The 281,388-nt window shown below is 42.2% G+C and overlaps 3 protein-coding genes and 2 long non-coding RNA genes across 6 annotated transcripts; 3 read left to right on the top strand and 2 right to left on the bottom strand.

Moving 5' to 3' along the window:
- The first annotated feature begins 49,415 nt into the window (after positions 1 to 49,415).
- Positions 49,416 to 87,469, top strand: PLG (plasminogen). Its single transcript, NM_001286960.1, is given in 19 exon segments — positions 49,416 to 49,504; positions 53,789 to 53,924; positions 55,154 to 55,260; positions 58,444 to 58,558; positions 60,355 to 60,494; positions 62,673 to 62,793; positions 64,620 to 64,738; positions 65,894 to 66,056; positions 66,774 to 66,919; positions 70,130 to 70,295; positions 74,785 to 74,966; positions 76,749 to 76,897; positions 77,872 to 77,965; positions 79,259 to 79,379; positions 80,827 to 80,901; positions 81,503 to 81,643; positions 82,515 to 82,621; positions 86,278 to 86,423; positions 87,043 to 87,469. Coding segments are annotated over 19 exon segments (2,439 nt in total). The 5' UTR covers positions 49,416 to 49,455; the 3' UTR covers positions 87,205 to 87,469.
- A 601-nt stretch (positions 87,470 to 88,070) lies between these two features.
- On the bottom strand, positions 88,071 to 176,494 carry SLC22A3 (solute carrier family 22 member 3). 2 transcript variants are annotated; one of them, XM_038526497.1, is made up of 12 exons: positions 176,038 to 176,494; positions 134,249 to 134,352; positions 131,748 to 131,902; positions 129,902 to 130,070; positions 128,911 to 129,028; positions 102,302 to 102,399; positions 101,968 to 102,182; positions 95,527 to 95,635; positions 94,694 to 94,806; positions 91,838 to 91,937; positions 90,066 to 90,112; positions 89,501 to 89,611 (listed from the first exon to the last, which is right to left on the bottom strand). In XM_038526497.1, the coding sequence occupies exons 1-11, from the start codon at positions 176,446 to 176,448 to the stop codon at positions 90,067 to 90,069; spliced, it is 1,638 nt and encodes a 545-aa protein (XP_038382425.1). In that variant the 5' UTR covers positions 176,449 to 176,494; the 3' UTR covers positions 89,501 to 89,611; position 90,066. The 2 variants fall into 2 exon arrangements, with proteins under 2 accessions (XP_038382424.1, XP_038382425.1); XM_038526496.1 differs by lacking the exon at positions 90,066 to 90,112 and having other exon boundaries at positions 88,071 to 89,611; positions 176,038 to 176,493.
- LOC119870766 lies at positions 141,315 to 147,143 on the top strand. Its single transcript, XR_005353767.1, has 3 exons — positions 141,315 to 142,071; positions 144,455 to 145,221; positions 146,804 to 147,143. It is a non-coding gene; the product is annotated as an uncharacterized LOC119870766 (long non-coding RNA).
- An 18,193-nt stretch (positions 176,495 to 194,687) lies between the features above and the next one.
- LOC111090687 lies at positions 194,688 to 195,635 on the bottom strand. The gene is made up of 3 exons (XR_005353091.1): positions 195,476 to 195,635; positions 195,007 to 195,020; positions 194,688 to 194,848 (listed from the first exon to the last, which is right to left on the bottom strand). It is a non-coding gene; the product is annotated as an uncharacterized LOC111090687 (long non-coding RNA).
- A 40,310-nt stretch (positions 195,636 to 235,945) lies between these two features.
- On the top strand, positions 235,946 to 256,714 carry SLC22A2 (solute carrier family 22 member 2). The gene is given in 10 exon segments (NM_001286961.1): positions 235,946 to 236,520; positions 237,951 to 238,054; positions 243,193 to 243,347; positions 245,675 to 245,843; positions 248,539 to 248,653; positions 250,142 to 250,248; positions 251,580 to 251,794; positions 252,658 to 252,766; positions 253,563 to 253,675; positions 256,611 to 256,714. Coding segments are annotated over 10 exon segments (1,602 nt in total). The 5' UTR covers positions 235,946 to 236,109.
- The last annotated feature ends 24,674 nt before the right edge of the window (positions 256,715 to 281,388 follow it).

The following is a 281,388-nucleotide window of genomic DNA, read 5'->3' as shown; positions in this document are numbered from 1 at the left end:
CGAAAATATTTAGAGCCAATGGACTTATAAACAAGGCCAGAAAGAAGTTTCAAAAAGTCAAAGGCCTATCCTTCTGAAGTTAACATTTTCAGAGTAGTTTTGCAATAACATGAACTCTTTGAATTAAAAACATTCTTCAGGGGCACCTGGATGGGTGGCTCAGTCAGTTAAGTATCCAACTCTTGATTTCAGCTCAGGTCATGCTCTCACAGTCATGGGATCAAGCCCCATGTTGTTGGGCTCCATGCTGGGTGTACAGCTTCCTTAAGAGTCTCTCTCTCCCTTTCCCTCTGCTCCACCCCTTTGTCCCTTTCTCAAAAAAAAAAAAAAAAAAAAAATTCAAAGCCATTTAATATAACCAACTTCTCAGAGCAAGATTTTTCTCTTCACTAATCACAGAAGTATCCAAGTCTTGAATTTCCTGGTTTCATAAGACAGTCATTTCTTGACAACTCTTAATCTTTGGAAATCAATGTTTGTAATAATTCCAAACTTGCCTTCTTAACATGTCTTCCCAATGTTCCCAGATAACACAAAATAAATGTTCAACATTTGAGAAGAGCTATTTTGTGGTTCTCCCCAAAAATGGCAACCAAAAAAAAAAAAAATCCCTAAAAACTTTTTTCCAAATTAATCATCCTCTCCCTTCCACCTCAGACTTGGGTAGTATAGGCTAGAAATGATTCCACACTAGAAGATTTTTCTTACAATGGTTTACTTGACAATTCAGGTTTGATTAGCATAGTTTTGGTTAAACTAATCATAGAATTTGAACTCATGACTTCAGAACATTTTTACTTCACGTACATTACAAAGAATAATCAAAGGATGTTTAAGAAAAGAATGCATAATGGTTAATTCTCCTATTTAAACAAAGGACATTTGTCCATAATGTGTTCACAGCAACCAGGATCATTCACCAGTATAAAAGGAAGGTAAACCAAAAGGAAGATTTTTGTTATTTAGACCACCACTTTTCAAAATTTAAAGTATATATCCATCACTAGGAGAGTTTGTTAAACTGCTGGTTCCCAAATCAGTAGGTTTAGAGTGGAACCAGAGGGTCTGCATTTTTAACAAGCTGCCAAGTGCTATGGATGCTGCCCAAAGATGGACCATACTTCGAATTGCAAGGATATAGAATTCTGCTTGGATAAATCAGAGAACTATGCTTAAAGGAAATGACCAAAAGAAAAGATGGAGATGTTAATTTCAAGGAAAGATAACTAAGCCCCCCTGGTCAGGTGCAATCAGTAAATATGTCATGATCCTGGGATCCTGAGTTGAACTGTGTCTCTCAAAAAGATATGTCAAAGTCCTAACCCCTGATACATGTGAATATGACCTTATTTGGAAATGGGATTTAGCAGATGCATTTAAGATGTAAATTAAGAGGAAATCATACCAGGGACACCTGGGTGACTCAGCGGTTGAGCATCTGCCTTTGACTCAGTTCATGATCCCAGGATCCTGAGATCAAGTTCCACACCGGGTTCCCTGCGTGGAGCCTGCTTCTCCCTCTGCCTATGTCTCTGCCTCTCTGTGTGTGTCTCTCATGAATAAATGAATAAAATCTTAAAAAAAAAAAAAAAGAAGTCATACCAGAATACAGTTGGCCCTTAATTCAATGTGAGTGGCATCCTTGTAAGAGTAGAATAGACGTAGAGGTAGATAGGCACACAGGGAGAAGGCAATATGGCAGGGGAAACAGAGATTGGAGTGACATATCTACAAGCCAGTGATTGCTAGCAAATACCAGAAGCTAGGAAGGGGTAGAGAAGGCTCCCTCCCCAAGAGGGAGTATGGCCCTCAGACACCTTGATTTTGGACTTCGGCCCGCAGAACTGTGACAGCATAAACATCTATTACTTAAACACCCAGAATCATGTTGACCACATATCTGAGTACTGCAGCCCAGTAAAGTTGACATCGTGTTGGGATATTAACCATCACTTAGGGATTTCATCAAATCTAGTGCTAAGAGAGGGTTAAAAAAAGAAGGTAACAGGGGAGGGGAGGTAGGGGCACATTTTAGGATCCTCCAAGCAGGATCCTTATACCACCAGCATTGGAACCTCCACAGAGAAATGCAAATCACTGGGCCCCATCCAGGTATCAGTGAATCAGAACCTATGGGGTAGGACCCGGGCATCTATCTATATTTTCAACAAATCCCCCTGGTGCCACAAAGCGAGTTTAAGACATCGTGTTGACCAACCAATGGCAGACCTAGACCGCCCAAGGCATCCATCTGTCTGGCCATGTGTCTGCCATAAAGCACTACCTACAGGCCTCTCTGGAAGCAGGCTACTGAGCAACAACATGGGGCCAAGGGGTTGCACTTGAGTAGAGCCTTGAGACCAATGGGATGCCACAAGTAGAAAGGGTGGAGGGTGCTGAGAGGGAAGGACAGGGAGCCAAAGTGAGTACAGGTTGGGGTACAGACACCGTCCAGATGACATGGTGGTAAGAGTGTGCCCCTGGTGGGGATTAGAAAGTCAAGGACTTCAAATGTCAGTCTGCACTTTGCATGCAAACCACGGCAGCCAGTGCTGAAATGACTCTTCTCAGTTGAGAGTTTCAATTTTAGAATCTTCGTACAAGACAAAGTATCACAATACGAGGACAGATGAAGACACATTTCCAAGTGGCCATGGTTCCCTAGCAGCAGCAGAATGATGATGTCTGCCTGGCCTGCGGCCCGCACTGTGTCAGGAGAGGGTTGCAGGCCTTGTCCGCGTCTGCAACGCTGAGAACAGAAGGCTGGAGGCTGTAAATCTCCCTCTTGGTTGGCAGTCTCTGCTGTGATTCATTCAACCCAGATCCCCAGTCAGAGCACTCCCAGGTCCCAGTCGGCTGGGTGCTGGGGAACCGGTGAAAGCAGAACCCAAGTGTGAGCTTGGACACGTCAGAGGATTTCAGGCCAAATGTCCTCCTGTCCCCTGCTGCCTGCCAGGTCGTGACGCCTCTGTTATTATTAGGTCATCACTGTGGCGTGTTTACGAACTGGCCCAACACCTCAGCCAGATGTGTGGGAGAGTGTTCTGGTTACTCTATCTGCCTGCTGGGTTTGCTCCCAATTTCTCTTTGGAAAACACTGAACTGACGTGCTTAGCAATATGAGATCAAAGCAGCTAGCTCAAGTGAAAACCTAGGAATAAGGCATGAGAGTGAAGATGACCCTTGTCCTCCGAATACCAGCTTCCTCAGATCCTTGGTCCCCTTTCCCGTCTGTCCTCTGTTCCCTGAGTCCAGCAGTGTAGGTGGAGAGGGAGTCTCATCACCTCCCTACTCTCTGCTTCACTGGACAGCATGTACACATCTCCACACGCTCCCATGCCACCCCTACTACTCGGTGTCCAGAATCTACTGTCCACAGCTCTCAGGCTTCCAGATTCAGTGATGTCATCTCCTAATTATTATAATTAAAAAAAAAAAAAAGAACTCTTCAGGGGCGCCTGGGTGGCTCAGTGGTTGAGCGTCTGCCTTTGGCTCAGGTTGTGATCCCAGGATCCTGGGATCAAGCTACCCATAGGGAGCCTGCTTCTCTCTCTTCCTGTGTCTCTGCTTCTCTCTCTGTCTCTCATGAATAAATAAATAAAATCTTTTGAAAAATTAAAAATTTAAAAAAACCTTTCTAGCCAGTTTATCTAGGACATGCCTTGCAAATCAGTCTCCCAGAAGTGGCTCTTAGGCACTCGAGATTGGGATAAAAGTTGTTTAAAAAAAAAAAAAAACGCTCATGTGGAGTTTTAGAAAGAACATTGTCAACATAAGAGCATAAAACAAATAATAATTCAAGATAAGCATTAGGAAGAAATCTCTGGCTTTGTCATGGTCATAGCCATCGAAATGTTTACAAGAGATTAACAACATTTTTTAAAAGATTTTTATAGAGATGTCTTATCCCTATTAACAATTTCAGTCATTGCAAATTAACCTTCCCCCATGTATTTTTGAGCACTTTCATGACAACCTCGTTCCAGGGGAGATTGCTACTCACCTACAGTATGCATAGCTCTGCCTTGGTTGTGGAGGGAAAGGTCACTCTCCCCTGGGAGTGTGCAATCTCATTGGGAGATCAAACCAGTGCAGGTAACATTTAAGTAACAATGTCAGGCAGGAAGGTCTGCTCTGCTCCCTGCCCATCCTTGGGGATCCAGCCCAAGCCCCACCTCCTCTGTGATGAAATCCTCATCCTCTCCAGGTAGCCCATCTCTCCTCACCTGGGCTCCTGTATTCATGGCTCATCCCATCACTTCCTGGTGCACAGCCTTTACTTTTGACTTGACTGTCTTTCTAGGTTCTACATTTGTCCCTGAGCTGGATGGTGATCTTTTGGGAGACCAAGATTTACATTTCTTTTGCCCTCTCCTCATTAACTAGCACATGGAAAAGACTCAATAAATACTCAAGTAATAAAACATAGGGCTCAGATGTCATGAGGTCTGCTCCTGAGCAACTGTCAGCTCCCTGGCCTCTCACAGAGAATAACCTGCAAGTAATCCGTATCCACAGTTGTGATTAGCTATGAGCTGGAGTCTCCAAAGGCAAAAGTCAGAAGCTTATCTATTTTCACAGCACAGCCAGGCATAACCAGCCTTGTTTGTGTTCAGAGCTAATTTCTGACAAATAAACAAAAAGCGCCTCAGTGACTAACCCCAGGGCCTCCGGATTATCCAGTGGAACAATGTAGACAGAGACATGAGGGATCTTTGAAATCTTTAATATTTGTTTCAAAACATCTCAATGAATATAATCATGATAAAGCCAGATCTCTAACGCTTATCTCAAATTGTTGTTTGTTCTAAGCTCTGATGTTGACAATGTTCTTTCCTTAATTCAACTTGATTCAAAAAAAAAAATCAATTTTTATCTCATGCTAAAGCACCTAAGAGCCACTTCTACATTCATGAATCAAAGTGAGTCATGACTATGAAGGTGTTAGTAGAAGCTCTTTCTGTCTACTGGAAATGAATTTCCAAATTTTGCCAAGCCTCCCCATATGTGCTCTCACCAATGTCCTCACCAATGTCTGAGTGGTAAATGCTTCTTAAAATCTGAGCAACAGTGGTTTTACTGAGATTTTTGTATCAGAATAAGATAATACAGTTTGTTGAAATGAAATCAAGCACAGTGGCTTTTAAGCTCTACAGTTTTGCTGCTGCGATCAGAAGGATTCACATTATGAGTGGCATAGCGGTGGATAGCCCTGGGCCCTCTAGGCTGTGGACCTCATGAGTCAACACAGTCCATTCTTTCAGCTCCCTCAACCGCTCAAAAGTGGCCTTGTGAACATCTGAAATGCTGCCTCATTACTGGTACTTTAAGCTAGTTAAGTAAGTACAAGGAGTTTTGAATTTGAATATAAACACTGCAATTTAGAGAGCTTGACACCTAAAATGTATTTCTGCATGTTACCTCCTGATTGTGAGGAAAAGCCTTGGATCTGCTGCTGTGAGGAGTCTTCTTTCTGACCCTAGACCCACCTGGGCAACCAAGACCCAGTGCCTGACCCTCATGTCTACTTTTCTCAATGAGTGTTTTGAGAATGAGCTATGAATGAAGTGTTCCAATTCTAGAAAGCTGTTGTCTATATATATGGTACAGATCACTCTAGTGACAACAAGTATGATGGCCTTGCTGCTCTGCCATCCACGAACCCATAACACCCTCAAACTATCACAGGTAGCAGAGATCCGCCCACTGAAAGACTTCCAGAAAATTCTTTCTCTTCCCCTGCTGCCTAGACCATTGGTTTACAGCTCAGACTGTAAAGAAATTCTTTTAGCTTTAAACAGAAACCCATGCTTAGGACCATGCCTTCTGCCCAGCATCCATGCAGAGGGAATCCTACCATGTACTAGGTACAGTAATATCCTCGTACCCTCAAGCACTACTAACATCCTCTCTTCTCTTCAGAAAACATAACACCATTCTTTGCTCATTAGACCTATTTCCCAAACCTGTCATCATCTCTGTAACTCTCTTTCGAACAATTTCTGTTTTCTTTCTCTGCACCTTGGGAAACCTAAAAAAGAGGCAGCATTTTCTTGGCCCTTCTTGCCATGGATAAACCTTTATATTTTTGACTTGTAGTCAAATTTTAAAATTTATCTTCCTAAATTCCACAGTTTCTTTCTCCTGGTCTCAGTGGGCTGCAGAGATCAGATGGGAGCTAAGAGATCAGATTCATTTGCTCTTTTACACTTCTACCTCTTGTAAAAAAAAAAAAAAAAAAAAAAACATTCATTCTTTGGAATACTTGTTTCTTTAATGTACTCAGATTCAAAACAAGCTATAAGATGTTTCTTTGAAATATGCAAAGAATTAAGAGATGCCTTTTACCCACAGGAAATAGCCAATTCTTTAGTTATTTTAACTCTGCTTACCTTAACACACTCAGGCTTAGGTGAACAGAGGATTTTTCAATTCTTGCCACCAAGTTCTTCCTGCAGACTTCAAACCAGAACCAATTTCAGGTGACAATGTAACCTTAAGTTTCCTATACTTTTATATGTTCTGCTATTACTGAGATTTAAGAGAGCTGTGTTTCACAGATGAGCTGAATGACACAGGGAGAGTTGAGGCTTCATTCATTCATTCACACACCTATTTATTAAGCAGCATTTGGTGCCCACCACCTGTCTGGAAGGCTGCAAATGATATCAAGGAGGAAGAAAAAAGAGAAAACAGAGATTTTTATATCTTAACACAAGTTACTAAGGGTTTCTGGTTTAGTTAATAACAATCATACCACTCAATGAACTTCTATATAATTGAGATATGTAAAGAAATTAGATCTCTGCCCAGCACATAAGCAAGCATTCGATAAATAATAACTGTTGCAATTATCATTATATCTTTCTCTCATCAAGATGCTTATCAAATTTTTTAAATTGTGAGGATATTACCCATTTGATTATCAAAAGCTTCTATATATTAAAGCTTCTTTTTTTAAAATATTTATTTATTTATTTAAGATAGACAGAGAGAGAGAGAGGGAGGCAGAGACACAGGCAGAGGGAGAAGCAGGCTCCACGCAGGGAGCCCGACGCAGGACTCGATCCCGGGACTCGATCCCAGGACTCCAGGATCACGCCTTGGGCCAAAGGCAGGCGCTAAACCGCTGAGCCACCCAGGGATACCCTATATGTTAAAGCTTCTGTGTATTAAATATAAATAATATAAAGTATATAATATGTTACCATATCACATATTTTATATTTAGATTACTATTTACTATATTGTATATAATCACATATTTATGTATTAATACTATATACTTATATTTATTTATATATTAATACTATGTACTTGATTTTTATATATTTCATTACACTATATATTGAATATGTTATAATTATATAATGTTATATAATTCTATTTTATATTAATATAAAAATATAGATTAACATAAGTTATACTTAAATAGTAAGAGTAAAGAATCCACCTGTTCACTGTTTCTCTTAAATAGAAAGAGTAAGAGTAAAGTATATGGCTCACACAAATGTGAGCCATATATGAAATTTTTAATCAGCCACATGAAGAAAATAAAAAGAAACAGGTGGAATTCATTTTAATGATATATTTTATTTATTCCAAATAACCAGAATACCATAACCTCAACATGTAATCAATATAAAACTTTATTAATAAGATATATTATTTTTTCATACTAAGTCCTCAAAATCCAGTATATTTTACTTTTATAGCACATTTCAATTCAGATGTGCCCCTCTTCAGACTTAATCATAGCCACATGTGGCTACTGGTTACCATATCAGATAATGCAGCACTGGTAAACTAATTATAACTGATAATAATAATTATATAAACTGTTGTGGGTTTTGTTTTGTTGTTGTGTTAGTTGCCAGGAAACCCAAAGCTAAATTTGGTGCTCAATTATAGAGATTTTTCTCATCCTGAGTTCCTCTAAAATTTCTCTTCCTTCTAAATGGATCTGAATATCTGTGTTTTGTATGTCTTTTTAGAGAAGTAATTTAATACTACTAACAGCAATAATGATAATTGCCTTTTCTTGTTCATAATAATACCAATTTATCACTCCCTCACTGTGTGCTAGGCAGAGTGCCACATGACTTACATGTGCCACACAGCAAGACCATGGTCGAGCTGAGACGAGAGCTGAGATATGGTTCCAACACCCTCTCTCCTGACTATTCAGCTCTCATAATGCTTATAATAATGATGACCACATGCATTACTCTGTGCCAGGAACATCACATGCACCACATCCTTCAATCCTCAGAAGAAACTTGTGGGACAGTTACCTTGGTCCGATAGTTCAGGTTAGGATGGAGGCTCAGAGCTCAGCTCTCTAGTCAAGGCACAGCTAATAAACACAAGAGCCAGCATCTGCACTTAGATTCTTAGTCCATTCACTTTCTAAATGCTCTTTGCTTCAATTATGTAAAACCAACTTTAAAGGATCAAATCCTTTTTGAAGAACAACACATCACCGAGTTATTCATTCAACAGCTATATTTTGAGCCCCTTTAATGAGCCAGGCACTGCCCTCCCTGCCCTCCAACACTGGGATTCACAAATGGAAAAGACAAAAGCTCTGACCCTTATGGAGTTCATAATGGAGGAGAGGCAGAGTGAAGTAGAATGTTACCAATACCAACAGGAAATTCTCTGCTGGGTTTTGCATAACAGGTGCTCAGCACATATTTGCAAATGAACATATCTAGCTCAGACGAAATGAGTAAAATAAATGAGAAAAAAATTGTTCAAAGCACTGAGTACTTCGAGTGGACACATGAATATGTCAGCGTTGACTGCCACCCTTCTGCGTCTCCTGAAATGGCCTATATGCGCTCTGTGTCTCAAGGAGTGTTCCCGTGAGCTGCCCAAAAGACACAATGCCCACGAATGGAGACAGCCCACACCCTGTCTCAGCATAAGCTGATACTCAGCACCATCAGCTAAATTGCTTGGGTGGCTGGTAGAGTTCACAGGATGAGAACTCACAGCTGCTCTCTTTAATATTTGGCAAGGCCCTTGCCAATGCATTTTGTCAGGTTTGACACACGGGCTGTTGGCAAACACACGAGCAAATGGCACTGTTGTTTTGTGCAGTGCTTCATTTGCCCATCTCCCCAATATCAGGGGCTGGACCAATAACTAATTCATGTACAAGACTCACTGTCCCATAAAATTATTATGCTTTCACTCAGCCCAGGTTCTTAATGCTCTGTCCCTGTGACCACACAGGCAGGTTAGCAAAGATGGGACTTAACTGAAGCTCATTCATCAAGAATCAGTGGGGTGTCAGCGACACTCCAACCTCCCCATTCCCTATTCTGACATTATATCTGATTCTAAAAATAGCAGAGTCTGAAGCCTAACCTTTCAATGACACCTCATTCTTCATGCTATAGTGTCCTTAATTGCCCCTTAAAGCCAGTGATTTTGAAGGAATTCCTTCCCATGGGACCTGATACGAGTGAGTCATTCTCACTGGAGGGTTGCATGTTTTCTGTACGCCTTGTGGAGAGTTGCTATTCGGATTGTTTTGGCTGCAAGGAACAGAAGCATGTTTTAATAGACTCAGGGAAAGGGGGGCTTATCAGAAGGACACAAAGAAAATGGAAGTGGAGCTTGACGTAGAAGGCAGGTCTAGGGAGTGATGCATAGCCCCACGCAGGCTTGGCCGCTCCCCTCTCTATCACCAGCCACTCTGTCTCCTGGCCAGCTTCCTCTGCTAATCATAGCCTGTCTCTCCTACAGTCTCAGACTGCATGGCCCTGACTTTCACCCATGACATCCTTCTAGCTACTACCCGAGCGTTCACCTATTTACATTCCCTACAGAAATCACTGTTTTGCCCCAATCCAACTTTTAAGACCGTATGTCACAGGCCAGTTCACGGATTTGTTTACCTTGAGTCGGATGCCCAACTCTGGCCCAATCTGGTCTAATCGGTTTTGGGGATGGGGTGGGATGGGAAGGATGTGGCATCAACAAGTGTGTTTGGCTGACAAGGACCCATGTGTGCGCAGTATCCACAAGAGGTGTTGTCCTGGATGACACTTGAAGGTTTGTCTTGTCCAGTACAGACAAGTAAAATCACAAAATATGCTAGTCAACTAAGAAGCATCTAGGAATTAAACACTTCCATGTCTGAAGCGGGGAAAGAAGATGAACATAGAAGATAAATTAAATCTACCCGGACTAGCTGCTGAAATTAGTATTTGTTAGCTACTTTTTTCGAAGCATTGTGTAGGCATTTTATATGCATTATTTCACTTAAACCTTCCAAATATCCTGGAAATAAATGTCACTAACCCATTTTCATTGGTAGGAACTGACGCTTGGAGACATTGCCTGTGTCACTATGTGACTCAAGGTCACAGACCCAATAAGTGGAGTTAGGATTTGAACCCATATATACTTCATTCCAAAGTTCTTTCCACTAGAAAACACAGAAAAAGAGCTAAGTATTAGCATCATTCTAATCTATCTGCTAAAAAATTATAAAGTACAGTTGTTTCCTTGCAGACCTTACCCATATTAATAAGAATAAACAATAACTGAGGCGACTTGACAGCATGGCAAAATTAACAAATTGCTGAATTATAACAACGTGAACACTTATTACTTGGAAAAAGACCAAACCCTTAAAATAATTCATTTTAATCTGCCATATAAACGATTCTTGTCACTACCAACAATAATGCAATCTGGTAACCCACTGAGCCAGTCTGCTCTTATAACTCTCTCTTATGTCTTCCAAGCCAAGCTGAAGGAAATGAAAGTACTGACCCAATCATACCCCGTCCTAAGAGTGCTCTCACAGCTTATTTCTATATTTCTTCATAATGTAAATATCAGTTTAATTAGTCATGTCAACAAGACATTGTGTTAAGCTCTTCAAGAAATAAAATACTGTGTTTTTTTTTTTTTAAAAAGATTGTATTTATTTGAGAAAGAGAAAGCAGGGGAAAAGATAGAGGGAGAAGCAGACTCCTCGCTGAGCAGAGTCTGACACAGGGTTCGATCCCAGGATCCTACGATCATGACCTGAGCCAAAGTCAGATAGTTAACCAAATGAGCCACCCAAGCACCCCAAGAAATAAAATATTGTTAAGACTCAGACCCAATCATTAAAGATTCAAACAAAGCGAATCTAAAATGTAGTACAATACCCACTGTTGATCTGATGGACACTGTAACAGAAACACTTTTTCTTGGGTAGAGATGGGTGAAGAAACACGGTTGTTCAAAACTTTTCTTTACCTTGTTAAAAACTGGCATTGTCAGATCAAGGTAGAAATGTATTACTTTTGGCCTGATACCTTTGTGGGATTAAAAAAAGAAAAAGCACGAGCAGATACAAAATGACTTTTAAAATCAATATGAAAGTGTAAGCCTAAGAATAGATAATACTTTAGACAAAATAAATGAGCAAAGCGGGGGAGGGAAATAAGAAGGAGAGAGATAGAGAGAGAGAGAGAGAGAGAAACAAAGCAAGACAGACTCTTAAGAGAACAAACTGGTGGTTACCAGAGGGGAGGTGGGTGGAGGGATGAGGGAAATAGGTGATGGGGATGAAGGAGGGCACTTGTTATAATGACCACTGGGTGATGTATGGAACTGCTGAATCCCCATATTGTACACCTGACACTGATATTACCCTGTATGTTGGCTATACTGGAATTCAAATAAAACCTAAAATACAAAAAAGAATAGATAACACTTTAGAATTGCCATCACAAAAAGAATCCTCACATTTAACACCATCACCTCTTCCACCTTCACTGCTTAAAGTGTCTTTAGTTTTCAGCTTTGAAATGGTCACATCAACTGGAGACATAACATCAGTAACATTTCTGGGTATCAGAGCTCTTAGTTAAAAACAATGAAAACTAATTTTAAATGATATAAGTAGAAAATAAAATTTATTTTCCTTTAAACATTAGCCTCCAAGATGTGTATGACAATGTTCATGGCAGCACTATTCATAAAAGCCACACCTGGACCCACGCCAAATGGCTACGCCCAGTGGCACGGACACGGCGTTTGTGATGTGTACCTTTCTCCAGTGGAAAACAACACCTAAGTGAGAATGAATGATGACACAGACCATGGAGGCTTTGCAACCACAAAATGAACGAGCCCAACACCAAAGAGCACTATGATTCCACCTTCTTAAAGTTCAAAACCCAGGCAAAACGAATGAAGAGTGTGAGAAGTCAGGACAGTGAGTTCCTTCTAGGGGCAGGAGTGATTGACAAGGTATGTGAAGGGAAATAAAGGGTTTCTGGGGTTTTGTTTATTGTTATGAATCCTAGTAAGATCGATCCCCTGAATGAAAATCAAAGTATATATATTTTTAGGATTTGTGCAGTCTTATGTGAGTGTGTTCTTTTCCAATATAATTTTATATGATACCATGTGGCTTCGGTATTGCTAGGAAGGCTGGAAAACCAGGTTCATGGCTTCACAGCTGAGGACAAATCCTCCTGTGGAACTGGTTGGTCGAGGGTGATGCTGCCACTGCTCGACGACCCAACTGTAGACTGTAGCCTGGCACACTAAGCCCTCCTGCCCTCCCTCCTCTGAGTACTGCCCTCCTGTGAAGCTTCCTCACCATCTTGCCTCCTGACTCCAAGGCTGGTGTGGCTGTGTTTAACAAGTAGGGCTGCTGTCTACAATTTTCAACCTCTGTAGTGAAAAGGTCCAGGAAAGATACAGACTGGGCAGATATCAAGGAGACAAATGTCTCCTATGACATCTACATGGGACTCTGTTCTGGAGCAGACACTGATTCAAATGACTCGAGGAAATTTCAGGCCTGGCAGCAGATATATGAGACAACATAAAAGGTATTTTAGATGTTTTGGTCCCAAGGAAGGTCCTGAGAAAGGTCACCAGGTTGGGGGTCTGAGTTAGATCTCTGAAGCAGGGGTGGCTTGGAATCAGATTGTTGAATGGCACAACTGATTGTAAAGAAAGCCATATATTGGCCCATTTGGATGGTCTGTTAATGGCCATTTAAAAAATAAATTTTTATTTTAAAATAGTTTCAGGCTTAACAGAAAAGTTGTGAAGATAGCACAGAGAGTTCCTGGATTCCCCATTTCCCTCTCTTTATGAGCATCTTATATTCGTATTGTATATTTGTCTCAAGTAATGAACGCTGATGCATTATTATTAACTAAAGAAGGTTAATGCTTTATTCAGATTTCCTAATGTCTTTTTCTGTTCTGGGGTCCCCATCCCAGATACCATATTACTCTTGGTCCTCATGTGTTCTTAGGTATCTTATGGTTGGAACAATCCCCAGTCTTCCCTTGTTTTTGATGATAGTTTTGAGAAGTGGTCAGGTATTTTGCAGAAAACCCACCAACTGGGATCTGACATTTTTCCTATGACTGGACTACAGTTGTGGGTTTGGGGGAGGAAGAGCACAGAGGTGAAGTGCCCTTCTCATCACATCGCATCAAGGGACCTTATCACTATTGGCGTTGACTTTGACCACCTGGCTAGTGTTCACCAGGTCTCCCCATGGTGAAATTTCTCTTTTCCCCTTAGCATTCTCTGCTTTTTGGACAGAAGTCACCATGTGCAGCCTGCCTAGGGGGAGGGGTACACACCTAAGTTACCTGGAATTCTTGAGTAGGGGAAGTATATCATTTTTTATTACCTTCTAACGTGTGGTTAATTTTATATCCCAAATAAATAGCCAACCAGATACAATGTTTTGATTTATTAAGAAATTAGTTTCATATTTAGCTTTTATCTTAAAAATAACCCATGAATATAAGGGCGCCTGGATGGCTCAGTCAGTTGAGTGTCTGACTCTTGATTTTGGCTCAGGTCATAATCGCAGGGTCATGGGAGCAAGCCCCATGTTGGGTTCCACCCTTAGCAGAGAGTCTGCTTAAGATTCTCTCTCTCCCTCTCCCTCTGGCCTCTCATCCCTGTTCATGCATGCTCTCTTTCTCTCTCTCTCTCAAAGAAAAAAAGAGAGTGAGAGAGAATGGGCTGAAAACCAAGCAATCAGGGACTAAGCCCCAAGCAACAGATGTGTGTTGGAACTTCTTCCTCTTTTCTGGGCTTCACACAAGCCCCAGGGTAGTCCTAAACCTGACTGTGATGCCAGGTGAAACAGATGCCTTACCCTTGGGTAAAAATGTTGACTTCTGCTCTTTCCATCCCTAAACCCTACCCATGCAGTTAACCCTACTGATAGCAGCGTGCCTCCCTCAGGCACAACAGAATTAGCAAGAGTTCTTGGAGTCTAGTTGGCATCCTAGAAATAAGAGACTTCTTAGGAAGGATTGAAAAGAAGGTTAATCCAGTCTTTTGGCTATTTTCCAGTCCTAAAATTGTAAAATCAACACAGCTGAATTTTAAAACAAGAGCCCCCATTCTTTTACACGCTACCATCTCTGGGGAGCAACCTTTGATATTTCAGACTTGGCTGGAAATTAGTTAATTGTGAGGCCTACTCACATTACTTGGAATAAAAACATGTTTTGGAAATAATGTTTGAAAATACCTTTAGGGTAGCACATGGAATTGTTGGCTTTTTAAGATTTTCTCATCATGCATTTAATGAGTGGCAATTTGACATGGGTCTGACTTTACTGGTTTTAAGAGAGGCTTCATAACATCCTCAATCTAGAAAAATAGAGTCTTAGTATTCAATCGTGATAGTGAAGGGAGGCAGGAGATGGCAGTGGCTGAATGTGTATTAGGACTATTATGTACATTAAAGGACATGTGATGCTAGAATTCAATATCCTGAATTGGACTGAAGTCTGAATCTGGACTGACTCTGAGAACAAACCATGTCTCTCGGTCCAGACAAAGTTTCAATAATACAGGTATGACTAGCCATCACATGTATGACTACCAATCACATGTGTGATTATCACATGTATGGCTGGCCATCACCACGTGTATGACTCCTCATCAAATGTGTGACTGCCACATATATGACCAGCAATCACATACGTGACTAGCTATCACATGCATGACTAGCCATCTCATGTATAACAAGCAATCACATGCATGATTAGCAGTCACACAGATTTTCTTTTTTAAAGATTTTATTTACTTATTCATGAGAGACATAGAGAGAGAGTCAGAGACATAGGTAGAGGGAGAAGCAGGCTCCATGCAGGGAGCCCAATGTGGGACTCGATCCCAGGACCACGGGATCACACCCTGACCTGAAGACAGATGTTCAACTGCTGAGCCACCCAGGCGTCCCAATCACACAGATTTTTAACACAGCACTCATGGGTTGGGTATAGGTAATTCCATGTAGCACTTTAAATAGGTTGTAAACACAAATAGAGCATAGATGATAGGTAATGCAGAAGTCCACTGTATATTGTCCTGTAAACCTTCTCAAACATCACCACAGTTAATCTTCTTGTCAGAAGCACTTGTCTCTGGCCCACTGTCACCATCTGCCTCTGTGGGACAGTGAAGCCCCAGGTTGTGGGGGCAGGGTGGCAAAAAGGAAAGCTTCTAGGTCAAAGAGCACAATCAAAGCAACTTCTTCTACCTAAGAATTATATGAGGGGTTGGAGAATAGAGCCTTCAGAAGCCTATTCCTGTCCCCATTATAAGTCTACAGAGACTGAAAACTGCCACACCCATTATCAGTTCAGTGACACTGTTTCCCTAGGTGGTCTACTTTTTACAGCCCGTGGTTCACCAGCCTGATGAGAAAGCATGTAGCAGCAGAAAGCAATAAAGAGGAGAAGCAGAGATGAGATGTGATCGCATGGCTTATGCAAATTATATCATGAAACAGTTATAGTATCTTGATGAATTGATTATTGATCATGGCTATGGCTCCAGGATAAAGCTTCTCAAATTGGTCTTGAGTCATAGGAACTATTAGTGTACAATCTAGTCGGCAGTCTGGGTGACTATGTGTGACACCTTGTGCTAGTTGGGAAGGAAGGTATATGTAGAGGATATGAAGGAGAGGAAGATAAAGGCTCTGCCTTCAAGAATACAAGACTAAATTTAATGAAACAGAAGATAAATATTATAAACATCTCTTTAAAGGACAAACCATTTGGGGTATTAATTGGGATATTAATGAGTCATTATAAACATCCAGAAGAAGGTAACTGGGCTGAAAGAGGACAAGAAACTAAGTCATAGAAATAATGACCAAAAGATTGTTTTGTTTTCCCAAAAAACAGAGAACTGTGAAGGGCACAGGGTATATGCTCATGGGGATATGTATATGTGGAGTAGAGTAACGTGACTGCTCTTTTCAAATATTTGAAAGCACGTGTGGGAAAGCCTTATGCTGTGTTCTTGAGGCCAACACTAGAACATGCGGCAGGGAGCTGAGACAGAAGGAGGGGTTCCCCCGAGCATTCCATCTGCTTCTGGGCCTTCTCTACCCCTGTGCAGTGAGCTAGGACCATGTGACCAGCTCTAGTCAATGTGGTAGAGGCAGGTATCATTTCTAGACAAGGCAGAGAAGAGACGGGGGCTGTTTATTACCACAGCATATCCTACCATATCCTAGCTGATACAGAAATTACATGGAAGGAGATTTGGGACCAAAAAAACCCTAAGCAATTAGAACTGTTTGAGCAGATTATTTGCTATTCATGCTGCTTTGTTCTAGAAGTGTTCAAAGAGAGGGGTGCCTGGGTGACTCAGTGGTTGAGCGTCTGCCTTTGGCTCAGGTTGTGATCCCGGGGTCCTGGGATTGAGTCCCACATTGGGCTCCTTGCAGGGAGCCTGCTTCTCCCTCTGCCTATGTCTCTGCCTCTCTCTGTGTCTCTCATGAATAAATAAATAAACTCTTAAAAAAAACAAAAAAAAAAACAAAGGCTGAACATATAGTAGAAATTCCCAACTTGGGTGAATAGATTTGGTTATTTCTGGGAAAGAAGGCAGTTAAGGGCCTTACCTTTAACTATATATAAAAATAAATAGCTTTAAAACATTTCAAATTAGAAATCTTGAGTTAACTGTATACATCTACAGAAAGGTATAACTTTCAGATAGCAAGCAATTTTCTAAATTTAAAAGAAAAGGAAGGGCAGCCCTGGTGGCTCAGCAGTTTAGCGCCGCCTTCAGCCCAGGGCCTGATCCTGGAGACCCAGGATCCAGTCCCACGTCGGGCTCCCTGTATGGAGCCAGCTTCTCCCCCTGCCTGTGTCTCTGCTTCTGTGTGTGTGTGTGTGTGTGTGTGTGTGTGTGTGTGTGATGAATAAATAAATAAAATCTTTAAAAAAAAATAAAAAGAAAAGAAAAGGAAAATATCAATTTGCATAAAATGTTATAACTTCGTTGGTCATATGATGCCATTATAAAACCAAATGCAAACAGCTGAGGAAAGTATTTACCACAAATATCAACGTTCTTACTGTCCTGGTGACTTGATCAAGTAACTAATAACAAAAATGTTACATTTTAACAGGTAAATTGACAAAAGACATGAGCAAAAGGTGTATGAAGCCATAATCAGCTCATAAAAAAAATGCAAACATCATTGATAATTTTACCTCTATTCTCAAAAAAAAGAAAAGAAAAGAAAAGAAAAGGAAAAGAAAAGAAAAGAAAAGAAAAATGACTGAGACACAATATTGGTGAAGCCACAGTAAAATGTGTACTCTTTTACAAAGCCAGGAGGAGTAAAAATGGTAGGATCTTTCTGGAGGGATTTTTATAATACATATTCACTTTTGGCCTTATAACTCCATTTCTGGAAATTTATACTGAAGTATCAAAAGATGCACACAATAATTTCCACACAGGCACTATTTATGATGCTGAAAAATTGATATAAACAACCAATAGTTGGAGGAAAAGAAATAAATGAGAGCACACCCCTGACATGAAATACTTAAGCAGTCACTAAAGCCACATATAAGAATTTGGGATAATGAGATGGAAAATGCTTCATGAAGTAATATCAAGTTGAGGAGACAAATACACACACATTTTGTGAAAAATGAGTAAGCATAAAGATATCACCAAAAGTATTAATGCTTTATTGTTTTGTTTGTTTTACAATTCTCTATTCACTTTTCATTATTCAAATTTTCTTCAGTGAAAGACATTGCTTTAATAACTAGGAAAAAATCGAATTGCAATTAATAGTACTCACTGACAGAAGAGAGTGGTTAAAAAAAAAAGCATCTGGGGATCCCTGGGTGGCGCAGCGGTTTGGTGCCTGCCTTTGGCCCAGGGCGCGATCCTGGAGACCCGGGATCGAATCCCATATCGGGCTTCCGGTGCATGGAGCCTGCTTCTTCCTCTGCCTGTGTCTCTGCCTCTCTCTCTCTCTGTGACTATCATTAAAAAAAAAAAAAAAAAAATTAAAAAAAAAAAAAGCATCTGTCATTCATTTTGGGTGTGTGTGTATATTCCTACAAACTTTCTCAAAAGCAGCTTGGCAATACACAGCAAGTACTCTAAAATGCTCATGCCCTTGACTCTCCTTGAGATCTATCACTTCTGGATAGTGACTCTAAGAATTAGCCTCCAATGAAAAGTAAGATGTTATTTTCGTTTTTTAAAAATATTTTATTTATTTGAGATAAATATGTTTGATTTTATTTATAATACATATTTTAAGTAAAATACATATTAATATTTTATTTAATATAAATAAAAATATTTTATTTATTTGAGAGAGAGAGAGAGAGAGAGAGAGCACCAGCAGCAGGAGGAGAAGAGGGAGAGGGAGAAGCAGGCTCACCACTGAGCAGGGAGCCCAACTAGGACTCGATCCCAGGACCCTGAGATCATGACCTGAGCTGAAGGCAGACGCCTAACCCACTGAGCCACCCAGGCGCCCCTAAGACATTATTTTCAATGTTATTTATAATAACATTGGAAACTTGTTGGGAACTTAAATGTCCAGAAGTAGAGGAATACTTAAATAAATTATGATCTAGAATAAAGTACTGTGCAGTCCAGTCACTGTGAATAGTGTTTACACAGCACTTCCAATGACCTGGGAATATATGATGTAATATTAAGCTTATAAAAGAAAAGTAGGGGATCCCTGGGTGGCGCAGCGGTTTAGCGCCTGCCTTTGGCCCAGGGTGCGATCCTGGAGACCCGGGATCGAATCCCACGTTGGGCTCCCTGCATGGAGCCTGCTTCTCCCTCTGCCTATGTCTCTGCCTCTCTCTCTCTGTCTCTCTCTGTGACTATCATAAATAAATAAAAATTTTAAAAAAATTTAAAAAAAAGTACACATAGTCACAAATATATATTCATAATCTGGTCTCAAATATATGAGAAAAATGCATTTTAAAACTGTTTATGAATAGTTGGATTATGGGCAATTTTTTGTTTCTCTTTGCTTTTCATACCTCTGCCTTTTTTACATCGGGCATATATTTCCAGAAGTCAAGTTTTTAAAAAAGTACAATGTAAAAATGAAAAGACCAAACTCCTGCTGTTATTACTGTGTTTTAACATTACTTTTTATGCTGATAAAGAGAAAGAACAGACTGCCCACCTACTGAAGTTACTTCCATGTTGCTAAAATCATTCACATCTTGGACCTCCAGACGCTTGACCATTGGCCGCATCTGACAGAGGTGATCCCACCCTTCACTTCATCCTCTGGCTTCCTGGACCACTCTCCCCACCGCCCTGCTCCTCACCCCCACCCCCCCCCCAACAGATCACACTTGTTCATCCTCCTTTGCTGGTACCTTGCTATCTCCTAAATGGCAAATGTTGAAGTGCTATGGGTCTCTGACCTTGGCCACTCCCTTGCTTTCTCTGTTCCAGAAAATTCCATCTACTTTTATGGGTTTAAACTGCATCTCTGTGCTGATATAGCCAAATGCACAGCTCCCACCCAGACAGGCCCTTGGCTCACACCAACCAAGGTCTGAGCGCACATCTCTGATCAGGTATCTAATGAACCTTACATGCCCCAACTCCTGATTTCACCTGCATCCCTCAGATGGAGAAAAACCTGCTCTACCTGCAATCTCTCCCTTCTGGGGCAGCCAGCAACACCATTCTTCCAGCAGCTGGAGCCAAAACTTGGAGGTCTCCATTTTTACCTAAACCCCACTTCCAAACTTTCAGCAAGTTTCCAGTTCGACCTGCAAGGTCCATCCAGAATGAACCATGCTCCACAGCTCCACCACGACAGCTCTGGGCCCCCACTGCCACCACCTCCCAGCTGTGTCTGTGGCGAGGTCTGTTCTCCTGGCTACCCCTCTTCTGTCTTCTGGACACAGCAACAGCATGAACCCCTCTCCTCAAAACCCTCACTGCTTGCATCTCACCTGGAATACAAGTCAAAGTTCTGTGATAGCCTGGAAAGTTCTACGACGGCCTGGCCCTCTGCCCACTCTCCCACCTGCTCCAACCACTCTTGCTTCCTTGCCACATTCCCAGTGTCCGAATCTGGCCTGGCTTCAGGAGCTCTGCGCTTGCTCCTCCTTCCCTGCAACACTCTCTAGAAGTCTGCAAGTCCGCAGCAGACAGTCTCTGCCCAAATGTCACCTTCTCCACGTGGCTTTACCTGCTTGCTCAACATCAGACATCAGTCCCCCAACACCCGATGCCTCTCACCCTACTTCATTCCTCTGCAGAGCAGCAATCTCTACCTGGCAGGCTGCATGTTATTTGCTGTTTGTTTATTGTCTTTTTTTCCCTCCACTAGAATATGTGCTCCCCGAGGACAGAGACACCACTGTATTCCCAGGACCTGGAACAGTGTCTGTTTTGTAATAAGCAGTCAAATATTCATTGCATAAATGGATGAAAGCTATAAATGGTAAAAACAATGCTTCTCTGGAGTTCAGGACACCTTGTACCCACAGGCAAGCTATTGGGAACTTGGTACTGAGAGTGACCGCCACTGCTTCATCTCTCAAACAGCAAAGGCACTGCACATTTGCAAAATGCTGGACATATAAAGTCGACAAAAGAAAGCTTTTGCTTTATCCTGGGCTTTATCCAGCATCTGTTGCCTCACTCATTTTCTGTTCTTGAGAGCATCTGGGTGCAGGGATCTGGTGCTGTGCACCGCGCCAGTCCCAAAGGGGCCCCCCAAGGGGTATGGTGGGCTAAGGGCTTCCAGTGGGGAGATGGGCTTGTTTGATTTCTGAGAAGACTTAAGTCATTGGAATAGCTCAGGCAATCTCCAGGATGGCTCCAAAGAATGACATAAAGCTTATGATTATTCCACTTATGTGGTAATCATCACTGTGGACCAGGCACTCGATATGCATTATCTCTAATCCTTACAACAATACCAAGTATCATTATGCACATTTTCCTGAGGCAAACAGAGAGCAAATGCTCTCACTAAGCCATAAGTCTGTGCTCTCCTTCTACTATCTTCTATGGCTCCCTGAATTGGGACCTAGTCTTCATGATTCTTTATGTCAAAAAGAACGTCCTTGTTAGCTAGTTACAAATAATTTTTAAAATATACACGTTGATGCACTTTACCCTTGCCACATAGATTTAAACTTTACAGAAAATAAAAATTTGATTCCATTTAGAGTAAACATGAAAAACACCCAATTAATTAATTAGTTCATTCCACAAATATTTAGAGCCCCTACTATGTGCTGGCACCATGTCAGGCACTGAAGATACAGCATCTAACAAAAGCAAAAAAATATTTTGCTTCCATTTAGCTTCCATTTTATTTTATTTTTTAAATATTTTATTTATTCATGGGAGACACACAGAGAGAGGCAGAGACATAGGCAAAGGGAGAAGCAGGCTCCCTGCAAGGAGCCCGATGTGGGACTCGATCCCAAGACCCCGGGATCACGCCCTGAGCCAAAGGCAGATTCTCAACCGCTGAGTCACCCAGGCATTGCTAGCTTACATTTTATTAATGAAAACAAGAAACATAATAAATAAGCAAATACATGGTTATGTCAGAAGGCGGTAAGGCCCAGAATAGAGCAGGGAAAGAGCATCAGGTGTACAGAGTGGGAGTGAAGACTTTGGTTTTAAATTCAGTGGTCTTGGTCGGTCTCACTGTGCTGGTCAAAGTGAAGGAAAATCTCAAAGGACAGAAGGCCACCAGTGTCTGGAAAGAGGCTCCAGGGGGAAGGAGCCACCAGCACAGAGACCTCAAGAGAAAAGTAAGCCTGGTGTGCTTAGAAATCTGAGTGCTCCTGGATTGTAGGGACAAACTAAAGATCACTCTGGCTGCTGGATTAGGAACCAGGACAGAAGTAAGGGGCCAGTTAGGAGGTCATAACAATAGTTCGTTTGGAGAAATAGAGATGCTATGATTCAGAGTCAAGGTCAAGAGAAGCAGTGATTCTCTTATATGGGATTAACAAATAGGTAAGTTAGGAGACTGCTCTTTAAAGTAGATTTTTCTAAAAATTTTATTTACTTGAGAGAGAGAGAGATCATGCATGTGCACACACGACTAGGGGGAGGGGCAGAAGGAGAGGGACAAGTAGACTCCTCACTGAGCAGGGAACCCTACTTGGTGCTCGGATCCCAGTATCATGAGATCATGACCTGTGCCGAAGGCAGGTGCTTAACTAACTTAACCCAGGTGCCCCTAAAGTAGATTTTCACTTTAGAAAAGAGCATGACAAACTCCTGCAACTAACCGTCTTGCCTAGTATGTTTCCATTCACAGAAACCGTGCACATCATGTCAGCACACGTTTCTATGCAAGCAAGGTATAGCCATGGTTGCCTTATGAGGATTATCATCAAATATGTAGTGTAGAAACAAATGGGTTTTTCAAGCTTGTTTAAAGCCATACTTCCTTATCTAGTTAAATTTTCAAAAGTCAAATGTCCCTAGGAAGTCCCAGTAAATGAAACCATGGAAAAATATGTCAAAGGTTCCTGCCAGAGTCAAACACATGCATCCATGAGGAAAGGAGCTACTGTCTGCTGAATGTCTCAAAAGTTCAAGGAATTTGCCTTCAAAGTTTTTTTGGACAAAGACGCCTCTGAGCTCGCATTCTTTCCTACGGAGTATAATGATGCTTTGCAAGAAGGGGAAACCCTTCTTGCAAAATGGGAAACCATTTAGAAGCGGAATCAATGCAAGGCTTCTTAGGGACAGAGGGACATTGGTGACAAAGAGGGTTTGCAGCGCACACGGAGCGGCTGTGGGGGAAGTCAGGCACATGCTGGCACGTCATGAACATTGATGGCATTGTTGGAACTATTCCTTAACCTGATCAACCACTGGAACTCTAAGACCTTGGGACAATGACCACAACACATGGAAACACAAAACAAATATCATACAGCTGATTTCTCTTTGATTTAGTAAGTCCATAGGCATCAAAAAGATTGGAAGAGTGGACAATTTAATGGCAAGTGTATTCCCAGGGTGGGCTTTCTGTTTTCCTGTTTTTTGTTTTCTGCTCATTAAAAGGTTTAATGTATTACTATTTTTCTCTTTTTAGCCAGTCCAATAAAATGTCTCCCTTTCTTGTAAAACATTAGGATTGGGCAGGACTTCATCAGTCACACCTAAATTCCTGAGTATTTTCATGAAGAGTCCCTTGCCCAGTATCACAAAGCTGCCAAGGGCAGGGCTGGGGCTGGACCCCAGGCTCACTGAGGTTGGTAGCTCTAGTCTCTTCACCAATTACCTGCCCTCAAAACAGACCCTATTTTATTCTCGATCTTGCCATCCATCCAGTCTTCTGAGCCAGAATGCTGGGAGTCACCTTGACTTCTCTTGTTTCTTCACCTTCATATCCAGGAAATCGTCATGTTCTGGGGGATCTGATGCTTATCATTCTTGAGGCTGTCTCCTCTCCATCACTAACACCATCTAGTCCTTGTCTCACCCTGACTGCTAGCAGGGTCTCACAGCACTCTCCCCAGAGTTAGCCTTGCTTTCTTCAATTCTGTCCTCTGTCCATTAATCTGCTTGAAATGCAATTCTGACCATGTGGCTTGCCTGCTGAAAACTTTTGATGGCTCCCTGTTGATGGCTCCCTGTTGGATGGATGGCTAAGGATGAAGTCCGATCTCATTCACATGGCCCCAAGGCATCCAGGAGTCAGCCTGGCCTACTTTTAAACTTCCTCCCTGTCTTCATCTCCTTCACTCTACATGCCAGCAGTGCCCTACTGCTCTGACTTCCTCGGAGTATGACCTGCTCTTTAATGCATTGTTGTTGTCCCTCACCAGGGCTGTCTGTTATCACTGACACTCCCTCCCATTCTGGTGGGAGACACACTGATGTTCATCCTCTTTGGCTCAATTCAAGCATCTTTCCTCAGGACACCTTCCCTGGCTGCCCCTTCTCAAAAGCTGAGTGAGGAATGCATCTGTCACATAATATCTGGCATACTCCACATGGAATTATGGTCATTTGTCTATGGCTCAGTTTCCCTCTCTAGCTTTTGACCTCCTGGAGGACAAGGATCGCCTCACTCACCTTTGTATGCTCAGCACCTAGCATAGTCCTGATACGCAACAGGATCTCAATACAAGTTTTTTTAATGCAAGAATGATTGTTGCAGATAATACGTGTGGGCAATGCTCAGCCCAATGGTAGCCCGAAGTGATATTATTGTATGCAGAAGTTAAATAATGGGGTCTGGTTTCCCAAAAATGGAATAATTAAGTTTCCTCAAAGTTACTGGCTGGGGTTAGACAGATCATAATACTGAAAGCTGTCTCTATTAACAAAAGACAATAGTTTCATTACAAAAGAGCTATAAAATCAACATATACTCAGGTGAATTCTTTTAAGCGCTAAAAACTAGCCTGGCACGAGTTCCGGGTCACCACCTAATTGCTTCTTGAGTAGTGGGAGGTGAACAAACTGGTAGCAGCCTGGCACCTGAGCAGAGCTCCGTAGTGACACACTGCCTGGTGATGTCACTGTGCAAAATAGCAGATAACCAACATGACTCACATTTACTTTCCTTTCTCTGAGGAGGTTTACCCATCTTCAAAATTAGTTGCTATTTTGCAAACACTTCTGGGACATTTAAGGAGGTCTCTGAAAGGAGAGAAACCTCAGAAAGTGTTTAGACAGAAAACTGAGGCCAGCTAGACTTTTACATGATCACCAAAGAGAGTGAACTCGCTACCAATCATCTATAAATTTTATAAATGAAAACTGACTATTCTCCAACCAAATATCATCATTTGCAATTTGAACTTCAAATTGCAAACAATACAATCAGTATGGAAAAAATCGCCAGCCAACCCCTACAAATGCAAACATACATACCGTTTCTCTTAATATAGCACACATTTTAATTTCAGCACAGAGGGTGTTTGGAGGACTTTTACACTGTACTCTAGAGGTGTTTATTTATAATATGGGTGTGGAGTAAAATATCACATTGCAACACATGAGGTGCTTCCATGGGAGCCTTTCCTTTCTGCCCAGAGCTATTTCTACCTTCCTTCTCACACCCCATTTTAAAAAGTGTATCTTGTCAAATTGTGATAAATTGTTACCTGAATAGCAAAGAACTTGCTCACTAGAAGTAACTCCAGTCTTCTTTAAGTACATCCTTTATGTAACAAATTGAATCTACTCTTTATACTTCTGTAACCTTGGGGAAAAAGGAGGTGGGAGAAGTCAGCAAAACAGTTGGATTATACCCAAGAAGGCTCAAACATATATTAAAAAACTTTTTTTTTTTACGTTTTTTTTTTTTTAAAGAAAGTATTGCTTTTGACTTATAAAAAATGAAATAGTACAGTCTGGTGCATAACTCATGTAAAAATAGTTCTTTGGTAAAAAAAAAAAAAAAAGCTTTCTGCCCTTAAATACCAAGGCCGTGTGCATTGTGTGTTGGTGTGTACTTGCCCACACATGCACAAGTATTGTATCATATGGTTGGAAACTGGTAACTTTGGCTCAAAAAAAAAAAAAAAAAAAAAGGAAAGAAAGAAAAGAAAAAGAAAAAAGTCTTTAGTGAATTCTTCAACAAAAACTAGAATGTCAGTTTTCTTTGATATGCTTTCAAGAAATTGTATACCATTGTAAATAATGATCTTGTTACATAAAAGTAAAACTTCAAAGAATACACAAAATATCAAGAAAAATGAATCTGATTTTTTATATCCAGAATAAAAGTATTTTTAAATGTTTTGTGAAACCTAGATCTGTGTGCTTTTTAAGTTATGGATTATCTCGAGCTCTGTGGAATCTAAGTCTAGATTTCTAGATGTTCCCTCGCTGTTTTGTTTCTACCTGCCCAGGGTTTTACTTTGCCCTGGGATGTTTCTTTTTTGTTTTTTGTGTATTTGTTTTATTAAGTATAGTTGATTAGCTTCAGGTGTACAACATAGTGATTGGATAACTCTACAATTATGCTGTGCTCACTGCAAGTGTAGCTGCCGTCTGTCACCATACAACGCTGTTCTAATACCACTGACTAAATTCCCTCTACCTTTCATCTCCATGATTTATTCATTCCAAAACTGGAAGTCTGCACCTCCTACTTCCTTTCACTCATTTTGCCCATTACCCCATCTCTCCCCTCTGGCAACCATCAGTTTGTTCTCTGTATTTTTGGGTCTGTATCTCCTTTTTGTTTTTGTTTTTTTAGGTCCCACATATAAGTGAAATCACATGATATTTATCTTTCTCTGACTTATTTCACTTAGCATAAGACCTTCTAGGTCCAACCATATTGTCTCAAATGGCGAGATGTCGTCCTTTTTATGGCTGAGTAATATTCCATTATATATATAATCTTCTTTGCCCATTCACTTATTGATGAACAACTAAATAGCTTCCACATCTTGGCTACTGTAAATAATGCTACATATATCCTTCTGAATTAACGTTTTCATTTTCTTTGGGTATAATACCAAGTAGTGGAATTACTGGGAGGTATGGTATTTCTATTTTTAATTTTTCAAGGAAACTCCATACAGTTTTCTTTTTTTTTTTAAGATTTTATTTATTTGAGACAGAGAGAGAGAGAGAGAGGCAGAGACACAGGCAGAGGGAGAAGCAGGCTCCATGCAGGGAGCCCTACGTGGGACTCAATCCCGGGTCCCCAGGATCACACCCCGGGCCGAAGGTGGTGCCAAACCACTAAGCCACCAAGACTGCCCTCCATACAGTTTTCCACAATAACTGTACAAATTTATACTCTCACCAATAGTGCACAAGGGTTCCTTTTTCTTCACATCCTTGCCAACACTTGTACTTTCTTGTCTTTTTGAAAGTAGACATTCTCACAGGGATAAAGTGATATGTCATTGGGGCTTTGATTTGTATTTCTCTGATTATCAGTAATGTTCAGCATATTTTCATATCTCTGTTGGCTATTTGTATATCTTTGGAAATATGTCTATTCAGATCTTCTGTCCACTTTTAATCAGATTATTTGGGGTTTTTTGGTGTTGAGCTATAGAAGTTCTTTATACATTTTGGATATTAACCCCTATAGGATATGCCATTTACAAATATCTTCTCCCATTCAGCAGGTTGACTTTTCATTTTGTTGATGGTTTCCTTCATTGTGCAAAAGCTATTTATTTTGGTGTAGTCCTAATAGTTTATTTTTGCTTTTGTTTCCCTTCCCTGAGGAGACCTATCTAGAAAAACGTTGATAAAGCTAATGAGATTACTGGCTATGTTTTCGTCTAGGAGTTTTATGGTTTCAGGTTTTATGGTTTCACATTTAGGCCTGTAATCCATTTTGAGTTTATTTTGGTGTATGGTATAAGAAAGTGGTCCAGTTTCATTCTTTTGCATGTAACTCCAATTCTCCCAGCATCATTTATTGAAAAGACCTTCTTTTCCTCATTGAATATTCTTGCCTCCTTTGTTGTAGATTAACTGAGGATGGTCCTTTTGTCTTAAGGAAAGAGATGAGGGAGGACCCAGATACACGTATGTGTTGTAGGAGTAATATCTGATAAGTAGGGGAAGAGATATTTGCAGTACAATTTTAGCTATAATGAGTTTGTTACTTTGGCTAGGATCATTAAATAACAGAAATAAATATTTTGTGTGATTTCGTTAGTATTTTCTTTTAAACAAAATACAAAAATAGCTTAGAGGTAAAAAAAAAAAAATTATCCATGGAGGGCTTTTGGGATATGCCACATTACAGTGTAATGTAAACCTTTATTTGTATGTCAAACAAAAATAGACCATGACGATCCATAATGTATTTTTCCAGTTTAGTTAGTCCTATATCTGTGAATTAAAATTCTTCCCCAAATTAAGATACCACTTAGTAATAATACATTAGCCAGAAGGCCACCATCAAAAACAGCTGTAAAACTGTCTCTCAGATTTAACTAATCATTTTCACAGCCTGGCTAATGAACAAAAATTGAAATTATACTCATTTGTCCCATAACTACTGGGTAATAACTATTCCACCTATGAGAATAAAAAGTGAGAATAATCTGAAATTTTTACATGTGGTAGATTCCTAAAAGCAAATCAGGTAAATTAACTTTTGAGGGAGTTTTGACAAGTGATGTCGTGTCCTCTCTTTCTGACTGGAAACAAATTTGGTAATGCAAGGGGAAGTGGTTTCATTAAATATATCAATGAAAAAAAATCCTACTATTTGATCTATAACAGTCATGTATTAGAGATACTGACAAAAATTTTTATCTCTCCCCTGGATATTGGCACATTGACATGATTATATGTGATCTTCGATCTGTAGTCTTTCTGAACATAGACTAGTGTGATAAAAATTCTTCTTTTCCCTTGAGAAATGCACTTGTGATATATCTGAGAGATTACATATGACTTGCTGTTGGGGATTTTTTGGGTTTTTTTTTTTTTTTTGGAGTGTTTGAGAATAATTTCATTATTTTTCCAGTTTGATTTTTTAAAAAAAATTTTGCTTTAATTCCAGTATAGTTAATATACAGTGTAATATGAGTTTCAGGCATACAATATAGTGATTCATCAATTCCATACAACACCCTGGCTCATCACACATGCCCTCCTTCATCCCCATCACCTATTTCCCCCATCCCTCCATCCCCCTCCCTTCTTGTCACCATCAGTGTGTCCTCTAAAGTTAATAGTCTATTTCCTGGTTTGCCTCCCTCTCTCTCTCTTTTTTTTTTCTCTCTCTGCTTGTTTGTTTTGTTTCTTAAATTCCACGTATGAGTGAAATCATGTGGTTTTTGTCTTTCTCTGACCGACTCAGACTACATGTGGTTTTAATACTTGTTCCAATGCATAATTAAGGTCACAGAAAATTCTGATATTCAAAACATACTGATAGTTATATTGACCCAAATAGGCAAAGCGGTCAATAGTTAATGGCAGTAATGCCGCAAATCTCTTTAATCAAGAGTATATACGGGGTATATACTGAGTTGCACAGTTGGTTAAGCATCTGATGCTTGATTTTGGTTCAGGTCATGGTCCCACAGTTGTAAGATCGAGCCCTGGTGGGCATGGAAACTGCTTGATTCTCTTTCTCTCTCTCTCCCTCTGTCCCCGCCACATGCTCTCTCTCTCTCTTTCTCTCTGTCTTTTTAAAGTATATAAACTGTTCTCCCATAGCATTTCCTATATACCTTCAGAGAATTTGCTGACTTCAATTTTTTTAAAGATTTTATTTATTTATTCATGAGAGACACACAGAGAGAGGCAGAGACAATAGGCAGAGGGAGAAGCAGGCTCCCCATGGGGAGTCTGATATGGGACTTGATCCCAGGACCCCAGATCATGTCCTGAGCCAAAGGCAGACGCTCAAACACTGAGCCTCCCAGGTGCTCCACTGCCGTCAATTTTCTTACTGAAATGCGGAAGGCCAATTTCTTATTGATTTTATTTTAAGGCCTCTTTTTATCACCAAAACCTTCCCTTCTATAGCATGGTGGCATGGGAGTGGGGCAGAGGGGGATGTGTCAAAATAGAGGTAGTAAAAAAAAAATCTACAAAGGAGCACGAGGCCATATTAAGCACATCTTGAAAGAAAATCTTTCTGGAAAGATTGTCAAAAGGTCACATGGAAAAGTAGTCTGGGGAAGATAGAAGCATCAATCACACCTAAATAAGGAGTCAGTGTGAGGAATAGCTCCAGGTATTTTGATAAAAGAAGGATAGAATAAAGAAGCCAGGGTGTCCCAGGGGAGCCAGGACAAAGTGATTGCTCATAACTCATTTCAAAGGAAATAAACAGGGAGATTTTCCAAAGAAGAAAATTGCACAGAAGTAAACTGCCATAATGTGTCACACCTCTTACTTTTAATGGAACAAATGGTAACTTCTGCTTCAGAGAGACAAAGTACCATCAGGGCGAAAGGGTATCATCAGGATGAGGTAGCCTGAGTCGACCCTGCAGAAGCCCTCCTTGAACGGGTTCAGGGCAGCGTGGTCGTACAATCATATGAGACCCCGAATCAAAGGAAAACCAAAGAAGCAAAGGTCAACGAAGTTAGAGTCTACACCTACCCAGTGAACTGGCCCGTCTAGGTTGATTTCTGTGTTCAACTTCAAGATCTGGTTATAAAGCAGTTCACTAGGGTAGCCCGGGTGGCTCAGCATTTAGTGCTTCAGCCCAGGGCCTGATCCTGGAAACCCAGGATCAAGTCCCACGTCAGGCTCCCTGAATAGGAGCCTGCTTCTCCCTCTGCCTGTGTCTCTGCCTCCCCGCTCCTCTCTCTGCTCTCAATAAATAAATAAATAAATAAATAAATAAATAAATAAATAAATAACTTTTAAAAAAATAAAGCAGTTCACTAAATGGTTTCATGGTTGCCCAAATTCAGACCATATGACTTCATGGCTTTTCTAGTAGGATCGCTACCAAATGGCATGCCTCAGACATACAACCCAAAGTACCCCGATTCTTACCGTCCTCGGACCCAGTACTCAGTACCCCAGCCCCAATCAGCCAACCATTACACGGAACACTCTCCCCAAGCTTGCCTCTCACCCCCAAAGCCAATTCAGATTTTTCCCTTCAGTTGATCTGGTAGGGAGCTCCATTCTTCTTGGGGTGAGCCACATGCCAGTGCAGAGAGGTCTGTCTCTGGGGCTTCCCCTCTCCTGAAATAAATCTCGGATCTCTAGGGGGCAGGGGTGGGAGGCTGGAAATTCTCCAGGAAGCTGTGTTCCCCATAGCTGTGTTGCTCTTTGGGGAACACCGCTTCTGACCTGGGTCCTCTTTGGCCTCACCTGCATCTAGAGCTTCCCCAGAACTCCTGCTCCCCTTTCTTTAGCACCCCCATCTGTGGGCATCCTCCAGCCTGTAAAATCGGCTGCCACCTCTGGTTTCTGTCATGGTCTCTCCCACCCATGGTACCCCTTCCTCTGGTCCTTGTGAAGTGAAGCCTTTTAAGTCTCTACCTCTCCTTTGTTGGGCCTCTCTCATGAGCATGGGCAACCAAATACTTTGACCAAAAGTTACACTAAGTTATTAGCACTTTCGGCAACTACAATTAAAATACTGTTTTGATCACTGGCACTACTATTTCTGTGTTTCACTTTGCCAAAGAGATTTTTAAATTCTTAGGCCAGGGCTACTGATAAGCCTTCATCCATGGTGCTGGACACAGAGCAGCTTTACCAAAACCCACTTGGCTCATTTTTGAGTCTCAAAAAGAAAATCAGTTTTCTGTGTGCAAGCATACCTTTGTTCACCGTTGGGCCTATGGCATCCTGCTTTATTCACTTTCTTCCTAAAGCCTCTGCCTCTTCACCTGGCCCACCCTTCCCTTTGATGCTGGTGCTCCTCTTTTCTCTCACCCTGCACAGGGACACTCTCATCTACTCCCGTGGCTAACATCTGTTAGTGAGAATATAGAAAAGTTAGAACTCTTGTTTATTGCTGGTAGGACTGTAAGATGGTTCAGCTGAAAAAAAAAAAAAAAAAAGATGGTTCAGCTGATACAAAAAACAGCTTGGCAGTTCCTCAAAATGTTAAATAGAATTACCATATGACTCAGCAGTTCAACTCTTAGGTATATACCCCAAACAAATGATGACAGGTACTCATACAGGTACTTGTGCACAGATGTTCATAGCAACACTATTACAATAGCCAAAAGGTACAAACAACCCAAATGTTTGTCAATGAATAAATGAATAAACAAATTGTGGTGCATATACACACACACAATAGAATATTATTAAGCCATAAAAAGGAATGAAGTACTAATACGTGCTCCAAGACGGCTGACCCTGGAAAACATTATGCTAAGTGGTTGCTGATTGCTAAGGCTGGGGGACAGGGAGATGGAGAGCAAACACTCAGTGGGTATTGAAGTTTATTTTGGGATAGCAGAAACACTTTACAACTAGGTAGAGGGTGTTGTTGCACAGCACTGGAGATACACTACATGACAATGAATTTTTCACCATGAGATGGTCAATTTTGTTACATGTATTTTACCTCAATTAAAAATAATTACATGTATCTTTTCTAAGGATGATACTGGAAGGTTTGCTCCAATAAAATGAAGAAGTAATAAAAAAAAGAGAAATATATGGGATCCAGGAAACAGGGGCTCAAATCAAGGAGGCAAAGGGATCTGCTGGGTGACAAGACATAGAGATCACAGGACAAGAGTATAGCAGGCCCTATGTACCACCAGTCCAGATGGGAGCAAGATAGGAGGTCCAGAGAAGAGATCTCTAGGAAGAGAAAATCACTCGATTGCCTAATGGACTTGGGTGTACACAGAGAAGACATGTAAAACTGGTAGAGAATTTGGGTTGGAATTAGTGAAAATACGTATAAAGCTTACAAAAAGACAATTAGTAATTCTAGGGGGAAATGTAAAAGAATACTAGATGACTCAGTTACCAATAGCATTTTTGTCATCATTAAAGATGCAACATTGAAGATTTATAGAACCAAAATCACAATATAATTAATAACTATATTGGGAGTATAATGGGAAAAGGAGAAACATGTGTGTGTCTGTGTGTGTATGGTTGTTGTGATGTTGATCAGTGACTTAAAGGGAGTTGAATCCTAATGTCGCAACGTGGGAAGTCAATAGATAATGATTAAAACTGAAAAAAAAAAAACTGAAAAAAGATCTAGAAGTACCAGGATTGTAATGTTATTTAGAGATTTGAAGGTGAAAGTCAATAGAATCAGTTTAAGGAGTTAAAGGCGTTGCTTTTGGGAAGAGGGAAATGCAGGCACTTTTCAGAACTTTTTGACTCTCTAAACCATGTGCGCATATAAAAGTTGAGTTTTTAAAAATAAAATTAAAAGAAAAATTTTCACATCAAAATACATTGGTTGGGTGCACAGTGTCATGACGGCATAGTGGGGCTTGGTTAGGGACAAGATGAGACCTGGAATAGAGAGGATCTCGTCTTTTGCTTTTTAAAAAATAATGTTCAAAGGATGAAATGTTCACTATTATTAATTCTAGGTTGTGGGAAAGTTGGTAAATGGCTTTGGAATTTGTTCAGTCTGTAATTTTCGGTATAGCTAATATTCTTAAATTAAGATATTCTAATGAACTCTGTAATTAGTTACACAATTGAGGATGGAGAGCTAGCTTCAGGGCAGTTTACACACAGGACAGCTGAGTTTAAAATAAATGGTCTTTTAAAAAATGTCTGCGGAATTAATAGAAATCGAGCAAGGGATGCCTAATAACAGATCCATGTGGCTCTTAGTTCTCCGGACCATGCCTAGAGGCTGTGGTGTTTTCTAAGGTGGTGCATTTTCAGGGGATGTTGATGAGGGACATGGGAGATCTGTAGCCCTGAGGGATGCTTGGTCTGGGAGCCGCCTGCAGATGCCTGGAAGACTGTCATCTATAAGAGGGAGTGAGGGATGACTGGCCCAGCACAAGTGGTCCTTATACTGAAAACATTTTTTGATCACCTTCTATAGTAGGACTCTGTGATTGCATTAAAATTCTACTTTCTTAAATGCCATGTTTTACACTTGTTTTCTACTTTTGTAGGAAAGACAAATAAAGAAAACCAGTAATCTGATCAAAAGAGCAATTTCCAAGGTATGACATTGAGGGTATTGGATTCAGTCTTCTGCATTTATCTGCATTTAATCACTGATTGCTGATAATGGCAACTTAATGCTTGATCACCAGTAGAGATTATGCTTTCACCTTTTTTAGTGGGTTTTTGTAATCACAGGAACATGCAATGTTTTTTGTGTTCTTGATTGCTTATTTCATAGATCAATATAATCCCTTTTAATTTAAAAAGGGTTTAGTGGGGCACCTGGGTGGCTCAGGGGTTAAGTGTCTACCTTCGGCTCAGGGCGTGATCTCGGGGTCCTGGAATCAAGTCCCGCATTGGGCTCCCTGCAGAGAGCCTGCTTCTCCCTCTGCCTATGTCTCTCTCTCTCTTTCTGTGTCTCTCATGAATAAATGAACAAAATTAAAAAAATAAATAATAGTGCAGCCCAGGTGGCTCAGTGGTTTAGCGCTGACTTAGGCCCAGGGTGCGATCCTAGAGACCTGGGATCGAGTCCCACGTGGAGCCTGCTTCTCCCTCTGCCTGTCTCTGCCTCTCTCTCTGTGTGTGTGTGTCACTCATGAATAAATAAAACCTTTAATAAATAAATAAATAAACAAATAAACAAACAAAAGGGTTTAGTGATTTGGTGATGGGCAGTAAAAGTATAAATTTAGTACAATGGTTAACACACCTTTTAAGATATCTGTGTACTTATACACACATACACATGTATATCAAATGAGTCAAATTACTAGATGGAATGAAAATTTTTAGAAATTGGGATGTTTTCTGATAATTAAGCATACCAGCTAGCTTTAGAGTACTAATTTTTCTCTACTTATATTAATTTATTGAAGCTTAAACTTCAGAATAGTGAGGGATACCTGTAAAGCTGATCAAAGTAAAATGGTTTCTCCTTTACTCCCTCTTCTATAAATAGGAGAGATTTAAAAAGAAAATAGTAAACCTCTCTCCCCCATATAACCATGAAGTAACGAGCTCACAATTCTCAGAAAATCACTCAGAAAAAATCGTCTCATCTGTAGTTCTACATGACATGAAGCAGACAGAGCATATAAATATCCAAATTTAATTAAGGGTACATAAACCCCTTCTACCTGGGATCAACATGCCTTATGGTAAGCTACTTCTTCCCTTTTCGATCAGATTCAATAACAAACATTGTTCTGCGTAGGCTTTTCAGGAATGCATCTATCACACAAAACAAGGTAAATATGTAGAAGGAAGATTACCAAGTGTTAAGGAGATGGAACTGGCTTTTCTGGTGTTTGAATGTCTCCAGTCAAACATACAGGTGCTCACTCCCTGACCCCTCCTTCCTAACTTAGCCTCTCCAGCCTCTTGCACACGCCTTCATCAAAAGGATGCTTAAAGCAGAGAAAGGCAGAGCGCTGCCCTCCTGCAAACATCTCCTATGCGCTCGCCCGTCTCTAAATGCAAGCTTCGGGGTCTAGAGCATGAAGGCTCTGCATCAACACACGTGCAGAGTGGAAACCCCACTCCTCCCCTGGAAATCCCCTGTTCCTGCTCCTGCTCCACGCAGACTGGGCCCGGACCCACCCGGAGGGAGGGGTCAGAGCCTGGGCCGCCTCTTGGACTTAGCGGGGGCGGGGGGGGGACACCTTGAGGGCCGGGCAGCGGGTAGGTGATGCGCAGACCACCCACCCGGGCCTCCTGGGGGCGGAGGGGGGGGCTCCTACCTGGGCTCCCCGCTGCCGCGTGACCTCGCCAGAACGCGTCCCCAGTGCTCCCGGCGGGACCCCCAGCAGGGACGGTCCGCAGGGTCTGCGGCCTCGGAAGGGAGCCCACGCACCTGCTGGGGGAGACCCCGAGGACCTGCTGCAGGTTGGGGGACCTGGAGACTCGGCCCCGAGGCGCGATGCTCAGCCTCCGCGGCAGGGAGCGGTGGGGTCTGCTGCCCCCTGCCGGCCCGGGAGCCCCGTTGCGGGTTCCGTGGGCTGCGGTGAAGTCTGCACGCGCCCGAGCTGCTGCCCCCCGCGCGGGGAGCCGCGGGGTGGAAGGGGGGCGGTCCCAGGGCTGCGTCTCCGGAAACTCCAAGCCAGCTTTCCACGCTGAGCATGCAACCTAATCCACTTTGCCTCCTGGGGTTCACCGGCTCTGCAAAGCAGCAAGCCTCTGCAGTCAGGCTTACAACGAGGTCTTCTTAGAGGAGACCGTAGGTGTGCTGATTCCCGGCCTAGGGGTCGTGGGCCGCGTCGAACTGATGCCCTTCAAGGCATTCGTGGATAGGAACCCGTCAGTAAGGAAGGGGATGGGGAACGGCACGGTCCCTTCAACTCCTGGGGTGTTCCCTCGCGGGCCAACGCGCCCTCTGCAGGTTTGAGGATATAAAATAGAAGTAAAGTGAGCAGCGTGTGTCCTCCAGCAGGGAGACTTGGCTCAGTGATGCGGGGCCTAAAAAACGGGAAGCAAACCCGACTCTGCACGACCAAGCAGCAAACTCGGTACAAGAGATGGAGCTGTGCGCCCCCCCCCCCCCGCAGGTGGTCCCTGGGCAGTGGCTCAAGGGAGAGCCGGTCTAGGCAGCGCAATTTCAACAGTGGACACCGGTTTGGATTCTCTTCTGTCTACCATCCTTGGCTTTGCCTCATCGCTGGGCTTCCAGGACGGTCATAGCAATCAATCTACGAATGCAGGAGGAGCTCCATAAATGCTTATTCTGGGTGCTGTGCTTGATGGCGGGTGATGATGAGCAGCTGGAGGCTTTCTGCAGCAGCGAGTCTGAAGGGCCTGGCTCCGGCATTCAGTGCCCTCAGGGATGTGATCCCTGCTCTCTCCTGCCTCACTAGCTGTGTGACACCGGCCCACTTACGAACCTCTCCTCATTTCGTTGTCAGCAAAATGCAAGTGATGATAACAGTACCTCCCTTTGAGGGGCAGGATGAAGAGCAAATGAAACACCCTTTGTAGAGTGTTCAGAACCGAGGCCGGCATGAAGCCTGGTACTCAGTCATGTGTGGCTAGTACCCTTGTTACCACTGCTGTGACCCCCGCTCCTCCCCACATCAGTTGCTGTGCACTAGTTAAAAGCAGTCACCTGAGGACCTGGCTCTGCCAATTTCCACTGACATACGCTGGGCAAGTGAGATTCCATGCCCTGATCTCTTAAATGGCAATAAATTCTAATAGAGAAGAATATGGTGATTATTTCATGGTCTGGGGTTGTTCTGTAGCTAATTCACATAGTTGTTTGCGCCCAGTGCCGAGTGGACAAGCCCACAGAAAGTAGTGGCTGGGAGTAAAGTAAATGTTTTTAAAGGATTTGCTTAGACCAGTCACCAATGCCTCATTGTCCCCCAAATTAGTATCAACCTCTTCGTCTTATTGCACTTTTCCCCTCCGATTCCTTGGCAGAAGGTCAATTCTTAGCAAATTGCCGGCATCTGAACTTTGTGATGTGAAGGTCAGCGACTGGCTATGGCACCTGCTCTGAGTCTACAGTCATTCCCTAAGAAGGGCCTCAAGGACTTTTGATGGTGATTACCGTTGATAAAGGCCTGGGTAGGTGGAAAGGTTTCTCAGAGAAACTAGATGCAGTAACCTTTTAGCACTTACAGTTATTCAGATATAGCACTTGGCTTTGTAAAATTGGTCAAATAAAACCCAACAATGTTTGCAACCGTCTGGTGCTCCTCAATGACCGGGAAGGATTCTGAAGGAATTGAGCTGGAGACGCCTGGCAGGAGGCCTGCGGTGAGACGCTAGTTAGCCATTCAGCATCTTTATATCCTTTCAAGATAATATCTAGGGACACCTGAGTGGCTCAATGGTTAAGCATCTGCCTTTGGCTCAGGTCGTGATCCTGGGGTCCTAGGTTCAAGTCCCACATCAGGCTCCCTGCAGGGAGCCTGCTTCTCCCCTTATGTCTCTGCCTATTTCTCTATGTCTCTCATGAATTAATAGATAAAGTCTTTTTTTTTTAAGACAATATCCATACAAGTTATTGAATTGGAATGCTAATGTAGAAGATATATATTTTTTTTTTCTCTCCAGCTGTCCTTAGGGACTCAGGAAGCCAGGTTGGAATGACTCAGGAAATGATTTTTAGAAATCCAGGGAACTACTTTCTGATGCATGCTCTAAGGCTAAACACCAGAGAAACTTTTTTTTTTTTTTTAAATGAAGGTCAGGGGATCCTCGAAAAGGAAGGACCCTATCTCCTTTTCTGCACACAGGAAAACCTTTTCTTTTTTTAAGGAACTTGGAGCTCTCTAAATTTGTAGTATCTATAGCCCACTTGAAGTCAGAGCCTTTAGGTTAAAACTCATGGTATTTAGCAAACACCGCCCCCCCAATCATCTGACCCCAATGTAATTTTCCACTCCTATCGTCCCTCCCTCTGTGTTCCTCATCTGCATCTCCTGCTCTAGCGGGGCCTTGGAGAGCCAGGCCAACTAATGACTCCTGAGGAGAGCCAAATACAACTTATAAAAGCATAGTCATTAGCAAACAAAATAATTGTCACTCCTGCCAGCCTCATAAAATCCAATTCCCTGTCACTTCTTTCCTCTGAGCTGCTTCCACTTCCCGAACCCAGATTCAATGAAAGCAGCTCAGGCCCAGGAGATGTTTCCAGCAGGGATGAAGGTGCTGGAAGCCAAGTAATTGGCCTGCCCACTGGGCTAGGGCACCCAGGAAGATGTGATCAAGGCAGGCTAGGTATGCTACATCCTGCTGAGAAGCGAGAGGGGCCGAGGGCTGCAGAGGCTAGACCTCCGGGCGGCCAGCCCTGGGGTTCCTCTCGGTCCCTCTGTGAACCTCTTCGTGGGCCTCAAAACTTCCTGACCTCCTCTCATTCCTTGCCTGGGCCTGCCCCCTCATGCTCCTTCTCCTCTGGGAAGGATCTAGAACCCTGAAGGGGCTCACTCAGCTTCCTGCTGTGGGGACAGCAAGCTCCTTGTCCCTAGATCACAGCTCCTCCTCTGCTGGAGCTCGGCCCTTCCCATCAGTGCCCTGTGCCCTGCCTCCCTCCACCCCCCCCCCCAATCCCCATCAGCCCTGCAATGTGAGCTTCGCCCCATGAGGCTCCCTCCAATGGCCACTCCACATCTTTTTAAAAAAAAAATTTTTATTGGAGTTCAATTTGCCAACATTTAGCATAACACCCAGTGCTCATCCTGCCAAGTGCCCCCCTCAGTGCCCATCACCCAGTCACCCCAACCCCCTGTCCATGTCCCTTTCCACTACCCCTTGTTCATTTCCCAGAGTTAGGTGTCTCTCATGTTTTGTCACCCTCACTGATATTTTCACTCATTTTCTCTCCTTTCCCTTTATTCCCTTTCACTAATTTTTATATTCCCCAAATGAATGAGACCATATAATGTTTGTCCTTCTCCGATTGACTTATTTCACTCAGCATAATACCCTCCAGTTCCATCCACATTGAAGCAAATGGTGAGTATTTGTCGTTTCTAATGGCTGAGGAATATTCCATTGTATACATAGACCACATCTTCTTTATCCATTCATCTTTCGATGGACACCGAGGCTCCTTCCACAGTTTGGCAATTGTGGACATTGCTGCTATAAATATTGGGGTGCAGGTGTCCCGGCGTTTCATTGCATTTGTATCTTTGGGGTAAATCCCCAACAGTGCAATTGCTGGGTCGTAGGGCAGGTCTATTTTTAACTCTTTGAGGAACCTCCACACAGTTTTCCAGAGTGGCTGCACCAGTTCACATTCCCACCAACAGTGTAGGAGGGTTCCCTTTTCTCTGCATCCTCTCCAACATTTGTGGTTTTCTGCCTTGTTAATTTTCCCCATTCTCACTGGTGTGAGGTGGTATCTCATTGTGGTTTTGATTTGTATTTCCCTGATGGCCAGTGATGCAGAGCATTTTCTCATGTGCTTGTTGGCCATGTCTATGTCTTCCTCTGTGAGATTTCTGTTCATGTCTTTTGCCCATTTCATGATTGGATTGTTTGTTTCTTTGCTGTTGAGTTTAACAAGTTCTTTATAGATCTTGGAAACTAGCCCTTGATCTGATACGTCATTTGCAAATATCTTCTCCCATTCTGTAGGTTGTCTTTGAGTTTTGTTGACTGTATCCTTTGCTGTGCAAAAGCTTATCTTGATGAAGTCCCAATAGTTCATTTTTGCTTTTGTTTTTCTTGCCTTCATGGATGTATCTGCAAGAAGTTGGTGTGGCCAAGTTCACAAAGGGTGTTGCCTGTGTTCTCCTCTAGGATTTTGATGGAATCTTGTCTCACATTTAGATCTTTCATCCATTTTGAGTTTATCTTTGTGTATGGTGCAAGAGAGTGGTCTAGTTTCATTCTTCTGCATGTGTATGTCCATTTTTCCCAGCACCATTTATTGAAGAGACTGTCTTTTTTCCAGTGGATAGTCTTTCCTGCTTTGTTGAATATTAGTTGACCATAAGGTTGAGGGTCCACTTCTGGATTCTTAAAAAAAAAAAAAGAAAGAAAAAAGAGGATCCCTGGGTGGCTCAGCGGTTTAGGCCACTCCGCATCTTCCCCCTACTTCACCATGGCCTCAATTCTTGAAAGAGCTGTCTGCACATTCTTCCCATTTTACCTGCTACCAATGCTTCAGCTACGGCCTGGCTTCTTCTCCCACCACTCTGCCAGCCCCCTTGTGGCAAGCTCAATGAACATTTTTTAGTCCTTATCCTTGTAAAGGGACATTTATGTTGATTAGGAATTGGAGCAGCAGCAGCACTGAGGAAAATATTTTGGGTGTCCTCTAACTGATCTACGACTGGGTCTTGAATACGAATGGAGAGCTAAGAGAACCTCCTACCCTGTCCTCGCATCTTCAGTCGACCTGGGGGCAGAGGAGCTACCCAGGAGATGAACTGTGATGTCTACACTTTAGGATGCTGGTTGATATAAAGGGGTAACCAATCTGTGGGCAACCTAGGCTGCCTGAGACAGAATGCACTGTAAAGGGGGAAAGGACCCTAAACTGAGGCCTACCTCAATACCACAATGTCAGGTTGGAGGGACTTTTGGTTCAAGACAGAGTAAGGGGCTAATGCCAGAACTCCATTCCAACCCTGACCAGTGCCCAAAAACACATAATTCAGTATGCTTTGTGAAAGGTTTTCCTGTTTATGACAAATAAATACAGCAACACTTTGGATCCCCCAAGAAACTTTGTGTTGCTATATTCCTGAATGAACATAATGGATGGGAGGGTTGTTCTCTTCTCAAAGAGCAAAAAGCTCCCTTTCTGGGAGTTTATTCCCTGTAGGCCACTCAGGATAAGTACACAAGACCCTTTACCTTAACAAAGAAATAGTAATATTGGGATGTTTTGACACTTAGCAGGGAGTGGGTGAGAATTAATCTCAAGCAGGTGTGCTTGAAGCTATTTGGGCAAAATAAGAATTTTGTCTGTGTCTAGGTGGGAGAGAGAAGAGTTTTAGTAAAGTACTTTTGATAAGCTATAGAAAGAGCTGAATTATGGAACACAAGTAAATAAAACCAGAATTCAGTGAAACCAGAAAAGCTGAAGCTGCAGGATCCCATACTTCTGTGGGCCAATGCAGCAAAACTGTGTTTTCCAAGATGGTGACAACAGGACTGCCCATCACATATGCTCTTCTTACAGTGTGAGGTGGACACTTTTCCCATGGACAGGTAGGGTCTATGTGCTCTTCCCTTGAGTCTGGGTGGGCCTGTGACCATGGTGGTGGTGATGCATGTGACTTCCCAGGCTAGGTCATAAAGGAGATATAATTTCTGCCTGCTTCTCTTGGAACCCAGCTGCCACACAGTCCTGAGCCCCAGGATACATGGAGAAGCTACAGGTGTTCTGGCCCATAGTCCCAGCTGAAGTCCCAGTGACAGACAGGATGCGATACAAAACATGGGAGTGAGGACAGCTTTGAGATGATTCCAGCCCTAGCCACCATCTGACTGCAACATTGGAGAGAATGCCAAGTGAGAGAACCACCTAGCTAAGCCCAATCAACACACATAATTGTAAGAGATGATAAAATAATTGCTCTTATTGTAAATCACCATGTTTGGGGGTAATTCACTGCACAGCAATAAAGAATTATAGCAGGCCCCTTCGAGGCTCTGGAAGGACCCTAGCAATGTATTCACATTGGTCATATGCTTTTGTAAAATTTGCAGAAATAAGATATTTTAGCTGCAGTTGGTTGAAATTTTTGTCTCTTTCTACCCTAACTTCCCCTCCATCTCTTCAAGCTGAGTGGCATTAGAGTGGCTGTGAGCATTTTTGGGATTCCCCTGAAGACAAACTTAGTTGAGGTTTATTTAACTTGGGCTTAGTGTGGTGCATTTGTGTGCTATGGAGTCACTTCTGTGTAAGTTACTACTGGCTGTTCCAGTGTTAATAGCTTCCAGAATATTCCTAACAACCACTGTGCTGGTTTGGTGGTGCAACAGGAGTGTGCAAGACGGTAGATCATGTATCATGACAATGTGCTCTATGATATGTGGATTTGAAATGCGCAAAGCTAGAAGAGAGTCTGTGGGAATTATTTCAAATCTTGCAGCTCATACATAAAAATAGCTAACAGTGCCTTTCCTAAATTTGACTATCACCCTGAAAATTTATCTTTTATCATTAATAATAAGCTATAGAAGCCGAAGCTTTTACAATCTATCAATAAAGTGTAAGGGAAGAATGAATTATTTTTCTCTTCTCTCATAGAATCTGATGTTATAAAACCATTATTATATGAGGATCCAATCAAAAAGATACACAGCCCAAAATGTCAGGCAAAGAGTATTACAGAGGTGGCTCATGAACTTAATTAAAATATGCCATTTTCCTGGGTTTCATGTATTATTTGGTGGCAGCAGTGAACAGAGTGAACTTGGTGAGGGGCCAGACCCATGAGATCAGCACCGTTGGCCACTCTCATTTACAAAAACCCTCCCCTCCCTTGGCTTCTCTGAACCTCTGGTCAGTTCTGCCCTCCGTCTAACTGGTCCCGGTAACCTGGAGAGACGTCTCTATCTCTGGAAACTCACGAGGATCAGGGGCCTGTCCAGGTCTGCTTTCTTCTTACAGGGCGCTCTCACCCCGCTTGCCTCATGTCAATGCCATGCACCTGCTGCAACCCCAGATTCTACATCTCCAGCCCACACTCTTACCCGCCTCTGTCCATCTCAATTCTGTGTTGTCATTGAAATGAGCGCACGGCCAATAGTCAATTCAATTCATGTGCTGGCTCTTTGCCAAAGTCACATTATTTACAAAAACAGTAGCCCACAAGCTGTAGTTTGACAACGCCTGCTCTAGACTCAACGATCCAGTTACTTCTGGGAATTTCCCCTTGGACGTTCCTAAGTTCCCAAACACAACATGTCTCCAAACAGACTGGTCTCATTCCCCACTCCACGTGTCTTGTCAATGAACGGTACTACCGTCTGCCAGACACCCGGGACAGAAATGTGGGCACCAGCCTTGATTTCATACCCAGTCAGTCAGTCAATCAGTCACAAAATCCCTTCAATTTTGCTTTCTAATCATCTCCCTAATCCAGTCACTTTTCTCTTTCTCTGCTGCCGTCTTTGAGACCCCTCTGTCGCCCCCTCGGTCCCCTGTGCTTCTTACCATCCTCTATCACCCTGCAGGCAGAAGGAGGATTTCGTCCTTCCAATCTAAAGCCCTACTGCTGGCTAAGGAACCTCTTGCACAGTGTGAGAGGCCGGCAGGATTGGACCCCCCCCCCTCAATCAGCCATCAGGTCCCCCTTCCAACCTAAATTATTTTCAGTTGCCTGGACCTCTTGCCTCTGGGACTTGGCACATTCATTCCTTCTTGCTTCTCATCCCTCCTATTTGTCCTCGATGTCACTCCCTCTGGGAAGTGTGTGCTCACACCGCAAGACGAAGCGAGGTGTCGCCCTGCTTGTCCCAGGGAAGCTGGACCTCAGCAGATCTGAGAACTCACCATGCTGCTTTATGATCCAACTTACAGATCCACACTGGCCCTGTGTCCTACTGCAGGTGGACAAGCCCCTGAGAATGAGGATCGTGTCTTATTCCCTCATTTGCCCTGCTCTCAGCACACTGGTAAACACTGCAGATGCCAGAAGGGCTTCTAACCAGGAGGACTGCACAGAGCAACGTATTCCCTGTCGTTGAAACCCAAGCCCTCCGCCCCAACTTCATGCTTCACTCGGGGACCTTCCCAGGCCTCTGCTGGGCTGTGGAGTTAGTATGGCTGAATGGGAGATGAGGGAGGCATCATTATGTGGGGTTCACTCTGTTTGTGTGGTGTTTTACCAATGGACAGAGATGGTGGGTGTCCCTTGAGCACCTGGGAGACCAGACTCCTCAAGCCTCTGGATTCCAAAGCCACATCCAGGGCTGTTGCCACCTGGTAGCTCAACCAGGCCAGAATTACTTTCTGGTCTTGAAGGAAGAGATGGTGGAGGTGGTGGCAGGGGCCTCTCCCATCCCACTCATACTTCCCCTGCACTCACAGACATCAGCCAAAGACTGAGTTCTGCTTTCTGATTTAGAAACTATACTTTTAGACTCCACTTGGACAAGTTTCTGTACCCAAAGTGCAGAAACTTCATTTTCATATCATGGAAGCATTTACATCATCTTGGGTTCTCTTAAATATATACACATATGTTCAAATACATACACATATATCTAAATATATGCAGGTATATCCAAATATGTACATATATATCCAATATACACATACACACCCAAATATGTATACACACATATCCAAATATGTGCACATATAACCAAATATATACACACATGCCCAGAAATACATACAAGCGCATCCAAATATGAACACATATAGCCAAATATGTACACATACATACAAATATATACATACATATACAAATATATCAACATGTATACTAATATATACATATACATGCATATATAGATAGATACTTTTATTTTTACTTTGAAATGATTATAAACACATAAGAAGTTATGAAAACAATGCTAAGAGTTTTGGTATCCCCATTACCCAGCACCCAGCTCCTCCAAAGGTAAAAACTTCCATAACTAAAAAACAAAACAAAACAAAAAACTTCCATAACTAAAGTTCATTATCAATATCAGGAAATTGTAGTTGGTATAGTGTAATGAACTAGTCCACAGACCTAGGTCAGATTTCACCAGTTTTCATATATACTCATTTTTTTTCTTAAAATATTTTAATGTTTCTTACAGGTCTTATGCCTTCCAATTAGTATGAAAAAAAAAAGATTTTATGAGGATTAGGTTAGAGAATAATGAACTTTAAAGATGGAAAAAGGATTTGGTTTCTCTCTCTCTTTTTTTTTAAAGATTTTATTTATTTATTTATTCATGAAAGACACAGAGGCAGAGACACAGGCAGAGGAAGAAGCAGGCTGCACGCAGGGAGCCCAACATGGGACTTGATCCCAGGTCTCCAGGATCACACCCCAAGCTGAAGGGGGCACTAAACCACTGAGCCATCAGGGCTGCCCAATTTGATTTCTCTTTGTTTGATCTGTAGTGAATCTGAACCTCAGAGCAGAAAGAACACTCGCCTGAATCTCTGGGGAGACCTAGAGCTGCCCTGGTGCGGGGCTGGTAAATTATCTGAGAGTTAGGGTCTTCTTCTCTGCTAATATTTTTCCTAAGCAGATAACAAATCTAAGGAGGAGGTATCCAATAAAGACTAATTTGTTTTCCAAAAACGAATAAGCATCTTGATTTCTGCAAGCACAACTCAATTAGGAAAATATCACCTTGCTGAACACTGAATTAGTCAGGTGTTACTTAGAAAGTGCGCCCAGGCAGGTTACATTTTAACTCCTGTGCTAACTGAGTGGCTCTGCTATCTCTTTATGGGAGCTGAGAGCCGATAAGTATCTCATTCCATAGTCTCAGAGACTAAGGAACAAAGGCTAACAAATTTGAAAGAAAGGTCGGATACAGAAATGAAAGCCACCTTCCGATTAAGGAGGACACGTTTCCGAGGTGATACGCCCTCATAAACTCGCACAGTAAAAGCAGCCTGCAGATTGACATCACGGGCAGAGAAAAACTTGCATAGAGCCTTTGCAACAATGGAGATATATTTTGTTTGAACCCTTCACAGATTCAGTGATTTTTGCCTAGTTTCATTTTGAGATGGTGGATACTCAGAGACGGTCACAGTAAAGAAATGCACTGTTTTAGAATGACAGGTCTTGGAGGGAAGAGCCTGGGCTGGCAAGAACTCTACTGAGGAAGGGGGAAAGTCAGCAGGGAAAGGTGACAGGTGCACATGTCAGGCCAGCAACACAAAGTTCATGCAGTGTGAACGCATGTCATCGGTTGCAGGCCCCACGCTGGGCAGAGCTGAGGAAGTTAGACTCATCTTCCATGTTCTTTGACGTCCTTGTTGTTGGCTATAGGTGCAGCAGAAGTCTTCACAAATCTTAGATGTAGAAGTTTCCTGGAGTTGCTTTGGGAAGAGACTGTGATAATTGCCTTTTATGTAATCTTTTTTTTTTAATATTTTTTTCTTTATTTATTTATGATAGTCACACAGAGAGAGAGAGAGAGAGAGAGAGGCAGAGACATAGGCAGAGGAAGAAGCAGGCTCCATGCACCGGGAGCCCGACGTGGGATTCGATCCCGGGTCTCCAGGATCGCGCCCTGGGCCAAAGGCAGGCGCCAAACCTCTGCGCCACCCAGGGATCCCGCCTTTTATGTAATCTTAAAGGAATCCAGCACACAGTAGGTGGTCAGTAAATACTTAATGAATTGAACTCAACAAGAATACACATCTCAGATTTTATTCAGCCTGCTAGTAGTGTGCAGAGATGATCTCTTTCTTCCCTCGGTTTTTGCCACTCTTTTAAGTGGAAAATGACTTACTTTGAATTAATTGTCTTTACAGGTTTGGACAAAACCACCACCCAGCATCCTTCTAAGAGTGCCCGTGTGGGATTCCTATGAACTCTCTGGAATAGTCCCTTGCTTAATGCCTACCCTGAGCCTCTGGGGTTAAATCATGGAGGGCCGTGCCGTAAAGGAAGTCTCTATGCCCCCACCCCAGGATACACCTGAGCGATACCTTTCTATTTGCTCTCCCCTTTACACACCACAATACCTGATCACACAACCACAAAACTTTGCTTTGTGTTTATCTGTGCTCTCACAGTGCTGAAACATCATGAAAGTGGTCAAGAATGTACGGTCAGAAGATCAGAGGAGGGCAACCTGATTGACAAGATAACATTTGTAGAATCAAATCATTCTAAAAGCTTCCAGGAAGAAAGGGGACAAAAGGCATACCACCAACCCCCCCGCCCCCCCCAAAAAAAGAAACAGGAAGATTATGTGGATATAGAATTTCTGATCATATCATTCCAGAGATGCTTTATCCATGAGGCAGGACTAAAATATTTTTTTTTCCTTTTTTTTTTAAGGAGGCTCCACGATCCTGAGATCAAGACCTGAGCTGAGATCTACAGTCAAATGCTGAGCCAACTGAGCCACCCAGGTGCCCCAATACTAAAATATTTTGAGTGGAAATAAATGCATATTGGAAATTTTGTGTCTTGGTAAAATCTGTTTTGTTTTGTTTTTCCCCAAAGAACATTCTCAAACATATCAACCACATCCCCCTAAAAGACATTTGAAATATTTTAAGAAAAAGAATTGGGGCACTGGGTGGCTCAGTGGTTGAGAGTCTGCCTTCAGCTCAGGTAGTGATCCCAGGGTCCTGGGATCGAGTCCCACATTGGGCTCCCCACAGGGAGCCTGCATCTCCCTCTGCCTGTGTCTCTGCCTCTCATGAATAAATAAATAAAGTCTTTTTTTAAGATTTTATTTATTAATTCACGAGAGACACACACACACAAAGAAAGAGAGAGGCAGAGACACAGGCAGAGGGAGACGCAGGCTCCATGCAGGGAGCCTGACGCAAGACTCGATCCCGGGTCTCCAGGATAATGCTCCAGGCCGGAGGCAGGCACTAAACCGCTGAGCCAGCCAGGGATCCCCAATAAATAAAGTCTTTTTTTTTTTTAAAAAAAAAAAAAAAAAGGAAGAAAGAAAGAAAGAAAGAAAAAGACTTTTCCCAGATCTGACACTTCAACTTGCTTCCATCCTGACACCAGGCTACTCGGAAGGCATGAGGGAGGCTGAAGAGTTGGAGAGAAGAAAGCTGGGATAAAGTAGAAAACCAGGAGATGTGATGAACTCATCTCTGCTGCTCACAACAGTCCACCTTCTTGTTCTCCAACACATTCTGTTCCTGAGAGTTCTGCAGAGTACCTAGATTCCAGGGGATTCTGCAGAAGGTTTGCGGCCAACCTCTACACTTTGCTAGTTAATTTATAGAAAGAAGTTTCAGGGGATCCCTGGGTGGCGCAGTGGTTTGGCGCCTGCCTTTGGCCCAGGGCGCGATCCTGGAGACCCGGGATCGAATCCCACATCGGGCTCCCGGTGCATGGAGCCTGCTTCTCCCTCTGCCTGTGTCTCTGCCTCTCTCTCTCTCTCTCTCTGTGACTATCATAAATAAATAAATTAAAAAAAAAAAGAATTGCTAAAAAAAGAATTTAAAAAAAAAAAAAAAAAAAAGAAAGAAGTTTCATAGCCTAGAGACAGGAGCATGTGTTGTTCGTATTTCACAAGTAAAATAAAACTCCCTGAACTACTCCTAAATATTTTTGAATACTGACATAGGCGTTTTAACCTACGTATCGGGTGATTGTGGCCTTCAGTCAGAGGAAAAGTAAAGCATCAACAATTAAAATCGAGACAGACTCCTTAAACTTCATTTTACCCCCCACCCCCTTGCTTTATTTCATGAGGATGAGAATGTCACGTGCACTGTGAATTTGGGGAAAAGACTCATATTTTGATGACATGACTTATAATTGTGGGAAACATGTGAGTCCACTGGACATGAAGACATTTTGATAATAAAATATTTTGACTTTTGTAGTAATTTCTACATTGTTTGGTAGGATGGGGGATGGGAATGACAAGGCCTGAGCTTATGTTTATAATCTAAGGCCTACACAGTCTCTATTAGTCTCGTCCATTGGTAGCTAAGTAACCCTGAGGAAGTTAAACTTCCTTAGCCCATGTCCCCTCATTAACGTGGGGATATTAATATTGCTTGTGTTGAAAGTTGAATGAAACTATGCATGTGTACCTCTCAGCAGAGTGTCTGGCGTAGGCAAGTTCTCAGCAAGGGTTGGCTATCAGTGTGATTGTTTTTCTTCCTTTTTTTTCTTTTTTACCTAAAGCCGGGGAAGGAGAGGAGGAAGGAACCATCAGGCAGGAAAGCAGGTGGGCTGGGGGGTTGGGGGTTAGGGGGCAGGAATCAGAAGATAAGAAGCCGCCTGGGGCAGAAAGGGACAGGGCTGCTTTCACCACTTCCCAGCATCTATTACAGATTTAGATTTTGTAAGATCCTCCAGCCAAGGTAATGTTTGAACCTTTCTGAGCACAGTGGCAATGGGCGTCCCAGAGAATAATTAACTCCCTGTGATTATCTTATTTGTGGATGTGTTTCCTCTCAGGTAAGTCAATAATATCTCGGGATTGAGACATCCAGTTTTCTGGGCACTGCTGGCCAGTCCCAAAATGGAACATAAGGAAGTGGTCCTTCTACTTCTTTTATTCCTGAAATCAGGTAAGGCACAGGGGTTTTGTTTGTTTGTTTGTTTTTACTTTAATTAAAATGCTTTTCCTAGCAATGTCCTAAAAATAGATCACCTGATGGCTTTCCCTGCAGCTTAATTCAGCGCTTGATTCACGAGAGTCCCAAATCAAAATCTACATGTAAAATTGAAAAATTCTTTAAGAACTAAACTTAATTTGCCTCAATATGCTAAGGACTAATGGGCAAGAGGAAATAAGGAATGATTTTTTAAACCTAGCAGATTGCTTGCCAATGATGGTGGGTCGTCATCAACCCAGAAGGTCGTGGGTGCCTTTGCCTGGCTCTCAGGTCCGTTAACTCAGATCAGATCGTTTTCGGTAGTATGTTATATTCTCTTCACTTTCAGATGTTAGCAGTGAGATATGTCTGTGTCCTTTGACCTGTCTGTGGTGGTTGTCACCGGTTCCCTGACTATTGAGGGTTTAAGTGGGCCTTTTGTATGTGTAGGTTTGCTCCTTGGGCCTGGAGAAATCACATGTGTCAATTTGCCAAATGTCTTATGTATGTAGGAATTCAAGAAATACTCATGTAGTGCTTGAGGGAGGCCAGGCACATTTTTATACATACGTGTGTGTGCACTCACTCATTTAGCTGATGCGGTAGGTGGGGTAGTATATTCATCCCCATTTTACCGAGGAAGGAATCCATACTTAGGAAAATTAGGCTATTTCTCTTTTGACCGAACTCCTTAACCCAGGAAGTGAAGAAACCAGAACTTAAACCAAGCTTTTTCCAGTAGGAATTTGGTGCCTCTTCTCACTTTTCAACTTTGTTTAAGCTTCCTTTAAAATATCCTAAGAATGTCCTTATAGGTTTTCTTGGACAGCTCTATTGAAATATAATTCATATATAATTCATCCATTTCAAGCATACAATGCAGTGGTTTTTAGAATACTCTGAGTTGTGCAACCATCACCACAATACATTTTTTAACATTTCTGTTACCCCAGAAAGAAAACCCACACCCCTTAGCTGTCACCCCCAACCCCCTCTCATCACATCCCTTCCTGCCTAGCTCCTGGCAATTGCCAATCTACTCTCTGTCTCTGATTTGCCTGCTTTGGGCATTTCATTCAAATGGAATCATACATTATGCTGGTTCTTTACATAAACAAGATATGGGTACTTGAAAGTCAATTTATAAATTGCCAGATAAAATTTTGTAAGCTATTCTTTAAATTAGAGTTAAATATATTTGAAGTCAGTGGAGCCCTTTAAAGGAATGCCAAAGAAGACAGAGCAGAAGATTGCCCCGAGAGACTTCTGTGGGAGACGGCCGTGTGTGGGGTGCAGGTATGCACGTTCCATGTTAGCCCGTGGACGACAGGATCCAAAATACCAGGAACCCATTCGGTGGCTTCCACCAGAATGCGAGAGCAAATTCTTCTGCAACAGGATTAACATCAATTTTCACCAACCTTGCGGGGAGACTTTCAAAAGCTCTTTTTGAAAGGAAGGCATTTACTCTCTGTTTCCATGGACATGTTTCATCTTTCCAGGGCACAGACGTGACTAGGGGGAGGAAAAATATATCCTTTTACAGCTGTTCTCTGTAGTTTCATAAACCACTAAGTTTTTTTTTTTCCTTTCAAACATATGAGCCTGGGTGTAGATATACACACCACAGTGATAAAAAAAAATAAATGTACCCACATTATTTATGTAATGCATTTGCTTTGGTAGCAATATACATCTACATTTGGCCTAGAATAGAAAAATACTTCTCTCACTAAAAAAGACATGTTAAATATTTCTTGGTCAACCAATACACTGTACGACACCCCACTAACACAGAGCTCTTGAGTTGAAGAAAAGAAAATAGTGTGGGACAGCTTTTCAAGCACAAAAGAAAAAAAAATGTATTCTCTTTTGGGATATCCCTTTAAGATATCAGCTCCTAAGGTGGGCTCGGCAGCTTTTTGCTTCATAGCTTTTTGCTTTATGTTTCATACATAATAAGAAAATTAAAAGCAACTTAGTTAAAGGTATATATGGAAATTTTCTTGTCTTGGTATCATTTATACCCCAGCCTGTTCAACTTTCTAAGAACTCTTCAGAAAGTTTATTTGTTGTTTGTTTATTTATTTATTTAAGATTTTATTTATTTATTCACAAGAGACACACACACACAGAGGGAGAGAGAGAGAGAGGGAGAGACACAGGCAGAGGGAGAAGCAGGCTCCACGCAGGGAGCCCGATGTGGGAGCCGATCCTAGGACCCCGGAATCACGACCTGAGCCAAAGGCAAACGCTCAGCTGCTGAGCCACCCAGGCATCCCAGAAAATTTGATTTAAGTCATTATAGGGTACACTTTCCAGAATTAGTGTTTGCTGTGTTTTTTTTCTTTTTTTTAAAGATTTTACTTATTCATTCTAGAGAGTGAGAGAGAGAACACATGAGCAGGGGGAGGGACAAAGGGAGAGGGTGAAGTCCCTGATGCGGGGATCAAATGAACCCAGGAGCCTGAGATCATGACCTGAGCTGAAGGCAGATCCTTTACCAACTGAGCCACCCAGGTGCCCCCCACCCCAACCCCCGCCACTGTGTTTGTTTTCTAAATCACATCCTGATCGATAGAATTTACCAAGCACACCTCTCTCCTTGGAAATAAGAGCTCAAATTGGGGGAAATACAGGATGAAGGCATGGGTATGGAGCTGAAACCTCTACTTTTCTTTTTTTTTTTTTAATTTATTTTTTATTGGTGTTCAATTTGCCAACATATAGAATAACACCCAGTGCTCATCCCATCAAGTACTTTTCCATGATCATTTGAAACATTTTTTTCTAGCACTTTCTGGTACATTGAAAGTAAATTACAGCAGCCCAATTCCTATGCAAGGGCCACCTTCCAGTTTGGAGTATGGTAAATCAGGGGAGGATAGAAAGCAGAGACAGGGCAAGGTGGCCTCCAGAAGACGACTTGCCTCTGTCTGCTGGAGCACATTTACCCTGTGCCCCATGTGTTTGGGTGGGGAGGGCCTTTCTGAGAATGAGGGGCTGACCCTCAGTGATCCTTCCTACTGGATAATTTTCTCCAGTAGCTAAAGATGTTCCAGAAAGTCTCCTCTTTAAGAGAAAATTCTGAGAGCGCACATGCCCCCTGGAAAGAGCTCCTCTCACTGCTGGGCTTCTGAAGACTGGTCTTCTGACGCACTCCACAGCTGCTCCTGGTCACTCTTCGACCCACTCAGCCTGGCTTTGGTCCTCACCACTCCCCTCGAGGTGGTCAAGGCCGCCATGTTGCCTAATCCCATTTAGGCAAACTTTAGGCAACTTGCTGTCTTCATTTCATTAACCTCTTCTGGCCTCTCACCCTGGGAAAATCACTTAGGCTCCACATCAAAAGCAGGGAGGCCAACATCTCCAGGCCCAGAGCAGACCTGTCAAAGCCAGCTTGGGCGCTGCCTGGGACCTCAGAACAGAGAACTCTCCCTGTAGCTCCTGTGGGAACACTCTCTGCCCTTGGAAGGGATGGAGAAACCCTCAGAGAGATTCTTTGGCTCAGATTTTATATCCCAGAAAAATCAAAGCCAGTGTTTGTGCTTTTTTTTTTTTTTTAAATCATTTCCTCAGACATGCCAGATACCTGTCATCATTGTGGGGGAAAATGATTTTTCTTTAATTAACAGTGAGATGTCACTGTAGTAAGCCCAATATAAAAATGACCTTGTATAAAAAATGATCTTGTAAAGTAGTTGACATTTAATTCAGGTCTCATTTATTAAAATCACCAGCTCACCAACATTTTTATATCTCAGGGTGGAACCACACAGAGAATATCACATCGGTTTAAGAAAGAGAGTCACAACTACAGCTTAGAGTGTTGGAAATCAAGCAATGGCCTCCAGGTTGGGCTTAGAGCCAGGGATGGACAAATCGTTATCAGTAATTGCGAACACAGTGGCCACTGGTGGCCTCTTATGGTTCTATCACCGCATGGCAATCCACAGCAAATAAATCACATTTATTCTTATTTGAGGTCTCATGCCCATTAACATAGTACAGAAGTTGTTAAATAATCCTGATCTATGAATCTATCAATTCACTAGCTCTTTTAACATAATGCAGCCTACTAATGGAACTGCTTTCCTGACTCAACATTTTTATTCATGACACTGGGTCTGCTTTCCAAGAAAGCAGCAAGTTTTATGTGGCCGATGCAGAGCAAATAGAGGATTACAAAGTCATGATAACTGAATGGTGACGTTGATGAATCTTACCAGTTATCCCACTTTCATCTTCTATTTGCAGGTCATGGAAGCCTCCTGGATGACTATGTGAACACGCAGGGGGCTTCAGTGTTCAGCCTCACTAAGAAGCAGTTATCAGTAGGAAGCATAGAAGAATGTGCAGCCAAGTGTGAGGAGGAAACGGGGTTCATTTGCAGGTATTCTCTTGGTGGTTACTTGAATGTGGAAATATTGCCATTTGAGACACTATTATTTTGATAACGAGAAGTTTGCTCTGGGATTTATTAACAAAAACAGGATTTAAAAGGCAAGAGGAATTTCATGGGATTGGAGTTTGGGGTCTGTATTTGCTTCCTAGATCTGAAGCCATACGAACAGTTCCTTGGTAGAGTTTATTCGCGTCCCCGTCAGAAAAATGGCCCCAAAGGATGTTATAGTGAGACATGGCATCACAGCTACTGCTGCTCTTAGCTCTAGGTTTTGACATCATCATCAGTAAATATTTAATGAGAATCGTGTGACTGGAAGTGTCCCAGACCCTAAAGAGCAAAGGAGCAGAGATACAGTGATCTGATATACACAATTTGTATGATCTATATCAGTATGTGATAAATCTCTGTATAGTTGCAAGATCCAGTGCTTGCCTTTTTGTATTTATGGTGTAGTCACAGAAGCTGGATAAAATGTAAACATTTTTTGAAAATACAGGTAATGCTAGGTGTCAGTGACATCATCAATGAGGAAAGAACAATTCCTAAGGTTTGAGAGGGCTGGAGGAAGTCTAGGGAGGAGGGAGACACTGAGTGGGGCTCTAAAGGGTAAGTGACATGTACTGGGACAGGGGAGCCACATGGCCCTGTGAACAGGACCCAGCAGACCACACCACTACAGAAGAGCTCATGGAGGAGATGGTACTGGAAAGACGGTTGTGGATGGCCTTGAAGGCAAGACTGAATGTCCACGACAGGACCACAGGGATGGGCAAGGTGGGGTGAGGTGAAGGGGGAGGAGATGACATGTGGAGGCTGAAATCAAGGGGACTTTCTGGGAAGGGGAAATTATAGGAGTCCAGAAGTCACATAGACCATCTTGGAATGAGCAACCAGAAACCAAATATTCCCGACTCTTTCCAACCCAAAAGCAAATATTCTAGTACTTAAGTGAAGAAAGAGCAAAGCGGTTAAAACAAAGAGAATTTGGAGGAGGAGAAGGTAAAGATAGAAGGAAACATGAAAAACTACCTGTTGACGCATCCTTTTTTAGCACATCTTGATGCTGGGCCAAAGGTAATGGAAAGTATCCATTCTGAGCTCCTTGATCCATCAAGAGATACAATTATCTTTTAAGTCTTTTAATTATTAACAAAAACTTACTTTCCTTTAAATAGGGGAAAACATTTTGAGGGTTTCCTGATTTTTTTCTGCAGGTCATTCCAATATCACAGTAAAGAGCAACAATGTGTGATCATGCCTGAAAACAGCAAGTCTTCTATAGTCTTCAGGATGAGAGATGTGTTTTTATTCGAAAAGAGAAGTGCGTACAATATTTTCTTCTTCTTCTTCCTCCTCCTCCCGGTTTCCTTCTTCTTCTTCTTTTCCTCCCCACCCTTCCTCCTTCTGTCCCCACCTCCTTACATCTGTAGTTTATCAGACCAGAGAATGAAGACACTATTGTAGTGAAATTGCTCTCAGACTCAGGATAAGATTTGGGCACTAATCCAATTTGTTGAGTATATGACTTCACCTTTGAGATTTAGTTTTTCTTGATTTAAAAATGAAAAAATTAGATTGACAATCACTTCTACCTATGACCTAGAAAATAAGATAGTCAATATTTTCTTTTATTTTTGAGGAAAAGGGAATCTAAACATTCCTTATGATCTTGGCTTTTTGTTCTGCAGGGACCATGATCCTTGGGCCCTAGCTTCTGGACCAAAGCCTGGGGAAACAGAAAAACTGAGGTGTCTTAAATCCTCAGTAACAGTTGCATACAGACAAAATCCTTACTTTCATTTTTTAACATTTCCAATATTTTCTGGTCATAGTCTCAATTTCCCTCAGACTGGGAAATGTGATCTTTTGAAAATGTGCAAGACCTGCAGTTCCTTTTCCATAGTTTCCTTGAAAATTCTGGATTGCTATTTCCATTGTTTAGGATAACAGATGGCCTAGATTCCTATGGAAATTGCGTGACTTTTTCAAGATGCAAAGTTCCATTAAGTATGTCTGAAGATTTAAGTGAATATATGGCCCTTTAAAAATGACTCTGTACCCTGTTGTTGGCTGGGATTAAGACCATTTATAATAACAATGTAGCTCTCCAAATATTCTGTAACACAGGTGTTAAGGAAACATCCTCTTTCGCAAGTTCCTGACAATGACCTGCAACATTCTCTCTAGTCTCGACACAAAACACTATGGTTTTTTTTTTTTTTAATATTTCTTTAGGTTAGGATTATTTCTACGCATCGGTTCATCTTCTGAGGTTTAGTTAGCTGTGTGTCTACTATACTCCTTTTCTTAACACTGTTTATCTCTCATTCTTGAGATTAAAGTGCTGAGAAAATCTAAAGTTTATCTGTTGAAGTTCTTAGTTTTTACAAATAGTAAAGGATGAGATATATAGGGTTACCTACTAGATTAAAAAAAAGGGGGTGGGGTGGGCACCTGGTACGATTTTCCCTGCAAAATGCTAACATTTAAATAAATCATTTGTAAATTGTTAACCAGAAAGAACGGGGGGAGGGGGGGGACCACTAGGCTTAGTTTGAATAGTTGAATAGTTGTTTGTTTTCAAGCTGATGGAAAGGAGCAAAAGGTTATATCAACTCTGGTGGGTACATACAAACAAAAGAGAGGTAAAAAGTCAAAAGTCAGTCATTTTGCGGTGCTTGTTTCTTTACTGTAGCACATCGACCCACTGCTAAATTATCTGCCTGGGTTATTCTGGGAACACTCAATGTCAGATCACACTTTCATCTGCCCTTTCCAGCATGGCCACTGCCTCCGCCACATGGGTCTAAGTGGTCCCATCACTGGCCAAGCCACGGCAGCGGATGGGCCATAACTTCCCTGCCTGAAACTCCTCGTGTCCTTAGAATAAAATCCAAATACTTAACTGGATACTATTGGGGCCTGTGTTCTTGAAGGCTACCACATTTGCTTGAGTCACTAGGCTTTTCTACACTGGGCTTGTGTCTGTTCCTCCCACAAAGCAGAAACACAGCCCGTGGCCGAGGCCCCTCTTCTGTTTTCACCTCCTACCTCTCAACTCAAGCATCACCTGCTTTGCAAAGCCTCCTCTGGCCCCTGGGCCTCCAGAGTATCTTGAGTTTACACTTCTGATTGGTGTAATATGTCTACTGTAATAATCACTCTCAATGAGGATACATTTGCAGTCGTTATACATAGTCTTAGGTTAAAAGCATTTGTTTGCTATAGGTGTGTTAGAAGAACTTTCCTAATTGATCAATTAATTTAAAAACTTGACTAAGGTGGGAAATCATAAAATGTTTTCTAGTATAAAAATAAAATGTATCTTAAGTGTTTTATATCATCATGGAAAAACACAATTTACATTAGTACCTTTGGATGTAGAGTAGAAGCTTTTTTTCTCTAAATATGGGGCTACCATCAGCAGTTATCTGGTCCTTCCTTGCATAAACTATGCCCTAAGTGCGTTGTTTAGGATAATTGGTTTCCTACTCTTTCAAGTAGTGCAAGGTCTAGAGACATTTATTAGTCAATCCGACTGTAAAATATCTTTGTATTTTTAGGATTTCCCACCCAAAATGATATAGCCAACCATATGAGTAGATTACCCTCAGTGGGTTTGATTGCCTTTAGAAAAATCATTCAAAGTCTTTCAAGTCCTTAAAAACATTCATCTTGTTTTTTTTTAAGAAATTTTTTTCACATTCATTTCTCAGTTTACATAATCTTTAGTCAAATAAAGCTGTATAAAAACTTCTGACAATGCAAGTGTTGACTTTTGCGAAGCATAAAACCTGACTGGTGGGAAGAGAAGTGGATGGGCACACTGGAAAGTGATCTGCCAGCCATAGGGGCCCACCTCCCCACGTGTGGGAGACAGGTGGGCATCTGACAGTGTGTGTTCAAAACAAGTTGGCACCTGTTGGCTAACCAGTGAGTGGAGGCCAGTGGGAAGTGTCTACTGTCCACATACCTCTGTTTGGCAGTTTTTCATATTTAAAATACCGGGAGCCTCAAAGAATAGAAGTGGCTTGGATCTTTTTCCACCTCTGAAAAGTCTGCATCCCCCTGCCATGCCTGAAAAGCACCTGTCCCCATTCCCCTTCACTCTGTCCTCGTGCTATTTGTTTTCTCTGTTACATATGTTGCCACTAGCTCATTTCACAATGTGTGGCCTTGATTACTTTCTGTACCTAGCCTCTCTGACACTACTAGCATATAAGCTCCATGAGGGTAGGGCCTCCTTCTGCTTTCCCTATGTCTCCCTCACCCAGCATGGTTCCTGGTGCACAGAGGGGCTGTAGCTTTGAATGACTAAATCAAAGCACCAAAGTGCTTAGTGAACTCCAACTCTTACACAAATGTAAGATGTAAAAGACTCTCTTTCCAGGGAGTAGGAAAATGGTGTCTCCTCTGTGAGTCCTTCCAACAAGACTAGGCAGTGAAGGGCTCCCTCATGGGATTTCTCATGGAGGGTCTGACCCTTTTATGGATCCCCCTTCAGTATATCTTTCAGAGTGCAAGACTGGAAATGGGAAAACCTACAGGGGGACCATGGCCAAAACGAAGAATGACGTTGCCTGTCAAAAATGGAGTGACAATTCTCCGCACAAACCTAAGTAAGACTTTTGTCTCTATGTTCATCTCTGATACTTAGAATGATCCCATTACCCCCAAATCAAACCAGATGCCATTTGCTCCAAATCAAACCGGACTAGATTAAGAAGCAGGTATGGAAAGAGCTTTATGGATGTAGAGGTAGGATGATTCAGCTATTTATAACACAAAAGCAGAAGGTGGTTGCTTTCCATTTGCTTTTGGGGGTGTACTGTTTGGGAAGACCAAGAGCATGGACGGATGCTTAATAAAAAAGAACAATAAAACCAGGAATCCCAGATTCCAGGTGGAGTCTGAGAAAAGAACAAAGGCGATTATGTTCAGGGTTGCATTAGCCTCAATTAAGCCTTCCAAGTCAGAACCCTTACCACTTGTTCACCTCAACATTGCAGAGCAAAGGAGCAAATAGAATGTAAATGAAAAGCAAATGATCTCACAACTTGCCCATGAATTATTTTAGTGTCGTTCTTTTTGTGCTTTCCCCCAGGATGGTATTAGGTGGCTTTAACAGTAACAATTCTTATCTATTCTCAGTGACAATGTGTATCAACTAGGAATTTAGTGTCTACTATCCCCTCTCCAACAAATTGCCTTTATTATATCTCTATGAGATGGGCAGATATAATATTCCCAAGATACACAACTTATAGAGGAAAAATGATTAAACCAAATGGCCAAATTATGAAGGGTCAGGGGCTTTTTAGAGATAGTTTAGGCCTTCTGAACCCAGCAGATGAGGACACTGAGGCCCTGAGAGGCGCACTTTGCCAAAAACACATGCATCGAGGCACAGAAAGGATATCTGCCACTTAGACCCTTCAAGTCTTGGGCTTTCAATCTAATTTTTATCTCTACACAACTTATTTCTAGAACTGGAAATGAGCATAACTCTACTCCCCCACCCCACCCCACATATGAAATCAGACAAATTTTAACTTGAGATGCTACCTATTAGGTGTTCTCACTGAGGCAAGATATATTCTGATATTGTGCCTCAATGTTTTCATCCATAAAATAGAGATAATAACACTTTCCCCATAGTGGTTTTACTAAAGCTAAATGAGAGAACGTGTAGAAGGATTTCAGTATTGTCTACCGCATAGTTTACACAGACAGAATCGCATTAACTGCTGCTATTTTTACAGAGAGAAGGGCAACTGATGAAAGCAGGTGTTTAGAAAGAATCAAGAATTTGGCAGGCGTTTGAGGCCTTTGTATTTCTAGTGACTGTGCATAAAAACACTGACTCTACTTCTATGACTTAGCTGTCAATATGGTAATAGTGGTAATATTAGCTACTGTACTGAAACAGCCTATGGGTAAAGAACTGGAAATCAGACAGCACAAATGCTGCAGCACGGAGCTCGAATGCATGAACCCCATAAGAATAGAACCTCATTCTGCCTTCCAATAACATACTGATTTTTCAAATATATTTGACCCTTGAATAACACGGGATTAGGGCCACTGACCTCCTGTGCAGTTGAAAATCTATGTATAATTTTTGACCCTCCCCCAAAAGCTTAGCCACCAACAGCCTGCTGTTGACAGGAAGCCTTCCTGAGAGCATAACCAGTCAATGAACACATATTTTGTGTGTTTCATGTATTATGTATTCCAATAAAGTAAGCTAAAGAAAAGAGAATGTTCCTAAGAAAATTGTAGGGAAGAGAAAAAACGTTACAGCACTGTACTGTATTTATTGAAAAAATCCACGTGTAAGTGGAGCCACACAGCTTCAACCCATGCTGTTCAAGGGTTCACTGTAAAGTCAGGGAGTCTTTCCTACCCTCCACAGCTATACGCCTGAGAAGCACCCCTTGGAGGGGCTGGAGGAGAACTATTGCAGGAACCCTGACAACGACGAGAACGGGCCCTGGTGCTACACCACAAACCCAGACGTGAGGTTCGACTACTGCAACATTCCAGAATGTGAAGGTCAGGAGCGGCTCTAGAAAGTGTTTTTACGTCTACCATTTATCTGTAATGTGATTTATGTGTAATGTGTGTAAGCGATTCCCTACGGGGATGTTATTGGTAACCAATTAGTGGCATGTTTGACAAAATTAAGTAAGGCATGTACCTCTTGGAAAAGACCAAAAATTTGCTCAGACACCCCTCCTTATTGAACTTAATTATTTTATTAAAATGTTACATTGATGCATACAAATAATCAAACTAGATTTTGATTTTATATTTCTGTCAAATTATAAATTGTTAAATTAAAAATTAAATTTATATTCTAGATGTAATTTCTTATGCTTAAAGCTCTTACACAGTATAGAGCCAAAAATAGACTTGTAATTAAATAGTTAAAAAGGAAACTACAAAATTAGGGCACCTGGGTGGCGCCAGTCAGTTGAGTGACTCTTGGTTTCAGCTCAGGTCATGATCTCAGGGTCATGAGATCAAGTCCCACGATGGGCTCCTGGTTCGGTGGAGAGTCTGCTTGCAAATTTCGCTCCCTCCTTCCCTCCCCTCCCTTGCTCACTTTCTCTCTTTCTCTCAAATAAATAAATCCTTCTTTTTTAAAATGAAATGACAAAACCAATAAAATCCAAATAAAAGTATTAATTTAATGTGATAGACTTTGTTGTTTCATCAAAGATAAGCAACAAACCAGTTTTTAAACCAGCAGTTTTTAAACCATTGTTTTTATGGACCGTAGCAGTGTACTTTGAGAGTAAATGCCAAAAAAAGTTTAAAACGTCCTATTGAAAAAAATTCTCTTCATTTCATATTTTCTGCTACATTTATTGATGGAAAAGGGTAACAGATGAGGGTGGAATCTGTGCTACAGTGTGGCTAGTGTTTGCTCTGTGCAACAGCTCAGATCTCCCATCTTTGTTTCAACCATAGAGATGCTTTATTGGCGCAATGTTATGAGGCCATCTGGCCCTTAATCCACACGAAAGCATCAGTTTTGTATCAAGTCTGCCTCTGTCTTCTGTATCAGTACATAAAAAATTAAAATTGTGTTTCTCTGCTGCACCATGGTATTTCAATAATTCCAAACCAAAGTTTCAGTTTTTAAATAATGTAGGAAAGCAAAAAACAGCCAGTCTTCTCAGTACAGAAGTCCCTTATTATACTCAAAGGACACGTTCCAAGACCCCTAGTTGATGCCAAAATCTGCAGACAGCACACAACTTTTTAGATACTATGGTTTCTTTTCCCCGTATGTGCATACGATAAAGTTTAATTTACAAATTAGGCATAGAAAGGGATTAACAGCAATAACTGATAATCAAGTAGAATGGTTATGACGATACAGTATAATGGAGCTTATGTGAATGTGGTCTCCCCACCTCCACGGCTTATTGTACTATGTTCTCCCTTCTTCCTCTTGTGATGACGTGAGATGATAAAATGCCTACATGTTGAGATGAAGGGAGGGGAATGTCGTAGGCACTGGGATGTGACAGTAGGCCCTGTGAACCTACTGACGATATGTCAGGCCACCTGCTTTTGGACCGAGGTTCATCTCAGGTAGCTCAAAACCAGAAAGCAAACCTGTGGATAAGCAGAGACCGCTGTCATATAAAAAGAGAAACACTGTCCCTGTAGGTGAGTATCAGTCCCCAGGGAGGTCATGGGCATAAACCAAAACTCAAGCATTAAAATCTTGAGAAGGTGCCAGCTGATTTGGCAGTCATCCACGTGATCAGAATAATTTCATAGACATTTTTAAAGATCATTGTTGAAATGAAAACAAAAAGTATTTAAAAATCCTAGCAGAAAAAAAAAAAAAAAAAAAATCCTAGCAGAGAACTTAAGGATTTCTGAGACTACATGCACCTTCTCCCCATCCCCCTCCTACCCACCAAGGGCCAGCACCTTTGAGGACAGGGCATTATGGAATTTCTGGATGTGGTCATGACTAGAATAGTTGAGGGGATGTTGAACAAGATACACTAATTTTACCATTTGAAGAGAGAAGGACATTTTAGATTGTATTAGAAGAGTCCTTACAGTCAATTTTGTTGCCAGGCTATTGTTGGAAAAGACAAATGAATAGCTAGCAGGTGGTATTTGAGACATTGCTAGGTTGACTCTTTTGCAATTCACCCATTTCTGTTTTTCTTCCTTCTTCTCTTCCTTCTCCATTCTGTGCAGAGGAATGTATGCATTGCAGTGGGGAAAATTATGAGGGCAAAATTTCCAAGACAAAGTCTGGACTCGAGTGCCAAGCCTGGAACTCTCAAACCCCACATGCTCATGGATATATTCCTTCCAAGTAAGTCTTATGGGGAAAGAAATTAGATGTTTACAACTCTGCAGCTCTATGGGGCATTTAAGGTTATTTGGACATTTTAGCATTTCTCAGGAAGCAAAGGCATCTGAAGTCTTGAATTTCAAAGTTGGTACCTTCCCACCTGACTGCAAGTGAGGTATACATTCTTGCTACTCACAATGTGGTCCATGGAGGAGTGATATCACCCGAGAGTTTGTTAGAAATGCAGAATCTCTGAACCTCTGAATCTGAATTCCCATTATCACCAGATTCCTGGCTGATTAGTATGCACACTAGATTTTGAGAAATTCGGATACGTGTCATTCTGATTTTCCAAATATTTCCCTCTTCTCTTTATTCTTTCTCTTTATCCTCTTCCTTTACACTGACGAGGTTCAAGGCTTCCTGGTGTATGATCTATGGGTGGGCTTTAGGGGTTTGGTAAATCCAACATTTTATGTGTATTTATATCAGTGTATTTTTCTGGGGTGGGATTCTTAACTTCCTCCGAAGTTTCAAAGAGGATCTTGAATTCAGAGGAGGAATAAGAATCCATGATCTAGAAAGTAATGATGATTTCTAGAGTAAGATCTTGTGGGTCTTCTGCTGTACGTTACTTGCACCGGAAAATGCCTCCTTCTCTGTAGCTGCTTTTCTTCTGTCTCTTCATTCTATGACAACGGTAGAACCATAATGGGGCTTTTAAAACTCCTAAGAAATGGGACTCAGCCACAGATTTCCCTGTGGAACACAGTCCCACTGAATTTCGGTACCTCCCATTCCATATTGCTAGCTTAAAACCCAGCTTTGTCATTCTCCTTCCAAAAAGAAATATGGCAAAAGCCTCAAGGCCCAGGCTAGGTACATTCACTTCCCACAGACAAGAAGAGGCTTGCTCAAGCCACTGCTGGCTGCTCTCTGCGTCCCGACTGAATATTTACAGCGTCAGAGAGGCCCACTGAGTATGTCACAGTCTTAGTCACTGGGTCTCTGCTGAGGTCCCTACCGCTCTATTTGGCCAGGTGCTTACAGGAGCATAATTATCCCTTCCAGTTTCTCTAAGCTTGAAGGCCAGCAGAGCCAGAACCTGGCAGACAGGAAGGGCCATCCATTCCTTTGAGTTATGAGGACGCTGATTTTTTGCTCATACCGTGTATTAGAGGACTATCTAATGATCAGGGAGTACTTTGTGTTGCAAATTAGCTATCATTAGCAGCTGAATAACTGGAGTTGGCTTACATAAACTTTCCGGGTGGCCAAAATGATTAAGTTCTCTGATTTTTGCCCATGTAAACTGTTAGAAAAACATCCCTTAGAATATTGAGCTGATCTTTCTAATGAAGATGTTATGTCTTTGAGAAAAGCCTGCATCCGGTCATTTCTTTGGATACCTGACTGTGCCTTGCACACAGCAGATGCTCAATATTTGCTCATTTGAAATCATTCTCGGCCATAACTGTAAAATGTTCAGTGCTATTCAAATCCTTCTTGAGGCACTTGGGTGGCTCAGTGGTTGAGCATCTGCCTTCAGCTCAGGGCGTGATCCTGGGGTCCTGGGATCAAGCCTGCGTCAGGCTCCCTGTGCGGAGTCTGCTTCTCCTTCTGCCTGTGTCTCTGCCTCTCTCTCTGGGTCTCTGATGAATAAATCAATAAACTATTTAATAAAATAAAATAAATTATTTTATTTTATAAATAAATATAATAAATAATATAAATAATATGTAATATATAATATAAATATATTATTTATAATAATATAAATGATAAATAATATAAATAAATAAAAAATTCTTTAATAAAATAAAATAAAATCCTTCTTGTCAATTCAGATTTCCAAGCAAGAACTTGAAGATGAATTACTGCCGTAACCCTGATGGGGAGCCCCGCCCATGGTGTTTCACCATGGATCCCAACAAACGCTGGGAATTCTGTGACATTCCCCGCTGTAGTAAGTATGGCTCATACCCAGTGCTCAGGGATCCTCCCCCGTTCTGCCCTTGGAATAAAAACAAACAAACAACAACCAAAAAACCCCCAAAAACCAAATAAATGAAAACTTTGTATCAGTGCTTGAGTGCTGTGCCTAAGAAGTGCCCTCCAGGTCCAATAAGATGTCACTGATCTTCTAAAACAATTTATTGGTTACTGTAGAAAATTGATCAGAGCCTCCACTGATTATGTTTTTGTTGTTTTTCCTGCCTCTTCTGAGTACAGCTGAATGTAGGTTTTGGAGAAGTACCTCTATTACCCTAGTTTTCTCTAGTGCTAAAGGGCAATAGACCTGTGCTTTCTGGTACATGGATTTCCTTATCAGTTAGAGTTCCTTGTAACTGTTGCTTTATAAGCAGATTTCTCCGGATGTACAGTTTTTCAGTGAGCCAGACTTGTGAAAGACCAGCAGAAAAGCATTCAGGGGGACACTTGGAAGGAATGACTTGGAAAGAATCATTTTATAATATTTTCCTTCTGGGAGAATTTGTAGCAAAGGACTAAATATTTAGACAAGGACAGACATCAGAAGCTAAAAGAAAGATGCAGAAAATCCTGATGGTGGCTTCCTGTTCTTTGATCTGATAATCATCCTTTAGAACTCTGAGGGTTATCAGGTGCTCTCCTTTATGAATATCAACTTCTCTTTTTGTCACCTTTTTTTTTTCTCTCAAGAATTTCTTGATTTCTGTATTATACATTTTCCGTGGAGATAATTTTGCCTTCTTTCAATCGACTCTCTGTTGTTTGACTTTATGGAATGCTGGGTGGCACCCAGTTATGTTTACTCAATGAATAATTTATTCATCATAAAGGAAGTTGTATCATTGGTATAGGTGACACTTATCACGTATGATGAACTGAACAGAGGAAACATAGAAAGAAGCATCTACACCAAGGGTCTTGTCCTGGGAGGAGTTCCTTGTGAGATGATCTCATAAACACTGATTCTAGCAACTCAACTTCTTTTGAAAATGGTAGACAATTTTCAAGGGCCAGATTCTAAGAGAGGATGAGCAGAAGGCAGGCTGATACTCTTTGCATCCATTCCTCTACAACATCCATGAATTCTTTATTTTAAAAATATTCATTGCAACATATTACCTCATTCAAGCAACACCACCACCCCCTTCGGGCCCAACGTACCAGTGTCTGAAGGGCAGAGGGGAGAGCTACCGAGGGAAGGTGTCCGTCACTGTCTCTGGACATACATGTCAGCACTGGAGTGAACAGACCCCTCACAAGCACAACAGGACCCCAGAAAACTTCCCTTGCAAGTAAGTGCGCCTCTGGTCTCAATCCTCTGGTCTCAATCCTCTCTGGAATGTGAAACCCCACTGACTTGGCCTTGGTTTTGTTCCTGGAGGAACCTACTTTAACAGTATTCTGGAATGAAAACTGGCCAAATCATCTGCAAAGGAAGTGAAATTTTGCGCTTGATTTTGTTCTAAGACTCCTTCTCAAAGTACGGCTCACCAGCCCAGCAGCATGGGCATCAGCGAATTTGTTAGGAATGCAGATTCCTGGGTCCTATCCAGACCTACTAAATCAGAAACTTGGGAGTGGGTCCCAGCAACATGCTCTGACAAGCCCTCCACTAAAACACACAGTGAGATTTGAGAACGGTTAAATTCTGCTGCTGTAACACTTGAATTCCCTGGCTCTGAGGTATCCTTGAGGCAGGAACAGTGCAGAAAATACTGTATTTTCAGCATTGTGCATAGGGCCTGGCACCCAGCAAAAGATCAATTTTGTTCGACTATCCACAGTTGAGACATATATTCCCTTCATTTACCAGCGAGAAGCATCAGTGCCATAACTCTACAGACCCTGTGGAATCCCAGTTCTGCTTCAGTTTCCACCTATTATTTGGTCTGTGTAATTCTGGAGAATTAGCTGGATATATCCCCAATATCACCATTAATAAGCATGGGTGCATCATTATTTATTTAGCCTTTTTGGAAAGCCGAACTCATAATCACTTCTTTTTTCAGAAATTTGGATGAAAACTACTGTCGCAACCCTGATGGAGAAACAGCTCCATGGTGCTACACAACCAACAGTGAGGTGAGGTGGGAACACTGCCAGATTCCGTCCTGTGAGTCCTCTCCAATAACCACAGAATATTTGGATGCCCCAGGTAAGAAAAGGGGATGAAAGCTTATCGAGGGCCCCAGTGTGCCCTCTTTTTCCACTCCAATGGGATCACAATACACATTAGCTTTGCTTATAGTTTAATTCTGATCTGGTCAGAGGATATGCTCTGTGATTTCAATTCTATTAATTTGTTGAGGCTTGTTTTAAGGCTCAGAATATGGTCATCTTGCTGAATGTGCCCTGTGTCCTTGAAAGGAGCGTTAGCTTTGCTGTTGTTGGGTAGAGTGTCCTGTAAAGGCGAATTAGGACAAGTGGGTTAGTATGGTTCCGCTCTTCTGAATCCATACTAATTTTTTTAAAGTCTCCGTTCCACTGATTACTGAGAGATGAACAGTGACATCTGCAACTTCAGCTGCAGATTCATCCGTCTTTTTGGTCTTTGCTTTATCTATTCTGGAACCCTCTGTTAGGCATATATACATTTAGGGTTGTTATGTCTTCTGAAGAAATGACCCCTTTATCATTAGGTAATGTCTTCCCTTATCTTTGGAAATATTGCCTGCTCTAGTCTACTTTCACTGATAGGAATACAGCCCTTGAAGCTCTATTTGCACTGGTGTTTGCATGATACCTCTTTTTTTCTCAGCCTTTTTTAATAAGATGCTTGGCATTTGCATTTAATGTAATTGTTAATATGGTTGGATTTAAGTTATTTCTACTTGTCCTGTTTGAGCTTTATTCCTTTTAAAATCTTTTTCTGCCTTTGTTTGTGTTCACTCAATATTTTTTGATTCTCTTTTATCACCACTATTTGCTTATTAGTTAAACCATTTTGATGTTTTTAGTATTTTTTCTAACATTTAGAATATACATCTTTAGCTTACCCGCATCCTACCTTCGAATGATATTACTTTACTTGATGTATAATGCAAGAACCCGAAAACATTGTATTTCTATTTCTTCCTTCCAAAGTGGTGTGCTACTGTTCTCAAAGAACTTATTTCAACTATGGTATAAATCTCACAATATATTGATATTATTTTTGCCTGAATAGTCACATTTCAAAGTGATAATAAACTTAAAATATCTATCTATCATCTATCTATCTATCTATCTATCTATCTATCTATCTATCTATCTATCCCATTTCTGACGCTCTTCATTTACTTTTGGAGATTCAAATTTCTATCTGGTATCACATTCCTTCTGCAAAAAAAACGCAGCCTTTAACATTTTTTTGTAATACAGATCTGCTGCTACTGACATCTTTCAGCTTTTGTATGTCTGAAAGTCTTTATTTTGCCTTCAGTTTAAAAAAATAATTTTGTTGGTTGTAGAATTCTGGGCTGAAAATATTTTCCTTTTACCACTTTAAACATGTCACTCCATATATTCTGTTCTGAACAGCTTCTGCCGAGAAATCTGGTCTCTGTTCCTATGTATTTCATACTTCTTTCCTCTCTGGCTGCCTTTAAGACTTTCTCTTATCTTTGGTTGTCTGCAGTCTGATTGTGATGTGTCCTCATGTGTTGTTTATTTCTTTACTTTTTCATGTTTATCCTGCTTGAGGTTCTCTGAGCTTCTTGAATTTGTGGATTGTTGATTTTCATTACTTTTGTAAAATTCTCAACCATTATTATGCAAATATTTTTTCCCTGCTCTCATTCTCTTTTTCTATTTTCCTTTTCTAGACTCCATTAGCCTTTCATATTATCTCATACCTCTTGTATGTTTGTTCTACTTTTCCCTCCACTTTTTTTTTTTTTTGTCTTTTTACATGTCACGTTAGATAATTTCTTTTAACCTACATTCAAGTTCACTGATTGCCTTTTCGGTTGTGTCTAGTTGGCTGCTCAGCCCCTCAAAGGAATTCTTCATCTCTAATACCATGGTTTTATTTCTAGCATTTGCATTTTATTCTTTTTTTATAGTTTCCGTCTCAGCTGAAATTCTCCTAAATTTGTGTGTATCATTCACCTCTACACTCAGATGCTTCAGCATGTTAATCCTCACAGTCTCTAATAGTCTGCTCTAGTCATCTCTGAGTCTGGTTCTTTTGATTGCTCTTTCTTTTTTGGTATATCTTGTGATTCTTTTATCAAAAGCTAGGCATGCTGTGCAGCAGACTAGTAGAGATTGCAGTAAATATTCCTTCCACTTTGAAATGGACCCCCTCCTTTCGTAAGCATGTTGTGTGGGTGACTGAGTCAACTAGTCTCAGTGATGAACTAGTGATGAACTAGTCAGATGAACTGCGTCTGAGCCATTGCTGTTTTTACTTTAAGCAAGCATCCCATTCCTCATATCCCCTTCTCACTCCTTCACATTCCTTAGAATACAGTTTGGGGGTGGGGCTCAAGAGTTTTCTTAGGATTCCTAATTCAGTCTCAATTTTTAGCAGTCACTGCATGTTTACACCACGAAGGGGTCTTGCTCCAAACCAGACTTTTGTGACAAACTGCTATAAAATTACTTGTTTCTCAATGCTATGCTCTTGATGGGGGTGGGCATTCTCTACCTTCCTCATCTACCCTCAGTCTTAGATGGGCTCTATGCACATAGGCTTTGAAGGTAGTGTTTTCTTAATGTTCTTCTCCCTTCTTTCCATGGAACTAAATTCTAACTTGTATCTGTGGTGGTTCTTAAGTAGAAAAGTAGCAGACTTCTGCTCCACATCAGTGAAAGATCCTTGGCACAAAAGAATTCCCAGGCCTCCCCTAGAGGAGAATATATTTTTGCCTCTGCCCCTCCCTGAGAGGCAAGGGATATTTTGCTTGCATGCTTGGATGCGGAACTATTTTCTGCCCCATCTCCTAGCAGCTTAAGGCTTTGGCTTTGTATAAAGAAAAGGTCTGGGGAAACCCATACAAGGATATCATTTCTGCCCCCACTGGAAACCACTTGCCACATGCAGCCTGCACTACTGAATGTACCTCTGAGCTCATACCCAATTGTTCTCATGAACACTCAGTAGACATCCATAAACAAGAATTGCACATGAGTGCAATTTCCAATTAAAAGCACTCTGACCCATGTGTTTTTTTCCTGAGCTTTAATTAAATATTTGCAAGAAAAATTAGGTCATTAAAGTTCTACAGTGTGATGGAGATATTGTTTTCTTTGCAAGTCCATTTGCCTCCCAATATGGAAAAGAAAGCAAAATTAATTCCCAGAGACTATAGCTCTGTTTGTGCCATCAATTGCTTCACATATCTGTTCTAGTGATTACTTAGTTGATTATCTTCTGTTTCAGCTTCAGTGCCACCTGAACAAACTCCTGTGGTCCAGGAGTGCTACCACGGCAATGGGCAGAGTTATCGAGGCACATCATCCACTACTATCACAGGAAGAAAATGTCAGTCTTGGTCATCTATGACACCACACCGACATGAGAAGACCCCAGAACACTTCCCGGAGGCGTATGTCTTTGATTTTTACCATGAGGGGAACAATAGCCAATGAAAATTTCTGTTTGAAGGTCCATGCTTTAAACTAACATCTTAGAATCAAATTTATCTTGGCTCCAAGAATATGAGGCAAATGTCTTGGGCACCTTGCTTTTGAGCAAAAGCTCTGAAAAAGGAGAAGTTACAGACTGGTTATCTTTCCTGAGTACTTCTGTGAAAGGAAGAGGAGATGTATTGAGGTGTTGAGTTCATGCTAGTGGAAAGCTCAGGAGACCAAAAGACCAAAAACTTAGAAACAGTACTATTCTACTTCCACAGACCTACTAAAGACCCATGCAATCTTTCAACTATGGAATCTTATTATTCCAACCTGCAACCTCTGAAATGAAGTTTGTGTTTGTCATTGGATCACAAATATCTATATACTTGAATATATATATCATCCAGTATATATCACTTAAGTTGTAGTAATATATGGGTCCTGAGCACAAGTGGTCTGCAGTGGTATGAGCTGCCAGGACATAAAGAGCAAAAGCAGGAGGGCAGATGAGTGTTAGGAAGTATACAGATGCTGATAGGCAAAATGGACAGGTAGATGGGCAAAGAGCAGCTTTCCCACCATAAACATTTACAAAATGTAGGGAAAAACTGTTTGCACCTGATGGACAACAGTTATCACAGGACTGAGAACCTTTAGAAAGTGAAATAAATTATTAGTAGTAAATTAGTAATTGGGCTTACTGAGGCAGCTATGATTTTGTAGGCTGGGTAATAATAAGAAAAGATCAGTGTAGAGAAGGAGCTCAACTAATACGCACAGCTCTCCTTAAATCTTGGCTGAATATAGAGGTGCACACACACAGGGAGAGATTCCACAAAGTTCATGGGACAAAGAACAACCATGAGGAAGAAACAACTACCAGGGAGTGGTGAGATGAATGGGGATTATAGAACCCACACAACATTGGGAGATTCTATGTTCAGAGGCTTGAAATTCTGACTATCCAGAGAGGAGAGACTTCATGGAACACTGTAAGCATCCAGTAGAGACTCTAGAAGAGTCACACGTTAGGAGTAGAATTAGTGTATTCCTAAAATAAAGATTATTCTAGAAACACCCCACCAAAGCTTAAAAGCAACCCTAAGAGAATCAGAATAATCTATTAGTAAATTAGCTGTTTGCCACATGTAAATTCAACTGTCTTTAGAGGAAAACAACAAAATCCAGTCAGTCATGTGGCATATACAATGCCTGACACAAATTTAAAAATACCAGACATACGAAGATAACATTAAATGTGATTCAGTGCCAGGAGAAAAATCAGTCAAAACAAGCAGACCCAGAAATGATAGAAATGATGGAATAAGCAGACAGAAATTTAAAAAGATATTATGATTGTGTTCAAGGATTTGAAGGAAAATAGGAATATAAAAGAGAAAAGTGGACATTCTAAAGAGAAAAGAGAACTATAAAAGAGCCAAATGGAAAAGACAGGACTTAAAAAATATATCTTAAATAAAAAATTCATTAGATGGCCTTACCATCAGGTTAGACATTACAGAAGAAAAAGTTAACTTGAAAATAATGCAGTATAAGCTATACAACCTGCAGTACAAATTCAAAACAAAAACTGAAAGAAAATAAACAGAACTTCAAAGATCTCTTCAAAAAGTCTAATATATATTTAAATCAAGTCCCAGAAGGAGAGGAAACAGATACTGAAACAGAAAAAAATACTTCAAGCAAAGATGGCTGAAAAATTTTCCAAATATGAAGAAAATTATAAACTTATAGGTTCAAGAAGCTCAATGAACCGTAAATAGAATTTTAAAATTTATCAAATTTTATTAAATATTCAAGGAGAGTTAATACTGATCCCTTATAATTGCTTACAGAAAATAGAGAAGGAGGGAATACTTCTCAACTCAATTTGTGAGGCCCAAAAAACTGAGATACAAAAAGTAGACAAGAATATTGCAAGAAACTACAGAACATTTTCTGTTGTGAACGTAGACAAAAAGACAACTAAAATTAGTAAAATGAATGCAGGTTTGGTTTAACATTTACAAACAATCTACATAATCCAATATGTTAACAGAATAAAAGTGATAAATCATATGATTGTATAAATAGATATAGGAAAACATTAGACAATATTTAACACTTATCCATGATTGTAAAAAGTCTTAGCAAACTAGGAATAGAAGGGAAACTCCTCAACTTGATCAAGACAATCTACAAAAATCTTCCAGCAAATATGTTAATGAGGAAAGATTAATACTTTCTCTGTAAAATTGAGAAGAAGAAAAAAAAAATAAAGAGCCTAAAGTTTAGAAAGGAATTAGTACATCTGTCTTTATTCACAGAAAACTAGATTAATAGATTCAGAATCCTAAGGACAAAAATAAGTGAATTTTGCAAAATCAAAAGATACAAAAGTAATACAATTTCAATACACAACAATCTATTGTATATCTATACCAGAAATAACCACTTGGAAAAGAAAAATTTTAGAACAAATCACTGGCAATGGTATAAAAAATGAAGTATTTAATGATAAATTTAAGAAAATGTTTATAAGAGCTATATGCTACATACTGTAAAATATTGAGAAAAATTTAAAAGATCTAAATAAATATATACTATGTTTGTGGATTCAAAGAATCAATATTAATTCTTACCAAGTTGGATTTTGGATTCAACATACATTCAAGCAAAATTCCTGTGGCTTTTTTTTTCTTTTTGGGGGGGAAAAAGACAAAATCTATATGCAATGGACCTAGAATCACCAAAACAATCTATAGAAGAAGACAAAAGTTGGAGGACTTACCCACCCTGATTTAAAGACTTATGATAAAAGTGTATTATCAAGACACAATGGTACTGGTGGAAATATACACAAATAGAGAAACGAACATTCCAGAAACAGACCTGTATATATTTACCGTATTTAAATACGGTTAATTGATTTTCAATATGGATGGCAAAGCAAAGCAGTAGGAATAGGAAATCTTTTCCAAAATGATTCTGGAACAAATGGATAGCCATACAGAAAAACAAAACAAAACAACCAAATCCTTGACTCTTCTTATCTCACATTAGATAAAGTCCTTCAACCTGAAGGTACAAGCTAAAACCAAAGCTGAACTATGAAGCTTCCAGGCAAAAACATAAAAGAATATTTTCATAGCCTTCAGGAAGGCAAAAATTTTTAGACAAGACCTAAAAGATGGAATAAAAGGAAAAACATGTCTAATCTGGACTTTAACAAAATGAATACTCCTGCTCACCAAAAGTCACTATTAAAAAAAATGGATATGTCACAGACTGGGAGAAAAATATACTCAATGCATATATTTGACATGGCTTACATCCAGATATATAAATATTTTTCCTACCTAATAAAAATGGACAGAACTTCCTCTGGCATTCCACAGGGAAGATATACAAGTGGCCATTAAGTACCTAAAAAAATTCTCAATATCTTAGCCATCAAGGAGATAAGTTATAACCACAATAGCCCATTGGCAGTGCCTGCCATTAGAACGACAGACGATAAGTGATGCCAAGATCATAGAACAACCACCCCCCTCCTCCGTGCTGTGTGGAGTATGAAATGTACAATTATTTTTTAAAAAAATATTTTATTCATTCATAAGAGACCCAGAGAGAGAGGCAGAGACACAGGCAGAGGGAGAAGCAGCCTCCCAGCAGGGAGCCCAATGTGGGACTCGATCCCGGATCCCGGGATCACGCCCTGAGCCACCCAGGTGTCCCAGTGCACAGCGTTTTAGCAACACTGTGAGTCAGTGGACAGAGGGTACTGGCCAAAGAGTGTCCTCATGATGTCATCCCTCGGGGAAATAAGTTTTAGTTTCAACTTATACAGCTCTATGTGTTCCTACAGAGGGATACAGACACAGTTGTACACGCATAGGAAATCATCCTAATAACGTGAGCTTTAAATACAGTATTGGTTATCTCTGGGAGATGTACGACCCCTGCCCGTGGAAAGGAAGACATTTGAGTACTTTCATTTATACACATATATTATTTCAGTTTTTAAAAAATATTTTATTTATTTATTCATGAGAGACACAGAGAGAGAGAGAGAGGCAGAGACACAGGCAGAGGGAGAAGCAGGCTCCGTGCAGGGAGCCCGACGTGGGACTCGATCCTGGGTCTCCAGGATCACGCCCTGGGCCAAAGGCGGCGCTAAACTGCTGAGCCACCAGGCTGCCCTATTTCAATTTTTATATGGAGCACATATTACATTTGATTTTTGAGATAAAAATTGTAATCGATGTTTTCAGTGCGCCCAGTTGTTCGGAAGTTGAGAGCCATCTGTTTGTCGCATTATAATAATAACTGGTACGTGCAGTATCTTTAATGGAAATGTTTCAAAGTCACTGATTAGCACTCTATTATGACAAAAGGCTGAGGGTGCGGGGTGCCCTGAAAGATTCTCCACCCTCCTGACCTGTGTTGTGGAATTTACAGTGGCCTGACGATGAACTACTGCAGGAACCCCGACGCCGACAAAAGCCCTTGGTGTTACACCACCGACCCCTCTGTGCGCTGGGAGTTCTGTAACTTGAGAAAATGCTTAGACCCGGAGGCGAGCGCCACCAACTCCCCTGCTGTGCCCCAAGTTCCCAGCGGACAGGAGCCTTCTGCATCAGGTGGGATGTCTGTGCCCAGGCCTCTGGCCACCTGGGCACCGGGATGATAAGAGGAGGCCCGTCTAACGGAGGCAGAGCGCTTCATTGCTCCAGGGAACCGAGCGCAGCCCAGGGTCTGCCAAGTGGAGGCCAGCCTGGCGTGGCATCCGGGATCGGGGCGGCCAGAGCCGCTATTGCTGGTGTAACGTGGGCGGGCTGTGTTTTTAGGACTTGAAAACCAAGTGGTTTGGAGGGATGGATAAAATTCGAGCCTGCGTGGATTGAGAGGTGGAGGATGGCAGCGCCGGCTGCAATGGTACCTGCTAGAACACCAAATCCTTGCCTCCCCCACGGAGACATGGAAATGATTAATTTTTTTTAAAGATTTTACTTATTTATTCATGATAGACACAGAGAGAGAGAGACACACACACACACACAGAGAGAGAGAGAGAGAGAGGCAGAGACACAGGCAGAGGGAGAAGCAGGCTCCATGCAGGGAACCTGACGTGCGGCTCGATCCCTGGTCTCCAGGATCAGGCCCTGGGCCAAAGGCAGGGGCTAAACCACTGCGCCACCCAGGGATCCCGATTAACTTGGTTTTGAACAGACTGAACTGGGAGTGCTCGCAGGACAGTCAAGCCCGGCTCTCCAGCACGAACCTGGCAAAGCCGATACGTGGCTTGCAGGGTCACTGAGCACAGAGATGGAGGCAGGAAATAATCACAGCCTTCTGTGCTTCCCTGGCCCTCGGGGAGCCGCTCTGAGCGCTTAGCACCTGCTTCCGTGCTTGTCTTACCCCCGGCCCCAGCATGAAAACTCCGGCTCCGTGACTTGCCTGGTCACTTTCAGATAATTCAAAAGTCCTGCAGATAGGTGGGGGTTAAAACGAGAACTTTGGTTTGAAGTTGGCACCCCTCTCTGTCCTGAGTGGGCTTGGCTGCTCTGCAGAGGAGAACCTGGCCCAGTCTTCCTTGAACAGGCTGGTACCTCTCTCTTCCCTCTCTCTTGGTGATGCTTCGGGCTCCATGCCCATCTGGGTGTCCCTCGTGGGTGAGTCTTGAGACGGTCTACCATGGTTCCCCCAGGTGCCTTCCCCCCATCTGGTGCTTGGGTAACTCCCTTACCCCGGTCCTGGCAAACATCGGGCTTGCAGACCACGGGCAGAGAAGCTAGCTGGCCCAGCTTCTGCATTTTGGATTTTTCAAGTGGCCATCAGAGCACTGGTGCCCTGGGTCCCCTTATGGGACATGCATCATGATCTCCGAGGGTTTTTGTGGAAGCCTCTTTTCCCTAGGCTCGAGACAAGGGATGGGCTTGGAGGAGGAGCCCCAAGCCGTCTGCGGATAAAGCCCTTCATGCCAAAGGATGGGAACTCACAGCCCAACTCTAGCCAAAATAGTATCTTGGATAAAAATCCTTTCCAATTTGCACTCTTTTTTTTTTTTTTTTTTAACCCAGCCTTGAGAACCAGGTGTTTGAGGGTCATCTGACAGTTCACCGCAGCATCTGCTTTATGCGAATCTTCTGGGTGCTGTCTCACCACTCAGCTTATTATAAAATTGACTCACTTAGTGTCCTGGCCAAAATTCCCACGCTAACATTTTGGCTTCTGATTATTTCCCAGGCGTTTTTAGTAACCTGGTAAAATAGGCAGTGTTCGCTGTAATTGTCAGCATTCCAGCGCCTTAGTGATGTGACCACAGAATCTGTCATTAGAGAGTCCTGGCACGATGGCCTATCTTCCCTACCATCCTGGGTCTGGGCAGTAACACATAACCGCCCATTTCCTCTTCCTTACAGACTGCATGTTTGGGAACGGCAAAGGATACCGGGGCAAGAAGGCAACCACTGTGATGGGCATCCCATGCCAGGAGTGGGCTGCCCAGGAGCCCCACAGACACAGTATTTTCACTCCAGAGACAAATCCACAGGCTGGTCTGGAAAAAAACGTAAGCCACTTTGATTTGGACTTGGTTTTGCCTTTTGCTGACCAATCTTTGCTAACAGCACTGGTCCCATGTTACGGCAAGTCAGCCTGGGCCGGTCCTTGGTGGTGGCAGGAGGATTATGAGAAGTCTCAGGAACTAAACCTCCACGTGACTGGCACCAGCACGGCCACTATGGTTTGCACAGGCAAGCAGACTTCTATGCTTGTGACCACTGTCCACAGGTTCCTCCTTTTGTTTGCATTTGTGACATCCCCTGCTTGCTGCTCTTATTATGTGCTGTGTCTAGTTTCTAGTGTTTGTCTTCCATGTTCTGGTGGTCAAGGATGGCTTTCATGACCTTTTAGTCAAGACAAGGGACGGGCTTGGAGAAGGAGCGCCAAGCTCCTAGAAGAAAATGTGGATGGGCCACTAGGACTCCACACAGTAGGATTTCCTCTAGTCACACACTCTGTGGGACCGGTTTACCTTGGGGGTAGGTAGAGGAGAGGGAGACATTGTCTTCCTGTGGCTTGAACCACGGAATGTGCACAGTTCTTGGGAGTAATTTCTGAGCCAAGAGCAAACAGGTGTCATTGGGTAGTCAACTGCTGATGTGAAGCAGGAACAAGACGGGTCAGTCATGTCTCATGGTCCTCTACTACTTGCTCTCTCAGAGGTCCGCTGAGACAGGCTGCTGGAGGGGAGGCCCCTTGATGTCATCTCTACCTCAGGACCCCTCAGGATCTCCACCTTCCTTCCAGGAGAGTCACTCACAGAAGGAGCTTCTTTGAAGAAGGGAGATGTGACCAATGGCATATGCTGAGTCAGAAGCTTATAACATCCTAAAGAATAACTTTGTCTCCCACCACAAAAAACTAGGAGCACTACCTTTCATCTTCTAAGGACTTTCAGGGAAATGTCTGTCAGAACACCTTCTCTGTTCCCCTGGGCCTAGTCCCCTATACACCTGTCTTATTTTTTTTTTTTTTTTTTAGTACTGCCGTAATCCTGATGGTGATGTCAATGGTCCTTGGTGCTACACAATGAATCAAAGAAAACTTTTTGACTACTGTGATGTGCCTCAGTGTGGTAGGTTGCTGTCCTTCTTGTAAGGAAATGACTTCTCAGATAAATGCAGCATCACATCCCTGATATGGATTTGCAAAAGGAGGACTTTTTGCTGAGCATTTCAGGCGAGCTGCCCTCTCTTCATCCTAGGCTGCTTGAATCTGTCCTCCTATGATCCCATTTGTTAGGGAGTCGCCCTTCCCTGACACCTTAAATAAATACACAGTCCTTCAAAAAGAGCAAATAGGTGATCTAATCAGCCTCAGGATGCTCTCACTGAACTCTCCATGTCCCGCTTGGAATGCCTGAAAAACAAATATAAGTCCAGTCCCCAGATAGGAAACTCTCCCTTTCAGTGGCTGAGAAGTAAAAAAATTATGCAAACATTTAATGTACATTGTAAACCTATACATTGTCATTCTGAGAATTCAATGAGAAGTAATATCAATTTTTACTAAGCCCCAAATCTCCTTTATTCTAAAATTACAGTTCATTACCTGTACTTTGGCCACATCACTTAAAGAAAGCTTGGCCACCAGCAGATGCTCTTGCCTTCTAGAGGCTGGAGCTGTTTGGGCATTAGTGAGTGGTACCAAAGATGGGGCATGACCCCGTTTGTCTAGGTGGAAAGGTAGGAGATAGATAGAGCATACGGGCAAGTGGATGTAAGTCATCCCCAGTGCACTGGCATAGTCTTGGGAAGCTTCTGGAAGTCCCATTTAGAAGCTGGCTGAGAGACGTTCAGGACAGTTATCTTTGTTCCATACAATCACACACACACACACACACACACACACACACACACACACACACACACGTGCACATATATGCGCACGTAGAGCTTCACATGAAAGAAATACCCATAGTGTCTTTCAACGGGGATGACAACTATGGTTTTCAATAAACTCTATGTAGTTCAGATGACAATGATGATGACGAAGAAAAGACGATGATGATGGTGATGAAGATGGGAACCTTGATATATCACGTCAAGTCAGAATAACAATTGGTGTCCGTCAGGGTCCTCTCGGCAAAGCTCTCACTCTAACACCTAACTCTACCAATTTATTTAATCCCTTTGCCCCAAAATAACACAGAGGTACTTATATTTTCCTGAAAGGAGAAGGTTCTGTGTTGTCTACTGTCACTTCTGAACCCTAGGAAAAAATATCCCCAAAGGTGCTTATGACCTTGCTGTTTAGTTTGGGCTTTGAGATGTCACAACCTCAGTGCTTTGGCCATGACCTTGAGTTGTTTATGCAGAATTGCTTTTGCTTCTTTAAATGTGATTCTCTTCTTCACTTTGCGACACAGTGTCCACTTCATTCGATTGCGGAAAGCCCCAGGTGGAGCCAAAGAAATGTCCTGGAAGGGTCGTAGGTGGGTGCGTGGCCAACCCACATTCCTGGCCCTGGCAAATCAGTCTTAGAACAAGGTAACAGCATTTCCAGAAACACTGAGTTCCATTCTTCTGTGTAAGCCCTGCAAAACCTTTCTACATCCACACTCAGTGCACACAGCTCAGGTATCGGCACTTGCCTTGATTCTTATATATTCTTCTTAGGAGGAAGGAAAAACTATGAATTCAAAAAAGTTACATTTTTCTAGGTTCTTTCCTTTGAAAATAACCCAAATTGGAATATTTCCTTGAAAGATAACTGTTCCTACTGTTGAAATCTACAGATGTAGCAATTTACACCAAGCTCCAATCTTACTGGAAAAGTATTAAAGATGCCTGGAGGGTTTTAGAAATGCCCATTGTCTCTATGTAAGACAAAGGGAATGGGATATTTTTAGAAATGTGGTATGTTGGGAGAGGCACGGACAAAATTATCTATTATCTTTCACTGAAAAGATTCTCTCTTTTTTTTATACTTTTGTGAATTATTGAATTTAATCAGAGGATGCCCACTCACTCACAAGCACACCCCCTTCAGTGTAGGATAGTTTAGGATCACCATAATTTAAGAGTGATCAGTTCCAATTCTATGGAACCCAGAAAGTTTGGGTGATTGTTTCAGTGGCATGAGCTTCTAATAAGTTTGGTTTTCCTGGATGTCTCAAAAAAAAAAAGTACGTGTGTGAAATGTGCTTTTCATGTTGCTTCGTCATCTCATTTCTGCACCAAGGCGCACATATGTGCTCAGTTGCCATTCTCAATTGCCTTCCTCCCCTAACCGTGTGAGAGTCCATCGATAAACTTGATTTCAGTACATTTCATTTTTTTGTTGAGTTGACTTTTCTTCTCTTTGCCTTCTCATTTATTAAGTCCTTGCTATACAGACCTTCACCTTTCACATCTTCAAATTCTTTCTTTCCCAAACTGTGCTGTGGTCTGTCTCCTGACTGATTATTATCATGCCTGCTCTTGGAAACTTAGAATTTCTGTCCCTTTACTTATGATGGGCATCACGCGGAGTGGCTCACACCAAGAGGGTAAAATGAGCAGATTCCCATGAGTCATGATGGCTATTTAGAGTCATGTCTGGCTCTCTGAAGAATGACTCATCAAGCCTTGCATAAATCTTGTCATAAAGAAATAAAAGAGGCCTCAACAGGATGATCATTGGCTGGTCACTTCTGTTGGAGTCCAGAGCCAACAAGTCTAAACCATGCACACGGGCTTCCTATTGCAGCCTTGCAGCTTTGCTGTCCTGTGGACAAGCTGTGCTTCAGCCTGCCCCACCCATTTCAAGTGTAGTGAGGATGAGACCTTCTAGAAAACCCACTACTGAAGCACACCTTGCCATCCTGATGATGGGCTCGTAGTCTTTTTCTTTGAGAACATCAACATTATAAAAATTGAGTGAACTCTTCTTTCTAGTTTCCTATAGAACATATCATCAGATTTGAACTATAATTTTGGCATGTTTTCCTTCTAGATATGGAAAGCACTTCTGTGGAGGGACTTTAATATCCCCAGAGTGGGTGCTGACGGCAGCCCATTGCCTGGAGAGGTATGTCTAGGGGACAATGGATATGAGGACTTATCCTAAAGACTCCTTGCCTTCTTCCTCGCCCCTCTCTTTTTTTGCTCTCCTCCCTCCTTTCTTTCAGTGTCTCCGTCCTTCCTTCCTTCCTTGGCAGTGAAACTAGGCAGTGTCACTAGGACCATGGCAGTGACACTTAGGGACCAGGGAGCAGATGTGAAGGCTGAAGCAGAATTTCTAGGGCCATTGGATGAGAGAGGAGGGGAGCATTTCTAGAGAGAAACAAAGAAGGAAGACCCAGGGAAGGTAAGTTTGCAGGCCTGGGTCAATGGCAGACCTGCTCACTGTGGCAGGCATTCGTCCTCCCGGTTGTCCTGACATGGGTGTCTGCTCTTGGGCTGATTTCACTATTGATTTCATTCTTCCTCTGTGGTCAGACCAAAAGCAGCCCCAAGAGCATTCCTTAGTGGCCAGACTTAGGCAAATAGTGAACTTCGTTTCTTGCCACTCAGAGGTTGCTGATTATAGGTAGCCAAGTAGGGAGAAGAAGCCATGTTTATGACTCAGAAGGGCACCTGATAAAGGGGCTGGCACATTGTTTTGCTCCTGATGTCACCATCTTTCCTAGATCCTCGAGGCCTGCATCATATAAGGTCATCCTGGGTGCACATAAAGAAGTCAATCTTGAATCAGATGTTCAGGAGATAGAGGTGTACAAGCTGTTCTTGGAGCCCACACGTGCAGACATCGCCTTGTTGAAGCTGAGCAGGTACTAGCTCACCCACGGTTTTTACCCCAAGAGCAGTGAAAACATTAGTTTATGTCCGGGTTTCATGGGTGTAACAGGGTTGTGGGAGGGGCACCGTCCGGGACATGAAAGGCGTGAGGACTTTGGGGAACAGAGAAAATCTGAGCTTGGCCCCATTCTACCACACACAGGCTATGCCCTTGAAAAAAGACATCAAGATTCAGCATGCTCATGTGGAAAAAGAGTAAGCTGAAACTTGAAGTACATGCTTCCTCCTGAAACTCTCAATGTTTGCCGGTCAGCTAACATACTCACAGAATTATTCAATTCTTCTTTGTTGACTGTTCTTTCAAGATAATATGTTGGGGGAAAATCCAATGAAATTTTGTATTTCAAAGCACTTAAAAAAGCTACAATATAAACACACACAGACCCATACACACACAATTTATAAATGCAAATTCTTCCTATCCTTGGTTTTATTTTCCTTGTTGAGATAGAATTTTATTAAGTCTGAGAAGATGACAAATTTGCTTATGTTATTTAAAGTTCGTGATATTTGGAAACAGGTCCCAACAAAGGAAACTAAATGAACAGCTATTTTGAGAACAGGCACATTTGGGCGAGTCCACAAAGCACAAGGAACACAGGCGCCATATCTGGTGGATTCCAGATGGCAGTGGGACGATGCCGATAGTGGTGAGGATGGGCCAGGCCAGCACAGGGGGAGGCTTGTTTTCTGCATCGCACTGTGTCAGTGAAACAAGAAGTACCAGCTTGGAGGATTCTGGGGCTCTGGGCACGTGGCATCTAGTTGTGAACGTCCAGTGGATGAATGGCACAAGTAGCCTAGTGGGGTGGGTACATGTAACTTTGGATGGTTTTCTTTCAGCCCTGCTGTCATCACCTCAAAGGTAATCCCAGCTTGTCTGCCACCCCCAAATTATGTGGTTGCTGACCGGACATTATGTTACATCACTGGCTGGGGAGAAACCCAAGGTGAGCTAAGTCCCATGACTCACACAGGAATTGGTTTAGACCTCTAGCCTACATGGGAGAATGTCCATTTGTGCAAATTTCTACTGGTGAATGAAGTCCACCTCTCTTGACTTTGACTGAGTTCCTGCCTAAGTCTCCATATTCAGTCATTAAGGGACATGGGTAATGGATGGGGTAGTGTTTCTCTGAGTCTCTTGGCCCACAAATTCAATGTTAATACCAAATCCCTGGGTAAGTAGGGTTTTGAAACAAGCCTACAAGTTAAGGGTGTTTGATTATTTACCATGTGAAGTTAGCTATACTGAGCTCCCAAACATGGTATGCAACACCACCAAAAATTACAGTGAGGCTCATCTCCCCAAATACCCACATTCCTGTTGTATGTGTGCAGGGACTGTTGGGGGTGGGACAGCCTGGCAGCTAGGGGACAGAAAGAAGGTCCTGGTCGTAGGATGGCATCTGGGGTGTGCGCGAGAGGGGAAACGCTTATGCTGGATCCTGTATCAGCACCTGTACTGCATTTTGGGGACCCCGTCTTCTCTTTGCAGTATGCCCTGATAGTAACCACACCCATCAGACTTGGGCCTCGAAACATTGTAAGGATGTCTTCCATCTCTGCCTCACTTTCTGCTATGTGTTGGAGAGGGCACAGAATGGGAGTCAGGAGCCCCACAGAGTAGATCTGGCTCTGCCACTGGCTGGGCAAATGGGACAAGTCACCTGATCTCTTTGTGCCATGTGGCCTGGAAGCCCTCAGCTGTAAAACCCTGGCTTTCAAGTTGTGCCTTACACATTATTCTTCTGCACTCGCTTTCACTTCTGGAAAGGTTTTGTGGTTAAAAAAAAAAAAAAAAAAGGTGAAAACGATCGATCTAAATCACTTCAAATTTGTCTTCCTTCTTACTGCATTTTTCCTACATTTGTAAAACCCCATCTCCTGAATTTTGCACGCTCGCCTCCTTTTTGTATTTTGGGGTCTGTGAGCATTGAGATGTGAAGGGAAACTTCAGAAGCGAAGCGGTCACCGTGGACACCATGGATGTGACTGGCTGTTCCAGTGTTTTGCACTTAAAAAAAAAAAAAATGAAACACCACAAACCTCTATCACTTTGGTATTTCCTCCCCCATTTTGCAAATGAGGGATCCGAGGCTCCAAGAGGTGCAGGGCCGTGCACCCTGGGAAGCGCTTGCACACAGCTGGTGGAGAGCTGGACCCCTTGAAGCCCACCTGCCGCCCATCTGTTCCACCCACCACCCACGCTTTCCTCACCACCACCCTGTGCCAGGCTCCCCCATCTATGCTGGCCTCACCCTCACGGCCCTGGGAGACCATTCTCAGTATATGCACTGGACCAGGAGGAGTCAGCAAGCAGATGTCCTGCCTGTTAATGGATTTTCTTGGATGTCAATAATAAGCTTCTCAGTGGGAGCACTCCTGTTCTCCCCTTTGGTCTCCAGGCTTTCCCTGACTTTGATATTTCAAGGCAAGGAAAGCATTCAGGCCCAGGGGCTCATTCGGGTTCACCTCGCATCAGCTTTCAGGGCTCCTACTTCTCCCTGAAATCAGGGCTTCCTCCTTGGTTCACCTTCAGCCTCCCCGCCCTCAGAAGTGCCATCTCCTCTGTGGCCACCAGATGGCAGCACTTCTACACAGACCACATCGATTTCCTGTCAACTGGGGGTAGATTTTGTCACCAGCATCAGGATGTAGCTGGCTCAGAAAGCAGATGCAAGAGCAAGACGTTTGGATAAATTAATTTTCAGCAAAACATTCTGAGAAGGCTGGTCCCTCCATACAGACTCAATTCGAGTAGTGCACCCCCCCACCCCAGCCAATGTTTCCTTGGTCACTTCCTCCACCAGGCCTCTGCCCAGCCAGGCCTGGGACAAGCCTCTCCTTCCCTCTTATGTGCTCCTGTCAACTCTGGATCCAGTGTGAGTTTTCCAAACTCAAGACAGTTATCCAAATGTACTTAAAGTCTTTGGAGAAGAAATAGCACCTCATCTCTTGGCTGTTCCATGCTGGCAAAGATTTTTTTTTTTTTTTTGCAAAATGCATTAAAACTGGCCTTGCAGAATTGGAAAACTGATTTATTTGTGAAAACACGGAGACGTGCCCGGGTGTGTCTATCTGGAAAAGCAGCATTTCCTCTGGCAGGTTTGCAAGTGTTCCATTTTGATTTGCCAACGTGAAAAAAAAAAAGTAGTTTTTCACAAAAGAAGAAATACAACGAGTAAAACAAGCACACGAGACAGTGTTTACTCCTCCTGATTGGAAAAAGAAGTGCAAATTAGGACATGAACTAGGACAATTTCCACCTATTTTATTAGCAGGTACTTAAAAAATGTTAAATACTCAAGAAGCATGGAGCAAAGTGGCCTTTTTTTTTTTTTTCTAGTGAAATTTTACATTGTCATACCCTTTTAGGAAAAATTAGGCAATGTTGACTGGGAGCCATAAACATGTCTATATAATTCCTGGGAAAACAGTGTTAAGAAAATACTAAGGAATATAAATAAAATGCATGAACAAAGATGTGGAAAGTTGGAAGCTGCTGTAGGAGCCCAGGAGCAGGGGAGTGAAGACTTGGACAATGACGTCACAGACCTAGTTTCAAATCCCAGCTCCTCCAACTAGTTGCTGGGTGATCTTGGGCAAAGTGCACGGCCCCTCCCGGTCTCGGTGACCTTCTCTGTGCGACAGGAACGAACAGAAATATCCATTTTGTGCAAGGGTTAAATGAGATACATCACCTAACACACTTGTGCCTGAAAAGGTTAATTCTAGTACATGATCGCCATTCTTTATGTTGTGGTCAAGTATGTATATAATGTAAAATTAGCTATTTTAATTGTTTGAAGAGTATAAGTCAGTGGCCTATAGTAGTCGCCATGTTGTGCAATCACCACCACTGTTTGCAGAACACTCCCCTGACCTTCAAAAGGAAACCCCACACCCCTGAAGCAGTTACTGCCCATTTTTTAAAAAATTTTTTTGTTTATTTATGATAGTCACAGAGAGAGAGAGAGAGAGAGAGAGAGAGAGAGGCAGAGACACAGGCAGAGGGAGAAGCAGGCTCCATGCACCGGGAGCCTGACGTGGGATTCGATCCCAGGTCTCCAGGATCGCGCCCTGGGCCAAAGGCAGGCGCCAAACCTCTGTGCCACCCAGGGATCCCGGCCCATTAAAATACTAATTATGAAGATTGTAGTGTTCTAAAAAAGCCCTTATTATATACTGTTGTGTAAAAACAGGATATAAAATTGTGCTATATGATATAAGTAGTAAAGAAAAAAAAGCATCTGAAAGTGAATAGATGTTATGGTAACACTTGTATTTCTCAATGTCTCTTTCCTATTGAAAAATGTATCTTTATAGTTAAAAAAAAAGAAACAAAAATAACAACAGATACCCCAAAACACTGTAAAGAAACTCAGGTTATTAAATCCAGATCTTGGGAACATGAAATTTTATATATCTATACCTCCAAGGGTTAACATGAAAAACATTCTGGTAGTATCAGGAACTGACTTCTTGCTTTATACAACCTCGTGGACAACCAAGAGATCTGTCCTTGCTGCTCTGTTGTTCTAGAATTTTCCTTGTGGGCATGTTTTGGATCCAGTAACCATTTCTTTAATCTTTTTAAACACAGGCACGTATGGTGCGGGGCTTCTCAAGGAAGCCCAGCTGCCTGTGATTGAGAACAAAGTGTGTAATCGCTATGAGTATCTGAATGGAAGAGTCAAATCGACAGAGCTTTGCGCGGGGAATTTGGCTGGAGGCACAGACAGTTGTCAGGTAAGAACAAAGTCAATCTTCTGCTGTCCTGTCTTGGCCTCTTAGATCTTTCAGCCCCCAAAATGGCAAATTCAGGAAGGCTTTGTCAACTGAAGGCCGTAGTCCAAATGCTACCCAGAAACATTTGAGGTTTGTCTCTGAATTCTGATTGAGCTCACCTAAGGGGATTTCTTGGTGAGTTCTAGATCAGTTGTAAGGGAGTAGGTGAGTACCATCACTACCACAGCCCCCACATCTTCTGGAGAGTATGCTGGTGGATGGCCTTTCTGGTAGAGAAGTGAGGGAGAGTGTGAGACAAAGACCAACTACACCCCCTTTGAAATTGCTCTTGGATTTACTCTGCATAAGGGAAGCCCCAAGGCAGGAAGGGGTGAGTACCATATTCACAAGGGAGCTGTTCCCCAGCAACACAAACTGGTGCGGTTGTGTTAAATATGCTTTGTTAGGTGCTGAAGCACAGCAGATATTCAAATAATATATTAGTAAGTTCCTTTCTAATTGGAAAAGAATGTTCAAATGCTGGGGAAACTTATACTTGGATAATAGAAGGATGACATCCCATAACAAAAGGATGGTGGTTTAATCCTCACATGGACTTTTTTTCTCTCTCTCTGTATAGGGTGACAGTGGAGGACCTCTGGTTTGCTTCGAGAAGGACAAGTACATTTTACAAGGAGTCACTTCTTGGGGTCTTGGCTGTGCCCGTCCCAATAAGCCTGGTGTCTATGTTCGTGTGTCAAGGTTTGTTACTTGGATTGAAGGAATAATGAGAAATAATTAGTTGGATGGGAGACAGAGTGATTCATCAACATACCTAGAAGCCAGAACACGGGTAGGGAATTTAGCATGCTCAGAAATAATTGACAGTAATCAAATCAAGACACTGTACTTATACCATCTACTGCCAAACCTCAACGTTTTTTAGTATTATTGTGGATAAATGTTTCCCGTGCGTGGACTGTTGGATTCTGTAATAATAAGTGACACATCTATAACATTTATTGAAAATAAACTCTGTACTTCCTTTAAGTTTTTTTTGAACTTCATTGGTTTCGTGTTCTTTGTTTATCCTACCAATTTTAAGTAGTGTAACTCTAATAGACTTAGGTGATTTCTCGCTTCCTTATAAGGTATAGTTGCAAAAAGGACTAAGAAGACTGTAAGATCATAGAGAAAGGAGCAGAGAGGTCCCAGTAAGTCACTCAGATATCTATCTTGTCTGCAAGAGACAGCTTGACATACATCTCTAAAGTCTTTATTTCTGGCACTGAGATGAATGTTTTCAGAGCTTCAGGATATATGGGGAGTCATGAGAACAAATTCTATTCTTGGGAATGAAATGTGTTACTGACAACTTGACGTTACCCCAGCACAGGAGATACTGGGCAGAGAGTTGTACACTGTGCAGGGGACTGGGCAATGCAAGTGTAATACAAGACCAGTAGAGAGTCTGAATGCTATTCTGGGTCACATCTGAATCCAGGAATGGTACCAAGGGCCTGTGAAGGAACAACGAACATACACTGAAGGTGGACCACTTAATTTCCATTGCTCATTGGCTGCGCAGATAGGAAGTACACATGGTCTCATGGGAATAGTGTTTGACAGTGACACATGGTCAAAAGGAAGAAAGGAAATGAACACTAATTTTACTTGACAATGGAAAATTTTTTATTGTTACCAGAACAAAAATATCAACTCAAAATACAATTGCAAGGTGAGAGTTTCAAGGAGGAACAGTCATCTTACAGCAAGGAGAAATGCAGAGAGAGCGAAAACCCAAGTGTGCGTGAATGGGTGACTGCAGCATTAAGTCCTCAAAGAGCAGTGTTTGCCTCGTTGAAAAAGAAAACACTCATATTCAACTCTGTTGTGCTTTAAGGATTAAAAAGCTTGTTTACACATACGCTGTACATATTGTCACGTGCTCACATAGAATTTTCTTCTTCATTGGCAAGATTTCCCTTGGTGCCCATTTTGTCTGTCCACGCAAAATAAATCATTAAAAAAAACTCTACATCAGATTTACTCTGAATCTGAAAATACAACAAATACAACACATAAAGCAAAACAACAGAGAAAGATAACATGTTTGCATGTAAGCTCCACATTTCAAAAGTCTCCGTAACAAAAAAGGGACCGTATTCCTTATTAGTGTCTATGACATCAGTTATAAAGCTTTTGCTAATTCTTTTAAGCATGGATATAACTGACCTTTCTTTTAAATTAAAATGTAAGCTTCCTCCCAAGACAAGTTACAAGTGTCAAGATTGAACAAGACCAATCCGCGTTTTTCACTCTTGACCACAGGCAGCATCACAGAACTGAACTCCCAGGTATAAGATAAATATCCCTTTACGATGAAAATGAAGACCTATGACATCATAATCCATGGGTTTTGTTCAATTAGGAACAGAGTGTGTGGCTCTAGATGTCCACTAAACCGGGACCAAGCTATTCCAAATCATCTCAGGCCCAAAACTGACTGATGAAATAACAGAGCCAAATCCTCAAATTGGACAGCGGATTTGTTCTGAATCATGGAATGAGGCCTGAATGTGCCAACAAGCCCAGATGCTACAGAGCGTACAGAGTCAGAGCAAGGAGAGAAAGGGAAGGCTCAGTACCACGTGGCCCAAGGTCCTTAGGTTCAGTGTCTCCAGATCCTGATCTTCCCTGGTTGCTTCGGAGCACTCAGGTCAGAGCTTGAGTTCCTTGATCAGGTTTGATGAAGGAATTTCTATACCCTGTTCCCAGACCCCCAGGTGGCACATCCTGCATCTGTGATGGAGTGAGCGGTCATGGGACTCTGCGGAGGGCTTCTCTCGTCCTTCAGTAACCCAAAGGGTCAGAGACACTGCTCCAACTTCAGGAAATCACTCAGGGGGAGCTACCCACACAACAGATCCTTTGCTAAACCAGCCACATACTATGTGTTCCCAGAAACTTCAATAGCATTATAAATCCTAACTCAGCCCACATTATAGAAAAATACTCTGGATAGTCTGAATGTCTTTGTACAGTACGACACCCACGTGGAGGCACACAGCATAAGGTAGCTGAAATGGACACACACACGTGTCTGCAAGGCACATCGGTTCCTTCCTTTGTTCTTTGGCAGGGAGTCTCAAAGGTGAGAGCTGGAAACTTGAGTTTTCTTTTTCCTGCCACATTTATACGAATATGGACTAACAAAACAAGGAGAAAAGAGAAAGTCCTTAGGAAATATTATACAACTAATCCCAACAAAGTTTTCTTGCTACTACTCAACGTTACAGTTGGTTTTGATCAAACACACTCATGCATAACTTTTCATAAAAACCCAATTCCAAGGTAATGAAAATGACGGTCTCCAGGCTTTTAAAAAAAATTTTTTAAAGCCTATTTTCGGCCCCCAGGCATGGGTTAAGTAGCATTGCAGCATGTAAGTTCTTCATGTGACAGGACTGGACGCCACCCACCCTAGCGTGGCCCCCAAGCTCGGATACAAACCAAGCAATTGCCTAGGAAGACACAGATAGCAAAATGTTTCTCTTTTCTGGATGAGGCAGGACTTTACAATGGTTTAACGCTCAAGAGGATTTCACACGGTTTTAACACCTTTCGTAAATTTCATAATTTTGATTGACAAAATGGCAAAACCTTAAAGGGAATCTTCCATCTCACTCCGAATTTCAGGTAGCATTGTTCTAGGGTGAAAAATAGGTAGAGCTCTGGGTAAGAAATAAGCCATTACTTACCACTTGATTTCCAAACAAGCGTACAAATCTGTTCGGATTACTTCATGGGCAAATGTTCCCCTGTCCTCTGACTGGCCAGGCCAGCTACTGAGATATGAGCTGATGGTTTTATTTTAAATACACTGATAAGTTTTTCTTAGGAAAGTTCTGGGATGATTAGTCGATCATACTTTTTGAAATAGCATCAAGAAACAGGACAATGAAATCAGTTTGTAAGTTTTAAAGGTTTGGAACAAGATTCGTGAGACTTTTAGCAATTGTTGCCTACCACTGGGGAGGAGGGATGACATCTCATTAAAAGAGAATCTGAAGAGAAAACATCAAGTAGTATGCAGCGTAAAATAAGAAAAGCATACACACAACCAAGGCACGTGTGCCCACTGGACAGCATCAATGCCATTCCTGGCATGGAAAAGTTGTGAATCTATCTAAACGCAAATTTCCCAGTACCTAAAAGAGTGAGGCTATGAACTGCAATTGCCCAAAATCACTTGGAGAATTAAATGAAATTACATATGTGAAACCACTGATCATATAGGCACTTAAAAAATGTCGACTTCTACTCTCTTCCCAATCTACGAGTGAAGAGAGCCATGAGGCTAATAACATTTCAGTCTTCTTATAAATATTGTTTGATGTAATTTTTTTTAAAGTTTAGAGATTCCATATCCTTAACTTCTGGTCTTTATTTAGAAGACTACTTTTATTTTAAAAACTTGCTGTTACAAACTTTTTTTAATTATGCAGATAATACAAGGCCATGTGTTGTAATTAGAAAATAAAATAATACAAAAGTCTACAGAATGTAAAAGTGATGTCTTCTTCCCAATTCATTTCCCTATGTGTAGACCTCTTGCTACACATTCTCTGTTCATATCCTTTTTCTCTCTTTTTATTGTGAAATATTTCAAGCAGAGGAAATTAGAAAGAATTCGTGGTAGTGTGGATTTTTGTTGCTATAACTCTCCATGTTTATATATTGGTTGGATATTAACTTTCCTTGCATACTGGTTAGATGCTCTTCTCTTTCTCTCATAATCTCTCTCTCCTTCTATCTCTCTACTTTTATCCATCCATCCATCCACCTACCCACTTACCCATCCACCCACCCATCCATCCATCTATCCATCTATCCACCCATATCTCTCTGTCCTCTATCTTCCCATCTAGCTACAGAGAGGAGTTACTAATGCTTTTATTTTTTAATAAATACTATAACACATTGTTCAGCAAGTTTTCCCTTTGTGATCAATCTTGAGGATCTTACCATGTCGTTCCACACAGATAAATGTCAATTCTTTTGATCTCCTATGGTAATCCACACCCAGAATACATTAGCATTTTCATAATCAGTTTCCTACTGATGCACATTTAAGGTATTTCTACTTTGTTAAATCATCCTGTCCTTTCCTTTAGATTGTTTCTGAGTTTTAACACCTTACTTAGAAATGTCTCCCTCTTCATAACCACGTTTAAAAAACAATATACATTCTTTTATACTTTTGCTTTTTTTTATATCAACCTTCTAAATCAACTTCAAATTTTCTCCCGAGGATGTGATATGGGAATTAATATTATTTTCCCCTGTGAGTGTTCAATTTTCTCCACAGTACTTTTTCCTCTGTTGTTTGATATGCTGCTTTTATTAAAGATGTGCTGAATTTCATACAATACCTGCCAAGTTTTTCTACATCATCCACTGTTTCTGGCAAGGCAATACCCTTGGTTTCGGGCAAAAGCATCACGAGCCCACCGCAGACAGATGCCAGGATACCTAGGGGATAGGGAAAGGTAATAGCACACCAGGAAGGCACAGCCAGCCCACCCCGGTCATGCTCCCTGCTCCCCCTGGAGTAGCTGTGCTCACTCACCTCAACCAGCCCCTACCAGCAGCAACCCTCTGCTTACCCTCACCAGCTCTCCAGTTTTCCTCTGCCATATTTGAAATGTTCTCTGCCTTTCTCAGATGCTATGCAGCCCTACCATCCCAGTACTCTTGCACGCAGCCACCACTCCTCCATCACTCCCTTAACAATTATTTAATGGGTGCCTAGGTGCCGACCAGTCAGAGAAGACCTCACCTCCTGCTCCTCAGGGAAGATGGCAGTCACCAGACAGGAATCCCCTCAGCCTCCTTTTACTGACCAAGAGCTTGACTGCAACCTCTCCCTCCCTTTCCTTAGGGGTCATATCACACCATTATTTATTACCTTTGTTTTTAATATATTTGATATATGTGTTTTAAGAATGGCTATGTTAACAACCGGGCTCAAACATTCCTGAAAATGTCACTGTTGGCCTCGGCAGGTGGGCGCCAGCACCAGCACTCACCACCACGGTCAGGCCTCACCTTCACCTGCTCTCTCTTGGCTCTGCCTCCTGGGCTCCAGGCCCCACTCCTGCCAGCTCCAGACCCGCTGGCTGTGCTTCCGGGCCCTGCTGTCTGGCCCCACAGCAGCACCGGCTGCTGGTGAACACGCTGCCGTGCCCTGGCCTCCCTGCCTGCTTCTTTCTGCCCCCCTCCCCTCACCACCATCCCTCTCTTGTCCCTCTTCCTCTCCTTGATGGGCTCCTGTTCTATTGTCATGCCTGATACTTTGTCACTCCTCAATGCTCTGTCCTGCCTGGACCTTCTTTGCGCTCACGCAGTCTCTTCCATGGTTATCTACACACAGATGGCTTCCAAATCCTTGTCCCTGCTCCACGCTTATCTCTGGAGCTTAGGCCCCAAAGCCTACTGGCTTCCTTGCGGGCACTTCATGGGACCAATGCCCCAACAGGCTCCCCCACATTCTGTAGACCTGCTCCTCTGGCGTGCCCTTAACAAAGCCCTGGCGATCTCTCCTCTCCCCAGCCAGGAACCCGGCTTTCCCACCTTGCTCTGCTTGCAGTAAGCCCACTCAGTCATCCCTCTTGCCAGCTTTGCTTTAAGCATTTCTGGAATCTCTCCACGCCCAACACTCCCTATGTCATCACCTTAACCCCGGCTGTCATGAGCCCTTACCTGATGAAACTGGTCCACCATCAGCACTGTCCCTTCTGACCCATCTGCATATGTGCCATCAGAGTCAGGCTTCTAAAGTGCAAACCTAACCCTGTCAATCCCAGCTTCGAGCTCTTGGCTCCCACTGCTATTTGGGTAAAGAGCAAAACTTTGCAGGATGGGAAGACCCTTCCCAAACTGGCCTATGTCTGCCTCCCACGTTCACCTCCCTCCCTGGCCCAGTGCACACACTGTCTCCTTCCTCTAACACCCTGGCTCCTGGAGAACAGCTTTGTCCTCGGACGCTAGGCCTTCCCACTGCTTGGAGCCCCAGCTGGCACTTCCCACGTGGGTAATTTCTACCGTCTCAGATCTCAACTAGACATTCTTCCTTCCTCCTTGACTCAGGCAGGTCAGGTGTCTCTGTACTGTGCTCCCCTGGCACCTTCTGCTTTCAGTATTTACCACACTGTGATGTGGCTGATGGTTTGGAAGTGTGGCTCTCTCCCCAGCCAGACTCTGCAGAAGGGCTGGCTTCCCCAGCACTCCCCGCAGTTCAGGCCGAGACCTTGAACCATGGGGCTTCCTGACCACCTGCTCTTGGGTGAACAACGGCGCTCTCTTTGCTTTTTCGTGCTGGGCACAGATTCAACGCTAAGCTTGCTTATCAGATCCCATGAAATAATTTGAAATAATCTTTTCTTGAATTCGGTGGTGTCAAGTGTTTAGAAGCCTTACTGTCCCTAGCTAGCTAGCACTGTGATGAATTTTGCATTGCTCAGGGTTTATGTCCTCATGGACTCGATACTTTCATTCTAATTTAAATAGCTGGGCAACATGAGAAAAACATCCTCTACCAGGAATAAGGACACAGAGGTGGGGGGAAGGTCCAGGAGAAAGGGGCCCACTTGCGTCCTTCCTTGCTGAGGAGGGCAGAGGCAGGTATGAGACCCAGGCAGAAAGGTTGCAAGAGCACTTGAGGGGCACTGGGCTGAATTATCCTAAGCCCCTTGCCCCTAAGCCATGGTCCTATCCCCTCCCACAGCCTGAGGAGATTAAAGGCATGAACTTGGACAGCACAGAGGTTACTGGGCACACGGGTTCTGTGTCCTCCGTTCTTTCTGCACAGCATGCTCCACATCAAAGCAAATGAAGACATGATCTCAACAGATACAGAATATTTAAAAACAGAATTGGTTTTTAGGCTTATTTTGAAATAAACTGAGGATCCAAATTGGTCCCTTGAAAATTACTGGCTCTGTTCCCCAATATCATAAGTTTCCCAGCATTGGAATTTAACTCAGAACCTAAACAAAGAAAGCTAAATTGAATACAACTCGTCACAACCCTTTATTATAAAATAAATAGAAATCACTTAGGGTTTCACATTTCGTTATCATCAGACGGACTACCAAAACCCAAGCAGTTGTCATTAAAGAAATTAAATCATCTCATTAATAGCACACCGCATAATTGCTATAGAGTTCTATTAATACAAAGAATATAGATGAAGGCATTTAGGAATAGTGTATAAAATGAGTTCTTACCAAAGATGATAAGAGGTAGTTCTAGCCAAATGGCTGCTAGCCGGAAGAGAAGAAACGGAGCTATGATTCCCCCAAAATCACATAAACCTGAGCAGAGAGAAACTCCAAAGTTTCTGTAGAGTACAAAATTGTTTAAAAAATATTAAAGTACCTTCAAGATAAGTAGAATATTCAGATGTATAAGTAACAAAGACATTTTAGTAGTATTTACCATTTCTATAGTTTTTAACTTTGAAAACTACTACTCTCTTATTCTAAGCAAATCATTTCCATTCTGCCTCATTTTGCATCTGGGCAAATGCTGACTCACAGTGAGGACAGCGAGGTAGGGAACATTCCACCTGCCGCTCACCCCCCAGCCCACGCTGTGATGCTAATGTGGCACCTTGGCACACTCACTTGACAGTAAGGTGTGCACACGAATATTCCCCCAGGAAAGGAGGTCAATTTGCAGCCCATGCACACTGTTTAACTTTGGCCTTCATTCATCAGCTGCTTACAGCTGCAAGAGGTGGAATGTGGCCAGAACAGAGGCGATAGCCTTTAAACAGAGTGATACTGATGAAGACAGCTTTAACCCACACTAAGCAAGTACCCTAACTAAGATTTTCTGATCCCACAAAACCACAGCTGGGTATCAAGATACTGCTATGAGAAATACTTCTATCAAAAAAATGTGGAAAGCACCCATAATTCAAAGCATATCTTCTTTATTGGCTGAATTCAGCCCAGGCTAATAAATCAAGTTAAGGAAACTATTTTGTAGTTTTTAAGTCAAAACGTCTGGCTGCAGAATTACTTAGGACAAACCATGACATATAGGTTGGAATTACCGTAATGTTGTTGGGTACAATTCGGAATTTACCAAATACACAATTTCAAAGGCCATGGTTATCCCTAGTCTTCCCAGGGTAGCAACCGTGGTTCTCAACCAGGGTATTCCTGCGAACATAGAAGATTTAGAAAGGAAGAGTTAAGGGTTTGCTTTCAATAATACATCCCCATCCCAAAACAACAAAAGGCATTTGCTACGTGTTCTCCTGGGCCCAAGTCTTTGCTAATTTTAAGCACGAATGATGGATACCTCCAAACATTGTAGCCAAATTTTAACAGCAACAACAACCACTAGGATGATAGCTAATATTTAGTGTGCTAGTTGCTTTTCTGAGCAGGGTTAGATGATGGGAATATGACGCAGGAGCCATTTGTTGAGCAGTCACTACAGTGAAAATAGTGTGCAGGCACTGCTTTCCTAGACGGCCTGAGTACGCCGGCTGTTTGTCTGGAAGGTGGTCTTCACTTGGACCCTTGAGAACCATTTACCGCAGCCTGGTACCTGTTTCTCCCCTCTTTGTTCCCACTCCTTGTGATAGCACACAGAATAGCTGTTCCTAGCAGACCAGGAAAAATCTGGACATGAAGCTGATCTTGGTTTCTGGAGGGCAGGCTTTGAGGACTGTGACCTCTGGAAAGGGACATCCATGCCTTGTGTTATCACTAGGGTATATGTCCCCAATATTGCTACTTCCCCAGAAAGTCATCCAGCAGGAGCCAGACTCTTAATATTAGTTGGTTAATTCATTTAAAAATGAACTGTTTTAGGGATGCACTGGCTATCTGAGGAAATTCTCCTTTCCTCCACAGCAACTAGTGGAAAAAGCCAAAATTCTTCATTAAATATTTTCTTTCACACTTTAAAGCAAGGAGTAAACCATTTTTGCCCTAAAAAGCCAGTGCTCGGGCAGCCCAGGTGGCTCAGTGGTTTAGCACCGCCTTCAGCCCAGGGCCTGATCCTGGAGACCCCGGATCGAGTCCCATGTCGGGCTCCCTGTGTGGAGCCTGCTTCTCCCTCTGCCTGTGTCTCTGTCTCTGTCTCTCTCTCTCTCTGTCTCTCATGAATAAATAATAAAATAAAATCTTTTTTAAAAAAAGCCAGTGCTCTAAATTTCTTGAGTCGTGCAATTTATGCTATCCTCCCTCAGTGGACACAGGTGCATGAGTAAGCTCCTATCTGCCCTCCAAAGCAAAGCTAAGGACGCTCTGACTTCCACCTTTGAAGATGAAACCTTTCTCTTTTACACTCCTATTTATTCATGCTCACCCCACACTAAATGGTCCTCTTATTTCCTAGAAGAATTACTGCCCATTCCCCCAAAATGATTTTTTTTTCATAGAAAAGTAGGCATGAATGCGGAGGAGGACAGAAGAGAATCAAGCTCAGTAGGTTTATGTGTATTCTCTACAGACTAGTCAACAAATAAAAAAGAGCTAATACTCACTAAATAATACAAGTGCCTAGGAGGGCAGGCACACACACACACACACAAAAAAGATAGTTTGAGAGTCTGGATCATAGCTGGGAGGCTACAAAATTACGTTCTGATTGCAAACTGGCCGAGGACGTCCTGGTGTACTTGACGTTTTTCCCAGATGAGAACACCTGTAGCTCTCACATTCACAGTTACATCAGATGGTGAGGGATGTCAGAGTTGCGCTGATGTGCTGGGCTGCCATCTGCTCTGGCACAGAACAGTTGTAAACTGTGTTTTATTTAGGCTTTGCCTTTTCATTAAGGCCAGGGAGGGGGACCAGGAAATGCATTCCACCCCAGCCTTCAATGAGCAGGTGGTACAGTGCCAGGTGCCAGGGAACAGAAAGTGGGAGCTCTTGCCCAGATTCCCTGGGTCCCAGCCCGACCGGGCAACCTTTCGCTGCTCTTGGGCTGCAAAGAATATCGCCTGCTACTGTGGAAATAACTTGATTATCCAGGTTAAGTTCTTTTTTTTTTAAAAAATATTTTATTTATTCATTTGAGAGAGAGAGCGTGAGCGAGAGAGAGCACAGGACCAGAGGGCAGGGGCAGAGGTAGAGGGAGAAGCAGACTCCCTGCTGAACAGAAAGCCGATGCCACCGATGCCAATGCCAATGTGGGGCTCGATCCCAGGACTCCAGGATCATGACCTGAACCAAAGGCAGACGCTTAACCATCTGAGCCCCCCAAGCGCCCCCCAGCCTAAGTTCTTAAGTTATAGGTTTTTTCTACTGAATCAAGACTACTCTGTGAGTCCTGCTGGTAACTTCAATGACAGTTTTAGTTTACAACTGAGGCCAGAACTGTTTGCTGGAAAGAATCAAACAAAAACCAAGACACCAAATGAACACACACACTCACACCCAAAAAATATGTGGTTCACTCAGTGAATACAGATAAATAACCAGTCAAGTGAATAAAATGTTCAGAAAATGCTGTCAAGTGGCCATCCTGGAGGAGACGTGGTTTATCCTACATGCTGACTTTGCTCTGAAAGACTCTCAACTCATTCTGAGCAGCAGAGGCCACTGTCTAACCACACTGAGCTAGAGGTTTTGGTGAAACGTGTGATAAAACACAAGTCCCAAAGGCACCGCGCTGTTCGTTAACTAGAGAGTGAAATGAAAGCAATTTGTTAGGCAGCGTGAATGATGTGAATGATGTGTGAGTATGACGTCCGCAGGCAGAAACTTCTGACCATCCCAGTAATATACTGCGTTCCTCTTGGAGTGGCAGGAGACACCTTTCAGTAGCAATGACAAAAGAACACAAGACAATTTACAAATGAGTACTGAGGCTGGAACTATGCACAAAGACGGTGCCTCGGAACCAACGGTGCCTCGGAATAGGGATTTGGTCAAGGGGCCAGAGTTTACTGGGAATAATACCTCAATTTTTGAAAAAAGGATACAGGATTTTAAAGAAGCACTATTTTACATCTCCTCTGATACACCACCTGCTTTGATTTCTGAAATAAAATGTAGAGAAAATTTGTAATAGAGCTATGTAAATTAAGGTACATTGTCTGACTTTTGTTTTCTTTCTTTCTTTCTTTCTTTCTTTCTTTCTTTCTTTCTTTTTTTTTTTTTTTGACTTTTCACTTAAAGGGAAATACAAGTAAAAGGCAGCCTTCCTGTTTCAAAATGAAGAATACTTACCCAAACGGCTAGGTTTGTAGCCATCCTAAACAAACCCAAATGAAAGATGCAGATGGCTATGGACAAAGAAACCCTTCTCGTTTTCAGACTTTAATCAGAGTTCAAAAATTTGGGTCAAAAGCAGGGAGGCTTAAGTGAAGATACACCCAGAAAAGCTTTCTTCTTTCCAGAATCCCATTCTTCAGACCATAAACAGTTGTGCTTAGTGGAGGGAAAGCCTGTTAAATTGTTCTCGATAATTTTAGAGCTGATTCCACTAAAAGGCTAATCAGCATTCTCTGCAGGGGCTGCCCTCCTCTTCCTGACCCCAAGAGTGACTGAGAGAAATCTTTCTAATGTTAATTCAACAGCCCAAGTAACCAAGTCCAAGAGCTCCCTTCAGTAGAAGGGCTGCCAACCCAAGTGAGGAACTGCTGTTAAAATGTGGTACTCCCGAGGAGCATTAGGGATGTGGGTTTATTCGTGCCAATCATGCCCGACCTATGACTATACCAGCAGCTGAGTCTGTGAAGATACAAATAAGAGGTGTCCAGAATAAGAGCAATTATTTTTCAGTATTGCTGAGAACGATTCGAAGGCTGTAATAGGGAAATTATGTCCTCAAAATAAAACTGATAGGACCAAACAGAAAGGCAAATTTTCTTTGCCTTATATTTTCCCCTATATGAAAGTGCTCTCTACAAAACAGCTCGATTCCCACACACCTAGTTACTCCAACGCCGATGTGGATGTATGGCCTAGAATGCTCTCTGGCATCACGCAGAATGCAGCACACATCAAAATCACCCCAGTCAGTCTGGGGTCCAGAGAATCTTCCAGGGGAATGTTACATCATGAAATGATGGGTCACCTGTAACTCATTTCTCCACCCTTCCCTAACTTCCTATGCAACAGATACTTAATTCCACGTGCCATGAGAAGAGAAGACCTTGCTGTAGGGAATTAAACCCCAAATGATACGATGTCAGAGTAAAATGGAAACAACAGTGAACTCTCCAATGTTCCTGATTCGTCACCCTTCTACTTAGATTGTGCGTTATTTGCAAGGACCGGAGTTACATCTATCTCATTCAGGCCCTGTTCCCACACCTAGTTTGGTGGTGGCAATCATTTTTTACACTTTTCCACAATATTATCCCTTCTTTCTTGATCTTCAGATGATTCTCAGAAGAAAAGACAGCCTCTCTGGGGCTCACACAAGGACTACCAGAGAATCTGCTCTCTCAGTGACCCCCCACCCCACATATCCTGTAACACGGAAATAATGAACTTGTTCTAATTCACACATTCCCTAGGACCCCGTCCTGTGGCAGAGATAAGGCAGGTTGTGTTAACCATGCATCTGGGGTCATCTGCCACTCTGCCACATGCCCTGGTGGTCATCAAGCCCCAGCCCCCTCACAACCTCTGACACTTCCCCGAAATCACCCTCTCTCTCTCCTACCCAGGCCAACTGTCATGACCTTAATTCCTGCTGTCCGCATCTCTCCTTCCTCACTGCCACCATCCAACGTGATGCGGCTATGAAAGAAGTTTTTAGGACTGTGCCCAAGCTCCTGGCATGGCCTGTGAGGCCAGTCACCGCTGGTGGCAAGTGATCCTCAGCCCCTTTTTTGTGGATATTCCAGTGATAACAGAGAACATGTACTCCTGGAACCCTCAAAGATGGTTCCTACTTCTAGGAACCCGGTTCTACTGTGGAAAAAATCTCTCCTTCCCTTCTTCCCTTCTGTCTAGTACATTTCTTTTTTAAAGAAGTTAATTAATATTATTTTTTGGTAATGTCTACACCCAACATGGGGCTCGAACTCATGATCCTGAGATCAAGAGTCACATGCTCTTCTGACTGAGCCGGCCAGGCACCCATGTCCAGCACATCTCTTTTCCTTCTTCATATGTGCCTAGCTCTCACCTCTGTGTAGCTTTTCCTAATTACACCTTGCATTTCACTCCTTGTACCTACATTTTTTTAATCATGTAGAGCCTTCAAAGAGCTTTATTTTTCTAAATCTGGTACAATTGGCTCTTGAACAACATGTTTAAACTACATAGGTCCATTTACATGCATACATTTTTTACACAGTACTATAAATGTATTTTCCTTACAATTTTATTAATAACAATTTCTTTTCTGTAGCTTACCTTATTATAAGAACACATATATAATACAGATTACATACAAAATATCTGTTCATCAACTCTTTTGTTATGGGCAAGGCTTCTGGTCACCAGTAGGCTATTAGTTAAGTTTCTGGGGAGTCACAAGTTATATGCAGGTTTTTGACCATGCAGGAAGTCAGCATCCCCACCCCTGCATCAAGGGTCAACTGTAACTAATTCATTTATTTCATTTATCACAGTGAGTTGTGAAAGCATTAAAGTGTCTATACCATCCCCCTCAATGTTTATAGCAACATTATCAATAATAGCCAAATTATGGAAAAAGTCCAAATGTCCATTGACTGATAAATGGATAAAGATGTTGGAAATAATGGAATACTACTCAGCCACAAAAAAAAGAATGAAGTCTTGCCATTTGCAATAACATGGGCAGGACTAGAGAGTATTATGCTACATCAAGTCAGTCAGAGAAAGACAAATACCATATGATTTCACTCATATGTAGAATTTAAGTAATGTAACAGATGAACATAGGGCGGGGAAAGAAGGAAAAACAAACTCTTATTTCTAGAGAACAAACTGAAAGTTGCTGGAAGGGGAGGTGGGTGGAGGGGGGATTGGCTACATGGCTGATGGGCATTAAGGAGGGTACTTGTAATGAGCACTGGGTGTCTTAAGAAAGTGATAAATCACAAAATCCTATACCTGCAACTAATACTATATGTTAACTAGCTAGACTTTAAATAAAAACTTGAAAGAAAAACAAATTTAAAAAAGTATCCATATCCCTTACTAGGTGAACCTTTTGAAGTCAACAAGCATCTTCCTTTCTTCCTTTTGTACCCCTGGTGTTTCACCCAGGGCCAGCGACAGGGCCCGTAAGCAGGAAATATGGTAAGCATGATCAATGATGGCATGAAAGTAAGTTAAATAAAGGTGATCAAGAATAAACTATATGACTACAAGCCAGATTTTGCACAACATCTATTTCATCCATAAATGAACCTAAAATGGAGGAAACAGAAAACCTGTAGAACCAATCAGAGTCGTTACGCTGCTTAAGTAGAAAATTGAGTGACATCACTACAGCTTGTCTGGTCCCCAGATTCTGAGGCGGAGGTACATTTTCTAAGGACAAGAGGGTCCCCATTCTTGATTATTTTGATTTAAGACTGTTTTATTACCTTCGGGTAAGAACGCAGTGACAAGACAGGCCACTCCTGCCACTACGTTGCTTCCCGCAAACGGAAGGCGCCGTCCAAAACGCTCAATGGTCAGTAAGATCAAGAGGGCTGCGGGCAGCTCCACAACTCCCGAGATGAAAAAGTCGATATAGAGGTTGCCTCCGATAATTCCCAGGCGCATGACGAGGCCCTGATAAACCACCGCACTTGTGAACCTGGAGCAACACGGAAAGACAACGGAGACCAAGTGAGACATAACTTCAGCCTGATATGAAGGAAGGGACGCGTGGTAAATTCGATACAAGCTTTTGAGCCCATCACAAGTCAGACTTACCAAGCAAACATAAGAATAAGTGTGCATTTCCTCATTTGGGGAGTCCTCACCAGATCTAAAAAGGATGGATTACTAACTTCCTCATCTGTAACAGTGATCTATACAAGAGAAGCAGATTTCAGTAGCAAATACAGCAAGACACACCTGCATATTATAGATTTTCATTGACCAGATTCAAAGCCACCGAGTCAAACGATCTGACTGAGCTGACAGGGTCTTTCACGACTATGTCTCAAAACCTGAGAATGAAGAGTTTGATTCCCTAGCCGTTATAAATGGTCAAATTCACAAAGCTGCGGTTGCTGCTCTGAGAGGCTGTTGTCTGGTGAGTACCCCTGGCCCTGGTGCTAGTTCGCTCTGACGAACCAAGAAAAAGAGGTGTGTTTTACAGTCAAATACATTTGTGCATTTATTGAATTGGAGAAAATAAATGTAAAAGGGGCAAAAGCAGGTGGGATCCAAATGAACATTTTTAAAAATTAAATTATCAACCTTATGTTAGCAAATGAGAGTATCTTAAATTCAAGAACAAGCACAGCACCCACAGCACCCAAGGTATCAGTTTGCTTCCATTTACTGGAGTCTAGCATCTTTCTGACCCAGGAAAATTCAGCTCATCTCCATTTGGCCATCCAAGAAGATGGTCTTTTCTTTAATTATATGAAATAAATATTGCTGTTTGCCTGCAATGTATAAGGCACTGCAAAGGAAACCGAGCAGCAGGCACTTTGTCAGTCACAGAGGCTAAGCTTTACACTTGATGAGTCAAACAAAGCTTGATGTCTCCTGTCTATGCCAGCTCCTAGGAAAGTCACACACAAGCAAAAGAAGACTGCAAAATCAATGTTTTTGGATGACTTTCTCTTTCTATGTCATTCTAATACTGTATTTCTTCTATACCAAAACACATATTACTATTTCATTTGATTCTCATCAAAACTCTAAAGTTACTACTTTTATCAATACTGTTTTATAAATAAGAAAAACAAGGCTTTGGACCTCAAGGATTAGAGGGAAAGTGGTTGAGCCAGGATTTGAAATCAGGTAGTTGATGGAGATCCTTTATTTTAATGCTCACATTGCACCACTGAATGTATCAAAGGATTTTTATTTTAGAAAACTTTGTAGTTGATGGTCGCTCCATTTTTAAGGAAGGACATTACACACTTGACCAAAAATCTAACCTTTAGTTAAAATACTATTTTATGGAAAAGTTAGTTTGACTAAAATAATTTAGAGCTTGAATATCTTTATACTCAAGACCAAAACTACCCCATACTATGAGGGCAGTTGCCCTCCACGGATGTATCACTTTTTCCAATGACTCTTTTCTTTACACTTAGCGGTCTTCCACAGCTCAGACTTGCATCAGCTTGGCTGTGCTCATTCAGACTACTCCCTTTTCTCTGGGGAGTCCCTGTTTGCTCTTCCCATCCACACATCTGTACCACTGCTCCCTCAGAGCACACAGATGGTGACAATCTTTTCTTTTCTAAAGCAATATTTGCAATAATTTGTTATAGCTTCTCTTTCATTCCCTCTTCAGTCTTATCTTCTCTCCATAGCTATGACTTCTATCGGCTAGATAAGACTCTGTACAAAGGTGCTTTCATTCATGTCCCAATGTCAACACCTCAGAGTTCAAGGGAGATCATGTATCATATATTTCAAGATCTCTGGTCAATTCAGGAAAATTTGACATTTAAATACCTGTATAGATTTTTAAATTACTCACAGTCCTTAACTATCTCTAACTGATAAAATAACTGAGCATCTCTTGCTTTCATGTTAGCTCTACAGATGTCATTTTTTCTTGATCATATCTCCAGACTGGTTAAGTTACCACATAACCACAGAAATATGACATGTTAGTTTTTTTTTTTAAATTTTTTGACATGCTAGATTTTGACAAGACAAGAGAGGTCTGTTGGTCTGACCAGAGGTTGGCAAACTTTCTCTGCAAAGGGCCAGATTATAAGTAATTTAGTCTTGTGGGTAATATCGTCTCTGTTAGAGATACTTAACTTTGCCATTATAGTCTGAAAGCATCCATAGATGGATACATAAATGGATGACTATGGATGGATTCCAATAAAACTTTGTCTATAAAAACGGGCAGTAAGGCAGGTCTGGCCGGCAGGCTATAGATTGCTGACCTCTGAACTAGAGGGTTAGTGCTGTTGGACCTTATAAATATTATTCTTATATCCATCACAGAGAGAAGTTGAAGCACAGGAAAGATAAGTAGCTTACCCATCGAGGACACACAGACAGTAAGTAGATGAATGGAGGGGCTAACACCTAAGTCTGTATATTGCTAACCATTATGCTCTACTGTGCCTGCAGTATGCAGAGTATAATATTTATTTTAATGTTTAAAAATATTCTTGTATCAATAGTTCTCATAGGGTAGTGGGATTACAGTGGTTTTACTTTCTTCCTTTTTGCTATAAGTATTCTCTTAAAATTAAAATTTAAGCCTAGAGAATTTTTCTTAATAAGAAGAAATACAGGTTACCTTTAAAGTAATGGATTTAAATTCGACCCTACAGTACCTATTTTGTGTTGGCTCCATGTCATTCACATTTTCTCATTCTTAATAGAGCCCCCACTGCTCCCCCTCCTTCAGAGACACACCCCTCCCCCCACATCATCAATTCCCATTCTCATGGGCGCTGATTCTGCTTCCAGTTGTAGGGGAGACCTCCTGCCAGTGACTGGGCATGTGATCCAATTTGAGCCAATGAGAAATGGTCTTGAGAAAGTCCTTCACTGACCTTAAGTCAGAGGTTCCTGAAGGAATCTCTCTCTCCCCTCAGGGAATTAATGAAAAAAAGGTAGGCTCAAGTAGAACTTAGCAGCTATCCTATACCCAGGAGGGAACCAATATGAAACTGAAGCCACCCTGTCAGCAGAGTAGAGATGGAGGGAACCATGGCTCCATGGGATTCTTGAAACTCAGGTCTAGCCAACCCCAACTGCTGCTAGAACTCTAGAATTCCAGATACATGAGCCAGGAAATGGGCTTATTGTATAAGCCCATTTTAAGTTGGTTTTCTATAACTTGTTGCCAAAAGCAGAATTATCTGGAGAATTCAATCCAGAACAATGCTTTGGCACTAATAATTGAATATTTTAGGCAAAATAATTTTGTTTTAATTAAAATAATTGCTTGAGTGTTCCAACTTACTCAGTAAAAATATTTGCTATTAGTCTTAATTTCACACTTTTAAGCTTCAGAATCAAGCAGTCACATAATCTCTGCTTTCCCAAAGCACAAGTTTAATGCCGAATACATCCCCTCCTCCAAAAGAATATAAAGTACCAACAGAACCAAAGGTAATCAACACCTAAAACCAATCTTCCCTGTCCAGTGAGTGAAAGGATTAATAGTACTTCCCAGTAAGTATGTATTTTTGCCAATTTAAGAATAAATCCAGCTGGTTTCTTGATTTAGTGACATGTTCTCCACAGTGACGCAGATATTCTGAAAGACGACCCACTTTCTGGGTGTCCAAAGACCTTGAGAGACTAAACGCCATATCTTGAGATGGAATGCATCCAGTAAAGTCTTGGCAACTCGTGCAGTGGCTGCTGAAGCTATTATTCTTTTACAACAACTTCTAGCTCTGTATTTTGAAATTAAGCTGTGTTTATTTTCTGTTGCCAGAGGGTTACCAAATTTCGCTTACTCTGAGTCAGATACAGAAAAGCAGAGAGGCTGTGCAGGTTCTTATATATACATACTTCAATTTGCTTTACTGTGATATAACTTTCATACAGTAAAATTCAGCAATTTCAAATATACGCTTCAGTGAATTCTGACTAGTGTCTAGAGTCTTTGTTTTTTTAATAATAAATTTATTTTTTATTGGTGTTCAATTTGCCAACATACAGAATAACACCCAGTGCTCATCCCGTCAAGTGCCCCCTCAGTGCCTGACCCAGTCACCCCCACCCCCCGCCCACCTCCCCTTCCACCACCCCTAGTTCGTTTCCCAGAGTTAGGAGTCTCTCATGTTCTGTTTCCTTTTCTGATGTCTCGAGTCTTTGAATCACCACCACCACCATCATGTTACGGATCGTCTTCACTACCCTCATGAAGTTTCCTCCTGACTCTACCATCATCCCCTCCCCTGTTATTAGCCCCTGGAAATCCCTCATCTGCTTTTTCTCATTAGAATTTTGCCTTTTCTAGAATATCATATAAATGGAACCATATGGAATGTAGTCTTTTGTATCTACTCTGGTATGATATTTTGTCATATGTTTATGTCATCCAAATGGTGTCTGACTGCTCCAATTTGGAGCAAAGGAAGTTGAGAAAGGCTCATGGCAACATCTGCGTGTTTGGAGTTTTGTTGCCTAGTAACGTCACTCGCAGGAAGAGGTGTTGCTCACAGGTAAGCTGCACACATTGGTGTTTGTTTATCTACTGAGCTGATTGCTATTTGTTTTAACTATCTCTTAATGGTCTTATAGCTTTTCCAAGATTTTTATGTTCCATTAACAGTGATGTAGCCTATGTTGAAAGCATACTTTGTTCATCTTCCTGTGATTAATCTAGCCACATGTGCCATTCGTCCTGGGGCTTTCTGAAACCCTTTTTTTTTCAAGTTGACATTTTAACTTAAATTGCCAAGGAAGAGAAAGACATTATAAATTACAATCTGTTCTAAATATGATGTTCCAAGGCTCCCCTGATGTGGGATTGGTTTCTTGGTCAAGAAGGACAAGTGGCCAGGATCAGGCCAGAGTCACTGGGTTTTGCTCAGAATGTTTTCTTACTGGCATGTGACCTAACTCTGTGAACCCTACTTCTCTCATCAGGAGCATGAGGATAGCGACACTCATACTCCGAAGATTCCACTGGCTAACCCCTATGCGTCCACACGCACACCTGACACACACAGAAGTTCAGTAAGGGAAGCGGTCAGCATTACTATTGCTTTTTTATATCATTTCAGAGATATTTTATTTCCAGATGCTGATTCACTTGGCATTTTTTTCTTTCCAGTTAGTAAACTGTAGCTGAAGTTCTCATGCCTAAGGGGAGATGCTTTTAAAGGTACCCTGACATGAACCCCTTTGTAAAGAGAAGAATGTTCATTGTACCTTTCGTTTTGTTTTGTTTTAAGGCATGGATTTCTTTTTATACTGGGTTTTTTAAAGTATACCAGGTATATTTAACGTCAAGTTGGCACTGTTGATCTCCTGGGCCATGGGCTGGATTTTTTGTGAATGTACATGCAAGCTAATGACACTTAGTGAACGTGCTCCTCAAAGTCCGTGAATTAGCAGTGTGGCCATCACCCAAGAACTTGTTAAATAGACCCTAGCCCAGATTAGGGAATCAGAACCTTCCTTTTTTACAACATCCAAGGGGACTAGTGTGAGGGGCAGTGATGGTCAATGAATTGTCCTGCCTCAAGCGGACTCCTAGTGTTTGCTCTTCCCAAGCTGAGACATAATATGAGTCCCTCAGGCCTCAGAGAGACTATATTCCATGGGGCCTGCCAGGGCAGTGGGGAGAGGGGGGATGAAGGCAGGGGGCTGCATCTATAGCCTTGCAGTTTCATCTGGTTGTTCTCAAGAGGTGGAGTTTTCATCTGTTAATATATTTCACAAGGAAAAGCAAAGCCATTGATGGAAAGGGACATTGCTGTTCTTGAGTCCAACCTTGTGATGTAGTCAGTTTCATCAGGTCCCTACAGCTCTGTTCTCTAGAAGTTTTTAACCTTCCAGAAACCAGTGAGAATAAAATATTCCCTGCGGACTTGGGGCTCATGGATTTGGAAGATCAAGGCCCATCCTCAAAGTTTGATTAACTGCAGGTCTTTCATACAAGCATTAGGGGCTGAAGGACATGGATAGGAGGGAGGAAGTCTCCTGGTGGCTGCTCAGTACCCATGACCCCACCCCACCACATCCTAGATGCCCCATATGGAACAGCACCAGATGGTCCAAGGGTAAGTGTTTCACATTATAAAGCCTAGGCCAGCTTCTCGGTGGCAATAGCGCTACTCGGTATCCATAAAAGAGAATTTGTCAAATAACCCATAGTGCTTTGGAAATTGTTCAAAACCTCATTATACTTTGAAATAAGAGTAGATTAAATATCTACCATATGGAGTTCATATTAAAAAAAAAAGTCCGTATTAAAATTATGGTATTTGCTGCTTAGTAAAGTAGTTAAAAACAAATCTCAGTCACCTAGACCAGTGCTGTCCAATAAAAATACAGTGTAAGTTACACAGTTCAGTTTAAATTTTCCAGAAGCCACATTGAAGAGGGTAAAAATAAACAGGCAAAATGAATTTTAATAAAATGTTCCATTGAATCCAATCTCCAAAATATTACTATTTCAACAATAATTAACATGTAACTGTTCATGAGATCTTTTACATGCTCTCTGGAATCCAATATGCAGTCTGCTCTTACAGCTCATTTCAGTTCAGACTAGGCACATTTCAAGGCTCCATGGCCACACATGGCTAGTGGCTACTGCATTGGACAGAGTGGGTCCAGAGCACCTCGCCCCAGCCAGGTATTCTGTTAGGATGCTCTGCAGAGAAGACATTTGTTCCATTTGTTCAAGTCTGGCTGGAGAGCATCCCTCCCGGCCCCTCCCCAGGCGGGCACGCTGCCTAGAACAGCAAAAGTGCATCTATCTCGAGGTCCCAGGAGGGATCCAAAGTGCAGACTTAATATTAGCAAAGGTTAACGGGTTGCAGCTGTGGGTCACGTGTTGGAACATTTCTTCATTTCTTAAAAACAAACTGAGAGAGGTGGTTTTTTTGGGGGGGGGCATTAAAGCAAGAGGAAGAGACAGAAAGAAGAAAAAGCACTTCCAGATCTAAAGCTCTAACCCTAAAGTCTCAGAACTTGGCAGCGGCGGGAGTGGGGACACCAAAATGTGCCATGAGGGGACTGAATAACACATGTCAGAGAACCCTCCAACAGCACTGATAAATGTCAGCGACCATTACTGAAAAAGAAAAGTTCCAAATATCTCATCTTAAAGGACGTCCGAAGTCTTACATTACAGCAGCATGCTCAGATACGCAACATTTTTCATGCTGTGAATATGCAAATTATCTGTAAGTCAGTAGGTAGCCAAGGATTTTTTTTAAAAGGGGGGGGGGGACAAAATAATGAGTGGATTAAAGCAAATCATCTGATATGTCACAAATAAAAGCCCAAACCACATGCTTCTTCCACTCATTAGTATTCTTATCATCATTGCTTTTTAGTCTTCTGGATGCTTCAAAACTGGTTTTAATAACACAGTCTTTAGCATGATAGTATCAGGATATAAACTCACAAGATGGGCTTTCTCCTCACCAGCTCGGGGATGTTGGCCACTAGGTTCTGTTAGCTGTTGCCCATGTCAGCTGTCTTTCCCAGGCATTCAGGTATTTGCAGGATTCCAGTAAAAAGGCAACTTTGCCCAGTTGGATTGCTGCCAGGTGTCTTTCTGCCTGGGCTTGTGAGCATAAGGCACGCTCCCACCCCTCTGCTGGGTTGGCAGTCCTTCCTGTGCAGGCCAAGGACAGCCAGGTGACATCAGGCTCCGTCACACAAGTACCTAGAGCCATGGTGATGGGGCAAGTCCAGGGCAGTGTTCTCAGACAGCCTGCAAGTTGGTGGCAGTGGCCTCCTGTATCTGTGCCAGGGGACTCTGTCCTTCACCTCTTCTCTCTCCTTCCACCCTTCCCAGCCTCTCCCCAAGCTGGGGTGGGGTCCCTGCCTAGCCCCCCAGGTGCTCCCCATCCACCTGACATTTGTCTGAATCCCTGCCCTGAACTGGCCCCCGGCCTACTGGCTGTGCCCGAGGTGGGGCCTGGCCACCCTACCACTGCCTCCATGGCCTTTTGCTCCCCTACAGCTGGGCTGTCTCTGATAGGAAATGGGTCTTCATAATTTCCACTTTCCGCAACAACTTTCAAAATTGTGTTTACGCTTTGACCGAATTATTTTTTCTTTACCAGTGATAAAGGTGAAACCTACTTTGTATAACAATTAATTTGAATTGAAAAGCATTTACCTTCTTGACTGGGTGTTTCTCAGATTGAATTCTGTATTCTTAATCCTTTGTCCTCTTTTAAAAGAGGTCTATGGGGTGGCACTCACTGGCATTGTTTGCCAAATATTTTTACTTCCCTAACTCTCTCCCTACCCCATTCTGGGGACATGATAAGACTGCACTCCTTGGCCCCTTGTGATTGGGTGGGGCCACTATCCAAATGTGCTGAGGACTTGTGAGCATTTCATTTTTGGAGCAAGACCCCCTAGAATTCTCTCTTTTCTCTGATGGTCCTAGCAGTGGCTGCTAGGACACCCTGGATTATAGGGCGAGGACCCTGCTCCAAGGAGAGGAGCCCCCAGTGGACCTATGGCAGGTGCCTTTCTTTTTTTTCTTTTCTTTTCTTTAAGATTTTATTTATTCATGAGAGACACACAGAGCGAGAGCAGAGACACAGGCAGAGGGAGAAGCAGGCTCCATGCAGGGAGCCCCATGCAGGACTTGATCCCGGGACTCTGGGAACATACCCTGAGCCAAAGGCAGATGCTCAACCACTGAGCCACCCAGGCATCTCCCGACAGGTGTCTTTCAAGTAGATTTTGGTAGTATTTGTTACACACACACACACACACACACACACCTGGCTTATCCTGAGTGACAAAGAGTCTGTGGATTTCTCCAATTTACCCAAAAAACTTCTGGTCCACATCTCCTCTTGATCAGAATTTATTATTCTAAGAACCAAATTTCTATTTTGAAGTGATTAAACTTAGACCATTCAATTTAAATTTGGAAAAATTGCATTTTTTATGATTTTGTTACATATAACCAATAACTCCTTTTGGACAAAATCACACCACTAAAACTCCTAAAAAGAAATGAGGACTGTTTCTTCTGCATTTTCAATTCCTAGGCGCTAACCAATTTATCACAGAAATAAACCATAAAGGTATAACAACACTGAAGCAGAGCAAGCCCTGGGTAGAACTTACCATCCTGTGGAAGGCTAAGAGCTGATGTAGCCAGCCAGGTAAAGAAAAAAGTTAACAAATCAAATTTCAGCCCCAGGTGGAGCTCATGGAGGTGTTGGTGGGTCTAAAAATCATGATGTCTTTACATTTTTATGAGCTGTGTTCATACATTTCACTCCTTTTAAGAGGTACAGAGGGCAGGCATTATTGTCACAGAGAGCAAACCTCATTATTTAAAGAAATAAGAAGTATTTGGAGGAACAATCAACACTTCTGCCTCTGCATTACTAGTGTTCGGGTTTTGAAGAGTACTTCTACCTCATGCCAGGGATGGATGGAATCATAAAATGTGCTTTAGAGAAGGATAAATCTTTGAGACATTTACTCACAAAGTGACAAGAATATGAAGATGACTGGTAGCCGTATATGAATCTGGGATCTAAATGCTGTTATTACCCATTTATCTCTTCATCCATACGGAGCTTTGCAAGAGTGCTACTGTCACTAATAACACTTGCAACCTGCCGGTTACATAGCTCAGGTCTGCAGCACAGAAGCCTGTATTTAAGTTACTAGTTATTGGGTTCCTTAAAAGCAGTAGGCAGCTTTTATGTTGTAAACTAATTCAGACTCTGAAACAAGAACTTGATAATTGATGAATCTGCTTATTAGCCGGAGCTCAAAAACAAAACAAAACAAAACAAAACAAAACAAAACAAAACAAAACTGACTCAGCCGGCAGCCCCGGTGGCTCAGCGTTTTAGCGCCGCCTGCAGCCCAGGGCGTGATCCTGGAGTCCTGGGATCAAGTCGCTTGTCAGGCTCCCTGCATGGAGTCTGCTCTCCTTCTGCCTGTGTCTCTGCCTCTCTCTGTGTATGTGTCTCTCATGAATAGATAAATAAAATCTTAAAAAAAATAACTGACTCAGCATTAAAACAAATCAGGTTGGATCCCTGCTTTCCAGTTGGAATGGTGGTGGGTTCCCAATGAATTTGGTCATGACTGTGATAGCTAAGCCCTAAGCTAATAGGGAAATATCTTTGTGGCCCTTGGAGGTAGAAAATGTTTCTTAAACAAAACCCACATTACGATCAATAGGCAAAAATATACACTGATTTGCCTGTATCAAATAAGTTTAAGGCTTTAAGAATTCTTGTTCAATAAAGAAAAAAATAGGCAGAGTCCAAGAGGAGTTAAAACGCTGAGGAGAATGTACTTGCAATATCTACAACCAATAAGGAGGTGGTATTCAAAACATAAAAGGAGATTCTATAAATTGAAGGAAACAAATACCAGAAAATCAAATACACACAGGCACGGATATGGCAAGGCAATCCACAGAGAAGGTACCCAAACAACAAAGTAAGATGCATGAAGATATGCTGAATCTCATTAGTAATCAGAGGCATGCAACTTAAAACATTCAGGAGGCTGGCCCAATTAGAAGATTGGAAAATACCAAATGTGTATGTGGACAAACAGGATACTCAGTGGGTGTACACAGAAAGCAACCTGCCATTATTCAGGGCACTAGCCTGCATGCATCCCAGGACCCAGAAGTTTCACTTCTAGGTATTTGACTCCATGAGGAACCTCACAAAGGTTCCAAGGGGACATATATGACAATGATTGGAAATAATCCAGGTGCTTGTCACTAGAAGGATGGAGACATGAAACACAGCAGATGGCACTGATGAAAACCACACAGCAATCACATGGGAGCAAGATGGTAGAAAGGTATTCTGATTGGATCTAATTGGATCCATATGTTTTAAAACATATTGCTGCATGAAAATGTAATAAAGCAAAATCTAGAGCGGCACAATTCCATTTATGTTACGCAAACACACACATACAACAACTTTATTTTATAAGGGCGCATAAATATCAAAGGGCATAAATCCACCACACTCTGTTGGGAAACCTGTTGAGAGGGGATGTGGGGAGAGAGGAGGAAGGGGGAGAAAAATGAAGCACCAGAGGGGCCTTGCACCACCCAGTTGTGGCTGTGCAATGGACACAGAGTGGTGGTTAAGTCAGCTCTGCACTCAGAGAAATGACAATAACCAAAACAACCTCCAGCAGAGTCACGTGGAGGCCATCTTAGAATTTTGTCCATTTTCAGAGCTTCCACATTTGCCAAATATCCAAATTTTGCCTTCCTTCTATATCTCAGAAAACCCTTAGTTTCCTGTTTATCTGCTTGCATTGGGGAATGCTGAGGAACTTCTCTGATGAAAGTTAAGTATAACTCAACAGTTAAAAGACTAGTTGAAATGCACCTCAATAAATATCACAATCCTTGGTGCATTCTAGAATTTGCAAGCTGCTCCCTCTTCTTGATCTGCAAAATATTTTTGCAAACAGTTACTTATTGATCATTGGTATGTCCTTTATTGTTCAATACAGAACAATCTTAGAGAGAGGTGAGATGTTTCTATGTACGAGCCATGAGCAGGGGACACACCATCTCTGGAATTCTGTTTCTGGAGGTTTTATAGTGAAGCATGTTCAGTCTCATGGCTTGACTCTGGACCATGATAACGTGCATTAATGTTAGATTTTGTTCACTATTTACCCTAATTTTGAACTATGGGCTGCTTTATTATATTCCAACAAATATATAGGTTTTCATCATTAACATATGAACTGATTGAGGCCCAATTAGAATAACTTTCTACTTATAAACAAATGCAATGAAAACAAAAACACACTGAAATGGTTTTCAAACAATGTACATGAGATCTACGCTGTTCTTCAACTTTAAATGGTAAGAACCCAGATTTAGTTATTTTCTATATGATGAAAGTGAGTACAGTTGAACAGTCAGGGAACAAGTAGAAAAAACTGAAAACAGCTCAAAAAAGCAAAAGAAAAATACAAAGCATCTTAAATGTATGTCAAGAGACATTTTTAAAAGTTTTTTAATTTTTTTTTTTAATTTTTATTTATTTATGATAGTCACAGAGAGAGAGAGAGAGGCAGAGACATAGGCAGAGGGAGAAGCAGGCTCCATGCACCGGGAGCCTGATGTGGGAGCCTGATGTGGGATTCGATCCTGGGTCTCCAGGATCGCGCCCTGGGCCAAAGGCAGGCGCCAAACCGCTGCGCCACCCAGGGATCCCAAGTTTTTTAATTTTTAAAAAATTTTATTTAAATTCAATTTTCCAACATATAGTATAACACCCAGTGCTCGTCTCATCGTGTGCCCTCCTTAATGCCTGTCACCCAGTTACCTCAACCCCCTACCACCTCCCCTTCAGAAACCCTTTGTTTCTGAGTCAGGAGTCTCTCATAGTTTGTCTTCCTTTCAAGAGACATTTTTGAAAGTGAATGTAATACAGAGGTTGTTTAAAAAGCAGATGTTTTGAACACAGCACTCAGTAACTATTTGCTAACTAATGCATCTACAAATGAAAATGAGCCCCTGCTACACAGGTGAGTCAATGCCCTTTTGTTTCTGGGCCAGCTTAGTAACACCTTTCAATTAACCTTAAATGATTTTTCTAAACATATGACCACCAAATACAATATTCTGTGACTCATTTTGTAATGTGAAAAATATTTTCACTGAAATGATCAGTGATTTAAGAAGCTGGTTATTTTTAGTCAACAAAGCCTACAAAATAGTTTACAGAACTCGGAAAGAAAGAATATGGTAAAAAACAAACAAACAAACAAACAAACAAACAGACAAACAAACAAACTACCTGAAGTAGATCCTCTAGTTCACTCAACTACCATCAAAGTCCGTCCCCTGCTAATTTTAGAGCAGCCTGCATAATAAATACAGCACGTGAACTGTCATAAATGGCAGAGTAAATACTTCAATTATTTTTAGTAAAACTTGTCTAAGGACTCAAAGACAACTACTTAAGCCTGAAGAATGCACATAATGATCAAAGAATGCACATCAAAACATGAGGGTAAGCACTTAAACTCTATTGCACTCTGTGCCATAAAAATAATCATGCAAGCATTCACTCAATAAGCCTTCCCCAGTCTTCCTCAAGATCTAAACTTAGTGGCATGTTGGTTCTGAAATGTAAGCAGGAAAGAAAACAAGAATTCACCTTCAAGAAGTAGTAAGGCCACTGTACACTAAGTCACTTGACTCTTCCTACTTGACATGTAGAACTTGTCCATAATGTCAGTGAAAGAGCAAAATATAATGAAAGGGAGTTCACCTTATTGAATCAAAAAAATGAATGAATCTTGGAAGTTGTCAAGAATTGTTTGTTTGTGAAGAGGTCCTTCAGCTTTTCCTGAGAACATCATACAACTGTAGCTGTGGTAACTCAGGCAATAGTTGTTCAACAGATGGAGACTAACCCTACAAGTGCTGACAGATCAGTGACTCTTATCCTTCTCAAGTATGAGGGCTTCTGGTTAATGTCAAAGAATATAACAGTTGCTCACATGATAGGAATTGAGCTTTTAATTTCTGTTCATTGGGACCACGTAATGATATAAATTTACTATGAACTTAGTAAAACCTTTCAACTCATTAGTTATTTTTTTAAAAGATTCCTATTTATTCATGAGAGACACAGAAAGAGAGGCAGAGACAGAGGCAGAGGGAGGAGCAGACTGCCCACAGGGAGCCCCATGTGGGACTTGATCCCAGGACTTAGGATCATGCCCTGAGTTGAAGGCAGACACTCAACTGCTGAACCACCCAGGCATCCCAACTCATTAGTTATTATTAACAACAATCGCATCTACCTTCATTCTGAAAAAAATAGTACCTATTTACCCAAGATGTATTAATTCACTCTACAGACAAGGTTTGGTTGCAAATGGTTTGAGGACTTTTGTAAGGATCTGTGGCCCATTGGGACAGGCTGTCATATGGATTATCCTATCAACTGTAGGGCTGAAGTTACAGCTACTGGATGACAGGAGTGGGTTAGCAATGCTGCTCATCAAGGTTTTCTATCTGGTCACCCTCTCTGCCCATTACAAGGGAAGTGACAAAGTTTTGCTTTTAAGAGAAAAGTTTCCTCTAGCAGAAAAATGGTTCTGGCCATTTCTCCCAGCATTCCCATATCCCTCTCCTGGGAAGGACGTAAAGGCTTCTCTACTCTCTAAGTCCTCCTTTATCCAGCCTCCTTAAGAAGGATGCATTCACCACGTGGAGAAGGACCGCTGCTTCTCCCTCAGGTCCTCTGTCAACAGCACCAAATTCAAAGAAAATAAAAAAAACAGCACAGGTCTATGTTATTTGTTCCAAAACAAGAAATCTAGCTATCTCTGGATTGTGTGTGAACCTAGGCCCCTTTGCATCTGCACCCACGTGAAAAAGTATTGCTATGGCAACACAACCAGCCTTCTTCATCCGGCCATCTGGGTGCCATCTCGGGAAAGGGAGGATTTATTCCTGAAAAATCTAGCACCTGATATCTTTGTCTTCCTGGATGGGGACCTCGAAGGATACAAACAAATGCATCTTAGTGTGTTTTCTCCTTTACTATTCAGCACAATTTCCTGCTGTGTGTCTGCAAAGAAGCACATCTGTGTACACCAGCAATCAAGTTGGCCCCATAAAATTTAAATGATTTCACCTGCTCCCCAGACTGCATCTCTTTTTCTTAGGATTATTTCATAAACAGGGCAATTTTCCTAGTGGGACGAAACGAAGATCTACTAAGCAGTATTGTCATGGTAACAACAGCTCTGGATTAGGAATAACGCCCTGGAATTCCTGCCAGGGAGCTGGATACGCAGGGTTCTGGACATTGTACCCATCATTGCCTCCGCAGCGGGGAACGCTTTCACAAAGAGCTAGTATTTTCTCATTTATTCACAGCAGGGAAGCACAGCAATTTGGATTGCAGAAACTGATTTTGCCAAAAACACAAGAATGGGCCAAATGGCACAGGAACAAAACACTTGGAAAAGCCAACCATCTTTCTCTCTCACACAGATAGAGCATGAACATTTCAAAGGCGGTATTAGAGGGCCATTTCCTTGGCAAATGCTCGAAAAAGAAAAAGAAAACGCAATCCCACTCCCCTATTCTATTAGAGGGAGACCTAGAATTAAAATAATTGAATTAGGCATTTTCACAATGCCCACAAAAGAGAGCTACCAATATTAACAGAACAGGACAAGTCTGTGTGGGTTATTCATTTTGTTTTATATTTTAATTAATTTTGTTTGTAATGCCACCAGGGCTTGGGCTAAGCAGAAAGAGGCAAATGCTGCCCTGCATCCCACAGGGTGCTGGGGCTGGAAGGGGAGGACCACTGCTCTTTAGGGCAAGGATCAGCCTTTGAGAAGGAAAAAGGAAGGAGTCCATGATTCCTAGGTTATGTAACTAACGAATGAGTAGTTGAAATGACTCTGAATGTCACTAGGTAAAGCTTGGAGCTCTCCCTCAGTGTCATCATCCATAAAGCCTTGTCTGGAAGGTTTGCTGGAATCTCAGCAGTAGGGAGAGCAGGTCAAGTGTGAATGGAAGGGGCCGGTGCTCTGCACCTGGCCACGAATGGGACCAGGACCTGCAGGTGGAGAGGCCAGTGCAGGGGAGGGTGCTCGTGGGTTGTCCACAGGCCAGCACCGCTGTCTGTGGTCTGGGATGCATCTGGAGAAGGGGTTCTTAGGAGCAGCAGTCTGTAGAAAGAGCAGGTACCAATCATCAAGAGAACGTAGCATCTAGCTTTCAGCCAGCAGATGAGTGAAGGTATAAGCAGTGGGATCCTATTTTCAGGAGAAAGGACAGAAATGAAGCAGGGGGCAGGGCCTCAGTCAAACAGGCTAGGATTCAAGACCAGATTAAGAACTGGAATAAAGCTGGGGAGTGAGCCAGTTGAATAAATCAAATGTGTGCTTTTTGTATACTTATCAAATGTCAATCTTATTTAAAAAAAAAAAAAAAAGGAATGCCATTTCATGTTGGAACTTCAAATAAAGGCTGTAAAAGTTAAGACTGAAGAAGGGGCTAGGAAGAGAGAGGCCCCAGGGTGCAGCAGCCTGCCTCAGACTTTGGGACCAATCCAGCAAGCAAACAGAGCCCAACTTCTAGTGGGGCCAGGAATCCCTCAGAGGTATCAGGATCCACGGGCAGGCAGACAAATGTGGAGTTCACAAATGTAAACCTCTGTGTCTTCCTCTGAGCATGGTCAGGAAAGTGAAGACTGACCTGCTTGTCCCAGTTTGCCTGAGACTTTCTGAAATTCAGCTCTGCAACTCCTACATCCTCAGAATCCCCCCAGTTCTGGGCAAATGAGGGAAGCTGATCACCCTGTAGGTCACTGCCTGAGTCCAATGTCCTGGGTTCTGTAGATCTCATTACCCGTGAGTGACAGGTCATCAGACACCAGGACTGACGGGTGGGATGGAACACTTGGAGTGCATGTAATAGTAACGCTGCGTGCTTTCCTCTCACACTTCTGATGGATGTTTTTCAAGCTTTAACTTGTATTTCAATGAAAGGTATATGGCCAAGTTATTTTAAGAAGGGCTCTGGAAGGTGGGTTGTGAGGGTCTGGGAGAAGAGGAAGGCTCTGTCTCTCCAGGGTTCCTCACTCAAGATGCTGCTCTTTGGAGAGGTGTCCTGAAAATCTGCCTCACCCGCTCCAAGGCTGTAAGCTCATTCCACAAGAGATAGGTCACTTGGATTCTGAGTTCAATTAAAGCCATATGACGCTCCAGAACATCCTCCCCTCAATATTTGTATGGGTTAAATGAGAGTCCACTGACCTGGAAGATTTCAGGCGGAATTTCCTTTAGTGGAAGGAACTTACTATTTATCACCAGCTTGGGGAAGGAGCTCACCCTGCATTCAAAGGTCCATCAGTACTGTTCTTATGGCTTTTTAGTTGTAGCATTATTTCCCTTTTCATGCAATATTTTTCTTCAAGCACTATCTTTCCTTTCCATGCAATATTATATCATTAAAAAAAAGATATGGGAACTAAATAGATAATCCATTTAAACATAGGCTACTTGTAGAACTCAGGCAATCTGTGAAAATATATTTAGATAGAGTACTATTAAATTAACTCTGAGCTCCAAAGGTCTGTTTTAGCTGTATGAGGTGTCCTGTCATTTTTCTTAAAGATTTTATTTATTTATCTACTTGTTTATTTATTTATGAAAAAAAGGAGAGGGACACCTGGGTGGCTCAGTGGTTGGGTGCCTGCCTTCAGCCCCGGATGTGATCCTGGAGTCCTGGGATCGAGTCCCACATTGGGCTCCCTGCATGGAGTCTGCTTCTTTCTCTGCCTGTGTCTCTGCCTCTCTCTCTCTCTCTCATGAATTAATAAATGAATCTTTAAAAAAAAGAAAAGAAGGAAAGAAAACAAGTGAGCAAGGGCATGAGTCGGGGGAGGGGCAGAGGGAGAAGAGAAGGAGAGAGAGAATCCCAAGCACTCCATGCTGAGTACAGAGCCTGACATGGGGCTTGATCTCACAACCCTAAGCTCATGCATGACCTGAGCTAAAATCAAGAGTCAGGCACTTACCCAACTGAGCCACCCAGGCACCCCATGTCCTGCCATTTCTTATCCATTCAAGAATAAAAATGAAAAGCTAAATGAAAGCTAATGTGGTAGCATGAATGAGACAGTACTAATTTCTATATGTCATTTTCAACGACGATGGTTTTACCAGTAGGATTGGCACCATTAATTCTGTGTGAGGTCAAAGAATGAAGATTTAATCCTATTAAAGGGAAAGCACTGTATGAGTCTCCAGTGACTTTCTGTCCAATATCCTTCACTAGTTTCTAGACTCACATCTTTCTGGCACTTGACACAGTAACTGGACTGGAGCAACCCTTGGGCAGTGCCTGGTTCTGAGTTACTTTCTCTTAATCTTTTGAAATGAATTTGATGAAGACAGTGTTTGAGTCCCAAGCCTGAGATGGTAATTAAACATAGCATTAACAAAGAGTGTAATTAATTGGATTGAAAACCACACCCCAGAAGGGGATGGCCAAAATCATGGTGTGGTTCCTTCTTTGGAAGAACAAAAATTATGTTTACAAAAATCATGTTTATAAAAATTGTCCCTTGAAAGGGAATGTTGTAAACATTCTCAAATCTGGAAAGTCCCTCTCTGTAGCAATATTGGTATCTGTGTGACAGTTCGTTAAAATACAGAAAGATGGCAGCTATAAAGAGATGCACAGTGAGGTAATCTAAAACTTAGCCTAACACTACATAATGATATTAATATTCTTAATATTATTAATAATTCTTAATAATATCAAGAATATTAATATTCTTAATATTTTCTATTTCTTATATATTCATCTAAAAGTGGGATCATCGATGATGATGCTTCAGGATCACAAAGCTCAAATGTTGGTTCTCGATGTTACATAAACATGCCACCAGGGAAACTGCCCACGAACGTGTGTATGCTTAATGGGTACCAGTATAACACCTGGTACTTACATTTTAACAAGTTGTAGATTAGCTATCAACAATGAACTATATAGGCATATCATCAAAATAGGGAAATTATGGTCAAGACTTAAAGGTTTGTTGGGCCAACAGAGAACAACAAAATCAATAACAAATATAGACATACTCAGTTCTATGCTGCTAGAGGCTGTCAACTAAGGTTGCAACATGCTCTTTTCCATGAACATATCCCACACAAAGACAAAAGTAGAGGAATAGAAGAGGAGAGAGATCTTTAGGATGAGAGCTTTTAAAATCCTTTAGAAAAAAAATAAAAGCAAAACCACAGCTAAAGGTACTACCTATGTAGTTTATAACCTGGTCAATAAGTGACAAAAGCTATTTAACCAGTATATTGGTTAAATAATGCTGTGTAACAACTATCAATCTTAGTGACATAAAGTAATAAGTATTCATTTGACTCATGTGCTTATGGGTTTGCTGAGAGGCTGCTGATTTAGGTTTGGGGAAGTTTTGTTAAATAAGCTCTACTCCAAATGCCTCTCAGCCTCCTCTGGGGCCAGGAGGCAAGCCAGGGAATATTCTTCTCATGGTGATGGCTGAAGCGCAAAGAGCAAGCCCAACCATAGAAACACATTTCAAGATTCTACTGCATCACCTCAGATGGTTACCTACCATTGGCCAAAGCAACTCACATGGTCAAGTTCAAAGTCAAAGGGCAGGATATACATTCCACCTACCATGAGACCAAAGCAAGTTACATTGGTATGTCTAATATCAATGGACCCAGGAAGGATTTTCATCCAATGGAAAGAGGAGGAGGACATGAATATTTCAAACAATGACCTAAACTACCACATTCTTCTGTCGCCTCAATAACCAAATATATGTTGAATCACTAAACCTTACCCTGGCAATTGAAACAATGCCACTATGATCAGCTATAGTGGTTAACTTTGGCCACAAAAACAAACACCCTCAAATCTCTGCAGCACACTGGGACGCACTTAGCAGACCAGACCATAGTTTCCCAAGGAAATAGTTATTTCTTGGCCACATTCCATGTGGCAGCTACAGGACAGCTTTCTGCAGCTCTGTTCCAAGTTGTGGCTCTTCTTATTCTGAGACCCACGCTGAAGGAACAACACCAATTTAGGATATGCTGTTCTTGTGGCAGATGGAAAAGGCAAGAGAGCTGTCAGGAATGCATGATGCCTTTACAACTTCTGCTCTGAACAGGTACCTTGAGCCATCAAATCAGATAGCCGAACCTGACTCAGTGGGGAAATATATCTGCCTGCAGAGGCGCGCTGCTGCAAGTCCTACAGCCACACGTGGGAATGTGGAATCCTTTTACAGAGAGGGGCGAGGAGCTGGAAATCTATTTATTGCAGTGGTATCTATCGCAGATTGTACCACTTTGTGATAAGAAATGGTCACTGAACAACAATCCCAGCTCTCCACTACTTACCAGTAGACCTAGTCTACTACTATCAAAAGCCTAAGCACACTTAAACACTTGCCCACTTTCTCATCTATTTTGACAAACACACACTTAGTTTTTAGGGCAATGGCCATCTCTTCAGACCAGCATTGCCACCCAGTGCATCATGTAATCATACACACAGTACTAGTATGTACCTACTGGATGAGCATGGAGAGTTGGATTGATTGGTAACTTATTAGATGTAAGGCAAGAAATAGCACACTACAAGTAACAGGTAGGAAGTAATGTCAAGCTGATGCCAAAGAAAAATTTGACTGCAACATTTGAGAACCTTGCCTTATGAACAAAACTAAGGGGATGGCCAGGGCAGGAAACAGTTCTATCACTGACACACTCTCCAGGTCAGAGGACAACTGTGGATGCTCTGTAGACAACAGGACACATTACTGTGCTATGTTGTGCCTGGGCTGTAATGACTGTAGACTTGCCAATAGTTTGATTTTATTTTTTCAAGTGTGCCTTAAACTTTGCGAAGGCACCTGTGTGTATGTCTGAGCTAATTGTCCTTCTGCATTGGGTCACTGCCTTGTGTTTCGCACTCAGCCCATCCTTGATTCTCTCCAGTTTCTATATACTTAGATTCTTTCCATTTTCTAAATTTTTTCAACTTCCTGTAAGTTCCACTCACTTGCCTCATTTGTATTGGTTTTATATTTTTGGACTTTTCTTAACAGTGAATAATAGACTATTGGTATATTCAGAGAGCCTTACATTCTCATCACTTGTATTTCTAGCTTCTAGCTGTGGCTTCAACAAAGTCAGAAGCTAGCTGGGAAGCCTAGGGACCAGTAATACAGAGAGCCACAGTTTATTTGCCCATGAAACGAGTAACATCCATGTGAAATAAAACTGAGATTATTTACTGGACAACCAATCCTCAGAATAATCTACCTCGTGAATGTTGCAAATTAAATCCACCATAACTATTTCTTCCCATATCCTCCTTCTATTCACAAAGTTCAGGGGATTGGTATAAACCTAGTTTGTGGTGAATTTAGGCTATCTTCCATAATATAGAGAATTATTTTAAGCTAGGTCTTTTGACCCTCCTAAAATAGACCAGGATCTCTCATGACAGTGATGGAATAGGATGGGGTTGGGAGGTGGCTAAGGAAGACAGGAAGACAGCATCACTGCCAGGCCTCTTAGGGCTGCTGTGCGTTAGGCAGATCCTTCCCAATTCATTCTAGCTTCACTGCAATCTATGATGGGAACCCTTAGGGTGAGGGACAAGTCTTGGAGGATGGAGTAATTTACATGATAATAACTTCTTCCAAAAGTCAGGATTTACTGCAAAGGGCTTCTATGAAAAGTGAAAGCAGAGCACTGGGCAATCAGCCTTGGGCATGGGGGTCCTTGGGGTTATACCCAGAAAGAGGGGGTGCCAGCTAAGCCAGCAAAAGAACTCAGAAGATTTAAAGTGACTATGTAAACATAAGGTTTGCTTTTCTACTTACATCATACCATTTTAAAAGGTTGGAGATGGATAGGTTCAGTCTGAAGACATGTGTTTAAAAACTTAAAGCACCCTTTGAGAAGTAGATGATTCTAAGAGTGGGATCCTGTGAGATGAGCCTGGAAAATCTCCTCATGCTAATAAGCAAAGAAGCATTCTGGAACTCCTTGGGATGTGGCAGAGGGACCCTGGAATCAGCAAAGATGAGCCTTGTTGGTCCAAAGATGGGGCAATTTGAATACCAACAAAGAAATTACAAAAACTGTGAAGGACTGAGTCATAGGAGGTAGGTTTAAATCCACGAGTTCATAATGAGGCTTCAAACCCCCCACAGCATAGAATTCATTGATTGCTTTTGGAGAATGCAGGGAATCAACTCATTACTTTGGAAAGAAAGAAAGAATTACACAGGTATCTTGCCTTGCCTATAAGAACTGTATCTCAGAGTCAGCAAACAACTGATGGGAGAAGTCTTTATGAAGTATTCCACTAATAAATGAAGAAATCATGATAAAATGGGAATATTGTCATTTGCAGCCTCTGATGAATTAATAAACACAGGCAACGGTGATCTGTGGCAGCTAACACTACAAAGGAAGAGACGGGCAGACACAAGGTGTCTCTCAATGGAAATGTACTAAGTCAATTATGGAGTAGAATCGCCAGAAGTATCAATCCTAAGCCTGATTTAGCTCTAGATCTACCTCCCAATTGATAGGGAATAATAGAAGAGACAGAGGGTCATTCGTATTAAAGGATCCTAAGCTTTGTAGTACAACCTGAAATCTGGCATTGTGATGCCCCCAGATATGGTTTTCTTTTTTAAAATTCCCCTGGCTATTCGGGGTCTTTTCTGATTCCACACAAATCTTAAAATAATTTGTTCTAACTCTCTGAAGAAAGTCCATGGTATTTTGATAGGGATTGCATTAAACGTGTATATTGCCCTGGGTAACATTGACATTTTCACCATATTAATTCTGCCAATCCATGAGCATGGAATATTTTTCCATCTCTTTGTGTCTTCCTCAATTTCTTTCAGAAGTGTTCTATAGTTTTGAGGGTATAGATCCTTTACATCTTTGGTTAGGTTTATTCCTAGGTATCTTACGCTTTTGGGTGCAATTGTAAATGGGATTGACTCCTTCATTTCTCTTTCTTCAGTCTCATTGTTAGTGTATAGAAATGCCACTGATTTCTGGGCATTGATTTTGTATCCTGCCATGCTACCGAATTGCTGTATGAGTTCCAGCAATCTTGGGGTGGAGACTTTTGGGTTTTCTATGTAGAGTATCATGTCATCGGCGAAGAGGGAGAGTTTGACTTCTTCTTTGCCAATTTGAATGCCTTTAATGTCTTTTTGTTGTCTGATTGCTGAGGCTAGGACTTCCAGTACTATGTTGAATAGCAGTGGTGAGAGTGGACATCCCTGTCTTGTTCCTGATCTTAGGGGGAAGGCTCCCAGTGCTTCCCCATTGAGAATGATATTTGCTGTGGGCTTTTCGTAGATGGCTTTTAAGATGTTGAGGAATGTTCCCTCTATCCCTACACTCTGAAGAGTTTTGATCAGAAATGGATGCTGTATTTTGTCAAATGCTTTCTCTGCATCTAATGAGAGGATCATATGGTTCTTGGTTTTTCTCTTGCTGATATGATGAATCACATTGATTGTTTTACGGGTGTTGAACCAGCCTTGTGTTCCGGGGATAAGTCCTACTTGGTCATGGTGAATAATTTTCTTAATGTACTGTTGGATCCTATTGGCCAGTATCTTGTTGAGAATTTTTGCATCCATGTTCATCAGGGATATTGGTCTGTATTCTCCTTTTTGGTGGGGTCTTTGTCTGGTTTTGGAATTATGGTGATGCTGGCCTCATAGAATGAATTTGGAAGTACTCCATCTCTTTCTATCTTTCCAAACAGCTTTAGGAGAATAGGTATGGTTTCTTCTTTAAACGTTTGATAAAATTCCCGGAAGCCATCTGGCCCTGGACTCTTGTGTCTTGCTGGCACAAAAACAGACACATAGATCAATGGAACAGAATAGAGAACCCAGAAGTGGACCCTGAACTTTATGGTCAACTAATATTCGATAAAGGAGGAAAGACTATCCACTGGAAGAAAGACAGTCTCTTCAATAAATGGTGCTGGGAAAAATGGACATCCACATGCAGAAGAATGAAACTAGACCACTCTCTTGCACCATACACAAAGATAAACTCAAAATGGATGAAAGATCTAAATGTGAGACAAGATTCCATCAAAATCCTAGAGAAGAACACAGGCAACACCCTTTTTGAACTCGGCCACAGTAACTTCTTGCAAGATACATCCGCGAAGGCAAGAAAAACAAAAGCAAAAATGAACTATGGGGACTTCATCAAGATAAGAAGCTTTTTCACAGCAAAGGATACAGTCAACAAAACTAAAAGACAACCTACAGAATGGGAGAAGATATTTGCAAATGACATATCAGATAAAGGACTAGTTTCCAAGATCTATAAAGAACTTATTAAACTCAACACCAAAGAAACAAACAATCCAATCATGAAATGGGCAAAAGACATGAACAGAAATCTCACAGAGGAAGACATAGACATGGCCAACATGCATATGAGAAAATGCTCTGCATCACTTGCCATCAGGGAAATACAAATCAAAACCACAATGAGATACCACCTCACACCAGTGAGAATGGGGCAAATTAACAAGGCAGGAAACAACAAATGTTGGAGAGGATGCGGAGAAAAGGGAACCCTCTTACACTGTTGGTGGGAATGTGAACTGGTGCAGCCACTCTGGAAAACTGTGTGGAGGTTCCTCAAACAGTTAAAAATATACCTGCCCTACGACCCAGCAATTGCACTGTTGGGGATTTACCCCAAAGATACAGATGCAATGAAACGCCGGGACACCTGCACCCCGATGTTTATAGCAGCAATGGCCACGATAGCCAAACTGTGGAAGGAGCCTCGGTGTCCAACGAAAGATGAATGGATAAAGAAGATGTGGTTTATGTATACAATGGAATATTACTCAGCTATTAGAAATGACAAATACCCACCATTTGCTTCAACGTGGATGGAACTGGAGGGTATTATGCTGAGTGAAGTAAGTCAGTCGGAGAAGGACAAACATTATATGTTCTCATTCATGTGGGGAATATAAATAATAGTGAAAGGGAATATAAGGGAAGGGAGAAGAAATGTGTGGGAAATATCAGAAAGGGAGACATAACGTAAAGACTGCTAACTCTGGGAAACGAACTAGGGGTGGTAGAGGGGAGGAGGGCGGGGGTGGGAGTGATTGGGTGACGGGCACTGGGGGTTATTCTGTATGTTGGTAAATTGAACACCAATAAAAATAAATAAATAAATAAATAAAAATAAAAATAAAAATAAAAGGATCCTAAGGATGTAATCAACCAAAGTTAGACTGCAGAAAAGTCTACAGAAACAAAAGACAGAAAGAAACCTTAGTATTCTTTACTACCAAGGTTGCAAGAAAAAGAAAAGAACAGGAACTTACAGACTAAAGACTGAAGAAAGCTTATCAGCCAATCACAATGTGCAATCATCACTGGACAGTGGTGGCGAGGGCGCTAAACTCACGTCTGACTTCAAACTTGAGTTTCAAATGGGGATCATCTAACTGCTTAAAACCAGAGCTAACATGTCTTGGAAGCCACTGGATCCACCATCCATGATCCTTTACAAGCACTACCATGTAGAGCATTAAACTACTTCCCCTTTGAAATGTCTCTAGAGTGCTCATGAATTGGAAGTGGCTCAGTGGGTCTACAGGAGCAGCGCTGAACTGGACACCACAGGACATGTAAGAGCAGCTGCTTCTGGGAATCATCCCATGGCCTTTCAGCAGTACTCACGATAACACACCGCATGCCTAGTTAAGTGGCATTTTTCTTCACAAGCCATTGGCACACACTGTTTTTTTCTCTATTTTTAAAACTTTGATGTAGATCTGCCATATGCTTAGCTACTCATACAACATCTTCAGGATACTGCTGAACGAAGAACAAATATATTTATTGGACTATTAAAACTGAGGGAAGATTATCATACATTCGATCCAGTTTGCAAAGACAAAGGTTAATGTAATGAAAGCAAGGGGAGAGGGCAGCAGGGTATTTTTTCCTTAAAAAGAATCCATAGCCCAAATGTGCTCAAAGGAAAACAAGGATTGACTCATCTTCATGGTTAAAATAGATCATGTTTTATCTTTATCACATAGTGTATGATCTGCACACCCCTAGGTACATCATCATAATCCAATGTTGATTGGTCAGTTGAAACCTCTATGATCACAGAGGCTACTGCTTGCTGCTGAATGTAAGCGTGAAGGAAAAAGGTAGAAATCCAAGTATCTCTGAGGTTGGGGACATGACATTAAAACTAACAAAGCTTTTTTTTTTTTTTAATCAGAACGTTCTATCAAAACCAACTAAGGGCTACAAAAAAAATCGATGTTAGCAACCTAATATTCTCAAGGTTTATATCAAAGATTCATATCTTCTGAAAATTCTTCTCTAATATTCCTTCTAAAATAAGCCTTCTGTCATTCCACCTTCACTTAGTCTTTGCAGTAAAGCATTGCCATATATCTTTATATATTTTTTTCTAATTATTTGGTTGTTACCTCAAATATATCTGTATGTTTTCAAAGGCATAGCAAATCCTCCAAAGAGCAAAGAATGAGTCTCCACCATTTATCTTAGTGTAATGATACAGAAACACCCAAAAAGCCTTTGGTGGAAAAAAGAAAAAAAAATGGAGGAAGAAAATAAGGGACAGGGGGAAGGTAGGCCAGCAGCACCTGTAAGTCTAAAGGCTGAATATTACATTGTTGCTCACACTCTCATTCACTCTCAATTAAATAAGTCTTGTATTCCAAGACTACATTTAAAGACAAATTTTCAGACTACACTGAATGTCAAGAGAAGATTTATAGTTTGTGTAACTTAAGATGAATGAATGACTTTATAGTATGGAATTATAGTAAGTATAATAATTCAAGTAACATGATACAACTATTGACACATGGACCAAGCTACCAGTTGACCTCAACTCTTGTTATCACAGCTCCACAACCATGTCTTCTTTAGTACACCTTGTGATTCTTCCCAAGGGTTTTTCTTTTTTTCCTTTTTAAAAGCCAAACTAAAATGATTAAGTCAGCTGCTCAATAATATGTGCATAAGAGACAAATTAATTCATCCACTTTAACAATGTTTGTTACTAGTAATAAATAAGATTACCTCCGAGTAATTTGGTGACAGATATTTCCCATTGCATTTGGCAATGCTCCTCAGAATTTTTAAGGCTTTATCCCCTTTCTTCCGAGTAATCAGCCAGCGGGGAGACTCAGGAACCACCCTGGCAAGAAGAAGACTTTTTTGAGTTATGTTTGGTAATTTCAAAAGCTAAAAATTAATGACTTGAGTTTCTCTATCAAAATAGATCTTGTGAGTAGGTACAAGTTTAGGGGATTCTGAGAGTTTAGAATGTGCTCTCTGAAACACAGATTATCTCAGAAAATTTATAATGGAAGGAAAAAATGTTCACTTGATAACTAGGTCACTGGTCCTAATAAAAATAACCAATAGTACATTGCTCTTGTAAGACCAGGCTGTCCTAGAGCATAGCGTCCTTGATTACACATATGAAAAGAACTGGGATTTAATGAGCATTTAGGAAGAAGTGAAGACTCAATTCATGTAAGCTGATTTCCCCATATATTAAAATTAAATTAGAGAAATGATCAAAATACATTGACTTCAGTATGAGTCAAATGCATATAACCTGTAGCTTTCTGATAACTTAATTTTCTCATGCTCTTAACATTTTCTTATTCCTCAGAAGACTCCTGAATAATATTAACTTGCTTAATAGAAAACACAGAAAAGCAAACAGATCTCATTGCATTTAATTTGCAAGCTGAAATATTGGCAGATATGGTTTGTTGCCTTAAAGGGTTCATGAAGATATTATAAAATAACAAAGCATAATTAATACTCTATTTAGAATTTTATGTTTGGGTACTTTATTAAATTATTTTAATTATGACAATTAGTCAAATAATAATCTCTATAAATTCTCAAATTTTCTAGAAATTCCCAAAGCCCATAGTCACTCTGGAGATGTCAGGAAATCTCTGTAGTTGCTTTCACTTTCATGGTGGTTTAAAAGCGTAGATTCTACATTTCTGTGGAATAAGAATAAATTCAATAATGACCAAAACCACTTTACCAGTAATAAAGGAGGAAGAGAAAGCTGGGCAGCGTTATGGCTAGCTGAATCCCTTGCCAATTTGGGATAAAGTAGGCAATTCCAGGGAGAATGATGATTCCAAGAGTGAAGAACATTTGGACCACTATTCCCACAATTCTCCTTTGCTTTGAACCTACTATTTCTGTTACTGAAGGAAAACAAACAGAAGTTAGGGAAGCTCAAGATCAGCTCCAAAATAAACAAACAGAGAGATGTTACATCTGTCATATCCATCAGCATTGCTAGGATGCTACAGAACTCTTAAAGGTACGAAGGCTTCCATACGTGCTGGAGCCGTGCTTTCTGCTCACTCTCTTCTCTGCCAGTTATCGGCAAGCACATGCCACATTCATCCCACACACCCAGCCCAATACCCTCCTAAGTATACAAAGAACATATGTGTTGGTTTTAAGAAAGCTTAAATGATGACTATTTTATCAACACAGAAATAAAATAAGCTGGCTAGTTTTCTATCATGGTATCTCTAAAGATTTGCATATTATAAAAGAGATTATTTATGAGCATTTATGAACATTATAATTCTACAAATAATTTTTTAAAGATCACAACACAGTTTTCATCAAATGATGATTCTTTTTTCCACAATGCTGGGCTTTCCATTTATGTGATATTTCTTTAAAAATCACATGGGGAATTTTACTGCTGGCATCCCTCCCCTTCTCCCACCGCCCCCCCCCCCCAAATTCATCCATTTCTATTTGTCATCTATTCTATTCCGATCATCCTGGGATATGCTATCTTAGTTGTGTCCTAAGATTACAACTTTGAAAACTCACCTAGACTCAAATCTCCTTCATATTCTAAAGTTATCCCTTCTGCGCCAGCCAGCGACAGGCAACCTTCCAGCACTCTTTCCTTCCTTGTCCATAAAAGGGTTTTTCAAAGAGTCCCCAAAGTGGGCACTGCTTGGAGAGGGATTGTCTAGGAGTAATGGAAGGGACCAGAAGCCTAACAATCTGGAGCAATAATCAAAAAGGTGCTTTTGTGTCTCCCTGCTCACAAATCCACCATGGCCCTTAGAATAGGTAGCTGGACATCACTAGAAACAGAACCAAAGTAGCAGCCAGGACTTTTCCCAATAAAATTAGCAAAGCGCAACCTCAAGATTTTCTTTCTTTTATACCTAGAAGGTCAAACTTTCTAGTTATGGAAGAGAGCAGAGGTTCACAAATGAACTTCTCATTTGTAGGTCAGATCTTCATGGTAAAAAGTTCTCCATTTGAACAAAAGGAGAATTAAGAAATAATATTTGAGAACACAGGAATGTAATCTCAACCCTTTCACAGAAATACACAGAAAATACTTTAAAAATGTTACAAGGAACTGCTAAAATTTTTATAGAAATTAATCTCTGATAGGGATGCCTGGGTGGCTCAGTGGTTGAGCATCTGTCTTCGGCTCAGGTCCTGATCCCAGCATCCTGGGATTGAGTCCTGCATCAGGCTCCCCGCAGGGAGCCTGCTTCTCCCTCTACTTATGTCTCTGCCTCTCTCTGTGTCTCCCTCTTGAATAAATAAATAAAATCTTTAAAAAAATCTCTGATAAAGCAAAGCAATAACGTGCTAGCAGTATAGCAGTACTAGAAAGTGTTTCACCCAAGTACTTTGTGATATTCCATATTTGACAAAGTGGCATTTTAATTTCCTGAGTCAGAATTTCACCCCTGCATCTTCCTATTTGCAGAGGTCCTTACTGTGGCAGCCGCCAAGCCTCTACATATGAGCCTGAGGAGGGCTGATTGGCTGGCCCCTCCCAACCACCTGCCCCTGGCATCACAGAGACACAAGGCATAGCAATGTCTTACCAATCACGTAACAGGTCATCCATGTCCCCTTTCCAAACACACCTTGTAGGAAGCGGAAGACCACAAACACAGGGAAATTTGGTGCAAATGCCACCACAACACCGGTGACGCCAACACCGAAACAGGATATTAGGTAAATGACTAGTCGGCCATACCTTTTTGAGAAAGAGAGAGGAAGAAGTCACCTTCAACGCTTCCATTGACACAATGAGAAAGACTATCATTAGAAGCATTGTTAAGAGAGGTTAAGTATACGAATTTTGTTTTTAAGATTGCATTACTACCAGGTACAGGTTTGTTGGAAATTCTACATTTTGTTTTATAGCAAAACCAGGGAAAATAAGAGCATATGCCTCTGAAACGACATGTCAAAATGTAAAGCACAGAATGGAAATGTGATTTTCAAAAAGATGATGCTCTCTATCACAAACAGTTTCCTTGGTGGCACAGCTCTGACAGCTGATAGCATCTTTGCAAGTGGAGTGGGAAGGAGAAAAGGAGAAAGCCCCAGACCCAGGCTTCAATCTTGGCTGAACCATGAGCCAGCCCTACGATCTCAGGTCCCTCTCTTCGTTAATCTAAGACTCATATTTTGTTTGTTCGCTTGTGGGTTATTCCCCCCGCCTCTTTCTACAATGAGGTTGTAGAGGCTCAAATGAGATGCTGATGTGAAAGCTCCTTACAAACTATGAAGTTCACAATCAATGTGAACTGTTCTTAAGTTCTGCATTTTATCCTCACTGTTTACAGGATTATTATTAAAAGCATAGGCAAAGGACACACATTATTGTGTGTGATATTCTGGGATTCTGGTGTTAAATGGTTCGCAATAGCTGTGCCAAATTATCGGCTGGTGGAAGTTTGTCATCCATGACCCTTAAGAGTCGTGATTCAAAAACATTTTCTCAGAGAAATTCCTGCCAAATTCGCACATGCAGCATCTTGCTCTGGTCAGCGGAGTGGAGACAGAAGTAGTCCTAGTTTATCTAGGTTTAAAATTCACTGTCTATACTTCCTACACTGTCCTCTCCTAGATATATGGCCTATTAAATCATTTCTTGTCTTTTCCTTCAACGACTTAAAGGAGAGAAGGAGCCGACAGTGGCTGGCCTGGCAGTGAGGCAGGATCATTCATAGGTCTGTCTTCCTCTCTAGAGCATTGAGTCATCTCGGAGGACAGCCACTCGGTCCCCTGCTAGACACAGGTAGGAAGAGCCTCCCTTCTTTAGTTGAGTTACTTTTGTTTGGAGATGTGTTTACTGATTGTGAGAAACATGCAGAAGCAGCTAAACCTAGGATGTTTAAATCAGAAATACATGTTGAAAATACATGGCTCCCTTGCGGGTCGTAGCCGGCTAGGAGAGAAAGTGATGTGTGCGGAGATTAAGAAAAGAAAGACAAATGGGAAAGGGTATAAGAAGAAGCCACAGAAAAAGACATGGATAATAGACAGGGAAAGAGCATCGGACACAAGGATTAAGGAGAAAGGCCCATGCAGAGGAGGGTGGCAGGGGGCTGCAAGAGAAAACTAAGATAGGTGAAGGAGCAGAAAAAGAAACCAAAGGATTTCACTTTGAAATCCTAGTCTGGTCACACTCCGACTGTCTATTGGCTAAAGCATTTGGGGCATTTAATTGCCTCCAATGAGCTAATTAATTGCAGTGGCCCATTCTCCAAGTGGGACCCTCTGCACTGCGCACCACAAGCACAGGCACAAGGACGCACCTAGGCTGGGCTAGAGTGACCAGAGTGATCGTCTGATCGTCAGCCAGACACGGTCAATGGCCAAGGCTTGCCTACCCCTGTCCTAAGGGGTCTAGAAGCAATAATTAAATTATGGCATGTGTTTTCATAGTTAGAATTGGTATAAAGGAAGAGTTAAATATGAATACAATAACAAACATCAAGAATGTTTAAAACAGGAATATTTGAATAGAAAGCCTGATTGTCCTCAATATATATATTCACTGTGTCTCCCATTAGCTGGTATATTTATGGATGTTAAATAGTAGGTAAAAAATTTTTAATGATCTTTGGAAAAACTCTTTTTTTGCAGAGTTTTTAACTTGTAACATAAAATACAATGATTTATTTTTTAAAAAATTTAAACATTTAAATGAAACATATTTGGAAAGGGCTGACTCTGACTAAATCAGACACAACCAGTGAGCTATGGGAGCACATGCAATTGACTCTGCAGCGTTCAGCCAGCCAGCCATTTGCACAATGAAGTGACTGCCTTGCTGGTGTGTGTTTCCACTCAGATGCCTTCAGGTCAACTGGGAGCAGCCCCATCCACTGATACAGTTCAAGGAGTAAGGAGATAGAGTTGAACAAGAATTCGCCTAACCAAATAAGCATGAATGTCACAAGTAGAGAAATTAAAAATTTTTTTCAAGTTTAGCAAAAATAGTTTTCTAATGGTTAACATAAAACATTTTCATCTCTACACGTTTGCATCATGTTCTCGTGCTCTCAATGGCTGTCCTATCCGTGCCTACCTGTCTGCTGCATAGCCCAAGGTGAAGGCTCCAGCCAAGAAGCCCAGATTTAGGACGGCTTGCGTGAGGTCCAGCATCCAAGCATTGACGCACACAAGGTCAAACTGGGAAAACAAGGCAAATACATGGGAGACACATGACTGTGCTTATCCTCAAGACACCTGATCTTCTGTCCAGATCAGTGATAACTAAACATTTTTGCCCAGACATTCCTTAAATTTTTTAAATGTATCACATATTTTTATATAGATATATAAATGTTGCATCAGTTTCAATGACTGCCGAAGATGTAATTCACTGTATCCAACAGTCTATCAGAGCCATTGACAACCTACCGTCACACTGGAAAAACAAACTGTTCAATAGTCTCAATCCGAAGTCAATCTTTTTTCCTTTTTGAATTTTTCTTTTCATTCCCACATACTTACATCTTAATATTCTAAGTAGAGAATGTTTTGTGTTTTGTGTTAATGTGTATTGCATTAATGGTGAGGTTAATAAATACCTCTCTGCATAAAAATTAAGTTTATAAATGGACATTTAATTAAAAAAAATTTTCCCTGTGACAATGTCTCTAAATATTTGCATCTTTTCTCATTGGGTTATAATTATAGTCACTAGACCACAACGGATGAAAACAGGAAATATGATGAATTTTGAAAAAGATTTACTATTGGGAGTAACATTTTGTGGGAAATGCACCTCTGTATTTCTAGAAGAATGTTAAGAAAGCCTGGGGTTTTCCAGCTAGTTCATGTAATCTGCAGAGAAAGATTGTTTATTACTAGAACCAGTGAAGGGTAAACATCAATTTTTTTTATTTTTATAAATTTATGCGCCAGGAAAACTTGTTTGTATAAGTTAATTAATAAGAATGGAGAAAGTTTCATTAGAGCAACGTTACTCAATTCCTCTGGCTCCTTCTCAGTTATGTGCTGAGACTTGCACAGCGATCTATCATCAAAATTACTTTTACTTTTCTATTAACCAACAGGCCATTTAAGTTCTCCTACACTCTTGCTGCCAGGATGGAAAAGGAGACCGCCACACTTAATAAAAAGTTGTTTAATCAAATCATTAGGGCTATTTACTTGCTTTCTTCATTATGTTCTTAATACCCAAACCAATAGTCCAAACTGTCCCATTGTTTGGTTCCCCACAGGTTTTTGAACCTCAGGTTAGTCCACCATAGTGGGACAGGAGAGAGGTAGCATTCCTTTAGCAAAGTGGGAGAAGGACATTAGGAAAAAGGACCTGCACACATATTCTCAAGAAGATGGATTTTAGACCACATGAACTGAGGCCCTGACAATGGATTCCCTTCAAAGTACCCAGGCCCTCTACCCTGTAATTGGCTTTGCACACTTCCAAACAGCAACCCCAGCTTGAAAATTATTCATAAATACACATTCATAAGCAAACTGTGGCACTTATTTGGCTTGGTTCTACAGCTAGTGATCTGTCACTTAATATAGCTGGAAAAAAAAAACAGGAGCATGAGTAGCTGGTCCACCTCATATAGTTGCTGGGAAGACTTATGGAGGTTAAAAAAGTAAAAAGATTGACATATATACATGGTAGTAGTAACTGTGATGAGTTAAAGGAGTTTTACAGCCACTTAGATACTGGTTTTTCAAGGCACAACAGTTTTAAGTAAACTTGCAGATGACTAACTATCTGAAATAATTTCCCATTGGAATTAAACATGTAGAGAATGCAACTAGAGGATAGCCACATACAGAAGAATGAAACTAGACCGCTTTCTTACACCATGCACAAAAATAAACTCAAAATGAATTAAGGACCTAAATGTGAGACATGAAACCATAAAAATCTTAGAAGAAAACACAGGCAGTAATTTCTCTGACATTGGCTATAGCAACAATTTTCTAGATATGTTTCCTGAGGCAAGGGAAATAAATGCAAAAATAAACTATTGGTACTACATCAAAATAAAAAGCTTCTGCACAGCAAAAGAAACAATCAACAAAACTAAAAGGCAACCTACAGAATGCAAGAAGATATTTGCAAATGACATATCCAATGAAGAGTTAGTATCCAAGATATACAGAGAATTTACAGAACTCAAAACCCAAAACCAAATAATCCAACTTAGAAAATGAGCAGGGGGTGCACCTCGGTGGCTCAGTGGTTGAGTGTCTGCCTTTGGCTTAGGTCATGGCCCTGGGGTCCTAGGATCAAATCCCAGGTTGGGCTTCCCTGGGGGGATCCTGCTTCTCCCTCTGTCTATGTTTCTGCCTCTCTTTTTGTGTCTTTCACGAATAAATAAATTTTTTAAAAAATAAACAGAAGACATGAATAGACATTTCTTTTTTTTTAAAGATTTTATTTATTTATTCATGATAGACACAGAGAGAGAGAGAGAGAGATAGGGAGGCAGAGACACAGGCAGAAGGAGAAGCAGGCTCCGCGCAGGGAGCCGGACATGGGACCCAATCCCAGAACTCCAGGATCATACCTGGGCTGAAGGCAGGTGCTAAACCACTGAGCCACCCAGGGATCCCGAACAGACATTTCCCTAAAGAAGAGATACAGGATGGCCAAAAGACATAGGAAAAGATGCTCAATATCACTCATCACTGGGGAAATGCAAATCAAAACTACAATGAGATATCACCTCACACCTGTCAGAATGGCTAAAATCAAAAACACAAGAAACAAGTGTTGGCAAGGATATGGGAAAAAACGAACCACCTTGCCCTGTTGGTAGGAATGCAGATGTGGAAAACAGTATCGAGGTTACTCAAAAAGTTAAAAATAGAACTACCTTGTGATCCAGTAATCACACTATCACACTATCTACCTAAAAAATACAAAAAAAAATATTCAAAAAAAGTTATTGCAGCATTATTTGCAATAGCCAAACTATAGAAGCTGCCCAAATACCTATCGATAGATGAATGGATAAATATGTAGTATATATACAGAAGGGAATATTATTCAGCTATAAAAAATATGAAATCTTGCCATTTGCAACAACATGGATGGAGCTAGAGAGTATTATGCTAAGCAAAATAAGTCAGCAGAGTCAGCAGTAAAATACCATATGATTTTACTCATATGTGGAATTTAAGAAACAAATTTTTTTTTAAAAAAAGAGAGAAAAACCAAAAAACAAATTCTTACCTATAGAGAATAGACTGGTAGTTATCAGAGGGGAGGTGGGTGGAGGAGGGATGGGGGAAATAAGTGATGGGGATGAAGGAGGGCACTTGTGATGAGCCCCGGGTAATGTATGGAACTGGTGAATCACTATACTGTACACCTGAAACTAACATAACACTGTATGTTAACTACACTAGAATTAAAATAAAAACTTAATGAAAACAAAAAACCCCAAAAGACTGCAACAAGAATAGGGGTGCCTGGGTGGCTCAGTTGGTTAAGCATATCTGCCTTCAGCTCAGGTCATGATCCCGCAGTCCTGGGAGTGAGACCTGGGTGGGGCTCCCTGCTCAGTGGGGAGTCTTCTTCTCCCTCTGCCTCTGCCTCTCCTGCCTGCTCATGCTCTCTCTCTCAAATAAATAAATACAATTTTTTAAAAAATGCAACAAGAATAAGAGTGTATCAAGTCTCAGAAATCAAACAGGCAACTCAACTGCTAGGGAAAACATTTTGCTACAGAAAGGTAGCAGCCACTGTCAAATAGGAATTCCCAAAAAGTAGAATTTGCATCCTCCAACTGTTCCTCAGGTAAGTGGATTAGCTGGGGATACAGGCAAGCTTTTCAAAGATGACATAGCAAAGCGCAGTAAGAGCTATCCTTTCAATGAATTTGTTCAGCTGCTTTTGAATTGTTTGAATAAAATGCTCCCCCATAGTCTTTAAAGCCACAAAATATTCTTTAATATAAATATAATTGTCTTTTTCACACTCCCATAAGAGGAAGTGTCATAAAGGATTTTTTTCATATTTCATATTAAAATAAATATTTTTAACTGAAAATAAACATCTAAGTAGTTAAAGTTTTTTTTAAGATTTTATTTATTTATTTATTCATGAGAGAGACACACACAGAGAGAGAGAGAGAGAGAGGCAGAGACTCAGGCAGAGGGAGAAGCAGGCTCCGTGCTGGAAGCCCGACGTGGGACTCGATCCCAGGACCCCAGGATCACACCCTGAGCCAAAGGCAGACGCCCGACCGCGGAGCCACCCAGTCGTCCCTAAGTAGCTAAAATTCGGTGATAACATTTTCTCAAGTATTATGCTGCTATCTGGGCTCCGTATCATCAACTCTTTGCGCTTTGTCCTGCATCCCGAGAGCAGGAGGCGCGGAAACTACATTTCCCAGAATTCCTTGCAGCAAGGTTCTGTTTAGGCTCTGCCCGTGGGGGAGGAGAGAGTAAGGGCACGATCAGAAAACAAGTATGATCAAAAAGCTCATCTGCTCAAACATTTCTATTACTTTGCAGAAGTACTGGTACTGAGATTCCCAATCCTTCCACAGACCGTTTCATAAGTTATGTGCACTACATAATGAATCATGCCCTGTGTAAATAACCCCTTGAATGAACTAACTTTATTTTTTTACTTGAATTTGACCCATAGTTCTGGAAAAATATATTTACTGTAAAAAATCATAATACATCTTAAATAAATCATAGTGTCATATTAAAAAAAGAAAAAGAAAACAGGAAGGAGGTAGTGGGGATTCGGCTTCTGGATGTGGCAGCAGTTCCAGCTCTAAGGACGGCAGTGACAACAGTGGTTGGTGGTTGCAGAAGCCATTCAGCGTTTCCAATCACTCTCTGTCCACATGGGGGCAAAGGGATACTGTCTTGGAGCAAGACAAGGACCCTGCTCCCTGATCCCCCCCTCTCTGTGCTTTTCAAGCCCTTCCAAAACAATTCAAATCCAAATCCCTTCCTGCTTGAAATACCTCGCCTGGTTTCTGCTTTTATGACTGGGACCTTGCTATCTTTCAAAAGTACAAAATAAATGAACTTAAATTATGTACCCCTAAGGAAACGCACACAACTACCCCACACACACACATGCCTGCATGCAAACACACACACACACACACACACACACACACACACACACGTGGGTTTCTGGTATAGGGACAACAAAGCAAATGCAAGGATTCAGGGGCTTGGTTCTGAGTCTTACTCATACACCCGGGAGGCACACCCCTGCCTTCTGCACCTGGCCCTTCCTAATCAGCTCTGGGCTCGCTGCCGGCTACGGCAACAGCTCTGGGTCATGTTTAAAGAGAGGTTAGCAGGCAATGAAGCCCAAGAGCTTCATAGGCTAAGGACTTTTTCCTGAAATAAAGTACTAAAAGTCTGTTGTAGTTCCCAGGGAGACCTAAAACCCACCTCTTGTCAAACTTACCAAGTCTGAATCAAAGACACAAGCATTTCTATCTTTCTCCCAAGGCAATTTATGAAGAAGTGAGACATCTCCTTTTTATTTTTTAAGTGTACACATGCAGACATTTAAACATTATTTTTAAATACTCATAAATCTATGTGTACCCGTTCTGTTCATTACTAATCTTCAAAATCACTTTTACACAAAGAGAATTACTCCCCTTGGCATGAGTAGAAAGCTGATCTGATGAAACAGTCAAATAACTCTTCATGTAATGCTGGGAAGATTACATTGCTTCATTGTGTAGAAAGCACAACTCCAGCCTAATTAGATACTTTTGAAGGGCTTCTAACCAGGCGTATATCATATCTCAGCTTTTCCTAGTTGTTATTCTAAATAGACATGATGTTAATTTGAGCTACAATGATAAGATGCTGGGACAACTTACTGTTAGATCCATGTAAAAGTTTTGATTTCTAAATCACCCTTAAGACTAGAGCAACAGAATATCTCCAGTATACAAAAGTCAAAGGTGAAAAAGTATAGTAAAAATAATGCATGTATGCAAAAGACAGAAACTCAGGAGGAGACTTGCCTGCTCCTTAAGCCACAGAGAGTGGACCCAGCTGATCAGAAGCTGGCTTTTCCACAGATGTCTCTCAAATAAACTGGCAGGTAAGAGGGTCTAAAGTTAGAGCACATCATGTCATCTGACCTCAGTCACGTCGGTGATGAATAGTACTGATTAGTTTGGACTGCTGTGGGAAGAAGGGAAGTCTTTGACATGAAATAACCAGACATTTATGCCTTTGTGTCCATCTTCTAAGGATGGGTTTATAAGTCAAACCATTCTTAATCAGCTTTCTGCTCCAAATCAGTGGCCATTAAACTCTTCATTGGTGTTCAAAGCAGCATATATGCCTTTGGTTTGACATCAGGTGTGGGGTGCCCCTGGCTATTTTTAGCATTGGCCAATCATGCATTGAATTCCATGGGCAGGTTCCATTTCTAATCAACACCAAGCTACCATAACAGAGCCTAATATTGATTAAAAATTATTGTCATCGGGCAGCCCAGGTGGCTCAGCAGTTTGGCACCTGCCTGCAGCCCAGGGCATGATCCTGGAGAATCAAGTCCCATGTTGGGCTCCCTGTATGGAGCCTGCTTCTCCCTCTTCCTGTATCTCTGCCTCTCTTTCTCTCTGTGTCTCTCATGAATAAATAAATAAAACCTTTAAAAAAATTATTGTCATCATAAAAATGTAAGGTGGGCAGGGCTTCCATGAGAGGAAAGGATATCATTTGTAATTCTATTCATAATGAAAATTTCTTTAACATGATCTGATCACTTGTACGGACATCTTTTTTTCTCTTTTCTTTTCATTCTTTCTTGTTTTTTCCTTTTTTTTTTTTTTTTTTTTTTGAGAGATTGAGAGAGTATGTGAGCAGGACAGGGAGGGGGAGGGGGAAAGAAAGAGAATCTTAAGCAGACTCTATGCTGAGTATGTAGCCTGACGTGGGGCTCAATCTCACAACCCTGATATCTTGACCTGAGCTGAAATCATGAATCAGATTCTTAGTCAACTGAGCCACTGAGGTGCCCTTATCAAACAGTTAATGCTTTTCTGACGTGTACAAATCATCACAATAAACTGCAGCTGTAAGCACTAACCATTAAGTATTTACAGAAAATTCCAGTGGTGTGCTCGGCATTATACAGATGAGGCTGGGAGAAGTACCACTGACATGCATACTTTGTTTCTGCTCTGTGAGGAGCTTATTACATAGTTTATTGAGCCAAGGTTAGCTAGCATATGTGAAGCAAATGTGAAGCAATTGAGATCAGAACTGAAAGGCATTGACTGTAAAATGTGGGAATGCCTCAGTGAAAGAAATGACTGGTGGGTCCAAAGCAATCAGATACATGAATAAGGTAGGACATGATCAGATCCTTCAACAATGAGCTGGATTTAGAAAGAAAAAGCAAGGAAAAGAAAGGTATTTGAGCAAAGTGATGGACAGCCCAAGAAACAGAAGCATGAATGCCAGTGAGGTTCGGGTCTGTCTGCAGCACATGGGGGTGCCAAGCTCCCATTTGGAGCTGAAGAACTGCTTGTCTTTATTCCACCCAACAGGGAATGCAGTATGCATCTAGGGGGTGGGACAGTGAGTTTCTTTCTCAGGAAACCAGAGACATCAAGAGAGTTCAGAACAGAGGGAGGAGGAAGTTCTAGAGGACAGAGGGAGAATCTACAAGGTCATGAATGGAAAGGTCCAGAACAGATGTCCTGGCCCCAGATAGAACAAGATTCCAGGGAGATGAGAGCAAGACCAGGAGATGGAGAGGAAGCCTACCATCTGCCACCATCACCTAGAACACCTGTTGTGACATGTCGCCCGGCATGAAGAGGAGCCCTATGTGAGGAAAGGCTCATATAAGCTGTCAACTAAGTTGTCCTCCAAAGTTGATGATAGTCATGCCTTCAGGTATGGTTAAATAGATAAAGTGGAAAATATAACAGAAAGATGTTCTTTAAGTGCATGCCTTTTTGTCTGGGCTTGTGAAATTAGGAAAAACACAAAACTGAATTTATTACAATAGTAATGATTCCTGTAGTAACTTATGCTCCATAACTCACCCTCTAATCTTAGAAGCTCAAACCATTTTATCTCTTTGTAGAGAAGGCATGCAGTTACTCTTCTTAAAAATGTTTATGATTTCTCTACATAACTGGGTATATCTACAGACTAGAGGATGATGAGAGGCTCTGAATTTGTTCACAGCTAAGGGCAGAGAAGCCACAGTGCTCTGTGTCCTTAACCTCTTTAACCTCTTTAACCTTTAACCCTTAACCTCTTTGTCCCCACCTATAAAATGAGGATAAGGACTGAACTAATGATATCATTGAAATAAAATATGTAGAGTACTTCACCCAATGCCTGAGGCATATTAAATGTCTGCTACATGTTACCAATTGCATTAGAATTAGTGTATAATGATAATGATAGTAATAAATGACATCACTAATAGTTTTAAAATGTGGTTTTCCATACTGGCTACTCATTAGAATTACTGGGGATACTTGAAAAAATTCAATCAGAATCTAGTCTAATGAGGAGCTGAGGTTGAAACCCACTGGTGTGAAGGTTCTCAGCTATATAAATACCTACCAGGGGATAGCTGATTTCTGCATTTTATACTGGATTGAATAGTGTCCCATCCTAATTTTTGTCTATCTGGATCTTCAAATGACCTCAACTGAAAATAGGGTCTTTGCAGATGTAATTAGTTAGGATGGGGTCATACTGGATCAGGATGGTCCCTAATCCCATGAAAGGGAGAGAAAACAAAGACACACACACACACACACACACACACACACACACAAGGAAAACCGCATGGGAAGGTGTAGGCAGAGACTACTAAGGAATGCCAAGGGTCTCATGTGTATTCATCAGCAGGGCTGCCATGACAAAGTACGTCAGGCTGCGGCTGAAACAGCAGAAATTTATTTTGTTCAACATTCTGGAGGCTGAGAGTCTGAGATCAAGGAGTCCAGAGGGTTGGTGAGGCCTCTCACCTTGGCTTGTAGATAGCCACCTTCTCCCCGTGTGTTTGCATGGACTCTTTCTATGTGTGTGTCTGTGTTCTGGCCTCTTCTAATAAGGTCGCTGGCCATTTGGATTGGAGCCCACCCTGACGACTTCATTTCAGTTTACTTTCTCCTTAAAAAGTCTATCTCCAAATAAGGTCACAGTCTGAATTGGGGGTCAAGGGATGAATATATGGCAGCCCATAATAGCTGCCAGGACCAGAAGGTAATAGAGAGGCAAGGAGCAGATTCTTCCCCAGAATTTTCAGAGGGAGCAGGCCTCTGAAATCAGACTTCAGACTTACGGCCTCCAGAATCATGAAAGAATGAATTTCTGCTGTTAACACAATCCTGGTTTATAATAATCTGTTATGCCAGCCCTAGGAAACTAAAATGGATATCAATCAGGATATTTTCAAAGTTTCTGTATAAAATGATGCATTATTTAAAAGAAGAAAATACAGTTCTCTCTTCCTGGTCCTAGCCCCTCAGAATTGAGCTCCATACTGGATTCAGATCTGCACAGCTTGTTTCCCTCAGTGGTCCATCTGGCTTCCCTGGTGCAGCATCCTGGAGAAAATGTGGATCTTTCTCTTACTGGAAAAGCCAGCCACCATGTTGCCTGGGCTGAGCAATTCAGAGTGAGGGCCTTTTGTGTACAGCGTGCACACTTGCCCAGTAGCCAGCCTGGGCCCTCAATTGTGCTGGTTTCCCAGGCAGAGAGGGCCTGACAACCCAGACGTGGGAAGGAACTGAAGCCTTGTGGTTCAGACTGACCAACAGGAGGTGGGAGATGGGAGAAAAGAGGGAGTCCTACCCTGCTGTGGCTGCTCTAGATGCCAATGGTCCACAGCAGCCCAGGGGAGACGCCTGAAGGCTGAGCACCTGGCAGTGTTTGCTGTGCACCTGTGGCCACGTGGGACTCCACTCCCTCAATTTGTCCAACCTCTATCCCTGCTTCTTCTCTTTCCTCCTTCATTCTCCCTTCCCTGGGGTTGCAGCTTCTGATAAAGAATTAGTATGCAAAGCTCTTGTCCCAGGCTCTGTTATTCAGGGAACTCAGGTAAAGGAATGCTTAACAAGCAGCTCATGATCCTTTCAACAAGCACTACTCTATTTTAAATTCATGATTCTGTGTGTGAAGGAGTCTATTCAAAATGATACGTTTTAATAGGTGAGTCATCAGTTTTGAATTATTGAGGGCACAAATAGTGCCAATCACAGCTCCTGTTTTCCATGAATTAACCGTCTTTAATTGCAACTTTGATTTAATGCAGGTCCATCTAGAAGGAAAGACTCATGCCAACTCTCATCCAGGAGCAGCTATTTTAGACCTCATTCTCTGGACTCTTGCCCCTCCCATGTTGGAGCCAATTCTGGAGATTTAGGAGTATATCTTCAGACTCTAGGCTCGCCAGCAGGTCCTGCAGCCACATACCTAGTATTACCTGCTGCACCCTTTTGTAGAAAGGGGTTCCTGTGCTACCCCAGAACTTGATTTAGGAACTGAGCCTCCAGCCTGACTCTGACCATCTGGGTACAAGCACCTTCAACAGTGGTAGCAAGAGTTGGTCAAAAAGGAACATGTACCTGACCTGCTAGACCCATGGGATATTAGAGACCCTTAGCAGAATCACCTGGGAATTCTGAGAAGTGCCTGGAACCCCACATGCAGGACACATTAGCAATTCGGTTGCCCAGCATCCACTGTTGCCTCCATAGCAGCACTGCCAGACTGACTTCTGGGGAACTACCCCCCAGTAAACTGTAAACAGCAGTGGAGACTGTCAGTCAAGCTGCTCTGCCCTCCCTCGCCAAAGCTACCACCTGGCCTCAGTTGCGTTGAACTCAGGATTAAATGGCAGCACTGATAGTTACTTGCTTGACACTCACAGACACTCAATGGATATCTATCTGTTCAATGACTGATTCAGTCAGTTATTCCAAGAAAATGGTATAGGCGATCAATATTAGTATAAGACTTAAAAAGCCTCATGACTGAAGATCAATCATACAGAGCCAAGTCACGTGACTTCTTAATCAAGTGAGTGTCTACCTAAGATCGCAGATACTTCATTATGTCCCCTGACAATGAATGTTCTGGGAAGATGAACATAACAATGCACTAGTTAGTGAATATCCAATATATTAACTTTTGTGGGAGTCTAAGGGCTAGGGACTGTTACTTCTTGACTTGAGATGACTGACAGCCAGTGGCCCATAGCTCCATTTTGCTGGATTGATTCTTTTTTTTCTTTCTTTTCTTTCTTTTCTTTCTTTTCTTCCTTCCTTCCTTCCTTCCTTCCTTCCTTCCTTCCTTCCTTCCTTCCTTCCTTCCTTCCTTCATTCCTTCCTTCCTTTCTTAAGATTTTATTTATTTATTTAGGAGAGACACAGAGAGAGAGGCAGGGACAGACAGAGGGAGAAACAAACTCCCTGCAGGGAGCCCAAGGTGGGACTTGATCCCAGGACTCGGGGATCACAGTCTGAGTCAAAGGCACACACTCAACCATTGAGCCATGCAGGTGTCCCTTTGTTGGATTCTTATATTTTCTTTTTTTTTTTTTTTTTTTGGATTCTTATATTTTCTAATGTAGGTCTCACACCTTTACTGTTCAGACACAGTGAGGCTTTGCACTTATTCTTTCTTTTTACCTTTGGTCTTTAGTAAATAACTATAATCAGATAAATATTTTAATAATGTTTATTCTATTGCAGATAATTGCTGTTGACTTCTCAAGCTATGTTCCAAAATAACATACCTATACTTTCTGATAAAGGTGATTTCTAAGAAAATAAAAATAATGAATAAGAGGGATTATAGTCCTCAAAAAGAAAGATGACTAAGTTCAGAATAATAACATAGAGAGCAACAGCCAAATGGGGATTAAGCTCACAGTGAAATACATCCCTATGAACAGTTTACTAGAAATATTTCTTTTTTACTAGAAAATAAGCCATTAAAGTAGAGCTTTATAAATATACAATATCTTGGTAAATCATTCTTTTCATAATGTGTTAGTGGCCTAACACAGCGACTCTCAAAGTGTTTGGAGCAACAGCAACTGCATCATCTGGAAACTTGTGAGAAATGCAAATTCTTAGGGTCTACTGTGGACCCACTGAATCAGAAACTCTGGAGAGGGGCCCAAAAATCTGTGTTTGCCTCAGTCCTTCAGAGGATTCTGCTGTACATCCCAGTCTGAGAAATACAGAATCTAACACACTGTTTGCATTAGTAACTTTTTAAATGGGACTCTCTGACGTGTACTGTTGGCCACCTTTAGGGAATCCAAGGAATATTGCTACAGGCTTCTTGAAAGAATGCACCGGCCTTTTATTCGTTTTGCTTAGCGTGCTGGTCTTCAGTTGCTGTGTGACTCATTACCACAAACCTAGCAGCTTAGGTCAACACCCATTTATTATCTCACAGCTCTGTAGGTCAGAAGTCTGGGCAGGCGTGCGTGTGCTCTCCGCTCAGTCTCCTCACACATACGGTGTCAGCCAGGCTGGGCTCCCATATACAAGCTCAGGGAAGAATCTGCTTCCATGTTCACCCAGGCTGTTGGGAAAATCTCATTCTTTGTGGTTGTGGGATTGAGGTCCTGTTTTTTTGCTCGTTGCAGGCCGAGGGTTGTTCTCAGCAACCAGTGGCTACTATCAAGCCCTTTCCATGTGTCTTCCTCCACCTTCGAAGCCAGCGATGGTGTATCAAGCCCTTCTCATGCTTCGACAAGTCTCTCTGAACCTCCTTGTCTAATAAGATATATAAAATGTGCACAAAATAATCTGTAGTTATGGAAATATACAGAAAATGTCAGAGGCCAGGGCACTCATTAAACTAATCAAAATTTTTGAGTGGCTGGATGATAGCTAATTTTGTTTTCATACTTTTGTGTGCGTTTTCTTAATTGTTTTTGCATTCAGTATGTACTATTTTTATAGGTTTTGTTAGAAAAGCATAAAACTATGTCCACTTTGGAAAAATTCTATACTGAATGCAAAGTTATATATTAGAAGGGTGAGGAAGGGATTGGTTGAGGGAAATAATGTAAGCATGACAAGGGGAAGGAGAAAGAAGGGGCCTCCAGAGTCAGATGCAGCTATCAAAGGCTGGTATGGGGTGAAGTGAGGAGCTCTCCTGGCAATTATGTTTGAGATAATTTCTAGTATAGAATTAGAGATGAGTGGGGGGTCAGGTGGGGAGATCATTTTCTTAAAAGTCTCTCAATAGGGGCACTTGGCTGGCGATAGAGCATGTGATAGAGCATGTGACTCTTGTTCATGGGATCATGAGTTCAAGCCTCATGTTGGGCATGGAGCCCACTTAGGAAAAACAAGTATCTTAATAATATTTACTTTCACATGAAATATTAAAAAAAACTATTAAAAATGCAAAAACAACAAATCTGGAAACTCTCTCAAGGTACATCTTAAGCCATATGCCTAAAGCAAGTCCATTCTTACTCATGGCAAATCCACTTCTTGTGAGTTCTTACGGCAGAATGCAGCTTGCACTCATTGCCATCCCTACCTGATCTGAAGCCTCATGAAGAACTGAGATTTTGTGTCTTGGATCCTTCGGTACTATCCTTCCAGTATCTGGGGTACTGTTTGTCTTCAGTCTTTTTTCCTTCTCTTCTCAGGACTAGGTCATCTCCATTGATCTACCTTCAAAATCCCCGATTCTTCCTTCTACCATCTCCAATCTGCTACTGAGCCCATTTAGTGAATTTATCATCTCAGTTATTGCACTTTTCAGCTCTAGGATTCCCTTTATTTAATAATTTCCATTTCTCTGTTGAGATTATCTACTCATTCATTAAGACCATATTTCCTTTATTTCTTTGAACATCTTATAATTGGCTGATTGTATTTATTGATAATAGCCACTTTGCAGTCCTTGTCTACTAAATCCAACACCCAGGACTAATCAGAGTCAGTCTTTATTGGCTGCTCTTCTGCACCCACTACCATCCTCAGCACGATCACATTTCCTATTTCTTTGCATGTCGTACTGGCTTGAGATGTCAAAGGACAAGGGCCTAAACCTAGCAGATCATAGTCGCTTCAGTCTCTCTGAATTCTGTTGTACTCTCCTAAGGATTGTAGAAGTTTATTCTGGTAGGTAGTTAACTTATCTGAGCTCACACTGCAAACTCTGACACCCCTGTGATATATAGCTCCTGATAACAGCTCAATTTTATAGCTGGCAGCTGCCTCTTTCAGCCTGGTCCTCTGGTGGTCAGAAATCTCTTACTCTGTGATTTCAAGGTTGCATATAATGACAGCAGCACTTCATTCAACTATATTTTCCATGAGTCCAGTAGAATGGAGACTATTTTTAAAATCAAAAAATTTTAAGGACATATTCATATCAGTAGGAGCTCTCTAGCTTTCTTAATGAAATAAAACATTCATTTTACAATTATTTTATAGTCTGAAAGTTCATTTCATGTGGTCTTTAAACATGGAAAATTCAATATTATCACATAGGTATTACATTATCAAGGCTGAAGTATGCTAAATCCCAATTTTATCCAACTTAATTTGCCTTAGAAAAAGAAAATAAAAATCCAGATTCACTTTTTCGTTTATTAACTGAATGCATTCTTCAACCTATGTACAGCTTGGGTAAGAGAAAGCAAAAGCCCTATTGGCTAAACATGTAAGATACCAGAGTCTCCAACTGGTAAACCAGCGAGAAATTAAGTGAGCTTCCCCAGAAGCAGGAGAACCACGAAAAGTATGAACCCTAAAGTCTGAATATACAATTGAACCCTAAACAATGCAGGGGTTAGGGCCACCACCCCCATGTGCAGTTGAAAATTCATGTGTAACTTTTGACTCCCACAAAACTAACAGCCTACTGTTAACTCAGTGTTAACACATCTATTTTGTATGTTACATATATTATATATGTATACTATGTTCTTAAAATAAAGTAAGCTAGAGAAAAGAAAATATGTTCCCATATTCCAACTTATTACAAGTTTAAAAAAATTATGCAAAGCAACTTGCTAATTTGTATAGATTACAGATTCTTCAGTAAAACTCTTACACTGTCTCCTTAAAACAAAATATGCATTATCTTCTACAGAAGTCCATTTTTCCCCAAAAAGTTTTTCAATCTCAGTTTTTTTTTTCAAAAAATTTAAATTCTGTCTAGATTAACCTCAGTGTTAGTGAAAGTGATCACAGGTTCTTCCTGGAACTGATTTTGTAACCCTTACTTGAGAATAATTATCTAAAATAATTAAGAGATATGAAGACATGTAAAGGACATGATCACTATATATCAAATGACTCCAGATTTTGGAAGCAAGGCTATACAAGGCTAGATGATGGGAAAAATAAAAACAGATGACATGGTCAGCACATATATTTTTGATGCATTTATCTGCATATGATTTGTGAGCACAGGTTACAAATAAGATCAACTCAGAAACGATGGCAAGTGCAGAGCATGAGTCACAGCTTCTTGTTGTCTAGACTAACTGCAGTTATACATGAGGGCTGACTTGCATTTGAAATCTCACAACAATTAGCACAGAAATAGGCCAATTCTTTAATAAGTGTGAATAATAAAGGGAAAAAACACACAGGATTTATATTTAGAAACATTAAAAGGTTTAAAACTAATATTAAAAATATAAGTTTCACTGCCTTTTATGATTCTTTGGTTTGAGAAAAATAAGTTACCAAATTAACCTGGTATATAAAGTAGTTCTATCACATCTACTTGGTATTTTGAAAACAGAACCAAGGAATATTTTGTTACTGGAAATTTTCTCAAATACAGACAAAGTGATATTCAGGCAGTTTTCTGGGCTTTAAGAGCCAATGGAATATACAGGAAGGAAGCCATTTGATTGTAGGCTGGGTGAAATGGATAGAGGAAAACTAAATAATAATAACAATAATAATAATAATAAGCCACCATGAGCTTAACCATCCCTTTCGAGAAATATAAACAACATCACATTTTCTATCTGTTCTTTGGAAAGAAAGATAGACTCCCCTTCCCCACCTCCCATATGAGGGTGTAGTGTGGGTTCTGCTAACACATGGGGCCTCTCCCAGGCCATCAGACGTTCCTTGCAGAGGAATTCCAGGGTGGAGAAGGAGACCCATCACATTTTACTAGATTTTAGTTTCTGTCTTTCAAAATCATTGTCAACACGTTTTTCCCACTTGGAAACCACAGTTGCCAAAGATTTCCATAATCCAGTCTGAACATGGAGTAACATGTACACATTTTAAAGTCTGCCAAAGCCTATGTTTTCTAAGAACACAGTCTTACGACACAGTCAGCCAAGCTGATGAAACGCAGCAACAGTGCCACATGAAAATTGACTTCCCCAGAATATGAAAAGTAGCTCACAGATTTGAAATCTCTGGCATTTTCCCAGTTTAATATGTGGGTTTCTTCAGCTTCTAAAATTCACTGGATTTTGGTGTGAATATCCTATCACCACCTCTCTGACTCTATCACAACATTCTAGAATCATGTAGGCCTTAGTTTTGTTCACAATTGGAGACACTGAACAGACAGTCCTGAAGCTCTGTGCTTTCCTCTTCTGATATTTTCTGATTCTGAGAATGTGGAGTGTCAGGATAGAAATACCAGGTTACTCACATCCTTAAAATAACCATTTGATTAGGAGACAAACAAACAGACAATGAAAAGTTTTAGAAGAGAAACATCACATTAAATAAACCCGCAAGAAAAGCAGAAGCTATTGTGAGTGTGAGTCGATGAAGTCCTACGAGGTTAAAATTGATTCAAACAAACAAAAAGAAATCTCTAAGCCAAACCTGAGCTTCTTAGCAGCTTGTGCAGATGGCCTCTCCTCCTTTTGTGTCTTGTATTCACTTCTACTTTGTTTTTTGTTCTCTTGGTGGTTTGTATTTGAAAGCAGGAATAAATGGGACGTGACAACAGATTTATTTTTATAACATTTCCAATTGCTTAGAATCAGGAAAGAGATTTGAGAAACGCTTAATCTTGGGAGAGTTCTGGCCAAGGAGAGCTCCAGGGAAGCCCTGGGACAATGGATCATTGACTAAACCCCTGCTGGAGAGCACAGCTCTGCAAACGTTTCCTTGTTGTGACTGTAAAGTTTATAATTATTTGACAAAGTCGCAGACCCAGCTTTGTTATCTAATCTATATAACCGAATGGTGTTCTAGCACACACATGCGCTCCATGCCCAACAGTGTAGCATCAGCAACCTGGCCATGTGATTCTACACATCCAAGTGGCCGGTGAAAAAGGACACAGACGACTGTTAACCCTGTGGCAGGCTTCACATCTGGAAGGCCATCCCCACCTAACATTCACTGCACACCAGACCTTAGATTGTTTTGTACACACTGTCACATCGAAGGCCTCCAGCAACCCTGTGAGCTGGACGTGATTATCATCATCATTTTACGGACAAGGAAACTGAGATTATAGATCGGAAGGGAGTTAGCAGTGACATACGAATCAGTAGGCCGATTATCATATCCATCCCTTCATGCCCTAGTACATCCCAATCTGTAGCCACCCGCCTACCCTTGCAGGCTTGGACAAAGACATGCCGTTTTTAAAAATTGCTGAACTATCCATTCTTCATTTTAGCAGGTGCCACAGATCATTCTTAAGCTGCTTTTACTTGGATCAATATATAGTGCAGCAAATATCCAAAATTCTCTTGTTTGGGAGATTTTTTAAACTCTTGTCATTTTCCTTTAAATAAATGTTAATAATTACATAGGCTTCAATAAACTATCTCTTTTTAGTAAGTGAGCAACTGCCATCATATTTTTACCAATTGATTACCTCATATTTGCTCTAAAATTTTCTGCATGGGCAGCCCGGATGGCTCAGCGGTTTGGCGCTGCCTTCAGCCCAGGGTGTGATCCTGGAGACTTGGGACTGAGTCCCACGTCAGGCTCCCTGCATGGAGCCTGCTTCTCCCTCTGCCTGTGTCTCTGCCTCTCTCTCTCTCTCTCTCTCTCTGTGTGTGTGTCTCTCATGAATAAATAAATAAAATCTTTAAAAAAAAAAAAGTTTTCTGCAACTGGTATCATACCAAAAAAAAAAAAAAGTCAGTATCATACCAGTCTGGTTTTTCATGGTCTTGAAAAAATGCTCTTGCTGCTTCATCTCGCTCTTAGAACCAATTGCTTGGTGGTGGGGGGAAGGTGCAAGCTCTTGACTACAAGAGTTATGCATGCATCTTGATCTTAAAATTATGTTTCTTTTGAAAAGGAGAGAAGGTTCTAGAGTAGAGTGTTACCTTGGCCCTTTATATCTTTTACTTGGCTCAGAAAACAAGAAAATAGAGCATTGCTAAGGTTGTCTTTATTATGTTGAAACTTACCGAGGCATTTCAGAAAGGGAGTCATGCTAGTTTTGTACACTGAGGTGGATCTGGAGGTTTGCAAGCCAGATCTGGCTCTGATCTGGTCTGAGAAATTCCTGGAAAGAGACAATGCCACCAGGGTTTAAGGTGACCATGTGGTCTTTCCTGTGGTGCTGTCCACCTACCCGCTCGGGAAAGTGTTAGGTGTGGAACTTCCAAAGCTAGCCACTCAGCACCCACCTTCTGTCTATACTCTGGCTATACCTGGGATGCAGAGCTGCTCCACCTGTTGCATTGTGTGGCTGATACATATGAGGAGACAAGACACATATTTATTTATTTATTTATTTATTTATTTATTTATTTATTTATTTATTGTGATTCATTTATTTTAATAACTTAGTGCTTAAATCCAAGATTGGCACCCATCCTAGAGGAAGCCTAAGTGACCTCCCTGCTGCCAAGTCTTTTTTTTTTTTTTTTTTGTGGTAGCCTTTCCCAATCCACATCTGCTCCAAGCTGGAAAGCAGAGCCCCCAGAGATGAGCACCCTGGTGCCAGGAAGGCATGAGTCGTGGGAAAGGCCTGCATCAGAAAACCCAGCATCTTCTCACTAAAGCTAGGTGATCTGGGGTAAGCCGGGGAAGATTCCTCTGTCCCACCAGATATTGCCACATTTAGAATACTCCCAGACCTTGTATTGTCCAAGCCTGAGAGAGGTACATGGTAGCCCAGCATGGTATAAAGAGAGTTCATTCATTCATTCTTTCACTCATTCATTCAAAAGACGTCTACAGACTGCTCCTGGCTGTGAGGTATGTTGCCAGGCACTGAGAGGGAATCAAGGCTGGGCTCTGGTTTGCCAGAAGCTTCCAGTTGAGCATTAGTGATGTAGTTGTATGTGAAAGAGAATACAAAGTGGAATGTGTTTAAATGCCATAAAAGACCCACAGAATGCTATGTAAGCACAGAGCAGAGACGAGTTCCAGCTGGGACACACATGTCAGGAAAGGCATTTTGGAGGAGACAGCATTTGAGGCACCCTCTGAAGAGCTGGCTGCATCTGTACACACAGAGATGACGTGGGAGCGAAGCGAGTAGGGCCAGCAAGGAGACACAGGAGGAGAAGTGTAGGGCAGGACTGCAGTATAGAACTAGCTCACCAGAAAGCGTGGCCATGAGACTGAACAACAAGGGGCATCTTCATAGCTCTATATACTTCCCAAAGCATTTTATCCTCCATTATTTTGTTTCAAACAAAATATGGACTTAAGTCTTAAGATTCTAATTACGTTTGTTTTCATGAGGTCTCAACTGAAGAAATAAGTTTAAACACTATACAATACTACAATAAGAAAAAAAAAAATACTACAATAAGTAAGATATGAATGCTTTTACTAATGATTAGAAAGTGAAAAGTAGGGAGTATAGTATAATTCAATCAGGTGTATATACTACTTGATCAATGCCATGTTCCCCCTGCCCAAGCTTGATAAATAACAATATGAGAGCACTAACAACTCCTGGTTCTAACATTGGCTATCCAGGGCTCTCAGTGATTAGTTTTTAGAAAGACAGAGATATAACAAGAAGTTCATGTGGATGCCCACCTATGTAGGACAACTACTATAAATGGACCAGAAGCCCACCCCAACAGTGGCTGCCCCTGCAGAACTTGCAGCCTACCTAAGGATTGCTGAACCAGAGTTCTCACCCCACAAACTTGCCATGCTGCCATTAGGAGGCAGGATCTAACTCCCCCTTCCTGGAATCCAGGCAGGGCTTGGGACTCTCCTGGAACAAACGGAATGCAGCACAAGTGATGCCATGTGACCCCCAAGCTAGGCCATCAGTAGGGATACAGCTGGAACATGCAAGGAGCCATGTGCTGCTACATGAAAAGTCTGAGGCTGCCATGCCTGCAGGAAGCCCAAGCTACATGAGGTGGTCAGGTGCAGACAGGCCCAGGTGATGTCCCAGCCGACAGCAGGAACCATCTGGTAGGTGGTTCCTGCTGCCAGCCATCAGGTCATCTCAGCCTGTGAACCTTCCTACCTGAGGTGACACAACACGGAACAGAAAGAAGCACTGCCTGTTGGGTCTCTTCTGAATCCCTGACCCATAGATTCTGTGATTAAGAGGCAGTGGCTGTCATCACTATGTTTTAGCATAATTTGGTTACACGGCAATATTATGTGGGATCTCAAGTTCATCGATAGTGGTTTATTTCTTTTAAAAAATCCAAAGTAAGTATGACAAAATGCTAACATTTGTTCACTTAGGACAGTGGTATATGAATAAGCTGTTCTTCAAAAACTTTTATATTTTTTAGCTGAAAAGTTTATATGAAATATGTTTGTATTTGTAACATAAAATACAAATTGCTGAAATTTCCAGTAAATTTCTAAGTGCTGATGTTAAAAAACAAAGAAATTCCAAAAGACTCATATATAAGCCTATTTGTATTTTATTTTGTGCTCTTTTTAAAGATTTTTTAAAAAATATTTTATTTATTTATTCACAAGAGACACATAGAGAGAGGCAGAGACATAGGCAGAGGGAGAAGCAGGCTTCCTGCAGGGAGCCCGATGTGTGACTTGATCCCAGGACCCTGGGATCACGACCTGAGCCTCAACCACTGAGCCACCCAGGTCCACCTTATTCTGTGCTCTTAAGGATTCAAAGATGGAGATGAAGATTTCTGTAAAGTGGCCCATAAGAGTCATGAGCACCTGTTGCTGGAATTGCTTGGATAATGGCTCCAAGCAGTAGTATTTCCATAATGGTTCCCCTTATACTTGAGTGGAAGAGTTCCATAATAGCCTGGAAAATGTTAACATGATGCAGCAACATTTTTACAAGATTTTTTGAAATGCTAATGGATTTTGGCCTCGTCGAGAAGGTTAAACAAGTAAACACAAGCATTTGAGGCTCATTCGCCAATTCACTAAGTCAGCCATTGAGGTTCAGGCTGTTTACAAACAGAGTGTTAATGAAAAAGTAAAGAACAATGGAGAAAATGAAATTATCAATAAGAAAGTCTCCTAAGAGCATCCACATTCTAAGCAGGCACTTAGAAATATCAGCAATGGTGGAGATAATGAGATCCATGATAGTTAACCTTAATTACATCAAGTAGATTGAATATTTTCTGCAGAGTTGTCTCCAGATTTTGGATCGTGGTTCCTGGAAGTATGCAGGAACCAGCAGACAGAGGCCCGCCCCGCTGTGCCCATCTGTTTGGATGTCCTTGGCCTCAGTAGACAGTATGCTGAGCAGGCTGAGGTGAGACAGAGGTACTGGGAAGGGACAGGATGAGCAGAACAGTGAAATATGAACTGGCGATCATGATAGCAGGGTCACTAGAATATGAATCATGTCCCTCCTCTAAACACAGATGATGCTTTGTGTGATACACAGGACCAGGAATGAGGGTTGAGCTCCACGGTCTCTGGAGACCTTGGTAAGAGCTGATGCTGTGAACTGTAGGGATGGAGACAGTATACTGGTTTGAGAGGAGAGTGAGGACGTGGGAGCAATTAGAGCAACAGTCCTTTCGGGAAATGTGCTTCCAGCGGGGAAATATGTGTACTCAGCTGTGGAGAGATTCAGACACATGGGAAGGTGTTCTAGAGATGAGAGACACTTGAGAAACCTTAAAAGTGGTGGGCAAAAAAATGCCAGTGAAGGACACAAGGAGACAGGGTGGTGGTGGTGGAGGAAGCCAGTGCCTGAGAAGTGGGCGAGACCAGAGCACAGGGGGAGACAGCCTTCCTGGGGGAGGGGTGTCAGGACAAAAGGATGGGAGCGGATACAGGTAAATTCTTATACTGGCAGGACACTCAAGAAGCTTCTTGTTTCAAGTCTTCTATGTCCAGGAAGTGGAGAGTGAGGGGATTTGCTAGGAGTGAAAGGCAAGAGTGGGTGTGGGGAGGGCAGCTGGAAGTTTGTAGAGAAGATAGACCATGGAGAAGGGGTCTCCAGAGTGAGAAAGCCAGGCAGCACCAGAGACCTCAGAACCGGTGAAAGTTGGAGCCTGTGGCTACAGTGGCACAGGGAAGGGGTCCGCATATCCTGCTCACAGGGCACCCCAGTGCCTAGCACGTGTCTGGTCCGCACTGGCCACTTCATAGATACCTCCTCCAAAACAGCATCGCAGAGGATGACAGGGCTTCCAGCATAACTTTGGGGGTGAAGCAGCTGGCCTGGACAGGGTCCTTGTGTAGAGCAGAGGAAGGTTCCATTACATTCGACAATCTGCTCACAGGCAGGTGAGGTCAATGTCAGACTGAGGTACCTGAACTTCATTTCATGGACAAAAGAGAGCCCCAATTGCTCTGTGAATAGATTTGTGCCATGACCAATATGCTGTGTGCATAAGACCCACCTGGTGTCATACACGTTGGGCTAGCTCTTTCTCAATTGTGGAGAAGGAGCCTCAAGAGTGAGGGAGGCCAAGCAGAAAGAACAATTGAGAAAGAACCTACATCAAGGAGCAGTACGCTGCATTTTTTATAAAGATTTATTTATTTATTCATGAGAGACATAGAGAGAGAGAAGCAAAGTCACAGGCTGAGGGAGAAGGAGGATCCCTGCAAGGAGCCCGAAGTGGGACTTGATCCCGGATCCTGGGGTCACGCCCTGGGCCAAAGGCAGAAGCTCAACCACTGAGCCACCCAGGCATCCTGTAAGCTGCATTTTTAAGAACTAAACCTCATATGAAGCTTTAACTTGAAAAGAGTCATGCTTTCGAGTGTAAGGTGAGCCAGTCATAATACTAATGAAAAAAACATGAGCTAAAGCCAACCTCTTTCTAGATCAAGTAGTTCTCAAAGTGTGGTCTTGGGACCCACAGCATCAGCAACACATGGGGAATTGGAAATGCAAATTCTCAGGCCCAACCCAGGCCGACTGACTCAGAAACTCTGGGGTGGGGCCCAGCAATCTCAGTTCTCACATACCTTCCAGGTGGTTCTAGACTTTGAGAACCACTGTTCTGGAGATAGGTGGGTAAGGACATGTCACTGGCTTGGGTGAGGCTGACCTCAGAAGGAACCCAGCTCATACTGGCCTATCTTCATAAGCTTTGGAGAACAGAAAAATAACTACTTCCATCATAAGGCTATTTTGATGCTAACACAATATATTTAAAGCACCCAGAACATAGCTAGCTACTGTTTTTATGACTAAACTAAAATTTGGTAACCAAAATAACCCAAAATAGTACATAATCTCAAACACCTAGGTGGTTCATGAGTCAAGTAAGGGAGGCTATCACATGGTTAAGAAAAAAAAAAACACTATTATGAAACAATATAAACAGGACAAAGCAAACTATAATATGGTCTCTAACACATATAAACAGATTAGCTATTAAATCAGGTTAGAATCAAACCTTAATTCCTGCTAAGTGGAGCAATCACCTTTTTGATTATTCAGAGCAAACAAGGCAAGGTCCAGCTTTGTTTTCTGATTTTGTGTTGGGTGAAGAAAAGTCCTCTTCTCACATTATGACAGTTTCCAGACTGAGTTTTCTTGATGCCAGAGGCTCATTCTCCCCAGGCTATTTTCTCTGAACAACCCCCTCTTTTCTGGAGGCTTTCATGTAAGCAACCAAGTAATTGTTTTGGTTAAGAAATTATGAATAGTGTTCTTTCTCTAGCTATAGGATTTCACAACCTCTAATAAGTGGGCCTTACTGAGAAAGAATCTAGTGCTTTTTCCTTTGCTGAAAACCTAGTCTCATTTGTATGCTTTAAGGTTGGCAGATTTGACTTGTTTCTCAGTGATCCCATCAAGTTGAACAAAACAACAGCAGTGAATTTGAACGATCGATGTGCATTCTGCTCACCAATTTTAAATGTAGTGTGATCACAATGTTAACTTGGCTTTACCTCTATTTTAGTGCTGCCTTTGGCAAAAGAATATCTCCATTAGTCAAGAAAAAAGGTAAGCAGCAGGACCTAGAATGTCTCTCCTTTCAAGGCCTCTGCATAAGGCAGTCTCTGCTTTTCAACAACTGACTCTCCAGGCAAGGTTTACAAATATATGATTGAAATCACACAATATGCACACACTCATATCCTAGCCTCTCCTTTTAACTCTATATTGTATCTAAAGCATTTCCACATTATTGCTTTGTAAACATAGTTTTATCATCTCTGTCATCCTGTATCAAATGGATCCACTGTGTTTATTTAACCATATTCCCCTCTATTACATGACCAAGTTGTTCACAACTTTTCATTTTTTATACATCTCGTGAATTTCTTTTTCTGCTTGTAGTCCAGGTGACCAACTGTCCCAGCTTGCCAGGGACTCTGCCAGATGCAACACTGACAGTCCTAGGTCACAGGAAACCCCCTCAATGACAGGAAAACTGGACAGCCGGTCCCCCTAGGAAAGCCCCAGCTGCAAGCAGTAGAAGAAAGTGGGGGCTGGAATGCAGAGCACAAGATTATGAGGGTAAACTCCACAGGAAAAGTGGGGGATTGAAGGCAGTTCTCTGCAAGGAAGTAGGGGGCAAAGGAGTCTAACGTGAAGCGGGGCAATATATGGCAGCAGGGCACCCACCTTATGCAGGTGTTTGGGAACAGACAGGCAAAAATCCAGTGAGCAGGACCCATCTAAGACTTCAGGACAGAGTCTGTTCAGGACCTAAGGATCTATGGGTCCCGGGTTTGGACTCTCTCTGAACCCCTCTGAATCTCTAAGGCTCACTTGCCTCCTAATCCAGCCCGGTGGGAGTTCCAACTGCCTGATGGAGGCTTCCTCTCCCAGCTCTTGGCCTCCTGCCCTTGACCTGCGCCCCTGGCCTTCCACCACAGAGCTACCATGCTCCCTCCATTGGGTAACCTAAAGCGTGAGCAAGTTAATGCCTGGGGAGGGAAACAGCATACTTGGAGGCAGGAACCACTGGATCGTCTTTCCCTTTTCTCCCTCCCTACTCTCTGTCTTTCCCTCCTTGGCCTGGTTCTTGGGGGCATGTGGCACATGGCTTAAAGGATGTAATGGTAAGGCCCAATGGTAAGGTGGCATACTCCCTTCCTTCCCCCCCCTCCCACATCCCCCACTTATGTTCTTTGGCTGTCCTAAGGCATTAGGTAGCACTTATACAAACCCTTGCTGGGAAACTCAGATGAAGACAGTACCTCAATGAAGAACCAAAAGACAATGAAAGAGGACAAACTGAACAGGAAAGTAATGACGAGCCAAGCATTTGGTTTCTGGAAGAGCTGCAGATCTGCCCATTCATAGGACCTCAAGAACCTAGTTCTCCCAAAGATCTTGAATAATAACTGTTCCTTCTGTCTTCCTAAGTAGGAAGATAGGAAGATTATATGATGTTGGAAGACAAAAGCAACACCTGGAATTCTATATCTGAGAGCACATAAAAGCATAATAAAAGCTGTGGATTAACTAAAAAGCAACATTGGGAATGCACTACTGGACTTGATCGATCTATTACATTTTAGTTGTATTGAACTATTACATTAGACTTTTGAGATGGAAATTGAGACACACCTTCTATGTGACGTGTCCAGGAAAGGCCTTCCATCTGTGCCCCAGTGGTCTGCATCTGGGAACACAGCATCCCTAGGTGACCACTGAATCATCTCTGTCTTTCAGCAGTGCTGCCTCTGACCCCCACAGGTAGACAGCTTTGGAGGACATGTCAGGCCAGCTGTCATAGGAGATAAAGACACCTGCAGTATCAGGACACTTGAGACATATTTAATCTCTAAGGTGCAAATTACTCATAGATTTACTTTAAATGATGCTCCGTGGTGTACTGAAATTTAATGGGGAGAAGCTGAACAAGCATTAGGAACAGCAAGTGCCCAACACCTTCCCAAGAAAATGTCTTCTATACGATCACATGCAGGGCTGACATTTCAAACTCTGAGTGAGTTTTAAGACATTTTTAGTTAGGTTGGTTGTTTTGATTAAAAAGTAAAATTTTAGATCTGGAAGGGATCCTGGGGAATATTTATCCTGTGTTTTTCCAAACATTATTTTAGAAGAACTCTAGCTCCCCTCTTAGAAAACAAAGCAATCTTAACACCAAAATAAAACTGATAAAAGTAGAACTACCCTGCTGAAAGGAGTGGGTATGGCAAAGTCAAAGACTAGCAAAACACAGTTTGTGACAACCCAAGAGATTGCCCATCTAGATTTCTAGGTTCCAGGCCAATCCATTCAACAGGCTAATGGCTGGGGTGGTTTCCAAGGCATCTATTTTATAAGACCCCTGGCTTTCTTTGGCAAAGAGATATAAATGGGTTTTCATCTCTTTTGAGCCTTAAGGGAAGACGGTTGATTCTAGTCACTGGCTACACAGGATCCCTGTCTTATTTTACTGATTGATTTTAATTTATTGCTATTCCTATTTCATCCCATCCCCACAAAGAAATCATCCGGATGTGTTAAGGTGTATCTTTTTGTTCGTCTACATGTGGAGTCGGTATTGTTTTGTGTGCACATACTTTTAATTTTATGTAAATGGTCTTGTACCCTAGACCTCTCTCTGTTTCTCATTTTTTATTCTGCCCTATGCTTTATGGGCCATCCATGATGCTATGTGAACATCTAATCCATCATTTCTGATTACTGCATGGGGATATATCCACTACATTTCAGATTGCCTCCAACTCTCTGGAGTTGAGGCACCCTAATACCTGCCTCCTGATGGATGGATGGGTTTGAGAATTTCCTATGGGACTTATGCATAGGAGTGGAATTGCTGGGTCATAGGGGTCATAGTCCATGTATGTGGACACCTGATTGACATCAATAGTTCCAGACTGTTCTGGAGAATAGCTGCAAATCCCCTCCAGTAGTTACCTGGCAAGTTACCAACACTTGGCATCGCTGGATTTTATAGTTTCTAACCAGCCTAATGCATGTAAAACGCTCTCGTTTGCATTTTTGTTTCTCTGATTACGAATGAATCTGCATTGCCTCTTATGCTTAATGGCCTTTTGAATCTACTTTCATGAAAACTGTCCATACCTTTGTCAGTTCTTCTACAAGACTTGTTACCTTTTTCTTGTTGATCTACAGAAGTCCCTTTTATATTCCAGAAACATCAGTTAATCTCTTGTTGGTTCAGACATCAAAAACATCTTTTCCAATTCTCCTTCCTACTGCTCCAGACATGAGACAAGTTACTTAATATCTCTGTACCTTACTTCTCTTTCCTACAAAACAGCACATGCCTCACAGGATGCATAAGGATTAAATGAGTTGACTATTTACTATGTTTTAATGTTCTCTGGTAATTAAATAAGAAAAATAATTCCAAGCAGGAAGGTGCATTAGTAACTATAAGGTTATATGTAGTATATTACTGAATGGCTTTGTGTCCCTATTGGGTATTAAGCTATTTTCATGGATTAAATTTTAGTGTCTACTCAATGTCAAGAGACTGAGTTGCTTAACATATAGAGCAATTTAGCCCAAATTCACCTCCACTCCAGCTTGAATCCCAATACTCATGATTACTGGCCCCTCCATCACTGTTGTGTGCTCATTTCATAGCTGGAGAGGTACTCTTGGTCTTTTCTCTCTGAGGCCATTTTCTCATGACAAGACAATCAAACTATGACATGATATAGCCATTGAAAACTGCCCAAAAATATGAGGCAAATTTGTCTTATTGACCCTACCAGAAAGTAAGCATAAGCCACACCAGTGCATTCTAACACAGCACCTTTAGAGAAGCTTTGCTGTCCAGATTTATTAGAGGATTTCTGGTGCTTGTGAAAGGCAACATGTGGTAGAGAGGGCTTCATGTTACCATGATGCTTTAGTTCTTCTCAAAATCCTTCACTCAAAAGGGGGCCAGGGAGGTAGTAGTGGGCAGAGCCATGTGCATGGCTCTGAGCGACCGTGGATAGTGACCACTCTCCCTGCAGAGCCACATGGGACCTAGGGAAGTGGTGGCTGTGAATGGGTGCCAGGCTGCCATCCCAACTGGCCAGAGAAGAAGCACATTCTACACTGGGGCTAGAGGGCTGCAGGGTGTACCTCTGGCTGTCCTTCACTCACCAATGACTCTCCCGGGCAGCAGCCTGCTCTCTGGGGACACAGAACGCAACGCACCAGTTCCAACGACAACCGCTCAAACTGTCACCTCCAACAGTGCTTCCTACTCCCAAATAACAGCAAATAAAACAGTCACAACTTCAATCAGGAAAGCTCTCCTTTACATAAATGCGAGTAAAAGCATTTTTTTTATTTTTTTAAAATTTTATTTATTTATTCATGAGACACAGAGAGAGAGATAGAGAGAGAAAGAGAGACGGGGGGAGAGATATCAGAGATATCTCTGCAGAGATACAGGCAGAGGGAGAGGGAGAAGCAGGCTCCAGCAGACAGCCCAACACGGGACTCGATCCCAGGTCTCCAGGATCAGGCCCTGGGCCAAACGTGGCACTAAACCGCTGAGCCCCCCGGGCTGCCCACATTTCTAGATGCTGTCAGGTTTTCTGCCCATGTCCTGTTTTAGGGAAGTTCAAAGCCCTACCTAGCCCAGTGGTTCTTACCTCTGCTCTGTGGCAGCGCATGGAGTCTGAGTCAGTCTGGGTCCTGCAACCCTAGACCAGACCAGGCACACTCAGGACTTGGAGGCGACATTTAGTAACAAAGAGCAAGAGGAGGGAATGAGTGTGGGCTTACGACCTCTCTAAGCATGCTGTCCTGAGTAGACCTCTGAGCCACCTAGACAGGGCTAGGGACTGTTAATTCCAGGTCATCACTAGAACAAGGTGCCTTGGGAAGTTTTGCTAAAGCTTATGGCTCTGACCTTGTATCCTGGATCTTTATTACTAAGCCCTAGCTATACCAGCTGCAGACAGTGGATCCCTGCCACATCCCTTAGTGCCGAGTCTTGGTGGCCTGCCCAACAAAAGCCTCCCTTGGACCTCGGTGTTTGCCATCCCCTCTAATTTCCAAACCCAAGCTGTTCTCTGTGCCAATGTCCTAAATATCTATAATCAACAATACCACCAGCACCAGGCACTCGGCGCTTGTGAGGGGCCAGACAACGTGACAAGTGCTCTGCATGCATCATGTGTATAAGCCTCCCATCAGCTCTACACAACAGCTAGTATTCCCATTTCTAAGAATCCGAGCTGGAAAACAACTCTAAGCAATTTGCCCATCTTCACACAACTAGTTATGTTGCTATGTTCTCATCCACTTATTTGCCTTAGGAGATAGACCTCACTATGCCAGTTCAGATCTGAAGTTTGATCATTTCTTCACAGAATTTTGCAACCGTAAATGATCATTGTCTATTTACCTACAAAGGCAATCTTACGTGGTTTGGTAACACATTTGACTTGGTTTCGTTTAAAATCAAAATTCTTCTGTATGTGCCTTATACACATACATCCCAGATATGGGATCACAGTAATCTCATAAGGATGCTGCGTGGCTGACAAAAGATGGCCTCAGATAAATCGATCACATCACTATCAAGTTGCCGAGACACACAGAGATCAAGAACTTCTGTGGGGAAAGATCTTGGAACAATGTCCTTTACACTACAGGAACTCTGAAATTTCTTCCTTTATTTGACTTTTTAAAAATTGGTGCCACATTACTTTTAATTAGCTTCAACTTAATTTTCTCCCCTACCTTGGATATTTAGTATTTTTAATTATCCCTGTGACTTCCATATGAGTGTTTGCTTTGAAACATTCACTGGAGAACAATGAAAAAGAACCAGTTTCTCAGTAGATGTCTGCAAAACAATGCTTTTAGAAAATCATCTTCTTTGCTCCACACTCTTTTAATTCCCATAAATGCGCTACGATAAATGCGCTACGATCAATCTTCAGAAGGGGAGGTCCTGGCGCTTACCCCTTCTGTTTATGTCTCCGGGGCATCAGCTTATGGCATCCCTCCCCAGGGGCTGGAGACACACATGCTGTCTTTCATCTTGTGCCGTGGGCCGCACAACGCTTCCAGTTGGCAGGAGCCCCGTGAAATCAGAGCCACCCTGTGCGTACATGGGACATAAGCAACAACTGAAAAAGGCGCCTGAGACATGAGACACTGTCAAGCCGAGAGGATGAGGAGAGCATCTAAGACAGGAGCTGTACTCTTGGAGGGGGCCCAGGCTGCTTTAGGTAAGCACTGTCCGGATACGCTCTCCAGGTCATGGATACTCTGACTTCTCTCGGGACGGCTGCAGTACCCTCAGCCTCCTTAGCTCATGAGCAGGTGGGCCGTCCTTCCAGAAACTCAGCAACACTCCCAGCAAAAACTTTCAAAGCCATCGGATTTCATTAAGACCAAAGAGCCTCACGGGTCCCACTGCCTGAGAATCAGGGCTGGTAATCTGTTTCGTTTCCTTACCTGCCAAGGCCCTAGCTTCATCTGATTTCTATAAAGACCTTCCTTGAGTCTTCCAGGCACCATTGTGTACCATTTCTTAGAAAACCACCATTTTCAAAGCCTGCCTCTGTGCCTCATAAAGCATGCAGTAATGAAATAAACTTTCATTCCATATAAAATAAAATGGCATCCCATATGATGAGATACTAACTTAAGTCTTACAGGTGAAACTCTTTTTTCTGCATTATGAAGTCAAGAAAACTTAATTCTGTCTCAAAATACAACTGCTAAAATAGCTGCCAGCATCCCAACAAGAAAAAACTCTCTCATCATTTGTGTGAGGAGAGCAAGAGTGCTAGTTTGCTGTTATCTGCACCCAGGAAGAAGTGCATCTAACTACTCACATTATTTGAAGCTTCCAAAGTTTGTCTCTGAACTATTTTCTATAAAACACAGTCTCCTACACCTTTTCCAAGGTTTTGTTACAAATAAACACAAGTTAACAAAACCCATAAAAGAAATGTTATATACCCCTAAAGAGATGCAACCTTGTCAGAATTACTTTAAAATACTTAAGTGTTTTAAACGTGTAAGCTCAATGTCAAGTTCAATGATTGAGTGTTGATGATCAGATAATTGAGGCCAAAAGGTGTGAGTATGGACAGGCTGATGAAGCTCTGGCTCATTTTTCCATATCACTGTTTCTACTTTTGGCCCCAGTGATCATTGTTAAAATGGAAATCCAGAGACCCACCACCTGCCACTTGGCCATCTCCCCTGCTCCTGCCCTACAGCAATGCTACAGAGAGTCACCTGCCTCCCAAGACAGGATTTGACAGCATAATAATCACCTTTGTTTCTGAAGTCCAGGCTTGCATCCACCCTGCCTCCCCCTGGGCGTTTTCATTGCATGGGTGGCCTATGGCATGGCCCACCTCAGAGGCTCCATGAGGCCCTAGGGTCTAAAGTCAATGTTAAAGAAGGCAGGATGGGTCATTGCTCCAGAGTGCAGGGACACTCATCCATCCCCTTCCCCACCCCTCTCCTCCTGTGTACAACACTCAGAGCACAGCATTCCCACCAGGAAGAAAGTTGCTCTGGGAAGGAATCCATCCTAATTCCCAGAAACTAACACCTCTAGGCTTTAAATTAGCTTCATTCCAAGATATGTTCCCACTCTTGTGTGGATGTGACAACCCTGATCTCAGGGTCAGGAATTAAATACATCAGGGACCTGATAATGAATTTGGTGGTAGAATGACAGAAGAATCTTGGAAATCCATTGACAATTGACTGCTTTACTCTGAAAGAGAAACAGAAATTCACAGATGTTGCCCACTGTCCCCAGTCCCTCATAGTGATCTACAACGGGCTCTGAGTCTTGGATCAGCACTCTGTCCACTGCAGCATCTGCTTCACTGATGAATCAGAGACTACGGTCCCAGCTTTTAGAAAATATTCAACAATAATCACGATGCTCATTCCCTGACTTTCATTTTTAATTTCCCCAAACACTGTTTTTGAAGTTAAATTACTGAATCAATCTTACACTTTGCATGATGTGCTGCACAGAGCCCACACTATCTACAGAATTTAAATACGAGAATTTGTTAAAATTACATTTATTATTCACCTTCTTCTTGGCTCCTAAAGTTCACGCCTGTTTTTTTCTCTGTTACTATGCAAGTGCCAGCCTCAACGTTGTTTTGTTTTACTCCTAAAGAGTAAAAGCACAGAACAGTTAGAATGCAGCAGTCCTGGGAAAGCCAGGATGGATCTCTCACCCAGAGACCATGGCATTTCCATCATCTGTCATTCTAAAAAGTTGTATCAGGAATCTTAAGAAACTTTGCTCTTCCTCATAGACAAGAAACAAACTTCCTTCCTTGGCTGTGGTTCAAGAAAGGAAAAAATAAGGAAGAGTGTTAGAATGGCTTTACTTTGTTCCGAAAGGTAGGCAGTGTCTGCTCCCTCCGTGGCTTTGGAGAGCTCAGCACTTTGTCTTTGAACTGTTGAGAGCCAGGCCCCCGTGTGCCCCTCGCTGACCCAGGCCCCGCACACGTGCCCAGCTGCTCCTGGAGTGTGGCTAGGTTGAAGACACAGATGTGCCAGAAAGTGCCGGGACAGCTGAACACATAGCCCTTTCTGCACAGTAAACGTCAGCACATAACAATTATGGCCTAAACGAGCCAGCAGTTCTATTCCCTGGTTCTTTTCATGTTCCTGGTCATATCCACCAGATTAGGATTCTGGGGACTACAGATCCCATGTGCAAATAGGAGACAGAGGTGCAGTCTGTTACTCCTCTGCTCCGGTGAGGGTTGCAGGGAAGAGGGCAGTTTCTGCAGGGCTGTGGCCACCGGAGGATTTGTCAGACCTCATGGGTGTGAAGGGGAGCCCCATACAATGCTACCTATGAAAGAGCAAACACCAGGGAATAAAACTAGTGAAATTTATGTAAAATCATTACTGAAAACAATAAAACACTGCTTAGAGAAGCTGAATTATGCCTAGAAAAATGTAGCAATATATCAACCCACTGTATATCAATTCAAATTATAATTATTATAATATACTTATAAAATACACTAATATATAAAGTTAATAATATATAATAATAATAATTATCAATTCAAATTATATCAATATAGCACATTCAATATACCAAAATTGTTAAAATGTCCATTTTCTCCAAATTGAAACATAAAATGAATGTAAAAGAGAAAGAACGAGCAGGAGCCCTGTTGGGAAGAAGAACTTATTTTAATCTATGAAGGTCAATTTCAGGGTTGGCTTAACCAAAACCATAAAAGGGGTCAAATTTGTCACTCAATTCTTTTCTTACTGATTCACTAAATTGATCCACAAAAATTGTTACATAGCATGTAATTTCATCACAAATATTTACTGAACATGGTCTCTGCCCTCAAGAAACCTGCAGTCTGACAAGAGAGGCAGTGATGAACACAATCAGAGGGTGTGTGCTGGCGGGTAGGGGGCGAGTGGAAATTATGGAAGGTACTTCTCGAATAGGTAACTCCTAGCTGCATAAAAAATGGACTAGCCATGGGCACGTGGGTGGCTCAGTTGGTTAAGCATTTGACTCTTGGTTTCAGTTCACGTCATGATCTCTCAGGATCATAAGATCAAGCCTTGCATCAGGCTCTGCACTCAGTGCAGAGTCTGTTTGAGATTCTTTACCCACTCTCTTCCACCCCCTCCAACCCTCCCTCTGCTCGCATTCTCACACTCTCTAAAAATAAATAAATAAATAAATGTTTGTTCGGTTTTTTTTTAAAGATGGGATGGCCATATGGAGAAAGAGGAAAGTTATTTTGGGAAAAGGAAACAGCATGTTCCAGAGCCTGGGGAAGGCAGCTGGACATGCCCTGGAGGGGTTGGTGCACTGGGTGCTGTAGAGGCCAGGGGCCTGTGGGGCTGTAGACACCCATGAGCAGGGACAGGGTGGCCTTATGAGCAGATCAAGTGGCGGATTATCTTGAAAGAACAAGCTTCCTTACCACTTAACCAGGTACTGGCAACTTATAGGAAATATACTCAAATGTTTTATTAGTCAGGATAGACTCACTCTGAATTGCAACAAACAATCCCCGAATCTTAGTGGTTTCATACAAGAAAGTTTATTTCTCCTTAATTCCACATTCTCATGCAGATGAGCTGGAGGGGAGGATGGTGGGCACTCCTCGACCACCCCCCCAAACCCCCCACAGGCTTTCAGGAATGGACCTCCTCCGTAAAAGACTTCACCACATTTTAGGGCTTCAGCTTTCTCTGCTGGCAGGTGAGGGAAGCAAGGAAGAGAGTGGGATTGCCAGAAGGAAGGTTATTCTGGCTTGCAGGCCTGGCAGTGTCATATATTACTTCTCCCATCTTCACGGACCAGAACTCTGTCTGATGACCTATCAGCTGCAAGGAAAGCTGGGAAATAGACCTAGCTCTGGCTCAGGGAGGAAAAATGCAGGGCATTCTCTGCCCTAAGGGCAAATTAGTGCCCAAGATACGTGTTTGCTTGATTTTAATATTTAAGGCAAATTTATTAGTGATGTATTTTGCTAGACTAGAGCTCAGTCTAGCAAGGTCAGATCTGGTACACCACTTATTCCCTCTCTCCTTCCCTAACCCTACCCAGCTCAGGAGTCTTTACAAGTTAACAGAAACCAATATTTTTGCACATCGCTTATGGCCAGGCACAATGACAGGCACTTGGATGCAGCTGTCTGACCAATCAGTGTGGTCGGTGTTATTACTCCTGTTCTAGAGCTGAGGACACCAAGGCTGAGGCAGGTTCTGTGAAGTTGGAATACAGAGGAGTTGACATTTAGGCCCAGATCCATCAAATCCCAAAGATACACCAAAAAGTATAGATATCACTGTCATATCTGTTGGATATCCCACTTGGTTGTGACCCTGCCTCTGCCCCGAGCTACACTCTCGGTTTGCCAAAATTCACAGGGAGTGTGGTTTAGCTGTGGGCACCAAACTCCAATCAACTGCAGGATTTCACGGTCAGCTGCCCATCTCTGGATGGCTTCAAGCTTTCTGTAGGTAAACAGCAGCATTTCACCAGATAAAATCTGGGACTCCTGCCTTCAGGTAAAGGGGTGATGCTTCTGATCCAAGGTCTGCAAGGAATGTGTTTGGAGGAACTGACACTTGCTTCAACCACACATAAAACAGTTTCACTCATGATATTCTCATCATGCTCCTCGTAAAGAAACACCCAGCATGTCCCCATGTATTGCTCACGGACCGCCTGCATGGGCTTTACATGCTTGTGAAAAATAAAGATGCCCAAACCCCACCTCAATCTTTTGATTCCAACTCTCTGTGGGTGGGTCCCAGGAATGCACACCAACAAGTACTCCAGAGGGCATTTAATAAATGGCTATAGAGAAAATGGTAACAAAGATGAGAGAGTAAGAAAATGAAACATCCTGTTCCTCATATATTTGTCTTCCATTCCTCCGTGTCTTCCAAGGCTGAGGTCAAGGTCAGTACCCATTCTGCTTTGATTTATCCTCAATCAGAAGAAGGCACCACTTCACCACACCTATCACACCTCACCTCAGATATGATGAAAAATAAGATTCAGCATAAAATATAATTTGTGGTGAATTACTACTGCTTCAGGAAGTGAGGGAAAACCACATACCTCTGATAAAAATAAAAAGACAACAATGACAGATTCAGCTGTTGTTGATTCACCCAGGAAGTTTGGAAAGGAGAAAGTGAGTCCAAATCAGTACTGTCCCCCAGCTCAGAGGAAGCAAAGGAAAATCCTCTCTCGTTTCCCAAAGAGATCAACCACCGGGGAGCTTACAATCCACAAACACTAAACACGCAACAAATGACACCAAAGGTTATAGAAAGGTTTATAACACCAAAGGTTTCAGATAGTGTAAGGGCCAAGAAACAAAATAAAGAGTAATCATATGTGAAATACTTAAAGAGATTAAAAAATGAGCAATAATGAGAGACTACCAATAAATGGCCAGGCATATTTGATATATAACAAATATAACTTTGATAAATGAGAATGATAATTGTTGAAATACAAAGTTCAATGGGTGGATTAAAGAGCTGAGCTGATAATGCTGAGTACAGAGGCAATATTCTGGAAGGTAGGTCTGAAAAAACATCTCAACTATACATATAGATATGGAAGTGGAAAATATGAGGGAGATGTTAAGGGTCATGAAGGATAGCAAAAGAAGGTCCAACTTATGTTGAATTAAGGAAATAACGGAACAGGGAAATGAAACACGGAAGAGATAATGGCTGAGAATTCCCCAAAATTCAGTTAAAAGAAATACAATAATTGGTTCTTTCAATGACTATTTTTCAGGTGCCCTTTATATGCCAGATGCCTTTTTTTTTATTTTTTATTTTTTTTATTTTTTTTATTTTTTTATGCCAGATGCCTTTTAGAGGCAATGTGCAATCAATCTGGGCCAATATAAGAAGTAGCCACTTAGATACAACCTGAACAAAAAGGATGCTGAGACTGACAGCATATTTCTCCAAAGCAAAATGAAAGCTGTAAGATAGAACTAACATCTTCAGGCGGCTCAGGGAAAATAATTGGCAACATAGAACTATTTTCCTAGCAAAACCATCTTTCAAGAATAATGGGGAATAACAGCTGACTTGGTCGGTGGAGCATGTGAATCTTGATCTCAGGGTTGTGGGTTTGAGTTCCATGTAGAGTGTAGAGTTATTACTTAAAAATAAAATCTTTTTTTTAAAAAGAATAACAAGGAAACAAAGACATTTCCATATAAACAAAAACCGAGAACATGTACCACCTAGAGATACGCACCAAAATTTTAAAGATTTGTGTCAAAGGAAGGGGGAAAGGAGATACTGTATGAAATGATAAGCAGATAAAGTGTCAATATAAACCCAAGCTTATATGCTCTACACAAAGACCACAAATTAAGAATAAAAAAGGAAAGACCTAGAATATTGCCTAAGAATGCCTGTAATACAAGGGGTGAGTGGCTGAGTCAAAGTGTTGAAAGCTCCTAAATTGTTGAGAAGGTTGCAGTATTAAATTCAGGCTCTGTTAAGTAAACATAGTAAAATGTCAAGGGTAGCCACTAAAAGAACTGCAATAAAGGATTACATTCCAAACAAATAAAGGAAGGAACAAAATAGAATAAGAAAAACAAATTGAAAAATCATTTTTTAAAGGGAGGAAAAGAAGCATAGAAAGAACAAGACAAAGAAAAATAATATGATACAACAAGCTCAAACATACCAATTAATACAATAAATGTAAAGAGACTGTGCATACCAGTTAAAAACCAAAAACCAGTTAAAATCAAGCTATATGCATTTTATAAGATACATCTAAACTCTTAGAACATGGGAAATTTGAAAGTAACAGATAACAAAAGATACAACAGGCAAATATTAACTAAAAGAAAGCTGAGACAAAATAGACAGTAAGACAATATACATCATGGATTTTAGATAGAGTCCCTACACACTAGAAAAAGGTTCAATTCACTATGCAGGTTACAAGCAAAATCTAAATTTGTAAATACACGCATCCAATAAAATTGCTCCATGTATGTAACTTTTTAAGTCTGCTGGAAATACAGGGAGGAACTTACAAATCCACCAACATAATGGCAAATCTCAATACTTGTTAATTAATCTTGACAGACCAAGCAAATGGAAAGTTAATTAGAATCTAAGCTATTTTAACAGCACATGTGACAAGCTTCAAATATGGGATATCTGTAAACCCTGTCCCTGATCGCTAAAGACTGTACATTCTTCCAGAGCATGTAAGGAACGTCTATTAAAAATTGACCTCTTAAAAGCCAAAAAGCAAACTTCAGTAAAGTCCCAAGAAGCAGTGTCACACAGACCATGTTCTCTGACCATACCAAATTTAAATTGGAAGTTAACGATTAAAAAGATAAAAACATCATGGGCCAAGATGAAATAATAATGAAAATTACAAATGCTGAGAATGGAATAAAAAGTAAAACCTGCATTTCAAAACTTGTCGGATATGGTCAAAAAAGAACATAGAAGGAAATCTATAGCTTTACATATTTATACGAAGAAAGAAGAAAGGCTGAAAATAACTAAGCATGCCTCGAACTTCTGTGGAGAGAAGCATACCAAAAGTCAATCCAGAAAACAAGAACAAATCATAAAGAGGAGAAATTAATGAAATAAAAACGAACAGTGACATATGTGGGTCTTCAAAATAATAATAAAACAGATGTCCTATGGGTGATGTTGATTCAGCAAGAACCAAGGGAGGCCCAAATAATAGAAACACCACTGTGCAGAAACAAGATCTTTCTAAAGCAACCAGAGCAAATCAGAGACTGAGCCCAGATTAAAAGTTGGGCCTGGAGAGACTTTCTCCAGTACCCACAGCAGTGCAATTCCATGCTTGACAAAGTCAGAGGACAGGATGCTGGTGGCACTGATGTCTGTGGGATGACCTACGGGGTTGGCCTTATGTCGTGGGACAGAGGCGTGAGAAGCAAAGCAGAGACATGTGAAGCCCCACAAAGTAACCACCACTCTCTCCAGCGTGGCACCTACTTCCCTCAACTGGACTGTCCTTTTATTGTGGGGGAAAAGGAAAAACAAGAGTTATTTGAACTATTTTTAAAAGGTGCTCTGAAGCCCAGTTCAGTGAGACACTAAAGAGAATCTCTTTTTCTTTCCTTTTTTCCCTCCATTTACAGCATACAAGCAAACATTGAAAAGTCCTAGCATCAATTTCAAAAATTTACTCCCTAGGCAATGAACTGGAATATTCGAGTGGTGGGGGCTCAGACTTTTCTTCATTCTATCATGCTTTATTGCGACCAGTATCTGACAAGCAGACAAGGCTGATTCAGAAGTTAGAAAGTCTGCCCTGAGGGAGTTGCATATAGATGAAAACTCTACTGCCTTGCCTTGAGCAAGAGAAATAAGTGAGGGGGCTGGATTGAAACAGCCCTGCACTTGGCACTGATTTCTGATTTCACTCCTTGGAGCTGTTTCACTTTGTAAGATGGAAAGATAGTGGGTGAGGCTCAAGTGCCTATCCTACAATGTTCACATCAAGAGGAGTCATTCCTATCCGCTGGTCTGGCTGATTATGGCTGATTGTGTTCCTGATTTGCCACAAAATGAAATATAATGGCAGGCTGGCCAGAGGAATGAAGTAAATATGAAGGTTCCATGGGATTCCCTGCAGCTTCTAAAGCGTGAGTGGTTATGTTGCGTGGACTTGTCCGGAAGACTTCGATCACTGCATGGAGGAGAGGAGAATTATTTACACTTGTGATCCTTAGATCTCTACCCAACTGGGCCACTTAAAAGGTCTGGGACTCTGGTAGATCCTTCCACATCTCCTGACTCAGGTATCTCTTCTACAAAACCAGGACCATGATATCTCCCCACAGTGGTGCAAAGATGAAGCATAGTAGTCATACGGAGACATTCTGGAATCTGGTCTGCCCTTCCACCTTCAAAACTCTCACGATTCACCCCCCTTCCACGATTAGTGTGTTAAACTTTGTGTCTGTAAAAGTGCATTGGGAACAGTGTTAACCAAAGACAGAAGTAAAGTCCCTTTAATCCTGACAGAATGTGGAAAAACAAAACTAAATGGATCATATTTAAAACCAAAAACGGTAAAATATTAGCCAAGCAGAACTCTGAGAGAAAAGGAGTTGCTCTGAATGGCTGAACTTCCTGAATGGGATGGGGATGGGTCCTTTTAGGAATCAAAACATTAAAAACAAACCAAAAGAAGCAAATAATTTGGGACCAAAAAAAAAAAAAAAAACCCTCTCCAATATACTGCAACAATTTGCTGGTTGTCTTAGAGAGTGCATGCTGAATATCATTCTACTTTTCCTTGAAAATTTTTGTCGTTGCTCTGAGCCCCCTGAGCAGCCATCCAGCTATAACACTGATGACACTGCAGGACTGTAAAGGGCTTAATCCAACCTCTAATTTTACAGATGAGAAAGCTAAGCTCAGAGAAGTTAAGTGATGTACCCAAGGCACACAGCTAGCTGCAGACGGTGCCACAGCAGGTCTCCTGACCTTCCACTTTCCACATTGCCTCTTGGGAGCCAATGACCTTCATAAGACCCCCTGGCCCTCCTTGAAATAACCTCCAGAACCCCAGAATGTTTCTCAAGTATTTGGGCATTAACTCCACAGATTTCTATGTCTGTCTTCTCCGATGTGCAGGGATCACGTTTGCTCACAGAAACCCCACTTGAGTGTGCATTTTGCTTTGAAGGCTCATTTTATTCTTCATTTGAGGTTTAAATGCCCTCAAAAACCAGGTGCCTTCTCTCCAGAGTCCTATCTTCCAGTTTACCTGGGAAGTAAGTGCTAAGCAGCTACGCTAGATGGAATACAGGCTGCCATCAAACAGTTGTTGCTCTTGGGAAGTACCAGTGATAATGCTCTGTCCTATGGAAGTCCACCCTCGGGCCATTTCATCTATGAAATCCCTAAGGACACGATCGCCCTAGTTCATGAGGCAGTCCTCATCATTACTCACAGATTAAGTAGAAATTAAAGTACCCAGAACACCACACACACGTTGCCTGGATGGGCTGCCATGGGTTGTTATATCTCAACAGTACTTAGCATTGGACCATACCCACAGGGCACCATAGAACCTGCAAGACCTCAAAGATCTAGAATCCCAGCACCAGAGACATGAGGTCACCTTTAACAGTGACAGTTTTTAGAAATTACTCTGATCTATGGTCGCCCACCAAGTTCAAGGAGAGTGCTCATTCCTGCCGCCACCCAGCCTCGGTGGGGAGGCAGTCCCCACAGTTGAGCTACAAAGATGAAGATGCAAACTGTCATCGCAGCCCAGCATGGGGGCACCTAACCGCCAATGCCCACTGCCTGCCCCAACACACCCAAGGAGATGCGGGGCGGCCACCCCCAGGAAGGGGGCGGGGGTCTGCCTGTAAGGCTCCTAGCCACTTCTGCTACCTTCCTATAGTTTACTGGGGCGGGGGGGGGGGGGGGGGGAGGAGATTAAAACTCTTAATTGAAAACCTCAGCGTTCCCAACGTCTCTCAGGCGTTGCTCTTTGCCCCAACGCAGTTTTTTTTACCAAAATCGTGCCCACGGACAGCCTCGACCTCTGTCCCCCGTGCATTTCCGATCATCATTTGGGCAACCAGAGGACAGACCGTTCGCCCTTCCTTGATCCCCTTGACCACCACAAGCCAGTCCGGCCGGGCCCAAGCGAGTGGCGGGCCCCAGAGGCTGCGGGTCGCCTCCCCCCCGCCCCCCCTCCGCGAGTCCGCCCATAATTTCCCACTTTGTGCACGAACCCGGCCCGGCGACAACCTGCGCGGGACGGGGCGGGGCGGGGCGGGGCGGGGCGCTCGGGTCCCGCGGATGCTCGCGCCGCATCCCCGACCTCCGCGTCGGCGCCCAGCTCTCGTGCACCCCGACACCGAAGCATCTGTCCCGCCACCTCGCGGGCCGGCGGAGGGGAATCCGCGAGGGGCCGGTCGGAGCGCTGGGGGCAGCGGGGCCCCGTCGCGTCCCGTCCCGTCCCGTCCCGTCCCGTCCCGTCCCGTCCGGGCGCGCCCCGCCCCCGGGCCCCCCGCGCGCGGCCCGCGGCGCCCTCACCTCGCTGACGATGGTGGAGCGGGCCTGGGCGTAGCGCCAGCCGCCCCGGCACGGCACGAGCGGCGCCGAGCGGTTGGGGAAGGCGGCGAGCGGGTCCGCGCAGCTGAGCGCGCCCGCCGCGGCGCTGGCGTTGGCCGCCTCCAGGAGGTAGCGCCGGCAGCTGCGGGCGCCGCGGGGCTCGGGGGGCGCCGTGCGGTTCCACTCCTCCTCGGGGCTCCAGCCGCAGCGCTCGGCCAGCGCGGCGGCGCTCGGCCCGCGGCACCAGAAGCGCTCGGGCTGGCTGCCCAGGAAGACCACGCCGACGAAGAGGAAGGCGAAGGTGACGCCCGTCAGGCACAGCAGCAGGAACACGCGCCGCTGGAAGCGCCCGAACTCGCCGGCCCTCTGCAGCGCCTCGTCGAAGGAGGGCATGGTGCGCGCGGCCGGCCGCCGCCGGGCCCGACTCCGAGTGAGCGCGGGCCCCGCCGGCCGCCGCCTCCCCTCCCCTCCCCCGCCGCTCCCCGCCCCCGCCCCCGCCACCCCGGCCCCGCGCTCCCGCCTCGCGCCCCTGGGCGCCGCGCCAGCCGCCGCCCGCCCTCCGGCCCCGGGGCCCCCGCGCCCCGCGCGCCCCCCGCGCCCCCCGCGCCCCCCGCGACGCGCTCCCCGGGGACCCGGCGGCGGGGTCCGGGTGGGCGGCGCGGCCTGGCTCAGCGCCACCAAGCGCCGGCCACCCGGCCCGGACTGCGAGTGACGGGCACAGCCTCCGGCCTGGCGCGCAGCTCCATTCGGTCCCTGCCAGCAGCCTGCTCTGCGCTCGGGCCGGGGCGCGCCCCGGGGGGGGGGGGGGGGAGTGCCAGGGGCACCCGCTGCGCTCTGGGCTCCGCGGCCGCGGCCGCGCGGAGGGGTCCCCGGGGCGGCCTGGGGGGGCGGGGGACCTGCGCTCCGGGCCCCGCGCCTCGACCCCGGGAGACCCCCGAGCCCTCCTGCCCTCGGTGCGTGGAGGCCACTTGGCTACCCCATGGCCCGGCTGGACCCAGGCAGGATTCGATTTTGGTCACATCTCAGGGATTGCCCAACTTTTTTTAAAAAGGCGTCTGGGCAATCTACAGAGTCGAAGCGTCTTGTTCAGATTCCTCAAGTTTAAAGTGGAACTAGACCTCAGGCCGGACACAGGTTTCCTTAGCCAGGCCCCTCCGACCTATTCTCTCGGCCTGAAATCACCCGGAAAGGGTGCTTAGTTGTTTGAACGTTGTTTTTAACTTCTTTATTCGCTCCCAGAGATCCGAATTGCTGTGTCCACACTGGCTTCTGGCGTTCCGGCTTCTGCTCCGGTTCCTTTGGGCTGCTGTGTCCGCTGCGTGCTAGGGCTTCCCCAGCTTGCGGGCCACCCCCCAGGCTGCAGCCTTTGGCGGCGGGGCCGCCCCGCACTGCGGACAGCCCTCTCCCTGCCCTGGCCTAGTCTCTTATCTTGCCATGTGTCTTCTGAGAATTTCTCTAGCCCTTCTCCCCAGAACCCCACCCCATCCTCAAAAAAGGCTTTGTTTGTACTCTCAGCTTGCTTTTCTCGAAGGGCCCAGAGGCTTGGAGAGCATTGACAGGTTTCTTCCTTCCCTAGCAAGGATTCCGGAGCCAGGCAGCTCTATTCAGCCTGTTTCATCCCGTCACTGGCTTGTGACCTTGGGCAACTTAATTGGCCAGCCCGGCATTCTCATCTGTCAAATGAGGCTAATCAATAGCCTCCTGGGATCTCTGTAAAGACTAAATGAACTAATGTACATAAAATGCCAGGAAAGTGACTCATGCATGTAGTGTATACCCTTTTATGTGTGAGCTATTATTACTGTTGTTAATTTGTGCTGGGTTAAGGCTATGGAGGGTGCAGGGATGTCCTTAGGATTACAGGTACTGTGCAGGATAAAACACCTGATCGTGTGCAGGGCACGCACACTGATTGGCAGTTTCTGTTGTTCTCTCATCCCTTGATCTCAGCTACTAAGTAGAGCATACTATCACCCAGTTAGCGGTAACTTCTGTGTGGGCACGTCTCATGCTCCAGGCTCTAGCCCATATTTTTAATTGCGCCCTGGACTCCCAGCCTTAATCTGTCTTCCTCCCACCCAGCTCTTCCTCCTGCCCTCTCTTTTGGTGTAACCATGGCCCAGCTGCAGGCTCTGAACCTCTGGATCATCTAAACATCCCCCACTTTGTAGGCCTTTCTTCAAATACCATCTCAGCTCACTGCCCCCTCCCCACCATTCAGCCTTCTCCATACCACCCAATACCGTATACACACGCACCAGCGATCCTTCCCAGCTCCCTTGCCTGCCTTCTCCATCTACCAGGATGCATATTGGTATCCTTTTGTTTACTATCTCACTTTCTTATCTAAAGTCTGCTTCTCCACTAGAATGCAAGTTCCACGAGGGCAGAAATTTCTGTTGTGTTCACTCTATATTGCCACCACCTAGATCAGTGCCTGGTTCATAGTCTGTGTGCACACCTGGATGCTTCTCCACGTCTCCTCCCAGTGCCCCTGGGGGATCGTCACCTGTAGTCAGCCTGCAGATCCAGCCTACCTTCCTCATGGGTTACTCATCGGAGCCTTCCTTGACTTCCAGAAGAAATCCTCATGTCTCACTTTCCCCTTAAAGATCCTAATCTATGTCCCTCACCAAACTGTCCCTTCATGTGACAGCTAAACACAACTACTTGCTAATCCTCAAATCCTTCTTGAATTTTCCCTGCAGACACAAAGTTCCCTCTTCCTGGCATTTCACTACCCTGCGCCTCCCTGTTCACTGCCCAGCAAGGACCCGGGGTTAGCACCCAGTTCGTGAAGGCTCCCCTACCACCATGACTGCCTTCCTTCCCAGGTAATGCCCTCTTTGTCTGTGCTCCTCACACATCTAAGAATCTTTTCGTAGAATTTCACCACCTTTTTCTTTGTATTGTACTTGTCTGCATATTTTAATCTTAATTTTTTTTTTTAATGTAGTCTATGGTCAAGTAGACCTAGAGTATTTCTAAGATCATGGACTTTGGAGCCAGACCTACTAGGTCCAAATCCCCTTCTACTTTTTGCAATGAGTGGCCTTGGGCAACTTATTTAGTTGTCTTCTCATGAAACTGAGTGGTAATAAACCGTCTCGTTTTTAAGACAAATCACTTACAATAGTACTTGAGACATGGTAAGTGGTATATATGAGTCAGCTATTAAAAAGAACACTAAAAAAAATACCACTCACTCCCAGAATTAGCAAATGTCATGTTGTTATGTTTGTTTTGGGTATATTGTTATTAAGAACTAACATTCCTAGACACAGTTGAAGTCTCCTTCATAAGCCCTCATATCCTGTTTCCTGTCCCTTCTCTCCCACCCTGAGGCAGATACCAGGCCCTTGCTTGAGAAGGTGGACCAGGGGGAAAAGGGGCCTCGGGACCATTGGACAGGGAATCTTGGGGTCCTGGTTTCCAGAGTAGAGGCAGGAGGGGTGCACTGCAGAGACTTAGCAGGGATGAGTTTCAGGTGGGTACAACCCATTGGCCCCAGGGCTGGAGCAGAAGAGGGCCAGAGCTCCACTCCCAAAGGCACAAGACCTCTCTTGCCCAGGTGTAGCTATCGTGAGTTCTTAATATTCATTTCATCCAGTTTTCATCCTTTTAATACACAGGTATCACACACAAACGATATATAGCACTTGGGGTGCACTGACATTTACATAAGTGGAACCATACTCCACATATTTTCCTGTCACTTCTCTTTTCCACTCCACATTATATTTTTGAGACCCATTAGCCTTGATAAACACAAATCCACCTCATTTACCCCAGCTGCTATGGATCATTCTTTTGAATGCTGTTACTACAATTTATCTGTTCCCCAACCCAGAGACATTTGGCTCATTTTTAATTTTCCACAATTAGAAGTAACACTTCGGTGAACCTGTTGTGCACACTCGCTCGTGCACTTGTGCAAGAATTGACCAAAGGTAAATGCCTAGAAATCGGTTAGCAGGGCCATAGAGTGTACTTATTTGGAGTTTCACCAGACATTACCAAATTGCTTTTGGGGGATAGTCCCACCATGCATCCTGCCAATGACATATGGGGTTATCCACATCCATGCTGACACTGAGCTTTGTTAAACTCAAGCCCACTGGCAGATACTCTGGGTATAAAATGCAGTCTCGCTTTTCTGATTTTCATGTCTGTGACGCAGTCAGATGGAGCATATTCTCATGCTTACTCATCGTTCAGGTTTCATCTTCTGGGAGAGTCCTGCCTCTTATACACTCTGCTTGTATTCTCTTTGTTATTTGTTGTTTTCTTATTGAACTTTGGGAAGTTATTTGTATATTTGTCTATTCTGCTCCTTTATCAGCTGTATAGGCTCTGTCTTCTCAGTCTGTTAACTTTGTTTATAGTGTCTTACTGACTACAAAAAGTTTAGGTTCAGATGTAGTAAAATTTTATCAATTTTCTTTATGGCCTGTTTTTTTGCACTTTGCTAAAAAAAAAAATCCTCTATGAATGTGTTTCTGAGTTCTTCATTCTGTTCTACTGCACTAGCTCCATGCCAATATTTCCTTGTTAGTTACTACAGCTCTATAAGAAGTTCAATTATTTGTTAGGGCAAGTCCCACCTCCTCTCTCTAAAGTTGTTCCCTTCAAAATTATCTTAATTATTTAGGAGCTTTTTTCTTCCATATAAAATTTATATACCTAATTAAGTGCCATAAAAATTCATTTGGGATTTTGATGTAGAATTCAGTTTGCATTTTTAAAAAAGATTTTATTTATTTATTACTGAGAGACAGAGAGAGAGAAAGAGAGAGAGAGAGAGAGGCAGAGACACAGGCAGAAGAAGCAGGCTCCATGCAGGGAGCCCCATGTGGGACTTGATCCCAGGACTTCAGGATCACTCCCTGGGTTGAAGGCGGTGCTAAACCGCTGAGACACCTGGGCAGCCCTCTGTTTGCATTTTATTTCTCCCATGCTTTGTAAGTTTTTAAGAGAAAAGCCAAATCATTCATCTTTTTATACTAACACACTGGTATCTATTTTCTATCTGCACATGTGGCCATTGAAATTTAATTTAATTCTGTTCCTCATCTGCCATGTTTCAGGTGCTCAATGGCCAACGTGGTTAATGGCTACCATAAACAGATACAGAACATTTCTATCACCACAGAAAGTTCTGTTGGGCAGCGCTGATCTAAACACAGTGATCATTAAATGCTTGCAATAAGAGAAATGATAAGCAATGGCCCACAGCCTTCAGGCTTTGTAAAACATACTGACTTTATTCTTTTTGAAAAGGTAATTGTTTGGGTTTATTCACCTAAAGTTTTATAGTTGGTATTTTTTATTGCATTTAGGAATGGATATACCAAGTATTGGGTATATTCATCACATGTTGAGTTACCAAAATATGTCTTAATGACATTTATGCTTTTCGTAAAGCACAAGAAAAATTAGTTTGCTTGGGAATACTATAATAAATCTTGACATAAAACTTTCCAAAAAGGTCCTTTGAAAGAAACTTAAGCAAGTGTATTACTACATGTACTAAAGCCTAAGGGGGGGTGGGGGAATATATATATATATATATATGCTTTTTAATAAACAAGTAAGAATATCTGAAACACTCTCATTCTTACCATAGTTGGCATAGAGTAGCTGTTTTTTACCTTAGTATGTGAATGTAGTAAAAGCTATAGGGCTCTTCCATTATTATATGGCTTAACACTGGAGCCTAACATTGATTTAGATTGACCAGTATTCATAATTCTCTTTTTCTGACCCATTCTCTTGCTAGTTGATCACAATTTGGACTTCCCTATAGGAAAGTTTGTGGTTTGGGGGGAACTGTTATACATACTATTATCCTTTTGAAATCAATGCTCATTCTCCACTTGATCATCTAGGAACTTAGACTTAAAGTCCTCTTTGAAGAAGGTGTAGCCTTGGAGAAAATACTCAATTCCAGAGTGGAATTTTGACAAGGTAGAAAAACTTAGTGAAGCTCAAGAGACTTGTAGAGTTCCTATTTACTCTGCTAATGTATAGAGTAGCAAGCCTTCACCACTCCCCTTCCAGTACTTGTGGGTTTTGTGCTGTTCTCACAAGGGCAAGGTGAAGTGCATTGCAATTCTTGGAAACCTTTTCATCACAAATGGTCTAGTCCAGGAATGGCAAGTGGGTTTTTTTCTTATGCCCCACCCCTGTCTTTTGGCAGAAGATATCTAGAGGATACGTTTATTGAGGACAAGTTTGAGTCTCAGTCCAAAACAGTCCATGATTGATTAGTAATGTCAGATAGAGGAGAGGGAGTAATATAAGTGTAATGGGGTGGTCATCTTTCTATTGGTCAGTGCAGCCTGGCAAGTGCCAAATTGCCATAATACTCCCTCCAACGCTCAGAACATCTAATTCTTGGGGATTTGTGAAGGTCTTGGTGAAAGGCCACTGTGCAATTAATTGCTAAAATATTGCCCAGAGGTTTCTGCTATTGAACCTCATTGGGGATGAGATTGTCTTTTAGTGGAATGCCTTCGATAGTTTGAGAGTGGTCCCCTTGGGCTGAACATTCAAGAGAGATGCACTGTTTCTGAATCTCAGTGCCATCATACATAAATCTCATTAATGCAATCATCAAATGAGAGCAGGCAGTCTTGGGAAAGAGATAAGCATCAATTAAAACTTGAGGCACCTCTCAATTAATCAAACTTAAAAACTGAAGAATAACACCTTCATCGAAAAGTACGTTATAGAAACACAGTTACTGAACTGGAATGATGCTCACAACCTGTTCAGTGGAAGAAACAGGTGACAAAGACTGCATTTCATAGCAGTGCTTCTCAACCTACCAGTGGGAAAGGAAAGGTGTTTGTCCGTCTCCTATGTATTGCAGACCAATATGTGGTTTTACCAGGATTGAAAAGCTTGAAGCTCACAACACATACACCTCCAAGGTGAATTCAACAACATCAGAACTGATCTACATCCTGTTCAGGGAGACCCATCCACCGGTCACACACTTCATGGTGATGCCAGATTATATAAAAGTTTCTAAATGCTTACTCCCAATTTCTGTACTCGTCTGATTGCAAACAGGGCCAGCTCTAATAGTGCATTCCAAACAATCCAATTTTTGGCAAAAACATATATATTTATATTTGTACTTATATTTATATTTCCATGAGAAGTCTTTATTGTACCCTGGATGCACAAGTAGACGTTCTTCAGCAAGTCTTTGTGGATTGAATGACATCGCCAGAGTCTATATATGCATGAAAGGTGGTCTAGAGGGATGAGCTCCATGTTTTCAAAGTCACACCAAGGGGGATGCTTAGCTGATTTCATGAGCTAAAGGCTTTCTATTTGTGGATTACTTTCCTTTTGGAATTAATTTTTGTTTGTATTTTGTAAATCACAGAGGTTTACTTTCCCAGTCTATATTGGAGTCAAAAAGTAATTTCTAGTTCTGGTTGGGCCAATACATAATTTCTTTCTAAAAGTACAATAAGATTAATATCATTAGGTCATTTCCTGGCTATAAGATGCAATGAGTTCAAGTTCTCCTTTCCTTTAAGTACCAAGACAAAATGTATAAATTGTGGTAATCCAGGTCCTTTTTTATTTATTTTAAAGGTTTTATTTTTTATTTCATTATTTTTAAAAAGATTTTATTTATTTATTCATGAGAGACACATAGAGAGAGGCAGAGACACAGGCAGAGAGAAGCAGACTCCCTGCAGGGAGCCTGATGTGGGACTCGATCCCAGAACCCTGGGATCACGACCTGAGCCAAAGGCAGACGTTCAACCACTGAGCCACCCAGGAACCCCCTGGGTCCTTTTTAGTTTGTATATATGTATTAACATTGGCGTTCTAATGCAGGTTGTGGAATGCTGGTAGAGGGGATATCCAATCTTAGAGATTTTAAAGCTATATCTTAACGTGCAAAAGGTGAAAGCTATCTGAAAATTTCAAAATGAAACCTCTTAAAAATGTGGCCTGAAGGAATAGTATGAGGAGTATAAGAATACCCAGCATGAAATTTTTATATAAATGGTGGTGATAGATGGCTGCTGGACAGGAGTACACACAAATATTTCTGTTCTAGTTTTTTCTATATTTATTGAGTTAATTGTGGTCTAGATGGTTTTAGCATTTATCTTGAGTGTAGCCATTGGAAGGCTATGTTTGAGACACCAGTATAAATATTAGGAGCAAAGACCAGGCGGAAAAGAAGATGTTTATAGATAGGAGACTAGTATGAGCAGTAAGATGAAGAGACGATAGTAAATCTTTATTTCATTTTCATATTAACATGTAACTAGACTCTGGAATCCAGAGTCTAAATTCTAATCCCAAACTTACAGTGAGATAAAAAGTTTGTGGGACATGTTACTTGTCCTAAAAACAGATTAGAGCTCTGTGTTACTCATTTCTGCCTCTCTGCCAGGTCAGGGCTGCTGAGACCATGGGTCACTCTTGTGCCTCATGGGGAAGCCCAGTCACCTTCTTCAGCTCAGCCTCACACTTCAGTGAATGGCCAGGGTGACCATCCCCTCTGAACCCCAAAACATATTAGCTTCCAGAGGTGTCCTCAAAAAGCAGAGGCTCCTCACGGAAGCTCACTGCACCAAAAGGTAGGCTGATTGGTCTTTTCAGTCTTTCATCTAAATGAAAACTTCCTCCCAGCCTGTCTTTCATATGCCCTTCACACACACCCCCACCCCACCCAGGCCTTCTGGTAACCTTCCTGGACCCAGACTCTGCTCAGGGCTCTGCTTTGCGCTTTCCCCTCTACATCCCTTCTACTCTTCAGAACCACAGTCCCCAGGAATCTGGTCCTTTTACAGAGGAGAAACACAGGCTTGGAAAGGTTTAACATCATTTGTCCAAATGGCTTATGGGGAATGCAGACCAGTTCTGCGTCCCCAGCCACCTGCAGGTGGGTCTCCTTGTCCCCGCCATGGTGCTGCTGCCTTTGCATTCTCTTTCATACTTTTCCCATGACCTTCATACAAGTACAAGACATTTTTTGCTTTTGCGTTAGACCTGGGTCCATTTTTGTTTTGTTTTCATTAAAACCATCTTAAGCTTTCTATAATGACCTCTTATACAATACTTCTGACAAAAGCTATTGTAGGGGTTCTTTTTATAACTGATAGACATTTTGAAGTCATGTAGTCCAATTTACTTATTTTGTAATCAAGTAATTAAGGACCAACAAGATCCAATAACTCGGCTAGCAGGACTTCACTCGGTTCATGGTGCTGTGCAAGCCGGACCCAGGCCCATAATCCTTTATCAAGGACTGACTCAGATTATCTTGTGGAGTTGTCATTTCATAAATTCTTCCTCTGACTACAAATATGGCATATTCTAGGAACTTTAAAAATCTTTACCTTTCAATGTCAAAATTGATTTGTACGAATATAAAGCCTACTCATTCTTCATTCAAGTAACATTGTCAGTTAAACTTTTTATAGTGAGGAATAGGAGAATTTGTTGCAAAAATAAAGATTTTTAGCATTTGTAACACTGGAAAAATAAAATGACCCAATAATTCCAAAGCATTATATTTGTTTGGGTGGGGAAGAAGGATAACTGGGCAAATCGGAGTAAGCTCCCTACCTGTGTTAACAGTATTGTGACAACATCAGTTTCCTGGTTTTGACAATACACCATAGTTATGTAAAATATGATCATGGGACAAACTGGGTGAAGGGTACACAGAAACTCTCCGTGCTATTTTTGCAACTTCTCGTGAGTCCTAAGCCATTAAAAAAAAAAAAAAAAAAAAAAAAAGCTATTTGAAAAGAAAGGTATTGATATTTTGCTATGACAACCGGTTCTGAAATTTTTGTGCTCAAAATGACTGTGCCATTGAGTTCTTCCTTTCAAGGACAGAACAGTCCCCACTCTCCAGACCCAGCCCCACTTCCCTGGCCCTGCTCCATCTTCTGTCTCCCTGTTGTGTGTTGACTCCTGGAATTAGCTTCAAACCTCCAGGAGTTAACTAGAGCTTTACAGGCTGGCTGGCCTGAAAGTGGAGAACTCCTTCTTACCGTGTGTTCTTGGGAAAATGCGCCAGTGTTCCAGGAACCAATTTACAAGTGTACTTTCAGGGCCCCACCCATTTGTAAACTGCGGTTGTTTGGTGTGTGTGCTGTCTTGAGTGTGACCTTGGGCTCAGCACAGAGAATAAGTGAAACTGAAGCCACAAATTATGGATTTCTTCTGTTTTGAAATCAGCATTCACTGTGGGACGACAAAGAAAGAAGTTTGACCAATAGGTGATCAATTACGATTTGCCAAAGCCAAAGTCTTATAAGAAGGCTATGACAAATAAAATAAAATAAAATAAAATAAACCCAAAAGCAAAAAATTAAAAAAAGGGAAAGTATTTGTGTTTCTCCTACTCTTTTACTGTTTCAGTCATTGGTGCTTGTGATCTTGCTGTCTTTGCTCACGTACACGTGGTATATAGGGTTTTGTGCGCACAACCTGTAACATACCTGAAGACACACTGGAACAGGTTGTATTTGACTAGCTGGCTATCAGTCCTGCTCATCAACGCAGGATTGCACTCCAGGATTACTGAGTGAATCTCAGCAACTTTAACCGACCCCACCCTGACCCCCACCCCCATTTCTGCAGGCTTTTCTGAGAATCACTGGGGGCTGTCTTTTATGTGCACCCCACAGGCTGGATTGGCAGTTTGGGAACTTCACCTTTCTTGTACCTCCCAGGAATCTCTACGACTACCGCAGGGTGGGGTGAGGGTTCTGTGCACTGGGGAAGTACATCTCACTCACAGGTTCAGTTCTCCAGAAAGAGCACACAGAGAAAAGAGCGTGTGGTCAAAAATCTTGCTTGAGAGTCTTCTCAGCATTCCAGAACAAGATCAGATCATGTTTTCCCTGGTCAGGGACCAGGCAGAGTGACTGGCGTGCACTGAGAGGTCATCTTGCTTGAAACTACAGAAGGAGAATGATGATGTATTCCCCCCTGGGAGGCTTGCAAATACCAGGGCAGAGCAGATGACAGTGCTGGTTCAGACTCACTAGGGGCTCTATTCCTTGAGTGGGAGCTGGGGGGAATTGGGCCTTCAGCACCCCTCCCCGGGGTTCCACTGCTCTCCACCTCCCATTTATCCCTCAGGTCTGCATGTGTTTTACCTCCAAAACTAGTCAGGGTTCAAGCTCTTTGCCATGGGTCTTGTGTGCTACAGTCAAATCGGGGGCATGCCTGGGCATATGTCCCTAAATAAACTTTCCATGTGTCCACAGCACACGGACAAATTGGTGTGACTACCTTGTTGGCCAGCTAGTACACACCTGAATCTCAGCTCCAGACTCAGCTTGGAACTCCCTGTCACATGCTAATACTGGCCTGTCCGCTGAGTCTCCCATAAGCTAACACCCTAGCAACCCTTCCAGGGTAAAGCCCTCCTTTCCAGTTATTCAGTGAGATATCCTCATTGACCCCTCCTGAAACCGATGCCAACTACCCTTCTAGTTATGTTTAGTCCTTCTCTCACATCTGAAATGCTCCCTTGTCATTGTCTTCTGCCTATGTCACATCCAATACACACACACACACACACACACACACACATACGTCCAATATATATGTACAGGTGCATTGTGTATATGTATCATGTCTGTTTATATCCTTATATACACATTTTTATCTCTATTCATATATCCATGTCTTTTTGACAACAGAGCCAGCTGCTGTAGCAAGTCGGTTCACTTCTGGAAATGGCCCTGGAATCCTTCTTCTGTCACTTATTTGCTGAGTATCTTAGACACATCACTGACCCAAACTGAATCTCAGTTTCTTCTTTAGTGAAAAGAAGGTAAATAACAGTATAAGCCCACAGGATTGTAGGGAGAAATAAATGAAATACTGTAAGTTGACTGCTTAGCACAGTATTAGACAAAAGGAAGAGTATACTGTTAACTACTCTTCAGAACTTTTCCCGTCTTTAGGTTGCATTCGATCCCACCTCCCCCATGTCTCTTCCCTGCACTTGTTTCTCTTAACTCCTGGGTATTTATGGCCGTGTCATACTATCTACCCTCAATACATACCACATAGCAAGAGGACTGTTTCTAATTGTGCCCTACAAGTTATTAGCATCTTCTTCATCTTCCTGACAACCAAAAACTGCATTGTGTCTTTCTTTGTCTGTATTTCTCAATGTAATGATGGACATTTCACAAGATATTCTACAAATAATCCATTGGCTCTCTGTGTCACTTTCAGGGAAACTTAATGACTCCTTTAGTTAGTAGGTTAGTATATTCATACTTTCTGAAACACTTTTTTCTCAATGGTTTGGTTTAATAATACCTTCCCCTAGATACAAGTGAGAAAAATAAAGTAGGTCCTCTGTGGTTTCCAAAAACCATTCTTCCCTGTTCATCCAAGAGCAAGAGAGCCATGAGCTCACATTATCAAAATGGGCCCAGATGCCTGACGCAGTTACTAATTATTGTTCCACTGACGTTTTCTGACGTGCTTCTGATCTGACTGTCATGAGTTGGTAACGCCAAAAAAAAGTTACAAAGGAAACTTGGCAGGGCACCGGGCGATTTATGCCTTATTGCCCTTGCAGGTATTATATAGACACAATCTAAAAGATCCTCAGTTTGCCTAGTTGGCAGACGTTTGTTGAAAGGAGCGCGTTTTATGCACCAGATACAGCGATCGACAAGCTGATTTTTAAAGAAATCTTCCCACTTGGCTATTTCATGACTGTGAAATCTCCATGAGAGAACATCAAACAACTTTCTGCAGATGCTTGTCCGAAGTGATTAGCACAAGTCTCGCTCAGATGTGAAATGACGCAAACACCACAGGAATCATAATTCTAAGTATGATTTTTCAGATGGCAAGTCCCTCCTTCATGGTATTTGTTAACCCAAATATTTAGGAAATTTGGCTTGGAAAAAGAAATGTGAAATTGAGCTTTTAAATACCAGCTCTGGGATAGGATTTGAGATTAGCATTAACCTTTCAGGAAAAGCCATGCTCATGAATGTGAGCAGGGGAGACTGTTCCAGATATTGCGTGAATGAGTGCTCCCTGCTCACAAATGCAGTCCCTTAAACTTCACATAGTGGACAGAAGTGTTGTGACATTAAAAGAAAGATCATTTAACATGGTACCAGCTCACCTGTAGAAATCAACTAGACAGGTGGATTTTTTTTACATGATGAAATACCTTTTAATTTTTAAACAGGGAGTATGGATTTTTGCCCAAGAGGCATGTACAGATACACTCTAAGTTTCTGAAATCTCATATTCAAAAACATGAAATATTTAAATTTAAAACTTTCCATCCAGGTGTGCCATGGTTGGCTCAGTCAGTTAAGCACCTGCCATCGGCTCAGGTCATGATCTCAGGGTCCTGGGATCGAGTCCCCTGTGGGGCTCCCTGGTCAGCGGGGAACCTGCTTCTCCCTCTGCCTGCTGCTCCCCCTGCTTGTGCTCTTTCCCTCTCAAATAAATCAAGTCTTTCAAAAAAATAATAAAGCTTGCCCTCCAGAGCATGTTAGAAAATAATTCTTGCCTTTCCTTACAGAGGCTGGAGTGAAGTCCCAAAGGAAGCAAGACCTGACTTTAGCCCACTTATATTTCAAATAAATCAAAATAGCAACTTGATAGGTCTTATTTCATTTAACCCCCAAGCCATTAGGAAGAACAAAAAGTTTAGTCCAACACAAATGCAAACCTCATAAGACAAATGTAATCTTTCAGATGGGCATAGATTTTTTTCTTGATGGAGGAAATGATAATTAATTTCTAAAACATGTCATAAACTCAAAATACATTGCTTATTGGAGAATGAATATTGTAAAAACTGTCAGATGCCATTTGGTTTGCAGAAGAGGACACTAAAAATCAGTGCACAAAAAAAATAAATAAAAATAAAAATAAAAATCAGTGCACAGGAGTCAAATAGGAATCACGTGATAGTACTAGCATAACCCCCTGTGTTAGTAAACAGTAAGATTATTTTGGACAAACTTTAAAAGATATTAAAATTTCAAGGTGTAACTTGAAGAAAAAAATAATTCAAATAAGTTTGGACAGGCTTTGAAACCAAATTTTACTTTTTTACTGTAAAACTTCTCAGAGCCCTCTGGGTGCATTGTATATTTCCAAGAGAGGAATGTCGTATGCACTGTCTTTGCAGCTTATGCTGACCATAGAATCCTTCTATCACAGATCATCTTAAAGGATTGATATGTTCTAGCCGTGTGTTTGGGGAAATTTACACAGTGCAGCAAATAGTTTGATGAGGTCTGTGACAGTCTCCTGTAGGTAAGAGAAGTGTGGCAGGATGGTGCTAATGTGACTTGGTGGCTTTAGGCTAGGTAGAGAACTGAATCCAAAATGTGTGACCAGGAACCAATTCCACAAAATCACAATTAGCCTTGTCTTCATTTTCATTCATTCATTCATTCATTCAGTCAGTCAGTCCCCTTATTGGGCCAGGTGCTGGAGGTACAGAGATTAATAAAACACTATCCCTTTCTTCAAAGAGCTTACTCTCTGCAGTAGAAAGGGTGAAAGGCATGTGCTCTCAGATCAAAGGCTGGAACACTGGGAACATAAAGAAAGGGTGGTCAGTTCTGGCTGGGAGTCCGACAACCCCTTCAGCTGGGTCCTGATACATGGGGCAAAGGGCAGTTCAGACTGAGAAGGATGCATGTACAAAGGCAAAGACAAGGAAGCCACATGTCACATTTGGAAGGCTACAAAACTCTTCCTACAAGCTGGGATTCAGAATGAAGAAATTCTTGGAACAATGAGGTTGCTAAATGGAGGAAAATGCCTTTAAGGATATGAGGCTTTTAGGCAAGGTGGCCACTTAGGTGGTCCAAGGAAGAGGAAGTGGCAGCTGCGCTTAAGAGTGACAGTGGGGACAAGTGAGACTGATGGATGGGGAAGGTACTGGTAATCTTAGGTGACCACAGATATCTGACTTGGCAGCTGGAGGAATGGATGGTGGTGCCAGTCAAGAGTCTAAAAAGGCAGAAATCTAGGAGAAAGGGGGAAAATCTGTCTTAGGCATGTTGAACTTCGAGCCCCCAGAGAACATCCAGCTGGAGCCGTCTGAGTGGCCATTTATTGGTTAGATGAGAAAGCCATCTGGGCAGCAGATCAGAGTTTTGGAAAATGTTTGCCTGTATCTTCAATTTCTTTTTTCATCATTATATAAGCATGCTTAGGTCTCTATACTCAAAGAAGGAAAAGAAGGGAAGGAGATGGAAGGGGATAAAGGGAAGAATAATCAAAAGGAAGAGAGAGAGGAAGAAGGAAGAAGCCAAGCTTCCTAGAACCCTATTCCTCCTGGGCGCTGCCCACCCCTTCTCCAGATCACCTGCTTCTCCTCCCAGCCCCTTGCTCCTCCACTGCTGTCACTTCACTTGTAGGCACCACTCCACTACGACTATGGTGGCAAGATCATTAAGGACCTCCTGTTCACTTGCCATTTGCAACAGGATGGATGGATCTAGAAAGTGCAATGTAAGCAAAATAAGTCAGTCAGAAAAAGACAAATACCATATGAGTTCATTCGAGTGTGGAATTTAAGAAACAAAATGAATGGCGAGTGGGGTGGGGCAGGAAGACAAACCAAGAAGCAGATTCTTAACTCTAGAGAACAGACAGATGGCCACCAGAGGGGAGGTAGGTGGGGGGATGGCGGGAATAGGCGGTGGGCTTTAGAAGGACACTTAATCACAATGAGCACTGAGTAATGTGTGGAAGTGTTGAATCACTATATTGTACACCTGAAAGTAAGATAGTGCCTTATGTTAACTACACTGGAATTTTAAAAGTATCTTTTTGGCTAAATCCAATTGATTGAAAACTCAATTCCTCTTTGACTTCCTAGCCACCTTCAGTGTTACTGAATTCTTCCTCCTTCTGGAAACACTTCCCTCCCTTGGATTCTGAGGCCCCAAAGCCCACTCCTCAGACCTCTCGTTGAGTCGCTTCTTTCTGCCGACCTCTTCCATGTGGACATGCCACAGGCTTCCCTGAAAATGCCTCTCCTCTTCTCATTCTACAAACTCTCCTTGGCCTGTCTCAACGGCCCCAAGGCTCCAATTATTCATATTAAAGTAGTTGCGGCTGAAGTAGCAAACATATCCCAAATACATAATGCCTCAAAGTTAATGAGTGCTTGTTTTTGCCCATCCAAGGAGCAATTCAGAGCCTCCTCATCTCGTGTCCCCAAATTTGCCACTTTTCACTCCCACCCTCCTCCCACCTCATTTTGGAAGGCAGAATTTTTATTTGTTTGTTTGTTTATATTTCTTCTGTTCTTCCCTATTTTGGTGGAATAGAAACTAGAATGTTACAGATATTTTTCACATACTTCATCTCATTTAAACTCATGCTATTTTTAAAAGAGAAAACCAAGATTTGGAGAGAGTTAATTCACCCAAAACACAGCAAGGACAGAACTGAAATCCAAGCCCGTCAAATTCTAAATCTGATGGCTTTCCCACCTGGTTGTGCTGCTTTTTTCTCTTTCAGAAAGAGTGAAGTTCAAACAAGAACAAATCAACCATCAGTAAGAGCTGAAATTCAGACCCAGGTTTCTAATCCACAACCAGAGTTCTAAGTCCTTTTTATATTAGTCTATTCTATATCTTTATCAACATTCACAATGAATTTCCCAAGTTCCTGACTCTACATTTGCAAAGTAATTGACATTTTATCAAGAGGGACTTGGGCAGGGGGATCCCTGGATGACTCAGCGGTTTGGTGCCTGCCTTTGGCCCAGGGCATGGTCCTGGATTCCCGGGATCGAGTCCTACATCGGGCTCTCTGCATGGAGCCTGCTTCTCCCTCTGCCTGTGTCTCTGCCTCTCTCTCTCTCTCTCTCTCTCTCTCTCTCTCTCTCTCTCACTGTGTGTGTCTCATGAATGAATAAATAAAAAATCTTTAAAAAAAAAAAAAAGAAGAGGGACTTGGGTAGAACCCCAAGGAAATCTCAGGGATCACTGCCGATGTCATCCACACTCCATTTGGTTCCCAAGTCTGTGTCAGAAAAGGCCCTCCTTATTGCTCTAGATGTTAAATTGTTACTGCCTGAATTCTTGAGTCAACTTGGCCAAGGAAATAAAAAATCGAATTTCCACCACAAGAAGTGCTGCAAAACGCACAGCTCCTTGCATTTCTGGGTGCAGCTTTCTCCAGCCTTCTCCAGCTTCCTCCAGCCTCTAGTAGAAGGGCCCATTCATTTTAGTATTTGGTAGGCACAGCTACGTAGCCCTCTGTGAATTAAAGTTATGTCCCCCAATCCATCTTTGAAAGGAATTCTAAAGGGAGTGGAGAAAAAGAGAAAATTGGATGGAACTGGATGGAAATTACTCTAAACAAATTTAAAAGCCCTTCCAATGCCAAAAACATCCAGGGTCCTCTGGTGTCTTGCAAGCCTGTGAATGCTGGCAACATGTTATGCCACTTGCTACAGATATTAATGCTAGTGGTACCTTCTCTAACGAAATCGGGAGTAGTTATACCAGTGTAGCTATTCCTATATAAAAGCATCCCAGATTCAAGTGCTGCTTTCTTCAACCTGTAAATTCTCCTGTTCCTTTCTTCACAGATTTGTTATACAAGCCTAGGCTTCACACAGATGTACCCTGGTGCTGCCAAAGGGGGCTTTATGAGATGTGAGTTCTCAGGCATAAGTACAACCAGGGGCTCTATGACACTGGAAATCTTCCAAGAATTCTTGAGCCCATTACAAGTTGTCCTTTCTGGGGGCAGGCACCTGATATCCAGGACTGAGAGGGAGGGCTGGGGGGCCTGACTCATGACTGTACTGTCTCCTCTGAACTTCTTCACTCTCCCCTACCTTCTACCTTGAAAATACACTTGGCTGTTGGAATATTTTATTTTAAAAAATGTAATTAAAATAATAGATGCACATGAAAGAAAATTAAATTATACAGGAGGGAATATGGGGAAACAGCAATTTCCCATATGACCCATTCCACGTCCCCCAGAATTGACCATTTTTAATGATTTCCATTTTAGTCCTACTAGAAATTGCCACTGTAATGTGCAACTATTTCTTGTTTAGAAAATCTTGACAGAATCCATTGACCCTCTTCTGCAAAAAATAAAGTATTCCTTTACCATAATCCTCTAAGTATTTTATGACTACAGAAAAATTTGTAATTTTTCCTATTTAAATAAAGTTATTTATCTCCATTCCTTGTCCTAAAATCCTGAACAGCATCTCCTGGCTCAACCACAGAAGAATATTGGCATCCTTCCATCCCTAACTTTCACCTTTTTTACCACCCTCTGTCGAGAGTGATATAACCTCCATTGTGGATGATGACATGGATAATTCCTAAGTGAGTAATAAATCTCACTGAGTCTCAGATGAGTTCCCGCATGAGTCCATTGTCACCCGAATCTTTCAGTGGGCTGCCAGCAGTTGAGAATGAGGAAGACTCTCATATTCCACCTTTAGTTAGTTATTTCATTGCTCATTTTGGTATTAGTCTGCTTTGAGGTACATATGTATCAGTTTCTTGTGACTGCTATAACAAATAAATGTGTGGCTCAAAACAACAGATATTTATTCTTATGGCTTTGGAGACCAGAAGTCCACAATCAAGGTCTGAGGGGAGAATCTAGTCCTATCACTTCCATATTCTAGAGGCTGCATCATGCCATCTGCCTCTGTCTTCACATGGCCCTCGCCTTTTCTCCCAGCATGTGTCTCCTCTGTGTCTCTTAGAAGGACATTTGTCTTTGGATGTGGAGCCTGTCCAGATAATCCAGAATGATCACAACTTGAGATACTTACCTTAATTACATGTGCTGAGACCCTTTTCCCAAATAAGGCTGCATTTGTAGCTTCTAGGGGTCAGGATATGGACACATCTGTTTTGGTGGGCCACCGTTCAATCCACCACACTGTACCTGGAACAATATGACTTTTGGGGGGAACAATATGTTTTGATATAAAAAGGAAGGAAAGGTCATTTTTTCCCTTTTGTCCTCTAAAAATAGAGCAGGGAAGTAAGCTGGTGCTATGGTGGCCAGTGACAGAGGCTGGCTGGCATCACTTGCCCTAGTTATTCTGTTGCCTCAGGTTGTCTGGCTCCTCTTCCATGACCCATACTTTCTAGTGAGCGTAAAACATATAATATGGAGATATTCACGCTTCCACACATCTGCCTAGGACCTCTTTGTCTCCAGCCTTCCAACTGTTCTTTTTTCTGGCCACTGACCAGTTAGCCAAGTCATTCACCACTGCCCATATGCTTGCTTGAATCCTAATTCAAGCCACTTACTGTTCTATATAAATTGGATGACCAGGAATCCTAATTCAAGCCACTTACTGTTCTATATAAATTGGATGATCAGGAATACTAACTAAAGTTCTCACCATGGCCTTCTGAGTCCCCACTGAGAGAGGTTGTAATACTGTTGCTATCGACTTGTGGCTTGCATCCACACTGCAAGCCTAATCTATCTGTGAGCCATACTTGGGTTTTTTCCCCCTCCAGCTAGCCACTGAGGATGTTCCCTATAGCCACAGATATAAGGCAGGTGGCAGGCACTGTGCAACAATGGTAGGTGACATGGCCACACGCTCATAAGCTTACATGTGCCTCTGGCTCAGCCCCTATTCAACTCCAAGTGTACTAACTCTATCACACAAAGGCCCATTACCTGATCTCATGACTTGGTTGTTCTGACTGAACTCAGCTTGTGGTAGGCAATTGTTGTCATGCCATCATTTGGCACCTCACAGTCAAGGCTCAGCAGCATGCTGGTTGTTGTCCAAAAGGCATCTAGCTCTCATTGTAGATGGCATGACTAAGCCCCAGAAATTTAAGGGTTAGTGTTATAATTCCTCCATTAGGACATGGGTTTTAAAGCCTACATGGCACTTTTTCCCACCACTGATTCTCTATTTCCACGATATCAGCCAGGTTGTGTGGCCCAAATGGCAGAGCTGCTTGTATCAAAGCCCACACCTCCTCTAGAGCCCTTTCCTGCTGTGGATGCCACTCCAACGTGGTGGCCCCTATGCGACGCAGCACATGGGTTGACGTTATGCTTCTTTCTTTATGGTGGGAATTGGAGATGCAATAATTTGTCCTGTTCTTAGATGGGATATTACAGCATATACCTGGCCACTAAAAATTGTACTGATAGGACCAGCCCCAGAATCTTCTGGAGTTTAGGTGGCACTCTCTGGAATACATGTGCTTAACCTAAGATTCCAAAGTGCTTGAGACATCCTGTCATCCAGCCCCATTAGCATGATGCCATTGACATAGTAAATCAATGTGCAGGGTGTTCAAACAGCCCAGATTTCCTTGGACTATATGACAAAGAGTGAGAGAATAGTATAGGTCTGAGACACTGCAGATTTATACTATGGACCATTTCATGTGAATGTACAATCTTTCTGACCCTCTTTTCTGCAAAGGATGAAAAAGAACATATTTGCCAAATAAATAGCCACATACTATGCACCTATGGCTGTGTTAATCTGTTCTAGCAAATTCTAACAAATATAACACATTTTGCATGGAAGCTGCAAGTCAGGCTACTACTTGATTAAGTTTGTGGTAGTCTACTATCATTCTCCAGAACTCACCTGGACTTTTCAGGGCCCAGAGTGGTGCCTTAAATAAAGATATGTTGGAAAACACCATCATTACACCCCTTGGATCTTTACGAGGGACACTAATTTCCATCACCCCTCCCTATGAGGATACAATATTGTTTTTTATTTACTATCTTCATGGAGACAAGAGGTGGGGTGAGACCACTTCAGAGGCTTTCACTTGGGCTCTTACCCCTATAGTCCGAGGACCTAATGTGGAGGTCAGGCCAATCATCAAGGATGTCGATTCCAATTGTACATTTGGGGACCAGGGAAATGATCATTGGACTCTGAGAACCTAACCTAGGCCATGAATCAATTTATTACCCACCCGAAAAATGCCCAACCTCTTATATGGGGGCCATGATAATGCTTTGAGTTCCTGTATATCTATGTCAGCTTTGGCCCTATGTTCAATAATCCTTGTAAATCCTTCTCTAGTGCACAGTTACCCGAGTAAATGGCCATAAGCCCCTTTAGGGAAAGACTGGGGTAGTCATCATCACGTACATTTACTGTGAGATAACAGAATCCTTCCTCCTGGAGACCCAATCACTTATTAATAGATAAGTTTCAGGTTAAAAAATTGGCTCAGTTTCAGCAACTCCTTAAATAACCATGACGACTTATTGAAGCAATTGCTCCCAAATCTCCTCTGATCATTCATTCATGGTTTCTTTTGTTGGCACAGATTGAGCGGTAACCTTGTTGGCAGCACATTTAGTTTTCCCCTAAGAGTGCTATAGTATATAAACCATCTCTGTAACTCTTGGGCAGTCAGGTCAACTGACCAACCCTCCAACTTTGCCATTTATTATAGTGATTACACTCATCTGGCTTTGGGTGATTAAGTTCCTCCACAGGCTTTGGGTTTTGGGTCTTGGGTCTTGCCCCATTGCTATCGGTGAGCCAAATTTTGTCATAGCCTCTCCCCAGATCAGCCCTGATTTGCAGAGGAGATCCATCCCAAAGCTCTCAGGGATGCTGGTTCCCCACACCAGCGCACTCCTCATGGCCCTGGCAAATCCTCAAGGCCGTCCCATGGAACATTTGCTTTTAGTGAGTTTTCCATCTTACAGAGTCTATCCACCCCAGAGCACCCAGTTCTCTGAGATTTTTCATCTTCTCCAATGTCAGCCATGGTAATTCTGGCATTTCCACCTGACCTGGCATGGACCATCACTATTTCTAGGATTCTGGGAACCCTGCATAGTAGCAGGTTCATGCTGTATTCTGAGGTCCTTGCCAGAGACTTAAATCTTGCAACCCGGAAAACTGCGCTCAAATCAAAAAGCTCTCCTTTACCCAACCTTCCGTTTTGACCAATTTGTTCAAAACAGCACCTTTAGAATGCAGTCTTATGTGTCCCCTTCCAGCTCTCAAGTTTACAGTGCTGATCATTCTTCTTTGGGGTAATCCCTTTCCTCCCTTGTCAGAATCAGTGCACCCTGGGCTGGGTCCCCTGTAATTTAACCTTAGCTGTAGACTGGTGCTAGGAGGGAAGGAGGCTGTGGAGCTGAGGGGCCACATGTTGTCTTGTGAGGCAATGACCTTTGCATTTTTTGCAAATAAGAGAGAGGGGTAATCCACTTTCATAGGCTCAGAAGAATTCAGAGGAATCCAGATTCAAGATGGGGGAAGATGAGAGGTAGAGGTGGTGGAGAACTTGATGTCTATAAAAATGGTGAAACAGAAACCTCCAAAAGTCCATCCCTCATAAAAAGCAATGAAAAAAACTAGCAAAAACTAGCAGAATCAGCTTTTCACAACTCTGGAAACTAACCAAAAGCTTGCAGTAACCAAGGGAACACTTATTCAAGAAAGACAGTTGAATCTCAGTAAGAAAAGCAAGCTTTGTTGCTTTTTAATTTAGCCTAATCCTATCCACCATGCTCCGGCTCAGTGATAGCCCTGAAAACCCCATCCTGTATCCCTGCCACCAGTCCAGAGGGAGCAGAACAGACTTATTCACAAAAACTGTATTATTTGTTTTGATCAGTCTGCTGGATCCCAGGAAGACCAGCTCAAAACGCTTGCCTTTATGGTGCCTAATTTGAAACTCACCTAGAGCTAAAGCCATACTCTGGGAGTATTTGTCATAAACACAGGCAAATGTTAAAAAAAAAAAAAAAAGGTAATAAATGAGCTCAGAGAAGTTTCAGGATACAAGATCAATATGCAACTATCAGTTGTATTTCTATACATTAGCAATCAACAAATGAAAAATGAAGTTTAAAAATTTCTCTTTACAATGGCAGCAAAAATAATAAAATATTTAGAAATAAATTTCATCAAAAAAGTATAAAATACATGTACACTAAATAAAATATTGCAAATAAAACATTATTGCAAGATATTGAAGGAGAACTAAATAAATGGAAGCATGTCTCTTTTTGTGGATTGGAAGACCTAATATTGTTAGAATTGCAGTATTCCCCAAATTGATCTATAGAACCCATTCAATGCCTATTGAAATTCCAAAATATTCTTTGTGGAAATGGACAGGATAAGCCTAATATTCATATGGAAAATGCAAGTGACCCCAAACAGCCAAAAGACCCTTAAAAAAAGAATTCCAAATAGCCAAAAGAACCTTTAAAAAAAAGTAACAGAACTCATATTTTCCAGTTTCTAAACAGTGTGGTATTGGCTTCAAATAAATGCATAAGCCAATGGAATAGAATTGAAAGTCCAGAAATTAGCCAATACATCTAATTAATTGTTTTTCGTTAAGGGTGCCAAGCCCATTCAATGGAGAAAAGAATCTTTCAATAAATGGTTCTAGAACAACTGGATATCTACAAGTGAAAGAATGGATTTGGAACCTCACCTCATACCATACACAAAATTAACTCAAAATGAATCAGAGACCTCAGTCAAAGACCTAAAACTATAAACTTCTTAGAAGGAAACATACGTGTAATTTTTAGTGACCTGACACATGGCACAACGTAGATAAGCCTATAAAACATTATGCTACGCAATAGAAGCTGGATACAAAGCACCACATTTTGTAAGACTCCATTTATAGGAAATATCCAGAGTAGGCAAATTTATAGAAACAGAAAATAAATTAGTGGTTTTCAGGGCATGGGGAGAAGAGGAAACAGGGTGGGGGACATGGTTTCTTTTGAGTATGATGGTAGTGTTCTGGAATTAGGTAGTGGTGATGGCTGCACATTTTGAATATACTAAAAACCACTGAATTGCAGACTTAAAATCATTATGATGGTGAATTTTATCTCAAAAATTTTTTTCTTCAATATTTGTAGGAACATTGACTTCTTGACCTTATTCCATGATTCCTAGTCATATTCTTTCCCATAAGGTCCCCAACTCTGGCATTACATCCTGCCTTGGTTTGCATTTAACCTTCTCTGGAGGTTGGCCACTCTGATAACTAAGTTTGGAACTCATCCTAAGTTTTGGGTTCCCTGCTGCTGCAAGAGACAGGAGCATCTTGATATGTTACCCATAGCAGCTTTCAGTTGCTTGTTAAGCGACCTCAAATACCCGATACATCATACCAGCTATATTATAGCACATCCCTTTCCCTGTTATGCCATCCTAGTTTACCACCAGAGGTTTAAACCATTAGACTTTGTCTTCCACCAGGGGCTGTGTGATGGGGTCTTCATTACCTCATTTGCCTACTCCAAAACTCCATTTTTTTTTTTTTACCTGCTTTCTCAGCCCATTCCTGCTACCAATTGTTGCAGGTTAGATTCCCTGGGAAAGTCTCCGAGATGAAAATTAGCATGCACGGTGGCTTGTTCAGGAATGCCCTTGAGAATCATGCCCGGAGAAGGAAGGAAAAAGAAGGAGAATGGGGTAGGGGGAGAGGTTGAGGTACACCCCTGGTCCAACAATAGCCTCAGAAGACCTCACAGAAACTTCTAGAACTACACTGGTCCTTCAGTGTTGTCCTGATTGGGCCAAAATAGCAGACCCTTATACTTTTCAACTGATGGGTCATTTCATTTCATGTGTGCTGCCCAAGAAAGGGGAGGGCAAGTTGGCTCTCTGTAGGTAACATCTGCCAACACCACTCCTAGCCCCTGGGGCAATGAGTCTTTCATCAGAAGGGAACGTAGGAGGCAGAGCTCAGTGTCTGCCAAGTCCTACATTGGTTTTCACTCTTTCAGCTGTTCCTGTAGGGATTACAATACAAGTCCTAAACTCCTCACAATCTATTCTGAGTTCCTATTCTTCCTATTCTCAGAATGTAAGAACCTTGTAGCAATATGGTTCCATTTATCACCATCCTTGGTTCTATTGTTGTCACATACACCACATCTACATACTTTATACCCCCCACACATACACACACAGTATTACACATATAAGCCTTTAAAAGAAACTAAGAGAATAAAAACTGTATTCCTGTCTCCTTGCCAACATATTTACTATTCCCAGTATTCTCTCTCTCACTCGCTCTCTTGCTCTCTCTTTCCCTGTAGCTCTAAATTCGTATTTGGGGTCAATTTTCTTCAGCCTGAAGAGCTTCTTTTATTTCTTATAATGTGGATCTGCTGGTAATATATTCTATTAATTGTCAGGCATCTGAAAAGGTCTTTGCCTTCACTTTTGAAGAGCATTAACTGGGTAATTAATTATTAGTTGGCAAGTATTTTTATTCTGTACTTTCCAGATGTTGCCCCATTATACTCATGTCTCCATTTTTTTTCTGCTGTGAGGTCAGTCATTATTCATGTTTTGGCTTACCTATAGTCAATGTAGGCTTGTTTGGTTTTTGTGGGTTTTTTTGCCATTTCTAAGATTTCCTCTTTATCTTTGATTTTCAGTATGACATGCCAGGGTGTGGGTTTCTTGGAGAGAAGAGGAAACGGCAAAGTTTCCCCAATTTCAGCTGTCACACAGGAAAGGTCACACTTATGAGCATGGCTACTCTGGCTGCAGTACAGCCTACTTTAGACTCATCCTAATAAAGTTTAAAATCAAGCCTCATAAGAATCAGACTATATCTACCAATAAATTAACTGCCTATTGGCACAAAAATAGATGGTTGCTAGATGAAGACATCATTGGTTCACTGAACTATTTGAATCTATAAGGTTATAGGTTTTTATCAAATTTGGAAAAATTTTAAATGCTAATTTTTCAAATAATTTTTGCCCTATTTTTCTCCTTCAGGAACTTTAGTTACACACTTTTAGATTGCTTGATCTCATCTCACAAGTCAATTTTTTTCAACCTGTTTCTTCTTTTTTAGAATTGATTATTTTCATTAATCAATTTGCAACTTCACTGACTATTTTGTTTTATGTTTTATGTCATCTGTTAGATCTATTCAATTTTCATTTTGGACATTTTACACTTTAGTTTGGCTCTTTTTGCAGTTTCCACTATTCTCCTGAAATATTATAACTGTTTTTTATAAGCATTTTTGCCATTAATTCCTTAATATATTTATAATGGCTTTTTAAAATTCCTTGTCTCCTTCTAGTTATCACACTTGGATTTTATCAGGGTAATTTTCTATTGGCTTTTCTTGTCTTGATTGTGGCTCACATTTTCCTGTTTATCACATGTCCATCAATTTATGACTTTATGCTGGAATTATGAATGCTGCATTGTTAAGACTCCAAATAATGATGTCTTCATCTAGCAACCATCTATTTTTGTGCCAACAGGCAGTTAATTTATTGGTAGATATAGTCTGATTCTTATGAGGCTTTATTAGGATGAGTCTAGAGTAGGCTGTACTGCAGCCAGAGTAGCCATGCTCGTAAGTGTGACCTTTTCTGTGTGACAGCTGAAATTGGGGATGTTCAGTGAGATCTCTCTAATCTGGTAGGCTGGATGCCCATGACGGCACCAGACACCCTCCATTATCTTTGTGGAGCTCAGGCTCCTTAGTAGCTACTCAGCCGGCTCATAGATTCTACTCTGTTCATAAGCAAGTTATTGTTTGCCCAAAGACTTCCTGATTCCATATGGGTGAAGGCTGCCACATACATGTCAACTTCCTGTGTGTCCATCCAGAATCCTGCAAACAATGAGTTTCCAGGAGAGGTTTGCTGGATGGATACATTTGATTTGTATCAATCAGACACTCAGGGTTTACCCAGTTACCATCAGCAAGTATCTTCTCCTCTTGCTTTAGACATCTGCTTCTGTTCACCCCTCCTTCCTCTCTTTCCTCACATATCTTGAATCCTAGAAAAAAATTCTGTACTATGGAATTATTTCTGAGAGGATAGTTTTAAAATAAAAACAAAGAATAAGGTCATAAGGAATCATATCTTTCTACCTAAAAGGACAAGTCAAAACACTAAGCAGTCTTATTGTAGGGACCACTGATGCTGATTGTTGGCTGTAGAATCTCTTCTTCTATGCTAACAAGGCCACAGGGGAGGTGGGGGCAGCAAGACACTTTTAGGGTGATGGCAATATACACCCCAGGACTCCTGCAGCCTTCTCTCCCAAGCTCCTCCCCCAGCCCCACAATGTTCTCCTGAGGTTGATCCTGGGCACAGTGTGGGAGACTCAGCCATCAGCAAGATGGAAAACTTCTGGAAGGTACCCAGGATGGACTTTAAGGCAGAGATTGGAGACAGGAAATAATACGCTGGTCATGAAGACCCTATTTATATCCCTGAGGAAACTGTGGCCCGGAGAGGGGCAGAGATTGGCAAGGCACATTGTGAGCTTGTATTATAGAGTAGACATAACCAGAATTCCTTTGGTGGCATCGCACAGCCACCCTGTTGCTCTCTCTCAGACATTTCCTGGGAGTGGCTGGCTCCCGTGTACTTTACAGAAGGATAGATTTACCCCCTTTACAGCTATCAGTGGAAGACTGGAACCCTGTGGGCCAATTCACTTTTAAAAGATCACCCCCCAGTACACCTGTCAGCAAAGAGCTGAGAGGCACTGGAAGGAAAAGCACTAGACCAGGACTCCACAGTCTCCCCACTGCAATTAGTGCTGTCACTTGGGGTAGATCATTTTCTCCTTGAGCTTTCCTTCTCTATAAAATCAAGACACAACCCTCAGCTTTGATCCCTCCCTCCCTCACTTCCTGCCATCCTTTTTTCCTTTCTTCAAGCACAAGCTGAACTCCTGCCAGATACCTGTCCCAGAAATGAGTTAGTCTCTCTCCTGGACACCCCTGTCAATTTTGTTGGATCATTGTGGGGATCAAATAAGTAGGCAGATGTGATGGTGTCTGGTATAGCAGAAGTACATTCCATGCCCGAGGTTCGATTGCTATTTTTAAACCAATCCTATTTTAGAGACAACGCTACCTTTAGCAGCGTGTGGTGTGAGTAACAATGGCCAGTCCATGAGGGAGACCTAGAATGATCCTTCTGCGTTCTGATCCTGTGAAAGCTCAACAGGCCCACTGTGTTGTCTGGCTGGCTATGAGCTGGCACAGATCCAGCCTGGCATCCTGGTGGAGCAGCCTGCCTGCCCCTACTGTCCAGTGCCCTTATCCTGTCCCCAGGGAACACAAAGCAGGTGAGCTGGAGAGTGTCCAGGGTCCCTTATGCTGCTCACTGTAGTCCTCAGCCAACTCCATTAGCAAGTCAAGGTGCCCAGGTGGCTCATCAGTTAAGTGTCTGCCTTCAGCTCAGGTCATGATCTCAGGGTCCTGGGATCAAGCACCGGATAGAGCTCCCTGCTCAGAAGGAAGTCTTCTTCTCCCTCTGCCACTCTCCCTGCTTGTGCCCCCTCTCTCTCAAATAAATAAATATTTTTTTAAAAAATTTAAAAAAGAAGGTGATATTGTGGGATATTTACTTTAGAGTTCTTCCACAAATATCAATGTGCTGCTGTACCAATTTTAGTCTCCTATTTAATGTGTTCCTATAATAAACATTCACATAGAAAAGTTTCAATTTGATATGCTCCCCTTCCCCACAACTATTCATTGTAGCACTGTTGGTCAGCACATGGCTTCCGAGTTCTGGTGTGGGCCTCTGTGTCTAGCTCCATGTCGGATACCAAGCTGAACCAATCGTGAATACATCTCTACAGGTTCCCTTAGCTCATTCGCTAAATAGGAAGATAAGGATGCCTGGGTGGCTCCGTGGTTGAGCGTCTGCCTTCTGCTCAGGTTGTGATCCCAGGGTCCTGGGATCGAGTCCCACATTGGGCTCCCTGCAGGGAGCCTGCCTCTCCCTCCCCCTCTGCCTATGTCTCTGCCTCACTCTGTGTGTCTTTCATGAATAAATTTTTAAAATCTAAATAAATAAATAAATAAATAAATAAATAAGACAAACCAGACCGATGAGGCTTGTGTATTTCCATGATTATACAGTTCTAATTCTAAAAGTTCTGAGTTTATTATATATTTCAGAATTAAGAGCTAACAAGACAGTACAAGATCAAGGTCTCTTGCTAAGTCCCCCCTCCATGATCCCCTGTAAATAAAAGCAAGACACATTCTTTCTTTTCAGAGATCTCACTACAGTGCTTTGTAAGTTGAATAACCCCTGAAAGTTAAGGTACATCGTGTAGGATTCTCTCAGGCTCAGCTCATCTGTAAAATGGGTCAGTTGGATCGGCGCTGGCTTTCGGCAGCTTTTGCTGACTTCTGTCAAAATGGGGAGAAGATATGAGAAATGATATCATTCAATGTTTTTATTTTTATTTTTATTTATTTATTTATTTATTTATTTATGATAGTCACAGAGAGAGAGAGAGAGAGGCAGAGACATAGGCCGAGGGAGAAGCAGGCTCCATGCACCGGGAGTCTGATGTGGGATTCGATCCCGGGTCTCCAGGATCGCGCCCTGGGCCAAAGGCAGGCGCCAAACCGCTGCGCCACCCAGGGATCCCTCATTCAATGTTTTTAAAGCTACATTTACTCTTTATCTAAATTCTGAAATGATGCCTATAATTTCTAGTTTCTAGGTGTCCTTTTTAAAAAATTTTTTTAAGTCAGGGCAATAGGAGAAAATTTGTTGTTGCTGCTGTGGTTTGTTTCTTGCTTTTGAATATCTTGCTGGCAGCCCCGTGTTGGTCATGGCAGGTTTTAAATTTATTTTCCTGGTCCATAAAGTATGACCAACGAGAGCGGAGAGAATGTGGATTTGTCATTCAAGTCCATTGTTCTTGTTGCCAACAAGTCTATGTGTTATCTGTTTCAGCAAATTAATTAAAGTCATTTTACCATGATCTCAGTCCCTCAATCTTTCTCTCGTCCTCCAAACCCTAGCACCCACTCTTCATTCCAGCTGCTGCTCCTCCAAAGGCACCAGATAACCTAATCCCCTCCTGGAACATCCCTCTCATTCCAGGCTAGGCTCCTCCCTTCCCTCTAAATTCAAGTGAAGACTTGCCTATTATCACAAACCTTTCCTGAATTACTCCTCCCTGTTCCAGTCACCGTAATCTAAGTGATTACAATTTGATAACATTAATGCAGAGAAATAGGACCAGCTCATGATAGAAAGCAAAACCTGTACTGAATATGTGTTTCTCTTTTTCTCACCAGCAATGCCTTTCCCTACCCAGCACATTGTAACTACCTCCAAAACGTTAATGAATCAAAACATTTAGGGCCGAAAAGAGTCTCAGAGGCTAAATGACATGCCCAAGGTCACATAGCTGGTTTGGGGAAGAGCAGAGACTAGACCCAGCCACCTGTCTCTTCCTGCTAGTGTTGGTGACGTTAGGCACACCACTCTCCCATTAAGATTTCCAGGAGAACCTCCAGCTGGTTTCAGTGTACCAACTTAACCCTTACTGGGTGTTTTCAGAATCTAATCAGGTGACATCTCTCAGATAGAGAGTCCTCGTGGAGATTGGCTACCAGGCATAGCAGTTTCCTACAGATTGTCTCTTCCCAGAACCCATCAAAATTCTCTGAGCTAGCCATTTCTAAGGCAGATCCTTGGCTGGATCCTTGAAATCACAACCCCCTCCACACACACACTTTGCACCTGCAAATGGTCCACCCTATGGATAGACTAGGCCTTTGCTGTCTAATAATTTCAGAAAGCTCATTAATCCTTTTGAGCAGCCCAACACACTTATTTCAAACCACAGTGCCCCAGATGTTCATACTTCTTAGCATAAACATCTTATTCCTATTATGCTATAATCTTCACTATCAAATTGAACCTTATTTTCACTATTTCAATTTGAAATAAAGTGCAACTTGTGTATAGGCCATAAAATCCTGCCCACAGAAAGTGGCCTTTAGGGATCAGCTTTATAACAAGTTTAGTAACTCTTTCAAAGGGAAGACCTCAAAAATGCTGGATGGACTCTGTCTCAGCAGCGTGAGTAGGTCTCAGCTGTCCTCATCCATCACTGCCAGGATGGCAGTCAGTGGCTGGTCAGACAACTATGAGATGCTGGAAGCACAGCCGCTGCCTGACACAGCACAGAAAAGGCTCTGAAACATGGAGGAACCCAGCTGTGGGGTTATTCATGACCCCTGCTTCCTCCACTCACCAAGTTGGAGCTGCACTGACTCTACAAGCTGTATTTTCAACATGCTCCTGATCTACCTGAAAGTTCCCTGAACCAAGTACTTAAACTAAATCCTAAGCTTGCAAGAGACAAGAATTATCTAGCTCACCAACATTTGGTCCCTTTGTGCCTTGTTGGGAAGAGAAACCATGAAAGAAAACTGCTCTTCTCTTTCCGTGGCTGCAGCATCACTTCCCCTCCCCAGCATTTTGGATGGGAAGCCCTTTGGGTGGACATTGGGTCACTTTGCAAACAACAAAAGCTGGAGGAGGATCTTGCCTATGTATCCACATTCCCAGCAAAGTCTCCAACCGTGTGGATGGTTTTCAGTAGATGAGGCCTCTGAAATGTCCATAGACAACTGAACCAGGCTGCTGCTTCTCAGCACCCAGGCAGCTGAGTCCCATCTCTGTGTACAGCAAGGGCTGGCTTCTCCATGAGCTTCCATCTAGCTGGGAAGCAGGAAACCTCAAACCCACTTCGCAGCACAGGAGAGTTCCTGACAACAAGTGCTGCAGTGATTTGATAAACACCAAGTGCCAGGTACTGGGCTCACTGTTCCGGGGGCAAGAGATAAGTGTGACCTGTGGCAGCCAGGAAAGGTTTCAAGTGTGAGCTGGCAACCAAGTCTTTGGAAATTAGCTTTGCTTGGGAAGAAAGTGGAGAGTAAATACCTGAGACCAGGGGGAGCCCACTGCAGCATTTGGGGGTCAGTTAGGAGCAGGGGCCAGGTAGAGAGAGAGGAGGTGGTACCGGAGGGTGTGCACCCTCTGTTTACCCCATGGGCCACCACTCCCTCTCACCTGTTGCCTCTGAGGGACACACCCTGCCTCTCTTTTGCCCAGCTGGCACTTCTCTGACCTTCAAGACAAGGGTCATATGTCACTCTTCTGGGAAAGCCCTCGCAGGCCTTGCTGCCAGCATCTGTATCCCAGCTGCCCCCATTTTGCATCCCTACAGCCTTGTTACATGTGGGGACAAGGACTGGCTTGCTGGTCAACCTCCCCAGTAGGCGGTGAGCCTATACATCTGTCCCCCAGTGTCTAGCTCCATGCCCAGCTTTCAATTAGCCTGCCAATCTCAGTCTGCTGAACATTAGGGGGATCGGTGTGCACTCTGCCCACTCTGCCGCATCATGGGGACCCACAAGGACTAGAGGGAACCCTCTTTGGCTGCCATGGGTCCTGGAGAAGATTCCAACATCTCTGGGTTTGTGCACCTGGTGAGGCCCAATGGCTACTAAGAATCTCAGATGCCTCTCAGCACTGCAGTGCCCCCACATGAAGAACCAAAACTCATGTTCTCAGAGACTGTCACAGGATCACTAGACATTATTAAAACCTTTCCTTTGATTTAGAAATCCCATTCCTGGGAGATGAAAGTATATAACAATGTATAAGTCATACACCAGGACGTTTGTTGCAACTTTGTTCGTGGTGGTAAAACACTAGAAACAACAAAAATGCTCCTGAGGGGCACACACAGAACAGTTGTGACATATCCACACCACGAGTGCCCATGCTATTGGGAAGAAGACTACCTACCTCCACCAAGTGACTGGGAATGATTTGCCTGATGTCTTGCCGAGTGAGGGTAGTAAGATGTGTTTTTCCCTTCCGTTGTTCTTCTTGTCCCTTCCAGAGCAACTCAGCTCTAAAGTCTCTAATGGGGCTGAGCAGGGTGGGCAGCCACACATGTGATGTTGGGGCCTACTCAGGTGGAAGAGAACACCCTTGTAAGACAAGTCAGATTCTGAACAGGGCATAGAGGGTATCCACACACAGGGAACCCTAAGCAGAGAGAGGAAGATGAAAGTGTAAAGAGGTGGCCCAAAGGGAGAGTCAGAGCCTGAGGGAGTGAGGAGAGCATCTATTTATAGAGGCTGCCCTGGCAAGGTATGTCAGAGACTCAGTGGAAAAGAGAGATCCTGCAGCAAAGGGAGCCTGGCCTCGGGTCTCAGAGCCCCAGAACGGTGAGGAAGTGCTCACACAGAGGTGTCCCAGCATGTGGTAAGAAGCCTGGGGGAGCCCCCTAGAATGTGAGTGCTGGAGCTCCAGCTGGGGGGAGAGGGGCAGGAACTGATGCAGAGTGAAGGTGGTGGGTGAAGAAAACATCCACATAGGAGAGGATGTAGAGGCACAATGGGAGACTGTTTACATGCAAAGGGATCCATCATACAAGCAGATCTATTATGAATATTCCTCCCTGTAAGAGATGGGACTTACAGATAGGAATACTCAAAAACTAGAATAAACCCAGCAGTTTTAAGTTGGAAGCAAAGTTATCAATGTGAGTTCATGATTGTCAATATACATGGTAAATATAGATTCTAATGTGTATATGTGTAGATACATATGTGTGTGTGCACATCTATGTGAATATATGTGTGTGTGTGTGTGTGTGTGTGTACATCTATATATAATCTCTAACTCTACGGCCTAGGGACAGCCACTCACCTATAGCAATGAGCATCTAGCACCTAGACCTTGTTTTTTTTAAGTTTAATTTGGGGTTTTTGTATGTTTGTTTTAGAGAGAGAGCACATGCAAGCAAGGAGGTGCAGAGGGAAAGATTTTTTTCCTTTTTTTTCAAGATTTTATTTATTTATTCATGAGAGACACAGAGAGAGAGGCAGAGACATAGGCAGAGAGAGAAACAGGCTTTTTTTTTTTTTTTTTTTTTTTAGAAACAGGCTTTCTGCAGGGAGCCCGATGTGGGACTTCATCTCAGGATCTTGGGATCACACCCTGAGCCGAAGCAGACGTTCAACCACCCAGGTGTCCCAAGAGAAAGAATCTTAACCAGGCTCCACACTCAGTGCATGGACCCTGACACAGGGCTCAATCTTATGATCCTGAGATCGTGACCTGAGCCAAAATCAAGAGTTGGTCGCTTCACTGACTAGCATCCCAGGCACCTCCAAATCTTGGCTTCTAAATACCGTCTCTGCAAAAAGAAGGGGGCATCCTTAGAGAAATGATAGATTCCACTGTGGGGCAGAAAAAGTAAAAGATGGGCTTGAGATATCTTGCATCAGAAAACAAGAAGGTATTCAAATAATGATAGGACATGCCAAAATGACACAGACAGGGACATCAAAATATAGAACAATAGCCAACAGATTATAACCTTTCAAATATAACAGAAAACCATGAATCCTGTTGATGTAAATAAATGAGTAAACTAAACATTTGACGAAGAACCAGATATTTACAGAGAGTCAAGATGCCTCCCCACAAACTATTTTTTTTTAAGATTTTATTTATTCATAGAGACAGAGAGAGAGGGGTAGAGACACAGGCAGAAGGAGAAGCAGGCTCCATATAGGAAGCCTGAAGTGGAACTCGATCCGGGGCCTCCAGGATCACACCCCATGTTGCAGGCGGTGCTAAACCGCTCCACCACCAGGGCTGCCCCCTACAAACTATGAATTACAAAGGGAAAAAGAGCACGTGATAAAAAAAAAATCTGGCAGACACCATCTCCATTAAGTAAATAAAGTGAATGTCAATAGTAGTAGTAAGTGAATCTGTACGCCACCAACAGGGCTCCACAAGAAGAATCCGCATCATTTCTGTAATGTTCCTGCCAAAGATGCCAATCTGTTTGCAGGAAATACGCACCAAAGTCATCAGAGGTGATGAGGCATCATGTCTGCACCTTAGTCCAAATGGATCAGGGCTTAAAAACAATAGCAACAGGTATTTTGTATTGTACTTGCAACTTTTTGGTAAGTTTGAAATTGTTTCAAAATAGAAAATATGTAAAAGAGTAATCCAAAGAAAGATGTTGAAAACTGTGTGAAATAATGATCCTAATTGTGTAAAACAATGACCCGCCCTCACATGATATATACATGTATTATGTGTGCGTATGTGGGTATACCCGACAACACAGAGAAATATGGACTCCTACGTGATGAGTTGTACACAGGTGACCTTGGCTAGAGGCAGGAGCAGAGAAGGAATCAAGCATAAGAATAAGAAAAAGACTACATTAAAAATGTAAAATATGCACTGTAAGCCACCATTACCTCACCCTTGTAAAATCATGCGTGTGTATTGCTCTGCACCAAGACTGGGCGGCTTAAACAATGCACTTATTTTCTCACAGTTCTGAAAGTTAGGAGCCCAAGACTGAGGTGTCGGCAGGGTTGGTTTCATTTGGAGGGCTCTCTCCTGGACGTGCAGACGGCTGCCTTCTGGGGTCCGCCCTCATTCGGACTTTCCTCGCACGCATTGTAACCTCGGTGTCTCCGTATGTGTCCAAATTTCCTCCTTATTAAAACACCGCCCTAACATCCTCTTTCAACTTAATTACTTCTTTAAAGGCTCTATTTCCAAATACGATCACGTTCTGAAGTCTGAAGGGTTTGCACTTCAACAGACAAATTTGGGAGGGACAGGACCCAGCCCAAATCAGTACAAATACGTGTGTGTGCACATGCTCACACAAAAGCCTTGTCTCTGATCAACCCATGTGTTCCCAGTCCAAGCAAGCATCCATCATGACTTGTCCTCGGCTTGTTGAAAAAGATTTTATGACTTTTACTCTTAAAAAAAATATATTTTTATAGGGTTGTGTGTTTTCCTGAGTTTTCCTAATTCCAGTTGAAAGCAATAGTGGCTCTTGCTTCATTTTAGGTAAATCCAGACTAAGTAAATGATCAGGGTTAGGGTAGTTCTCTCTGATAACAGGATGTTTATGAAACTGCGGAGTCCTCTTCTCTTCAGAGTGAAATGGTGGGAGATCACATTCCAGCCACTCACTAATGGTACAACTCATCCTGAAGTTGTTACCTTCGCTCCTATCATGTCTGTCTTGTGTATCATTCTGTGATAGCTTCAAAACAACTTCACCCCCACCCCCACTTAGATTTCTTTCTCCTGCACTTCTTGGCTTCTCCTAGTTCAGTTTCATGCCTTTGGAAAGGTCTTCTCCCAAAACGAAGTTCTACATACACCCATGCTGAATGAACAGTCCAAAACAACCCAAAAAAAGAAATACACAGTTTCCAAAGCCCAACCTATTAAAAACCAAAAAACTTCTGCATTTTCTTTGGAATGCTCATTGTGGATTTGGTGTTATGGCGTCTCAATTCCCTGTCTCATTGTGCCCGCAGAGATGCGGGAAGTGTTTTACTTGCTCTAGAAACACCTCCAATAGATTGGCAGATCTTTCCTTTTCCCTTTTCGAATCTCTCCAATGGGATGTGCAACTCATGAGGTAGACGGAAATATATTTCCCTGCATAGCTCTGCTAAATAGACCAAGTCGTACCAGTTACGTGGTTGTATCATTCTTCAAACCAAATGCAGGCTGTGAGTGTGGACATTTTGCAAGGACGCACAGCAACAGGAATGGATGGATTCTGAATACTTAGCCTCTGGGGGAGCGTAAGGAGCACTGGACCCGGTCTAGCCATACTCTGCTGTCCACTGGATGACCTCATCTGTCCAGCTCCTCACCTACGTTGTGGACAACGGCACTCCTGCTTATGTCTTCTCAGGATGGCCAGCTAGTTTGTGGGGTACACACAGATGTGCCTATCAATGGCAGAGCCCCATGCAAATAGAAGGCGAGAAGGAGCATTAGGGTGATGGAGGGGTGAGGGCTGGCTGGGGGGACAGAGACCCGAGTGCAGGTCTCCCCCTCGGCACTTTCCTCTGAACCTCAGATTGTTCACTGGGAAAACAAAGATATCAGGGCCACCCTCATGGCTGGCCATTGCACAGCTGGACTGTCCAGGGGACATCAGACAGCTTTTTCCCAAGATGCTTCACTATCCTGTTTGGCTATCTATCTCCCTAGGGACACTGCTCTTTGAGGTGAGATCAGGGGAGTGGAGCCCACAGCTCCTGGGAGCTTTGGATCCTGGCTTTTTGAAACCAGATCTCACTCAGCATCCCCCACCCCACCAGTTCCTCCTTGAGGGTCTTTCTCCCTGGGAAGTACATCCCTGAGTGGCCTCTTGCTGTGCTGCTGGCTCAGCAGCTGTCTTCTGTTTGCTTCCTGTCAGGTCCTTGAGGACTCTGCAAACACCACCAGGTGGAGTCAACGGCTCAGCCTCCCTCAGAAAGAGGATAGCCTTGGAGCTCTGCCCCTGATCATAGTGCAATCTCCCTGCCAAGTGTGATCACCTCTGTCAAGCACACTGCCCCACTCACCCAGCAGCCCAGACCACATTCGTGAAGCTATCACAACAAGCACTGCCCAGTCCCCACCAGCTCACAATCGATGGGGAATGTGCTGTATGTTTCTTCTACCTTCTTTTCACTCACTCACTCATGCCTTTCTTGAAACCTACCCTATTCTGGGCACAGTGCTATGGGTTGAGTATACACACATGAACGTCGTCATCCTTGCTCGCTCTTGCGCAGCTCATGATCTAGTGAGAGGTGAACACACAGGAGGCCCAAATAATAAATACTTGATTGGTATATAAATATAAAATCAATGCCCGCACTGATGTGGAATATTAACTTATTCACCAAAAATATTTTGAGGTACAGGCTATAGAATAATTCGATCTAATGGCCCCATATGAGAAGACAATTCTTGATTTTGAGTCCTTGAGGCCAGGTCTCTGATAATCCATGAAACAACATACTAAAGTCTTAAAATCTGTAAGTAGGAAGGGTAAATTACCGGTTGTAGCTACTAACCACACTTTGGGTTCTTTATTTTCATCGGAAAACACTTTCTTTTTCCCTGCTTAATTTTAGACAGTAGGGGCCAAATGGCCATGTATCTGTACCTTTAGGGGGTAATCTGTGTGTCAAATGCCAGTGTAATGACTCAATCACCAGAACACTGACCCCATCTTAGAGTGCCAAGGGCTTGCTCTTCCACCCCAAGAAAAAAGTGGAAAGGCTCCTGGTGATAGTGTGTGTCTCAGGCTTCCTCCTGGCTCTGTCTCCCTCAGCTATGCCAGAAACCGCCTCTCCTAGCAAGTCTTCCTGAGTCATCCTGCCTTATATAACCCACTTTGGAGCCTCTTGGCACACATGTGTATGGTTTGTATACGCTTCTACAGAGGTCTACCAACCATCAAAATAATCAGTCTTCCCTCTAAACCTTCAAACCAAAGGTTTATCCAACTGATGTGTTGCTCTTTTTTGGGGGGGAGTTTTATTTAGCCTGGCGAAATAAAGGTTATACATACAGGCTCTTGTAGGCTCATAAAATAAACATATATTTAAATCATAATTTTATACTGTGGTTACAAAAATAGTCATAAATGCTTATAATACAAATTGCTCATTATACACTTCTGGTAGCTTCACTATGATATTAGCACTGTGACAACGAATGCTGGTGAATTTCAACTAAACTATTTCTACCAGAACCTACCACTCAAACCTGTATTTATGGAGGACTTTCTGTTTACAAAACTTTTACCCACACATTTTCTCAATAAATGCCTCAATAACATTATGACATAGATACAATTACGTCTATTTTACAGAAGAGGAAACAGACATTCAGGGTGTTCCGGATTACAGGGGTGATAAGAGCACAGATTCCAGCCCTGGTGTTCTGATAGATTCCACTATTTTTTCCCCTTATAACCTTCCCCCACATGATAAGCAAGCATAAGGGCTGCTGTATTCACTGATAACTTACTCCTTTCTAACTATTCCACGTTTCATGTCTAGCTCAGTGCTTGACACTTACAGGTGGAAAGTAATAAAGTCTCTATAGTTGAATGTGAATCTCTCCCTACTTCTTGCCCACACTTAGGTAATGATTTCCCTGATGCCTGTGACCAGGTCTCCTGCATCCTCTATAACTCAGTCTTGGGCACATAACAGGTTCACTCTGTATCTGTTGAATAAGTTAATGAATGTTTTTCTGTGAAACTAGAGATCCCACACCTATCACCTTTTTTGTGACCTTTGGAGGTTATGCTACAAAAATGTGTTGCCCTCAGCCATCTGAGGAAACTGATCCTTGGAGTCCAGCTCATTTCTCCTCCCGGAGACTTTCTTTCAGAGGGCTTTCAGACCACAACAGGAGCAAAGATGATGTGAGGAGAGCAAGATTACTGTGAGAAAAATCTTTCTTATCTATCTCTGATCTCTGGGCTCACTCCCATCAACCACTTTGCAAAGCTGGCTCCCTCCAGGGGATCTGAATAGCCACATCTTTCAGAGTAGGTGCTTACAGAGCTCTTTAAAGCATTTTTAGTGGTTTTAAAGGTACAAGTTCTCATCGGGGGGTCTATTTCCATGGAGCTGTCCTGAGTTCCAGGCAGGCACCCCCGAGAACTCCCAGACAAATTTGACTCTGAGCACTGAGATTTGAAGTTTGTTTGTATTGGCCTTTACAGACATTCCCTGAGATATGGCCAGCACAATAGGATTTACCATGGTGTGCTGTGTACTAAGAAAACAGCCTAGAAAAAGAGCTTGAGGGAGCTTGTGGAACCTTCCTTTCTGCCTCTGCTCTGACATAAAGTGTGTCATTTTGAGATGAAAGGTAGCTCTGCTGAAATCACTTAAGGAGAAAAATATAGGTCATATGAAAAGTGTAACCTTACTAGAATGTACTGGAATTGTGATGGCTGCTCATTATAAGGTGGTTGCGTATGTTTCTTTCTCTGATCTGCCCCCCAGCATCTGGCATTTTAACAGCTATCTATCAGTAACTCTGTTCCATTCTCTGAAAATGAAAGAGTTAGATTTGTTATACCTAAAGTTCCACTCGTCCCTGAGGAATTCTAGGATTTTTATTCAAAATGCATCATAGAGTGTGGATATTTCCGAAGTTTGCTGTTAGTACAACCCCTCTCCAGCTCAGCATTTCATGGTGCTTCCTGGTGTCATTACATAGAATCTAAGTCAAGAGAATTTTAAGTTTCAAGTTACCTGTAGATTAAAGAAAACGTCATACAGGACCTATTGAAAACTATAGGAAATGATTTGAGTCATCTGATGGAAAGCATATAGACGTTGACATCTTTCTAATCAACTGGCAAAAATCAGTTTAAGGCCCAAAGTTCCCAGCTGCATTATCAATAATAACAAAAACAATGTGGGGAAAAAGCTGATAAGAAATGCACAGGAAATATACAGATCTCAGTAATATAAAGATGTCTTTAGTTATTTATATAACCAAGTTGCACACATTTCTGAATGGGAAGATTGAGAAGATTAAAGTATTGTAAGAATATTCTTCTTGGAAAAAGCTGAAATGTTCTATTTAATCCCAAAGAAAATCTTAATGGCAGGTTCTTTTTGAACCTGAAAAAGCTAACATAAATGTATCTGAAAGATAGGTTGAAGGAATAAGAATAGTTGAAAGATAGGTTGTAGGAATAAGACAGGTCTTTTCTTCAGTAACCTTTTCTATAATTGAGAGTAGCTTTATAGATGTATAAATCAGGGAAAAAAACAACACAGCTGAAAGCCCATTAACAGATCTTATTATATCTAAGGAGTGCATATTTTATAAAAATCGCATCACAAGTCAATGGAGGTAGTATTTTTAAACTAATGGTGCTGGGAAAATTTCTTGACATTTTGGAAAATGAAATATTGTTTTCTTATCACACATCCCTAATAAAAGAACATCAAAGCATAAAAGCAGTGTAAAGAAATAAAAGAAAAATATCTATTTAAATTTTAATCACCTGTGTAAGTTAAAAATCCTTAAAATAAAAATGCCAAAAATAAGCTGGGAAAAAGTCATTGGCATAAATCTGCAACTTCCTAAAATGTACTGGCTTTGCCTTGCTTTCCATTCCTGTAGAGAACAGACTTTCTGTGTCGGAATGGGCTGTCCTGCTCCCTTTTCTCCTTTCAAGATAGATCTCTGTACCCTCTACAGACATAGGAACACCTTCATGGAAATCCCACCATTTACATGTGAACTATTTACTTATCAAATATCTATGTAAAATATCTAGACATTTCCATGCTTGAGGATTTTATCACAGTAAGTATATTTTAAGAAGTTGTATTACTTTAGGCTTAGATTTCTAAAACTAGAAATGTGCTCTGATCCCTTTAGGAGAAGTCAGTTCATAAAATTCTCAAGGGAACAAAAATTGACATTTTAAAAAGTGAACTTAACCAAATTTCAAGTGGGTAGTTATTAGGAACAAAAGAAGCACTTCACTGAGCAGAAAAATAATTCCCTTCATGGGAAAAGAGGTTTTTGGATGCAAATCAGTGACTGGCAGATACATGAGGACAGGAAGTCTCTAATGGATTCAGTACCTGGCAGGTGTGATGCATCTCATAGATAAACCCTATGTTTAGCTCCAGTAAAAAAAAAAAAAAAAAAAAAAACTAGGATCAATTTTGCTTTCAAAAATATCTATTAAATACATGTACAATGTAAAATAATAACTGCACGCATACATGTTTGTTAGAAGGAAATAAAAAATGGTTTATTTACATCTTCTGCTTCTGACAAAGATAAAGTAACAGAGACCAGATTGCCTCCTAAAACAATCAAATGAAATAATCAAACAGGAGTTTTCAAGGCACTGGACATGAGACAATGAAGGAGAGTGATCCTGAGAGATGGGAATAGAACAGGTGAGTCCTAGGATCACCCCTGCTCACTGCCATGAGAATTTCCAGGCCATAGTGCAGGAATGGGGAATCGAGGTGGTGGCCCAGTGGACCCCCAGAGTAAACACAGCTCTACTGACTAAACAGAGCTGAAAGTGTAAGAGACCAAGATGTCTTGAGTTTGCAGAATAAAGTGCCAGAGAGGAGGAGCTGCAGGGAGAATTCCTGAGGTCTGTGGAGGGAACCCCTCAAGAATCCAGCAAAGAATTGATAGCCTCATGCACATGAGGAACCTCTGAAGCGGGAGAAAGAACTGTCTGAGAGAGTTAGAAGGAAGAGTGCCAAGTACTCACACAGGGCCAGAAAAAGTGCCTGTCCCGATAGCAAAACAGGATGCCTCATAATAAATGGTTATTGGATAGGGTATTCAAAGTAGTCTTTTATAAGTAGTGTGAAATAGCCTGAGCCTGAATGCTGTCAAACTTCCAACTAAATTCTTAAAAGCAAGACCCAAAAGAATCAATTTTTTTCTAAGTAATTTAGCTGCATCCCAAAACAAAGCTTAAAAGTGTTCATAGATATGCAAAGATACTCAGCACCAAAGTAAAATTTACCAAGCAGGCAAAGAAACAGAAGATACCTATAATAAAGAGAAAACCCAACCAATCCAACTAAATGACTAAATGTCTAAGAACTAACTAAATGTTAGAATTAGCAGACAAGGATATAAAACAGTTATTATAGCTACATAACTGCATTCTAGATGTTGAAAAAGTTAAGGAGACCCAAATCCAGCTTCTAGAGATGAAAACTAAGAACTATTAAACAAAAAATATACTGGATGTGATTAATAGCTGATTAGACATTGCAAAAGAAAAAGATAAATGACTTTGAAAGCATAGCAATAGACACTATCTAAAATAAAATACAAAGTAAAAAGAACTTTAAAAAAGTTATAAAGTCAGTGAAATACAGACAATTTCAAATAGCCTAATATACATAAATTTAGAGTTCATAAGGAAGAGTAGAGAGGGGGACAACAGAAAAAAATATTTCAAAGAGTCATAGATGAAATCTTCCTAATTTGGCGAAGAGTATAAATCTACAGATTCAAGATGCTTATCTAATCCTGAGAATGAGAAATATTTCAAGATCATACAAAGTCACTTCATATTCAAATTGCACAACCCACTGATAAAATCTGAAGAGCAGCCACAGAAAAGACATAATGGATACACAGAAGCAAAGATAAAGATGACAGCAGATTTCTTTTTGGAAACAATGTAAATAAGAAGATAGTAAACAATATCTTTAGAGTACTAAAAGAAAAAAACAAAAACAAAAACAACCCTTAAATCTAAAGTTCTACACCCAAAACCAAATTCTAAACAAGTTGAAAGAATAAAAAGAAAGAAAGAAAGAAAGAAAGAAAGAAAGAAAGAAAGAAAGAAAGAAAGAAAAAGAATTCCTCACCAGCAGATCCACATTATAGGAAATGTTCCTTCACGCTAAAGGAGAGTGAAACAAAATGAAAATAAGGATTCATACCAGTGTTTTCAAGTTCAGCCCTGGTCACATTTGGGGCTGGATAATTCTTTATCTAGTCATTGCTGAATGTCCCCAGTGGGCAAAATCACACGCAGTTGAGAATCACGTCACATTGAGAACCACTGATTTACACCAAAAAATGAGAGGCACCATAAATGCTATTACCTTGGTACATATATGTCAGATTTTTTTCCTTATTATCTCTTTAAAAGATAGCTAAATTTTGGGGGGTGCCTGGCTGGGTCAGTCAGAAGAGCATGAGACTGAGTCTCAGTGTCGTGAGTTCATACCCCAGGTTGGGCATAGAGATTACTTAAAATAAGAATTATTTTAAAAGATAGCTAACTTTTTAGGTGAAAATAATGTAAATTTTAAGTTTTCAGCTTTTAAAACAAAAAATCTTTTTAACCTTTTAACAGCAGCAACAACAAAAAGATTGTGGATTTTATGTTTGTGGAGTTTAAGTAAAAATGTATGTCAACAATACCATGAAAGCAGGAAGAGGAAAATAGAGTTCTACTACTATATATACTTGCTTAAATGGGAGTCACATAATATCTTTTAAAGTATTTATATCATAAACTCTAAAGCAACCACTATCTTAGCACATTTATTTATTTATTTATTTATTTAAGCAAAATAAAAAGTTTTAGCTAAGAAGCCAACGAAAGAGATTACATAGAATAATAATAAATAATCCAAAAGAAGAACGAACATAGAAAAAAAACAAAAGATGAGATAAATAGCAAGATAATAGATTAAATAAGCTATGTGAGTAATCACATTAAATGTAAATGATCTAAAGAGCTCAGTCAAGAGTTGTAAAAGGCACATATTGTCAGAGTACATAAATAAAGCAACATCCAACTAAATGCTGTTTACAAGAAATACACTTTATATACAAAGAAATAGTAGGTGAAAAGAAGAGGGATGGGGAAAGGATATGACTTGCTAACACTAGTCAAAAGAGAGCTAGAGTGGATACTAATATCAAACAAAGTAAATTTATATAGAGCAAATAATATTGCCAGAGATTAAAACGTTGTTTCAATAAGATAAAGGATTAATTTATCAAGAGGATATAACAATCCTAAAAGTTTATATACCTGACAACAGAACTTTGAAAAGCATGAAGCAAAACCTGGTAGATGTAGAAGAAGAAATGGATGAATCTATAATCAGAGATTTAAATATCACTCTATCAATAATTTATTAAACAAGGAGTCAAAAAGTAAAGAATATTTAAGACATGAGAACACTAACAATCAAGTTGACCTAATTGCCATTTATGGAACACTGTAGCCAACAACAGTAGAATACACATTCCCGTCAAGTGTATACAAAACAATTATTAAGGCTGTCATATTCTGGGCCATAAAATGTGTCTCAATAAATTTAACAGGATTCAAGTCACACAGAGTATGTTCTTGACCACAATGAAATTAAATTAGAAATCAATAACAGGTCACTGAAAAATCCTCAGATATTTGGAAATTCAAATAAGAGATTTCTAAATAATCTATAAATTAGTAAAGAAATTGAAAGGAAAATTTTAAAACCATTTTTGATCTTCATGAAAATGGAAACATCACAGAGCGAACTCTGTGGAATAACACAAAAGCTCTACTTAGAATTTTTTTTAGAGAGAAATTTATAACACTAAAAGCCTATATTTGAAAGGACTAAAGGTCTCAAGTCAATAACCTCAGATCTTATCCTCAGAAATTAGGAAAGGTAGAGCAGACTAAACCCGAAGTAAGCCAAAGAAAGAAATACTACAAATGAGAACAAAAACAATCAATGAAATAGAAAATAGTAAAAATAATAGAGATGTCCAATTTTGTCATCACTAACCACACATCTGTGTAACTTTTAATTTAAATGAGTTAAAATTAAGTAAAATTTAAAGTGCAGTACCTCAATTGCATTTGTCACATCTCAAAGCTCCATAGCTACCGGTGGCCACTTGCTAACATCCTGGACAGTCCACACACAGGACACTTTAGTCATTGCAAAAATTTCCGTAGGGCAGAGACCAGCTGCCTAATTCCGTATATTTTTAAGTGACCTCAGTGACATCTGATCAGGTGCTATCTAAGCCAAGACACATCATCACAATGGATATGCAGGGAGAATTCCAGAGTATCAAAGAGATTACCAGTTAGGGCCTCATTGTCCTCACCCATCAGAGCAGGTGAGGGTGCCCAGAAAATATGTCATTTTGCTAAAATGTTTACATTTTAAAAATCTTGGTTCACAATGAAGTTTTTATTGCAAAGTATTTTCATGTTTCTACACTACTAATACACACACACACACACACACACACACACAAATACACACGTATCTATATCATGTACAAATGGAAAGGCTCTGATAGGACTGCAAACAACAGTACTGGCTCTTCATGAAATTGGTGATGTGACCCTGAATGGGCATAGAATAAAAGAGCTAAGTTATGATCTTAGGAACTGGAGCATCTGAACTAACCATATTTTCAGAAGCCTAGTAAGTGACTTTAACTTTTGGCCAGATTCCTAGGGGAAGCACACAGCTCCGTGAGCTAGCACAGTCAACACTCAAAAGCAGTGAGAAACCACAGTTCCAGACAATTGAAAGGAAGCACTGCCCCCGGCAACTGAGCTTCTTACCCCAGCTCATAAAAACTGTCAGAGCGTGAATGGAATCCAGGCCTTCAGACTCAATTAGTGATCTTTCTGCTCTCCCACACTGCCACACCGGAGATCATGCTCTGCATGAAAAGAGACCAGGAGATTGGCCTTGCCTACCTGGACTTGAATGCAACACAATTCTGGGAATTATGTTGAAGATGTAGTAATTCAGGGAAGGAGATTGGTGCTCTGTAGGGCCTCTAGATATGCTGGTCATGCAGCATTGACCTCATTTTGTTTCTGCCCCCAGACTTCAATTTGACTATGGATATTTCTGGGTTCTACACAAAGCCAGCACAGAATTCATCATCTGGTGCAATGAGGACATCTCACAATACGGAAACACAGTTCCTCTTACTGACGGGCAGAGTTGCAATGTAAGCAGGTAAGGGTGCTGAGCCCCAGATGGCGTCAGCAGCATTCCTGAGCTTCTCCCAGAGCTGCGGGCCATTTCAGCTAAGGGCAAGAAGCACCTGCTGTGGCCACTGGCACTGGTTGTCAGTGAGGATTTGCCCTGTCAGACAGATACCCAGCAGCGCTGAGGAAAAGTTGTGAATTTTGTCACTGGCACACTGACATAAACTGGAACGGAGCTAGAACATCACGGCTGGTCTTTTCCAGCCACAGGCCTCTGGAGTCGGATGACAAAGGCTCTGCAGGGTCAGAATCTGAGCCAGGCCTGCCCAGTGACCCTGAGCAACCTATAAGCGAGTGAGCTTTTCACTAACCAGGGAGGGCTGGTTCACAGAGATACAATCTCTTTAAAGGATAAAGAAGAACATTCCGGAGGCTGCTTCCATTCCCCCTTTGCTGTCTCCTTTCCCTCCTTGTCAACATGATGACTAAGAGGCAAATGACAGGACCATAGGGTTTCAAAATGTGAATTTGGGGGTGTTTTATTTTTCCTAGGCATCTGAATGTACTGATTAGAAGAAAGACCTCAAGTAAAACTGGGTGTTTTCATGAAGCAAACTCTGACTTTGCATATATTACAACCAGTTATCAGATGAACAAAAGCTGTGTATGGATTTATTTACCATTTGGCAAGCACATGATCACCCCATCACCCAATCACAAGTACTGTGGAAAATCATCAGGTATACAGAAATCCTCTGAGACTGGCTCAAGGCATTTGTTTTTTCACAAGTAAAGGAGATGAAAAGAGATACTTTCTCACAAAGAAAATGTGAACTTGGAAGGAACATCCTGGTTACTTAGAAATCAACTCAATGAGTATCATTGAAATTTCACAAAAGTCCTGGTTCTTAAGTGAATTGGAGACAACTCACATGGTACAAGCTTGCCAAGCCTGAGTCTTTCAGTAGAAGCGACGTTATTTGGAGGGTCTGGACCCAGGGCTCTGATACAAACAGGATAGCTTGGTTAACTAATATTAGACAGCAGCTCTTATTGCAATTTCTGCGGAAACAGCCTGAGGAGAGGCAGTGGAAGACCAGCGTAGCTCTCCCAGAGTCTGTTTCCAACTACCTGCAAAATCTGAGGCTCATTTCTTACCCTCTCTGGGCCGCCATTTCTCATCTCTAAAATAAAGAATTGGGATTCTAGGGACATCTGGAGACAGACAGCAATGTCTGGAACATGCTGTCATGACTTAAGGTGGGGGTGCTGCTAAGAGCATCAAGTGGGTAAGAGACCAGGGATGCTGCTAGATTGAGAAACCTTGGTTTCAATCAGATTGGACTAGATTTTCAACAAAGTAATATCCAGCAAAACATCCTATGGGCCTAGAGATAGTTCAGTATATATCTTCCCAAATTATTTATTCTTCAATATAAATGATAGATTTCACATATTACGAAAAATTTGTGCATAATGAACACTTTTTCAAAGTTTAACAACAACAGAATAAAGCTTCTTAGTCATTGGGAACATCCTTCTAATAAATATTTACCATGACAGTTGGCAATGATTCAAAGTCTTCCAGGTTACGATCCATATATCCCAGCAATAAAATTAATCTTTTGGGAAGTTACCTTAATAGTTGTTGGGATGATGTTTGCCAAATAAGTGATTCATGAAATAGTATCTTTGGTGCCTAAAGAAACAGGAAGTTTATGAACATCTAGACTGTGGGATTGAGGGAGGCAAGACCTTCTGTCTGCGACTGTGGGTGTTAGGCCCACACACAGATGCTAAAATAAGATAAAGCCAAAAATATTTTCCCCATCAAATGTCCTACACATTCGTCTTTTCCAATAGAGGCTTTGTTTAGAAGAATATGCGTTTTCTTTGCTAAACCCCTTCTCCCAAAGCCTGAGTCAGATGCTGCCTCCCAGGTGTACCCCAGGATACTTGCAGCATTAGACTTCTTGTATTTATTATAAATGTTTCATTTGTCTGGCTGGCTTTCTGGACTCTACTTACCTTGAGGAAGAAGTCTTTGTCCTGTTATTTCTCATCCTTTGCACCTGGTGACAGTAGATATACAACAGCCACTTCATAAATATTAGTTGACATTGGTCAATATGGCAGACTTAATGGATCTCACTGATCCTTGCACAGAGAAATGCTGGACAGAATCACTGTTGGATAGAGAGCCAAGCTCAAAAGCAAAGAAAGAATATCCCTAGAGACCTGAATCACAGAAGGAATTTGAAATCAAAGAGGTGGCTCTTGAGTTTCAACATGAGTTGAGCCCATGGAGGGCCATAAACCCCTTGGCACTGGAATTAACTGCCTAAGGAAGAACTCAAGTCATGGACTTAAGCCCTGTATGTGATGAGCAGCTGAAACAGAGCTCCCAAAATAAAGCTAAAGATGGGATATAATTCACCCCCAGAAACACAAAAATAAAGGAAAAATATTTTTAAATTAGTAGGTTTTAAAGGTTTGAATATGTGAATACATATTGCAAAAATGCAAAATTACATTAAAATTAGAACAAGGAAATTGAAAAGGTACCAAACAGAAATTCAGCCATTAAAATAAAATTCCATATAAAAGTTAAACTGTAAGCTAAACATAGCAGAAGAGGAAACTACTCAGAGGAAATATAACTGAGAACATAATAGACTTTAATATAGAGAAATAAGGAGATGGGAAAAATAGACAAAAAGCTTTTTCAAGCAAAGGAAAGAATGAAAAACTTCAATTTATTTATGAAAAGACTCCAGTTGGGGCACCTGGTGGCTCAGTTGGATAGGCATCTGCCTTCAACTAAGGTCGTGATCCCAGGGTCCTGGGATCGAGCCCAAAATTGGGCTCCCTGCTCAGTGCGGGTTCTGCTTCTCCCTCTCCCTCTGTGCTCTCTCTCACTTGCTTCACTCTCTTAAGTAAATAAATAAAACTTTATTTTGAAAAAAGAAAAGAAAGACTCCAATTGAGAGATGGAACAGAAATAATGTTTGAAGGGGAAAAAAAAGAAGTAATATTTGAAGGGAAAAAAGGGAGAGAATTTTCTGGAATAAAGATCCCTCCCAGACTTCTTCCTTCACGTTGCTAGAGTTGTTTTTCTTCAGTGAAACAGGAAAATTCGATTGCTGATTGCATTATTACAATCTCAGTGATCTAAAGTCTAGGAGACACTAGAAGAAAGTTGCTTCCATGAAAATTCTCTCTGCTCTGAGATCTATATTTTTCCTGATGCTTTTTTTTGAGGAGATCTGAAGATCACACCCCCCAACATGATACCATATGTTCTTTTCTGTGACCACAACCCCATCACGTTGTTCTGTCTCCCCAACCAACGTTGGTTTAGTTTCTTTGCATACAGTAGCTAAGGCTTTTTCTAACAAATGACTAGTTTGGGAGAGACAGAATATGCATCAGTCCAGGAAGCCAAATTACAGCCTGTAGCAATCAAACAAAAATGGCCAGGACAGATGAGTAATTGACAGCTTTCCTAATGCCTCCAATTTAGGAGGAGCCAGGAAAAGCCAGCTATGCACCCCTAAGCAACAACATGGAAGCCCTCCTTCTAGGTAGCTGCCTCTAGCTTCCCCGCCCACGGCTTCCATCAGCACACACCTGAAGTCATTCCTTTCTTCCCCAAGAAGGCTTCCCACCCTTCCTGCCTTTGAGTCTCCGCCAAAAGGCAAGTGATGATGGCTGACTCCCTTGCTACAGCAAGTGCTGAATAAATAGCCTTTGCTTCTTCAAGGTGGGTGGCTTTTGTTCATTTTCACACTTGTTAATTTCAGCTTTTGGAACAAAGTAATTCTTTTCTCTAAAGAATGAATTATTTTACCCATTAATATGAAGAAAAGAGGTAAAATTAAATTTTTTAAAAAATCTCAATTATATACTTCACACTGTGTTCCTCTCTTGCTTATTCTGGGTAAGTGAATTCAGCTTGCTGGTCACCTAATTTACTTTCAATCCTATGAAAACTATGACGTTGGCATCTCTGTTCCTTCTGTTCCTGAATCAAAGAAACCCAAACTCTGAGACCTGATCTTGAGGGAATCTCAAATATAAACAAAATACTTGGATCACTTGCTATCGTGTCTTGTTTCAACCAGATGGCCACAGATCTTTCGTAGCCTTCAGCTTGAATTTGTCTTTCTTAAAAAAAAAAAAAAAAAAACAGAGTTTCTGGAGGAAGTAATTATATTGCTAATATGCTTGATAATTTTTTCTCTTAATCAGTGAAGATGATAAACCAAGGAAATGAAGAGGACATAAGTAGCTGTTGATCCAGGAACCGTACACCTTGCACAAACCAGCTTGGCTCTACCTTTTCTCTACCTTCAAGAGAAAGAGGGAAATATTTTTATATACTTATGCTATGCTGATAGGTCTAAAACATAATAAGCGTTACGAGGCTCTTTATATGTATGTGACATAAAAGACTAGATCTACCACTAGCAAATCACTGAGTCCAAAAATTATGGCATTTATAGGATCCTTAGAGATTTGGTTCATTCCTTTCTATTTATGCATAAGGAAATTGAGACCCATTAACTGACAAGCCTAAAGTAACTGGGTGAGTTATAGCCCATCTGAGAGAAAGTACAGATTCTTTTCTAGTCCAGTACATGTTCCATTGTGCCATACAATGCTCACTGAGCTCCTTTTGGCACCAAAGCTGGGTACTGACTTTCATATCCCTAATTTGGAGATCAGTGAATCATTCCTATAACTTCAAAACCCAGTGGAATTTGATTCTATTGCCCAAGTCTTATAATGAATTATTCTGATACCTGATTTGAATTTTTTTCTCAAATTGGCCATTCAGATTGAGCTGCTCAATTGGTATTGACATGATAAATGAGTAGCTGAGTCATTTGAAATTTTCTAAGTGATAGGCGTCAAGGTAACATGGTTCCAAAAGTTTAAATAGGCGGTTACTTTCTCATAAAAAAAACCTAAAGGCACCATCGAAGGACCTGTAGGACAGCTCTATGCCATGAAGCCATCACGAACTTGTCCCCTTTGGACAAGGGGTTAGGCATCCCTCGCCTTCAACTTCATGGTCCACAGTGGAGGTGAGAGCATCAGAATGTTGCAGGGAGGGGAAACAAGAAAGGACAAAGAAAGGGGCAAAAGGCATTGCACCAGCTGTGTTTTTCCTTCTTCCTTTCTTTTTTTTGACAGATTTGTTTCATGTGTGAATTTTTATTTATTTATTACTGAAGTATGGCTGACACATAATGTTATATTAGTTTCAGGTATACAACATAGTGTTTCGACAAGCCTATACATTACGCCATGTTCATCATGATTGTAGTCACCATCTGTCACAAGCTGTCTTTTACAAAAGCATCTCAGAAGCTGATATTTCCTAGTTGATCTCATTGGCCAGATTTAATCATGGGGCAACATTTAGCTAAAAGAACAGTTGCAAGCGTGGTCTGCATTCTGGATGGCCATGTTCCCAACTAAAAGTGAACAGCTCTATTACTACCCAGGAAGAAAAACATGGTAATGAAGGATGACTTGTAGCCTCAGCCTCATCGCCATAGCTTCAGCATCCTGGGAAATGTCTGTTTACACTTCTGCTTTTACCTTCATAAATATGTTTCTATAAAGACCTTCACCTCAAAATCTTTCTAAGTTGCATATATTTGGCCATTTCAGATTCTTTTTTAATACCAAAAGGTATCTAAAAGCAAGATCAATGTGCTATTGTGGAGAGAACACTAGCTGGAAATTAGAAGTCTCACATTTAGTACAGGCTCTTCAACTGGTTGCCTTGTGTTCAAGCTCTCTGGATTTCTAGTTTTTATTCCAGTTAATCAATAAACACTTAATGAACACTTACTGTATAGGGTTAGGTATGTGACCTCACATAAAGATAGTGTATTTTGCAAAAGCCTCTCTCAATAATTTTGCAATAAAGTCATCACAATAGATCTATAAATTTGTAGAATTTTTTTATAATGGAGAATTCAGTGAATTCAAGATTGCAAAATTAGCAAGAATACCAAACAGCAGAGTGAAAAATAGAAGTTTTGAAAATGTTGTGAATAAACTTTGGGAAATGCTGGAGAATAAAAGTTGGAATAAACCTTTTTAGTTTTCAAAATCTACCTTTATGAAATAGTTAGATGAATGGTTTCCCTGAACCATCTTCATTTACTCATAAATGAAAATGAGTATGACTCTTTCTCACTGTTGATACTAAATTATGTAAGTTCTTCAAAAAAAAGTCAACTGAGCCTATGGTTTTTATTTTTCTTACTCTCAAGTCTTTTGTGGTTTCAGTCAACACTTTCTGATAAGATATGCTGCCTCCCCCAAACATTATTGTGCCTTTTTAATCACAACTTCATTCTATGGGATTAGATACTTTGACAAGTATGGACTATACATATCAAGATGGTCCACACTCCACACTACACTGGAAATTCTTCTCTTAAAATGAAATTCAAATTTATCATCAGGACTGGTTTGGGCACAAATGAAGAAGGAGAGCTTTCTGAGCTCTGCGGTCTGGGTGGGGACCTGCATGGTACATTGGAGGGCATGGCTCAGGAAGTCTTCTGATGTATTTGTCATCTATGTTGGTCTAGAGCCACTGGGCACCCCTAGCCTCTCTTTAGCCAGAGAGATGACTAAGTGTAGGAGTGGGGCAGGCCAAGGAGGGAAGAGTTTGGGCTCCATGACTAGAAACAGAGACATTATAGCTGTGAGGGTAGGGAAGATTTCTGAAAAGCCAGTCAGAAAAGACTGCCCTCCTGTACATGAAGTAGACCAAGAATAACCGCCATATGGATTCCGTATCTCCCCTTTTGGTAGCTGTATGAATTTGCTAGGGTTGATGTAACAAAGTACCACCAATTGGGTGGCTTAAACCAACAGAAACCTAAAGATGAGAAAGTCTGAAATCAAGGTGCCAGCACGCCCATGCTTTCTCTGAAAGCTGTAAGTGAAAATTCTTCCTCCCCTCTTCTAGCTCCTGAAAATCCTTGGCTGGCCGTGGTAGCATCCAGTCTCTGCCTCTGTCTCCACATGGATTTCTCCCTGTGTCTCTTCTTCTTCTGAGGACATCAGTCATATTGGATCAAGGGCCCACAGTAGTCCAGGATGAACTCACCTTAACTAATTATATTGTTCTCTCTAACCAGATTTCCTTGACCTCAGGCACCAGAGTCAAAGCTTATGGCTTTGTTGTAAATTAAAAGATCTACTTCAGAAGAATTTTTTTTTATCAGCTTGGGATTAATTGACATTAACATTACATATGCCCTGTGACCCTCACATGCACCTCTGTGTCCAAATTCCCACATCATAAGCAAATGACAGGTTCCAAACACTGTTATCCTCAGTGCTCTGGATAAATGGTTTTAAGCAACAATAACTTGGTCAAGGAGGAAACTTGTCACTGATCCAAAGTTTAAAAAAATAAAAGCTGAGAATTATGGAAATGAAAATCTTAAAGACTCTTCTCATTCTCCAGTAGTACTCCATGTAACTTGTAAAAGGTGTATCTTTTATCACAACTGGATTCACTATCTTTTTGAAGAAAGCGGTCCAACCAAATTCACTCTTTCCAGGATTTTAGAAAGGCTAAACACCCATGAAATTTTTAATTGTATTTGGATATTAGGCAGGTGTTTGCTTTGGCAAACAAAACTGTGTGAGAATACTGAGCTGCTACATCAAAGAGCTCTGAATACTGAAGGCCCAAACATGAAGTTGCATGTTCAACCTGACTTGGAAGCCTAAGGCCAAACCAATACTCTGCATTTAATTTTCCATAAGAAATAAAACAATCTTTAAAGACATGTGTTGTCCAAGAGGAAGGAAACTGAGTACTTAACTGTCTGGGTGTTTCAAAAAATGATTTTCCCTGTGACTCTTCAAATTAGCTTGTGAAGTCTGCTGGGTATCCCTGGAGATTCAGTGTCACAGTGTCAAACATGTGTCTTGTATTATAAAGTACAGGGTCCAGGCCTTTGTGATGCTGACAGCCACTAGTCTGGGTGTAGAGACTGAGCATGCAAGGGGAACGAGAAGGTGCCAGCAGAGGAAGGGAACCCTCCTGGCAAAGGCTTCCTAATCTCATGCTCATTGATTCTGACTTTGTACTTAAAAGAAATAAGCACAGGGCCATCATTTTGTAGGGAAGAGAACCAATAAAGGTAAACAAAATAAAAGATATCATTGATGAAGGAAGCCCAAAGAGAGTTCCCACCAGCCCTCCTGTAGCCAGCCTCAGCAGGAAGGTAACTACAGTGGGCTTATTGAGGAGTGACCTCCTTTGCTGGTGTCAGCCCCATCCTCGCTTGGAAAATAACCGCCCAGCTGTGTAGCACACTAGGTTACTCCCACCTGAGTAGTGTGCAGGGTCCTGGATGCAGCACCTTAAGGGAAGAAAGAAGCTATAGTGCACTCCAGGGCTGTCCCTGGTGGTGGGGAGAATTGAACGCCTGCTCTGTGGGAATGGAGTGATCTACTCCAGAAGAGAGAAGAGGCCAAGGTCAAAGAAAGTCATCTTCATCTTTTTTTTTAAAGATCTAATTTATTTATTTGAAAGAGAAAAGGGGAGAGAATTTATTTGAAAGGAGGAGAGGAGCAGAAGCAGAGTCCCCACTGAGCAGTGAGTTGGACATGGGGCTCAACCCTAGGACCCTGAGATCATGACCTGAGCCGAAGGCAGATGCTTAACCAACTGAGACACTCAGGTACCCCAGATAGTCATCTTCGAATCTCTGAAGTTCTGTATAGGAAAGTTTTAACTTAACCTTCCTGACCCCCGACGGGAGAATAATGTCTAAACGTGGAGAAGATTCCGGAAGACAAATTCTGATACAATACGAGGAAGATCTTTCTGGCAATCTATAATTCCCAATGATGGACCAGGCTCACTTGACATAGGAAGCATTTGTGTGTAACTACTTGGAACAGATGTCTGTGAGGAATTGAGGCGCAGTGCTATTCTGATGTCCTCTAAGGTCCTTTTCTACCTGGATGTTCTGAGTCAGGGTAGATCTTTTGCCCCTATGCTTAGCCACAGGGCCTCATGCTTAACCAGCTGGCAGTGATGCGGATGGGCAGCAGGGAATTGCAAAAGACACAAGCAAGTGCAGGCCGAGGTGGAGCACAAGGAGGAGAGAGACGAGAGAAGGGAAGGAGTGAGGAACGACTCATGAGTGACTAGACTAGTGTGAGCCACTATGCTGGGTAGTCCTGTGTGTTCCTGTTCGTTAGCTCTCTGACTAGGGTCCAGCCACTAGTTTATAAGTGAGGAGGCTGCTCAGATGACACAGATGCTCTGGGGCAAGGCTGGACCACAGTCCAGGCTATGTGGACTGGCCCCTCCTGGCCCCACCTGGCCTTCTGCCATCATCCTTGTGAGCCACAGAGAGCATACGACATGTGTCACTATGAGACAATCTGCCTTTAGTCATCTTTGTCTCGGGTAGACTTCAACTTACCCAAGGGGCAGTGCTGACCCAAGGCCACATCTTGCTTTATCACTGGATCAGACATCTAGTGTTAAAGCCATCCTGCATGGCATGGGACCAAAGACCCCTCTCTCCCTTGCTGATAGGTCACCTACTTCTGTCCTATTGTCCTCCAAGAAACTGATGCCCAGTTTGTTGCTGGGTAGGAATCTAACTGCCCACTTGAACCAGTTCCTGTCCTCCAGTGGGGAGAGCTGAGAAAGTTAGTCTAGACACAACCAGCCTTCCTCCGTGCCTCCAGAAGATAGCAGCCTGGGGACAATATTTATTTACATTGCAAAGGAACTTGATAAAAGATTGAGAAATACTTCCGATATTAATTACAATAATCATCAGATTATGTGGATTAAATGCTCATTCCCCAGAGGATCAGATTAGCCCCTTATCATACTTGTATGTAAGCACCACCCCTCCCCCACAAACAGAAGTGATAGGTGTGTAAGAGACCAGATTCAAATTTAAATTCTGAGTTAGCTCTATCCTACATCCCCCACCCCCCTCTGTGGTTTCTCTCTTCTAGTTGTTCAACTGCCTTTGGCTTTGCTGTGGAGTCCAGTCTGTCACCTGCCAAGGATGGATGTTATGGCAGCCATGCTGTGGGCTTTGTCCTGGTGCTAGCAGTCCAAGGAAAATTGTTGACAATGGGCAAACCAATTGCCGTTAGGGATCTGAGTTCTTACCTTCTCCTTATCTGATCGTTCACTGTAAGTAATTCATAGTGAATTTCAATATCGTATCTCCTTGGCCCTGTGGAGGTTAACGTACGTCCTGATCAGAATGAGGGAAGGCTTGTTCTGATCTTCCTAAGGTGGCACACAGAAGGCCTTCACTTTTGGTAACTGGTAGAGATGACTGGGTGCACAGACCACTATGCCCCCTGCTCCATAAAAGCTGGGGATTAAGGTCTGGATGGGGCAGAGAATGGCTGGGTACCACCTGGATTGTCTGTCTGCCCAATGCTCCCTGTCAGGAAGTTACCCTGAATAAAACTCTGTGAATGGTTAAAAAAAAAGAAGAAGAAGAAAGAAAGAAAGAAAGAAAGAAAGAAAGAAAGAAAGAAAGAAAGAAAGAAAGAAACTGGTGCCCCTTGCTCACAGCATGAAGATCTGGTGTCTTGAAATGGATCATGTCAATAAGTCAAATCTAGGGTGCAGGTGTTTGTAAAATGTCCTAGTAAGAGGCAATCAGGACCACATCCTGGGATTGGAGTCAAGTTTCATGAACTTGGTCACCTTTTAAGAGCTTATTTTATAAGCATCTCTGGTGAATGATGGGAGAGAGAGGAAATGAGCACCACAGCCTCAGAGTCTGACTCATCCTTACCTGGCTGTCTGACACTGAGGAAGTTCCTATACTGCTCTGATCCTTAGTGTCCTGGTCTGTGAAAAGGGAATATTCATATCCACCACACGAGGATGTTCTTCAGATTAAAGGAGAGCAGTCAGGGGAACATGGCACCTCAAAGACAGCCTGGAGCAGAACACATGCTCCGGAGATGGAGCTCCCCTCGTCCCCCTCCTCCATGCCATGCTCTCGGCCACAGGCAGTGACACTCTGTAAGTCCACCTCTGCTTTCAGTGCCTGGGGTCAGAGAAGAGGCTAGAGGTGGAGGTTGTGATGCTAAGACCAAAGCTACAGCCGCCCACGCTTGACTCCTAGGAGAAACGAACAGACCACCTCAATCTCTTCACATCAGTCACAGCAATGGTACAGATCTCTATCACATGATGGGTGTCACCTCTAAGAGGAAGGAGTTCTGGTTCTGGTCATCCTGGAGGGGAGAACTAGGTCCAGTAGGTCGAGGTTGTACAGGGACAGACACCAGTGTTATATAATATAGAACTTCCCCATTTATTAGAAATATTGGACAGTGAAGCTGCAAGCCTCCAACGTTGAGTGGCTGTGTGTTGAGGATCTTATTGAGGGAACCATACATTTGAGAGAGGCTGGTCTAGGCAACAGCTGGCCCCTGCCAATTCTTCCCAGCTAGTGAATAATGCCCACGGTGCTCAGCACCCTTGTTAGGATGACTAACTCCCACTGCAGGATTGCAGACAGCAACTTTTAAGGCAATGCTGTGTTGCATGGCGTTCTGACATTGTTTTAAGACTATTTGAAGAGACAAACATGATTTGAAGTTGACAAGAGACTGGCCAAAACACTTAAAGGGGGGATGAGATGCCCACAGGGGTTATAAAAGAGCTTGAACATATTCCTGGGAATCTAGAGAGAGCAGGCTTTAGTTGAGGATCTTGATGCCCATGCCCATTGGTATTTCTGGCTTGCCAGCTTCTCCAGCACCCAGTTTGTTTTATGTGAAGCAGAAAGAAAACCCAGGGAGGAAACCCTCCACCATGCCTTTGGGTGCAGAGGTCCCTAGCAGTTTGCCTTCTTTCCACTGCTCAGTCTCTTACACTTGTTTCATAAGTGGTATCCAGAGATTTTCATTGTTCTCAGGGGGAAGAATAAAGTACACATACTCTATTTTTCCTGGAAGCAAAAGTTAAAAGTATATTTTTCTTGTTTGACATTGCCTTATCTTTTTGCTGGTTGGAACTATTCATTTATCTTCCTTTTATTTTATCGATGATTTTTTGTTTTTATTTGAAAACTATATCTATATCTGGGGAGCTCCTCGTGCATAGACTGGAATGCATCTCAGATGCATGGCCACACTGGGCCGCAGCCTCATCTCTCATAAATGCTCCTCGGCACCCATGATGGCCACAGAATGAGCCACGGCTTCCCAGGAGTTGGTGTTCACAGAAGATAAGATCCCTGTTCACTGCAGCCTACTCCTGGCCAAGAAATTTTATCCGTTTCTTGTTGGGTTTTTTTGTTTCCTATTGAATAGTCAGTGGGTATAATTGGAGATGATAGTCAGTGGGTATAATTTGTCATTATACCTTTTGTGCCAGAAATACTACCCCTGAACTCTTGGTTTTACAGAGTCTGAACCCACTCACTTAGCCAGGGGCAAACTAGGGCTAGCAGTGGTGGAGATCCTCCCAGCCTGATGCCACCAAGCAGAGCACACCTGTGAGCCAACAAAGGTGCAGCAGAGGTTGATGGGGGCCCAACAGGCACCTGCTTCTTGCTTTTTCGAGAAAATGAGAGGCTCAAAGCTGCAGCAGGAAGAGTATCCTCGGGCTATCATACCCACCAATTGTTCAACAGAAGACAAGGAAGAAAGAAACCTAGATTTAATTTTTGGTATTTTACTTATATACTCATGAGAGACACACAGAGAGAGGCAGAGACATAGGCAGAGAGAGAAGCAGGCTCCCCGCTGGGAGCCTGATGTGACTCCATCCCAGGACCCCAGGATCATGACCTGAGCCAAAGGCAGATGCTCAACTGCTGAGCCACCCAGGTGCTCCAGATTTCTGGTATTTTAGAATGCAGATATATCAACAGGCCACCGTCTCCATGTGGCAGCTTCCCGCTGTAGCAAGGATCCTTTCGCACACCAGGAAAGACAGACTGCTTGTCTTGTGTTTGGATGCATCCAACCCCATTATAAAGAGGCATCCCTGACCATGGGCAAAAATTCTAGGTCCAAAGAAGAACAAAGATGCTCCAGCCTGCATTTGCACTTGACCTGCACGTGTGGTGAACATTTTATTCTTTCCTCCCAAATGGATCAAGGGAAAGACACTTCAGGGTTGAAAAGCAAGAATGCCACATCAGCATTCTTTAAAAAGCAGAATTATAAAATCCGGGAACAAACCAAAACAAGCAGCCACAGCATGGATCCCCAGTGCACTCGCTGTTTGTAGAATGAGGCCAGCTGTAGAAATTTGCAAACGGCTTTGAACCCAGACAAGACCTCTGACCCAAGACCATGATTCACATTACACTAGGTCAGCAAAGCCAAATGTGTGTGCATTCTCTGTAGCACCTTAGAGGAAAGTCTGGCTGCGTGGGTGAGATAGGAATATATTAATTTCCTGGACACTTAGTTTACTAGGGAAAGATTAACAGGTCTGTGATAGGTGAAAGCTCTCTGATTTCTCCCCGACTGATACAGAGGAGGGATTGTTTGTGGTGCTGGAATGAGGTAGCACAAACCTGCGGAGTGTGACCTTACAAGGAACACAGCATCTCGCCCTGTTGCTCGCTGGGGGCGTTTGGGGAGAGCAGCGGGACCCACATCCACCCGAGGGCGCACGGCTGGAAATCAGCCTGAGCCAGGAAAGGTCTGGATCAAAGGCTGGTCACTTTCTGAAATAAACTCCCTCCCACCGTTAGACTCTTGCTCAAGAGCTGTGCTGAGCTGGCCAGGGCCTCGCACCAGCGCAGGGAAAAGCATCGGGACCTCTCCTGCCTCCGGAGATAATGCCAACTGTGGATGACATTCTGGAGCACATAGGGGAATTTAACTTTTTCCAGAAGCAGACGTTTTTCCTCTTAGCGCTCATGTCTGTAGCGTTCACCCCCGTCTACGTGGGCATCGTCTTCCTGGCCTTCACCCCGGATCACCGCTGCCTGAGCCCCGGGGCGGCCGAGCTGGGCCGGCGATGCGGCTGGAGCGCGGCGGAGGAGCTCAACTACACGGTGCCGGGCCCGGGGCCCGCGGGCGACGCCTTCCCCCGCCAGTGCCGCAGCTACGCGGTGGACTGGAACCAGAGCGCCCTGGGCTGCGTGGACCCGCTGGCCGGCCTGGCCGCCAACAGGAGCCACCTGCCGCTCGGGCCCTGTCTGCACGGCTGGGCCTACGACACGCCCGGCTCCTCCATCGTGACCGAGGTGAGTGAGCGCAGGACCTAGAGCAGGAAAAAGCCAGCAGAGTAGCTCCTAAGGAAGAAGCCAGGTAAGGCTGCGCTCTTAACACTGTCTGGACGTGCTCCTTGGACTCAAGGTATCTTATAAAATCCTAGTTTCCAACCAAGACATGCAACCTCGTATTTGGAGTAGGAGCGAAGTAGTTAAGACTTCATCAAATTCTGACAATAAGGATTCCAGTTCATGCAAGTTTCAGGGGTAAGAAACAAACCAAGCGTAGCAGAATTTCCAGAAAAGGGGAAATGTTCAAGCTTGCTCTTTTCTTTTTTTTTTCTTTTTTTTTCTGGAAGCCCTCCATTCTGCCAGCATAACAGATAGATACCTGAAAGCTCATGGAACTTACCTGAATGGTGCCTTCCTGTGATGGGATACATTTTTTTCTCTTGATGGCTATTTTTTCTCTCTATGATTTGCTCAAAATGATTGCATATAATTACCTGGGGTTGGAGCTTTGACTAAGGCACTATTATTCCTTTATTAAAAACTCCAGTTGATGTTAGCATCTAATTATGAAGCCTCATTTTAATAAATATAGAGAAAACAGCAAAAAAAAAGTGGAGACCTGCTTTTATTGGAGACAAAGAGAAATAGGAGAATGGAATTATTCTAAAAATACAGAGAAAGCTAGCTGCCTGGCTTAATTTAAATGGACCGCTTAGATAACGTGAGGATGTTCTGTACGAACAGATATTTAGGTAGAGGAGCTTTTCTCAAATGGTCTAGTAGTTATTTGAAGTCACAGATTACAGGTCACAATGCCATACAATTTTAAGAGGCTTTACAGCGTGGCTTGATCTCACCCTTTCATACAGAGAAGAGGACACTGGGGCCCGGAACAGAGAAAGATTTTGCCCAAGGCCACAGAGGGAGAGAGTTAGCAGTTCGTTCTAGAAATTGGATCTCCCTACTTCCAGGCCAGCACCTGTTTTTCCTTCAACATTGCCTCTTGTTCCAAATGTGAGCAAATGTAAGAGCCTGTAGAGATGCTCCTGATTCCTCTACTAGTAAAGAGACAGCAAAGGGAAGCCGACCAGCCCAGCTTCCTCAGGGCAGCATTTGTATCCTATTTACACACCCATTTGCTTCTGTGTATCAAAGTTAGAGAGGGAGAGTGGGGTGTAAATGGAGTACTTACCTGCTTTCAACTGATTTAGCCAACAACAGAATTTGGCCTAATGACACACTTCCAGAGGGAATGCCAAGTAGATCGTGGGACAAATTTTTCAGTTGTATAAAGAAAATTCACATAAGCCAGAGAACAGTTCGTTTATTGCCCTGTCGTTCAGCCACATTGGTTCAACGAGAGGAGTATTCAATGAGTTCCCGGGCTGAGCTGTGTCTAAGAGGATTTTGTTTTCTTTCCCGACCCCGGGAAACTTCTCGCCCCTCTGCAGTTTAATCTAGTGTGTGCCAATTCCTGGATGCTGGACCTGTTTCAGTCGGCTGTGAACGTAGGATTTTTTATCGGTTCTGTGGGTATCGGCTACCTAGCAGACAGGTAGGTGCCGCACTAATGTGATGGGATTTGAGTATTCCTGAAGGTCTGGAAAGCACTTGGATTCTCCTGCCCCTGCTTGAGTAGCATCCTTTCCCCAAACACCCAGACCACAATTTCCTGGCCTCATGTCATTGTCTTGACAATTTGAGATTTCTTCTGTGGCTTAGATCAGCATGAGCAATGTGAATATATTCTAATTCCTTGGAGAATAGAGGGATATTTCTACATTAAGCAGCAGTTTTTTCCTTGTGGGCTATCCGGAAGCCGGGGGTCAGAAAGAAGAGTAATAGATGACTTGATGTGTGATTCCTGATTCATGGGCCTCATCACCATCTCCCCATTCCTGAGCCTGCAGGGCCCCTGGGGTCTTCCTTCCTCTTCCTGCCCCTCCTATACCCAGAGCCAGTGTAGACGCTCCTTGCGGCTGTCCTTGCCTGGCCCACAGCATTGCAGGCATCCTGGACTGGGGACCAGATGTAATTATAGGTGAGGAGCCCAGGATATGATCTGGTAAAAGGGAAACTGGGTCCATCTACACTGACAGAGGTAAATATCCACAATGTTAGTGTCCCTGGAGTGAGATGAGGAAAGATCTCTATGTGTAGAACATACAGCAAATGGTCCTCTCATATAGTCTGTGTCTTCAGGGAGCCAGCTTTCAAGGAGTTGTATGAATCCAGCTGTGCCTGTATGTCTTATCTATCAATCACTTTGTAATCCCAAATTTGGTGTTCTGGAAGTTCCTTATAACATACATCTTTACTAGGTTGATGGCTAATTAGATATTTTTAGGAGTCTCCAAAGGGAAAGGAACAGAAAAATGTGCTTTATAGTTGGGACTTTAGCACTCATAATACTGACCATTTATTGGGTGTTTTCCGGGTACCACGCACCATGTTCAACTGTTTAGATAGTATCATCCTTTTTAATAGCCAGCCACCCATGAGCTCGTGATATATAACTGTAGAATAAATATATCTAATACAATTTATTTAATAAATTTATAATTTATTACAAAATATAAGTATATATTTAATTCTAAAATAAATAGCAAACATACTTTATACTTGCTGCCCTCCCCAACTATTTCTGTGATGCAAAGAAACCGAAACCTGTGATATTATATTAAATGTAAATCCAATATTTTCTTTGATTATGCTGCTGTATTGTCAGGCTGGAGGAAAAGTTGCAAATGAGTTAAAGATTAATTATGATAGGTTAGTCTGTCCCATCCCAGGGTCATCTGCTGTAGCAGCAGGAGGGAGAGGGGCAGGGCAGTTGAGGCCACTGGGTCACAAGGCAGCTCTGTCCATCATGCCACTTCTATAACTGTCTGCTCAGTCTTTCTTCAAAGGTACTTCCTGGGACTTCATGTGGGAGGCTTATGAGGTAAAAAGGAAAGTGACTGACTTTTATTTTTACTGCCCCACAAGTGAGGTCTGTGGTTTGAGATGACTCGGTTAAGTCCAGAGAGCTGCTGGCAAGGGGCAGTCCAAAGTCTGCTTTGCTCCCTTGTGTGGCTGACTGGCCCATGTCTACTCCCTGCCTCCCTGTATGGTGTAGATCCTAACATTCAGCTGCCAGGATGGAAGTGAGCAAATAGGTGATTGAGCCTCACAGCTAGTTAAATAAATGAGTTAATTATTCTCATCCCACTCAAGGAGTAGGAGACCGGTTATAATTCCCCACCTGACAGTGCATTCCTGACTTTATAAGCCTCACTCAATTATCTACCTTCTTGGATGATCTCATTATTTTGTTCCTATTGTTGAAATCTTCTATGCAAAGTTGATTACTCATTATTCTTCCCCCAAAAAAAGATACCCAAACCTCCACTTCTTTTTCATAAATTGTCTGAAGATTTGGTAGTTGTTCCTCTTCTTTTCTGTTCTACTCATGTGTGCATGGGAGAGTGGGAAGTAAGGCAACAACCAGTGGGTGAAAAAGAGAAGGCAAGTTATCGCTGCATACTTAATGCCTATTTCTGGATAATATTCAGATTTTATGCAAGGGTACAAAAATCTCATGAAAATGCATTTTATGCTACAGATTAAACCAATATTAAATAAAATAGATTGTCTTCTATGATGCTTTTGAAAAATATGAACCAACAGTTGATTAAGTTATCTTTTAGAAGAAAACCGGAAGGATATTATGAAAAGGTTGTAAATAGGGATACTGAGGTTTACACCATGTCAACTTTCTGAAGGTCAGTTTGCAAATGGACAGGAGGAAGGAAGGATGAGCATGTGTTAGAGAATTTGAAAATAAACCTTTTATAATATGTCTAATTTATGTCATCATTCAAACCTCCTAAAAAATGTTTTTTAGTGTCACCTGACACAAAAAAGTAATGTTTCACCAATTCTAGATTTTTTTTACTCCACTGATCAGAAATTGTAAGTCCTCTATTTATTGGCAAGCCTGTAAAAGTCCAATGACTGGTTTTCAGCGGAATAAAGCCCTAATGTTAGCATTTGCTCATTTCCATGGTATATTTGCTCCCACCATGGTCATTTCAAGCTACCAAAGTGAGGTCACTGAACACAGAATTGGCTACAAATATGCACCATTTTACAGTATTTCCACTGTACAAATACGACAGAGGTAAATTATCTCATGAGCATAGATAATGGTCAGTCATGGTAAAATAATTGGGAAGCAATGTTTTTGCATATTTATCACACATGTTTTTAATATATTTTCCTTAAATGTATGATTTAATTTTTAACAATGGCCGTGTTCAACAATTAGCTCACAAATTTTCTGAAAGCCTAATAATTAGCTGCAAAAGCCAGTACCCACTGTCTGTATTTCCTGATAGAACTAGGTCAGGGCAGAATCAAAGTCCCAGTGAGTCATCGTCAAACTTACTCAACTATGTAAAATCTTCCAAAATAAGCTCCCCACTACCCACAATGTCCCAGGTATCCTTGTGTGCTATATGTCATTTATGATCATAACAGCCTTTTAAAAATTATTTTCTTATCCCCCATTTGCAGAAGAGGAAATTCAGTGAAATGAAAGCAGTGCTTCCCAATGTTAATGTGCATACAAACCACCCAGATCTTGTTAAAACTGATTCTAATCCAGCAGGTCTAGAGAGAAAAGTCTCAAACCATTGCATTCAAACCACTCCCAGGTGATGCTGATGAGCCCTGGCCCACATTGAGTAGCAAGGAGCTAAAGGGTTTATGAAACCAGCAGTGCTGGAGTCCACCCCCCTCTCTTGTTTTATCTCTTTATTTTTCATTTTACCACTTACATGGTTCTGTTGCAGGGAGAAAAAGTCTCAAACCACTATCCCAGGTCTTCAAAACTTCTTCCAGCCACGCCATATTTTTGTAATAGCATTATGTCCTCATTTGAGACATGTCCCTCACTGAAGTGTTTTGCATCATAGATTTGATGTTCTGAAGCTTTCCATGCTCTGAGTTTCCAATGGTAAATATTCCCTCTTTTCAGCCACAGGATTTTATCCACCTGTGGGAGCATGATTGGTATGGTATGCCCAAGTCAACTCTGGAAGATAGAGAGCCATCCTCTGAGCAAATGTTTACGAATTCCATGAGGGTAAAGGATGGGGTTTGGTTGGAGAACAAGGGAAGAAAGGCTAAAACACTTTGTTGAGATGTGACTTTGGAAGACTTTGAATAATAGGCGACGGAGGCAGGGACACATGGGCGGCTCAGTCAATTGAGCATCCAACTCCTGGTTTCAGCTCAAGTCATGATCTCAGGGTTGTGAGATCAAGCCCTGCTCCTTCTGCTTCTCTCCCTACTTGTGCTCTCTCTCTCTCTTGCTCTATCTCAAAAAAAAAAAAAAAAAAAAAAAAAAAAAGGCCAAGAAGGCAGATATTTACAGTGGGGAATCATTAACTGAGAATTAAGAAATGAATCATCTAAACAGGGTTTTAAGAAGTTTAGTAGTTTACATTAATTACTTATGAGACTGCTTGATCTCTAAATTTCAGATTTAAAACATTCACAGCCCAAATAACTGTTAATGACATTGTGGATTACTTTCACATGGTCAGTTGATATCAAAATGGTCACTAGAACATAGCTGCCTACAAGCAGAGCAGCTGGTAAAAAATGTTCAGCCACCATCGAATATGCAAAGCAAATGACATAAAATCCTTGTGATTCTTCAGTTTGAAGTAGGTAAGTAAAGATTAAACAAAACACTGCTTTCTATGAAGAATCTTTAAAATATCCTTTAATGGCCAATTAAGGGGTGTCTTAGAACAAAACGAGGTGGACATGATGACATAATGACACCATAAACAAGTTGCTCCAAGTCAACTTTCAGAGAGCCTGCTTACAAACAGAAGGCAGGAAATGGGGGAGGCCAAGTGTCTAACTCTTTATGTGTAATATCTCACTTTAATCCTCTTGTCAACTAGGTCAGATAGGTCTTCATCAGTTGAGGAAATTGAAAAAGGTTGAGTAACTGGCTGACATGTATAGTAAGTGATAAAGCCAAGATTCAACCCACATCTCTAAGTTTTCCTCTCCTCTGTGTCCTGGGACATTTCCCGGGTCCCTCAGCTGATGAAACCCAAGTCCCAACCCTCCAAAAAAACATTTAATGAAAAAACAAACAAACAAACAACCCAAGTTCCTTGGACAGAAGAAGGTGTGGTGGAAGTTATCTTGCTGGAAAGCTCCAAGACAAAGGCTCCCCATCCCGACCCCCACCAGAGACCATTTCCGTGGAGACATGCAAACACCACAAAGCCAGAAAGCAGTGTTGAAAATGGATTAGGAAGTATATTAAACACTGAATTTTCTTTTTCCTAAAGCAAAAACTTCTCTTGGGTGGCCAGTTGGTTGAGACTGTTAGCGCAAAGGCCCCAGCCCCTACGATGATGGAAGACCCAGACGGGCCCCTAGGGCATTCAGCATTGGGTGGCCTTGGAAGAATCACCCCTGCTTGAATACTCTCCACAGTGTGGGACTGAGAAGGTTCTCTAAGCCCTGGGGTGAATGGGGCTCATTGTGCACAGGATTTTCAGAGTGCCCTGGGGAAAATGCTGAAGTAAACCTCCACCTAAGATTTCTGTAGCTTCCATGCACTCTCTACAACCGTCATGAGTCTACTCTAATTCTTTTTTCTCTTTGTTTGTCTCCTTGCAGGTTTGGCCGTAAGCTCTGCCTCTTGGTCACAATCCTCATAAACACTGCATCTGGAGTTCTCATGGCTGTCTCCCCAAACTATACATGGGTGTTAATTTTCCGCTTGATCCAGGGGCTGGTCAGCAAGGCAGGCTGGTTAATAGGCTACATCCAGAGTAAGAATTGCTTGTGGCTGTGAGAACAAAGCCATGTTGCTGCCCAAACCCTCAAGAGACGGGAGGGGGCTGTGCCCAAGAATGGACCCAGCTTCAAGAGAATGTGGAGAGACTTTTTTGTTCTGTATCAAAAGGATTTCTAAAGCCTTTTCAGTCAACTCATTCTACATTGTTCCTATAAAGAAAACAATGAAGGCAGAAATGAGAGTAAACGTCATGCCATCCAGATTCTCATATAACTTTTTAGAAAAATGCTTTCTGTACCCTGGGGTGTTACATACAGAGAAAACCAGGCCTACCAGACCTATACATAAAGAAAAATTCAATGATGAGAGATACGTCAGATTTATAGGGGACTTTACTGCTTTGCATAAATGGATTCTAGGAAACCACTGTTATACTTACTTGATATACCCGGAAATGGAGAATATGAGCCCTGTGGGGAGCCTGAGTTCCCCAGCGCCTCCTCTGACCAGGAACATCATTCCATCCCACTCACTAGCAGCCAGTCTTATGCTGAAGCTCCATGGAGTATAGGAGAATATTTGAATCCTAACAGCATAACATCTTCAAAGCCATATTTTTAAAAATTAGCATCATAATTAGAGCTTGGGAATGAGCTCCATCTTTACTTTCTCTCAGCTACAGTCAAATAGCATCCATACAAAGGGAAGTGGATGCTTTGAAATTAAAACCATCACTATCATAAAACCGGTATTACCCCTGACAGCTAGAATATGTGTGTTTAAAACTGTAGCTGGTAAAGTTAATTTGGGGATCTCTGTGAGATACAGAAGAAGGATGCTGGATGCTATTACGTGCTGTCGTGGTAGGCATCTAATCTCCATGCGAGCAGCAAAGGAATATATCAAAGTACAGTTATTCAATCAGTAATTCGGTTTTTTAGAACACATAACATGCAGAAATATGTATAATTTAAATGTGTAAATTTAAATTTCAGCCTTCTACCCATTATTTCTTCTCCAGGCCCTCTGAACGACCTTTTTCTGCACCGCCATCCCCAGACCCTGCCTGTGACCCCAACCACTTCAAAATATTTCTATTTATTGAGCACTTACAGGCTTTTGTTTAACTCTGTTTTAAATACTTTTTGATAATTTGCAATAATATATAGAAACATTTTAGGATGCATTTCTATATGGTTTATAAATAGTTGATGTATTTAACATGATTACTAAACATTTAAAGCAAAAGATCTGTGGCTCATGAAATATCTGGAATTTAAATTCTAGTATGTTTGTGATGCAGAAATGACTAGTCCTTAAATCCATGTACTGCAGACTTCATGGAATGGGATAAAGCTGATATTTTTTTTTTTACCACATGCAGTGGTATGTGATAACCTGGCTCTTGGACAATAAAAAGCCCTGGTTTGGGGGGTTGTCTGATTTCTAAGTTGTAAATATTCCCACCATGACTGGCTTTAAGATACCAATACATTTAATAACCAGCTTGCAAAATTCCTGGAGATTTAAAAATCAGTTCTTGCAAGTGAGTCCTAGCTGACCAATCAGTATGGAAACCCACTGCCAGGTTTCCAAGCCATTTACACACATTATCAGGACTGCCAAGAAAATACTTAATTCATATAAGACAACAAGCTATATTGAGATGTTCATTTACATAAAAATCACCTACAGTCTCAAGTCAGTGTTTGATCCATTTATTCAGGTCTTAAATTACCATTGCCTTACTATTCTTGATCAAAATTTTGCAAATAAAACAACTGGATTATTGGTTGTTGGGTTTTTGTTTTGTTTTGTTTTAGAAAAAAGGCAAAACAAAAAAAATAAAAACAACTTTGGATTGCTTCAAAAAAATTTTTTTGCACACATATTAAATTCAGGTGTAATTGCCCTTGAAATGACCCTATAAATCAAACATTTTGTTCATACTGGCAGGCCTCTCACCCCACCCAATGTGGAATTACAAGATCTTATATTAATTAATATAACAGCAATAATCATGACAAAATAGTCCCCAAAGAACATGAAAGTTTTTCAGAAAGTTGTATAAAAAAACTCTAGAATTTGTCCTCCTTTTTAAAAAATATATATTTATTTATTTGAGAGAGAGAGCATGAACTGGGGGAGAGGTAGACTCCTTGCTGAGCAGGGAGCCAAACTAGGGGCTCAATCCCAGGACTCTGGGATCATGATCTGAGCTAAAGGCAACTGCTTAGCCAACTGAGCCACTCAGGTGCCCTTTGCCTTCGTTTTTGAGGTTGGCATTGGTGCTTCCCCAGAGTCGGGCAGCCAACTCATTGTCATACTGACTTACATTGACCATTTGGATTCTCTCTGCAGTTACAGAATTTGTCGGGCGGAGCTATCGGAGAACTGTGGGCATCGTTTACCAAGTGGCCTTCACCGTTGGGCTCCTGCTGCTGGCTGGGGTGGCGTATGTGCTTCCTCACTGGAGGTGGCTGCAGGTCACTGTTACTCTGCCCAACATCTGCTTCTTGCTCTATTACTGGTAAGTCTATTTGGAACAAAACAGGAAATAACTTCAACTATTTCATTTTACTGAAAAGGCTGACTCCCCGAATGCACAGCATCTTTCCAAATTCCAAGGTGTCCTTCAGTCTCCTTCCACAGAAAGCCCAGGTCCATGTTTCTGGGATAAAACAAAACAAAAGAAGCAAACAAAAAAAACATGAGCTTCAACCAAATTTACATTCTCAGTAAGTTTACCCAGGGGGTTACCAATTCTGCACTTAGAGCTTCAAAAAATTAATTTCTATTCTACTGGGCAGTTCTTGAACTATCTGGATATGCCACTGAGAGTCCTTCCAGATGTTTCCCTTGCAGGCTAGCCATTTATGGTTCCCGTCTTTCCTGACCTGGTTCCCAAGTCCTTCACCTTCTTGGCTCTTCAGCTCTTGCAACCCTGGCCGAACTGGCTCTGCTTCCTGAGGTGTGGGCGACTGAGCTGAACCCCCACCAAATGTGATCTAGAAAAATCTCCCTAGGGCATCACAGTGGAAAAGATGCACGTTGTGGGCCGTGGGTTGATTGCCACTGAGCACACCCCATTTTTGTTCCTAATGTCAAGTCTTAACTGAGGAATTGTGTCTGGTTCCTCTCTCCATTGCACTCCCACAGACTTCCTTCCCAAGTTACCTTTGAGCCCCACCTCTCCGAGTGATGCCCCGACCTGGAGCCTTCCCAACTCCTGGCCAGAACTACCACCAGGGCGGTCCTGCTACTCCTTCCGGCCAGTCCCTCTTCCTACCACCCACCCTGAACCAGCTGCTCCAAGAGTCCTCTCCAAACACAGATCCAAGTGGCTAGAGTCCTGCTCAAGGAGATATGGGTTCCTAAAAGGAACCCAACAATCATTTAAAGGCAAACAAGGAGCTTCTATTAAAGCATCCCAGTGTTCTGCTAAATTCAGCAGCCTCGCTTGTGAGCTCTACGACACCTTACCTCAAACTCTTACCCCTTCCTTTGAGAAATCAGCTCTCAGAATAATAAACATAAAATACTCGCTCTACCCCCCATGATAGAACTGCATCTGACTGTGAGGTCTTTCCTCCTGTCCCATCTCTTCAGGCTTGTATTTTTGCAGTGGAGCAAGAGAGACCAAAATCTAACCTGAGTTACAAGAAACAAGACAGTGATGGCTATAAAGGGAGTGACCAGGAGCAGATGAGATACTCCTTTATCTCCCTCATCCAATATATGTGCTTCACAGAAAAACACAAGAACAACAACAACAACAAAAACAGGCCCACAAAATACAACAGCTAGAATTACAAAATCCGTTCATCCAAGGGTGGTGGAAGGCAGGACAGGGAATTGGGAGGATCGATGGCACAGGGACCAAAAACGTATTCCAATCAGTCCGGGCACGGGGGCTGGCAAGTGCTAGAAAAGAACTACAGAAAAACCTGTGGTCCATTCAGACTCACCGGTGTTAAAAATCCACACACTGGTGTCAGGAAGATTCTGCCTTAAGCACACCAGAGACAAAAATCCCAGCTCCTCAGAGACAAGGGAATATGCAAAGGGCCCTTGGCAGAGTGGGTCCTGCCTTCCCTGGCAGAGGAGGGGACAAGAAAAAGAGCTCCTACAGCCTCCTTCCAATCCACCCATCACCTCTGGATGGCAGGCAATCAATGGCCTGCAGCAGCCTTCAGTTTGGCAGGAGATGGATGCGGTGAAGGGAATTTTTCTGCAGAGGTTGAGCTACTCAGGGCAGACTGCAGGTAGACTGTCTTGTGGAAGAGTCTGTTGCTTAAGAAAACCACCCAAGAGAAGAGGTGCAGCTGGAAAAGGTATGCTTTGCCAGGTGTCTTTGCTTCATTGGTGCTGATAATGAATAGAGGAAAGAGGATGGAGAAGAGGCAGCCACTGGGCTCTCCTCTGCGCCAGGCACTGCTTGCCCTTCTTTGACGCTGCTCCTCTCGCTTTTGTTGAATCCGAGCATCCAGTTTTGAGATGGTACAAATTCCCCAGATGGAGTCTTTGATTCCCCTGGCAAGGTCCTGGAGAAAGGTTTTGACACTGTCAGCCATCTCTTCACCACCCAAACTACCAACTACACACAGAGAGAAGCATCTCAAAATCTTTCATCATGAAGGACCCGGCCCCTCCGAGCCCGGCCGCCAGCTCCCGCCCGGGCGCTCCCAGGGCCGGGGCCGCTGCACCAGCTCTGGGCATGCCCGGGCCGCACGGGGCGCTTGCTTTTGTTATTTCTTATCTTTTTGATTCTGGCCATTCCAACAGATGTGAAGTGACATCTTATTGTGGCTTCGATTTGGATATCCCTGGTGATGAGTGATGCTGAGCATCTTTTCATGTACGAATTGGCCATGTGTATGTCTTTTGGGAAAATGTGTATTAGGATCCTCTGCCCATTTTTAAGTCAGATTTTTTTTTTTTTGCTCTTGAGTTGTAGTTCTTTGTATATTTTTGATATTCACCCTTTTCCTGATACATGATTTGTGTATTTTCTCCCATCCAATAGGCTAATTTTTCATTTTGTTGATTTCCTTTGCTGTCCAGCCCCTACACAATTTTATTTCCTTTGTAGATCCAACCGAACTTCATTGTGTAAGATCTCTTGCAGAAATTTGATTACGACCTCTGGGGATGGGGGTTCAGGAAGACCCCCCCCCCCCGATTCCATACTAAACAGCACTGACCACACTTGTGCTATACCCTAGGTGCATTCCTGAGTCTCCGAGGTGGCTGATCTCCCAGAGTAAAAATGCTAAAGCCATGAGGATCCTTAAGTACATTGCAAAGAAAAATGGAAAATCTCTGCCTGCCTCCCTTCAGGTGAGCAAGTGGCTAAACTATCAGATTGGGGAACAGTGACAGGAGGATCTGGGAAAGCCATGCATTCTCAATGGGGGGGGGGGGGCGATGGGAGTGTCACAGAAGGGGTCCACCATATGCAACAGGATATTTCTGTTGTACTAGGATTCATGGACCCTGGTAAAAAATTCAAAATCAATCAAAAACATGAAACTAAAAGGAACCCAACAGTCATTTAAAGGCAAACAGGGAGCTTCTATTGTGTGCAACCCAAGGCTGTGTGGGTCACTCATACCCAAATACCCGATGTCTTCCTTACCATATGGCCACTGAGACACTCAGGGAGGGGAGATTTCCCCAGAGGGAAGAGTCTTCAGACATAAATAATTTCTTAGAATTTTAAACATTCTGGATAAAAACTTGCCCCTAAATGTTTTGATCAGTCTCCTGCCTTCTGAAATAAGAGAAGTTACAGGGGTGTCCATTTTCTCTGCATGTCATGGTTTGCCTTTGGTAGACCTTATCACCTTTGGTGTAAGCCTTTTGCTCTGACAGGGGATGGAAAAGCAAAACTCAAACTGGTTAGAAAACTGTCAAAATAAGAGTGATCGTCTCTGTGCAAGGATCTAAGATAGGTTGCCAGTAAGCATTTATGATTGACATGATTTAGAGTGAGTATTGGGACTTTTCCCACCTCCTCTCTGGTTTCTGGGTGGTTGGGATAGATACTTTTTTCCACTGATGACCAGCATAGCACTGATTGAAGTTTTAGATCCTCTTGGAGATTGCTCAGGGACTAAAGCACATGTGAGTCATTGTCTTGCCAAAGTTCAGAGTTCATGTGAGAGCGGTTAAGTCTGCTGGAGGTTCTTCCCTTCACTCCTCAGGCTTTTACACACCCTCCCGCGCTGCTGTAGGAACAAAGGTTCTGCTTCCCAAACCCTGGAGACTGAATCTCAACTGCACCACCTGCTGTTTTCTCCTAGAGCAGGGCTTCTCAAATGTTAATACCTGTGCCCAGGTTGCTCCTGGGGACCTTGCAGAATTGCAGATTCCAGTTCAGGTGTCTGGAAAGGGGGCCCCAGGTCTTTCATTCTAACAAGTTCCAGGTGATACCAAGCTGTTCCAAGTGCCAAGGTCCTAGAACAGAGCCTCCTGACTGCTGGGCGACATCTGGTCTGGCAGGGAGCACACCCACCACCCTGTGCCCTCAGCCATCAGAGCCCCTGGGCTGGGCCTCCTTCTACCCCACTGTGCTTGACCTTCAGTTGCTGGACATATGCACATGAGTTACTTACCTAAAACCCCTTATCCCAGCTTCCTCTTCTGTGGAAGAGGGTGAAAAAGATAGAAACCAACTTCCAGGATAGCCAAGATTTAATGAACTAGTAAGTATGAAAAGTTCACTATGAGCCCTCAGCAAGGGTCAGATACTGTTGTGATTCCCTGCAATACCCAGGGATGTCGTCTTTAACCACACAAAGCTGTTCCTCCTGTTTCCATTCCTAGAGCCTCAGACCTGATGAAGAAGTTGATGAGAAGTTGAATCCGTCATTTCTTGACTTGATCAGAACCCCTCAAATAAGAAAACACACTTTGATCTTGATGTACAACTGGTAAGGAATGTTTTTCACTCTAAAAACGTTTTTTAAGCCCCATCATCCACATTAGGGGAACGAATAAGAGAGCACTGTCACACAGCCTCGATCCAGTATAACTACTAACAGTGGACAGTAAGGGGATTCATTCAAAGCAGTTTTTCCTGATATCATTTTTTCAAGCAGGTGTTTAAAATCAGCTTACAGTCTCAAAGTATAGATAAGTATACTCTCAACCTTGGCATTGCCTTAGAATCTCCTGCGAGATTATAAAATGCCTACACCAGAACCCACACCCTGGCCCCAGAAAATATTGATTGAATTGATCCAGGGAAATGTCTAGGCACCAATACTTTAACATCCTCCAGGTGAGTCTGATATACAGCCCAAACTGAGAACTATTCCTTTTATACCTACGATGAGTATAGATCTCTTCTTATTGTACATGGTTTTTTCTCTGTCTTGTCTATTAGAGAAAGAAAGAAACTTATAAATGAGAATAAACCACAAAGAGTAATCCACTGGCTGCACAATCCCGTGGCTGACACATGATGGTTTCCACTGTCTGCAGGCTGCCCCTAGGGCTCTGAGCCCTTCATTCAGCACCAAGCCTTGCTTAGTGCAGCCCGCTTTCCTTTCGGTGTACCCCAGGACTTACTTACACTGGCCAAATGAAGATTTGGAATCACGGACAGAAACAAAGCTCCTCAGGAACTAAGTTAGCAAGCTTGACAATACTGCATAATACTGCATATAAAATGCAGCAGGGAAATTTGGCTTCGAATCCTTCTTCCCTTTTCTGAATAGTTTTGACTCTTGCCAAGTGTCCTCATATTTGCCATTACAGATGATGAACACTTCCGGTCAACAAAACAAAATGTCAAAATGCTGTCTGTATTATGTCAGGAGAGAAATCAGCAAGAGGAGAGGTTTTACCTGTTTGGTTATTTGGTACCCATTTGGTTCTCTCGTTCCCTAAAATTTGAATTAAGTAGTCAATCCCCTTGATCCCAATTCTATTAGAAGACCACAAAGAGAGAAATAATTAACATCCACTAATAACCTGATACAGTTTAGCCAAATAAATCACTCTAGAAAGATATTTTTTTCCTACCTTTCAATTCAGCCAGGGAATGCCATCCTGATTTCTTCTCCTTTCCTGGTTCTGGGGTCACAGTCAGCCACCACAGTGGATCAGATAATGTAAAAGCAGTAGAGTGGAGGGAATAGCAATAAATAGGTGACAAAGAAAGGTGACCCACAATCAATTCTTATTTTTCCAGAAGGCTCTCCTTGTTGATGACTTGCTTTTGGTGTTTGGCTTGACCTGAGCTCTCCTCTTTGCTCAGGTTCACAAGCTCTGTTCTCTACCAAGGCCTCATCATGCACATGGGCCTTGCAGGGAGCAATATCTACTTGGATTTCTTCTACTCTGCCCTGGTGGAATTCCCAGCTGCCATCATCATCATCCTCACTATTGACCGTATAGGTCGTCGGTATCCATGGGCTACATCAAATATAGTGGCAGGGGCAGCCTGCCTTGCATCGGTTTTCATCCCTGAAGGTGAGTGTCAAGCCAGGCTGGGTTCTTGTCTTCCAAGGCCTTGAGAAGAGGGGATGTCACAGCTCTCTGATGTGATAAATTACCATGTAATTTATCATCGAAGTCAATTTGGAAAGAATCTGGGACCTTCCTGAGCAAACCCATGTCGCCACCCTGTCTTTAAGAACAATTGTACCCAACAGTTGCCTGGTGTAATATAATCATACCTGATTGTTCCCTAATATACTATAACAAGAAAGGTTAAGAGAACACCTGCTACAGGCCCTCAAGCTGGCCCAGAACAGAGAGAGCATGGGCTTTGCGGTAGAGCAGGCCCAGGGTGAAGGCTTCTTCCAGCATTTCCCAACTACTATTTAGGCAACTCCTTTGAGGTCCCTGCATCATCCTGCAGAAAAAATAAGAAAGCTTAGGCCAATGCAAACAATGCACAACTATTTAGTTCCTTTCCTTCCTTTCAAAGTGCTTTCTCAATTAATGGGAGCAAAAACCTGTACAAAAGAATCTTATTGGCAACATGGAACTTTGTTTGAACCCTTTAGTTATTAGCAATTATTTAAGATTTGCCCATATTTTGCTGTTTCTTTTGGGTAACCTGTATAAACTAGAGTTGGCCCAGCTCTGGAAACCTGTAAAATCCTGTTTTCCCTAGTGACTGAGATCTAAAGAGAGTGTTAGACTCGTGCCCAAGGTTAAAACTAACAGACATGGGAGATTTCGTTCAAAAGTCTTGAGTTTAGAGAAGAAGAATTTTGCATTCTCATCCCATTATGGAATGTGGACTTCCCCTTGCACACCTCTGGAGTATGGTTCGCAGACCAGGGATTGTATGTGGTGTGTGTAAGTGGTGCATTTTTGCCCCTCAGATCTACAGTGGCTAAGAGTTACGGTCTCGTGCTTGGGTAGAATGGGGATTACAATGGCCTTCGAAATGGTTTGCCTGGTCAATGCGGAACTGTACCCTACGTTCATCAGGTGAGCGCATTTTCCTCAACGCAAAGAGGGTGAATGGGACATTTACTTACTGGCTAGAACTACTACAAGTGCCAGCAGAGGGCACCTCCCTTTTCAAAACACAGGGCAAGAGAGTTATGACAAGGACATTTAAAGACAGTAGCCAGGCCACATCTCAGTTATAGGCTAGGGTGAAATACAGACACTGTGTGGTGAGACAGAGGTATTGATTGCAAGAGAGAGAGAGAGATTACCAAATGGCCATGGGAGAGAGTAATCAGAAACAGCACAAACAGGGGGCACCTGGGTGGCTCAGTTGGGTAGGTGTCTGCCTTCAGCTCAGGTCATGATCCCCGGGTCCTGGGATTGAGCCCCAGGCATAGTCAGGCTCCTTGCTCAGCAGAGAATCTGCTTCTCCCTCTCCCTCTGACCCTCCCCTCAACAGCTCGTTCTGTCTCCCTCTCTAACTCACTCTCTCTCAAATAAATAAAAAGTAAAAAAAAAAAAAAAAAAAAAACCCTAAAAGAAAGGAAACAGTATGAACAGGACCATAGAACAGTGTAGGGAAGCCAGATGACCAATGTAAAAACTGAAAATTAAATTAAAAATATCCAGAAAAGCTAATATAACACAAGTATAGCAGAATATGAGTGGAATTATGAATCATACACCATCTGTGTGTTGAAAAAAATGTGAACACTGTTTTTCAGTTCACAGACATTTTAGAGATTTGGGGAAGAATTTACTTGGGGGTTGGGTGGGAGATAACTACTGTCCGATGAGAAACTGGAAGTTAAGTCAGTTTCCTGCATTTCAGGAATCTTGGTGTCCTTGTCTGCTCCTCAATGTGTGACATCGGTGGCATCATCACACCCTTCCTGGTCTACCGGCTTACCAATATCTGGCATGAGCTCCCACTGGTGGTTTTTGGTAACAAATCCTCAGATGTGTCTTTGAATGAAAATCTATTTTTCTAGGGACCTCCATTGTTCCATCTCAAAATAGGCATCATGCATACTGGCCACTACCAAGCGCAGCTAGTAATTAGTACCTACTCTTAGTGTTAAATATTAGCATAGGTAATCCTATTAGTAGCTACTAAGACTCAAGTGTAGGAGCCACTAGGACTCCTGGCCTTAGCTGGACAATGTTCAAGGAGTGAACTAGAAAGACGTTTGCCTGAAAAACACCCCTAACTCTCTCCTCACCAATTTCCACCCCTCCTTGGGTCCCTTTGCCGAAGAGCTCATCCTTTCTGCTTCCTTTATGGCCAAATGTGGGAAAGTACAAAGTTTTTCACTTCATTACTTCAAAGAAAGTGGTTAAAATTTTGCAAAGAGCAATTTCAAAACCCAGGGGAAACAAAGACCACCATTAAGGAAATACATTAGCGTAATGGCACACCTGTGTTGGTGTCAGGCACCCCTTCCTCAAATTCCTTGGGCAGTTAGATTTAAGGAGGGTTGAAACAGCCCTTCCCTCCAATACTGAAGGAATGTACCAATATAGAGCCCTCCTCCTCCCCCCACTGCCCAGCCTGTAGCATGGAAGGTGACAGGGACAAATCTGATTATCAGCAGTTAACACACAGAGGCCGATGTTGAACATGTTGTCTACAGACTGTGAAAGGGGTCCAGAAATCCTGGACACTCCCATTTATTCATGTCCATTCCTTTCTCCACAACTGTGGACAGTAGGACAGACCACCTCTTGTGCACCACAGAGAGGTGTGAGGAGAAGTGCTCAGATTCACACACATAGCATTCACCTCTTCATGTTAGCCAGAAAGCCTCAAGGCACCCAGCTCAGTCTTCTTTTAGACCCATTGGAAGCCACTTTTAATTTGACAAAAATGTAACAGTTTTCCCCATGGGCCTACAACACTCACTTAATTTGAGGGTAGGGAGGACAAGACGCTCTGCACCCACATGGCTTTTCTCTTACCGCTCCACATTGTCGCACATAAGCATCTCTGCTTATTCCTCTTCTCAAGGGATTTGTGAGGGGGGAATTTTCCACTGCTATAGATGTGCCAGCAAATGTTCCACACAGCTGATAAAACTCACCCTCAAAACAGACCCAATGAATGCCTCTACATTGCAACTTAATAAGAGCAAGATGGCCAAAGTTGATAGAACACAAGCTCTTTATCTTAGTATAAGCATGATTTGGCAACAGAGTGGCTGGTACCACTTAGGGGACCCTGGAAGTCTTCCTCTCCCAACACTGAGGGACGTGTGCAGAGCCTCTTTCCATCCTGGGAAAGTACCACAACACTCTGTACCCCTGCCTTTCAGGGAAGGTGGAGGCAACTTAGTCTTGGCCATTCCCTTAGGTGGACAGTGAGACATTTCTGGGCGGAGAACAGAGACTTCAGATTTCTCTAAGTACCATTTAACAGTGTGATGCAAAGTCCAGACCTAGCAGAGCCTCTGTTGACTCTCTCTCAGGATTTACCATCCCTGGAAAAGATAAAGGATTTTAACTACATTTCACCATTTCAAGTAAACTCAAAGCCAACTCCCACTTTTATTGATACTTATAGTTCCATCTTCTTTTGTCACCAATCTGAGTAGTTAGCACAAAACAAAACTAATATTTGGACATTTTTACTCCTTTCCCTTTCTTTTGCACGCAGTGATGGTATACTGATGATTGTGGTCTTGAAGTAGTCAGAAGCGGTTATCTAGAAGCCTGAAAATCAACAAATGAGCAGTTGAAAGAGCACTGGAAAAAAACTGTTAAGAAATACCCTAGTTAATTAAGCCTACCTTTGCAAATATAAAAAGTTAAAGGGATGATAATTTGATTCATCTATTATATTCTCTTCATAATTCACTCACTGCGAGAACCAAAGCCAGAGTGATATATTTATTATTTGCATGAGTTACAGCGGAGTGAATCTTTAGATGTTTGGAGAGACTCTGCTGAGGGTGGCTACTTCGTTCATATTCTGTGGCAGGCATTGCCACGTAACAAACAGGAATTCATTTCAGTCTCAAACAAGCATGTGAGGTGGGAATATCACCCCACTTGATGGCCGAGAACCTAGAGCTGAATTTCCCAGGGCTCTGAGACCAGTGAGTGGGGGCTCAGAATGGGACCCCAGGCACCCAGAGCCACAGCCAGCATCCAGAACCACTGAGCTCTGTGGCCTCTGTTTCCATCATTTTGTAAAGATGTAAAAACGGAGGACAGTGTGCATTTTTTTGGAACTCCAAAACTAGTGAACAACCCTCATCTATTTCCTACATTCTATTATAGCAAAACAGAACCTTAAAACCCAAAACGTTAATGAGAATTTAAAGACACATAAACACTCTACTGTTTACTATCCGCCCCCAGCATGTGCTAAACAATACAGCCAGAGACAAAGGAAAAAGGAACAAAAGGAATTTATCGAACACTCCAGTTAGAACTAAAAGCATAAGCCTGGCTATACTTTTAAACACTGTGATGCAGTAATATATGATTCATTACTTCTGGATGCTAGTCATGTTCCAAGTTTCTGACTCATTTTCATTACTAAGTGCTTTATATTGGCAGGATTATGTTCTTCCTTTCCTTAGAGTGGATTTTTTTCAGAGTTATTTTCTAACTCCAATGTATCTTAATATTATGGCAATGTTCTCTAGCCTAGAATAACCTTGACTTAAAATGTTAAGTATTTCATCTCCCTATAAGGAATTGTAACCCAACGGAGTTTGGAATCAGCAAAATATTTATAGGACAGTCAGAGATAGCAAAGAAATCTGTAAGTATAGAAAATCACATGCAAAAAAACTTTTAAGAAGTAAGAGGAGTTCTGATTATAAAGCCTGTGTGTTCTAGCACTTAATGTGATTTGCATCTGTTTGGCTTCCAGCTGTGGTTGGCTTGGTTGCTGGGGGACTGGTGTTGCTGCTCCCGGAGACCAAAGGGAAGGCTTTGCCTGAGACTATTGATGAAGCTGAAAACATGCAGAGGTAGGGAGCTGAAATCCTCCATACAGGTTGGGGCCAACTCTGTAGCCAGTTGGAAAAGAAAAAAAAAAAAAAAAAAACATGAGGTTGAATTTATACCTCATACCATCCATTGAGATCAAGTCACATGAACTCAAAGACCGGAAAATACAAACAAAGGAACAGTAAAATAGGGATTCCTGGGTGGCTCAGTGGTTGAGCACCTGCCTTTGGCTCAGGTCATGATCCCAGGGTCCCTGCAGGGGGCCTGCTTCCCTCCCTGCCTATATCTCTCTGCCTCTCTGTGTCTCTTATGAATAAATAAATAAAATCTTTAAAAAAAAAGAAACAGTAAAATAGTGAGAATACCCTTATACTTTCATAAAAGGGAAGGACTATGTAAGTACAGCAAAAAAAATCCAGGACCCATATTTAAAAAGATCAATAAGTTTGCCTTTATAAAAATAAAGACATCTGTATTGAAAACTAACATAAGTTAAGAAAATAATAGCAAACACGGAGAAAATATTCACTCCTGTACAAGGAGCTACTTTTCTTAGTATATAAAGCGCTCTAACAAAGAGGAACCACGCAAAAGAAAAAAAATGGGTTAAGGACTTGAACAGATAATTCAGTGAAAGGAAAATAAAAACAGCTCTTAAGGATATGAAAATATGCTCACTTCCTACGTAGTGAGAGAAGTACAAATGAACACTGTACTACTTACAACTTAGATTGTTGAAGATCAACCCACTTGGTAACATTGTGTTGGGGAAGAATGTGGGGAAACACTGTCCTACGTTGCCAGTGAAATCTGAAATCTCTATGATGGCAAAATGACAATAGTATCAAAAATGTACATTTCTTTTTACCTAGCAATTCCACACTTCTAGGAATTTTATGTACAAAATGACATATGTACAGGATCACTATTTAAGACAATTTTTTTTATGTAACAAAAGATTGGAAACAACCTAAATGTTCATTGATTTGGAGACCACTTACATAAATCATGGCATGTCATGCAATAAAATACTAAGCCATTAAAAGAACAAGGCAGCTTTATACACACTGAGAAGGAAAGCCCTCTAAGATATATTATTATTTTTAAAAAGAGGAGGGCACCTTGGTGACCGAGTCAGTTAAGTATCTGACTTTTGATTTCAGTTCAGGTCTTGATCTTGGGGGTGTGAGCTCAAACCTCATGTTTATAAATACATGAATCAATTAATTACTTAATTAATTTTTTAAAAAGAAAAATATAGAAAGTACATTTTCTACTATTTCTATAAAAATAAATTTACCTTGTCTCTGGAAGAATATGCAAGAACCAGAATATTGGCTATCTGTGGAATCGGTGGCTGTGGAACACAGGTGGGAGGGATTTCCAATGCACATTTTGTTGTACTTTCTGAATTTTGGAACACCTGAACCTATTCAAAAATTAAACTTAAGAAAGTCTAGCAAAGAAAACATAGGGTACCCTGCCCTCAAGCTTCTTGATGCAATATGCTTAGATGCTTTTTAAATTCATTTTATACTCCAGTTCCAGCCCATAAGCACCATGAACTGAACTGAATTTTATCCTTTCTCCACAATGTTCATATTAACATACTCAGCACCGCGGCAGATGTGGCTGGGGAGGCATCACTGTGGTCTGAGGCTTTTTCTAGAGCGAGCTTGGAGCTCAGCATTATGAGAGGCCTTTAGCTCAGCCAGAGGTTGCACACTGGTGGCCCACAGGACCTCAGGGCCTCAGGTGCTTTGCTTGACCCATGTGACATTTTTAAAGTGAGAAATTCCACATAAACTGGATTTCCAGGATCTGTTAAAGAAAAAAAAAATTCAGATTTGGTAACACCGCCCAGGCATTTTCTCTTGCTGGTGGTTTGTAGGAGCTGAGCGATGGCTCGGTGTTTTGAAGGACATGCCTCCTGGAGGGGGCTGCAGTGCACCATACCCCCATGCCTCATGCCTCGTACATTTATCTTTTCTGCCTGCTGCGTATATTTGAGCTTGAGATTTTTGATCTAGGCCAACTGTCCCTCTGTATCCCTAGCTCAGTGAAGCTTCCCACGCACACGAGCCTCCACTTAAAGACAGACTGTACCCCATTTACTGCCGCATCCCTAGGACTTAGCACAGTACCTGGTACACACAGAGCAGGTGTTCCCGAAATAGCTATAAAATAAATGCTGAGTTCCTTCTGCAGCATGTCTAAAGGTGGGTCCTCCAGGCTTCGGCAGCCAGCTCCAGCCCTGGGAAGGCGGTAATGTGTGGTGGGGAGGAGCGTGGCCCGTACAGTCTGATAGGCCAAGTCTTGACATTTCCCATTATGTGGCCTTGACTCATCTGAGCCTTGGTTTCTTCATCTATAAATGGGAACAACAATTTCTACTCACTGGATTTTTGTAATGAGGTAAATGCATGTCAAGTGCCTGGCCCTTTGTAAATGTCCCATGGCCACAGGTTTTATTCATAGAAGTTTTCACAGCTGTTCTGTAAAACAGGTAACTGTGTACCTAGACAACCGATTGGAAATCAAATTTTAAAATATATTCTGAACAGTTTTGAGATAGGGAAGCATAGCTCGCTGATAGATACACACACGTCTACCTGTAAGAAGCTTCCTTCCCCATCAGGCTGGCTCCGGAGACGAAGGAGGTATCTCAAACCTCATTCCTGTTTTTTTTGTTTTGTTTTGTTTTGTTTTTTCTCATTCCTGTTTTTCTGCATGCTTTCTGTTTGTGTGATCCACAAATACTTCTATGAAGACTTGGGCTTTTCTGCTGTCTGTCTTCCATAACCCAGCTCACCTTGAAAGGGAAGCCAGGCCTCTGTGAGCTCGGGGGGCGGGCTGCGGAGGAGAGCAGCAGGTGAACCCACCTGGCGGGGGAGGCGGGGAGGCGAACAGGAGCAGCCCGCAGGCACAGAGGTGTCCCTCGGAGAGCTGAGCCCGGCCGCCGCCCCCACGCTGAGGCGGTGGCGCAAAACCAGGGTGGGGCAGGTCTCCCCAAGTCCTCCGGCCCCCGAAGCCCGCCTAGGTACAGACAGCCGCGGGGACTTCCCATGCACCCCTCAGGTCACCCTCCCGCCTGCTGCCTAAGATCCCTCGGAGCTCTCAGCTCCGCCTCCGAAGCCCTTCTCACGGGCTGCTCGCCCGGTCCCGGGCGGCCCCTCCAACAGGTGCTAGTATTACTAGGCCCGGTGACAACCGAAAACAGGAAGGCAAGAGACATGAAAGAGTCACCGGGAGGCCAGGAAGTGACAAAGCGGAGCCAGTCCTGGAACCCAGGCCCTGGGGGCCTGGGACAGCGGTCAGTTAGTGCTGCTGCTGCTGCTGTTGCTATGGTTACTGTGGCTGCTGCTGTTGTTGCCATTCTTGCTATTGTTGCTGCTGTTGTTACAGTAGCTGCTGCTGCTCCTGTTGTTGCTGTGCTTTCTGTCATTGCCGTTGCTGCTGTTGTTCCTGCTGCTATTGTTATTGCTGTCCTTACTGTCACTGCTGCTGCTATTGCTGTGATTACTATAGTTACTGTTGTTGCTGCTGTTGTTAACTGTTTTTGTTGCTGTGGTTCCTGTTGTTTTAAGTATTGTTGCTTGTTACTGCTGTTGTTGCTGCTGTTACTATCATTACTATTGCTGCTGTTGTGGTTCCCATTGTGGTTGCTGTGGTTCCTCTTGTTGCTGTTGTTACTATTGCTGCTGTTGTTGCCATTGTTGCTGCTGCTGTTACTGTTGCTGCTCCTATTGTTGCTATGGTTACTATTGCTGCTGCTGCTGCTACTATTGCTGTGGTTACTATTATTGCTGTTGCTGTTGCTGCTGCTGCTGCTGCTACTCCTGTTGTTGCTGTTGTGGTTATTGTTATTGCTGTTGCTATTGTTGCTGTCATTGCTGCTGTTATTACTGTTGCTGCTGCTATTTTTCTTGCTGCTACCACTCCTGTTGTTTTTGAAGTCCTTACTGTCATTGCTGCTGCTGCTGTTGCTATGATTGCTATGGTTATTATTGCTGCTGTTGCTATGGTTGCTATCATTGTTATTGCTGCTGCTGTTACTACTGCTGCTGTTGTTATTGTTGCTGTTGTTGTTGTTCCTGTTGTTCCTATTGTTGCTGCTGCTGTTGCTGTTGTTGCTATTGTTGCTGCTGCTGTTTCTTGCTGCTACTGTTCCTGTTGTTGCTGTGGTTACTATGGTTACTATTGCTGCTGCTGCTGTTGTTATTGTTGCTGTGGTTACCGTCATTGCCACTGCAGCTGTTGCTGTTGCTATGGTTGCTGTCATTGTTGCTGTTGTTACTGTTGCTGCTGTGTTGTTCCTGATGCTACCCCCCCATTGTTGTTGCTGTCTTTAGTGTCACTGCTGCTGCTGTTGCTGTGATTACTATTGTTGCTTCTGTGGTTCCCATTGTTGTGGTGGTGGTTACTGTTCTTGCTGCTAATATTGCCATTGTCACTATTGTTGCTGCTGTTGTTGCTGCCATTGCTATTGCTGCTGCTGTGGTTCCCATTGTTGTGGTGGTGATTACTGTTGTTGCTATTGTTGTTGCCAATGTTATGATTGTTGCTGCTGTTGTCACTATTGTTGCTGCTGTTGTTGCTGCCATTACTATTGCTGCTGCTGTGGTTCCCATTGTCGTGGCGGTGGTTACTGTTGCTGCTGCTGTTGTTGCCATTGTTACTATTATTGCTGTTGTTGTGGCTGCCATTACTATTGCTGCTTCTCTGGTTCCCATTGTTGTGGTGGTGGTTACTGTTGTCACTGTTGTTGTCACTGTTACTATTGTTGCTGCTGTTGTTGCTGCCATTACTATTGCTGCTTCTGTGGTTCCCATTGTTGTGGCGGTGATTGCTGTTGTTGCTGCTAATATTGCCATTGTCACTATTGTTGCTGCTGTTGTTGCCATTGTTACTATTGTTGCTGCTGTTGTTGCTGCCATTACTATTGCTGCTGCTGTGGTTCCCATTGTTGTGGTGGTGATTGCTGTTGCTGCTGCTGTTGTTGCCATTGTTATGATTGTTGCTGCTATTGTTGCTGCCATTACAATTGCTGCTTCTGTGGTTCCCATTGTTGTGGTGGTGATTGCTATTGTTGCTGCTAATATTGCCATTGTCACTCTTGTTGCTGCTGCTGTTGTCACTGTTACTATTGTTGCTGCTGTTGTTGCTGCCATTACTATTGCTGCTTCTGTGGTTCCCATTGTTGTGGCAGTGATTGCTGTTGTTGCTGTTAATATTGCCATTGTCACTATTGTTGCTGCTGTTGTTGCCATTGTTACTATTGTTGCTGCTGTTGTTGCTGCCATTACTATTGCTGTTGCTGTGGTTCCCATAGTTGTGGTGGTGATTGCTGTTGCTGCTGCTGTTGTTGCCATTGTTATGATTGTTGCTGCTATTGTTGCTGCCATTACAATTGCTGCTTCTGTGGTTCCCATTGTTGTGGTGGTTACTGTTGTTGCTGCTCATATTGCCACTGTCACTCTTGTTGCTGCTGCTGTTGTCACTGTTACTATTGTTGCTGCTGTTGTTGCTGCCATTACTATTGCTGCTGCTGTGGTTCCCATTGTTGTGGTGGTGATTGCTGTTGCTGCTGCTGTTGTTGCCATTGTTATGATTGTTGCTGCTATTGTTGCTGCCATTACAATTGCTGCTTTTGTGGTTCCCATTGTTGTGGTGGTGGTTACTGTTGTCGCTGTTGTTGTCACTGTTACTATTGTTGCTGCTGTTGTTGCTGCCATTACTATTGCTGCTTCTGTGGTTCCCATTGTTGTGGTGGTGATTGCTGTTGTTGCTATTGTTTTTGCCAATGTTATGATTGTTGCTGTTGTTGTCACTATTGTTGCTGCTGTTGTTGCTGCCATTACTATTGCTGCTTCTCTGGTTCCCATTGTTGTGGTGGTGGTTACTGTTGTTGCTGTTGTTGTTGTCACTGTTACTATTGTTGCTGCTGTTGTTGCTGCCATTACAATTGCTACTTCTGTGGTTCCCATTGTTGTGGTGGTGGTTACTGTTGTTGCTGCTAATATTGCCTTTGTCACTATTGTTGCTGCTGCTGTCGTCACTGTCACTATTGTTGCTGCTGTTGTTGCTGCCATTACTATTGCTGCTTCTGTGGTTCCCATTGTTGTGGTGGTGATTGCTGTTGTTGCTGCTAATATTGCCATTGTCACTCTTGTTGCTGTTGTTGTTGTCACTGTTACTATTTTTGCTGCTGTTGTTGCTGCCATTACTATTGCTGCTGCTGTGGTTCCCATTGTTGTGGTGGTGATTGCTGTTGTTGCTATTAATATTGCCATTGTCACTATTGTTGCCGTTGTTGTTGTCATTGTTACTATTGTTGCTGTTGTTGCTGCTGCCATTACTATTGCTGCTGTTGTGGTTCCCATTGTTGTGGTGATTACTGTTCTTGCTATTGTTGTTGCCATTGTTATGATTGTTGCTGTTGTTGTCACTGTTACTATTGTTGCTGCTGTTGTTGCTGTCATTACTATTGCTGTTGCTGTGGTTCCCATTGCTGTGGTGGTGGTTACTGTTGTTGCTGTTGTTGTCATTGTTACTATTGTTGCTGCTGTTTTTGTCACTGTTACTATTGTTGCTGCTGTTGTTGCTGCCATTACTATTGCTGTTGCTGTGGTTCCCATTGCTGTGGTGGTGGTTACTGTTGTTGCTGTTTTTTTTTTTTTTTTTTTTTTTTTTAAATTTTTTTTTTCATTTATTTATGATAGTCACACAGAGAGAGAGAGAGGGGCAGAGACACAGACAGAGGGAGAAGCAGGCTCCATGCACCGGGAGCCTGATGTGGGATTCGATCCTGGGTCTCCAGGATCGCGCCCTGGGCCAAAGGCAGGCGCTAAACCGCTGCGCCACCCAGGGATCCCTGTTGTTGCTGTTTTTGTTGCCATTTTTACTATTATTGCTGTTGTTGTCACTGTTACTATTGTTGCCAATCTTGTCACTGTTGTTACTATTGCTGTTGCTGGTGTTCCTGTAGCTGCTGGTGTTCCTAATGTTATTCTTATTTCTGTTGTTGCTGCTGTTGCTTCTGCTATTACTGTTGTTGGCATAGAGACCCTGGGAGCACAGCTGGCTTCTTTGGGCTCCTACATCTGGAGCCAGAGACAACCCCAGCACTGCCAGGGGATTCGAGTGGGCTCCTGCTGCACTCCCCATATCAGCCTGGCCCAGAAGCTGAGGCAAGACTAAGGACCCCCATGTGGGGAAAATTCTGTGAGGAGCTGGAGGGTGCAGGGGCAGCTCTCTTCCAGATTTCAGTATTAATATCAGGCAGAGCATGTCCAGAGGGTATGTCCGGGAACAGCAGGATGAAGAAAGCAACATTTCTACAATGAGTATCAGCAACTTTCTGGTATTTGTAAAGATAAGATGATTGAGAAAATTTGCAATTTGATTTTTCACTTGCCCAAGCGTAAAAAGTAAATACACTTTGGTAAAAATAATTTCTTAACTTGTATTTGCAAGAACTGACGATAACAATGTCTAGATTTTGCAATCATCATTTTAACCAATATAAGATTAAATGTAGTCATTACCCACATCCTCTATTACATAGAAAAGTGAACACTTTAAATAAGGAACATAGGCCAGTCCCATCCCCAGAAGAGCATTTCTGGAACAACTCCATCACATTAGTTAATCACCAAGCTCTGTCAATATTCTTTTTAGGAATTGCCACTTCGAATCCACTGCAAGACTGAGCCTGGACAAAGCTTACATTCATTTGTTGTTCCATTTATTTCTTACCCACTTTATTTTGGTTTTCAGCCTCCTCACAATTTCTTTATCTCCTCTCCATGTTTTTTTTTATCACTGCAGACCAAGAAAAAATAAAGAAAAGATGATTTACCTCCAAGTCAAGAAACTAGACATTCCCTTAAACTAAGAAGAGAGACCACTCTTGCCATCGCCTTGCTGTGATGATACAAGTCCAAACCAGAGATTTCTCCATCCACCACAAAGCCCGTGTAATTCAATCTCACTCCCCTTTGAACCTATTAACTTGGACCTATAGCCAAATGGAGTTTGTTGTCCTATGTGTAGACCCATGGGACCAGATCCTACCAAGCTCCACCAACTTACTCCATTCCCAGCATTCCTAGGACAGTGCTGTTGGTGTGCTGGGAATTGTTTCATCTTTGTATTTCTGTATTTCTTTATTTCTTTCTCCACAATGATATCAAACCAAAATACATAGGGGAATTGTGGGCCAGGGAAACAGAATGGAAAAGATCTGAACAACAGTTAAGTGGGAGCAGAGAGCTTTCTTTCTTTCTTTTTTTTTTTTTCCAAGATTTTATTTATTTATTCATGAGAGACCCAGAGAGAAAGAGACAGAGACACAGGCAGCGGAAGAAGCAGGCTCCCTGCAGGGAGTCTGATGTGGGATTCGATCCCAGGATTCCAGGATCATGCCCTGGGCTGAAGACAGGCGCTAAACTGCTGAGCCACCCAGGCATCCTGAGAGCCTATTTTCTTTTTTTTTTTTTTTTCTGAGAGCCTATTTTCTTAAGGAAATAATACATTTAAACAATATCAAGTTGTCTGGAATGTATGTCAGTGCCATGTGTGAAAAAATTTTAAATACATTAATTATTATCTGGGTTAAACTTTAAAGGAGCCTAAGATAAAAGAATCAGAAATACAACTTGAAGGTTGCATGTGGCTCAGTTGTTTGAGAGTCTGCCTTCAGCTCAGATCATGATCTCAGGGTCCCAGGATAAAGCTCCACATCAGTCTCCCTGCTCAGCAGGGAACCTGCTTCTCCCTCTTCTTCTGCCTGCTGCTCTGCCTACTTATGCATTCTCTCGCTCTTAAATAAATAAATAAATAAATAAATAAATAAATAAAATCTTTATTAAAAAAAAATACTCCTTGAGTAATCAAGGATTACTGGATTGAGTACAAATGTGTGCTTTCTACAAAAAAATCTTGAGAAGAGTTTGATAAAGAACAGTATTGATGTTGGCTTATTAAACCAAAAGTGTAATATTTCACTGATAAAAATTGCTCTAAATCTGGGTTTAAAAATTATATTAATATTTAACCAAGGTAATATAGTAAATAAATTTTTAGAATCTAAATACTTCAAGGCTTATCATGAAAAACAAAAATTTCTTATCCCACTCCACTTCTATCAATGCCTCTGGAATAATTTTCAACTTTTTTAGCTGGGGTGCTTCCCCTTACGATTTATCTTTCTATATCTAAATAACATTGTATGGATATCTCTTGGGTTTTTTAGTTTTAAATAGTACATTACCTATTGACTTATTGATATAAAATATGAAGATTTAGCTCTTCAATCTCTCCTCATCCCAACACACAACTTTTCTCTTCTCTTCAATTCTGTGTTACCACATTGTTATTCAATCAAATAGTTGACATTGGCATCGTTATGACTCTGTAACTATTATCAACAGCTCAGCCACAGAGTGTTCTGTGATCACACTTCTACTCTTTCACACCATTTTGTTCCTCTTGAGCCTTGGTTTTTATTGCTTGTTTTCTATATACTCACCATTCCTTTTTCCCCCAGCTCTCTGATAAAACAGTAAGTCTGTCAGTGCATTCAAACACAGCTCCTTCTTCCAGAGAGCCCTCCCACCTGGAGCCTGCTGCCCTCCTGGTCCAGTGCAGCCTGGCTGACATGAAGGCCTATTGCACAGCTGTTGCCCTGGATTCTCCTTTCCCCCATTCCTGAGCATTCCCAATGCCTCTTCCTTGTGTATGGGGTTCCTCCTAGATCTGAAGTGCCTCCTAGCTCTAGTTCCTCATTCTTGGTTTTCTCCCACATTTTGAAGAAGCACATCTCCCAGGATTGTCCTAAGAGCACATACTTGTCCTTCTAAATTCTCTTCTGTAACATCAGGAATTGAAACGAGCAAACTACACATTCCTGGCCCTCTGCCACCTGGCTTCTTACACGGCTCTACCGATGGGTAGCATTGGCCAGATCGTAAGATAGGAACAAGAGACAAGTATCTTTCCCCTGTATCATGAAGGTGTCTTGGACAGCTACAGTAACAGCTGCTGGCCGTCTGAATCAAAGTAATGGAGGCTCCCAGTCATGGCTTGATGGCACTGGTGCTGTTTTAACAGCAATAGCAGCAGCCATAAGAAGTGCCTTATTGACTTCATAGCAAGAACAGGATCCCAGGCCCTAGTCAGAAGCAATTGCTGTTTCCTGGTCTCCCTCTTCTCCCTTGAGCGTACCTTTCTCCCTTTTGCTCAATAATTTTGTAAACAAGTGCCTGTATTAAATTGCTTCTCTTTGAAATACCTATAGTGGTTTCTGTTTGGCTGATTCAATGTGAATTAATATTCAGGTTAATTAATAACTAATATTAATGTTAATATTAATTGGGACCATGAGTAGACCACCTCCAGGAAATAGATGCCCAAATAGGAAAATCTGCAGTTTGTTAAATGATGTGATTGGGATTGAACACATTGATGGCATTGTTGTCAGGAAAAGTGAGATACTGATAGTATCTATGACATTCAGCCACAAAACAGTTACTTAAATTTAAGCTTTGACTACCTGAAATGAGGAACCAATTTAAAGCACAAGTTTGGGAGGCCAAGGAACTGTTGAATTTGAACACTGCCATGGAAACTATGGCCACAGAATCTCTGGGGTAGAGCTTATTGCTTCTGACTCCACTGGAGAAATTACAAAAGATAATAAAAACTTTAGGCTTTCAAATGTCATGTTGAGGCATGACCAGAGAAATTGAGAGCTCCTTATAATGGCCCTAAAAGACCTTCTTGAGTTTTGTGGAGGCAAGGCTGATACCACTGAAAAGCAGACTCAAAATTTGAACCTATGGGTTAAGAATTATATCATGGATTAAATTCTCAGCCTAGCCACACCTCTTAAATATAAATTATAGAATAGATGGGAAGGTGTGGGCTCCTGAGAAATGAAAAGGACACTCTAAGTGGACTCAAACAAATCTGAAAATCTTGAACCCCCAATTCCCCTGAACATCTTTGGCCAAAAGAAGCAGCCCCTCTCTTCCTTTTTGGGAAACAAAAACATATTCCCTTGCTTGAAGAGTTTTCATGGCCTCCTCTTACACAGTTACCTAAAGAGGGGATGATAGGACTCCTTAAGACCCCCCCCCCACTTCCTCATGTTTGCCCAGATATGCCTAGAGTAGACTCCAGCACATCTCAAGGAGAGAAGTAAGAAGTTTGAGGATGATATAGCTTATACATGAAAAGACTTTCAAGATTTTGTAACATATCAGAGAAATCTGGGGAGTAATTTAGGAATCAATTGTAATGACTCTAGGCCCACAAGGATAAAACAATGTTGGATCAGGTCCAATTTGTTGAGATGAGTGCTCTAATACAAGATTGCAGCTTTATTTTTTTTTAAGATTTTATTTATTTATTTATTTATTCATGAGAGACACACAGAGAGAGGCAGAGACATAGGCAGAGGGAGAAGTAGGCTCCCTGCAGGGAGCCTGTTGCAGGACATGATCCCAGGACTCTGGGATCACAACCTGAGCCAAAGGCAGATGCTCAGCCATTGAGCCACCCAGGTGCCCCCCAAGATTCCAGATTTAACATGCCAACTGAAACACCTGGCATTAGTTCCAGTAGTTTGCAGACCAGAAACATAGAAAAGATATAAGGAAATATTTCCATAATTCAAAATAAGGAGGACTTCTTAAGTAAAAATAAAGACTAAAAGACATAAAGTTTGATCTATGTGACTATGCAAAACAAGACTAAACTAAATGATGCTAGCCATGTAACACACACACACACATACACACACACAACAAAAACAGAGTCAATAAATGATTGATAGATTTGGGGAAATATTTGCAACATATAAAAAATTTCCAAAGGGTTAATATCCAAAAGAGATAAAAAGCTACTAAAACTCAATAAGAAAAAGACACTAAAAGAGAAAAATAATGGTCTGGAAATATAAATAGTTATTTATAGAAGATTAAACTGGTTAATTAAGTTATAAAGAAAAAATGTGCAGCCTCATTGTTAATCAGGGAAATATAAGTATCAATAAAATATGCTGCACTGAGATTAATCAATACAATTCATAAAAATTAATAAAGCCAATATCAAGTATGGATGCAGTTATGAAGAAAGTTATGCCTTGCTGGCAGGAGTATTGATTGATACATTCTTTAGGAAGGCAATTTGGTAGTCTCCACAAATATCAGAAATGTGTGTCTTTGAGAAACACAAATGTGTACACAGAAGCATCTCAGAAATACTTATTTCATCTCTTCATGAGGACAATGAAAATTGGAAATAACCAAAATCTTTAAATGTGAGGAAAGCTTAAATAAACGATGATATATCTACTCACCAGTTAAAAAGGAATGAAAACAATTTGTTGCCACTCCATAGAAAGACCCCCCACAACAAAGGACTTTTGGGCTAATAATGTAGGAGTAATGGATGTACACTTAACTAATGACCAAGGGAGAGAACTCCAGGACTGGTCAGCAAGGAAGAAAATATTTTAGATTTTTCTTTAATTCTTGCATTTTTATGTTTTCTTGTGAATGTTCATGACATGTGCTCACGCTACTTTTTAAAATAAATGATTGACTCTGGAAAATGCTTTGATACTTTCTTAAAAAGCTAAGTATGCAATCACCCTATGACCCAGTGATTGCACTCCTGGGCATTTATCTCAGAGGTAGGAAAATATATGTCCACCAAAATCTTATACACAATTGTTCCAAAATCTGTTAACAACCAAATCAATCCTCAATGAGTGAATGGTTAAACAAACTGCTGTATATCCATACTGAGGAATACTCCTTAGCAAGAAGGAACAAATCAACGATACATACATAACCTGAGTGAATCTCAAGGGTATTATGCAGAGTGATAAAACCCAATCTCACAGGGTCATTCATGAAAGGGAAAATATCTACAGAGAAGGAAAATAGATTAGTGGTTGATTACATAGTGGGTACATAAATCTATACATATTATACAATATCAGAGAACTATATTCGCATATTCACTATAACCACATCTATTTCCTGGTTTTAATATGATATTGTATTTCTGTAAGACATAACTATTGGGAGAAGCTAGGTGAATGGGACCCAGCACCTCAGTGTATTATCTTTGCAACTTTTTACAAATCTATAGTTATTTCAAAATAAAGTTTTAGAAATAGATCATGAAAATTACAGTATTTTTAAAAATTAAATGTCATGGGGGCCCAGAAGAGACCATTTCTTTATAACAATATTTCTTAAAGTTATTGATCAAGGTTCTTACGAAATCTGAAGAAAATTATGATTCCTCTATCCAGAAAAACACATACCCAAAATCTGCACATACTTTACTGACCCCTCATTCAGTTTGGAACTCTTGTTATAGACACAAGTTTCAGCAAATTACAGTCCATAGGCCAAATCTAGCTTGCTGCCTGTTTTTTAAAGGAAAGTTTTATTGACACACGACCAAGCCTATTTATTTCCTTCCTACAGCCCTGAGGTGGGCGGGGCGGCCCCCTTCTAGGACCAGGGGCCTCAGGTTGTGCTCAGGGCATGTACATGCCAGCAGGCCCCAATACTCAAGAAAAGAAAGGGGTTGACCATGCTGACTCTGAGACCCCTCTATCCATATCTCCATCTAATGCCCCATGCAGTAAAAAGAAATTTTATTTGGAGCACCTCGGTGGTTCAGTTGGTTAAGTGTCTGCCTTCAGCTCAGGTCATGATCCCAAGGTCCTGGGATGAATCCCTGAATGGTGTGGGTCTCCCTCCTCAGCGGGGAACCTGTCTCTCCCTTTGCCCCTACCCCCCTGCTCATTTTCTCTCTCTCTCTCTGAAATAAGTAAATAAAATCTTTTTTTTTAAAGAAATTTTATTTAATTTAACCTAACAAAAAGAATATATTTATATCTCTTTAATGAAGAATGAAAATCTTTTCTTTAAACATAGGTCTCCTGATGGGAGTTGCCCAGGCTCTTCTTGCATAAACCACATTTATAATGCATTCTTTATCATTTGCAGTTCTGATTTCTTTAGAATAGAGCTAGTACTCAGAACATTTTGAAACAATCTAATTCCAAAGTCCAGGATTTCTATCATACTTTCTCTTTTACATTTGACTTGCCCACATTTAGACATTTTAAGGGACTAATTTTAATTGAATATCAGGAAAGCATTGATTTACTTTAATCAAATTATAATAAAAATATAAATCGTTTTTGTGCCCCTATTTTATCAGGTTACATAATGTCATCAAATTAGGTAATTATAACACCAAGTTCAATGAGAAAAAAAACAGATATAGAAACAGATGTAACTGACCCTTGGTCAGCCTCTAACTCGGCTAGGGGATACAGATGGGTGAGCATTCTAGAATGTTGCCACCTAGCCAGAGAGCTGAGGGCTCGTCAGCTGGTTTTACAGAGGGAAATGTTTCAGTCAGAGTTCTGCAGAGAAACAAAACCAATAGGATGTATGTATGTAGGATAAAACAATAAGATTATGTGGGCATGTATCCATACATAAAGGGAAATATGGGCTCATGTCATTATGGAGTCTGAGAAGCCCCATGAAAAGCCAGCATCATTCATTCAGTCAAGTCTGCAAGCCTGAGAACCAGAGGAACTGATGGAGTCCTTCTCAGTGCAAGAGCAGAAGACAGATGCCCCAGCTCCTGCAGGCAGGAAGAGAGGCTGGCAGGGAGGCAACAGGGCTCCCTCTTCCACCTTTTGTTTTCTTCAGGCCCCTGACAGATTGGATGATGTCCACCCACGTTGGGGATGGGGAGAGAGAGTCTACTGAGTTCACTGATTCATATGCTAATGTCACCCAGAAACGCCCTCGCAAACATACTCAGAAACATTATTTAATCTGAGCATCCCAGGGTGCGGTCCATCTGACACACAAAATTAACCATCATCACGGAGGCGAAACCCATGAGCCAGTTAAGTAGAGGCTGGTTTCCAGCTTCTCCTAAGCCCAAGTGCTAATACTTTAAAAAAACACAGAATTTTCTTTCTTTTTCTCACACAAGCCTCAACCGATAAGATGATGTGTATAATAACTACCCTGAGCAAAGGCCAAGAATAAAGCTCTTCCCTTTGCCTTGTTTGGTGAATTATAGCATAGGATCTATGATTAACAAGGACTCTCAAAATGTGAACCTGAGGAACCCTCCCCTCCCCCCATTAAGTTCTGGAATCAAAAGTAAGTTGGCGAAGACTTCTTTGTGGCAAAAACTCTACCTGATGTGGTCAGACAAGTGGGTCTCGGGCTCAGGTTCACATTTAGACATCTCTAGCAACAAAGTCTTCAAGGCAGGAAGATGCAGAGCAAGAAACCAATGTATGATATCAGCGTGCCATGTGATCCTATGGTACCAGTGTGCCCTCACACCTCGGCCTCCCTGCGGGGCTGGAATAGGACAAATCCTGTACCTTGAACGCTCTTCCTCAAGTGGAGAGCACACAAGGACACCGCCTCTACCAGCTCTCATCCTGGTAAACTAAGGCTCCACCCTTCAGTTTCCCTGGTCTTTGAGCTGCCTTTACTCCCTCCCTTGCCCACCCCCACTGGCTAACCCAGGGTGCCTGAAGCCAAGCAATCTCCCCTCCAGCCCCTCATCTGGAGAAACGTACTCTATAACCCAAGATCTTGGGACTCTGCTACTCAGTGCTGTGTTGGGGCAGAGGATGTCAGTCCTAGAAACCAGTCTGGCTGCACTCTGGGAAGCCCCCCTCCCTGCACCTGGGCTTCAATCATTTAAGTGCTTGTGAACCCAGAGGCTCCCAGACAGTGCTGGCTCCCACCACCAGGCACCAGCGAGAACTCCTACATCAATGGCTGTGGCCCAGAACTCTCTTCCGGCTCCAGACATCACCACTTACCTGTCCGGAGGACTTCTTGTGGACAGCAACTCTTACTGAGATTTTACTGCCAGTACTGAAATGATAATATCTTTAGATCTTGAAAAGAAGAATTCTGGAAAAGCCTATATGCATATCCCATGTGCACATTTCCTAAGCCATCTCTGATGTTTCCCCAGGAAAACTTGGAGAATGTCACCATGTATTTAGTCAAAGAGCAGATGTTTGGTGACAATTTCCATGTCAGGCAGCACTGCTATCCATGATAGGAATGATGATGTCCCTATCATCAGGGACACTCAGGAGAGTACAGGCCAGTCCCTGAGCCCTTGGACCTCACGACCTAGCAGGGGCCACAGTTGGATCACAGCAAGCTACCATGTGGGTGCTGTCACGAGACCAGGCTGTGCGTGCAAGGTCTCCCACACCACTAGCCACAGAGCCCAGCATGCAGCACTTTCTCCACTCAGTACCTATTATAATGCCAGCATCACGCTAGGGCATCGGGACAAGGTGAAGAGATGGATGTGGGTTTTGTTGTCACAGGCGGGTGGAGGAAGCAATGACAGCACAGTGTGGAAGGTGAGCCTCGGAACAGACAGGAAGGAAGCTGCTGGCCTCTCAGTCACTGAGTCCTGCTTGCTGTGTGGAGCCAGGGATCCCCAAGACGCTGGCCTACAATCCTAGGAATCAGCAGGATTTTCCAGGGACAAGAGGGAGAACGTTCTCTGTGGACATAGCAGCAGGTTTGGGAGGTACTGTGTGGTTGAGGTCCTGCACATGCAGGAGGGTTAAAGTCAGGGAAAGCAGCCTGGCCTTGACCCTTGACCTCGTGGGAAGGGAGGGACAGGCAGCAGAAGGTTAGGAGCAGTTCAGGCTGTGAGATGGGGGGGTGGATGAGAGGGGGACTTAGGGAGAGAAACAACATAGAGACTGATCCGCTGTGGGGCCAGAGGGTAAGGGAGGAATCTAAGGTGAGTACAACAAGGAGAATTGTCCAGTAGCAATCTAAAAGAAAACAAACCAACTAGAAACTCATCAAATCCTCAGCAGCCATATGTCACGTAGGGGCGAATATCCAGGGGCAGTTCTATGGGTCCTAAGACCATCGGTATCTTAGAGCGCGATGCATGAGTTTTTGCGCACAAAATAACCCAAATTCAGAAAAACAGCTTCAAGTATATTGAAAGTACTTTCAGAAAGAAAAAAAAAAAAAGGTCAATTCAGAAACAGTTTCAGCCAAAATGGTTTAAGAGAAATAGAGTGATGATTGAGAGCAGGAGTAATTTTTAATTTTCTTCTTCATAATTGTGGCATTTCCCCAGTTTTCTGTAATGCATGTATTTTTAAAAATATATTTGTTATGGGGTGCCTGGGTGGCTCAGTCCGTTAAACATCCGACTCTTGATTTCAGGTCAGGTCATGATCTCAGGGTCATGAGATCGTGCTCCATGTCAGGCTCTGTGCTCAGCAGGGCATCTGCTTGAGATTCTCTCTCCTTCTGCCTCTCCCTGCCCTCACCCTTACTCCCTCTCAAATAAATAAATACATCATATATATATTAGGCAATATTTGATATGCACAAAAGCACAGAAGTGGTATGTGAGTCACCTGTGAAGCCTTCCTTCCTTAATTACTCCCTGGTCCACCTCCATCATATCAAAGGCAAGAACTATTTCAGGTCTGGAATGTGTGTGTGTGTGTGTGTGTGTGTGTGTGTGTGGTGTGTGGAGAGAGAGGTTTTTCTTGTTTTTAAATTGAAGTCTAATTTACATGCACTATCCAATTAGCTTCAGGTGTACATCAGAATGTGTCAACATTTTTAGACATTATGAAACAGTCCCCACAATAAGTCTCATTATTAAGTCTCATCATCTGTAGCCACACAAAGTTATTACAGTATCATTGACTATATTTGTTATGCTGTACGTGGCATCCCCTTGAATGACTTATTTTGTAACTGGGTGTTTGTGCCTCTTAATCCCCTTCACCAATTTCACCAGCCCCCAACTGCTCCCCATCCCAGTAACCAACATTTTGTTTCCTGCATCTGGGAGTCTGTTTCCTTTTGGTTTTGATGGTTCATTTGTTTTGTTTTTTAGATTCCACATGTAAGTGTTATTGGATGGTATTTGTCTTTCTCTGATTTCACTTAGCATAATGCCACCATATTATCACCAATGGCAGGATTTCATTCTTTTTGATGGCTAATATTCCTCTGTGTGTGGTGTGTGTGTGTGTGTGTGTGTGTGTTGCACTGCTTCTATATCCATTCATCTATCAATAGACACAGTTGCCCGCACATCGTTGCTATTGTAAGTAGCGCTACCAGGAACATAGTGGTGCACGTATGTCTTTCAATTGGTGTTTTCGTTTTCTTCAGATAAATATCTAGGAGTGGAGTTGCTGGAAAGCGTGCTAGTTCTACTTTTAATTTTTAAAGGAAACCTTCATACTCTTTTCCATAGTGGCCGCACCAATTTACACTCCCACCAACGGTGCCTGAGGGCTCCCTTTGTCCACAACTATTCCAGATTTTGTCTATCTCATTTCCTTGCTTTTATGTTACACACAGACACTAAAGTGTAAGTGTGCACTTTTACTTTGTTTTCATCTCTGTTTTCTATTTCATCATTTTTTGCTCTTATGTTTATCTCCATTTTTCTTACTTGGATTTATTCTGTGGTTCCTTTTCTAACTCTCTATTCCAAACAGTCAGAAGTGGAAGTCTTCCTGTGTATCATTTATTTATGCTCAGAAAAATAGAACATACTTACAAAAGAGAAAGATCTCATTTTTAGTTCAATATCTCTATCACTTACCAAATTTATCTTTCCATTATAATTCGTCACATGGAGTTTGAAGTCCCTAAAGCACCATTTCTCAAGTTATATATTATAGCTCATATGTAATAGTATTTATACATAATTGTGAGTCTTTCTTGACCATATTTGATTCAATAATTATGGTAAGTTGCTGCCATTCCATTTTGTTAAAGGAAAATGTGCTTTTCAAATAGGATAAAATGTGATTTAGTTACTAATAGAGTCAGATGGTAGCCAAGGAAAGAACTTACAAGTTCCTGTTCTATAAAAACAAATAAATCGTAGTAATTGAATATTTATCTAGAAACAAACACATGGGATCCCTGGGTGGCGCAGCGGTTTGGCGCCTGCCTTTGGCCCAGGGCGCGATCCTGGAGACCCGGGATCGAATCCCACGTCGGGCTTCCAGTGCATGGAGCCTGCTTCTCCCTCTGCCTGTGTCTCTGCCTCTCTCTCTCTCTCTCTCTGTGACTATCATAAATTAAAAAAAAAAAAAATTTTAGAAACAAACACATGCGGGTGTACTTGAGGTTTCTTTGGTCATTGAAGATTCAAGCTCTTTTAACATCCTAGGAAACAACGTTAATTCATTTGACCCAATGATCCTCAAAAATTTGAAAGCAGTCAGATTAAGTGGACTGTGTTTTTATTCATTCAGACCAAATGATGGAAATAAAAATCTGGCAATGATTACTTGAAAACGTGACTTAGAATAATATCTTATTTTTTTGACATCCTTTTAAAAAACAAAAGTTCTAGTATTTAGAATCGAAAGGAACTATCACTTGTATATGTTGCAGCCTAACCACGTCAGCAAGATTAAACAAGAGGGTAAGCATGTTTCTCCCTAAACTCAAAAGTTATTTTTTAAAAAAGCAAGCATTAGCCAACAAAGTTTTAAATGGCCAGCTTTGATGAACTAAACTAATAAATATTGTGACAGCTGACCGTGGGGTGAAAGCCATAATAAGATAAACTCCCTTAAATACTTGCAGGGCTGCTCTGTGGGTGGAGAGTAAGCTGTCACCAGAATGAGATCTGCTGCAGCAGCTACAAGAGTAAAGTGAAAGAAATGCACAGAGCACAGAGAGAAACCTCAGTTTTGCCTAACCTTCAGACCTTGGTGAACCCCAGACTTCATGGCACTCTCTAGGGATCACTCTAAATTAACACAACCTACCTTTGTCTATCACGAAATCCAAGATTTGAGCCTTTCTCTCCTTGGAGAGGGATATTGTAACAAAACATCTGGAAGGACACCAATGGTCATTTGCTATTTATTTAGGTCCTGGGAAGCCTCGAAGAAACACAGCAGGGCCAGTGCTTAAAAACATCAGAACCTACCAGAGATGCATGTCGGGGATTCCAGCAGTACTAGAGTGGCTAGTGGCTAGCCACTAGAGTGGCTAAATGGGATTTGCAAATAATTTCAACAGCCTCTGGTTTGGGGGCTGCCACTTTTAATGTTGTCTACAGGAATTTTGGAAAAGCATCTGCCAATCACAACGCACAAGGGGGGAAAGTATTAAAATCTACAGAGTAAAAGCAGTATGGGTGCTTTACTGGCATTCACAGTAGTGTTTACTTGACCCACACTTGTTAATGTGTGCTATGTGCAAGTTCTGTGCTGGGCGTGGAGATCCAGCATGGAACAGGAGATGTTATTCATAGATCATGGAATTCATGTTGTAGCAGCAGAGACCACATTTAGCCGGGAGTTACGGTCCCAGGTTACAACGTTGTAACCCAACACACTCATCTAGCTCCATGACTTGAGTAGAGAATGTGCTTATAGAGCGGTAGCCCAGGAGGAGGAGCAGACGTCACAGGGAGGAGGCATTGGCCTAGTCTGGGAGCCAAGGGGGGCTTCAACTGAGTTCAAGGGTGAATGTGAAATACCCAGACGGGAGTCGAATGTGTGCAAGACAGCCTCACTCCGTCCCTCGCTGGGGACTATTTTGCCCTATATGGAGGGAAGTCACCTGTGCGTGGTGTATTCACTGGATACGTTTTTAAAATTGTGGTAAAATACACAAAATCCTTACCATCTTCAGCATTTGTGAATTCAGGGTCACTGCGTACATTCACCTGCTGCACAGCCACCACCATCGGTTTCCAGAACTTTTTACATCTTGCCAAACCAAAACTCTGTACCTGCTAACCACTAATACCTCATTCTCCTCCCCCGCCCCGACCTCCTATCTGTATCTGTATCTATCACATTTTGTTTATCCATTCATCCATCAATGGACACTCCAGTTGTTTCCACTTTTGGCTACTGTGAATAATGCTGCTATGAATGTGAGGGTGCAAATATCTCTTCAAGACATTGCATTCAGTTCTTTAGGATATTCAGACTCAGAAGTGGAATTGCTGGATCTTATGGCAATTCTGTGTTTAATTTCTGGAGGGGGGATCCCTGGGTGGCGCAGGGGTTTGATGCCTGCCTTTGGCCTGGGGCGGGATCCTGGAGACCCAGGATCGAATCCCACGTCGGGTTCCCTGCATGGAGCCTGCTTCTCCCTCTGCCTGTGTCTCTGCCTCTCTCTCTCTCTCTCTGTGACTATCATGAATAAATAAATAAAATCTTTAAAAAAAAATAATTTCTGGAGGGCCCCCTGTTTTCCACAGTAGCTGTGCTGTTGGACATTCCCACCAATAGTGCACAAGGGTTCCAGCTTCTAGGTGCCACATTTTTGTGTGTGGGACAGAGGTGATAACCTGTTTATTTAATGGCTGACACACCTTGTACAGAATCATTTTGTGTCATCAATAAACACACTCCAGAAAGGCATAGACCTTTATTTTAAATTTTTTTTTAGCAAATCGAATTTTTCTCACTTTTCTATTTATACCCATAGAAGCCACAAACATGCTCATTATTTTTATTTTATAGTATTTGTGTAAAAGTGTTTTGCAATGATCCTTGGGCTAAAACCATTTAGACTCCAAGCACCAACCATCATATGTGACCACGATGTTGGCTGACTCTTGTCTGGGAGGGTGCTCTCATATCCCCTGGGATGACCCATGTTCCCTGGCTGGGCTCCTTGCACTGAGGACTTGGTGGGAGAAAGAGTCCAGTGCTCCCCCTAGCCCCACAGGCTCTCAGGTTAGGGCCCTTATCAACATGGCTTGGCATAAAATGCACAAAAAATGTTTTCTCGAAGCCAACAATGCAGGGCACTTTTTTCTTTTGGCCCTGGTGAGTTGGGAAGTCAGGAAAACATCCATGCCTCAGTCTCCAAGTGAATTCAGCCAGGGGACCCCTGGCTATCAGGGGTCCCCCCTAAGGGGACCCCCCTAAGTGGGACTAAGCTATCAGGGGACCCTCCTAAGGCCCAGCCTGGCCACCTCTCACTTTCCTAAGTAAGAGATGACTGTCCAGTATCAGACGCTAACACATCACTTCTCCACTCAAACCTATTTTAAAATAAAGATTTTTCTCTGTCCTGGGGACAAGAGAATGCTGTTCAATGTGAACAGGGATAATAATTAACTTAATGAGAGGACCCAGGGAAACTCTGAAGACATCCCCCGTCCCCCTTCCTTTAAATTTGGCTCTGGGAGCGATTCTTTCTAAAGCTTCCCCCCACCCTATTGAGAAGGAGCGACTAATAAAGGCCAAGTGTTCCCAGTGAAATGAAGCCCCATTAAACCAATTACACAGGTTCTCAAACAGAACAAACTAGATAAATCCTTGCGCTGTGGTGGATGAGAGGGTAGGTGAAGAGACCAGACCGTGTCAGAGGGACACCAGGAGGGCCTGATGACAGACCAACTGTCTTTACCACTGGCAACTTGTGTCTGCGAGTAGCAGAGAGAGGAGGTGAAGAGCATGGATCGTGTGGAGATTGGAAAGATCTTCCCATTAGCCAGCACATTTTAAGACTCTTGCTCTCTACTTCAAATGGTCCTTTAGAATGTGTTACAAATTAATTCCACCAACACGCTACCAGCATGTAGCTTTTCCATGTCCTTGTCACACCTTTACCCCCTCCCCCCCACACACATGTGCACTGCTCACGCACACAGCCCTGCAAAGCTGACCAGCAAAACATGATCCCTCACGGCTGTCTTAGCCACGTTTCTGTGAGTAGTGCAGGTCAACACGTCTTCCGGCGTATTGCCCATTTTCTTTTTATTATGGAATGATTGTTTTTGTCTCTTGCCCATTTTCCTTTTGCTATATTCCACTTTTCCTTATTAATGGGTAAGAGCCTTTTATATAATAAGGATATTAACCGTTTGACATGTGGTTCTCAAATTATTTTTTGGAGCTGCTCATGGGCCTTTTAGTTTTTTATTTTTTATTATTTTTTATTATTTTAAAATTTTTTAAAGATGTATTTATTTATTCATGACAGACATAGAGAGAGAGAGAGAGAGGCAGAGACACAGGCAGAGGGAGAAGCAGGCTCCACGCCAAGAGCCTGACGCGGGACTCGATCCCGGGACTCCAGGATCGCGCCCTGGGCCAAAGGCAGGCGCCAAACCGCTGAGCCACTCAGGGATCCCCCCTTTTAGTTTTTCATTTGGTATTTTTCATGTATAGAACTTTTTTTTTGCCCAAGTGAACACATCTATACGTGTTTCCTTTATGGTTTCTTACCTGGTATTGTGTTTGGAAGGTCTAAACCAGAATTCCATCAATGCTGACCTGTATCAGTTTCTAGCATTTCAAATGGTTTTGTTTTCTACATGTAAATAATTCAACCAGAATGTTTTTGGTGTAAAGTGGAGGGCACTGGTGGTTTCTCCCACTTCTAGGGGGTGTTCACAGCTGTCTCTGTGCTCGAGGGCTAACTTTGCTATGATTAAATTAGAAGGATCTTGGGTCTTCACCAGATATGTCTGGATACCAGTGACATCTGGTACTTCCTCATCTGGCTCCACATCTTCCCTGACCCTCTTCTCCAGTGGTCTGCCATCCCGATTCCTTTCCCAGACACACTACTCAGCGTTCTGTGGAACTTGGACATATCCTGAAGCCCAGGGTGAAACAAAAAGAAGTTTAGTATCATCTTATGCATGTACACTGCCTCCACTGCGTCTGCTTTTCTTGTGTGTAAGCTTCATACCCATCAAGTTCAATGTCATCACTCAGCTCTGTGTTCTGAGCTCAAGCTCCTCATCTGACTCGCTTATTTAGTTTTCTGTAAATTGCCTCTGTTGCTTTTCCAGATTTTTTTTCTTCTCAAAGTAATATATCCATTAACAAATGCTTTGGGGTGCCTGGGTGGCTCAGCCGGTTGAGCATCTGACCTGATCTCAGCTCAGGTCTTGATCTTGGGGTCATGGGTTCAAGCCCCAAGTTGGGCTCCATACTAGGCATGGAGTCTACTTAAAAAAAAAAAAAAAAAAAAAAAAAAAACAAGAAAACTTTTCCCTTTTCATGACTTCATCGTCTTCTAGAAATTTGGAGAGAACATGAATTAGAGGTTCTTTAAAGTTTTCTTCTCTTTGGTGGGGGAGCTCCTCTAAAAGGAAATATTTGCTATGAAATCTCAAGTTTGTCACTTGGTCCTGAATTCCTGATCTTTTTAATGTTTGGCTATGTTTCCTCTACTCATTGCTTTTTCTCAGATGAAACCCACATATTTCCCCCCAGAATCAGTAGATGAGATAGTTTCCTGGAATGTGTTTCTTGATGATTCATGAGGGTTCTGCGCAAAGCCCATGGGCTATTACATGGAAAGCTCATCGTCATAGTCACCCCTGAACACACATATGCAGAATGCATGGGTCACTCTTCAAAGCCTTTGGAAAAGGACAAGTGGATTTAGCGCAGTTTAGATTTGCCATGGGTTTTTTTTTGCCACATGTTTGGAGACCTGCTGCAGACTGGATTCGCACCCCCATCTCTGGCCAGATTGCTCTTTGATTCTTTTGTTGGGAATGGGGTGGCGATGTCCTGACATTGACAGTCTGATGTTGGTTAAAGATTCCACCCCCTCATTCTTCTTGATTAAGTGCAACACCCAAACAATATC

Source organism: Canis lupus, chromosome 1, assembly GCF_011100685.1.
Source record: "Canis lupus familiaris isolate Mischka breed German Shepherd chromosome 1, alternate assembly UU_Cfam_GSD_1.0, whole genome shotgun sequence".
Classification (NCBI taxonomy): domain Eukaryota; kingdom Metazoa; phylum Chordata; class Mammalia; order Carnivora; family Canidae; genus Canis; species Canis lupus.
This window is presented reverse-complemented; position numbering and strand designations above follow the sequence as displayed.

Bases quoted from the DNA above. Each gene is read 5' to 3' on its own strand.
- SLC22A3 (XM_038526496.1), bottom strand. From the start codon at position 176,448: ATGCCCTCCTTCGACGAGGCGCTGCAGAGGGCCGGCGAGTTCGGGCGC. The intron at 131,903-134,248 runs GTAGGCACGGAT...TTTCTCAAAAAG, and splicing joins TTGGGCTATGCAGCAGACAG to GTATGGCCGACTAGTCATTT. The intron at 94,807-95,526 runs GTAATTCCAACC...TGTACTCTACAG, and splicing joins TTGTACCCAACAACATTACG to AAACTTTGGAGTTTCTCTCT.